The 269,100-nt window shown below is 33.2% G+C and overlaps 4 protein-coding genes and 1 long non-coding RNA gene across 5 annotated transcripts in view; 3 read left to right on the top strand and 2 right to left on the bottom strand.

The window, feature by feature from the left end:
* Positions 1 to 48,865: 48,865 nt before the first annotated feature.
* On the top strand, positions 48,866 to 58,530 carry LOC129231645 (uncharacterized). The gene is made up of 4 exons (XM_054866008.1): positions 48,866 to 49,104; positions 53,422 to 53,774; positions 55,351 to 55,750; positions 58,210 to 58,530. Exons 1-4 carry the CDS (start codon positions 48,866 to 48,868, stop codon positions 58,331 to 58,333), a joined length of 1,116 nt encoding a protein of 371 aa, XP_054721983.1. The 3' UTR covers positions 58,334 to 58,530.
* Positions 58,531 to 71,486: 12,956 nt separating this feature from the next.
* LOC129231716 (uncharacterized) lies at positions 71,487 to 82,136 on the bottom strand. The gene is made up of 3 exons (XR_008581281.1): positions 82,090 to 82,136; positions 77,466 to 77,590; positions 71,487 to 71,644 (listed from the first exon to the last, which is right to left on the bottom strand). It is a non-coding gene; the product is annotated as an uncharacterized LOC129231716 (long non-coding RNA).
* Positions 82,137 to 85,482: 3,346 nt separating this feature from the next.
* Positions 85,483 to 173,181, top strand: LOC129231244 (intraflagellar transport protein 122 homolog). Its single transcript, XM_054865522.1, is given in 26 exon segments — positions 85,483 to 85,541; positions 92,896 to 93,123; positions 93,406 to 93,482; positions 97,021 to 97,154; positions 97,720 to 97,793; positions 98,994 to 99,072; positions 104,126 to 104,317; positions 105,902 to 106,099; positions 106,187 to 106,327; positions 111,405 to 111,542; positions 118,713 to 118,877; positions 127,680 to 127,799; positions 127,891 to 128,009; positions 128,979 to 129,132; positions 129,222 to 129,383; positions 129,475 to 129,641; positions 132,996 to 133,035; positions 133,037 to 133,168; positions 149,408 to 149,651; positions 152,494 to 152,597; positions 153,819 to 153,919; positions 160,363 to 160,528; positions 164,501 to 164,732; positions 168,725 to 168,798; positions 169,173 to 169,337; positions 173,083 to 173,181. Coding segments are annotated over 26 exon segments (3,564 nt in total).
* Positions 173,182 to 229,325: 56,144 nt separating this feature from the next.
* Positions 229,326 to 233,507, top strand: LOC129231299 (histone H3, embryonic-like). Its single transcript, XM_054865587.1, has 2 exons — positions 229,326 to 229,461; positions 233,230 to 233,507. The coding sequence occupies exons 1-2, from the start codon at positions 229,326 to 229,328 to the stop codon at positions 233,505 to 233,507; spliced, it is 414 nt and encodes a 137-aa protein (XP_054721562.1).
* A 12,294-nt stretch (positions 233,508 to 245,801) lies between these two features.
* Positions 245,802 to 269,100, bottom strand: part of LOC129231642 (tyrosine 3-monooxygenase-like) — a 54,984-nt gene continuing 31,685 nt past the window's right edge. Inside the window, exons 2-11 of the mRNA XM_054866006.1 lie at positions 268,209 to 268,389; positions 268,032 to 268,120; positions 261,114 to 261,181; positions 259,426 to 259,476; positions 258,023 to 258,168; positions 252,922 to 253,057; positions 250,873 to 250,999; positions 249,875 to 249,970; positions 247,298 to 247,431; positions 245,802 to 245,970 (exon numbers count right to left, since the gene is read on the bottom strand). Of these exons, the coding sequence (XP_054721981.1) occupies positions 245,802 to 245,970; positions 247,298 to 247,431; positions 249,875 to 249,970; positions 250,873 to 250,999; positions 252,922 to 253,057; positions 258,023 to 258,168; positions 259,426 to 259,476; positions 261,114 to 261,181; positions 268,032 to 268,120; positions 268,209 to 268,389 (1,197 nt within the window). The remainder of the gene's footprint in view (positions 245,971 to 247,297; positions 247,432 to 249,874; positions 249,971 to 250,872; positions 251,000 to 252,921; positions 253,058 to 258,022; positions 258,169 to 259,425; positions 259,477 to 261,113; positions 261,182 to 268,031; positions 268,121 to 268,208; positions 268,390 to 269,100) is intronic.

Here is a 269,100-nt window from a genome sequence, read left to right as displayed (position 1 = left end):
TGAAAGAATTCAGGGTTTTTTTTTTTTTTTTTTTTGTAATATAATGACTAATGCAACAAAAAAATAAAAATAAAAATAAAAATTTTGAGGCTAGTGAGTTAGGCTAAATGATAAGCGTTAAAAACTATCAAAAAGCTCTCTCCGTTTCGTATCTCTAATAATTGGACACATTCTTAAAAGTAATAACTTATGAAGCTAGTATTTCATATCAGATTTTTTAAAGAAATATATAAATATTTATTTTGCTATATAACTTCCATTCAAATCTCGTATCTTGTAAACTATACTATTAAAACCTGTGAGCGTCTGTGTGTGTGTCCGTAACCCTATCTGTTCCGACTGCCAATCTCTACCAGGTCAATACCTAAACCGTTGGATACAGAATATCTAGAAGAAGCCATTCCGCCCTGTCTATCCTCTCTAAACCTTAAGGGGCTTTAGATAAGGGGCCGAACATCCCGTAATCAGGACAACCTAACCCATTGGATGTCCTGAGGAGATAGTGAAGTAAAAGCATTAAAATCATCAATTGTCACCCGCTACAGGTAGCCTTGACCCACTGCACGTGGCAAACGGCGGTTGACGAGCGAAGCGAGCTAGAGTCAGAACCCCTATTAGGTTTATTAAACAATGAGAAAAAAAAGCGGTTTCAAATTAAAATAGGAAAAACTGCAAAATGAAAAAAAAATGGTTGAAAAATTTAAAGGAAATTCTTTACCTTTTAAAATGAATAATTGTTTAAACGATTCAAAGGATATTTTTCTGCATATAAAGAAGACCGGGAACAGTTGATCCTCATTTTTGTTAAAGCTCTTCACTTTTGTTTGAACTAAGGACTTTCAAACCAATAGAACTAAGGATTGCAATAACGAACCAAAAATTCAATAACGGTATTCGGTATTTTTAAAACGTGATACCTTAATACCGGTATTAAAACCGGTATTTGAAATTTCTCAGAAAATGCTCGAAAGAATATTGTTTTGTTGCCAAATTTTATAATTTTGAACAAAAATTGTATCATTTATGAAAACGTATTTTAAACAAATATAAAATAAAGGAACAAATGTCGCAATAAAATAACAATAAAGGTACAAAACACAATGCATCTGTTAAATTTTCTCTAAGCCTGGAGCTCATTTTATTGCGCAACTTTCTTACAATTGAAAATCCTCTTTCTGAATTCACGAAGGTCCGTCGTACTGTTAAAAGTGCGTGATAAACCTCCTCTAATTCTCCTTCATCTACAGGTGACAACAAATTACTATTTGTTATGCAAGCAAAAAAAGTTTTTGTCTAAATTTAGTACAGTCAAGACAAATAATTGAAAAAGAAAGAAAGTATTACTTCAATATGTGATTGGAATTAATTGTGTGTATAGGAGAAATGTATTCAAAATTACACTCGAAATTAATTTTCAGAAAAGGGAAAGTGAGTGATCAGGGAAACTGAGGTCATTATTTTTATATCGATCTTATATATATATATATATATATATATATATATATATATATATATATATATATATATATATATATATATATATATATATATATATATATATATATATATATATATATATATATATATATATATATATATATATATATATATATATATATATACATACATACATACATATGCATATTTTATTCAAAAAACTAAAGATTTCCGTGCATATATTTTTTTAAAAAGTTCCCTACCTCATAGCAAAACTTTTTCTTTTCTTTTCCTTTCTTGTTTATTTTCTATAAATATACAAATAAAAAATTAATATTCCCGAAAATTTAGGGAAATATTAAATTTCATGTGAAAAGATAATCGTTCGTTTCATTTTATCTGATGTTTACTTTATTTTATAAATAAATCTAATTAAAGCATGGCTTCACCTAATTAAAATTTTGCCATAAAAACATTATATCGTAATGCACAATAATTAGTTTTTAATAAAGGAATTTATTTAAGGTTAATTTTAAAAAGAAGACGGCCGTTTGTGGAAGTACAGTCTTGTCTTTTTCACTTACAAATGTCATTAGAGTCTGAAGAAACACTATATATATTTTTTTGAAAAAAAACAACCATGGCACCATCTTCATGCAAAACATAAATTGCTTTTAGAGCATCAAGGATTCTCACAAGATTTTTTTTCTTTAGGCTACTAATGCAATTTGCTAAGAAATAATTAAAAGAAGATTGCATTTCTGAATCCTGACCAAAAATAATCGTTAATGCATCAAAAGCTAATGCGTCTTTAGTAAACGGAGGAATTTGGAAACATGATCGGAAAATTATATTTAGAAGGAAAAATCGCTTACGCTCTTAAACTGAAATTTATTGACATACCCTTCATTAAATTATATATGGGGTGATAATGGCAGTTGTTTTAAAAACTAAGAGCTCCTACAGTTTGAAGCAAATAATTAAATTTACTTTAAAAACAATGTTTCAAATATAAGAGAAAAGGTTAAAGAACTGTGTGACATGATGTACGTTACCGTTAAAGGGTGGTATCCTTTATTTCATAGAATAACTAGGTAGGGGAATGTGGGGCAAAGTGAAATGGAAAGATGACTGAGTTTTTTCAAAATGAACAAATCGGAAATTTGTTTTGAAAATTACAGTATACAAAGAAAGAATATTGTATTTTATAATAAAACTTGCGTTGAAATAGTATTTTCAATTTTTAACAGTAAATTTGAGCTTTCAAACAAAAGTGAAACATTGTTCACTTTTCTTTTTCATGGGGCAAAGTGATAAAAAATTATTTTCTATTGAAACATTTTTTATTTGATTATAAAACATATTTTTGATCAAAAGAATCAGTAAATAAAAGGTTGAATGAATAAATGAAAAGATAATGAAACAATAAACAAATATATAAATGAATAAATTAATTAATATATGAAGAAAATAAAAGAGCTAGTAAAAGAAACGATGAATGAGAAAAAAAAGTGAATGAGTGAATAAATAAGTGAATTACTAAATGAAGGAGCTTAAATGAAGTAAATAATAAATGAAAACGTAAATGATATATATTAAACAATTGAGTGAGTAAATGAAACAAACTATTTCACTTTGTCCTATCCACTTAGCCCCGTATGTATTTGACTAATTGTACAATTGTTTTAAAATACAAATAGGCTTAATATTAACTGAATTAATACTGCATTGAATATTAGGAGTTCACTTAATGTTTAATTAAAATTTAATGAGTATCAATTAATGTTTAAAATGTTAGTAACAAGAACTTTATCATTTTATAAATAATATAAAAAATAATATAAATAACATAAATAATTTTTGACTTACAAAAAAAATATTAAAATATGAGTATCAATTGTTTAAAATTGCCTGTATTGCCAAATGCTTTAATCTTCGGCGGAATGTTTCTCTAACTGGAATGGACTACATATGGTACTATACAGTTAAAATAATACCAGATAGGTGGTGCTAAAGCAGAGTAAATATTTCACCATTTCACTTTGCCCCGCTATTTCACTTTGTCCTATATGTTCTCCACCTTTTTTAAATTACTAGACAAGTCAGTATAAAATTGTTGAATTCTATACGATTTAACTAGGTATTCTGTAGAATAACGATAACTCGAAATTTCTTAACCTGTTCTAGTTGCGTTCAGTCACTTTTGAACCGTTAATAGCTGTTTTGCAATGACATGTTCGCTTTATTCAGCTTATTGTAATTAAATGTAATTCAATGTATAATTCCTCAACTTTTATTATATAAGTATCATAGGAGCAATGAGCAACGATTTAATGGTTCCTAACTGGTCCTGTCTCACTGTTCCCTCATTGCAAAATATTAACTGAATGGCTGCCATTCTCAGACAAAGAATATTAACAACACTAGCCAGCGTGCCCGGCGTTGCACGGGCTACTTAAAAAATGAAAGAGCTGTTCAATTGATGTTTTTGTATTATTCTGACATCAGTTTCTAAAGCGCTAAGGAGTAAATAATTACGCGTAATGCAAGGTTTGCAAAACACCAGTAGAGCAAATTTTTGGCAAAAACCTCTTTAACGTTAATCATATTTATCAGTAATACAAGTTATTAGTATTTTCAATTAGCACAAATGATGAAAATATATGCATTCTCAACTATAATATGTGCTCACTTTAAACTGAATTAAATCTGATAGAATATATCTAAAATATTTATGTACAATCACAATCAGCTTTTTACATAAAATGACACACACTTTTTTGTTGATTACGTGAAACTAAAGCACCAAGACTTATTAAATACCAATAAGCATTAATTTAATATCAAGTCATCAGATTCCAATTAAGCTTTAGTTAAAATCCTTTAAAACAACCGTTTTTGTTCAACTCTTTCTCTTAAAGAAATCCAAACAATCTTAATTTAACGTGTTCTTTTAACGATACAAACTGTATTGCAAAAATCGAAACAGGAAGGAAGAAGAGATTTATTACAATTCGAAAACTCACCCATGTGACGGTAAGAAGTCCAACAAAATAAACATAATTAGTCGCACATCCTAAATGTACCAAAATATGAGGCCGGTGAATGATAAACTTACACTACAAACAATAAACATTACTAAAGAAACATTTTTCATATGCTGAAAAGAGTTAAGAACGTTGAATGTGAAAAAATAAGAAAGGACAGACGATAAATGTCCGAATAGAGCAACCAATTTTAAACTAATAATTTAAAATGAAATTCTAAATGGAAACGTTGTTTTAAGATTTGGACAGCAGCCAAAAAAATCTTTTTTAAAACAATTTTTAGAATTTTATTTGCTCACCCATATGCAAAATGGCAACAGGAAAGAAATAAAATTCCTGAATAACGTTATGTTAATTAACGTTTTAAATAATATCTCCGCTAATTAAAGTCGTACAATTATGAGATTGGTCCTATTGTTTTCTTTGGAAAATTTCGAATTGATCGGTATCTCGTTTGACTCCCGATTCGCAGTGGTTCTCGAGAAGATCGATCTTCAGACAGATAGACAGACAGACAGACAGACGGACGCGAACAGATTTTAATATTATAGTGGATCATTCTACTGCTACAATGAACGTTAGTTAGTAAGCTAATGTAAAATTGATAACAGCAATCTGTAAAGTATATATAATAGTTTCGAAACAGTGCAACAAACAATAGAGATAATTTTACTTCGATGGGTTCAAACTATGTTGACAAAATTATTTTTCTTACATGGTAATTGAAAGACTTTTTCCTATAATATTGTTCACAGTATGTCGACCTGACTTAACAAAAGTTTTACTAGGCTGGAAATATCCAAACAGAAAACATATTGTTGTTGTCTCACTATTCTCCCTGTACCTGATTCTCCCTTGTATGTTGAAAACAAATTAACAATGTATATTCTGTAGTAATTCTGAAACAATGGACTTGAAAACATTTTCTGAATTACAGAATGAACATGCCATTCGATTTGTTAAAAGGGAACATTCCAAACTAAAGAATCGAAGTCAATCAATTAACCTCAGGGAAACTAACATTTCTCTGCTCTTTCTGTCTCTATTCATTCAATCTTTGAATGGGTTGGTGTACATAAGAAGTAACACTTCTTTATCTTATGTGAAATGTGAAGGCTTTTAAAAGTGTATAACCCTCCGCTTGAAACAAATAATTATACACCTCAAATAATGCTGACAAATTTTTAATGCTTTAAGATTTCAAAGATCTTAATGACTCGCTCTTACTATGAATTTAATTTTCAAATTATCCCCTCTTCAAACTGAGTCAACTAATCAACTGCATGTGCACTAATTGTCATTAATATCTATACAAAATAAGATGTTTGTTTATGTGTGTATTTATGGCGCGCTTTCTAGGAAAACGGTAAGACCTAGAAAAAGGAAATTTGGCGTACAAGGGTAATTTTTGTCGGCGTCGTGCACCTCGGAATTCAATTTTTGGTAAGTTATTTAGGAAAAAGTTATTTAATGCTCTGTGTGCTTTTTGGCAAATTTCGCATCTGTTGCTGAACAGACCCCAGACAAATTTATTCAGAAAAATGATTTTTATATTCAACTGTAGAAAATGTAATGTCAATCATGACGAAAAAAAAACTTTTAAAATTGAGCATTTTTTATGTTTTTTATGAATTTTTGAAAAGGTCATTCTTTTGTATTTATCTTATGCTTAATTTTTTCTAAACTTATCTCACGAAAAATGTAAAAGCCTCTTTTCTATCTTTAAAATATGTAACAGCTGAAACACTTCGCCCATTTCAGAAAAAAGAAATTTTCAAAAATTTGCAATACGTTTTTTGTTGCAATTTTTTTTAATGTAGTACAAAACACAAGCTCTACGCATTGCCGAAAAAGATTTCCGATCATTCCTCATTGATATGACGTCAGTCCCACATGATCTAACTTGAGTCGCTTGTTGTTTTTCTTTCTTTCCTTCAAAAATATCTTCTTTGTTTTTCTTTCATTAAATATTTGTGAACATTTTTATTCAATTAAAGCAGTGATTTTTTTTTCTTTTACAAATGCTACTTTCGTACATACTACAAGTAACACATAGATAGCTTCTTTTTTTTTTGTGCTATTTTAATTAAATACATGAAAGCGCGGGTTTTTTTTTTTTTTTTTTTTTTTTCTGATTTTTGTTTTTGTTAGGAGATAGGATTTCAGGTTAGATTACAATTGAGGAGGTATTTATTTATGATTTTAAATAAAATATATTATTCATTTCGCAACAATGTATTTCGTAATAATGTATCTACTCCGAATTATCTCAAATCTAAATACTGGAAGTTTAAAGTATACTGTGCAGTTATTGCTCACTACCAGCCAGTAGTGTATGAGTTACTAGTGAGAAAGGAAGGTAAACAGCAGTATTTGCTTTTACCTCTTACGCAATTACAAAGTAAAAGTAAAACCTACTACCCAAAAAATATTTCGATACAAACATATAGAGCTGCCTAAATGCTTAAATTCAAATTTCAATATTTTATCGATGTTTGTAGAAAATCAAAAACACGTTTCTTCAAATTTCTCAAACTTATTTTTGTGGAAACTGCAATATACCTGTTAAATTTCTTCGGAAGATCTAGAGGGATAAAAAGTTTGAAATTAGAAAGATATGGTGAAAAAAAAATGCAGGGATTGGAGGACATTCTCTCCCTTAAAACATTAAAAAATCATCAATCAAGTAACGTTAATAATTACGCACGTCAGTAAAATTGATTAAATGTCTTACACCAAATACTACTGTTTTGATCCTTGCAATAATTTTCTAAAAAGGAAATTGTCCTTAAATAACAATAGTAAACAACATAAAGCACAAATTAGCAAACCGATTGCAGACAAGTGTGTTGGGGTTCCGAGGAACACACTTTCCAATGCAGTGAAGTGTGAAATTTAGGATGAAAAATCATCCAAGAAAATCTAGATTCGTGAATGTTTACTCTTTTTTCGGTAGACTTTTCATCCAAAAGCTCACACTTTTTTGCTTTGAAAAAGGGGTTCTTTGATACCCCGAAAAACGAATCTGCAATTATTCTGCAATATCGCGAATCCGATATTATTACTTTTGCTGAAATTCTTCATTTCATATTGTGCTTAAGTACTTATTTACTGCTCAGACTAACCTAATTCAAAAATATTTCACACACTTAGGTTTTACAACTTTACTCTTTCCCTTTGGAAAAAAATACCGCCTCTTCCTTTTGCATGACGGTCTTATTTTATGATGTAGTGTACCACAATGTGACTTACGTTTTGTTTTATTTGTTTTGTCGTAGCACATATTTAACTGAAAAACATATAACAGCTTTCTGAAATCATTTTTAAAAAATAAAAATACATCAAGTTTCACTTTTTAACCGACGAAAAAACGGAGGAGGTTCTCAATTCGACACGTATATTTTTTTTTTTTAATGTATGACCACGCATAACTTTTTACAGAACAGTCTGATTTTGATAATTCTTTTTTTATTGGAAAGGGTATACCCCGAAGGTGGTCCCATAAAAATTTTGAAAAAAAAAATCCTACCCTAAGGGTGGGAAAAGGGGGTTGATTTGTTGTTCACTCACAGATTTTTAATGTATGACCACACATAACTTTTTACAAAATAGTCCGATTTTGATAATTCTTTTTTTATTGGAAAGGTTATACCCTGAAGTTGGTCTCATATAAATTTGAAGAAAAAATTCCTACCCTAAGGGTGTGAAAAGGGGGAGATTTGTTGTTCACTCACAAATTTTTTTATATATGACCACACATAACTTTTTACAGAATAGTCCGATTTAGAATATTCTTTTTTTTATTGGAAAGGGTATAGCCTGAAGTTGTTCCTATATAAATTTGAGGGAAAAAATCCTACCCTAAGGGTGGGGAAAGGGGGCGATTAGTAGTTCACTCTAAGATTTTTTGATGCTGAATTGGGTATAACAAAAAAAAAAAAAAAAAAAAAAAACTCACGATGAATGAGATGCAGACTTGTATGTCTCTCGTTTGTACTGTCTTCAGCAGGTAAACGACAGTATCTGCAGAAATGAGTTTTCGAGATATTTGAAGAATTGTGCGCTGGATTCAGTACTATCAACTGGGAAATGTTGGAATTATATTTCTTTTAGCGGAAACCAAGTAAGTTAGTTTGTACAACAAAGCTAACGTACAAACAATGATGACAAAATGCAAAAAAAAAAAAAAAAAAAAGATGAAATTGCAGTTATAGCCCTTTACCTGCACACGGCAGTGCAGACCTCTCAATCTCTGGTACTTGTGATTAGGGTTAGTTTTCAGTGCCAGTCGTCAAACATTTTTTATATTCAGGATTTGTATGAAAAAATAGGGCGAAGTTTAGTGATGGTGACATACTATTTTTAACCGACGAAAAAACGGAGGAGGTTCTCAAGTCGACACGTATATATATATTTTTTTAATGTATGACCACACATAACTTTTTACAGAATAGTCCGATTTTGGATATTCTTTTTTTATTAGAAAGGGTATAGCCTGAAGTAATTTCCCTATAAGTTTGAGGGAAAAATTCCTACCCTAAGGGGGGGGGGAGAGGGGGTGATTAGTTGTTCACTCCAAGATTTTTTGATTCTGAGTTGGGTATTACAAAAAACAAAAAGCTCACAATGAATGAGCTTCAGACCTGTATGTCTCTCGTGTGTACTGCCGTGGGCAGGTAAGCGGCAGTATCTGCAGAAATGAGTTTTCCAGATATTTGAAGAAATGTGTGTTGGATTCAGTAGTATTAACAATAAGAAAATGTTGGAGTTATATATTTTTTTTTAGCGGAAACCAAATAAGTTAGTTTGTACAACAAAGCTAACGTACAATAGATGACAAAATGCAAAAAAAAAAAAAAGAAAAATAAAAAGAAAAAAAAATAAAAATGCAGTTACTGCCTTTGACCTGCCCACGGCAGTGTAGACCTCTCAATCTCTGGTATTTGTAATTAGGTTTAGTTTTTTAACCGACGAAAAAACGGAGGAGGTTCTCAAATCGACCCGTATATATAAGTTCTTTTTTTTCATGTATGACCAGGCATTACTTTTCACAGGTTCGTCCGATTTTGATAGTTCTTTTTTCATTGGAAAGAATTTTCCCAGAAGTTGTTCCCATATAAATTTGGAAAAAAATTTCCTATCCTAAAGGATGGAAAACAGGGGTGAGTTATTGTTCACTCAAAGGTTTTTTACTTTTTTTCGTGTAAGACGACGCATAACTTTTACAGAAAAGTCTGATTTCGATAGTTGTTTTTTTATTGGAAAGAGTATACCTAGAATTTGGTCCCATGTAAATTTGGAAAAATTCCTTATCTAAAGGTGAGATATTAGGAGTGATTTATTGTTCGCTCACAGATTTTTTATTACTGAGTTGTGTATTACAAAAAAAAAAAAAAAAAACTCACGATGAATGAGCATTAGATTTGTCAGTCTCTTGATTTAGAGCTCTCAGTCTCTGCATTTCTGCTAAAGCTCGTTCATCGTGAGGTTTGTGTAGTAACTTATTTGGCTCTAGATCAGATAAAGCAATACCCTCAAGTGTTTTTACTCTACTCAGTGCCACATATGCCTGTCCTTTAGCAAACACTTTCTTTCCGAGGTCTATTACAGCTTTATTAAGGGTCGTACCTTGCAATTTGTGTACCGTGACGGCCCAGCATAGAATTATTGGCAACATCCTGCGCTCAATGTCACCATAACCTTTCGTTCCTTGAAAAGTTGCAACCACTGGAGGTATGGCGACACAACCATCGCTATCTTTTAGTCTGCTTCCTATGCTTTCATCGTCAAACTTAACTAATATGCAATCCGGTAATTCTCCTTCCTCTAGTTGATCCCTACGTATTGATGGCCATTTTATTTTTTTTTAAATACCCATTGCACCATTGACGAGGCCGTCAGATACTGATATGTTACGTTTCAACATCACACGAGATTCGGCAGCAAGTTTTACCTCTGATAAAAGTCCACCACAATTGTTCACATCTTTCGGGACAACATTATCTGGAGGTTTCTTTCCATAGGTAGCAATTTCACGAGACTCATCTATGGAACGGATTGTATAGACACGACGTCCTCAATTTCATTTGAAACTCGCTCTCTTATCAGATCTAAACGATGAGCGTTTTGCTCTTCACTCTCATTTGAAAGTCGCTCTCTTATATCTAAACGACGAGCGCGCTGCTTATCACCTTCTTGCAATAAACTATCGTTATTGTAGCTTCTCATTCTCGACAGTCTTTCCTCGCGCTGACCTAAACTCTCCTGTGAACGTGTTAATGTAATTCTCTTTCTGTTTGCTTCCAACCTTTTTTCTTTCTCATTAATAGATTCTTCTAAACATCTTTTCCTCATCCGAGCAGCATTTTTTGTAGGCCTACCCATGTTAGTATGTAAAGCCTGCTTTTTTAAAATTATTTATGTAACACAACAGATAATTGTTAAAATACGATTATATATATATATATATGTATATATATATATATATGTATATATATATATATATATATATATATATATATATATATATATATATATATATATATATATGTTAATAGCTAAAGTAAGGTAGGTAGCTATTTTAAAAGTAATCAAAAATATAAGCATACAGATTATAGCCATATTAGTAGCTTATAGCCACAAAAAATTACAAAATAAAAACTTTTTAACAAAAAAATTGAACCGCCGAAAAAACTGAAAAGCAAAAAATAATAAACCATTTTAATTAAACCTTAATAACTAAGTTCTTAAACTGATGTAAGTATACCTAAGTATATATTTTTGTAATAATTTAGAGTTTTTAATTAACCTTAATAACTCAGTTCTTAAATTAATGTAAGTATACCTAAGTAGTTTTGAGTCGGTGCCAAACAATAAATAAACAAAGATCCCTAAATTACCTAAATTTAAAGAAATAACCAAATAAAATTAGCAATGTAATGTGAAATGTCCGGCGATAAACATAAATGTTTCAAAAAATGCTCCCTCCACACGCCGTCATTAAATCATGAATACTAGTAGATCGTATACAACGAAAAGTACCTCTCGTTGGAGCTTTGAAACCTTTGGGACGAGAGAGGCAAACAACCAGTGAGAAAAATCTTCAGGATCATGTATGCAATTAACGGCTACAGTTGTTATGCCATACTTACGCTGAATAATACTATGACCCACAAAACCATTTATTTGAGCTTTTAACAAGATGAGAAATCCTTCTTCAGTATGATGAACAATGATATAAACATTTTGACTGTTGTATATGAGGCAAAAGCTCAGTAGCAGCCAAATACTCGACACGTGCTTCTTCGAGACCACTCGACGACGTTCGGGTTAACTTCGTGAACGCTCGGCATTTTCCGGCGAAGGGGCGTGTCGCCATACGCCACCGCTGCGCCTCACGCTTTACAAAAATAATTAATTTGCTTGTTTGGCACCGACTCAAAACTACTTAGGTATACTTACATTAATTTAAGAACTGAGTTATTAAGGTTAATTAAAAACTCTAAATTATTACAAAAATATATACTTAGGTATACTTACATCAGTTTAAGAACTTAGTTATTAAGGTTTAATTAAAATGGTTTATTATTTTTTGCTTTTCAGTTTTTTCGGCGGTTCAATTTTTTTGTTAAAAAGTTTTTTATATTCAACCTTGAGAAATCTGTCTGCTTCCTAATTTATTATTCAAAGCTTATTAGTAGCACTATAATCGCCTCTCGGAATAATGTCCTTTTTTCAGAATCAACAAGTACAAATGTATTACAGCGTTTCAGATGAAACTTCGAACTCTTTTCTTTTCATGTATTATGTATGAATGAACTTCAAAAGCACAGAAACTTTTCTTTGTCATGAATAAAATATTCAAAAAGGAAAAATAAATGTGTTAAATAAATAAAAAACGAAATACTATAGAACGCCTTGATTAAAACTTCAAGTCCTATTTAAAATTTCATTACCCGTTCTTTTTTTTCTTTTTTTTTTGTCAGCGTTCGATTTTAATTCCCAGTTAACAAAATCCTTCATTTAAATTTCTTCGTTCAAAAGTAAAAGAAAAAAAAATGGAATTAATATTGATGTTAAAATGAGAACTTTCATTAATAATGACTTGTGCTGCCATCTACAGAACACAAGAGAAGTGCAGCTTTCTTGAAAAGCAATGAAATGCTTTTGCTCCTCGCATACAAGAGGCAGAATACTGATTGATAAGGATAATATTTGTTCTGAATAATTCCAAGAATTTATCATTGCAATAAATATTTGCTGAATTTCATACTACGAGCAAGGGGAGTCGCTGTGACCTCTTAAAAGTGTCCTTGTTTATTTAATTTTGAGAGAATATTGCAACAGGAGAATTGTTTTCTTTTTAATTTTTGAAACATATTAAATGACTTCAAATGCTCCTTCTTGTTAGGTGTCCCTATATGTGTTCATGCTCGTATTTTATCATTCGGTAGAATTCGGAATTTCATTCAATAAATTGAAAATAGCGCCTCCTAAAGATTTCAGTTGGGGGCGCTCCTAACTGCGCGTCGAGAATGATTGTGAAAACCCCCTGTGATGAACGGGAGAAAAAGTTACTTAGGATAGAAGCATGGTGCAAATAAGTTTACAAAAATACATATTTTATTTAGGTTCCATCTATTAACTGGTAATATAAAACAATACGGATTAATTATTAATATGGTCGGAGAAAAGCTTTTTTTTTTTCGAATTTCGGAAATGGATAATGATGAAAAAATGCCATTAGTGGATTAAAGCGCGCATTGAAAATATGAAATTTTTTGGACAAGTTCTTGGTCTACCGACATTGCGCTGAAGTGTCTACCAAATGCTGCTTTTTGATGCTTTCAGCAAAACTACTTAAAAAAAAGCATTGTTTTTTATTCTTGATAGTGCGGAAAAGGTGCCGCACTAAGTTCCCATAAAAATTTGAGGTGTGTGGTATAATTCCTTCCTTTGCCGTAAATGTGTAAACATTTTGGCAGTTTTCTGTCGTTTCTTTTTCTTTATTTTTATTTTAACTTTTATTTTCTTTATTTATTTTTTTAAACGCTTTCAAAAAAATTTTGTCAAAGTGTTAAAAACGTGTAACGCTACAAAATAGGGTGTTCAGTCGCGTTTTTAAGACTTCCATTTCGGAAAACTTCCGGACAAAGGTCTGGCGCCTCAAACCCCTCCTCCTAATATCATCTAAATCGTCAAAATTGGAATTTTAAAAATGACAGTTTGTTGAGATGCTTAGCACGCAGTCCTCTTTTTTAATTGAATGAGAAGATGCTCCCGTATGAAAATCTGAAAATGAAAAAACTAAGGTGAGACCTTTTAACCCTCACCCTAGTCCTTGAATATCGCTTAAAAACTTCGCTTTTTAGGACTTCTATTTCGAAATTTTTCTGGGAGAGAACCAAAGAGCACCCCCCCCCCCCCTTCCCGTAATCATCAAAATTTGTTGGTAACTGCGTTTTGGAACTTTAATGTCGAAAAATTGGGATGAGAGGTGATCGATTTCACTCTATTTTCAAAAAAAAAAAAAAAAAAGAATGATTGGAGACAGCACCGAAGTTCCAACCTTTACTCTAACGTCAACACATATTGCCTATAATCGCGTTTTTAAGACTTCAGTTTCTTAAAATTTCCTCAGAAGGCCTCCTGAAACTTTCCACCGTCTAAACCACCGGAGACCGTTTAAAACTGTATTCTTAGGACTACAATTTCAAAATTTTCTCCGGGGGTAAACCCCTAGACCATCCTAGCACGGGAAATTTTAAGCTGCCCCCTCCACCACCCACCCCCCACTAAAAAAATATTTTCTGGTTGTGCAACTGTCGGACAGTGGAGGAAGCTGTGGCCATACTTAGGACCGATAAATTGATGAATAGAAGACAACGGCGAAACAACTGCTTTCAATCATAACCATTTTAGGGGGTGCAGGTGAAGGGGCGAGGTTTGATTTTTGGAAGAACGTTAGAATTACCAAAAGGAAGGAAAATAAACTATATTCGTAATGCAAAAATGAAAACATATAATGTTTGAATGGTTTTATTTTTGTTTACCGTGGGGAGGGGCGGCACTTTACAGATTTGTCCGAGGCGGCAAAATTGCTAGAGCGGCCGTGCTCTACATAGTATTAAAAAAGTCTCCAAAAAGCGTCTGTGTGTTTAAACGCGCAAAACTCGAGAACTACCCGGGCCGATTTCGCTGAAATTGTTAGTTTATTTCTTTAAATCTGGAAAAGGTTTTGAGACCGGTTCGAAAAATATTTGACGAATAGTTCTTTTTTTATTCCAATTTTGGCCCAATTTTCACATAAATTCCCAAATATGGGGGCGAAAAATTACTTGCAAAAAATAATGTATCTTTGGAAAGAGTAGAGTTTTCCGCGTTCTACGCAAATTGTTTCAATTCTCTAACTTAACTACGGCGGGAGTTATTTGCGTTTTTAGCACGAATTTCTTTTAGGCTTAGCTGAAATTTAGGCACTACTTTCTTCATTAAATCTATCAATAAAAAGTGCAGGAATTGTCTCACAGTTTTCTTTTTGACAACATTTTTTACTTCAGATCTATATCGAACTACGGTCGAAAAACTAAGCCTCTATCTCCAAAGGAAAAAATATATACAAGTCGTTTTAATTCAAATTCGAAAAATCTCATCTCCATTAAAGTTTTTAACCATTTTATTTTGCATTTCCACGGTTACGCTTTTTGAATTCATTGTTTTTCTTTCCTTCTTTCTCCTTGTTATTTCTTAAAATTATTTTATTTCGTGTTTCCCATGGTTACGCTTTTTAAATCCATCGTTTCGTTCTTTCTTGCTCATTTTAATTCTTAAAAGTATTTTAATATCTTTCGTCATTGTTTGGGAAGGAAATTTGGCATGATGTTTTTTTTTTCTTTTATTTGAGCCTGATTGTTGAAAATACGTCACTTAACACAATTTTTATTTTCAAGGTCGACCGGGCAAAGCCGGGAAACGCAGCTAGTTGCATATAAATTTCTAAATTTAAAATATGCTTTTAAAAAACTTTGTGCAGTTCCCTGTTAGCTTCATATTTAAAATCCACTGGAACAACCCAAAACTCACTATTAATCACTCACAGATCTTTTAACACTAGAAAGACGGAAGCGGTCATCTTGACCGCAAACGATTTTCAAATGCTCATATTTGCTGCGCTTGACTTTTAAACTCTTTTTCCTTCATTGACTTTTCCTAACTATTTGTTAAGCTCTTACAACAGTAAAATTTTTCTCTTTAGGATTATTATTATAGTCACTATAAATGTTTATGCCTAAAAAGACTGACTACGATCATTTTGACCGCTAAGTAAACCTTTCTTTATGCATCCATTTTCTTCTTTTTTTCTTATCATTTGCGTGTACTGTGGACTATTGTTAGTTGTCAGGGTGAGTAATGTTCTTTTGGGCTTGAGTAGCACCTGCTAGTCAAGTTTAATTTTATGAACTGTTAGGAAAATGCGAAACACCTGCTGGTTGCATGGTTTCAGTTTTCTGTTATCTGCACAGGGGCAAAATTGAGAAAGGTAAATTTGAAAAGCATGTGACTGGACACGTGAAATTACTTTGGGTCTAAAAAGAAGTAAATATAAACAGGTAAATTCCAAAAATGTTTGCTGGAATTCTTTTGTGCACTAAAACATGTGCTTTGCTTGAAGCATTGGCATTTACTTTTTTCGATAATGATGAAGTGCTCAGTCACATAATTATTTTCATGATGTCGAAAGAACCGTTAACAAGCAAAACTTATTGGAACATTAATTCTTGAAACTGTTGCAGATTTATCTAAAACAGATTATGGTTCGAATGAACAGTCTGACTTATCTGAAGAGAAATATATTCCTAGCGACGAGAATAGTTTGCTTTCATGAGATTATTGCGAATATTTTTCGGAGCCTAGATTTGCAGAAAAGGATTGTTCTTCTGAGTTAGAATCAAAAGAAACCTCGTTAATAAAAACTGAGGCTCAAAATATAAAAAGCAGTGAAAAAAAGGGGGGAAAGGGTCCGACGCGGAAAAAAGGGGGGGAGGGGAATTCAAAAGCAGAACTCCAATTTCCTCCGAGTTACCTCCACTGATAAATTTTGCTGCATATAAATAAGTATCTACCTCAGGAAAAAGATGAAAACAGTGTGAAATTAAACTGTGCGGAAATAAATCTACGAGCATTTGTTCTGATTGCCAAAAAAAAAAAAAAAGCTGTTAATGGCTAATATACAGGTGACGTGATAACATAAGTATTTGGAAATACTGTAAAAGATAGATGTAATGCGCGGTATCTTGCGATATTTAGGCATTTTTTAAACCAAACACATGCATGGTTGATTGTAGTACTTGTTTGTTATTACATGCTAAGAAAATTTCCTATTTTTTGTACAAATTTACTCTTTCTCAATGCCAATTGTGTAAAGCATAAGTATTTCACTTGACCGAACATAAAATTAAAAGAAAAGCTATCTGAGACTTATTTGCAGACTATATTACGATTAAATAGTTAAATTAAATTCTGACATGTTGAAACAAATCTTTTCTATGGTTAAAAATCCCAAAAGGAAGAAATTTCCAATCTTTTAAATATGGCGGTCAAAGTGACCGCTGCTAGTCTTTCTAGGTAAACGCAAAACGCCGTCTTTCTAGTGTTAAAATAAGATCAAAGTTACTATTTCTCAACTAATAGCAGTTTGAAACGACACTCACGTAATAACAAGGGGGGAAACGTGTCATTGCTGTTGTTGGAAAAAAAACAGGAAGGAACTGCAACATTTGGTTTCCTTTTTAATGCAAACGAACTCCCAATCTGACTCCTGATAAATAGGATAAACAACTGGACTTAAGGACTTACTGGCATAAAGAAACGGAAGAAACCTGATGGGATGCGAAAATTTGCTACCAGACTATTCTTGTCACGATACATAGGCAAAAGAAAGGAAAAACGATTAAGAATTAAAGATTGATCAAAAATACGTGCTTGATAGTTGTGCAACTGTTTCGACTGCACTGTGACCTGTGCTGTGTTTACTAATTTTGCTGAAGACTTCAAAAAAGAGCATTTGGACAAAATTTCAACGCATTTGCGACATATCAAGAAATTGTTCCCAAAATTTAAAATTTTTATGAGCGCTTTCCTCCACCAATGCCATCTTTTTCGCACGACCCATTATCGAAAGTCGTAAAGAAAAAAAAAAAAAAAAAGGTCCACCCTACTAATTATCCGTTGTACTTTTCACATAAGGGGTGCTTTCAAATATTGATAAAAACATTTAATATACACTTCTTCCAAAATAATAATAATTACTATAGCAATTTTACCAGTGGCAAATTTTATTGATTTCTGTTTTACTTGTGTTGTGGCGTGAAAGACACTTAGTTTAAAATTCAAACATCTACGAAACGTTATAATTTAGAGTAAAATTCTTTCTTAGATTTCAGCTGTAGTACAGTAAACCCACATTAATCTGAACACTATCAAACCGCACTTCTCTTAATCTAGACAGCCATTTAAATGTACAAAAAACACTTAAATTTTGTAATAAAATGCGTTGATGAGAACGGCAATGAAGCCATATCTAGATGTTACAAACATCTGAGACACCTCCATCAATCAATTGCTCCACTAAGTTCACTAAATTAAAACAGCAAAATATCCGTATTTTCTTAACAGCGAGCGTATCAAGTGTGGCTTGTGAAGATGAGCCATGTTCAAAGTAATTTTTCATCTATTTTTCAAATCTCCCACATCAATCCGTGGGCTCCGGGACCATATATTGTAAAAAGCCCCTTGCAACAATCACCCCCCCCCCCTTATTTTAATTGTTGATGTTTAGGCAAACATTTCGAAGTTTAATTTTGCTTAATTATATACTACACTCCATTTAGTTCTGCACGATATTTGGATAAAAAGTAGTGAATAAACAAGTTTAAAAACAAGTAGTCAATAATCATATCTATTTGCAGCATGCCAATGAATATCTAAATATTTTATTTTAACTAATTAAAAAAACGAAACATTATTTGTGCTCACGTGTGTATTTCTGCAATCGAAGTTAAAGTTCTAAATAACGATTAAAGTATTTTAAACATATTAAATACCTTTAAACACTTTCCTTAAGTCTTTTTTTTCCTTCTTCAGTGAGAATGCTTCTATTGCGTCGTTAAAGTCGATGCTTGATGTGAGGTGGTGTTCAATAGCCAACACAGCCAATGAGTTCAATCGTTTTTGATTTATGGATAAACGTTATCCTGTCTTTGATCAGTTTCTTTGCCTGATGAAGACCCTTTTTGCTTTTGCAACAGTTACTAGAATCGTAAAAAATATGCTGAGGGCAGAACAAACATTTATAAAAACGGATTCTAATTTTTTCTCATGTATTGAGTTAGGTAAAACTGAATCTCCAATAATATTTCTGAAATATGCTTTAAATGACTGATTTTCCCTATGAAATTCATTATAAAATCATTTTTGTATGTACTAAGTAGTTTTTAAGACTTTCTCATCAAGCCAATCTCTTTCATGAGATTAAATTTAAGAACTGGGTTAAAGCGTTCAACTAATTTATGGTATGCTTCAAATCTCTCTTTCAATCTACATAAAACAAAGTCTAAAACTCTAAATTATAGGATTCCAACTTGTAAACTTCAGTTAATACAGAGAACATACAAAAAAAACTTGGCGTATTTTTTCAAGATTTGTTTTTAAACGCCAAGTTCCCATGTTATGCGGAAAAGCCCATTGGCTCAATTTGTTTAATTCGTACTTTCATTAGTTCGTAATACCTAGATCCCAATTAGTTCGGATTAGTGAGGTTCTACTGTGCTTATAGCTCATGAGATAAAGTTCTATAGTCTAGTAGTTATTCTTTTCTTGAAATGGCTGTTTTTAAAGGCTGTTATTTGAAGGTTCTGAGATTGTGTCCTGGTGGAGAGAAGCTTATTTTCCAAGTTCCCTGCATTTTAGTGTTTACCATATTACCAGCGTATACCCAATTTACAGTCAGTAACCACAATCTCAGCAATTTCAACCAGCAATATCTTTAACCAAACAATTACGGTGATTTTTTGAGAATGATCTTGGTATGCGATTAGTTGAGTTAACAGTTATTTATAGTAGAGTGTACGCATAGCTGATGCTTCATTTCATCTCTTGCATGTATTTGCTCTTCGCATCTATTGAAAAATCAAAACAAAATACATTCGAATGATGACAATAAATTTATTTCTTGTGCAAACAGCGGCATTATGTTGCTGTTAAATTATAGCCTTTCAATGTACTAAAAATGAAATATAGCCCCTGAACAATATTTAGGTGTCTCTACCGTTACATGCTCCAAATTTAAAAACTTCCTGAGGGAAACACTTTGTGAGGCTTTGCTGTAAATCACATAATATTTCACTTTCATAAGATTTTGTCTCCAAGTATAAATGCGGTAAGTGCAAAAGAAATGCGTCATATATGTTTTTTGAGCAATCACGATTGCTAATTGTTTTCACTTGACCGTTCATGATGTCCGGTTCCTTTTTCAACCCCCACCGTCCTCTGCAGATGCGACTCCTCGGTCCTGAGCAGTGTCCTCCTCCTGGTCGGTGGTGTCCATGTCCTACACACACGCACGCTTATACACACACAATCACACACATACACGCCAACGTGCATTCACACAGGTCTACGCACACACACAAGTCTACACATACACAACTATACACACGTAACCCGCAGCTCGTGATTGCGAAAAACATAATTTGAATTCAAAATTTCAGAATTCAAATTAATTCAACCTTTTTTATATATTTCTATGCACACAAAGTAGAGAAAATATGTATCTTTTCAGTTGTGATTTTTTTTTTTTTTTTTTTTTTGCAATTTTTTTCAGATGCAATTTAAATGTTAATCTTAAGATTGAAGCCCTAAATCATTGGAAGAAATTAAATATTGAGCATGAATGCAAAAGTAAAAACTTGAAAGACAAAACCAGTCAGCTGCTATGCCGTTTCACTTTATCAAAAAGCGTTCGTTTAGACGAAACCCAGCTACAGGGTTTTAACGTATAAAAAGTATGAAATAATTCTTTGCTATTTATTAATTAAAAGTAACACAAATGTTCCGCTGAGGTCACCTTGACCTTTCCTTTAACTCGAAGAAAAGATATCTCATTTCGCGCTTCCATAAACTCAGAACAACGCCAAACAAGATGTACGTCCTTTCGCCAACAATGAATCTTGTTTCGCGGCTTGAAAGGAATCATCCGAGCGCACTCCGCTTATATAAGAAAAGTAAGGAAAAACTTCGAGTCCGAAATATTTGCTTGAGAAGTTCAGTATAGCTGGTTGAGTGGGATCTGCTTAATGGCTGCTCATGTTATCAGGTGCTATCAATAGTAGCGACGCTGTGCTACCAACTTAAGATCCTGAAAAGAAGTGAAAAAGGTTTCCTGGCAAAAAGCGGGATCAGCCAGATTTACTTTTCCCAAAGATGAAGTTCTCAGGTACAGAAGGAGTTTTCCTTATTCTTTGCGTTGTAAGGGATTCGAAAAAGAAAAAGAAGGATTATGTTTCCTTTTTTGTATGTTTTTAATCTCTATTCAATTGGAAAAGGATCTTGAATTTTAAGTTGGTACTGAAATAGAAGACCTGTAAAACAACCTTTAGTAGGGTAGGAATGTACATAAAATACATGTACGTTCATGTTTTTAAAGACGCATTTACTGGAGTTCTAACTCTCTAACATGAATTTTATGTATTATTGTAGTAAAGCTTTGTTTTCTCTAATGTAAGTTTAAGTAAAAAATTAAGTAAGTAACTGATTAAAATTGTATTTTTAAAAAAATCAGAAATAACACTTGCCGCAAATAGGGTGGAAAAAAATAAAAAATACAAATTCCTCAGTTTTTGAAATAACAGTTATAACCTCTATTTAAAATTCATAGCAAATATTTGACAGTGAAAATTCCTTAATTAAGGACTAGAACTGCTCAACCACAAAATAAGATATAACATTACCAGGGGGCTACCGCTCCCTGCTAGCTATCGTTGACTTACCCCCTGGAACTACAAGCAGTTGCAGGGGGTTCCAGTAGTTCCATTCGGATCACCACGCGATCCGAAATAGGCACTCTCATTCACTGCACTCTAACTATATCAGTGTAGTTTAGCATATGCGGGAATAATAGTGTCTTTATAATGGCAGTTCTTTCTTGGCCCTTTCAACCTTGCCAGAATGAAAGGATAATTGTCCAAAATAATTGTAATTAGATCTTAAGTATCAAAATATTCCCCGCCATTTGGCGCTAACTTTAACTTCAGGTGATTTTTATGAATAACTAAAAACCTTCCCACTTTTCAAATTTTTATTACAATGCTACGCCATTATTGTTTTAATCCATTGCAAACAATAGCATTTCATCTACTTCAGCCTTGCGGGAAATTTTAAATGTCCATTTTGAAATCCAATTCATCTTTCTGTGTTATACCAATTCAAAGATTTCACTGTCTGCTGCAGCACCTTCATTAGATTTTTATAGTACGTATATTAAGAGTTGCAACATCATAAGGTTGAATAGTTGTTTAATAACACTAGTCAACAAAATAGAACTTCTTGTCTGCATCCTGGTTTTAAATAGTCATTTCATACTAGTTTTGGGTCGAGAAAAACGAATATGGTAGTGGATTTGTTTTATTAGTTTTTGTTTTCAAGATTCGTAAAAGCCAACTGGAGAAAGATGCACAGCAACCACACATTGATTTAAAGGTAATGTTAAAAAGGAAAAAAAATCCTTTGCAATAAATGTTATTAAATAGGTCCTGTTTTGTTAAGCAATGCTTATTTTTTGGAAAGCAGTGGTTGCTTTTGGCTTATTGCTGTAAACGCTTCATTTTCGATTGCTTTTTGTACGTCAAAGAAGGATCATCTCATGTAAGAGTTCAGCAGCATTTGGTGAACATTAACTCAGCCCAATAACCCTGATATCTGCGTCCCATTGCAAAAATATCTTGGTGAAACCTTTTCTCATACTCACTGCTCATAGCTTTAGTTTTTAAACAAAATATCCTTGAAGAAGTGAACAAAATCGAGTTTCAGAGACGCATCGTTCATCAATGGTCACAGAACTTCCGTAGTGATTGTCTGACCAACTGTTTTTAGTTCTTGTCTTCTCTGTTGCTTAGAAATACTTGTAATACACCCTTAAAGGCTTCTTGAGTGCTTTTTTCACCCCTCACATTTTTTTTTCTCTCAAAAACAGTGATTTTCATGAGTGCGCGCATTTGAAGTGCCGTTACAAATTTTTCTGTTTAACCTTAGCTTCAATATATCTTTGAAATTTCATTCTAAGTATTGGAAAATTGTCTTTGTGCACAGCTTTCACAAAGTTCTTCACTATTCCCAGCAGAATGAGCATGGGTAGAATCAGAAATAGGTGGATCTACTAGAGGCTCATTTTGGGCATTTCTCTTCCCAGAATTTAAATTTCTTGAAGTCCATTGCGGTTTTCATGTACTGAGATTTTCTATCCCAACCTGGGGTCAAAGTTTAGAAGAGAGTCAGCTCCATGGGGGGTGTTTCTATCTGCCAAGAAAAATAAGCATTATAAAGAATTCACTATCCTAGTTGGCTCTGTATCTTGAAAACTAGAGCAAATCTCAACTCTTTATGGTGATTTTCGTGTTAGCGAGGCAAAATACTTCGGAAACAGCTATTTTTTAGCCGGATGCATTTTTGGTGTTGACTAGTGTAATGAATGCTTTAAATAAGAAAAGGGCCTACAATACCCTTTTGCAGCTGGTGATAAGTGTTCTTGCTTCTTATTTTGTGCTATAATATTGCAATGTCCTTTTATGAGCTCGTTAACCCTTTATGCGATGTCATTTACAACTGTAAGAGTGTAGGGTTATCTTGGTTATCACGAAGAGAACTCGATTCTGCAGGATCACGAGCATAAAAAATATTTGCGATATTTTAAACCGCTGAAAAAAAATTGGAAGTAGTTTTTAGCACAAAGTTACGTGGTTTTTTGTACTTAAATTGAAATTCAGTCAATTCCTTGAAATAAAAATGAATTCAATTAAAGTCAGAATTAGTTCTTTTTTTTTTTTCAAATACAGTCAATTCTCAATAACTCGAAGTCCCAAGGGACCGGTTTAAGCCTTTGAGTAATTGGTAGCTCGAATTACCGGAAGCTCCTTACCCAGCCTTTTCAAGAATAAGTTTTATTTTCTTTCTCTACAATAGTGCATAATGGATAGGCATAGTTTGAATAAAATTGATTATTAGTATGTACTACATAAAAATATCTTTACAAAGAATAAATTTTATTAAGATACTTCAAAAAAGAAGTTATTTTTGATTGCTTACATTTTTATTACATTTTAGAACGTTAGTAAGGTTGTAAACACAGTTCGATTTATCCACGTTTTCGGAAATAAGGAACTAGCAAAATTTGATACTTGCCGATTTGTTTTTAGGTGGTAAAGATTCTACGAACAGTTTGCATAATAGTTTCGCAGAACAAGAATTCACAAATAGTTACATTTCCCTCAATCTTCAAGTAATCTTTCATTTCGGCCCAGTATACATCAACAAAGATTTCAAAATGATTTTCCCCCTCCCCCCACATTGGTCCCATTAGCTTTGTTATCATTGCTGTTTCTTATGAAACAACAGCTCTTAAAGCTTTAACTTCTGTCGTAGGCGTTTCCGTCGTAAAAGCACGATTATTTGAGTCATTCAGAAAATAAAGGCTACTTTTTCCAGTTTTTTAACAAAGTTTTAAGTCTCTCAAAAATTTTCCAGTATTGATATTTTAGATTGTCAATCACGGCCAAAATATAGCCTTATCCGTTTCATTCACGCAATCTTGCAACACTGAGCGAATTAAGTAGCAGAATTGTAAATAAATTATCTCTCTCACACAAGCCGATACTCAAAGCAAGGGGTTAAAGGAGGAAAAACTTTTTTCCTAAATTTTGGCTGCATTTTTATGCATGAAATGGAAACGAAACGAGAGATCACTTGAAACGGGTATTTAACACGACAAATCCTATTATTCTATAACTCCCTTGCACTTAATGCATTCCCGGAGATTAGTAAATGACAGGTGACTTTTTTTTCTTTTTTTCAATCTTCATGTGCTTTCCCAACATTGCAGTTGAATTGATTACCTATGAATTAATTTACTTTTATAACTATTATAACACTACAATTGTTTTACTGATTTACTCTACGTAATTTCTAATTGTTTCTAGTAGTCCACTGATTTTTTTTTTTTTTTTTTTATTTATTGCTTTATGTGGTTTTTGCACAGCTTAGTGTAGTTTTTCCACATGATATATATTTTGCTTCTGCAGTTTCATTTCATTTTAGTTTTTATTTTATTTTCATTATTCCTATCTTGTGCACTTTCGTTTATTTATTTACCTTTTTGTTAAAATATTGTTAAGTATTTTTGTTAAAATATTTTTAACTTTCCGTTTGAAGTATTTTATATAATGTTCTTAACCCTTTTATAGCAACTTATTATTTATCAATTTTAAACTAACACATCATGTAGGTGAGTTTAAATACAAATTACTGAAACTGTGTTTGTCCTCCATTACATATTTATAGGCCAGTGATTAGGGAGTAATAGTTTAAGAGCTAGTCTCAAAAAATCGACTTAGCAACCGAACCGAAGAGTTTTGCTTGCAAAAGGAATATAATACATCCCTTAATGTGCCTGCGCATTGCCCGATACCTTTCCAGGGCCGTTAGGCGTGGGCGGACGCGTGAACATGACTTTTTGTAATAATTTAAAACCGATAACCGAACACGACATTTTGGCAACTGATTCGAAATAGTTTTACGAACACGTAGCAAAATTGTCAGACATCGTTCCGGGGCCGTTAAGCAAGGATGGGCGCGTGAACATGACTTTTTTGTAATTTTTAAAAACCGGTAACCGAACTGCACGACATTTTGGCACAAGAATCAAAATAGTTTCTTAAATGCGTAACCAAATTGTCAGACAATTTTCCGAGGCCGATTGGACGATATGTTTTTTTTTTTTTTTTTTTTTTTTGGACTATCAATTTATCACCGCGCACTCAGTTTTTTAAATTACAAAACCGACAACCGAAATGCACGACATTTTGGCAACTGATTCGAAATAGTTTAATAAACGCGTAGCGAAATTGTCAGACACCTTTACAGGGCAGCGTTAAGCGAGGATGGACGCATGAACATGACTTTTTTTGCAATCTTTAAAAACCGGTATCCGAACTGCACGACATTTAGGCACAAGGTTCAAAATAGTTTCTTAAACGCGTAACCAAATTGTCAGACACCTTTACAGGGCCGATCGGACGATATGTTTTTTTTTTTTTTTTTTTTTCTGCCTATAAATTCAGCACCGCGTCCTCTTGCGGTCAAAATGGGCGCCGTCCAATCAAAAATAAACTAACTTTGAAACGTTGACAAGAGGCAGCGGTAGTGAATTGATAGGCGGGAAAAAAAAGCATATCATCCGATCGGCTCCCGCAAAGTGTCTGACAATTTGGTTACGCGTTAAAAAAAACTATTTTGAACCTTGTGCCAAAATGTCGCGCAGTTCGGTTACCGGTTTTTAAGATTGCAAAAAAGTCATGTTCACGCGTCCATCCTCGCTTAACGCGGCCCTGTAAAGGTGTCTGACAATTTCACTACGCGTTTATAAAACTATTTCGAATCAGTTGCCAAAATGTCGTGCATTTCGGTTGACCCCGAAACACGTGTTTTCAGTAATCTGTTTATTTGTGCTGAAAAACGTTGGATATTTCCTGTAATTTCTCGACATAAAGGTATTCATTTATTTCTTAATCCTATTGTGGTTAATATTAATGATCAAAATAATAATGACCTCAAATAGAAAGCTTCTTAAAAAATCTGAAAAATGATCCCGAGGTACAATACTTTTTTTTTCCTGGGGTCACTAGCTTTCCTCTGATTTTTTATGCGAATTCTCATGCAAAAATAAGCAAAGTAATAATACTAAATAATGATATAAATAAAGACAGCAAAAAAATAAATATTTTATAAATCAAGTATATTAAGAACTCTAGAGCAAAACCTTAACCCATCCCGTTAAAATATGATTGCATAGAATTTAAAATCTTGATTGAATTAAAATATTTCAGATAACATAACTTTTCCAATAAACAACAAAGCAATCAAGGCAAAAGTACTTCGATATAATACAGCTTTGTGACTCTGGGTTCAAAATTAGGTAGTTTAAAAGAAAATGACTTTTTTGGTGAAAAACCCACAAGAGGGGACTAACTTAATAAATCATTTCGTGCTTACTGATTGTTACTTCATGCAAGCACATACACCTTACTTCAAGCTTTAAAAAAAGAAAAAGATTATAACCTATGCAATAATGTTTTAAATATATGTTCCTACATTTCAAACTTAAAATAGAGTCATACGTTGTCATAAGTCGTGAGTGGTTGGAACGAAGTACGCTACGCTAGCCTTTTCTTATTTATTTATTTATTTATTTTTTAAATAATCTACGGCAGAACGAGGTGCCGTTGTTGACGTCCGCACAATTTTATAAATAAATTTGCTTCATATCTTGGTGAAAAAATTCTTCCAACTTATCTAAAACTTCATTGACTTTGCTTTCCAGAAGATTAACGTTCAATCGTTCGAGACAACAAAAAATTTCTAGCGACTTGTAACGCAAACTCTAAATCTTCAAATCAAATATTTATTTTTATTGCACCAAGTGAATTTTATTAATTTAACCTGTAACATGACCTGCCCCTTACTTTTCCCCACTACTGTCAAAAAGTCGGTCAATACAGTTTTCGAAAAATCCAACAAATCTAAAACACTCCAGAGCAGGCAAACACATTGAATATCTTAAGGAAAAATCACAACTGTCTTCATTCTTCCTTAAAAATAGCCTAGAAAGTGTCTTTCTGCTCTTTTATTTACATATTTCAGAGTACTATACTCCAAATACATCATAATTCTACCGTCTTGTAACGCAATCTCTAAATCATCGCATTCAATATTCACTTATTCTACACCAAATGGCTATTATTAATTTTACCTGTAGCATAACCTCCTCCCTACTTTTCATCACTGCTGTCAAATAGTCGATTAACACACTTTTCACAAATCCTACAAATATAAAATACCCATCGCATGCAAACAATATGAATCCCTTTAAGAACAATCACAACTGTCTACATTTTCACTTGAAAATAACGCAAAAAGTATCTTTATGCTCTTTTATTTCCAGAGCCCCAGGTCACCACGATCTATTTCACGAAAACTGAAGACTAACTCATGTAACACTAAAGTGAACGAGACAGGAAATGGCCATGAAAATGAGAATGAAGAGTCATTCGGGCTTTTCCGGAGTCACTTGGTGGTTACGCTCCAGTACCAGTCATTCAAAACTTGGGTCAGAAAGCGCAAAACCTCGATTCTTTTTCCCTCAAAGATCCTTATCCGCTGCACATTCTCTTCTGATATGCAGAGACAATTACTCTGCCTGCGTAGAGCATTAATCTTTGAAAGTTTATAACTGTGATAAATGTTATGGCCTCACAGGGTGTTTCGCTTTATGGATGAATATTTATATGCCTGCACAATGGGGAACGTTTCTGATGATAAATGCCGCCGAAAAGTATTTATATATTACTACTTACTTCAGAAAGTTGGATTTAATTTCTACTTCTGAATTTGTAACATGGAAATTAATTTTTGCATGGGTGTAAAAATTGCTAATGTTATTTTAAGCACGATGCGGTTTCACTTCTTTTTCGCTTGTTCTGACACATATTTCAGTCGCAGCAATTGCTTAAACTTTGTGCTTGTTATAATAAATATTCGAAGACAAACTCCTCTTTGAATAAGCTCAAACTCCTCTTACAAGATAAGATAAAATTTATTTACAAAAACACACATATATAACAAACAGTAAGCAAAATAAAATAAAGTTAAAACATACAACGTGAATTACAAACGACAGTCACAAAACATTAAGAAATTCTAGATTATAGTTCAACATGAGTTGCTAGTAAGAATTCAACACTAAACACTAAAGAGCGCAAAAGGCACTGTCCGCAGTGTTATTAAATCAATTAATTTTGAGTAGAAACACATAAATATGTATTAAACAATATAATATTTACAATTAAAAAAAAACATATATATATATATATATATATATATATATATATATATATATATGTATATATATATATATATCACAGTATACACAAATAGTAAATATTTCACACAGAACAATAATTAGACTGTTTGACTCCAGAAAAAAAAAACATAATAACTCGCATTGAAACATTTTATATTATAAAAACACCAATACAAAATCTCCCCCCCCCCCGGTTGGCAAGTCAGTATATTTTATCAGCTAAAAGTTTATTATTGATAAAATGTTTTTTTTTCTTTTTTTTTTTATATATATTCACTGACCCCTTGTTTACATTTTTTGAAGTTCTTCACATTCCAAACATCTTCCGTAAGTTCATTAAACAGCCGCGGTGCCAAGAAAGAATTGCTTTTTAATAATCGTTTTATTTGGTTTTATAACTTTATATTGTTTATCTGACATTCGAGTATTATATTGTTTTTGATTAGTTTCAAACCAGTTATTGTTGTTATGTAAAAAATACAATATTCTCTGTACATATATTTCTCTGATATTATAGATTATCCTTGATTCTTGTAAAATAGTATCGTTTTTATTATATTCATATTAAGATCCATAAATTATTTTCAAAATTTTTGCATAAGTTATATTTAAATTGTAAGATTTGCTTCATAATCACCACCCCATGCACAAATACTATACGTAACTATTGAGTTTAAATAGGCATAAAATAAACATCGAAGAAACTTTTTCCCCAACTATATTTCTCAATGAATAAAGCCAATGTATTCTACCTCTTAGTTTCTTCACAAATTTATCAATATGGCATTTCCATTTTAAATTTTCACTAAAAGTTATACCCAAATAATTCATATTTTCAACTCTTTCTATGGTAGCGCAGTTACAGTTATTTGAGCAATCGCATGTCGGTTCGTGATATTTTATGCCCAAATCAATTTTATCAGTTTCTTTCTTTTTTAAACCAAACTTTATATATATTTTTTATTTATATAAAGAGATAACATATTGTCAGTTAACCATTTATTTACAGCAGTTAAATCAAGTTCTATGTGGTTCTTTATATCATCAATGCTCTTTGCAGAATATGTTAATGCTGTATCATCTGCATATAAATTAATTGTACCGTATAATTTAATGTAATACATATCATTTATATATATTTAAAAAAGTAAAGGACCTAAAATTGATCCCTGAGGGACTCCCATTTTTGTTGTTCTATACTTGCTTATACAGTTATTTAATTTTGTTGCTTGTTATCTGTCTCTGAGATAGGATAATATCCATTTATAAGGTATTCCTCTGATTCCCCAGCATTGTACATCTTTTTTACCAAAATCTTTATGCTCACACTGTCAAATGCTTTGCGTAAATCCAAAAATACAGCTGGAGTTTCATTGTTTTCATTAATGCCCGCATATATTTCACCTGCTAATTTCAACACAGCTTTTTCAGTGTTTCTGTTTTGCCTAAATCCACATTGTGCATTATGGAAAAAATCATGTTTTTCTAAGAAATCCATCAACTGAGAGCTATAACATTTTTCCAATAATTTTGAAAAAATCGGCAAAACTAAAATATGTCTGAAATTATTACAGTCATCTCTAGTTCCTGATTTGTGTATTGGTGTAATTATTGCTTTTTTTAGCTTCTATAAATTCACCTCTTTGCAGACTAATATTGATGATTTTTGTCACAATTTCAATATGATATTTAGCAACAATCCTAAGTGCTTTTCTAGTAATTCCATCATGTCCCGGTGTTTTATCATTTTACACATTATCAATAATACTTTTAACCTTACTTATTTCCACTTGGTAAATATACAAAGACTTTGTTCGGTGTGTGATGTTATTATCATAGTTTGATGCTCTATCGCCGTTTATTTCCACACAACAATTTGTAAAAAAATCATTAAATTTTTCAACCAGTTCATTGCTATTATCTACATCGATGGAATTCTTTTTCTTAACCCCTGTAATATGTTTAATAATATTCCATTGTTTTCTTCCATCTTTCCCAATATGTACAAATTTTTTATGAGAAAAATCCTCTTTTTCTTTTTTAATCAACCTTTTTAATTGTTTGATGTATTCTTTATAATTATTTTTATTTTCCTTATTATAAGGAAAAATTGTTTTGTTTTTTTATATAATTTTTCTTTTTTATTAATCATACTTACCAACTCTTGTGTAATCCATTGTGTTTTTAATTTATTAACTTTTTTTATCTTTTTTTTTTCGTGGATTCCTTAATTTTATTGATAAAAGTGTTATAAATCTCATTTATCTCCATGTTTTCATCTATTGAGCTTGGGAAAATAATTTCTTTAATATCCTGTTCAAGGGTTCTATAATCAATGCACGTTTTAATTATTTGCTCGCCTCTCCGCCTGCGTTTCAAATGTGTTTCTAATAAATTTTCGTTATCATTTTTTACGAATAAAGCATAGTGATCGGTTATTGTTGCTTTATGTACTGTTACCATTATTGCCCTATCTATTCTATAATTACGTTTACAAAAGACATGATCGATACAGGATGAGCTTAGGTCATTACACCTAGTTGGTAGATCTACATATTGCTTGAAACCCATAGCATACATAGTGTTGATATAATCATTCGTAGTCGTGTTATTCTGTAAAGTATTAATGTTTATGTCACCAATATGCAATATGTTTTTACATACAATTCCTTTTACCTTTTGTTCAAGTTCTGATATATATTCATTTATACTACATTCAATAGTCCTGTATATAAAAATTATATAAAGATCAAGTTCCCTATTATACAAGTATAATGCCTCAGCTGTAGTCAAATATACTCTGATCAGAAAAGTAGTATTTCTCTTTAATATAAGCAATGACTCCCCCTGATCTATTTCTTTCTCTTGTATTATAAAGTTTGTCATATCCCTTAAGATTATAATTTTCAATTTCAGATTCCTTAATCCATATTTCACTTAACAACAAAATATCTATATCCATATTTTCAATTATTATTAAGAGTTCATCCAGATTTTGCCTTATGCTCCTAATGTTTATATGATAAATGTTTAACACCGCTGTACTATCTTTTTTTAATAAAAGTCTCTGCTTCGTCCACGTTATTTAGTTCAATGGTTTTTTCAGTTGTATCATATTCCATAATTGAACACCCGTTCACCTTTCTTAAGATCATGGTCTTCCATCGCTCAAAAACTGGTCCGTATTATTGCTCAGTTCATCCAAGTCCTCTTTCCTCCTTACCTGTATTACTCTATCATTTTCACTTTTTCGAAGAAAGACCTTCCCTCCTTTTATCCAAATAAATTTATAACCATTTTCACTCTTGAATTTTCTGACTATATAATGTAATTCCTTAACCTTTCTTGTAACATGTTCATTGATGAAAATCTTTTGTTCTTCAAATTTATTGTTAATCATGGTTGCAATTAAATTTTTATTATCTTTGGTTGCTTTGAGCCATATATTACGTGTGAGAATATCCTTAAATCTCTCTATAATAGGTTTTATTTTTTTTTTTTTACTTTGCGTTGAAACTCAGTGCATATTAATTATTTAACCTTTTTCTTCTAGATGCAACTCAGTGGCCGTCTTTCCAATTATATCATTCAGATTCTCTCCTTTTTCCTCAGGATAGTTGTTAATTTCAATCGTTTATAAAAAAAATCGTTAAATACGATTATCTTCAGTATGTATGTATGTATGCATAACTTTGAGCGAAAAGAGCAGTCATCAATGATGACCGGATGTATGACATGAATCATAACATTCCTGCTGCGTGTATTTTTTTGAATAGTAGCTTTCGAAAAAAGAACTGACTTTCGAAGCTTTGGGCACTATATTTGACTTCAGCTTATTGCTCATGTATGTATGTCAAAATAAGGAATGAACAAGCAGTTTTTTTTAACCAAGCGTTTCAAAGTATTACAGTCAAGTGCCCATACTTGGGACAGTTTTGAACTTTTCCCTTTAGTAGCATATTAGTCATATGTTTTCCATTTGAACGAAGTATTCTATTTTTAGGATGTACCTTAATACTTCACCTCAGGACAAGGTACAGATGTTTAGTAGGTATGTCCCTTTAAAAATAAAGCAAAATAATGTTCATTGTCCCAAGTTACGGAACCCCCGCTCTAACTTGGGACAATTAACATTTTGATCTTTCTTTCATTTATGCAGCAGTTGGGTCACCAACTAACATTTTGAAGAAGTTTATTTTAAAACTCAATTTAAAAAATATCATTTGATAGAAATAATATAATCTTGTAAACGTTCAAAGATTTCAATAGCCCTGAAAGTATTGACTGTCTCTCCAGCCTTCTTTATTCTTTCGAATGTAATGTTTCCGCGTTCCCCTCTACATTTGGAAGCATGAAAGTAGAGGAAACTAGGGAGGTTTGACCCTAGGGAGACTTGACCCATGAGGATTTTTTCCATGAAAAGGATATTTAGGGAAAATGTTAGTGATGTTATTGGTTGACCAGTCACACAACAGTATTTTGCAAGGATAAACGATTTCATAATCATCAGTTGTTTTCAAGAAATTCAGTGTTAAATGATACTGCACCTAAAAAGTAAATTTTGAAGATTTTGGAATTTTTTAGATTTTATCCTCTAGTTTTGAGTGAAATGAATTTTAAAAGCATGCATGTTTTAGTCACTTTTCCAGCTGTCAATTGATATAGAGTAGTTTTATATAACTTTAATCTAAGTTGCTAAAAATTTAAGGTAAACAAGAGAAAGCTATTTAGGTTTTATACCTTACCATTCTAACTTGGAGCAGTGTCCCAAGTTTGGAGTATATTTGAAATTTCTCAAATTTATGAATAAATTAGTTAAGTGGAAATGAAATTGTCCAACTAAGGCACATGCCGAGATGAAAAATTCAACAAATTCAATGTAATGCTGATCAGTTAGCGTAGGTAACAAAAGTTATTTCCATAGTCAAAAATCGCATATTTCTTCGAAATTTTGAAAATCATTAAACTGACCCATAAAGCTGATACATCAAAGTTTAACTCTCATAGCCTCAAAAAAAAACTATTCATTTATTCAGTAACACTATTTATTTCTTACTGGTGAAATGCCGACAGATGTACTAGCCCTCAAAACTAATGACCAAACGGCACGACCTTGAGGGTCACGGATTTGAACAAAATTCTAGCTATACGTCCATTCCCTCGACATATGAGCACAGGTAAAGCGGTTTGACTGCATAGGCCCTAGTTTCTCTGCAACGAGGGTCCAAAGTTGTTAGTTTGGCTCCAGAAATGCAATGGTGTTTTGATTGGAATTTCAGAATTCGACACTATGTGCGATCTCCCAACACCTTTGGCATCTTTTGTAAGTAAAGTGAGTATAAGGGAGAACACGTATTTATTTATGGGCATTATCTAAGTTATTTGAAAAGTCGAAACGATCTTGCATTTTTGTTCTTTTGTGTGCCATATGCAATAAATCAGAGTTTTTTCTCTTCTCCCATTTTTTGCTTTTTAATGTGGGATATCTTTGATAGCAGGCGATAAACACCCAGTTAAAGTAAATGTTTTCATTAGCAAACGATAAATACTTTTTACCAACAGACGATCAATATAAAACGAAAATGATTAGTTTCATTTCCAAACGATAAATATCCTGTTACTATGTTATTTTGGCATTTAAAGTTATTGAAATTAAGAGCAGTAGCCGAATTGAATTTGAGAACCGCTTATTGAAGATAGGCAAATAGGCAGGAGGGCCCCTGCTCATGACAGCATTCAATTCATAGTTTTGTATTTCCCGAGATTGGTTTTTTATTCGCTACTTTTGTGTGCGGTACAAAACCTAATTATTTTTCTCTTATTTGTCTTGTTTTTCTAGAATGTAAAATCAAAACAGCACCAGACATATAAAGATATCCGAAACGAGTTCTAAATAAGTAGATTAGATGCAATTTATTCATTTATGTTTTATTAAAAGCACATGATACACGCAATCACAAAATGAAATAGCACAAAATTATGAATCTGAATGCGATTAAAATATGAGTGAAATTTACTACACTGCATTAACATTTCTCAGTTAAAATTTCAGTATTCAATACTATACATTTATACTGCCGTGAGGAAATAAAGCGAAATAACTGCAAAATGTTTTTTTTTTCATTGATTGTACCTTAGCTTTATTGTTCAAGATTGCTTACTGATTTGAGCTTTAGTATTTCTCGATTGTTAGTGCGAAATCCAAAATGCGCGTCTTCAAATATCACAAAAACTCATTTCTACAGATTCTGCGCTTTACTTTCCCACGTCAGTATACGACCCGCTAACTTACTAACTGTTAACCGTTAAAAATCGGCTTTTGAATTACACTTTTAATGGAAAAATAATTGGTATGTAAAATGTACCAAATAAAGTTGATTATATATTAAAATATATAGTTTTTCAATTCGACATTTCGGAAAGCCAGCTTTCAATTTTTTTAAGTTCTGGCAAGAAAAGTTCAATATGAAATTCTATAATACTTGCAGTAACAGAAGTTTCTTTATTTCTTCTTATTTATTTTTTTAAAACCGAACACAAGTATTTTATTGTGCACCATCATTTGACAGAAAGATCCAGAGAACCTTTCATGTTTTTCTTTTCCTCTGCTCAATCAATTTCAACTATAGCAAGGAAACTTCAGTATGCAGTTTAAATGTACGCTGAGACTAATTTCTAGTTATTTTTAATTCACCGAAGATGAAATTCATTTTCCAACATAATCTTTGCTTTTTTTCTTCTGTTCTATCGATCCAAATAACAAAAGTGGCACTTTTCACAGAAAAATGAGTGTTACCCTTTCATAGTTCAGAGAAAAGTAAATAAGTTAATGCGGAAAACTCTATATTGTTGAAATCAATAAAAGATAAGACTACCCTAAAATGAAAATATAATTAGAGCATTATCATACTAATTATAAAGTGCCCCAGCATTAATTATGAAAGGCTGAATAATCACCTGGCGAGATTAACTTGGAGATAACCTCTCGCCTGATGATGAGAAAAGAATATCATACGCCAAATCAATTCATTAAAAATTCAGAGAACTTTGGAAGACAAAAGAAAATTGATAAGTCATAATGACTATGAGTATTACCTTTTTTTAATGCTGAACATTTTTCAGTTTTCCTTTTTGTTATAAATTTTAATGTAACTAACTATTTAGAGTTGCATCATATGTTAATTTATTGTTATTGATATTATTTTATTTAATCTTTGTAATTTACTCTAATTGTAATATTGTCTGTTTAAAATTCAAAAGGAAATTCAAATCGATTTAGAAATTTTTAATATATAATTTTAGAATAACTAAACATTTTTAAGTTGTCCTGGAGAAGTCATAAATGACTAATTGAGTTCAGTCAACTGAAATTATGGAATTAGTAAAGAAAACTTGAAAAAATCTGCTTAATCTTAGGTAGCTCCGATATCAAAATGATCAGAATTCCTGAAACAAACGTCAAAAAGACGTAGATGTTGAGGTTTTTGAGTAATATATTGCGAATATAGCAAGAAAAAAACTTTTCGTATTTGAAATTTTGAAGCATTTTTTGTCAAAAAAAGTCGTCAATCGTTTAACCATTTGAACAAGCTATGCAATCAGATTCAATTTTATCAAGAATAGAAATAAATAAATAAGTTTTTCTAATTAGTTTTCACATTTTCTAATCTCAGTTCGTGCATTCTGCAGTAAACGATGCAAGTATTTTCAACATGACTTTTTGCATCAACAAAAGTACCTACTACCAAGCTTGTATTGTGGTAACTTGACAAACAAGACTACATAAATCATTCATTTACTCTTAACTTTGTACAGTGAGAATCAGTGAGATAAAAATCTTTCAGCAAAATAAAAGCAATCGAAATTCATAATTACAGTTAAGAACCACTCTTTTGTAATATACCTTACAATCTATAGTTCAATTATTAAAATTTACGGCGAATAACTGTACAGCTATTTTAATACATTCTCATAATCATTTGTTCACCTAACAGTTTTTCGATTTCTTTTGCGTCACTTGCTCATGAACATGTGTTCGCAAACGCAATGTGGGCTAGCTACACGCACACAAAGTTAGACACTGACGGATGCCCAACATGTCGCATATTCAATACAGAACAAAGGTTTTACACAAAATTTCAGTTTTTAAGGAAAGCTTAAAGCGGTTGCTAAAATTTGTCTATCCAGCTCAACACAGTGGGGCAAAAACGTCAAAAAGCGCTTAAAAGTATTTTAAACCTCTCTCGCTTGTTTGTTTACACAGGCATGTTATAATGGATTTTTCTCGATTTCTTTGGGCTCAGGGTCAAAAGTTCGCAGGTTTTGCTAATTCCTTTTCAGGGCCTTTCTACAGACCATTTATGACTCATTAATATTAATTTCTAAGAAGACATAAGAGGACATTTTTTTTTGTATAGTGTTTTGAAAAAAAATAACTTTGAATTCCGAAGTTTTTGTTGCTGATCAAAACCGATTTTCGATTTGAGAATTCAATTACTCATTTTTTTCGTCCTATTACTATCGTTGGACACGAGAAAAATTAAATATACCCGCCTTTAATAAGAAAAAAAAATTATAGACTGCTCAAAAGCAATTTTTGTAAATTCCCGCACTCATGGTTCTTCAACTTTCTAAAGGCTCCCTTCAGCTTTGTAGTGGACGAAGGGCTCTAAAATTCCAGTTCTGATTGCCTAAGAGTAGGCCTGTGCAAATTTATTAATTCTCAATTGGTTTAGTATAGAAAAAAAAACATTAATAAGCGCTTTTTGACATTTTCGCCCCACTGTGCGTCGCAACGACACGCAGCGGTCGGTGAAATCTTGTCACAATGGATAGTTATTACGACGATCGTACGTTGTCGTTACGACGCGTGCATGATATCTGAATGCAGCAAAGTTCAACGATATATATATATATATATATATATATATATATATATATATATATATATATATATATATATATATATATATATATATATATATATATATATATATATATATATATATATATATATATATATATATATATATATATATATATATATATATATATATATATATATATATATATATATATATATATATATATATACAGGGGGTAAGCATAAAAGACTACCCCTGTTTTAAAAAGTTATATTTTCTAAACTATTACACTTAGCACTATAAATGTTCGATTTGTGCGCCTTTCGTAACGCGACACACATCTAACATACATTTTGGAGTGTTTCACTGTCAATTTTTCGTAATGCTGCACATATGCGATTTTCAGTTATTGCAATGTTGTAGGCAATGTATAAACAGTCTTTGACGAAACCCATAAAAAATTTTAAAAAATCACATAGGGTTAGGTTTGGGGATCAGGCTGGCTAACGCATAAAGGGTACAGCATCATCACTTGCACGGCCAATCCATCGTTGCGGAACGTTAATGGCGCAGCGAAGTGGCGAGTTTGGGGTAGGGGTAACCCCCCCTCCGCAGAGGTCTTTGTTTTAAGATTGTTGCCAATCCTAATACAGTAGTTAATACACGTGTAAGGCGTGTTGTGATCATAAAGTCCCCCCCCCCCCAGAAGGAATTTCTGGCAGCGCTAGTGCGGAACGTGCACGTTTAAATAGTTACATGCTTTAGAAAAAACTTTGACAGTCTATCGTTATTTTTTGTATCATTTATATATATATATATATATATATATATACATATAAAACAGGAGATACAATTTAAGACAATTTTAAAATAGAAATTCAAAGAAATTGAAAAAATCAACGACATTAAAAAAACTGAAAGAATAAATACAAAAGTGTACCGTAATGCCAGCGCAAAGCTGCTAGAAACAAAAACAGTACATACATATTCACACAAACAGTCAAAATACAAATGAAAAAGCAAATGAAAAAGGCGAGAACATCAAAATGGAAAATGAAAAAGGTGAACCCAGGACCAACACTTTCTCAAGGGGGGGATTGGTCCTAAAGTTCACAAGGCCCTTTCTGTCTAGCAAGAGGGAAGGTCCCAATTTTGGGACCTTCCCTCACCCCCTTCACCTTTTTCATTTTCCATTTTAATGTTCTCGCCTTTTTCATTTGTATTTTGACTGTTTGTGTGAATATATATATATATATATATATATATATATATATATATATATATATATATATATATATATATATATATATATATATATATATATATATATATATATATATATATATATATATATATATATATATATATATATATATCTGCTTTTTTTCAGCTTGTATCAAATACTTTTCTCAGACTCTCAGACGCTGTCAATACAAAATTCATTTCGATAATCGACGTTCCGTAAATATCACAAAACATCTTTTACATTCCTCCACGTCAAATGTTGATAGTTATTTTTGACAAATTGTTCATTTTTTACAGAACATTGAGCAGACCCTGATGCATCAAAAATAAAATGTAATGTTCCGAACAATTTATTTAAAAAATAACAGGGAAGTTTCATTATTTGAATTACCATACATATTAACAAATCTTGTTTTACGATATTCATTTATTATTTTCTCATCAAATAACAAATCATTTTGAGTTTTTATGATTATACTACAAATAAAATAATTGAGAGGAGGAAAATTTAATTTTTTCCTGCCAAAATGTTAAGCATTTTCACTTCCAATTACTCATTTCTACACCTTAAAAAAAATTAGATTTAATTGAAAACAATATTCTTTATGTCATTTTTAATGTTAGCTATCCTATAAAGGTATAAATATCCCCGCAGGTTTTACTTTATAAACTCACCAAATAGAAACTGCAATGCATTATCCTTCATTATAACTTTTTTAAATTGCTCAGAGTATTTTGCCTCGTTTTTTTTTTTTTTTTTTTTTTTTTTTTTTTTTTTTTTTTTTTTTTTTTTAGAGGAAATGTATGGGAATCCTCTTTTGTTTTTGATTTAAAGTCAATTTTGAAACACTCCAGTTTTTTGGCCTTGATTAATACTTAAGAGGGTTCTAGTCTAGAGGCTCGATTTTGAGACGATTTCGTGGGGTTAATAAAAAAAACTGTAACCATTTTTACTATCAATTTTTTATCAGTTTTTTATTGATACTTGAGAAGTATAAAAATGTATAATAGTGGGGAAAAAATTCAAAATTGTAATCTGTAGAGATTGCAAAGTGGGAACTCAGAAAAAAAAGGTATCTACTGGTTGACTAGATTACAATCCTCTTCGTGATCTTAAACATGTAATTAAGGTGGATTCTTGTTAAACAAGGATGAAGATTCGTCTGGACGTCGCCGATTTGGCAAAAGAAATTGCACAAAATGACGTCTTCTTGGGGAAAAAAAGGACATTTTTGGCTCCTTTTTTCAACTTCAAAAAATCTTTTTTAAAATAGTAAAAAATAAAGAAACCCCTACGTGGAGAAAATTTTGCTAGTATTAGAAAAGTCTGTACCAAATTTCAAATAAATATGTGCATTAGATCTTGAGATATTTTGTCAACTGTATTGAAAAAAGTAGTTTCGAGAAAAACGCGTTTTACGTTTGCAATCGCATTTCGGGCAGTCTGAGTGGTTTGATGGTATGCTATACTTATATTTTTTGAAAAGCCACCCTCGCCTTATACATTGTTCCTTCCTATACCTCAAAAGCTACATTTTTGGCAGATCTTTCGGCCATAAGAGCAGTTCTATCTTCTTTTGAAGCTTCGGAAGCTTGTACCTCGGGGTATTTGTTACGCTGTTCATCTCGTTTGCTGGCTTTCTTTGTCTATCTAGATGCAGATTAGTTTCTGACTTTTTTTTATCCGCTTTATATTTAAAATTGGAATTCAACGCTGAAAAAATACACAGTACACGGGGAACGTACATATACTTGAGAAAAAAGAATTTATCTTAGCAAAATTAACCATGACTCCGAAACTAATTCGAATTTCCTTAAATCCTTTTAGAGGCTTATTCTTAAAGGTCTAAACTTTGAAAATATACAAGTATTTCAATTCTGAAAGTAACATTTACAAAAAGTTTCCAACACAGCAAAATAAAATTGGGGTGCAAATATGGGCTCTCTAAAAAAGAAAATTCCTAAAAAATAGCTTCAAATGTTTGAAACCCAATAAAACAATGTACAAAATGTTAGGGAGTGTATTTAAAATTATCAGCAGCCGTTTAGTATTCATTTTTCCTCTGGTTCTAAAAAGGTTCATTTCTTTAAACGCACACACAAATAGAATTCTTCATCTTGAATATCAAAGTTTAGCAAACAGGAATTTTAAAAACAATAAATAGCTCTTCAGTAAAAAATATGCTGTTTCAAAGAAAGGAGCAAGCCTAAAAATCGTTTGGTAAAAAACAGAAAAGAATTCACTTTTTTTTACGCTGAATTATAATGGGGTCGATATGCGGTTAATTTTACCTCCATACATTTCATCATTTATATGCACTGCAACAGTTTTAAATCCATCCACTTAATTAAATTATAAAATACTCACATTACGTTTTAATTGTTGTATTTAAACAAAAAGAATAGGTGGTGTGCTAAAAAAAAGGATATATACCTGTCTTGAAGTTTTTATTATTTTTTTTAGTTACACAGAAGCTATAAAGCTCCACATAAGTAGAGACTATATACAAAGCGCCTTGCCTCCGGATACACACAAGGGCAGCGTTCGGAAATGATCCACCGGTTAAGCCGCGTGGTTAGTCCGGTGTGGTTATGACATATTTAGAATTTCTCTAGGAACGCCGGTAGAACAGTTGTGTTTCCGAACGCTCGTGGTTACACCGCGGTAGTTCTAGTTCAGCAGCAAACGACGCTCCAATCAAAGCGTAACTTTCGGGATGTGGAAAGTCACGTGCGTCACGATCAAAACATGAAACACGACCGGATTGGCCAACACAGACTTTGTGACGTTTGTGACCTGCTAACCGCTTCCAGACGGCGGTGCGACAGGTTGCTACCAAGTCGACCGCCAAAAAACAACCGCAGCGTTTCCGAACGCGGTTAAGTGACGTCACCGGTTCCACAGCAAGCGTTTTCGAACGCTTGCGGTGGCACCAAGGCGACCGATCCTTGTTTCCGAATGCACCCAAGAAGAAAGATTTACAACACGAGAGAAGGAAAAAACATGCAGGGCACCGGCGAGAAATAGAACCCATGACCTCCGGCATAGAATACGAAGCTTCTACCACAGAGCCACGGACGCCCGTAGCTTGAAGTTGACTTTGAAAAAAAGAATTAAGACTAGCTAAGTCGTGTTTAAAAACGGAGTTTTCTTTTTTTTTTTTTTCTAATTTGAATAACAGTAAAAAGTGACTTGTTTGTTTATTCTATTCTATTCAAGAGTCACAACTGACTTCAACTGTATTAATGTCGAGGACTGCATACTATGTGCCTTGCCTCTATTATTTTATATACCGATAGATGGCAGCACCATCACCGGATCGAACAGTTAGTGAGAATTTTGAACTAGCCCAGGAGCTAATAGCTACCTAGTACTAGCACCCCCAGAGGTATCGTTTCACTTGGAGGACATTGAGACCACGAGCATATTTAACGTCGCCCAGTCCCCATTAATGACGACGGTGGGTCTTCCACCAGCGAGGATCGAACCCGAGGCCCTCCGGTCCCGAGTCCAATGCCTTACCGATCAGGCTACCACGGCCTTGTTTGTTTATATTTCGCTGATTGCGGTGCAAAAAATTTTTAAATGGTGTCTTACTTTTGTAGTCTGATGCAGAATGAAGGAAGTTGTGGTGTACCCACAAAAAGCAGGTTTGAGAAAAATGTGTATGTGATTTGCCATGTTAAACTTTTTTTTTTCTGTTACCAATGCAACAACGCAACTGTGGTTTTGAATCCTGCTCCCAATGAAGATTATATACTCATGAAAATTTGGGTTATGATTCATCTGAGGAAGATTAGTCATTCAAAAATGACTTGCTCTGGAATATGGGAGGATAGATCCCATGCCCTTCGAGTTAGTAGGGGAACGCTCTAACTAACTGAGCTAATGGCTCTCTATCTCGGAAATGCTATACACTAAAGTAGTACGAAATGAAGCAACAAAATAAAATAAAATCGATAGTTTTATTTTTAAATATATACTTTTTAATACATATTATAAGTTTTACTGATATTTACTATAGTAAAATTAATGTCTTGTTTCCTGATTTTAACGACAACAGAACTCTGGCTCAGAATCATGCAATGAATTTAGGTTATACTCAAATATTTAAAGAAATTTTGATCAAAATTCTTTTGTAGAAAATAAGTCATTAAGAGGACCGTAAACCTTCCAAATAGCTCAAATCGGTCAAAAAAAAGATTGTTTATTCCGTGTAAGTAACAATATATGAAGTGTGCTGACTCGCATGAAAAAACCGCTTGTTAATTTGGTGTTTTATCGCGAAGTTACATGCGTTTGAAAAAAAAAGTAAACAGAGCGTGTTTTCGATTAAAATGGCTGTTAAACATGTAAACAAAGTCGAAAAACTAGTAAAACTAAGAGTCAAACATGTAAACTAAGTTTCAATAAATTCTTACATTGGTATTAATGTCAAATATTTAGTCATTGTGAAAATATATTTCGGGAAGTATTAAAATATGAAGATTATTAAAGGTAGGTGAAATTAGACTTTAACGTCATTTATCTCGGACTGGAAAAATTCGATGCTGACACATATTGAAAAAAGTTCCATGCGACTTAATTTTTTTCGACATGGCTCAAATTTCAGAATATGTTACTTTGGTAGTAGTTTGATAAAACTGGGTATGCATTAAGGTTTAGGAGAATTTTTTGTTGCTTAAAAATATTAATGTTTTGATTTTTATTTAATATTCGTAACAAAAATTATTGCTTTACGCGAAAAAAAAAAAATTTGCAGTTAATGGGCCAATCCTTAAATGGATACCCAAAGTTCTTGGCAATGTTCTGTTCTCTGATAAAATACAAAGTGTTTGAGAAAAAAATAAAAATTGAGTCGCGTGGAGCATTTTAAAATTTTTATTTAAAATTTTAAAATTTTTAATTTTAATTAAATTTTTATTGTGTTGCGTTTTATTTATTTATTTATTTTTTTGCTTGATATTCTGCATGCTAATAAACTTACTGACTTTTATGCCAAGTTTCACACTTCAAAATTAATAAATAAAAAAAAATGCTTTCTGGGTCACCGTCCCCTTAAAAAGATAGTTTTCGGACGTTGTGGATTACAACTTTCGCGTTACATATTAGTACGACGCTCCAACCAACTGAACCACTGTGTCTTCGCCACGGGGCACACCATGCATTGAAGCAATGCGCAATAAAAAGCAGAATAATTTTTTTGGCAAAACAATCAATTCCAAGTTTTCTTTATTTCTCGCCGAAAACATGACATGGAAACAAATTTTCAAAATGAAGCTTTACTTATGAAGTTTGATAAAATATTGAAGAAGATATTGCGTTGTCACAAAAAGAAAGAAAGAAAGAAAGAAGACACCTTTGAGAAATAATATACAGGGTGTGTCAAGCGTTTAAAGACTTTCAGGGCAAATAGAATACACCAAGACGATGGGAAACCACATAGCAATGCATGTTCGGAAACGCTTTCCTGATGCGGTAGTGACGACACAAATCACCAAAAAGACAAGAGGCGAATAAGAGATGAAAACATGTTTATTATCCTTAGCACAGCACAAAACTAAGAAAAAAGAACATGAAGGAGTCAACGATCATCATCAAAGTAGGTGTTCGAAATCACGACCCCGGGCCGTGATGCATGCCTCATATCTCCGGCGCATTGATGATTGAACGTCAAAGCCAACGCGCCAACAAAAAACGCGTGTGCGCATGCACGGTCATTTGATGCTTCAGTTTACGTAACAACATCTATTGTGTACACCAGAGAAAAACTTACCAGTATTTTTGCTGCATTAAAAATAATAAACATGTTTTCTCCTCTTATTCGCGTCTTGTCTTTCTTGTGCTTTGTGTCGTCACTAGCGCGTCAGGAAGGCGTTTCCGACCATGCATTGCCATGTGATTTCCCATCACCTAGGTGTACTCTATCTGTCCTGAAAGTCTGTAAACGCTGTACTGATACTCTGTATACGATGAAACGTCGGGAGGACGGGGATAGTGCATCCTTCTTGTTATCATAAACTGATTAGTTTTTGTTTTAGATCAGCAGTAGGCTACCCGTCGATCGCGATCGACTGGTCGATCTCGAACCCATTGTGAGTCAATCGTGGCAATATTTTGATTCCTGCTTTTTCTCTGACTAGAATTATTAAATATTAATTTCTTGGAAAAAAATTCTGTTTAACGTCTAAATCTAAGAATATTTGAAAAATTTCCAAACTTTTTATAGTCACTGGAACTTTTTTATTCACAATTTTATCAGTTTTAAAGAAATACAATACTTGTTTCTGAAAATATTCTGATAATGGTTAATAAAACACCATTTTTGCCGTTTAAAAAAACTATTTAATAAGTGTCAAAGTATTTTTTTGTAAGAGTTGACCTATAATTCGGAGTCATCATAGTCTCAACTTAACCCTGTATGCAAAACATCCGTTTTAGTTTGAAGTGTATGCATTATGCCCCCCTCACACAAGTCGATCTTGTGCTCGTATTAAACTTGGAAAGTAGATCTTCAGTCAATTTAGGTTACCGACCGCTGTTTTAGATGAACTTTAACAAAAAACAAATGTTTATTAAATAATAATAAATTGAAGTCATTTCTTATGGGCTTGAGCATAAACATTTTTTACATAAAATCTCAAAGTATTTGAAACATACGATCACAGTTTTGCATGAAAGACATGAAACAGTTTTTATAACTATTTTACGCCTTCAGTAAAACTCCAAAAAAGAAATAGAGTGTTACGACAACGAATGGATTTTTTCTTTTTCAGAAGATACTAACTTCAACTACACGTCCTATTAAGGAGTCTATACTATACATTTTCATAATCTTTAAAAAAACAAAATCATAATTTGCATAGGATTAGTAGTTTGCCAATAATTTTCTGCTTCCAATAAAAGGCTTGACAAAGGAAAAGCAATAATATAATGGAAAGTTTTGCAGATGACTTTACAACATGTTTTTCATTCTTTTTGAAAGGAAAATGGGAGCAAATTGCAGCACAATTTTATATCTCATCTGTTTCCTAACAAAACGATGAGATCTATTTTTAACCTTGCACGCTTACAGATGATTAAAATAATGATTGATATCTTGACTCCCCACTCTTTATCTAATTGTTAATGTATGTCACCAAGCAACAGCAGCAACATTATAAAGTTTTCCACATTAATCCTCAAGGTTTTCTTGTAATTATGACAAGACTGATAAAGATGCTCTGAATATAAAGTAATTATTGTTTCATTGGAAGTAATTAGAACTGTAACGCAAAAAAAAAGTTTTTTTTTCTTTTTTTAATTATTATTAAAGAATATTAAATCAATATTAAAAAAAAAAATTGCGTAAAAACGTCAGTATTTAATATTTTTAAGAGTATTTTAATGTCTCGTGTAATTAAAAGCGGAACTAAAAACCTGATTTGTTTTTCACAGAAATGCGAACTGATGCAGTTATGTTGATTTTTTAAAAAATACTAAATATTTTTTACTAGCAGTACCCGCACCGCGATGCCAGTGCAAAGAATTTAAAGGAAGCCCGTGGAATAAAAAGAATCCAGCCCCTCACCCCCCCCCCCTCCCCTCTGATTTTAAATGATCATTATTCTTCTTCAACTAAAATGCGTACTCAGCCTTTGAAAAAAACCTACCAAAGACTCTTTGGAATTTAAAACTATTCGCCAAAACCCATAAAAAAATTAACAGTAGTTTTAAAACTCGAAATAATCCATCAATGTATAGTTCATCACTTAACGCACCAAGCAACCACGCTACCGTAACCCTGCCCTTTAGCGAGTGAAGCGGGTTTTTTTTCTGCAATTTAAAATGTTCCACCATATAAACAATATTATAATAAAAACGTTATAAAGAATAACCACAATTGAATAATACGACAAATCAAATTATTTACTTAGATAAAAAAAAAACTATCTTCAACTATCAGAACAAAAACAAACATTGAAGAAATAAGAAAAACAAAACCCAATAGAAATATCCTACAAAATTATATTATGTACCTGAATATCGAAAAAAAATTCATTCAAAAATCAGTTCGCTGACCACAACAGTCCCACAATATCGTAGCGAGCCGCGTCCGAGCCGCGAGGCATGGTTCCTTGCAGCTATCGACACTGTCAGCAAGCGCCCTCTCGATGAGTTAACTTTCCACGCTACCTATCGGGAATTCATAGAACTAAACTTACACCGCCATCTATTAGGAATTCATAGAACGAAACAATTAATTAAATATTTAATTTGCAATTACAAATATTTCGGTCAGTCTGATTTTTAAAAAATAGCCTATAGCCTTCTTCAATAAATGAACTATTCATCACAAAAATAATTTTTCAATTCGAACCAGTAGTTCCTGAGATTAGTGCGTTCAAACAAACAAGTTTTTCAGCTTTATATTATTAAGTATAGATTTAAATAGACGCAATACGCTGTTTAAATTTTTGAATTGTTTTGAAACTTTCTTGCGAAATTCATTGAACTGTATCAACCAGTTTTATAAAACTGTGAGCAACATAGTTCGTAAAATGTACGTAATTTTTAATGAAAATACGGGGATCCGTCTTCTGCTCGTTTCGCTCGCCAGCCATCATTCGCCACCTGCAGTGGCTCAATGCTGCCTGCAAGATTTTAATAGTATAGATATTATGTTAACTTAAGTTATGAGAGAGAGAGAGATTTAACAATTCCTGAACCCCGTTTTGAATTTGAGCGAAACGAGCAGGGAGTCACCTAGTATATATATTATTAAATGTACTCCATATATTTATTCCTTAAGTTTAAAAGGAGGTACATAAAATTTTATATTTTTCCCAAAGCAGTCAAGGATTTCTTAATTTTCAATCAATTGAGGTGGATGCTCAAATGCTTTGCCATGCTTTCATTCGCAATTTGAATATTGGAATAATCACTATTTTTCTGAAAATTATTAGAAAAAACTTTTTCCTTTTCGTACAATCTAGAAAAAAAAATTTTTTAACTAAGTCTTCAACCTTTGCTTTGAAAAACTGTTGACTAAAGGCAACGAGGCCAAAAGAGGCTTCGTGAAAAACGATCAAAGAACAATAAATATTGGGTACTATTAGTTGTTTTCGTTTTTCACGCAAAATTGACGATTTGTGTCGAAATAAAATGAGCTTCAATAAAAAAAAATAATGAAGACAATTTTATTCTCGATTACACGTGACGTGACTTTTGACTATTTTTGCTAGCCAAGTTGAACCTAAGTCAGACACGCAAACCGCCAGTATAAGCCTCCTGATTGAAAATGGCTTCGATCGACGACGGTTCGTATCCCTGACAGAAGTTCAACTCGGCTGGTGAATATAACCGTTAGTGGGTTGGATTAAGACTTGATTTATGAGAAAACGTCCCTCCCACCTCAGGCTGCTATGGTGTCACTTGAGCATTCTCTGGACATGCTTTTGACGTCTTCAGCGCCCACGCTTGAGAACGTGGAGCGGCAGGATGACCTAATACGGTAAACTGAGGACCAGTTTATTTCCTTATTTATTTATTTTGCTTGAAGTTCGAGTCTTAAATCTCTCTCTATCCACACTCATAAACCATAATCCATCAAAAAACCAAAAACAAAAAAAAAGACATATTGTAGATTTTCTCTTGACTTGTAACAAAACTCTTCAAATTGCATGAGATATTTTTTACTATGAAAAAAACTGTCAAGTATTTGTATTTTTTTCTAATACTTTGATCTCTTACAGTGAAAATTGTAAGCTGGAACATTAGAACCAGATGGCTATCAAAAGCAATGCTTATCATAATCATACCGACATTCGCTGCGAGGGACAGAAGCTTCAGCAGCCACAAGACAAACGGAATCAGTCAAATACCTTGGAATATGCTACTAGACCCCAATTACACAAGTCACAAAATGCCTTCATCATCCTCAAACTCTTCTTCAAATTCACCATCTCGCTATTCTGATTTTTCTTCTCCAGTATCCAGTTTCCACCAAAATTCTCATCATAATGACTTCTACAAAACTTCAGCTCATCAAATTCCATACTATGTTCCTTCGCCAGCATCGAAAAACCAGCAAAGTCATTCACACACAATGTTTCCAAATTCGTTTACTCCCCAAGAACATCATACATCACAAAGAATTGCAGCAAATCATTTCAGTGCTCCAGTTGTGTCATACAGACCACCCGAAACAGTTGTATTTCCGGCCAATTCAAAGTCTAAAGTTTATTTGCCTGAAAGCCCACCAAATTATAGCTCACGTCCGACAAAGAAAAACTCTGCACCGTCTCATGACCTCAAAGCAACTGAAACAAAGAAGCAAAAAAAGAGGTAATGACGCAGAGAAATACATAATAATGCAAAAAAAGTTATTTTTCACTGTTTGCTCCCTCTGTGTAAAAAAATGTGTAACCTTACTCCGTAAAAGCGGTGGCAGCTTAGCTGCCTCCATAGCAATGGAGTAACTTAACTGATAAAACTGGTGTAAGGCTCTAACTTTACACCAGTTTTATCAGTTAAGTTACTCCATTGCTAAGGAGGAAGCTAGCCGCCGGAAGAAGGTTACACAAAGTGCAAAATGCTGCCACCGTATTTACGGTGTATGGTTACACATTTTTTTTTTTTTTTTTTTTTTTTTTTTTTTTTTTTAGTGCTTGCTGTGGCAAGAAACCTTCTGCTAGCTCAAAGCAGACAAATGTAGTTTTTGCTAAATGGCTGTCCACAAATAATGTAACACTTTGAAGTGGGCGTGAAATTGTGACAGTTTGAGACTATGGAGAGGGAAGTGGTAACAAAAAGTGTTACACCAAGCATTTTTATGACAATATGCTTATGAAAAACAGCATGTGACAAATGGAGTGGAGGAGGTAAGGTGAAATCTGACACTTTGGGACAAAGGTGGGGAGGGGTCAAAAATGTTGAAAAGAAGTGTGACATTCTTTATGGACAGCCCCAAATTTAGTTCCATGCATGGCATACATTTTTTGATATATTTGAAAGTATAGTATATTTCTTCTTTTTCTTTTTATATAATAATCGTTAAAAAATATTTTAACAGTAGTTCTCTAGCTATATTACATATGGGGCACAGATTATCAGATAATTTTTGATTGCTTAAGATATAAATAAAAATGTATGTATGTTTTTAAAATAAAATTATTTAGGATATCTTATACAAATATGAAAAGCAAAGAAGTTTTAATAAGGAAAATATTCATTAACAGCAAAACTTAATTGTGATTGCTTTCAAGGATATGCGTTTTATAGAATATGAGTGGAGTTTTTTGGTGAGTTTTTAACGAAAATATTTCCAAAATCTCGGAATTAAAAAGGACTTTTTTTTCAGTGACGAATCCGAACCTTTTTAAGAGTCATAGAAAGAGTTGCCGTCAATCTTTAAAAGGAATTGAAAGATTTCATTTATTTGGCCTAATACTTACTTAAATGTTTACTGGTTATTTTTAAACTACCATCTAGAAAAAAACTTTTTGCTTACTATGTTGGCACATGTTTCAGTAGCTATACATATCTTATCTAAACGTAATTTTGAAAAGAATTCAGTATACTTTAGCGAGTCTATTTTTGTAATATAATCTTAAGCAATATTTCTTACAAACAATCAAGTGTCAGCTTTTATATAAATAAACTAAATACAGTCTGAATAATAATACACTATTTGACCAAAAGTATTGGGACACTTTCAAAAATTCACATTTTTAAGGATTTCTCAAGAAATAAAAGACCAATTTCTTTGAAACTTTTGTCACATAAAAAATACGCTCCAACTGTCATTTTGCAATAAAAATTTTATCACCCTTGTGTTTCGGGGGTCAATAACAAAGCGAGGAAAGCAAAAACGTTTTTTGGTCATCATTCATCGTAAATAGCTCAGAATACGCTGTAAATTTCAGAAATTATCTAGCTTACTATGTAAAATCATTTTTCATACTTTTGAGAAGGTATTACTAATATTCACGAAAATATCAGCATTTCTTCCCAAACTACAAATTTTATTTGAAGGTTTTTGACTCATAACACGCAAAGTTTTTCAACAGAACTTGCGAAACTTTTAGATAACTTGACAGTATACAAGAGAAGCATGATACTAAAATTTGAAATAAAAATGTTGAAAATTTGATAAAATATTGACATTTCAAGCAATTGATTTTTCATGCGCATGCGCGAAATATCGCAATTTATAGCTTTCATAATCCAAAACCCAACTAGATTCTCCAACTCATAGTAAAGTTCTAGTTCAATATCTTAAAAATTCAGAAAGTGATCAGCGATATAATGAGCCGAATTTAAACAGATCTTGGATAGGCGACGACTCGTTTGGGGTCGGTCGCAAGTTTGCAACATTTGTTTGCAATCACTCAGTGTGATTCATGATAAAAACGGATATGATCATAAAAACTGCACAAGGGGGACTCCAATCACCATCCGCGACAGAAGAGGGGTGTCCTGAAAACTTTATTTGTCAGGGCCAACAGAATTTGCGAACCAACTACTATTGAGAAGGAACTTTCCCACCTCACAAATGTCTTCCAAGCCAACGGCTTTTCGAAGCAGGAAATTAAAAGAGCTTTAAACCCCAAAGTAGAAAGGCAACCACCTGAAGAAGAACCAGTGAAATCTATAGCCTATCTCCCCTACGTTTAGGACGTCACCGACAGAATTGAAAGACTGCTGAGCAAACACAACATCAAGACTGTTTTCAAGCCTACCCATCAAATCAGCAACCTAGTACGATCAGTAAAAGAAGCGAGAGACCCTTTGTCCGCTGCAGGAGTTTACAAGATCCCATGTTCCTGTGGATCGGCCTATATTGAAACAACAAAAAGAAGCGTGAATACAAGAATAAAAGAACACCAAAGAAATTGCCGTCCGGGCCACACTGAGAAATCAGCAGTCGCGGAACACACTTTTAGTGATGGCACACATAACATTTATTTCAATGAAACCAAAATACTTTCAAGGACTTCCCACTATTACGCCAGATTAAACAGAGAAGTGATCGAAATTTTCAAACATCCCAACAATTTTAACAAAAAGGAGGAAGGAATTAAGATCAACAAACTCTGGCATGCTACACTTATCCCGAGACAGATTATCCCGAGATATACTTCTAGCCAACCAGAACCAGCGACAGACGCCCAGCAGCCAATCCCCAACCAGAATGAAGGGAGTTCAAGTTTCAGCCAACCAGAAACAAGGATGATTGTTCATCAGCCAATCCTGGCTCAGAACGAAGGGAGAGCTAGCTCTTCCCACATAAATAGTGACAATACTTCGATATCTGCATCAGTTGCTAGGATGTCGCTTCCCTGGAAGTTTCGACCACGCTAACATTGAAGATGGCCGCCGCAGAAGCAGCCGAAACATTTGGAGTAACAACACTCAGACCACGGCACAACAGCCCGGAATCTTACAACATTATTGATACCGGCCATGAAAGCCTTCATTCTTAGTTACTCCACAGTTTAAACAGACTCCGTATTGGTTTCAAATCCGTCAATGTAATTGGTATGTTTTATATTAAAGGGTTTTTCGGAAAAGTATGATGCTTTCCCTGCATTTTTCAGTCGTGTTCACATGTGCATCAAGCTTGTTTATATGTACCCCTCTATAAGGGCACATGTGAACAGTTAAAGACATTTTTAAAAATTCCATAAAGTGAAGAAAAAATTCAAAAACAAATCTGAAAAAAATCTAGGTTACAAAGAAAAGGCTCTTCAATTAAGGGGTTTGCTCCAAAAATTCATAATATTTTTTGAGAAATTAAGAGATGAAAAAAATTGTCCACATGTGCCTCCTTTTCCCCTCACTTTTGAAATTCATTTCTCCAAAACTGGGGGTTAAAATCTTTAAAAAAAAATCCACAATCTTCAAAAGTTACTTTTAAGGAGCAGCATCATTTAAAACTGATTTTCTTGAAAACAACTAATAACTCTGAAATGGCTTGTCCCTGCAAAATATTGTTGTGGGACTAGTCAACCTATAATTTGACTAAAATTTTCCCTAAATATTGTTTTCATGAAAAAAAATCCTCAAGGGTCAAGTCTCCCTATGGGTCAAACCTCCCTAGTATCCACTACACATGCTTCGGGGTTGTAAGGAGTTTTTTTTTTTTTTTTTAAATACAGAAAGGGTATTTCAACCTTCCAATACTAAGCAGCAGTCACATTGATTTTAGTATTTATTGTTTTAAACTGCTCATAATATTAGTATCGTTTGATTGAAGTGTGTGTAAATTTGCTCTTCGTAACTAAAAATTAGAGAAAATCTCAAGGTGAGTCAGTAAGTAGGTAGTTCATTTGTGTTTAAGACAACGAGTTTTATCTTAGAGTAGAGCAGTTTCTCTTCAGTCAATGGTGATGTTTCTTGCATACCTTTTACTTTTCACGAGAACTTAGGTTAGAAAAATCATTTCACTTCCTTTGAGTCTCGCTTACGTTTATATTACAATTTAAATTTATAATTTTTTCTGTAAGTTTCATCTTTATTAACGGTAATTTGATGTTAAACTATTTTTGCATCGAGAAAATAGTAATACAAAATTTCCAAAAAAGTTTTAATAAGGTAAAAAGTGACCCTTCAGAATGAAACTTTCGAACTTTTATGTTGATGCCTCTTTATCAATTCCAGGAAACCATCTGATTACTTCGATATGGAAGATGACGACTATTTGGATAGCTACTATCAGGATTATGACTATGAAATGGAAAACGAACGTCCAACCCGTAAAGCGCCCAAGAAAACTTCCCATTCTCATTCAACAAAATATAAGCCGGGGGTTGATCCATTTGGAATGCTTCCTTCTGCTTCAGATCCCGAAGGTTTCTTCGCTAAGGCAAAAGACATACTTCGAGGCGGAAGCTATAACCGACCAAGTTATTCTTCGAGTAACCCAGATTACTATCCTAGCTATCAGTCCAGCAAACCTTATGGTGAATCTGATTTGTACAACACTCAGTCATATTATGACCAGGAAAATAATGGTAAGTTTAGGTGAAGTTAGTTGACACGTAAAAGCTCAATGACAAAACATCAAACGTTTTCTTATATAAATTTAACTAACTCAGTAGTATATATATGAACCGCTGAGTTGTAGAGCAGAAAAACTGCAAATAACCTCTTGGACGAATATTGCATTAAAAATATTTTATCTGTAATGTAACTTTGGACTTTTATAGCAAAAAAAGGATATTTGTTTTAAAAAAAAACTCTTTCGGTGGCAATCTCTTTTATTATTTCATTGACTTTATTCAAGAAATTCCTATTTTTTATCTTTACAACTCTCTAAATATTAAAAAAAATGCTTGATTAGCATATGCAATGAAATCAAAATAATTTTGATATTCGTTATCAGTTGTCACAAAATGCAGTTAAACTTGAATACAAATCTAATCGTCTAAATATTTTACAAAACCGACACCTTTCTGAGAAGTTTTAATCATCTAAAAAATTTAAGTGAACTAACAAAGTATTAACGAGATCTGTATACTAGGCTGAAACTTAATATTAATAAAATGATTTTATTGTGTAAAAATATGACCCAGCAGCGTATTTCACAGAGAACTGTTTCAAGAAAAATTACTCATTCCACATTATTATGTCAGTCAGTCTAGTCTAGACTTAGTCTACTCTAGTCTTTATATCAGCTTAATCATCCACTACACCTGACCCTTTTTCACAAAGATTGCTTTATGGTCCAAAAAACAGTCGTTGTTTTATGGACCACATGGTCCATAAAACGAAGGACCATATGGACCGTATGGTCGTTCTTCGTGATAGTTGTATCAAACGCATGTCAATAAAAAAAAGTGGCATAGTTTCTGAATCTAAATGCTTTAAGAATGTACGAGGGTTATTTTCTTTTTCAAGGTCCGATCGATCGTGAAATGAAAACTCTTTTATTAGGAATATGTACGTACACCTTCCAACTACTTTTCGACGTAGTCGCTGTTCCGATTAAGACATATGTCGTAGCGTGGTACCAATTTTTCGATACCCTCGTCATAGAAGGCAGCCGCCTGGGATTTCAGCCAAGACTGTACGCTGGTCTGCAGCTCGGCGTCGGAGCCAAACGTTTGTCCTTGTCAGCGTTTCATGTGACCAAAGAGATGGTAATTGGAAGGCACCAAGTCTGGGCTGTATGGAAGATGGTCAAACACTGTCCAGCGAAACTGCGGCAGGAGATTTTTTGTTAAAGTAGCAGTGTGTGGGTGCGCATTGTCGTGCAGAATGACAATGTCTGATGACAACATTCCTCTACTTTTGTTCTGAATTTCCCTTCCTTCAGCATTCAGAAATCGAATTACAGTACGCACTTCACACTTAGCGGGAGACGCAATTGTTTGAGACATGTCTCCTCGTTTACTGCGTGCTCCGAAATAACCGCAGCGACTTGATGCACTGCACAATCGTACTTGAGAGACTGCGGAACAAATCTACGCACAGCATCATGGGCTAGACTTTCTGGTTTTCACTCCGCGATCGATCGCACCTTGAAAAAAAAAATAACCCTCGTAGTTATCAAACCATCGCAAATATACTTAAAATTTACTCTCGCAGGGTACCCATCCAAAACAGAATATTACGGAAGTCCTGGCTATGATTATGATGGCAACTATGGCGACAAATACGGTGGATTCATTCCGTACCCTGAAAAACGAAAAGGCTCTAAGTATGGACCACTTGCATTTGCCTTAGGTCTTCTCCCGCTGGGTCTTCTTTTAGCGTCACTAGTTCCTACCGTCGTGACTATTCCAGTTACAACCGCAGTTGCTACAGGAAGAAGACGGAAGAGAAGTGTTCAATTTGTAAATCCTGTTCTAGACACCATTACTGAATACGGATTACCAGCTCTAGAAGATCCGGTTTGTTTAAAACGAATATTTTGCCAAGTAGTGAGAGGTGGGAAACAAGACAGATCATCCATCGTACAGAAACTTTATTTCAAATTAGCATACGTGTAAGTATGTCTTTCAATATAGTTACCAACTTTTGTGATAGATCTTAGCTTTTTGCGGATTTTTTTGAATTACATATGTATAAGTTTTTGTATAACATTCTGATACAATCGACAATTTTTGGACTTAAATATAAGAATTCGCTACCCAGCTACAAATAAAAGGATTAAATTCATTTTCCAGGAAAAAAATGGTTTAATTTTTGCATGTTCATTGATTTACTTTTACTGAACCTTATAAAATTCTCATGTAGTCAATGTTTTTATATGCTAGTGCTTCAATAATGTTTGAACTGAATTCCCTACGAGAGCACCTGAAAACCTGTTTCAAAACTGCTGTCATAACTTCTCTTTGTTTTCGTGTAATATTTTATTTCATTGAACTTTTGAAGCATTCACAAAATTCAATCAAACAATATAATTCTATATTTTGAATTTAAATAGATTTAATAATGCTCCTTCGACAATTCCTCAAAAGCCTGTGAATAATGGAAGAATTTTTCCATAACTGTTAATAAAGATTTAACAATGGTTTTAACTACCTTAAAAATCTACAATATTAATGTCAGGAGCAACAGACTTTTTAAAACTTAAGTTAACAATATCTGTATTTGAAATTTAGAAGTCCTCAAAACTTCATCGAAAGCGACAGGCTATTGCTATTAAAATAATTCTCATTGATTTACTTATATCGTACTTTTAACAAAACTTTTAAAAGGTGCTAAGGGGGTATCGTAAAAAAATTGTAACCATCATATATCGTCACCTCAAAGTAACAATACGATATCTTACTGTTATTTCAGAGATTAGACGTCTTACTGTTACGACATTTCTAGCTCTGCCTAGTGATGGCGATAATGCTTCACAGCAATATTGTGCTTGTTCAAAAACCGCAGTGATCTTACGTGTCTATTTCCCTCCCCTTCTTTACTTGGGGAAGTCATACCGTTTAAAAAGCGTTTTCTTTTAATTTTAGGTCGCAAAATACTTATTTTGAAGACTCGTAGCAGCATAGCTAAAATCTAAAAAATGAGTAATAAAGGAAAAAACTATCAATAGTGAAAAGTAACAGAGCAGAAATTGTTTATTAAAACCCCTTCAGTCGGAATTATGAAATATTGGGCCAAAAATGTTGATGTTTGGTACACAGTGTACTATGGTAAAGGGTATCTTATAGACAAAATTTTGAGTTTGTAGGAGAAAAATTAAAAGAGTTATGGCACGTGCAATGTTCCAAACATATATATTTGAAATCAATATTTCATATACAAAAACGATAAAATACCGAACAAACTTCATTATAAAATGTTCTACATACAATTATAAAACATAATATAAGCGTTTGAAACGATGAATTAAAGATTATATATCTTTTAAAAAATCAGGAAAAAAACCTGTCTTTTCAGATGAAACTCCATGGTTGGAAAAATGAGCCACTCTCTATCTCTCAATCCTTATATGTCAGTGTTGTCAATCCCAAAACGAAAAATTATTTCACAGATTATAATAAGTAGAATGTAAAGAGTCAACTACAAAAAAATCAACTAATTAAATCAATTATTAAATGATTAGCAGCTGTTTAAAATGTATGTCCGGTATATCGGACACCAAGTCTTGAATGGGTTAATATAAATATCGTCACCTTAAAGCAGTTGTATGATATCTTACTGTTATTCCTGGGATTTGGTGCCTTACTGTTGCTCTGAGGCGACGACATATCTGGACTTTTCAGCAACTTCTTTTTCTTACAAGAAAATTGAATTTCAAGACACCGTTTTACTGTCACTATCTCTTTTGACTCGATAACGAAATTAAATCTGTACCTCAGGGCCAGCAAGACGTAAGTCACATTATGATTATTTTATAGGAGAGGAAAAACTTTTTTTTCGGCGTATGCAAAGGATGGGACGCGCTCTCTTGTAACCCTGGTAACACATTGAAAAGGAATTTTTTAAAGAATTACGTTCACATGGCTCGATGCGGAGTAGGTTCCTACATACAATGCACTAATAAACAGAAAATCGCAATTTTCGGACATATGTCCTTCTGGCTCTGATGTACAGAAATAAGGATTAAAATTTGAGGCAGTAAAAAGCAAAGGAATGTAAGTAGACTGTTTTATGTTTTGCGTAAAACGCGTACAAAGCTTAAACCGAAGGTAGGCTTCTACTGAAAAATTTAATCTTGCTGTATAGCAGCACCTACCAGCAATATTGTTACCATTCTTTGCTCCAAAACGGATGAAAGTTTCTAATACCATTCGTACCTGTTGTCTTCAAATTTTTAAACGTTGTTATTTACAACTCATTGCTTCTAGGTTCTTCTGCGTCTATTTCTTACTCTTTTTGAAAAATTTTATGTCATGTAACTTGCTAATTGTATTCTTTTCCAGAAACCAATGCTCTAACTTGGAATATTCATTCTGGAAAAAATTTCTTAGGTTTATTCATTTTTATTTACAGACTTGATGAAAAAATTGCTGATGCTGTTGGATTGAAATCATTGCTGATAGCTGTAAAAAAAGACCAATGTCAACAGTTTGAGTGTACTCCAAGGAAAAATTCAACAATTCCTAAGAACAAATAAAAATTGATTTAATAAGTGGTGTGAAAAAAAGATTCCAATTGCTGCAAAACTTTAAAGGGAATGCGTTATTTTTCTCCTTTTATATGTATACTAGTTTTTGTATCTTTACTTCAAAATCATTTCAACATCTTCTTCAGTACATTATATGAAAAAAAGCATTTCTGAGTTATATGATGATATTTTTTCTGTGATATTCCATTCAGCACCCCTTTTGTAATCATGCTTTAGTTAGCGATGGATAAAGTAAATAATTTACTTGACATCTTTTGAGGAGTGGAAAGCAGTTTTTTAGACAAGCGGAATGGTGTTAATCGACTTTAATCTCCACATTTTTATGAGACAAGAAACTCCTTTAGATTAAAATTGTCTTTTACAAGCTTGGTTTTCATCTCTTCAGTTAGAAACATGATTATGATTGTTAAATACATATAGTCAGCTTTCAAACATGAAGATATCAAAAGGATCACTTACTTAACATTTTCAAAGTTAAGATTTACTTATAAAAACTTTAAGGTTTTACTTATAAACAACTAAACAATTACATTAAACTTAAAAAATGTAGGTTTTGGTTTATTGCCAGAAAAAAGTGATAGTTTTATGCAGTCAATAATTATCTTGTTCGCAACATGAAGAAAATTGGGATTAAACGACCTCTGTTTCAAAAATGCTAAATAAATTAAAGAAAATAAATAAATAAAACTGGAATGTTCTTTTGTTTGAGTATTTTTGTTCACACATCTAAAAGAATTTTCTTGGAATTAATATTTAAACTTGTTCTTTGTGTGTTTTTGATATAAATATGTTGGCCCATTGAACTATTTTTCATTACTTACCAGACACCATTCTCGCATTTAAATAATGTGTTGAGCCTAACAAATTTGACAAATGATATATAAATATATATATACATATATTTATATATATATAACCATTTACACTACTCAGCGAGCTTTCATTTTTGTTGATTACAGTGTACCCCCATTTAACCTGCAAGATCTCTATTTTCGTAACCGTCAGCCCCAGACACATACTTCCGACTACAAAAATGGTCAAAACATGCTACGAAGTAGAGATATTGAAAGCATGAAACAAAAAATATAATAAATTTAGTGAAAATACAAAACATAGCTTGCTTGGCATTTACTTCATTTTGACGAGAAAAAATTATTATTTTTTATTTATTTATTTATTTATTTTTTATTTATTTATTTATTTATTTTTTGTCATTTTTTTAATGCGTTCTAAAATTTCAGTCTTCTCTTGTTCTCAATGGTTTCAAAATGTCGAGGTTAGAAAATTCACATTTCAATCAAAATTACATTTACTTGTGCTCTTTTTTTTTTTCTTTTGAGTGATTGGGGTTAAGCTTGACAAACTTCTTAATTGTAGCTTGCAATAATTAATATCTTCACTATATCACAATTATACATTTCGCTATCTTTCAATCAACTTTAATCACTTCGTGGCTTTCTTTTTCCCATTCCTGTGTCGTACTTCTTAAAGACGGGAGATGAACTTCTAATAAACTAAAGTAATCATATAAGATGCTTTAAACTGATTATTTGTTTCCACAGACATTGAGAAATTTTAATTTGATTTTCATTTTGTCTCTTAATCAAAACAGATTGGATCAAAACACACATGAGCTGTTACTCAATTAGTTTTAAGAGAAAAGATGTGTGACTTGAACTTGAAAAACTTATATGGCTTGCATAATGTCTCAAGTCTGTCTTAGTGAGTAACGTCCAGGAGCGATACTTATTCCCGATGCCTTAGTATTCATTTTTCGTCTCAAATACATCCGAAACATGGCCGTTTAAACAGAGCAGAAGGGAAAAAAATTCTAAATTGATGATAGATTGCTCTCAATGTCTCTCAGACTTGATCTTATTTGGAATTTTAAATTTTCAAGCAAAGAACAGCTGACCCGCAGAGAAAACACCAGTAAATCTTGACCACGGAAAGACGGCGGATGACCTTGAAGCTGAAGCATTTGTGTCATTTGAAATAGGTGGAATCAGCCAGAAAGCGCCGAGAAGTTAAAGACGCGTTCTCGCTGATCCTATCTAATACAAAACAATAACATACAACCTATTAAAAATAATAGAAATGTTGTTTCCGTTTCAAGGTCATCCGCTATTTTTACGTGGTCAAGCTTTCGTCGACCTTTTAAAAGCTTCATTGTTGGTTTTTGTTTAACTATAAATTTCAGCGATTAGTACAACGACAAAAACATCGTTAAACTATGTCTTACGCTTCACTTAATGGTTTCAAAAATAACAGCTTTTGTATTTAAAAAATAATGCGGTTTTTAGTACAAGCAAATTTTTCCAGTAATCGACCTTTGAAATTCAATGCTCAGCGCTGTATGAATCCAGTGGTCGGCCGTTTCATTTTCATTAATGTTATGGGACATAAGTGAATGAAATTTAACGAAGTTTGAGCAAAACATACAACACATCATTATACTTATAATATTAGTTAATGTTGAATTTACTAAAGAATTCTGCATTCTTGATACCTTCGTATTTTATCTTTATACTCAAGGAACCAATGAACTAAATATTTGACTAGAGGCAGTAATGACAAACAGTGGGCAGAAACTGCCGTGGCCATACCTATTTGCAGAAATGAGATTTCAAGATATTTGAAGAAATGCGCTTTTGATTCAACATTAACAATAGAGAAACGCTGGAATAAGTCGTTTTCTTCGGGCAGCGGAAACAAATAAGCAATCTTGTACAATAAAGCTAACATACAATAGATGACAAAAATGCAAAAAAACGAACAATTTGCTGTTACTGCCCTTTACCTGCCTACGGCAGTTTGAAAACTGAAACAATTAGCTAGCCTAAACACAAGATTGACCCCTTGAAAATTTAGCAAAGTGTACAAAAACATAATGTGTAATTGAAAAACTAACCACATTAGTATGATACTCATTCGAACAACTTGAGCTAACGTAATTGTAAGAATAATGCTTCTTAATTCCTTTCTACTGGAGTGATTACTAATTTCCGAATATTATTTATAATATTATTACTTATTTATAATGTTCCCACTCTTAAATCACGCCGTGAACTTTTGTGCCTTCTTTTTACTTCCTTTTACAAAACGAGCTGATGTGTGCATCACATAACTTCCTTTTACTCCAATTTTCTCATTATTGGGAATTTTAATGTGATTCAATAGTTTACTCTCTAAATATCACCACCAGTGGGCAAATTGAAACAAGATTTTTTTTAAAAAATCGCCAAATTTGTCGCTAACTTGGCGACAAAACTTTGGCGACCAAAAGACTGGCGATATATCGCTAAGTGTCCGCCAAATTATAACACCATTTCAGTATACATCGAAATTAACAATGACTTCCCCCAAAAAAGGGGCAAAAGACCCCTTTAGAAACACCCGAATGCAACCAAAAGGGGAGGTGCACAATTAGACCCCACAAGGAGTCTGCGTAATAAATATCAACTTTCTAGGCCATACCGTTCTTGAGTTATGCGACATGCATACGCACGTACATACATATGGACGTCACGAGAATAGTCGTTGTAATTAACTCGGGGAATGTCAAAATGGATATTTCGGCTGTTTATACGTTCTTAGGCACTTATCCGCGTGTGGTCAGGTTGAAAAAAAAAAAACTCAACATTAATTTGGGGGTGAGCAAAATGGAAATTAAGGCCGAATTTTGAGTGAAAAATTTTTCGCGAATACAATACTTCCTTTTTTGTAAAAGGAAGTAAAAAGGAAGTATTGTATTCGCGAAAAAATTTTCACTCAAAAATCGACCTTAATTTCCATTTTACTTATCCCCGAATGAATGTTGAGTTTTTTTTTTCGACTCGACCACACGTGGATAAGTGCCTAAGAACGTATAGATACGCGAAATATCCGTAATGACGATTCCCGAGTTAATTACAACGAATTTTCTCGTGACGTCTGTATGTACGTATGTATGTGCGGAAGTGCGTATGTGCGTATGTATGTCGCATAATTCAAGAACGGCATGTCCTAGAAAGTTGAAATTTGGTACGTAAACTTCTAGTGGGGTCTAGTTGTGCACCTCCCCTTTTGGTTGCATTCGGGTGTTTCCAAAAGGGTCTTTTGCCCCTTTTTTGGGGGGAAATCATTGTTAATTTCAATGCAAACTCAAGTGGTGTTATAATTTGGCACAACACTTGGCAATGTATCGCCAAGTTTTTTCGCCACCTTGGTGACAAATTTGGTGGTTTTTTTTTTATCTTTATATTTTTTTCCTAATGTGATTTTATTTTGGACACTATTGGCGATATTTAGAGAGTTAACCATTGAATCACATTAAAATTGCCAATATATATATTCGGTTCGCAACAGACTTGGCGTGAAAATATTTGAAGTGTTTCTTTGCTTACTCCAAGTCCAAGGCACTATTATTATTAAATTAGTGTAAAAGGAAGTCATGTGATGCATACGTCAGCTCGGTTTTTTACGCTTGAAGAATGAGAAGCGATCCACCAAAAAGTCTGCTGCTGCTCTCATTAAATACTTTATTACAATTGAATTTTATATTGAAATCACAACACCCGGAATGTTATAGGTAAGGTGGGAGGGAAATGATTAGATTATTAGCAAAAGTTTGCGCCTTCTGGACTGTGCATCCTCCCGCCCTCGGACCTATGGCCCTTGTTTTTTGTCTCTTACGTTCAAAGCGTGTAAAGCAATGCATAAAAGTTTACTGAAGGTGTCCACAGTTAATATTTTATGATGACAACTAACTTTGAATTCGTAGCACCCGGGATGTGATAGGCAATTCACGGATGGAGGGAGGAGATCCTGGGCCGAAATTAGCGCCCTCCCGCGTATTTACAAGGTGGGCCGAAAAAACATATTTTTTTTATTTCGAAGTTGTAATAGCGCGGAAAAGTTGCGAAGTATAAAGAAAAAATCAGGGAAAAAAGAATTATGGAAATCAATTGATATTTTCCGGTCGCGCGTGGGCCCTAAGGTTTGACAAAATATGGAAGAAAACTTCATTTTTACGATTTTTAAATTTTTTTTTTAATTACATTGTTTCTTAATGTAATAGTTTGTAAGGTCTTTAAATAGAGCCTCAAAACAATGTGTTTAAATTTGGTTTCGATCAGAAAAAATATCTTCCGGTCGCGCATAAGTCCAAAATTTCCCAAAATAACAAAAAAAAAATTTTACGCGGTTTTTTTTTTTTTTTTTTTTTTTTGGATTTGATGAAAAACCAGTATTTAAATGTAACAGATGAAGTATTTTTTCAGTCGAACTGAAAAAAAAAAAAAACTGTCGCCACCTTCCTTGGAGCACGCCAGCTGTCTCCCTATATTGTTTTCTTAGTCTGCATCTGTCAGTAGTGACCACAGTTCACTATTATTTAGTTCGATTTAGCTGTTTTCATTCTGAAACTCTTGTAGTTTTCTGTCATGATATATGCCTGTGCAATGGGCAGTTTGTCTTCTCCATTTCAATGAGTTGCCATTCCGCCACATGTTTGAGTTCTTGGATGGCAAGACAACTGAGCTTAGTACCTCTAAAGGGCCAATCGGTGAAAAGTTAGTTGTCTGCCTGGAACATTACTTTTAAGCAATTTCCAGTGCACACGCAGACTATTGAACGCTGTGTAAAACTCGTCACGGTAGCCTCAGGAAAAGTTTGTGAAGCTGAATCCCGAGACGAATTTATAAGAATATACAGACATTTCCAGATCATCCATGTCTGGCTCCACCATCAAATAAGCCTTCAAAGTCAGGGATTGATTCATTGTCGAGATATGATTTGATGTCGTCGTCGACACTGATTTGTGCCAATAATGGCGGAGAACATAATTCAGAGTACATCCACTTTCCTTTTCTGAGTATTTTTGCGCATTGAAGTTGATTTTTGGTGGCGTGAATGTTCTGCTTTCCTTCTTGGCTCTATCTGTCTTGCCTTCAGAATTCTTCGAACCCAGAGTATTTATGTATTTATTCTCAGCTTGAGTCATGGCTAACGATGGCGAAAAGACCATTTCCTTCGATCGCGGGGTCGACACAGAAAGCAAAGGTTTTGGCAAATACCTGATAAATTGTATTGCTTGATAAACAAGTTTCGGTCCATCTTAATATGGTTTGATAGGCATGTGCAATTTCAGTATAAACAAATCTAATTCTTGAAGTTCAGGTGAGAGGCGTTCTTCACATATATACACAATCTGAGAGTTCTATTTGCCTTTGTCAACCACTTCGAATGTGATAAATGCCCTGGATTTCATAAAGGAAAATCTTCTTTACAGGTTCCTGATTTAATTGAACTTTGAAATATCAAAGAAATGTTGCTGATCTATACTGAGCACGTTTCGGTCAATCTCTAGGACCAGGCAATCAATACTAAAAGTTTCTTCTGAAATTTATCTGCCGGCAGATTTTGAATGTCAACTAAGTTTTCACCAATTGACTCTAAAGAGGTACTAGGCCCCGTTGTCTTGCCATCCAACAGCTCGATCATGTGGCGGAATGGCAACTCATTGAAATGGAGGAGACAAACTGCCCATATTGCACAGGCATATATCATGACAGAAACCTACAAGAGTGGCAGAATGACAGCAGTTAGATTGAACTAAATAATAGTGTACTGTGATCTCTACTGTGAGATGCAGACTGAAAAAACGATATGGAAAACAGCTATAGTGGTCCTAGGAAATGGGGGGAATGGAGTGGAGGGGAGCACCTCAGCCAGGCGATGACGTTGTCTAGATTACTGTCTCACATCTGCGCTCGAAAGTTTCTAAGGCTTTGCGCGACCGGAAAACATTGACTGAATTTGACAGTTTTCTTTCTACCATCATTTTCAGTTCGACTGAAAAAATTACTTCACCTTTTACATTTAAATACTGGTTTTTCGTCAAAGTTCTTTGTTATTTTTCGAAATTTTGGAGGTTATGCTCGACCGCAAGACATTAACTGATCGAAACCAAATTTAAACACAAGGTTTTGAGGCTCTGTTTAGATACGTTACAAACGAAAACATTAAGAAAACATACATTTTTTTTTTTAATCACAAAAGTTATGTTTTTTTTTTTTTTTTTTCTTTTTTCATATTTTGTTAAACTTTAGGACTTATGAGCGACCGAAAGATGTCAATCGATTTCCATAATTCTTTTTTTTTCCTTTTTTTGTCTTCATAACTCGCAACTTTTCCGCGCTATTACAACTTCGAAATAAGAAAATGAGTTTTTCGACCCACCCTAGAGTATGCACCCTTGAACCTTTATGCTTTTTTTTTTGCTTGTGCAACTTCCTTTTTTTTTAAGTCAAGGGGGGGGGGGGGGAGTCAATCCTGACACAGAGTGAGTGCATTCCGGCCCGCTTGTTCTTCCCCCTCCTGCTTGTGCTTGTGCATTCGTTTTTTTTTTTTTTTTTTTTGGCTGTTGTTCTCTGTCAATACTTGATTATAATTGAATAATATATTGAAATCATAGCTCCCGCGGTGTTACAGGTAAGGCGGGAGGGGGGGCGGGGTTAGATCTTGAAACCAAAGTGAGCGCCCCTCTGGACCGTGCATCCTCCGCCCTTGGGTTTGGCCAGTGGCGTAGCTAGGGCGGGGCGGAGGGGACGGTCCGCCCCGGGTGGTACTTTTGGGAGGGGCGGCAATTTCACACTATTGATGCGTAAAAAATTAACTCGTTTTCCAAACAAGGAAATCATGCATGAGATCTATTACTGGAGGCAAAAAAGAAAAAAAAGTGTTCGAATTGTAAGGTTTTAGTACGACTATGATAATACAATTACTCTAATACAAAACGTGTTTTTCCTATGGACATCTCAGCACTATTGTTTGTTTTTTTCTCTTCCTTCGTCTGAAGCTACAGACTGAGGGAGGTGGTAGAGTAAAGTCAAGGGACCATGTTTTTTTTTTTTTTTTTTTGCTGTTAAGATTAACTATTACGGAGGAAACAATGAATTTCATAACCTTTCGCTATATGATGAAGCTACCACTTGATTTTAAGTAAATTCCTAGGAAACTGCCGTATTTAAGAAAAAAGAAAAAAAAAAAAACACTTTTTTTAAAGGAAAGTGACAACAAGGGTAAAAGAAGAGTGGTCTCAAATGGTGGACGATTTCCTGCTCATTTTTAGAATAGCGTTATGTTTCAAAAATTGCTTTGATTGGTCATTGACTACAAAATTTTCTCTAAGATAGAACGAATTTTATGTTCATTTTATAAAAAAAATATTCACAACTCGAATAATAATTACTTGTACCACTGTATTATATCAACTAATTCCCTTATACAATGAGTTTCACATTTAGTCATTCATTTTGAGGAAAGGTTTTTAATTAGTAAAATGATCTCTAGGCAAAGCCTTTCACATTTTGACCTCTATTAGTGAAAAAGAGATTCATCCAAATTTGGTAATATAGCAGTACCGGATCTAAGGGAGTTGAGGGGGTGAGTCCTGCTCGTACCCTGGATGGTAACTTCTGAGTTTGTCAACATTAGGTGAATCTCTCAAGTGCGGATCCAAAAGGGAGTTATATTAATATCGCTGGTTATATCTCCCTTTGAGAAATCAAATTGACCCTAAATTTGAGTTTCTAAAACTTTAAATTAAGAAAATTTCCCCGACCTTTACGCTTCTTCCTACTGTCACAAAGCTTAAAATGCATTTTCAGGACTTTAAAATTTCCAGAGGAGAGCCACTTACCATCCTTCCTGCCTTCGTTTGGCCAAACATAACCTAAAACAGCATTTTGGGGAACTCGTTTTCAACCCCCCCCCCCTCGTCTTTTGCTGTCTAAAGTGTGTCAAAGATAGCTTTAAAATGTGTTTTGAGGCCGGAGAATTTTGACCCACCGAAGGCAACTTAAAATTGCGTTGTTAAACCCTCAATAAATGGCACATTCTTCTGAAAGAGCAAGCGAATCCTCCTATCCCTTAACGTCACCAAACAGCCCAAAAGTGCAGTTTTAGGTCTTGAGTCTCGAAACAGTTCCAGGTAGTGATGTGCCGGAACATTAAAAAAGCAGATCCGCGGATACAGATCCGGATCATTGGTGTCATGATCCGCGGAATACAGATCCGGATCATTGGTGTCATGATCCGCGGATACGGATACGGATCTCTTTTTTTTTTTTTTTTTTTTACCCAATTCAATCATCCAAGTGTAAAATTTGTTACGGAACGTATTCCCGTCAGAATAATGGCAATTTCTTCAAAAAATGTCAACTGCGGCAAAAATATCATCAAGACTATGATTTACTCTTTAAAGAAATCTCCGTTAAAATTGAGGGAGAGTTGGAAGGAATGGTTCAGCGTTGCATTAATGCTTAGATGGAATGTGAAAAATTATTTCTTGCTTACTCGGTAGATGTAGGATACAGGAGCAAGTGTGTAAAGCTACTACTGGACAGGCTAGAAATAACTTTTCCCATTTTATTTCAGCATAAATGCAGCGCTGACCCATTCCACCGAACTTCTCCGACCGACGAAATAGAGAGAACACCTTTATAAACAGTAAATAGAGAATTTAGTCTCACTTTTTTTGAAGGATACCGAGGAAAAACAAAAATGAAGAATAACAGAAACCCCAAACCAATAACAAAACTAATATTAAATTAAAAATTAAAAAAACAAAACATGTCCCAGAGAGCCGACCTCATATTAAGATGAATTTCGCGTTTCAGAACACTCATTTGTTAACAAATATGAACTGACAGCAGGTAAAAATTTTAAATCATTGAGCTTTTTCTCCTCTTATCTTCCGACTATGAAATCGCTAAAAATCACGCGTATAAAGACTTAGAATTGCATTTAAAATTTACTTAACAAGATTATAGCTCCTACTGTATATAAGGTGGAAGTTTCAAATAAATATCAAACGCAGAAAAATTCGTTCTCTCAATTAGGGCCAACATTTTAAACGTACGGGTGAATTTGTACTACCATAATTGTGAAAACGTTAAATCGGTTTTTAATTAATATCTCCGGTGATTAAAGTTCTACAAAACCGAGGCCAAGCTAAGAACACTTTCGATCAAGTCACCTTTTGAAGGAAAATTGAACTATCAAAATCAGTTCATCTGTTTAGGAGCTACGATGCCACAAAAAGACACACTGATATACACTTTTAAAACTTATTTCCCCTTTCTTTTTGCAACAGGGGGGGGGGGGCAGATTGGCTTCTGGAATGATACCTTATAATTTAGATAAGGAATAAAACCTAATTTAAACGGAATTTAAGAGTCTTTTATTCAAATATTTAAAAATTTTTAGAATAGAAATGATTCGTTTAAGATCCGTCAAAAAAGTAACGGATACGGATACAGATCTTTATTTTCCCTCGGATATCCGCGGATACGGATACGGATATCCGGAACATCACTACTAGTAATATATTACAAATTTGCACTTCTAAATATGTAATCACAAAACAGCATTTTCTAATTTTCTTCTGAACAACATGTCACTCACGCTCAAAGCAATATTTTTTATGCATACATATCTATCTTTATATTTATTAAAATAATGAAATAAGAAGTTTTGAGTTTGTCTGCCTCGCGACAATCGTTAGAAGTCTCTAACAATGAAAATTTAAGGAAGAGTTCAGTTAAGGATGAGATTAAATAAATAAATAAAAAAAAATGCTGTGTGTTGTGCTATGTATAGTCTGGCTGTAATAAGTTGAGCTACTACGTTTTGGCAATATTTACCTTTTCTTAAAGAAATTAGAAAAATATAGAGATATAAATAGATAGATAGATGGGATACAGACATAGATAGGTTTAAACACATGTACAGAGATATATTTTCTGATTTTCTGTAATTCTAAAATATGCCTCTTAAAAATCTAAAAAAATTGTGAATATTTCTAAAAAAAGAATGTTTTATAATTTTATTATAGCCTTTTTCAATAACTTTATGAAAAAGGAAAACATGTATTAAAAAGAACTATATGTTCTGTAATTTATTTATTCTGCAGAAGAATAAAAGTTATTGGCTATGATCAAACTTTTTTAATCAGTCGAAATCGGAGGAAATGTTTCCAAAAACTAAAGCTGCTAGAAAGGTTGCGCTGTAGACTGAACATGATATCCAAAAAAAAAAACGAACTGATTAGCAATATGGGTAGGAACTGATGGAAAAGTCACGCTGTGAAACCACCACAAAGAGCCTTTCTTCCCACGAAGTATTTTCAACTGATGGGACAAGTGACAGTGATGTACAATTCCAAAGACAATACAACTACGAGGATTGATAGCTAATAACTTGAGAAGGTGTCCGCTTTTCGGGAGGAAGGGGAAATGAAGAAACTTTGATATTAATTCTAACTTTTTCATCACGCAACTTGTTCTATTTTTTTCCCCTTTGAAATTCTTCATTCCGAAGTTGCTTTTGAGTTTTGAATATTTTTTCTGGTTCAGATGTTTTATTCGTAATTTTAAAACACTCCATGTGTCTATAGATCGCAGACAGCTGAACCAACAAGAATATATACGCGATAAACACTAGACTAGACCGCAAGCGTTGGAAAACACTTCCGGTGGTGGTACCGAGGCGACCAATCCTTGTTTCCGAATGCATTAATACAAATACAAATACAAATGTGACGACCAGCAACAGGCTCTGGGCCCAGCTAGGCTGGTCCAAGTCAATTAATTAGTCCCCAATGAAGATCAATGGCCCTCTTAAAGCTATCCACTCCCTTGCTCATTACCGCCTCTTCCGGTAAGCTATTCCAAGTGCCCACGACCCTGCTAAAGTAGTAGTTTTTCCTGATTTCCAAGTTAGCCTGAGATTTAAATAGCTTAAAACAATGACCCCTTGTCCTGCTTTCCCCGCAAAAATTTAATCCATTTACATCTTTCATTTTGATAAATTTAAATAACTGAATCATGTCCCCTCTGACTCTCCTTTGCTCCAGGCTATACATGTTATGCCTATTAAGTCTGGTATCATAATCTAAATCTGAGAGTCCCCTTACTAATTTAGTTACCCTTCTTTGAACCCTTTCCAATACAAAAATATCTTTCTTCAGATAAGGCGACCAAAACTGAACAGCATACTCCAAATGAGGTCTTTCCCCAGCAGCACAGCAGTATCGGCCAATGTCATAACCACGGTGTTTGGTAGATTGGCCAATATCGGGTAAAGCTGGGTCGGCCAGCGTAAAACGGCTAACTTTTTTACAATATTGGGCAATACTCGTTGCCAGTATTGGCCAATACTGGCAAATCAAAATTGGCTAATGTTGGCCGGTAATTTTCCCCCAGTATTGGCAGATACTCGGAGCGAGTTTTGGCCAATATCGGTTAAAGTTGGGTTGGCCAGCGTCGAACGGTCGACTTTTTAACAATATTGGGCAATACTTGATGCCAGCATTGGCCAGTACCGGCAGAACTAAATTGGCCAATACCGGGTAGCAATCTCTTTTGCAGCATTGGCCGATACTCGAGCCAATACTGGCCAATGAGGCCAGGTGACACTGGCCCATTATATATAGCTATTAGCCAGTGTTGGGCAATACTGCTAAAACAGAATTCAGTCTTAAAAAAAATCGGCATACAGCCTTCCATCCATCAGTTTTAGGGTTTTGTTTTACCTCTTTTAGTTGAAGGATGGAAATCTGTGTGACGATTTTTTTTTTTTTTTTTTTCAAATAACGGAATTCGTCTTTACTGAGAAGTGGCACAAAACTGTGCGTTTGTTTTATTCCTAGCGCACTGGTCAAAGGTCCCTCGACCTTTCTGTCTTAAAACGACATAATTTACGGCTACGATAACTAGACTAGAGGAAAATTGACGGTTTATCATTTATTTTATAACTAGATTACTGACAGTAATATCTTTCACTTTTTATCATTTTTAATGAGCAGCAAATTACTTTTTTTATGCCAAATGTTAAGATTGTGGGAAATTAAGATTCATTATTGTTAAGAGTAAGGATCAGATTTAAGCATGATAGTTCTTCCCACTGACAGTATTTCCATCATAAATGTTTTTGTTCGCTCATTCGTTCATATAAATGATATAATCAAAATGCTTATTTTTTTCTTAAAGGAACAATTTATATATTTACAAGTTCATTGGGGAAAAAATTTTTATTCATTTTTTTTACATACTATCAGCTAGGTAATATGTAAAAAACATACATATATATTGTGTTTACATATTATCAACTTTTTTGTCTTCGTTTCGACCATTCAGTGTCCTTTATTTGATACTGTGAGACCGATGATCCCAGTCTACAGCTCCAGCAAGTATATGCCGATTCTGCGGCTGATAGCATTTGTATTCGCAGCATCCCACTTAATTTTTACACTTGCTAAAGAGAGAGAGAGAAAAAAAGCAGTCACTTAAAATAAAATTACACTTTTTTTAAAACTCTGCAATGTGCAAAGCAAACACTTAGTAAGGATTATTACTTATAACCAACATGTAAATTGTAAACTACATACAATGGACTCTCGTTTTTTGCAGGGGTTACATTCCACAGAAACGCTGTGTAAATGAAGACTTAACAGTAATGTTAAAATAGGTTAGGTTATGTTCCATTGATAAAAAATATGTACTAATTCCAATACAAATACACAATGGATATGAAGAAAATATGAATTAACTTAGGGAATATGAATAAGAGCTGTTTATGATATTCCTTTGGCAGTCATTTTTCTATGCAGGGCTTTTCCTTTGTGGGGCATGAGCACATCCATGGTCACTTGCATCATTTCCATGATGGGATCTTCCTTTATAAACACAAATCAGAAAGATCCACTGTCAAAATATGGCTCAAAATTTAAATGTGGAAGCTTTCGGTCGAGTATCATCAATGTTGGTATTGTTGTTGGTTTTGTTCTTATTTGTCACTTCTAAAAGCTTTTTTTCAAGTGAGCTATGAATTGTGCGAGTTTAATAACATTACTTCTGAAAAGAGCTCTAAAAATGTCTCCAATGGCTCAAGCTCCCTTATAAGCATGCCAAATCATTTGTTATCTACAATCTTAGAAGTTTGAAATATGAAAATTTTGAAACACTTGATGCATTTTAATGTTGCATCTGCATAAATCAAAACTCATCCATATAAAATGAAATAACGGAGTCAGATCTTAAACTGTGTGTAATGAAATCTGTGTAAAATGAGGGTATTGCAAATTAATTGGTAGTTAATCTGACATAAGTAGTGGTGCAACAAGAATGGTTTGAAGGTCAAACTCTCTCCAGAGTTCTTAGCTTCAACATATACTGCTAATTTTATTACTGTAGAAACGGTAGAGTTAGCAATTTGCTACCAATTAGATAAAATTAAACACATCAAGACTATAGACCTCCCCTCCCATTCAGGTTAAAATTCTTGCTGCTCCAGTGGAGATGGTTAAAGACATCTAATTATTTCACTGCTGATTATAGCAGTAACTAAACATTTTCCAAATCATGTCTTACTCTTTGATAAGACTCTTTACTTTGGCAAATTTATATTTTCAAAAAAATTCTCGCAGATTCCTACATTTTTTTTTTCGGCTTGGGGGGAGGGAAAAGTTCTCAACTTATACCCTTTCCCCAAACCGATAAATGACACCACATACAATGGAGATATTTTTTTTACAACAATTATGTGTGATGAAATCATATGATTCCAAAAGTTTTTTTGATAAATTTAATTTCAGCTACAAAAATGATGCTGTTCACCATCAACTAAAATGTTTGCAGATCACATGAAGGTTGCTCGTGGACCACTGTGGGCTTTTAGTGGTAGCCCCCATTACCCTTGCAATTATTAGACACTGTAAAATAACTCATATACAAACACATTATCCCTCGTATTATTTTAGCAAGTATTTTTAAATTACAAAATGAAAAAATTACGCATAACTTGATTTGCGGATATACATGATTTTCTTTGAATGGTTGTGTACTTCTGTTGTAGTAAACAGAAAGAGAGAAGACTTATAGGTTCAATATCAAACAAATTTATGTAGTACAATCCTAAGGTAAGTAATTACAGCAGAATATTTACAGGTGATAGAAATTCAATACAGATTAAATGTATAAGAAAATCACTTTGAAGAAATTTTTATTTTAGATTTAGCTTACCACCATTAAATTTAGATTGAATTAAATAGAAAAAATCTATTTTATCATTAAGTACTTTATTCTGCATAAATTGTTAATTTTATTACTTTCAAAAATGATCTATCAAACTACTGTTCAGAGTATGGATTTTTGAGGATCAATACATTTCTTAAATTAAGATCAGATTCCATAAAACTTCTCATTTTTGCTCACAATTCTAATTGTTGTATTTGACAAGCAAAAAGGAAAAGAAATCCTAGAGGCTTTAGATGCTAATTCTTCTAATTTTTAAAAATAATTGTAATATTATTTTATAGAAATATTTTTTTATATTCTAAATAATATTTAGAATAGAAAGATATATTTCTAGGCTTGAATAAGTTCAAAATACAATGAGTATTAAAGCAAGTCATCTATTTTCTTTATCATTCAAATAAAGATACTTCACAATCAAAAGTTCTCAATCGTGCACTATTGTTGAATTTACTAAGACAATCTGATACTAGTTTTACTATAAACACTATTTTTCATGAAAACAAAATCTCCTCAGGGCTACTACTGACTTCAGCTATTAAAATAATTGCTTCTAGTAGTCTATGATATAAAAGCCCTCAAAATAGTTGCCAGATGCAGAAATAAATCGATGCCGAAAATAAGTTTTGAAAAAGTCATCAGATGTAGAAAATAATTTCGAAATAGAAAACAAATTTAAATGTTCAATAATCGATAAACAAATATACTTTTTTAAATACATTGAAAGTTATAATTTGTACACAGTACAAAATTAATTCAGACTGTCAAAGTAATTTTAATGTAAAGGAAAATATTCAGAAGTTAAATTTAAAACTTGTTGATTTTAATTCATAATTCTTGTGACCATATGCATCAGCCTTACGATTACAAACTTGTTTAAAATTGACAATAACCAGGGAAAAAAAATTAAACTAGAAATGAATATATATATACATATATAAAGTCAATTCATTACTAATTAACATTAAATATAAAATATGCAGATTTGAAAAATACTTGGCACTCTGCAACAAAGAGAGGGCAAATTTACTAAAAATCTCATTGTTGTAGGTTAAGCAGGTCTTTAAGAAAGTAACATTAAGGTAAAAACCTGTTTCTTATTTTAAACACTACACCCTTCTTGAAATTAAAAAAAAAAAAAAAAAAAACTAGTGCTCTTTTCCAAGTACCAAAACTGAACTTATATAATGATAACTCCGAAAGAGATAAAAATTCTTACAACAGAAATCTGAATAGAATTTAAGAGAAGAAAAATGTGCCTTTTAGTCCTCCTTTGTTTTGTTTATCTATCTGTGATAAAATTTGGTTGTAACCAAAGAAACATTTGCAATTTCTTAACTTAATTATATTAAACAGACATATTTTTCATATAATTTAAAATACTGCATGTTCTTTCAACCTAAATATGTTTTTTTCTTTTAAAATTTAACTACATAGCAAGCTTAGAAACAATTAAGTCCCCTATGTTACTTTGTTGTCTCCTGTGTTACCAACATCCAGGTAACACAGGGGACAAAATATTAAAAATTCCCCTTGTATTAATGGAAATACTGCAGAAGTATATGATTTTTTTCCTTCAAACTCAACCTGAAAGTTTTAACATGGGTTAAACAATAAAATAATTAAACCTTTCTATAATTTAATAGTAACACAGGGGACACATAAAAAAGACACCTATGTCTAAAGTTCTTTTTTCCTCACCTGGAACTCTTCAAAATAGCACATGTGAAAAAAATGGCTACTTTACATTAATAACTTGTAGAAGTACATAGCTATCGTTGACAATATTTAAGTAACACATTCTTATTATAATAATTAAAGAAGTAAGGAGGCAGTATCACAGGAGACAAATATCAGAAGACAAAAGATTTTCTACCATAAAATAAAAATAAATTTGAAATTTTATTTTAAAAACATGTTAGTATAATATGTTAATAATGAGTTGAAAAGAAAAAGAAACATATTTAAAAAAAATTAATAACATGAAAAAAAATAAGGTTTAAAAATAAAGTGCTGTTGGGACATGGTTTTTTTTATAGGACACAATTTCAATAACCCCATTCAAAAAGTAAAAAATGTACTTAATTTTAGTAATGTATCAATGAAAAATATGTCAGACCTATCATTTTTAATGTTTACATTTAACTTTGGTTTAAAATTTGGGAAAAGGTTACAGGGCAGTTTTCAAAAGGTGGGAGCAAACACAGACCTCAACTTTGAAGCTTCAACACAAAACAACTTTCATTTTAATTGACTCAAAAATTTTTGAGTTAAATAATAATACTGTATAGAGGCAAGAATTATGGAAAAATAAAATTATGGAATGTTAATGATAAATGGAAATAATTGTTAAATACATTAAAAATTATGGAAAAAATGCTCTTCAAATACCCTTAAAAATATATTTTCTTTGCTAAAAGGCACAATTTTGGACTTTCAAAACGTTAACTGAGCAAATGTACCATCAAAAAATTTTTTTTAAAATTATTTCCAACCGTTTCAAAACAAAATTAAGGGTATAAATCTCAAACTGAATATTTTTTTGATAATATTTCCTACAAATTGAAAAATTAAAGACAGATTATTTATTGTGTAAAAAATTTTAAAAAAAGAAGGAAGTTGGAAGTTTCATGTATGTCCAAAAGTTACAATTTTGACAATGCTATTATTTGAGTACTAAATATATGATTTATATATTTTAAAGGTATTTTTTGATCCTCAAAATCAATTGTTAATCATTTTAAAGTGTTTTCATATGTTTTTATGCAGTATCTTTGAAGCAAAATCATTTTTCTTAAACATATATGTGAGATGTCCAAATTGCGTTACGATCTAGACGCCGATAATTCTGTCCATATATTCAATATATTAATATGATCTTCTGTCTTGTAACCTTACTAAAGGCTATTATAATGTTAATTTCTTTAATACATTGCTATTTTGCACAATTAATACATTATGCATTAAACATTACTTAAATAACAGTAGAAACTCAAGTTATGAAGTAACGAATAGTAAACAAAGGCAGCAAAAATTGCCAAGCAAACCCCAATTGGCGACAACTCACAGCATACGATATGCAAAGGGTTACCAGAGAGGTATTCAGGCTTTCGCCAACAGAGCCGGTTTTGGCGACTTGATCACCTGCGCTGGCAAAATGGATGGGGGTTTTTTTTCGGATTCTACAAAACCATAACAAAATTTCATTATTTTAAGACCAGTATATAAGGTCACTCATGTACTTCATAAATCCTCTATTTTTCATTGCAGAATTTAAAAATAGATAAAAATCTGTTACCTACCGGACAACTGTATGTCCAAAATCTGTTACCTACAGACCGATCATTAAATTTGCTATTTATTAAATTGCATAAATACCTGCTGTCTTTTTATGTTTGTGTATGATGTTCTAGGTATACATGCCATGCAATAAAGGCAAAATTGATTTCAAATTCCAAAATTTTAAAAATGGCTCAAAAGCAAAGTTTTAGTTCCCACCTTTTGAGAAACTACCCTACAATTTAAAAGTCTTCGACATTAAATGTTGCATTAACTTTGGAATGACCCAAATACAAGATTCTTGATCTATGATTGATCACCTATCAAATCATGTATCAGGAAAGAAATTATCAATTTAGATGATTTGTTTCAGCTTAATAATTTTTCTAAACATAGATAAATTTACTATGTTACATGGAAATGCTTTAACATTTCCAAAAACAGGTAAATGTTTTTTATTTTAAAAAACTAGAAAGCTATTTTAATTTATTATTGCCAACCAAGAAGTAAATTTGCAAAAAATGTTAGGACAGATTCTGCTATAAGTGAAATTGCATCCAAAAACCAAAAAAAAAAGTAAAGACTACACATTTTTCTCAATATTGGACAAGAGTCTATTTTTTATCAATATGTGTACATTTTAGCCATTGCTCTAATTTTATGTTTTCCCAATTGGAAGGTTTTTATCACTGCTCCGACAGAAAATTAAAAAAATCGCGGTACAAAAACTTTTTATAATTGACTTTATTATTGAGCAAACTTACCAAATCATAAATCAGTGAAGTGGACAAAAGGGTTGCGGGTTCAAAGCCAGACGGTCGAAGATCCTCTGTTGTGTGGACAAACAGGTATCATTCATCTCTAGAGCCTGATGAGAGAGGATTCCCGGCTGAAAAGATCAAGAGGTCATAAGGGCGGCACAACTTGAACCTCTGGCAGGGAAAATCACATAGATATTAAAAAAGGCAGTAATTAAACAAACCTAAATAATAAACATTACTATTATGTTTCAAGGATGCATTTTATTTTTTACCAAATTACAGTGCATTAGTACTAGTTCCAAAAATAAATATGAAACCAGTGCCTAGTTCCAAAAATAAATATGAAAAATATCATATATAGATATACCTATATCAGCGAACCATGGCAACATACAACTGAAAGTCTTGTACAACTATTTAAACTTTTATTAAAGTTAAGTTCCTAACCTAGAACTATAATTCTTGAGACAAAATTAAAAATTATGTAATCAAAAGAGTCAATTTTTTTAACAGATGCAAACAAATCAAATTACTGAAAGATATTAATGAGAAGTTCACATTAAACTCATATTTGCCATAATATCAAAATACTCTTCATAATTATAAATTATCTTTTTCACATTTAGATATAAAATAGCAAATATTAAAACATTTCAAATTTTGTTTTTGAAAATAAGAAAATATAATAACAACATATACTATAATATGCTATTATAGAGATTTTGTTAGTTGAAGAGATTTCTTTTTTTCCTCAAATCTATGTAGTTAGTTGAGCATTTTTCTATGCATCAAAATCTTGAAGGCATATATGCTTTTTATTTAAAATACTAACAAGCAATTACTATTCAGTAAGTTACCGCCTCCAGCTCAGTTTGTCCTATGCCGGGCTGATGTGTGCTAATAAGCACGAAACTGCAGTCCTCGGCTGGAATTGACTGAGCTGGCAGTGTATTTCAAGCAATTACTACTCCAGCAAATAGGATGATGTAATAAGTAACCTTTTAGATTATGTAATCTTTCGTGGTTATAATTTTTACAGATACAATTTTAAGCAATTATTATAGAATTAAATATCTCTTCACTTCCAGCCATTATATTGCAATTATTTTAAATAACTTGGATAAGCACAAATCACAAATATATCTAATTGCAAATAAATATTTAATATTACATACAATTTTGAACAATTTAGTATACAACCGCTGGAATCGCAATAGAGAAAATACACAGCACAACAGAGATAAAGATACTATTCATGCTTACTTTAATAACTCAATACCTTTACTTTCTTAAACTGATATCAAATGCCAACTACTGTTAAGTGCACCAGAAAAAAAAAAAAAAAAAACAGCGTCAGAGAGCAAACTTACTACAACCCTCTTTTGCCACGGTACCTATCCATTTCCTGAGTTTGGATTTCCTTGAAAAAAAATATGTTATATGCACTTGAACTATTGAAAATATTTGTGAATTCATGAAATTATTTTCATCAAAACATCACTGTTTAAAAAAAAATGTTTGTAAAGAATCAAAGTTTCCATCTTTTTTCCTCGCAGCCTCAAAATGTTCAGAAATTGTACATATCTGATTCAAAACTGAATTGTTAAATATATTAACTGGTTGTTGACAAAAATAAAATACTTATATTGCCCACCAAAAAAGCGTTATACTTGACAGTAAATGACAATTATTCTAACTATATTCTAACTTATTTCTTCAAGAGCACGGGAAGAATTTTCAAGGGAAAAAAAGAATATTTTATATGTTTTTATCTTGCTCGATACCTGAAAACAGCTAAAATGCAATTTCCCTGTACTATATATGAATTCTGTGCAAGATACGAAAATATAAAACGAAGCAAAACTTCGGGCGTCCTTTTTTTTTCTAAGTGTTAGCGATAACGTTAATATATAGCTCGATTCTCAAAACGTGAAAAGGAACGACTTATAATAAAGGATAGCACATGCTAAAAAGTTTTAATTGAAATGCCTCCAGAGCCGGCCTTAGCACAAGCGGGGCCCGATTGGAGAATTCTGGCGAGGCCCTTTATAGAATGATTACAAATTTGAAGAAATAGCGTCGATTTTTCCGCGGCGAGCAATTATTCGAAACTACTGCAATTATCCGTCTTCCATCAAGTTGCTACATCACTTTTTATTTTGATTCATTCATTTATTTATTGAGAAATGAATGAATGAATGGCCACAAAAATATGTGTTAGTTTTATAGGAACGTAAGATAAGTAGCTCTGAAATTCTTTATGCACTATCCTAGGCGGCAGGTGCACAAAAAAAGTGGTGGGTCAAAAGAAGTGTGGGGATAAGGAAACGGTGCAACTGGTGCTGATTTTTTTTTTTTTTTGTAAAATCGGACTTTATTACGGGATTTCAACATGATTAAATAATCTCCAAAACATGTGGAATGTGGCTTCCAAAAATCAATCCACCCAGTAAAAAATCATTTTCCTATAGATCATTAATTTTAACTCTGAAAAGTAAGGGGGCGGTTTCTCCCCCTTCCCCTCCCATACGTACGAGCCGCCTATGTGCGCAATTTATTGCTTTGACGGAAAAGTAAAATTCACCGAAATTTTTCAATTCTAAAAAAGAAAATTTGGACTGTCTTTGTTGATGTCGAAAGTAGAACGGAGTTGCAGGGAATGGGAGACCTCCTCTTGGAAATTCTTCAAAATTGAAGTCTTTTTTTTCTGAGCAGTTTTCAAACGGAAATGAGGAGGGAGTTAGAAGTTAGATAAACCGCGTACGGTCCCCGGAGGAGTCTTCAAAACTGGCCTCTGAAACCGCAAATGAGGTCTTTTTTTTTTTGTAAAATTAAGGGAGAGGGGGCGGAGGTTTCTACTTAGATAATTACTTTTGCAAATTTAGGATAAGTTGAGGCTAATTTTGATAACGAAAAGAAATTGGGCGTTTCTCTCAGAAATTTTTCCCGAAATTGTAGTTCCAATTGGGTAATGTTTGATGAAGATGAAGAAAGGGAATTTGGTGATCGCCTGCAGAAAACTTTCAAAATTCAAGGATTTAAGGCGCTATTTTAAACTATCATTAGTGATGTGTGACGTTAGAAGATTCGGCGACTCTTCACAAAATTTTCGATATTGATGAGTTAAAAACGCAGTTTAAAGCCCTGTTTGGTAACGATAGAGGACAAGGGAGGAAACTCTGCCCGGAATCTTTTTCGAAAATGAAATCAATTTTAGGCTATTCATGGAAAGGGAAGAAATCAAGGGTTTTCTCGTGGCAATATTTTCTAAATGCGAAATTTTAAGCTATTGTGCTGAGGCTTAGAAAAAGGGTCATTAGAAAGAGGTGTTCAGAGACCTTCCGCTGGAAATGTTTCGAAATTTAAATCGTAAAAACACTATTTTAGACTACTTTTGGAGATGTTAGGGGAGAAGGGGAGGGCGTTGTGAAATTTATGAATCCTCCTTGATTGGAAATGCTTTGAAACTGAAAACTTCGTGATGTAATTAGTCTTTGGTGGTAAAGTTGAGGTAAGGGTGGGCGTTCTATGGTAGCCTCTTCCTGAAATTATTTGAAATTGAAGTCTTAAAAAAGCATTTTAAGTTACCTTCGTTTACATTAGGAGAAATGTCAGGATTTGATGGCTGGCCCTAGAAATTTGTAGACATTGAATATTTAAAAACCAAATTCCAGGCTAAATGTATAACGTTATGAGAGGAATGAAAGCAATAAGCAATTTGTTCTCTTTAGAATGGTTATAGAAATGTTTTACACGTATTAAGCAAGCACTATTTGAAGTCTTTTATTTATTAAACTATTTATTTATTTAATTATTTTTTTTAGAAACGTACCTACTTTAGTTTTAATTGTATACTAGAGAAATTGTCATTGCTGCTGAGTTTTGGCATTTTTTTTCAACAAAGATGAAAAAATAAAAAAAATAATAAAAGTAAATATATTAAGTGAAATAAATGAAAATGGGGAATTCCTGAACTAAAACCTTTGAGAATTCCTAAACTTTCGGGGCTTTGGGTAAATTCCTGCATTGCCCATGAGATAGTACGGTCCTGGGACAGGGCCCCTTGACCTGTATGTTAATGCTCACCGTATTAATTGCCGATAACCATTAAAAATTTGTCCATTGGTTCCACACTACCTAGTCCCTTTCTCTAGATCGGAATTAATGGGGTACAGTGGGTACGGCTTTGGACATAGACAAGAAACTCTCCCTAAATCCATTAATCGAACTGAAAATAGCTCCATACTATCAAATTAAGTAGTATCACTTAAGCGTATTATAATAAATATCAGTAAAGTTCATTTGAACTTTTTCTTTTCTTTTTTTCTTATTTATTTTCAGGAGAAAGGGAAAAAAAGACTTTTTAGAGCGGGGCCCCTGCTGGCGCGGGGCCCAATTGGGTCTTTTTGCTCTAATCGGCTTAAGGCCGGCTCTGAATGCCTCCCCCCCCCCACGCTATTGACATCATAAAACAAACACAGCACAAGCAAATTTGGAAGGTTTTTCGGGTATTCAGAACACTATGTGTATTGAACAAAGAGTGAATGCAAAAAGTATAACACATTTCAAATTCTACTTTAAAGAAATTTGCAATTGTATTCAATATACAAAACGATTTCAAACTTACCCACAGAACGAGTTAACTAAGCAAATACAGCGATGGCGTCCTTCGACGGAGCGGAGCGAGAGAACTCCCGGCTCTGCGCATGCGTCATCAGAGAGCGCTGGCTGTACAGCACAATATCAAATGGAATTGGCTAATGTCGGCAAAAGCGAAACTCCATACATTTCTTTATCGGGGGACAATAGATTCCTAAATTATTTCAGAATAATTTTTATCAATTTTATCCGCTTATTAGAAGCAGCAAACATCCAATAGGAAAACTATTTTGAATGTAATTCTCTAATTCAGAATACCAATACAGCACAGTATCGGATGCGATCGGCTAATGTCGGCAGAAGATAAAAACGCCGAACATTTCAGTATCGTGTATTATAAATCCATAAATTATTGTAAAATGACTTTTTTTATCGTACCTACGTATTAAAATTCAAAATGTCTTGCAAAAAGAATGTTTTAAAAGTAATTTTCTAATTCAGAATGTCAATACAGCATAGTATTGGATGCGATCGGCCAATGTCGACAGAAGTGAACGCCGTACATTGTATCGTGGATTATATAAGTCGATAAATTATTGTAAAATGAGTTTTTTTGATTGAACCTACACATTAAAATTCAAAATGCCTTTCAACAAATATGTTTTGAAAGTAATTTCCTAATTCAGACTGTCAATACAGCACAGTATCGGATGCGATCGGCTAATGTCGGCAGAAGATAAACGCTGTACATTTCGGTATCGTGTATTATAGATCGATAAATTATTGTAAAATGACTTTTTTTCTTTGTACCTATGTATAAAAATTTATAATGTCTTGCAAAAAATAAGTTTTAAAAGTAATTTTCTAATTCAGAATCCCAATACAGCGCAGCATCGGATGCGATCGGCCAATGTCGGCAGAAGATAAACGCTGTACAGTTCGTTATCGTGTATTATAGATCGATAAATTATTGTAAAATGACTTTCTTTCATTGTACCTACGTATAAAAATTTATAATGTCTTGCAAAAAATAAGTTTTAAAAGTAATTTTCTAATTCAGAATACCAATACAGCGCAGCATCGGATGCGATCGGCCTATGTCGGCAGAACCGAACCTCCTTACGTTTCGTTTTTGTGGATAATAGATTCCCAAATTATTTCAGTATAATTTTTCCCAGTATTATCAACACATTACAGAACAAGATATTCACTAAAAAAACTATTTTAAAAGTAATATTTTAATTCAGAATGCCAATACTGCATAGAATCGGATAAGATCGGCAAATGTTGGATGAAACGAAAACCGTAGATTACTTTATCGTGGATGATAGGTTCCGAAATTATTGGAAAATAACTTCTCCCAATTGTACCCACGCATTAAATTTCAAAATGCTTTGCAAGAAAACTGTTTTGAATGCACTTTAATAATTGAGGTGGCCAATGTTGCTGAGTATCGGACAGCATTGGACATTAGACAGGGAGCGTAAATTTCCAAATATATTTTTGCAGTGCTAAATTTCGTCAAAATGTCTGTTATTCTTGTTATTCTTTTGGGAGGAAATTACGAAATGTTCTGAAAAGTAACCGTTGATTAAGTTTTTCTGATTTGACCAGTATCAATTGGCCAAGCCTATACAGTATTGGACTAGATCGGCCAATAGCGAGATCTGTCAGTTTCTTTAATCAGGGGTTTCAAATACCAAATCTACTGGAAAAAGTCTTAGAACAGTTCCACCTTTATGTTAAATACAAAATTTCCTTTTAAAAAAACGTTTTATAAAGCCTTTTCACTTTTTCAGTATCGGGATGCCAATACTGCCCAGTATTGGCCAAAATCGGGTAAAATCGTCCGACATACGGCGACGCACGCCAGGTTTGGCCAATACTCGACCGATATTGGCCCAAATTGTTGTGCTACTGGGGTTACTAAACTCCTATATAAAGGCAGAAGAACTTTCTTAGATTTGTTTGAAATAGATCTGTTGATGAACCCAAGCATTTTGTTGGCTTTGTTACTAGCATTACTGCACTGTTGACTAAACTTGAAGTCCTGATTTATAAAGACACCCAGATCCATAACATTTTCTGCCTGATTTATGACTGAACCCTGTAAACGATATCTCATACGCTTATTTCCATGACCTAAGTGTAGCACTTGACATTTCCCTACATTAACTGCCATACCCCATTTATCTGCCCACTTAGTAATATGATCTAAATTCTCTTGCAGCTGTTTTACTTGTTCCTCATTTTCGACAATCCTCATAACTTTTACATCGTCAGCAAAACAATTCATGCTTCCAGAAATATTTTCATTGATGTCATTCATAAATATAATAAACAAAAGAGGCCCTAAAACTGATCCCTGAGGAACCCCACTTAAAACATCACTCCAATTAGAATGATTTCCTCTCACAACTACTCTTTGCTTCCTACCAGTAAGCCAATTTCTAACCCAAAGTAAAGTTTTTCCTCCTATTCCAATGTCAGCTAACTTGCTGAGAAGAGCAACATGCGGTACCTTGTCAAAAGCTTTTTGAAAATCAATATAAACAACATCCACACATTTTTTGTTATCTAAAGCTGAGGTAACCTTGTCGTAGAAATGCAATTAATTAGTAGTACAGGATTTACCTTTCCTGAAACCATACTGCAAACTAGTCAACAGACTATTAGTCTCTAAGAACATCATGATCTTAATTTTGATCAAAATGATCATCATGATCTTAATTTTGATCATTCGTGGGTTTCCGATGAGGAATCAAGGAAATAGAAATAAAAAGAAGGATTTTCGAGACAAATAAACGATTATCTTTGCTTCAAATTATTTCGTGTATTCAAAACTTTCAAAAGACATTTTTTGTAAATACAAAGAAGTGTTTATAAGCCACGAAAATACTTGCTTAGCTTACGTTCGACGAGCACGACCGGTAGCGACCGGTTATTTAGTCACGTGACAACTAATGCTCCAATCAACCAATCAACTGCTAAGAATGGTAACCGGTGCGTTAACCGATTGATCATAAAACGCTACGGTTAGTTAGTGGTTACTCACCGGTAGACCGGTGAGGTTCGTCGAACGCAAGGTTAGTGATGCGTTATACTTTCCTTAAGAGTCCCCACTCACAATGACATCATATAAGCACAGTCGGTCCCAAAGTTTAAACATGGAAATACATTTTTCTTCTCATAGTTTACTAAATATGCCATATATAACTACACATTCTTTCACTACATTTAATTTTTAAAAATAATTATAACTTTTTTTTTGGAAAACAAATATTTTTACATAGCCCCGCTTCACTTATAAAGCGATTAGGTAAATGTATCTTTAACCGTAACTAGGGTTGTTGCTAAGAACGCTGAACTCCGAATTTATACATACAAATGTCCGGTTGACTATAGATATTTTGAAAAGAAAATGCGCCCAAATCCTTTGTGGGAAGCACAACTTCTTGACAAAGATGAAAATCCGCAATGGTATTGAATTTTCTCTGTCTTACTTAATGTCAATTACTTTTACGCATTATTTGACGCGCATCATCGCTCCCGGAATTGAAGTGCAGATTGTGTATACAAAAAGATGCATATTGAATGCTTTTGCGATTAATTATAAGTCTTTGAAAAGTACAAATTTTGTTTTTGTTCATATGAAAGTCCTTTTTATTTTATTTGAATGCTGCAGATACTTTTTACAGAATAAACTAGGTCCCATCAACAGGCTCGTCATTTCAGAAATTTCCATTGTGTGTTTGGGGAACAAAGGGTTTGTCCTCAACCCAGCCGGCTATAAAGAGATCTTTATATACGTTGCCGATAGGCTAAAATTTGTTCAAATAAGTTCGTTGCATCATTCATGCAAAGAGTCACATACATTAAAGTTTTGACAGGGCAGGTGTTTTTTTTTCCTGTTATAATTTTGTTGTTGTGATTAATGAATAAATTAGTTCCATAACATTTCAAAAATATTTAATGACATTTTGATGAATTGTTAAATATTGCTATGCATATTGTCCAAGTTCTAAAGAAAACTAAACTCATTAAAAAATCACAAGTATTTGTTTTTTTAATTTCATATTGCAATTGAGTCAATTATTTTCAATGCCAGTAAATTTTCAGTTTCCCTTTCATATACGTCCGACACAATGGCAATTTTTTTTTAATGTATAAATTTTGAACTTTTTTGAGGATTTCCATTGGTTTTTAAATTGTTCCTACATATATAAGTTTTGAGAAAAAATTGGCTCAGTTGAATAATTTTAACTGTGAAAAATATGAACTTTTATTGGTTAGTTTCGTGCAAATTCTACCTCCAACACCATAAAACAGCGTTTCCGCTACGATCGCATTTTTGCTCAAAATGCAAAAATGCTGTTTGTATTGCAAAAATGAGGCAATGCATTTAATGTAATATGACTTAAATACAGTTTGGGGAAATTTTAGGCAAAAGTTTTGTGTTTGAGGAAATTTTAAGCCGGAAAAATTTCTTGCACCCCTGGTTAAAAAAACTGATGTTGATGTTGGCCCTCGGGAAAAGGACCAACGGATGTGGAATGGTAAGTTCGGGAGAAATGAAGCAATGGAAACTGAATTTCAATTTAAATAACATTTTATTTAAAACATATGTATAAGTATAAATAGGAAAAACAAACATTCAACATTTATAAAATCAAATCCCCATAAGCAAGTTAAATATTTCCCCCCCCCCCCCCCAACATATATCAACAAGAAATATCACATTATTCGTTTTCTCTAAATTTCAGTTCTAAAACGTCCTCAATAAACAACCCTAAACAGCATGCCACATTTCCAAGGAAAAACTATTGGAAAATTTTCATTCCCTTGTAAGTCTACACACAAGCACTTGGCACACAAAACATGAAGGCCACATCCACCAATAGGATGAACTTTTGAGTTGAAAAAACCACTCGTGGACGACAGACCATCCTCTGTCAATGGTCACTGCATTCCAGGCACACCCATACCACAGTAGAGGATTCCTCACCATATTGATTCAGATTGCGTCCTGCAGATGACAGGTGAAGTCCATTTTAAAAAGTAACAATTGAAAAAGATATTGGGATGGATTTTTTTTTGAAAAAAATAGAAACCATAAAGCATGTACTGTGAAGCACCGTCTATACCTTTTTGAAGGGACTGTATGAAAAAAGTACAGATGAAAAAACGTATAATTAGTATAGGTTAATGTATATTGAACTCTCCAGGGACCAATTTAAAAAACGTATAATTGATAAAAACGTATAGAAGAGAAACGTATGGAACTAATGTGATATACCCCACCCTTGGCGACTTTTTCCTGTTGGCGCCAAGAAAGCGTCGCCAAGAAAACGATGTATGACGACATACGTCATACATCGTTCTTAGCGATGCTTTTTTAGCGCCAACAGGAAAAAATCAGATAAAAAAACATGATCAAAGCACTTCAGAACACAATATATATAAAAACAACATAAAAGCACAGCAAAAAATATCACGAATATATGCTTCAAAAATGTACAGGGCCGGGGTTTTTTGTAAACATATTAAAATACAATGAAATAAATTATTGTATTAATTACAAGTCGAAATTAATGCATTAATTTTTTTTCATCATTTCTCCGGGATACGAGCCCTCGGTCTCATAGTACTTTCGTAATGAGACCTCGGCTCGCCGGCCCTGCCTCGGTCTCATTACGAAAGTACTATGAGACCTCGGGCTCGCCAGGACCTCGCTTCGCTCGGTCCGTTATCCCTCCGACTGTTAATATACATTACAGTCGGAGTATGGTCACAATTATGTATATTTATGTATATTATGCATATTCATGTGTATGTACACCCAAGGGTGGCTCCTTCCGTTCAGTGTACAATAATGACAGTTTTAAGTGTGAAATATGCACCATTATTGTGCAGATTTATTAATAAAATTCAGCATTTTTAAGAGTACAACCGAAAGAACTTTCAATTGTTAACTTAAAATTCAGTACCTAAAGGAGGCACGTTAATGTCTAAATAATTCGTGGCATCGATAAGGATTAACTTTTAGAACAAAATAACCAAACTATTTTTGTAAAATTAATTAACATACAGTAAAAATAAAGTTAAAAGCTACAAGAACCCCTCAAGGATTTGTAAAAAACAAAGAATTTCCGAAGTGAGAATTTTTATGTGAATTCTAAAATAAAGAACTTACCTTTTTATGGTATAAATCCTCACACTCAGTCCAATCAAAACATCATCTGACAATGGCGCGTTATAGATACACACCACGTTGGAGTTAACTTTTAATTAACCTTCAAGTTTGAAGAAACTGGCATTTTCTAATGTTTTTACTTCAAAACACAACTACTGAATCTAAACTAACACAAAATAAGCATTCCTGTAAGGTATATTGCACAAAACAACACGTATCTCTCCTGCGTAAAACCAAGAACCCAAGTAAACAAGTTCGGACAAGTTTGCCTTCGCGTTGCCAACCACAGGTTAGTTTCACCAGGGATGCCATGCTTAAAAATTTATCGCCTCATTGGCGAGAAAAATATTTCAATTTTGTGCAAAAAATCGGATGTCGCCAAATGGGGGGGGGGGGGTATATCACATCTGTACCAAATATGCTTACCTTTTGTAGTGAAGATTAGTAGACATTTCTCTTCAGGAAAAAACTGTTGCTAATGAATGTCAGATTATGTGTGAAACTTTATAGATTTCTAGAATTATTTGTTCAGCTGTAATAGACCATGCAACATAAGCAGTTTTGGTGCAGTCTAGTTCGTACTGATATAGTTCCACTTTAGTAATTAAAATAAGAATGTTAATGACATAAATGAAATTTTTTTTCAATAAAATATGAAATAGTATACTTTTAACAGTGCGTATGCAAAATTTCAACCATATTGAATGAAATTTGAATTTTCATCCTCATGTCCACTTTTTTTTGGATTGGGTGATATATAAGTATTGAGAAACAAATTGGCTCATTTGATTAATTTAAACTTTGAAAAATATGAACTTTTATTGGTAAGTTTTGTGCAAATTCTACCTCCAACGCCGTAGAACAGCGTTTCCGCTACGATCGCATTTTTGCACAAAATGCAAAAATGCTGTTTGTATTGCAAAAATGAGGCAATGCATTTAATGTAATATGACTTAAATACAGTTTGGGGAAATTTTAGGCAAAAGTTTTGTGTTTGAGGAAATTTTAAGCTGGAAAAATTTCTTGCACCCCTGGTTAAAAAAACTGATGTTGATGTTGGCCCTCGGGAAAAGGACTAACGGATGTGGAATGGTAAGTTCGGGAGAAATGAAGCAATGGAAACTGAATTTCAATTTAATTAACATTTTATTTAAAACATATGTATAAGTATAAATAGGAAAAACAAACATTCAACATTTATAAAATCAAGTCCCCATAAGCAAGTTAAATATTTCCCCCCCAACATATATCAACAAGAAATATCACATTATTCGTTTTCTCTAAATTTCAGTTCTAAAACGTCCTCAATAAACAACCCTAAACAGCATGCCACATTTCCAAGGAAAAACTATTGGAAAATTTTCATTCCCTTGTAAGTCTACACACAAGCACTTGGCACACAAAACATGAAGGCCACATCCACCAATAGGATGAACTTTTGAGTTGAAAAAACCACTCGTGGACGACAGACCATCCTCTGTCAATGGTCACTGCATTCCAGGCACACCCATACCACAGTAGAGGATTCCTCACCATATTGATTCAGATTGCGTCCTGCAGATGACAGGTGAAGTCCATTTTAAAAAGTAACAATTGAAAAAGATATTGGGATGGATTTTTTTTTGAAAAAAATAGAAACCACAAAGCATGTACTGTGAAGCACCGTCTATACCTTTTTGAAGGGACTGTATGAAAAAAGTACAGATGAAAAAACGTATAATTAGTATAGGTTAATGTATATTGAACTCTCCAGGGACCAATTTAAAAAACGTATAATTGATAAAAACGTATAGAAGAGAAACGTATGGAACTAATGTGATATACCCCACCCTTGGCGACTTTTTCCTGTTGGCGCCAAGAAAGCGTCGCCAAGAAAACGATGTATGACGACATACGTCATACATCGTTCTTCGCGATGCTTTTTTTAGCGCCAACAGGAAAAAATCAGATAAAAAAACATGATCAAAGCACTTCAGAACACAATATATATAAAAACAACATAAAAGCACAACAAAAAATATCACGAATATATGCTTCAAAAATGTACAGGGCCGGGGTTTTTTGTAAACATATTAAAATACAATGAAATAAATTATTGTATTAATTACAAGTCGAAATTAATGCATTAATTTTTTTTCATCATTTCTCCGGGATACGAGCCCTCGGTCTCATAGTACTTTCGTAATGAGACCTCGGCTCGCCGGCCCTGCCTCGGTCTCATTACGAAAGTACTATGAGACCTCGGGCTCGCCAGGACCTCGCTTCGCTCGGTCCGTTATCCCTCCGACTGTTAATATACATTACAGTCGGAGTATGGTCACAATTATGTATATTTATGTATATTATGCATATTCATGTGTATGTACACCCAAGGGTGGCTCCTTCCGTTCAGTGTACAATAATGACAGTTTTAAGTGTGAAATATGCACCATTATTGTGCAGATTTATTAATAAAATTCAGCATTTTTAAGAGTACAACCGAAAGAACTTTCAATTGTTAACTTAAAATTCAGTACCTAAAGGAGGCACGTTAATGTCTAAATAATTCGTGGCATCGATAAGGATTAACTTTTAGAACAAAATAACCAAACTATTTTTGTAAAATTAATTAACATACAGTAAAAATAAAGTTAAAAGCTACAAGAACCCCTCAAGGATTTGTAAAAAACAAAGAATTTCCGAAGTGAGAATTTTTATGTGAATTCTAAAATAAAGAACTTACCTTTTTATGGTATAAATCCTCACACTCAGTCCAAAACAAAACATCATCTGACAATGGCGCGTTATAGATACACACCACGTTGGAGTTAACTTTTAATTAACCTTCAAGTTTGAAGAAACTGGCATTTTCTAATGTTTTTACTTCAAAACACAACTACTGAATCTAAACTAACACAAAATAAGCATTCCTGTAAGGTATATTGCACAAAACAACACGTATCTCTCCTGCGTAAAACCAAGAACCCAAGTAAACAAGTTCGGACAAGTTTGCCTTCGCGTTGCCAACCACAGGTTAGTTTCACCAGGGATGCCATGCTTAAAAATTTATCGCCTCATTGGCGAGAAAAATATTTCAATTTTGTGCAAAAAATCGGATGTCGCCAAATGGGGGGGGGGGTATATCACATCTGTACCAAATATGCTTACCTTTTGTAGTGAAGATTAGTAGACATTTCTCTTCAGGAAAAAACTGTTGCTAATGAATGTCAGATTATGTGTGAAACTTTATAGATTTCTAGAATTATTTGTTCAGCTGTAATAGACCATGCAACATAAGCAGTTTTGGTGCAGTCTAGTTGGTACTGATATAGTTCCACTTTAGTAATTAAAATAAGAATGTTAATGACATAAATGAAATTTTTTTTCAATAAAATATGAAATAGTATACTTTTAACAGTGCGTATGCAAAATTTCAACCATATTGAATGAAATTTGAATTTTCATCCTCATGTCCACTTTTTTTTGGATTGGGTGATATATAAGTATTGAGAAACAAATTGGCTCATTTGATTAATTTAAACTTTGAAAAATATGAACTTTTATTGGTAAGTTTTGTGCAAATTCTACCTCCAACGCCGTAGAACAGCGTTTCCGCTACGATCGCATTTTTGCACAAAATGCAAAAATGCTGTTTGTATTGCAAAAATGAGGCAATGCATTTAATGTAATATGACTTAAATACAGTTTGGGGAAATTTTAGGCAAAAGTTTTGTGTTTGAGGAAATTTTAAGCTGGAAAAATTTCTTGCACCCCTGGTTAAAAAAACTGATGTTGATGTTGGCCCTCGGGAAAAGGACCAACGGATGTGGAATGGTAAGTTCGGGAGAAATGAAGCAATGGAAACTGAATTTCAATTTAAATAACATTTTATTTAAAACATATGTATAAGTATAAATAGAAAAAACAAACATTCAACATTTATAAAATCAAATCCCCATAAGCAAGTTAAATATTTCCCCCCCAACATATATCAACAAGAAATATCACATTATTCGTTTTCTCTAAATTTCAGTTCTAAAACGTCCTCAATAAACAACCCTAAACAGCATGCCACATTTCCAAGGAAAAACTATTGGAAAATTTTCATACCCTTGTAAGTCTACACACAAGCACTTGGCACACAAAACATGAAGGCCACATCCACCAATAGGATGAACTTTTGAGTTGAAAAAACCACACGTCCACTCGTAGATGACCATCCTCTGTCAATGGTCACTGCATTCCAGGCACACCCATACCACAGTAGAGGATTCCTCACCATATTGATTCAGATTGCGTCCTGCAGATGACAGGTGAAGTTCATTTTAAAAAGTAACAATTGAAAAAGATATTGGGATGGATTTTTTTTTTTGAAAAAAATAGAAACCATAAAGCATGTACTGTGAAGCACCGTCTGTACCTTTTTGAAGGGACTGTATGAAAAAAGTACAGATGAAAAAACGTATAATTAGTATAGGTTTTAATGTATATTGAACTCTCCAGGGACCAATTTAAAAAACGTATAATTGATAAAAACGTATAAAAGAGAAACGTATAAACGGTGCTTCACTGTATTTGCAATCATTTGTAAACTGTTTTGTGATTTGTTTCATTCTTTTTTTTTTTTTTTTGTCAAATAAATTCCCTACATTTCACTTTCAGTGTTTATGATATTGCCATAAAACCTGATGGATCTATGATAATCATTGCTTCTGGTACAAAGCTTTTAGTATATGATCCTGATGGAAAGCTTATACAACCTTTGAAAGGGCACTCGGGTACAGTGTACTGTGTTGGTTTTTCTAAAGATGGTTTAAGATTTGCATCCGGTGGAGCTGACAAGCAAGTGATCATATGGACCTGTAAGCTGGAGGGAATCTTGAGATATTCGTAAGCATTTAAATAGTTATTGATATTTACTATCTTAAATCTTAATGTGTTAAACATCATTTAGATTTCCTTGTCTACAAGTTGTTTCCTTTATTAAGTTGTAATTTTTATAGCATTTAGTGTTGTTCGCATTTGCTTTTGCAATATTAAAAGCAACTATATAGTTACTTTCTTGGAAATAAGGTATTTTTCTTCTTTTGTTAACTTTTTTTTTGTTGTTGTTGTTAGCAAATTAAGTCATGAGAATTTGTATCAATTCTAACATTTTTTTTCCTCACTTAGACATCATGATGCAGTCCAGTGCCTGGCATATAACCCTGTTTCTGATCAACTTGCTAGCTGTGCTTTTAGTGATTTTGGTAATTTTATTTTTATTTTGATAATCATTATCGACTTTTAACAGAAAATGTCAATGTTAAAAGTTTTTTAAGTTATTTTTTCGAAGAAAGATATTTTAATTTACTAATAGAGAAAACTCCAAGGACATCCCCCCTCCCAAAGTTCTCATTAAAGCACCTCTTATTACAAAGAAAAATACATATAATCAAATTAAAACTCATGAAGCAGGAGAAAAGGAGGAGGGGGGGGGGGGAGGTTTGGACGTATGTATGTAGTGGCATATTTTAATGAATTATTATTTAACATGTTAATTATTTTTAAAATTTATTTCCTTTTTGCTGAACATAAATATCAGTTGAAAGTGATATCGTACATAATGCTATGAGGATCAATATTGTTGCTCTGATACTAGAACATACCTTTTAGCATCTATGTGAAATGTTTTCACAAATAGATCCAAGAGCAAAATACTACTAAATTTGACATACCTCGCGGAAGCAGATCCCTGAACTGCAACACAATTCTTTTAAAATGGGAGCGGCAAAATTTCTGTAGAAACTCGGCAGATTTTCTGCAAATATCTTCTAACTAAAGCTGTAATTTTGCAGAAGTTCTGCACATTTTCTGCAGAGTTTTTCAAATTAAAAATAAATCTTAAACTTGTGCAAAATGTACAGTTTTATGCTTTGCTTGCAGAAACTTTAGATTGACTTTGAATTTGAACAAATCTGCAGAATTTCTGCAAAGTTGCATGTTAGATATTTGCCGAAAATCAGTTTTGACTACCTGCACAACCTGCTTTTATGCCCCTTAAGCACCCTGGAAGTTAAGTCCATAAATTATTGCTGATATAAGGCAAAATTTTTCCATTTGACATCTTTGTGTAGCCATCTCTTGTCCTCACTATTGGCCATGTGCTGTTATTCTGAGACAAAACACTGCTTCTCTTGTGATGAGGTACTTGGAATGCAGGGTTGGCAAGTTTTTGCCACAGGTGGAAAAAACCACTGTTTTTTCCGCCCAGCAAAAATAGAATTTGCATAGACAACGTATGTGTAGTTCTAAAACATATTTTTTATTCAGAAAACTAATAAAAAACATGAAACATGCTTTCATTAAAAAAAAAATCTAATTCTGGTTTTATTTGCTTTCTAGCTTAAGGGAGGTGGGGTTTTCAGCATCAAAAAATTCACTTTTTTTTACGAATTTTGTTTAGAAAATGGTTTGATTAAATTGATTAAAACCTTTTGTGCATTATTATGTATGGTTTTAAGAATATTGTATAAATTTTTTATCAAAAAATATCCGCAGACAAGCCGGTGACAGAGCTTTTCCCAGAGCACCTTTGCATAAAAATGATTTGCAGTGTTCACTGTATCTCAGTTGACATTTATCTGAAATCAAATTTTATTTGAATTTAGTCAAATTATTAATTAATTCTCCCCCTACATTCTCAGATATTTTTTTGTTTGACTTTAAAATTTTTGGCGGCCATTTGAAGTTAAAAGTGCTATTTTTCATGAAAAATTCGGCAATTTTGTTTGTGAAAAACGCATTAAAATAAATAAATAAATAAATAAAACTCAATGTAGGTGGGCAGTTTTTTATATGAAGAATGTGTGTACAAAATTTGAAATGGATTGGTTAATTCGTTTTGAAATGGGAGTGAACACCGACTTTGAAAAGCCGGTTTTGAGAAAAACGCGTTTAAAGTTTCAAAAACTAAAAGGCATCTATTCCAGCTCCATAGAGGACAGTCCCTGTAGCAACTTCTATTTCCTAAGCATTTTCCATTTTCATTATTTATTTATATTATATTTAATTAACCCCAAGCAAGCAGTATTGACATTCTGAGCTTCCGCAACTGACAGAGCAGCTGCATTCTTCGGCAGCTGTCGGAACTACAGTTTGGAGGAGCTGAATACTTGATAACTTCGAGAATTTTGCTTGAAAGGACTTGAAATTTTTGGAATATATTTTTGAAATGTTTAACTACGAAAGGAAACAAAAAAGAAAAAAATCACTTTTATGAAACTGCGAAACCCTCCCCCCTCCCCTTCAGTGTCATAGCTAGGGTGGGGCAGAGGGGACCGTTTGCCCTTGGTGGCTTGTTTTTAGGGGCAGCTCTTTGATGAGAAAAAAATCTAAATAAGAAAATCATACTTTAAATCTATTGCTCTAGGCAGAGAAAAAAAAACCTTTTGAAACGTGATATTTTGGTATGACTACTGTGCTTCTGTGTTCAAATCAGAAATATTTCCGTAGTGAGTCCCTGAACCTTCCTCATTCCCTTAACATCCTCTAAAATTGACTTAAATTATATTTTTAAAAATTCGGAAAATATTCTAGAGAAGACATTTTAACGTCAACAAAGGTTAAAATTAACTTCATTTTTGATGAAGATTCGGCGGAGAATCCCCCTCTCCGCCCCCAAAAAAAACATTACTTTTAACTATGTTTTTTTTTAATGAAAATTTAGAATATTTCTCTGGGACAGGCACCTGACATCCCTCACCCCCCTCCACTACACATTTTTTTTTTTTTTTTGTGGGAAGAATGCAGATTGAATTCTTTCCTTTTTTTCTTAAATAAAGTTTGAAAATTTAAATTCAATAACTTTCGATGGTTTAATGTATTAGATATGTCTTAAAAAAGAGCGAAAGATAAAAGGCACCGCTCCAGGTGGCAAAAACTAGCTATGCCGCTGCTCCCCCCCCCCCCATAAACAAATGTATTATTTAACTTGCATGAAGAAATCAATATTTCAAAAAAAATTAGTTTCAAATTTTTTAAACAAGAAAGTAAAATTAACAATTTGTACTTAATAGAAGAAAATATTTGTTAACTTATAATGTAAAGATGATTGTTTTATAGAGCTGGAGATGTAAAGGTAGATTTTATGCCTTTCTCAGTTACTTTCCTTGGGTATTTATTTCCCCACAAAAGAAAACAAAATGCATTATTTCTTTAGAGGAAAAAGTCCTAATATTTTTTTGTATTATTAAACTACTTTCTGTCTAAATTAAATAGCTTGAAAATTGAAATAAAAATAGAAAACTCTTGACAATTTATATTTTTTATAATGTTGGTTGTTTGGGCGGCAAAATGTTATTTTTTCCAGGTCTATGGCAGAAACTGGTAAAAAAAACCTAGTAAAAGTTTTACAAAAACTGACTGTGTTATAGAAATGTAGAAAGAAACAATACAACTGTTTACATAACCTAATTAAAACTGAAATCAAAACAGAAACAATTTAGACTTCATAGACTAGACTATGATTTTTCTTAATTTATCGTATTTGATAATGTTCTAAAAATAAATTTATAATGTACGAATTAGTCTTCCAAAACATTTTGGTCAAATAATTTTATCTAACAGAACATCAGAAAAGCTTTGGAGTGAATAGATATTGTAAAATAAAACAAAAATCTCATGAAAAATATGTACAGTACATGCAAAACTAGAATAAAACATCATACACTTGCTGAGATAATATGTACACTATCAAGGAAATGAGTGATACATCATTAAACTGAACTGTCTTCATTTTTATTTTAGGATTATGGTCGCCAGAGCAGAAGAGTGTATCAAAACATAGAATAGGTTCACGTGTTTCAAGCTGCAGCTGGACATCTGATGGTATGATACTAGCACTTGGTCTTGTTAGTGGTTGTATATCTTTACGTGCCAGGGTAAGTTTCTAGTTGCTTAATGATTACTTAATTCTAAACAAAATGCTTTCATTGCAAGAATTTACCATTTATGTTAACATACTAAACAAAGTATTAATTTTATCTAGTGTTGTTTAATCAGTAGAAGACCTTGTGTCTAATTTAAAAGTGCTTATTTTGTTTTCGTTGTAATCAAAGTAAATTTGGAAAAATAAAAAATTTTGGTCTGTGTCGGGTCAATCCATTCAGACTCGACAGATTGTTGTGCTCAACCATTTTAATGTTTTTTGAAACTCATATCCCTAAAAGCTGCATACGACAGGTGTTTAAAGCCACTTTTATTTTTTCTCTAATCTTGACTTTTGATTTTTTTAGTGGTGATCAAAAGTCATTTTTGTAGTCAAAAATGGGACTTTCAGACCATTTGCATTTTGGCCAAAATCTAATTAAATTATATTTATGGCAGTTTAACTACAAGAAAAGACGAAAAAGGAAAAAATAATTTTTTTTTAAAGTGCAAAACCTTATCCTTCTCTTATATGTTATGTGTTTATGTCATCGTTAAAAAATGTTGTATGATTTCTAGAATGGGGATGAAAAAGTGAAAATTGAAAGACCAGGTGGTTCAATAGTTTGGTGTGTTTCTTGGAGCCCAGTAAAGTATGAGTTATGTTTTATGTCTTGATACATATTGTATTCAGTCATTATACAAAATTTGTAAGATTAACTGCTTAAATCACTTTTCTCTAATTAAACAAAATCTACTTTTATATTTGTTACCTTTTATGTAGAAATCTTTCATACTCTCTGATTGATTTACATAGCTAACTGGTTAATAATTCGCTAAGAAATATAATTTGTCTTGTTCAAAGCTGCAAATGAAGGTGGCTTTTTCTTTAAAAAAAAAATCTGGTCTTTTTTAGCTTTTAAAATAATATACTGTACTATTGACCTCTAGGCATTTTAATAATCTAACTAATAACATTTTAATAAAACAACATTTTTGCTGAAAGTAGAATGATAAAAGGAATATATACACAAAAACTGCAAGTCATTTCAAACAGCTTAAAAAATCCTTATGCTTTTGTTGGATCCCAAGCGGATGTCTTTAGCATTGAAAATGGCTTCCTTGTAACCTAAAAAAATTTATTCAATAATGTGCCACGTGTAATGCCTTATTATTGTTTTTTTTAATCAGTCTTTATGTGTATTTGAGCAGCAGAACTAAGTTCTGCATTAATTAAAAATCATAATTTTGATTTCTGCTCTCTATAGATCCTGCTAGATTAGCACTTTAATATATATAAAATAAAAACTCAATGACACAAGTCAACTTTTGTTTACTTCATGTGTAGTGACATGTGATATCTTGAAAAACATTTATTTCTAATAATTTTAATTACATCGAACAAAATCAAGTTTCTAATATGATTTTCTTCCTTATTTTGTAATGTAGATTTCTACATAATAAGCAAATTTTGACCCTATTTTGTACAATTTAACATTGCAATAACAATTTAATTTATATTGTCGATATAAATAATTTTTATCCAATATGTTTTGAAAGAGAAAAAAGATTTTAGTTAAAGTCGACTTTTTTTGGCCAGGTTAAAATCAGAAAGCCCTATTTCAAGTACTTCCTTCTTTTAATAACCAAGTACTTCCAAAACCCTAAAAATAATAAATTACTATTTCTGGCTACTTTATATAGCATTATTCAGTCTGCCAGAAATTCTATTTAATCAATCCAAATATTCTTAAATTGTATTTTAATAAACACTAGTCTAAAGGTGTTATTGTCATTGTTAACTTTTCTTTGAAATTTTTTTTAAAATGCAATTTTTATTGTCTATTATTTAGGGATAGCAATGGAGACCAAGTACTTGCTGTTGCAGACTGGAATCAGACTTTATCCTTCTATAATGTTTCTGGAAAACAGGTATCTACATCTGAATTTGGCTATGTTATCAATTCTTTCATTAATAATCTGAGAGTAAACTCTATTCTGATTTTAAGAAGTTGTCAGTTTATTTATTAGTAGTTACAATTTTTGACTTGACCCCGGAAAACAGCAGATGCTTTAGCTTAATAGTTGTGAACAGCAAACCATCTTCCTAAAATACATGTATTTTTGTAAAATTCAGAAGAGTGAGGTACTGACTACTCTTATAATCAAAGATTTTTAACAGAATAAGAGAAAATAATGAACTCTGCACTGTGTAATTCTGAAAGTTAATATTTTGAAGGTAGCAATAAATTCGGTGATTTATTTTACTGTGCATTATAATATTTGCTGTATTGATATTTTGCAGTTCAAAAAATTTAAGGAAAAACTTCTCTTGAAATATCTGTTTTTTGTTGCTGCAATTGTGAGAAAATTGTATTAATGGGGGGGGGGGAAATCTCTGTAAATACATTTGTTTTTCCATACTAGAGCCCCCCCCCCCCCACACACACAAAAAAGCCACATAGGTGACAGCACAAGTTTATGCAGTCACAATCAAAACTGAGCAGTGAAATTCCACATCTTTAGCAATAAAAGTAAGAATAATAAAAGTTATAATTAATCCATCAAAAATCTGACAAGTACCTGTCAGATTTTTGTGCTGGATTTTCATAGCAAATCTTCCAATCAATGCTGCTATTGTCGGAAATATTTAAATTTGGTTCATATGAAAATTTAAGAATGCAAATTTGATAAAAGTATTTTTATTGCTCAGTTATTAATTGTTCATTATTAGCTAGTAAAGGTATAATAATCTTCTGGAATGAAACTTTAATGTACTGTACTGTAAAATACAAGCAAAAGCAGGCGTTTCATTAAAAACATTTTGTCGCAAAATGATTTAGGAACTGAAAAGTTCTTAAATCCTTGTGAAGTGCTTTATAGATCAATGATACACTATGAATCAAAATGTAAACTAGAATCAATCAAACATGATAATTCTGAAACTTGGAACATTGAAAATATGATGACTGAACTACATACGAACAAATGATCTTACGTTTGAAAAGCATTGTCCATATGAAGTACAGGCAAAACAGTGAAGTGTTTAAAGTAATTTAACAAATTTGTATTTTCAATCGTTATTTTATAAGTGCTTCAGGTGTTTAGCCCCCTCCCCCTCCCTGTTCAAAATATCTTTGCCATAAAATTTAAATTTGCATACTCAAGGTTGCCACGCCACAGGGAAACCTGAAGAAACAGGGAAAATACAGGAAATTTAAAAATCAACAAAAAAACAGGGAAAATACAGGGAATTTTTAAAAATTTCTCAAAAATCTGGAAAACGCAGGGAATTTTTGAATTGGATTAGCAAAATCAATGCTCAAATATATAAACTACTGAAATAAATAAGAAAATATTTTTGTATGTTAATATTAATAAAGTTCATAAAAAAATTAAAATAATAAAAAGGTACTTCACTTAAAGTTATTTTCTTGTTTTAGTAAATTTTAAAATATCTATCATAAAAGCAAAGAATACTTATTGTTTAATCTGACATGCATCCTGAATTTTATGCTAGTTTAATTTAGAGAGCATGAGTTTCGTCATCAATATTCATTGTTCTGCTTAACTTTTGCACTTTTATCTTTTTAGCTGCAAGCAAGGGCGCCCATATAGGGGGGCAAAGGGGGCTCAAGCCCCCCCCTTTGAAATGAGAACTTCCTTGCTTTTAGTGCTTTTCCATTGCAAAAATGTATAAAAATTTCTTTTCCACCCATTAATGAATAAGTTGTTAAAAATATCAAATTTTAATGTCTCTAATCTGTACTGAAATCAGTTTCCATGGGGAACTTATTCTGCTAAACCATGGGGAAAATTTTTGAGCCCCCCCCCCCCCCTTGAAATTTTGCTCATGGGCGCCCTTGGCTGCAAGTAATGAATGGTTACGAAAAGGCTTTTTTTTTCTTGTATAAAAAGTTAAATATATTTACAATCACATACATCAATATTTTTTTCAGTTAAGAAATTTTTCCCCTTATTTTATATTTTTATTTGATTTTTTTCCCCCTGTGATTGTGATGAAACTATAAGGATATTAATGTTATTTTTTAAATATCAGTGTACGCTTGTTTGTAATGTTTTATATAGGGAAAACACAGGGAATTTTTTTCCCCAAAATCGAGTGGCAATCCTGATACTTTGCACTTGAAACAAGTTCTTTGTCTCTCTGGTTGTGTCTGTGCTTGTAATTGTTTGCCTTGTCTTTTACCTTTCTGTGATGCAACAGAAATATTCAAAAATGTTGAAAGCTAAAGTTAAAACATAACTCACGTTTTTTACATTTTATGTGCTCCACTCAGTTTGGTGTCATGTCTTTCAGGTTTCTGACAGGAAATGCATCATAAGAATATTGATTCTTCCATAATTAATTTTTTTTCTATGCCCATATATTTTACTGATCATTTTTTTCTCTGTATTATCAACTGAGTGAGATTTCACTATAAATGTTAAAGAAATGCAAGATTAATTTCAGGAAATGCCGTGTTAATTCTGTCTATGAGATATTACTAATGCAGTTTTTGATTAAGCAAAAAAGCCTTTTTATTGTTGATAATTCGAACATGCTTTTAACTGCTTAAAAACTTTTGGATGTAAGAACACTTTTCTTGTGTGTCCAATTGCATGTTCTGGAGCTACTTTTTTTTTTTTTAACTGTTTATTTATATTCTCTTATTTCTTTATTTGGAAATTCGTCATTGTTTTATACAGATGTGCCCATCTTCTCCCAGCGCAATGGTGCACCTCTCTCAAATGGTACCAAACAGCCCGTAGAGATTTTCAAAAGTGCAATTTTATCACATTTTCAGAATTTTTCAAGAATATCTGCAGCTACCTAAAATAATTTGTTTTCAATCAATACAATGATCTTAAAAAAAATAATTTTTATGTAGAATTCATGCCTTAATCTTTTAAACTAGAACTTCCTTAATGAAATTTCTGGAAAACAAGCATATTTTTATTTTCAAAAATAGTTTTTCATTAACATGCACCTAAACGGCAACCAAAGTTTGCTTTGGGTCTTATTAAAAGCACAAAGTTTTCATATTATAAAAACCGATAAAAATAAAAACTGATGCTTTACTTAAGTTCTGGTCAGAAAGCCAAATTAAAGACTATAATGTAAAAACAGACTTTAGAAAATATAGGATCACATACCTGCCCTGGTTTTACTCCACTGGTTTTTCCAGGAGATTCCTGGAGTTTGATCATTTCTCTTGATTGTATATATGATGTAAAGAGTAGTTGGTTGTACTAAGAAGAATTATAAGAAACCCCTATTCTTCCCTAAATAGCAATAAAAAATCCGTCGTAATCAAATACAGGGGTATCCCTTGTATAACACGGTTATTTCTTTCCGTGTAGTATCGAAACCGTGTTATACGAGACTTTTTTATAAATGTTTTTTTTTCACTCATTTTTTAACCTAATTAATCATGTTAATGCGTAACATATTATATTGAAACCATGTTCCATGTTACATCGAAACCGTGTTATACGAGACCTTGAAATAATGTAAATCAAAGAATGTGTACCGTGTTATATCGAAACTAAGTCATAAGGTGCAAAGTTTATAATAGCTGAAATTTCAGTTCAATAGAACATACAAATGAAAACTGGCAAGCAGAACATACAAAGACCCACTGATTTCAAACTAAGAGTTGTAATAAACGATAAAACTTAATTATTTTACATACTTCAAATTAAAACTGTTATGCGCAAGGAAAAACTTCATCCGCTTTTCTTTCTGTACTAAGAACAAAACGCATTCCATAAGAAAAAAAATCTGAACTTTTTTGTAGCAATAAAGTTCATGTGAGCAACAACAACAAAGCAAAATTTAATGTAAAATAAATAGAAGTATTCTATTTATTTTATTTCATGTTTTATTTCAACTACATTTTTTATTTATCGTTTGTCAAATTTAGCTTATGTTTAATCCAGTGTTATTTTCTTACAATGCATTGGAAACAAAATAATATTCACCTTTTTGCTTTTAGAACTCTGATTAGAAAAATCAAGTATGTATTTATAATTTAAAAGTTAGTGTCATATGGGGAAACTAAACTTTTGATCTCAAGACAGACAATTTTTCGTAAAATGTTCATAAAAACAAAATAAAAACTTATTACATTTGTTATCATACATTTTTCAACAGTGTACTAAACAAAAATTAAATTCCTTCTTTTAAATTTTGTGTTATATCAAAACTGTGTAATTATGAATTAAAGTTTGAACTGTATAATAGAAGTTCAACCGTGTTGTAGAAGTACCGTGTTATATGAGCCTGTACTGGATTTTTTAATCACCTACTGGATTTTTCCCAGTAAATGTTGGCAGGTATGCTGATCATTAAACCATGACATTGACCAAAAAATGTTAGTTTTTATACTTCCTTTAACAATAATTTCCAAATTAGAAGGGGAAAATATGAAATTTAGGATTGCATTCAATTTTTGCATTTTAATCACACATAGACCTTCTAAAGGAAAAAAAAAACCCTTCAGAGTAAGTAAACATTTGCAAAGAATTAGATGCAAAATTTTTGTGATCAAAACTTCATTATTGTGACTTTTTTGTTACTTTGGTGACTGATTTTTAAATATTTCTTACATTTTCAGAATATTCATAATTTGTGGACATCCTGTGTTTTGTTTAAAGCAACTGCAATTCATTATCAGAAGAAATTTTTGAAATTTTACTTAAGAAAGCAACCATAAACTTTTATACATGTTTTTCGGCTTAATGAAAATTCAAAGAGGTTGTCTAATAATCTAGCAAAGAGCTTGATAATGAATGTGGGGGAAGGGGCATATCCAATTTACTAAACAATTGTCAGCCCTTTTAATGCATACAATTTTTTTCAAATTGATATTAAGTTGTTAGTAATATGCAAAATTCATTAATCAGTATTTTAAGTACTGGTGAAATATTTGAGTATGCTGTATATTGTGATTTGGATTAAAATTTCAAATGTTTCCTCTAGATTGGCAGAGAAAGAGCTCTTGGTTATGATGCACTGAAGTTAAGCTACTTTTCTAATGGTGATTATATTTTGATAAGTGGTGCAAATAAGAAGTGCTCATTATATACTAAAGAAGGAGTATTTGTTGGATTTATTTCTCAGCAAGACTCATGGGTTTGGTGCTGTGCTGCAAGAGATGATTCCACCCAAGTGGTAAGATGTACACTAAATCTCAATTTCTCATGATTTCCCATTCATGACCGTTTTCTATTTTAAAAAATTATTGATAAAGTTTGGTTAAGAGGAGAGGTCATTTTTATATTGAAATGAGCTTCATCTTTAACATCTTAGATGACAAATTTTTATTTTATGATGAGCATCAAAAAATATCCTTCTGTACAAATTTTGCGGAACTTGATGAAGCTATTGTTTAGCAATTAAACTGAGAAAAAATAACCTTATATTATTACAATGTTTTTGTTTTTTTTTTTTTTTTTTGAATTTTTGTTGCTTAATATTTAAACTATCATCTCTACAGCACAGATTGTTTTTTTTTAACCAAAACTGAATTAATTGACTGATTGAATTATGAAATTAGTGTTTGAAAAGAGTTTGACCTGTAGCCATGTTATTTTTTTACCATTTTATATGTAAAGTGGTTAATTTAGGTGGTCCCTTCAAATGCAATGTTTTAGAAGTGTTATCTAATCGCAATCACTTTTGCATTTGTTTCTGGATTGATATCCATGATGCTAATGATGACCAGTGCAACAAGGAAAAAACTAACACTGCGGAGTATTTACCATCTGGTGGAGGAATTTGAAGACTTGCTACATACCAGGTGCATTAGAGCACCTACTAGTTCGATTGTAACTGCCATCTAAACTTGGATCTAATTTTGAGGGATTCTTTGTAAGCTTACACATGATAAAATGAGAAAAAAATGACATTTCTCAATTAATTGCCACAATACTGTATTATGTCTCGATTAGGTGGTTTTGGTTTATGCTGTATTTTGATGGAATGTAACTTGCAAGTAAAACGTGGGTCAACTGTAATTATGTTGCTTTATCCATAATAAAGGACATTTCTAAGTATACTTCTTAATTGAGCATGTGTTGTTCACCCTCAAAAAATTACCAAGAAATTCACTATTCCCTTGCCTTCACTCAAACCAATCCGCTTAAAACCTTTTTTCCAAATAACCATTAATTAGCCTTCGGCTTGATGACATTTTATCTATCTTGAAAAATGTTGCTCTTTCTTTTTGAAACAATGATTTAGAATGAATTAAGACATATACCTCTTCATGCATAATCACATATATGGCATTCTAAACTCTTGCAGGTCTTGTTAAACTCTTTGAACATATCAGATTTGAATGGTGCAGAAAATTTATTCTGCTGTAGAAAGAGACTATTTATACATTGTAACAATTGAGAAAGTGGGTAGAATCAAATTTGTTTTTTGTTCTACAAATGCATGAATTTTATAAAAAAGAAGTATGGTAATTAGATAATTTAAATCAAGACCTAAAGTTTATAATAAAGAAAAATAACATTATAGTGAATCTTAATAACAGAGGCTAACTAATTTTAATAGCATTTATTGTGATCACAGTTAGTGGAAACACTTTTTGCATTCTATATAAGTATAAACATTCAAAAATAGTGGTTTTCATCAGATTTAGCATTACTTAAATTAAAATCATAGCTTAAAAGAAAGTAAATTTTTCTTACATGTTCTTGTATCTTACTTTAGAGTAATATTTTATTGTTTCTGTTTTATACCATACAGGCCATTGGCACCCAGGATGGAATTGTTGCTTATTATGATGTTGGATTTTCAACAGTTCATAGCCTTTATCGTGATCGGTATGCATTTCGTCAAAACATGACTGATGTAGTTGTTCAGCATTTAATAACTGAAGACAAAGTTGTTGTAAAATGTAGAGAGTTGGTCAAAAAAGTAGCAATTTATAAAGAACGTCTAGCAGTTAGTAGCACATTTTTTCCTTAAAAAAATATCAATCAATTTCTAGTTCATAATTTTGTTTGGCATAACACAATCCTTTCTTTACAGATACAAATGCCAGAAAGAATCAATATTTATGAAGTTTCGAATGATTCTTCTGATATGCATTACAAAATCAAAGAAAAGATCAACATGAAAGTGGAATGCACATTATTAGTTGTTTGTGCTGAGCACATAGTTTTATGTCAGGTTAGTATGTTAAATACATCGTGTTTCAAAATGATATGAATACAAAGTTTTTCATGCATAAAAAAGAGAAAACATTGTTACGAGATAAATTTTAGATTAATGAATATTAGAAATGTAACAACTATTTTTGTTTTATAGCAAAATATAATTCAGACAAGCATATTTATATAAAGAAAACTGCAGTTTTCTATTTGCACATTTTGCATAATGATATTAACACGGACCAAAAATGTGGATTAGTAGTCACTAAATGCACTAAATTCTATGATTTGTATGAAAACACGGTCACACGTTAATCAAAACCTAGCCTTTTGATGTAATATAATTTATTTTTTAATTAATTTATTAGTTGCATATTCATTTTGTCTGGATGTACATAAGTCAGTCAGACAGTTAGTTGCACTTCTTCGTAAATCTGTTCCGTTTAAGACAATTTCGATGAAATTCTGTGGCAATACTTCAGACATGTACCTTTATTGTGTGAGTAGCAACTACCCCAAGACAAGTTCAGTTTTTCTGATTATCAGTTGCAAACATGTCTCAATAGATGCAAGTAATGTCCAAATTGGAGATGTCCTTGCAGTGATTCAATTTTGTGGGCGAAAAGCTCCAACGGCACTGAAATTTATAGGAAGTAGCTTCGATGTTTTTGGTCCCAAAAAACAGGAACTTTCAAAGTGATGATGCCATTCGGATGACGAAGTGAAAGCTGAAACCCAACAATGGTTATCGGACATTGGACAGGATTTCCTTGCAGAAGGCATTGAAAAACTCATACCACTCCTCGACAAATGCTTAAATAACGAAAGTGGTTATGTTGAAAAGTAGATTTTGAATGGAACTTTAAGATAATAAATTTATTGTAAAATTTCAATCCTTTTTTTTTTGTTTTCTTGAGCAATGCAACTAACTTTCTGACTGACCCTCGTATTATGTGACATTTTTGTACTTCACCTCAGAAGAGTATTTTCTGATCTTGATATCACAAAATTATTAGGTCTTCATATCATTTTACAGCCCAATGTATTTATAAGTGAGTAAGGATGTGCGTACAAAAAAAAAATGTCTGCTTAGACAACTTTCACAAAAAGCATTTTGAAAAAAATAAACTCTCAGAAAATATTTTAGTATGAAAATTGACCATTCACAAAGTAGTTTATTTTAAAAATTCACCTTTCTCTCTAATTTTCCTTGGAACTGATGTGATATACCCCACTCTTGGCGACTTTTTCCTGTTGGCGCCAAGAAAGCGTCGCCAAAAAAACTATGTATGATGACATATGTCACACATCGTTTTTAGCGATGCTTTTTTTAGCGCCAACAGGAAAAAATCAGATATAAAAACATGATAAAAGCACTTCAGAACACAATATATATAAAAACAACATAAAACCACAACAAAAAACATCACGAATATACGCTTCAAAAATACCAGAAACTAGAAAGGTTTTGTACACAAAGAACAATTACTAGAAAGTATTTAAAATGCTTAAATTGACAAATTACTATAACAGCTCACCAATGAAATATGTACCAATAGAAATAAAAGCTATTTTCCAACATGCATTTCATCGAACAAAAACTTTTCTCATACTCTGCTAAAAAAGAGCACAGCAATTCAAATCGCGATATTTAAAGCGGAAAACATCCCCAAAATCTATAACTATTCAGCCCCATAACTATTTCAGCCAAAAAAGCGCTTAGTTACTCAAATTTCGATGTATGAAAAGTAGAAATTTCTCAACAAAACATCCTAAACATAAACAATACAAAAATACCATACATTTATTTGCTATACAGACATGCTCTCAAAATACCTATTATATTTTACATAAAATAACACCTTTATATTTTTATAAAATGCTGAAGTCAACTTATTTTCAGAAATTCAGTACCTAAAGGAGGTACGGTAATAGAATATGTCTAAATAATTTGTGGCATCGATAAGAATTAACTTTTAGAACAAAATAACCGTACTATTTTTGTAAAATTAATTTACATACAGTAAAAATAAAGTTAAAAACTACAAGAACCCCTCAAGGATTTGTAAAATACAAAGAATTTCGGAAGTGAGAGTTTTTTTTCTTGAATTCTAAAATAAAAAACTTACTTTTTATGGTATAAATCCTCACACTCAGGCCAAAACAAAACATCATATGACAATGGCACGTTACAGATACACACCACGTTGGAGTTAACTTTTAATTAACGTTCAAGTTTGAAGAAACTGGCATTTTCTAATGTTTTTACTTCAAAACACAAATACTGAATTACAACTAACACAAAATAAGCTTTCCTGTAAGGTATATTGCACGAAACAACACGTATCTCTCCAGCGGGAAACCGAGTAAACAAGTTTGAACAAGATTGCCTTCGCGTTGCCAAACACAGGTTAGTTTCACCAGGGATGCCATGCTTAAAAAATTATTGCCTCATTGGCGAGAAAAATATTTCAATTTTGTGCAAAAAATTGGATGTTGCCAAATGGGGGGGTATATCACATCTGTACCTTTTCCTTTTTAAAATGGACCCTTTACCAAATCTTTTCGCTGAAATTTGGACTTCAAAGTTTGCAAGTCATTTTGCAACCCTTCCTCAGTGGATTTTAAAAAGCAGTATCAATGTTTGTTTTTTTTTTACATTTTTTATGTCAGAAAGCATTTAATCAATTTTCAAATCTGATAGCAATTAGCCATCTGTAAAATTAATGCTAATAAAGGCTTAGTAACATTTTCATCAAAGCTAACCTGTAAAAGGCAAATTTTGCTCAACTGTGATTGTTAACTCACTAATACAGTTCATTAATTTTTCTCAGAAATTTTCTCTTCTTCCCTCCTGAAATGACAATTTTTTCACTTGAACCTGTCCCTCACATTCAGACTGTTTATTACTCTCACTTAAAAGTGTTTCTCTTGCAAGGTTTGACTCTTAAAGCAGGCCTGTGACATATGATCAATGTAAAATCTTAGAATCAGTTCAAATTCTATAGATTTAAGATTTTTGCATATTGCATCTAGTTAATTCTTTTCCTCATTCAGAAGCAAGTACAATTTTCATAAACATTTCATTTTTTAGTCCAAAAGCATTATCTGAAACTGGATTTGCTATTTTTCTTCTCCATTCAGCAATGATTGCATTTAAATTGCTGATATATATGTAACCTTATCAGATTCAGATAATATATACAGGGTGATTATAATTAAAGTTCCACTTCAAAACGCTGTAAAAATAAAACCACTGGTCAGAATGACCTCAAATTTCAACGGAATATTATCAGAGAAGGGGGAAAACGTATGACAGAAGAAAAATAAATAGTTCGAATTTTTAGCAATAGATGGAGTTGCAAGTGTCAGAATATGTAAATCAAAACACCTGTCATGCGCCCGACTCATTGAAGTTGTTATAAAAATGACAAATACACATTTTTTTCCTCATTTCGCATCTGAGAAGTTCACTATGACAGTCTCAATGAAACACCTGGCCGTCCCGATCACCTGATCTTAACCTGTGTGACTTCTGGATATGGGGCTATCTGAAAGCTGTTGTGTTCAGTGCTCCGATTGCAAACTTTGCTGAGCTGGAGGCATGCATTGCGCAACACATTCTAAACATGAACCCGGAAACACTTCAATCAGTCATGGAACATGCTGTTTCTTGATTTCAACTTGTTACAGAAAACGTTGTACATTATATTGAACATCTTTTGTGCCAGTCTCCCGAAAATTATTAAAGACCGATTTGATTTTTACTGATGCTTTTTATGCGGTTTTTGGCCTCAGGACAATTAAAAACCACTTTTTCCCATCCAATGTGATATGACTTTTCCATGTTGGATGGGTTTACTTAACTAACAGTATCACACCAATACCCTTGTGCACGCTGGTGTTTTAACGTATAGTTTACACCTTAGGTAATATTTTTTGATTTATTTGTCATTTGTAGTAGACCACTATTAAATATGATGCTTACAGCGCCATCTATTGCTAAAGTTCCAACTATTTATTTTTCTTCTGCCATCAAGTTCCCCCCTTCTTCGATAATATTCCATTGAAATTTGACATCATTCTGACCAGTGGTTCTATTTTTATAGCGTTTTGAAAATTGAACTTTAATTATAATCACCCTGTATATATACATTTTTAATTATCTTTAGACAAACTGAAAATCAACTATTAACTTTAACATACAAACAATATTTTGACATAAGAAGATATTTGTATATAAGGAATGTGTTTCATGTATTTTTCAAAAGCAGCTACATTGTTTATCTTTTAAATATATCTAATTAAATAATGGGATCTTAGTTTAGAAAAGGGCCCCCCTCTCTCTCTGATCTTTTAAAAACTTTCGGGTAGTTTTTTACGTACTCAATGTGACTAATGCAAGTCTGATTGCCTGAGTTCAAAAATATTTACTCTAGTATTTACAGTTAATATTTATATGTTATTTGAGAAATGGTAGGCTAATTAGCCCTCATTTGAAATATATTGTTCAGTTTTGGTTTTTTTTATCTTGACTAACATAATAAAATTGGAAAGTAATTCAAAAGAGGAGTACTTTGTTACTGAATACATTTTTCAAATTTATAATTATAATACTTAATATGTGTAGTTTTGAGCTAATAAGATTCATAAGGGACTTGATGCAGTTATAAAATATACTAAACTGGATTATGTTGATCTGCTGAAATAGCAAACCAGAGGTCATTGTTTTGATCTTTTCAAATCTTAAGCTAATCTTGAAATGAAGAAAAGCTACTGCTTTAATAAAACTTTCGACTTTTGGAATACTTTACTTGAAGCAACTGTTGCATGCAACAGTGAATAGTTTTAAGCAGGCTCTCGATCTTCATTGGGGGTTCATAAGTTGATTAAAACCAGTCTTGCTGGTCATTACTTTTGTATTTATTTGATATTAGTGCATCAAACTATTTTGTAATATGCATGCAAATCACATTGGACCGAATTTTCTTAGTACTAGGATACTTAAGGTTTATAAGATAAATATTGTTCCAAAAACTTGACTGCTGCCATTCAGAATACGTTCCTATGTTTTTTCAAAATCATTCATTTTCCAGGAAAAAATACTACAATGCCTTAACTTCAATGGTATTTTAGAAAAGGAGTGGATTATGGATGCTCTGATACGCTACATCAAAGTGATTGGAGGTCCGGTCGGTAAAGAAAGTCTACTTGTTGGTTTAAGAAATGGTCAGGTAAATCTCTTTTGCAAGTTCTTTAAAATAATAAAATCTACAAGTGTTGAAACTCTTAGTTTTATTACATGGTCCAGCATATTAACCTCCATTATTTGGAGAGAGCGAGTTGTGGTGGGGATACAGTAATGGAAGTGGTATCTAAAGATAGCAGTATCATACTTGCCAACTCTACTGTTTTAAAGGAGCCTCCTGTTTTGGTATGTCTATCTCCCGATTTCCCGTTTTTTACCATTTTCTCCTGTTTTTACAGTTTTTCCAATTAATCATCAAAAAGTTTCAGTTTCTTCTCAATAGATGGCACTCGTTTCTAGTCATCTATCAAAGTAGAACACCAAATAGTGCAGAAGAATAAGCGCTGAAACCAGTTTTTTCCCCAGGAATAGGAATTCTAAGACAATAAGGCTAGAGAAGTCCAAAGTAGGTTTCTGCTCTAACTTACAACAAAGCTCTGTTATGGGTGATCTTGGGGCATTTTTTCCTAAGCATAATATGTAGGAATGTCAGAAAAGAGTACCAGCTAAGTACTTCATTTTCCCTGTATTTATTTGTATGCTGTGAAAATTCAACTTTTTTTTTTTTTGGAAAATGAGATTTCCGATTTTTATTCTTTTTTCGAAATTTGTTTTTTAGTTTGCGCCGAATTTAGTGTGCACTGAAGGAATTGGCTTGTTGAAGAGCTTTTAGTTTTTTCAATTAATAACTCATTCTGTAAAAAAAATATTTTTGGAAGCTTTCCTCATTGCATGTTCAACAAAGCATGTGCTTTGCCGAAAAATTTTAATTCAATATTTTTGTTAGTACTTTTCCCAGATTTTTGTAATTAAATTTCTGATGTTACTTTTTAGGAGGGATTGGGGAATGTACCAAATTTTAAGCAAATACACTCCTTATTATTCATAGTATTTTTTATATTTCTTGTATTTGTAGTAATTAGGTTAAATGTTAGAAAAAATCCTATTTCCTTTTTAATTTAATATACATGGCATTTAAAAGCATAATATAGTTATAAGATAATAATATTGATGTGAAATATGTTTAAGAATCATCTATGTACATCAAGTGGAATCTCCTGTTTTTTTCTCTGAAGATTGACAAGTATGCAGTATCTGTGCAATTTGCAATAATAGCTATGGCATGGTGCAGCAAACATTGCGATATGTTGTGGAAGAACATATTCTAAATGGTGGTTTTTTGATTGCTACTCAACAGTAATTTCATGTTCAGTTCCTATTTGACAAGCATAATCCTGTCCCAGATCAAAGAAAATTATGTTTGAGTATCAAACTTTAGAATCACGAGTACTGCACTGAAACAAACTGTCAGGCCATTCTCAGACTGTTACAATACTAGAAAATGTGGTACTCGTAAGAACGTCCATTCTAAAATCTCCATGTCATTAGCACTTAAACAGGCAGCTGGCCAGCAATTCTCTGATAGGAATGCAGAAAAATCCTGGACTGTGATCTTCACCACATGAATGGTTTTCTTGACAAACAGGGTCATGTTGGCCTAATAGGAATCAAAGGCGAAATTCTTGCTGAATAGTTTTAAAAAAAGCTATTGTGAATATACTCCTCTACAGCACATGACAATGTTCACTGCACCATGCTATTACTACTACTGTAAATGGTCTGTATACTACTATCTGTTGATACCACTTCCACCACTCTATCCCCTCCACAACTCACACAGCTCCCTTTCCAAATAAAGGAATGCCAGACCCTGTATTTGCATTTAGATACAAATAATAAAACTTACCATTACATTTTGCATAAAAATTCAAAACACGGGACTACATCCTGGATGATAACTTTTATAATAGATTCAGTTATCAGTAATTTTATAGCTTATAGGGTGATTTTCAAATGCATTGACACATTAGGTTTGACACAGTTTGAAAATTCTTGTTGTTATAAACATTAAAACTTTCCCAGGTATAAATTCCTTACAGTTTACAGCTTTCTAACCAGGTAATTATTTGTAAGCTAATTTCCTTTGATTTTCGAAATTCCAAAAACATCTTGGCAAGTAACTTTTTCTCAAGAGTGTTACCTCTATGAACCATTCTGTAATTTATTTTCTCAAAACAAATAATCTAACAAATCTTGATTAAACTATCTTAAGTACTCAGTTTTAAGTCAAAATGGTATGAATATTTATTTAAGAAATTTTAAGTATTTGTAAAAATGTCTTTCTCATGAGTGTTACTTTGTTTTCTAAATAAGGGATTAAGTTTATGATAAAAACATATTAAATTAAACATTAAATGCTTTCATTAAAAATACCATGCATAGCTAAAATTTTCAATATTGAAATCAATTTTTAAAGATTCAAGAAAAAGTTTATTAGTACAAATAATAAATTTTAGCTATAGTAACACTCATAAGAGACGGTAACACTCATGACAGATGGACTCATTAAATTATTTATTGTAGAGTTTTGGCAGTAATTCTTCTAAAATATGTAGTTATTTGAATACCATATCTTCAGAATTAGAGTCTTTCCTAAACAACACACACAAATTCCATTTTTGCAAACATTAGCTTTGTGTCAGTGTTCACTCTTCAATTTTTAATAAATGTGAATTTATTATATATAAATGTGTTAAAAAATACATCTCTTTGATAAAAGTATGGGTTAAAGGTAATACAATATCTATAACTATGGATCTACTCATTATTTGAGTCTCTTTTATCATGTTTGTTTCTCCCTTCTCATGAATGTTACTTTTTAAAAGTAACACTCATCAGCGGTAACACTTATGAGATTTATAGAAGAATTCTTCACTGGAATAAATTCTATCTGTGTTTTTGAATATTCAATTAGGTCTCTTGTTTCCTTAATAAAAAAATACATTACTGCCTAATTGTATATTTCTATACTTAAAAAAATATTACAAAATAAATGGGTAACACTCAAGACATATGATTAAAATACTCTTAACATTGAATTGTACATTTCAATATACAACATGTAAGGATTAAAGTTATCCATATTTGGACTTACTCATTCTAAGAAGAAACAAATGATGGCTTCCTTAACACTATTGCTAACTATGATAAAGATATATTTTGCATACAAAAAATATTAAATTCCCTGGGGTAACACTCATGAGTTGCACTCGAACTCAAACTGCATTGAAATTTTAAAATGTTAGTTGAGCAGTTCTGTAAAACCTATTTCAGCTGTGTATAACTAACAAATATTACTTCCTTCTTCAATCCACAAAAAGTAAAAAAGCTGCTTGAAAGCGTACATAAAAGATTTAGGAAATGGGAATTTTCTAGTCAGGACAATCAAATTTCAGTTACTAGCAAACTAAAGTAATAGAAAAGGCTTATTAATCTATGATCATGAAAAACAGCACTGAGTGCAATGAATTAAGTGTAAAACAATGCCTTATTACATGCTTTTGCAGTACCAAAAAATAATTTTATCAACATACAAATGAACTGATAAAGTCAGGACACCAAACTGTCGATCGTTTTGAAAATCACCCTATATTATTTAATTATGTAATGTTTAATCTCTGTAGTAGCTTTTTTTTTTCGATTTATCCCCTTCACACAAAAATTTTCATGTAACCCTAGGATGTATTTTATGTTGTAAGTTTGACTTTGTGACTTTTTCTCATTTTTATTGCCATAAATGTAAAAATTCTTAATTGGTAATTGAACAAATCTGCATAGAACTAAATTCTTATATGATGAAAATTGTTTTTTTTTTTTTTTTTTTTTTTTTTTTGTCTATCTTGGGGAAAAAAAAAAAAAGTTGATATCATGCAAATATAATAAGGATTGTTTCCTGAATGTTTAACTACTTATTTAATGTTAAGTGGTTATGAAAAGATGAATCTGAAAGCAAATTTTGCATAATTTTGTCAATTTTTTGCTCTTTTCCTTATATTATTAAAAGATTTGTTGATAATGCATTTGAGTCTTTTTTTTTCTTCTTCTTAACAGAGCAATTTGGGCAATTTATGTTTTGAAAATACTTGTTTTCCCTTTCAAATTGCTACTGTATTCACATCTAGATGCAAGTTATAAAATTTACCATTATATTTTGAATAAAAATTAAAAATACTGACTGCATCCTGAATGATAACTTTTAAATTAGGTTTAATAATGTCATATTTAATCTTGGTAATGGCCTTTTTTTTTCAATCTATCCCTTCTAAACAAAAGTTTCCATGGAACAGTAGGATGTATTTCTTGCTGTAGGTTTGACTTAGTAACTTTCCCCATTTTTATTATCATAAGATATAAAATTTCTTAGTAGGTAATTGAATGAATCTGCATAGAACTAAATTCTTATATGATGGAAATTTAAAAAAATAATAAAATAAACAACAATAATCTTGAAAAAAAAGTGAATATCATTTAAATATAATAAGGATTATTTCCTGAATGTTTAGCTACTTATTTAATGTTAAGTAGTTACAAATGATGAATCTGAAAGCAAATTTTGCATAATTTTGTTAATAATTAGCTTTACTCCGCATGTTATTAAGATATTTGTTGATAATACATTGTTAAACCTCTAATTTATTATTGCATTAAAACAAAACAAAGTTTAAAAATATTTTAACATGGTAAATTGCATTTTTTTTTTTTTTTTGTGGCAATGCTTCTTTAACACTTCATAAAACAGTGTTCGCGCTCAACTATCCGTAACCTGAGTCCCAGGGACCCATTAATGAAATAGATTTGGGTCCTTTGGTGGAAAAAATGAGTCCCTTAAATTTTAAACAGAAAATCTTAGTGTGTAAATGAATAATATAAAAATATTTATACTTGGGGGGGGGGAGGCATGAAATAAAATAAATTGGTTATTTTTGCCCTAAGTTTTTGTGATTTTATCATTGTAAAATTATTTTCAAATAATACACTTGCAAGACTTAGTTATGTGAGAAACTATTTGGTCAGTTACAATGAGATTAACTCAAAATTTACTTTAAAAATGTGTTTTACCATAAAATATAAAACAAGTGCCTCTGATTGATCAAGCAAAAAGCACTCCCTTAACCTTTGTTTTCCTGGAAATTTTTCTTAGCGAAAAAAGCAAACAGACCCCCCCCCCCCCTCCTTCCCAATTATCATTGGGAATTAGATAATAATAATAATAAATCGCAAGCGAATGAACCCAATGCAAAAATGGCGATCGCAAAAACGAAACATTTTCTCATATGAGTGTGAAAATTGCTCATTTGCAATCTTAAATCAGTATATTTGACTTTATTTTGACTCGTTCAAAATATCTGTTTTGGTTTTTGTTCTATTTTTAAAATTGCGCCATTTTGAAAATGGCGCGATCGATTAATACTCGACTTTTGCAAGTCCAAATAAAAATAACCCATCAGAAAGAGATGAATTATTAGAAAAAGAACAAGGTTAAAGTGCTTTTGTATAAAATTCAAGTATTCATAAGCAATTTAACAAGAAAAATGTAAAGTTCCGAACTCTTTGTGTTTAGCGCGATCTGGAAAATGCTCGCCATTTTTTTTCTCCCCTCTTTTTATTGGGGATGCGAAGTGATGATTTTCAAAAGTAATTCTGGTTACATGAATGCCAAATTGCAATATTTTTACTGTACAATTGTCTTGTATTAATCCTGAAGATTGCATTGAAAACCTCTCTTATTTTTAGTCTTCATTTCTGTTTTTAGGAATTTCCTCAAGATAAAAGTTGAGGGAAAGCTTATTCTTAGAATACAGTACAATGGGCTACTTGTGAACTTGCTCCCTGAGCTCTGCCCAGGAGGTCACTGTAAGCTCCAGTCTTATCACTAAAATTCCATTGACTGGTCCACAATTGGGGTGTGTTTGAATAGCTGATAAACAGATAGGGTCATTTTAGTCCTTTTCTGTTGATTCTCCTGGTCATTTTGAAGCTTAAAAGCATTTACTAAATAGATCTTTAGCATTTTCTCCCTTTTTTTCTGGTTCTTATCTTTTGGGCTTTCTGGGTCCCTGGGACCCGATTTTTCGCGGAAGTTGCGTCCCTTTCCCGCGAATTTGCGTAAAAAACCCGCTATAGCGCGTAAACGCGAACCCTGTAAAACTACAAAAGTATGGCATCATTTTAAAGTGTTTTTTCGCTCCCATCAGTGAAGAATAAGGCAATTCACATTTTGGCTGTTTTTCCCAAAATTGCCTTTTTAAAGAAACAGATTTTTGAATTCGGAAGTCGAGCAGAAAAGCTTCTCACAAGTCAGCTATTTCTGTGCAATTGTTTTGGTGTTTGTTATCATTAATTTAAAGCCATCTTAAAAATGATTTCAAAGCATGTTTGTACACTTTGATAAATGTAAAGAATGTAAACATGTATTTTTTGATAAATGTAAAAAATGTAAACATGTATTTTTTGACTTGCTTGAAAAAAAGTATATTTCATTGCAATTCAAAGAAATAATTAAAATGAAGAAATTTGCAATGTTTTTTGGCGATGAAAAAATTAGGGAGAGCAGTCATTCCTTGTCCAAACATGTGACAGGAGAATAACAAAAAATATGGCTGATTTGTCTATCATCATAGCTATGAGATACAAAAAACAATTAATGTCTTTTAAAGTATGGTTTAAAAAAAACTTTATACTAGTGAGACTTAATCTTTCATTGACCCTTTATTACAGAATTAAGTGAATTGGCAGAAGCAAGATATTGACATAAAATTAAAATGCTATTCAAGATTTGGACTCTTTGTTGAGGCCACTATTGAAATAATAACTTATTATGCAATATAATTGTTACTAGATGTGGGGATCATTAATTCCATTCCATAACAGGAATGACAAAAAAAAAAAAAAAATTACATTGAAAAATACAAACCTAATAAAACCGTAAAGCCAACATTTCTTGTGAATTTATTTTGATCCCTGAGTTTTTTTTTACTAATCTTGCTTAATCAGGATAAATAGAGAACAACATTTACCACATTAAAAAATATATTTAAATGGCTAATATTAGTAGAGAGTTTGTTTAGCCTATTATACAAACATCAAAACAAGTGATTAAAGCATTCTAGCATCAGTTTTATTTTTATAAATGTCAATTTGTCATTTTAAATTAAGGATGAGAATTTTTCTGTTTAGAGAAAATGACCTATTTCCTGTTCTTCTATTTAAAAAAATTTAGTACCTAGTCTTGTTCATTGTAAGTTTTACTCTGCAGGTTATTAAGATATTTGTTGACAATGCATTACCTGTTCCTCTATTAAAAATTGGTGCCTCAGTTCGATGTTTGGACCTTTCTGCAAAAAGGAAAAAATTAGCAGTTGTTGATGAGAATAATACATGCAGTGTATATGATCTAACCAATAATTCCTTACTGTATCAAGTAAGTTAAACAAAACTATTTGAATTGACATTAATTGTGTAGAAACCAGTTTCCTAGTTCTAAGTTAAATTTTACAACCCTAGAGAGATAAACATCTTTCCTTTCTAAGTAATATGTAGCTAGTTACAAACTTTCACTCTAAAACTCAATGAAAACTAAATGGGCAGCATTGATATTTCAAATATACTGGTCACTTTGGCGATCTTAGGGACTGCGATTTCTTTTATACCTTTTAACATACCTGCAGTGCTATCTGTTGAGGAACATTTTAACTAATTTTGAAAGTTTATCTCTCTGAAAATTTACTGCTGTCCCAAGAATAATGCAACCAACGGTATATTTCTATCGCTGCCTGTTTAATTTTCAAATGTATCAGTCATTTTTGGAACACCTTGTATGTACATGTATATGAATTGATCATTCATTGGTTGATATACCTACTTTCTTCTTTTTGACTAACATAATAAAATTGGAAAGTACAACCCAAATCCAAAATAATAGAATATCAGAAGTGTTTGAACAAAACTTATCCCTGAGTCGGGAAAAATGAATGCATTCAAATAAAAAAGAGTAAAACTCATTATTTAGGAATGGGTAAATCAATTTAAACAGCTTTTAAGATATTATTTTAACAACTTATGGATCATTAACACATTGGAAAAATAGATTGACTTTTTATATGGGTCAACAAATTAGAATAATCTTTTCATTCAGTGAATGTAGCGAAAGTATTTGCGTATCTGTTAACCGATAGTTTGTCACAAGTATGATGCTTGGCGGCCAGATAGATAAGGTTACTCTTTTAAAAGCCTTTTATTGCTCAAAATGGGTCGTCAAGGTGATAAATTGGGAAAAAAAACTGATACATATTGTACCATTTCTTAAAGTTAGAAACAAACTATCCAACTCAATTCAAAATGAACGTTTTGCAATCTGTGATATGTAAGATTTTAAAGGAATATACATTCCTGTTTGTGAAAATTGCAACACCATGAAGGAAGCATCATAGTTGAATGAAATTTAATACACAGTTGAGTGGAAATGGTACAAATAAATGATTATATTTTCAAACCAAACAAACAATAAAAAGAGATAGAAATTAGTATTTTGTGTGGCCACCACGTGCCGCAGTAAGAGCTGCTACACGACTCGGCATGGAGTGAAATAAAGTTTGAATATCTGCCTGCGGTAGAGTATTCCATATTGTTTGTATACGCAACCAAAGTTCGTCTGTAGATGCAACAGAATGAGGATCACGAGCGAGAAGCCACCCAACAAAATCCAGCTCATGTTCAATCGGTGACATATCCGGGGAATATGCAGGCCAAGGAAGAAGCTGTACCTGCTGAAAATCAAGGTAGGATTTGACAGTCCTGGCGACATGTGGACGGGCATTATTCTGCTGGAATACAGACCCTGTCAATCCTTGCAGGAAAGGAATAGCTTGGGGCTGTAAAACTTTGTTTATGTATTGGGTACTGTTCAAATTGCCCACAATTCGTAGCAATTGTGATCGTCGATGATATGCTATGGCACCCCAAACCATAACTCCGGGTGTTCGTCCACTGTAGTCGCAGACAGCGATGGTTTTGCGTGAGAGGAATCCTGTATAAAGGAATCCTTGCGCGCAGCCTTCGCTGCAGCAGATGTCTCCGAATCGATGAAGCACACAATGAACAGGGGTGATTGTGTTCCGGTATTTTACCGAATTTCCGGTATTTTCGGGTGTATTTCCAGTATTTTTATGTCCGAAAATACCGGAATTATGTTTTTTTTTTTTTGTTATGCTTTTATCTCCCAACCTCCGCAATTTTTTTAAATTACATAATACTCATCAAATATACCTGCAAGAGCCTTAAGATGGACACCTATCCCTTAAGATGTACAATTGTCAAGATAATTTGTATAACACCAGCTCAAAAGTAACTTTGTAACCCAATAAAAATTTAATCAAATGTACACACAATATTTTAACTCAGAACTATTTAATACTAAGGCAAAGGTGCACTTAAGTAATAGGGGCCAAAGATATCCCCCCCCCCCCTCCATTCTCGCTCTGAAACTTTCAGGTATTTTTTGATGAACTCACAATCACCCCTGAATGAAACACCTGTAGCTGTTGACCACTGTGCTACCAATTGTCTAGAACAGTGCTTCTCAACCTTTTTTACTTTGCGGCACACTTAAAAAATTTCTAGATCAACAGGACACACTGAACTTAATTTCGCAATGGTAATATAGAAATGTTTTTATCATTCACAGGTAAAAAGACGGGGGGGGGGGGGGGGGGACTTTTTTCATATGAATAAAACAATTATCACTAAGGTAGTGTATTTAAATTTATTTAGAAAGTAGAAATATTTTGAATATATTGAGGTTGATAATGAACAACAAAACTACCTGTATCAGACTTAACAGAAAATTATGCTTCATATGTTTCAAAGCATTTTTGTCAAACATGTCATTAAAGTGCACAGTGCAGTTAAACAATTTATGAAATAGTGTTTCAAGAAGGAAGCAAGCAAGAAATGAAAACCAAGCACCTAACTTTCGTTTGACACTAATGAGACACTTGAGTACCTTGAGAAGCAAAGACGTTTGATGTTCGGCTCTATGCTGGAAAAAAACTACACGAAGTTCTAATCCAGGCTCTTTAGAGATGATCTCTTGCTGATTTTTTTATAAGTGTGAGGGCTAAGAAGCTGAGTTCGAAAAGATATGTAGTTGAAAATGGTAGCAGCACGGTCGCTCTTGAGGTCCATAAATTCTTCTCTCGCTTTCAAAGAAATTACTTTAACTGATGCATCCGCAGATGAAGAGAATGGTTCGCGAATCCAGTCATACTGTTCTATGTCAGTATTCTTGAAATAGTGCTTAAACTTGTCCTGAAGTATGACTAAATGCTCTGCCGCCACATTCAACAGCTTTTCTTCCATGCCATTTCCTTCACAAACCATGTTGACGGTCCGTTTGAACATGTCCAATGAGCCACGATCTACTTCTTCTCTCTGCAGCTGAATTTTTGATTTGAACCCATTTAGCTTGTCCATTCATGGAACCCAAATTCTCTCCTTGTCCTTGCATTTTCCAATTCAATTTGTTAAGGTGTTCAGAAATGTCAGCCATGTACGCTAGTTTTCCCAGTCAATATTTGTCTTGCAACAAACTTGCGTACTGCATTTCGTTTTTTAAAATCTAAAACTGTCGTACGTCGTCCCTCAATTCGAAAAGCCAGCAAATCTTTATATGAAGAAGTAGGGAGTGGTGATCTGCACCCAGTTCTTCACGAAGTATACGGAGAAAAGGCGAGAATTAAGCGGCCTCGATTTTATAAAATTCGCGATTTTCATGACTTCAGCTCATCTGGTAAGATCTTTGCCGTGAGAGCTTCACGAGGGTGGAAACAGTATATGGTTTTAGTTTCCAGTTTGCTAAGTCTCAAAACCGAGCTTTGAGAAACTACGATAAAATGAAATTAGTATCGGAACCGGAAAAGAGGAAAACAAAAGTTAAAGCTGTGGTTAAAATTCTGGGCGGGAGGGCACGATCCCTGCCTGGGGGAGGGGGCGATAACCCCGTTTGCAAAAGATTTAGAAAAAATTCTGTATAATTAGTTGATTTCGTGGAAATTAGAATTCGTTTTCAAAAACTGAAATAGAATCAGAGGAAGTAAAAAGAGGTGAGGCAGCAAATCCCGCCTCTCCCCTTTTTGGGTATATCTTATTGCACAAGATCGACAGGGTCAATTGAAAAGTTACAGAACGATACAAACGCTATTCTGTTGTAACTTTAAAATAAAATACATCAAGGCTCTTTCTTTTTATATAACTACGAAAATACTACGGCACACCGGGTTCCTTGTCGCGGCACACCGGTTGCGAAGCCCTGGTCTAGAAGAAGCTGTGCAGTCAGTCAGCGCCATACGCACCAGGTGTCTGTTATTGCGAGCTGACATCCCATTTCAGGGTCCACTCCCGTATTTCTGAGCTGTCCAACCCTCGTCCGTCCACTGCTTCCAAACACGCATGATTGTGCTGCTGTTATGCTGCACGCAAGCGACTACTGCACGATAAGACAATCCAGCTTCACAAAGGCCGATGATTCTGCCTCATTCAAACTCCAAAATTTGCTCAAATTTTGCTTTATTTCATCAAAGAGGCATAGTAAAGATTCAGTTAATGTTGTTGGCATAAAATATTATTATTTTTATTCTTGGCCCACTGCCGATAATTTAAAGAAAATATTTATGGTTGAATATTGTTACCTACTTTTGGCCCAGTCTGGTAAAAGAGTAATTCAACTGTTTCAGTGTAAACACTTCAACCGACGTTTTCCCCACGCAATAATTAATGGCGGTTAATAGCAGATTGCGTGATTCAATGTATTGATACAAAAAAGTTGAGTTGTCACATGAAGATTTTAATTTAATTCCACTTGTTTAAGATCGCATGTACCATGGAGGAAATACTAAAATTCGCGGCCATGTAATAAACAAATGAGTTGTAGTTGAAGTTAATATCTGGACATCATCAAGGCACTTAATCCCATTGGCTGATGGTATATATATATATATATATATATATATATATATATATATATATATATATATATATATATATATATATAGAGGTGAGTGGCAACATCGCTCGCTCTTCTCTTCTCACATCATTGCTATGACTTCATGCAAAATCGAATTGTATTGATATTGGCCCTCTGTTTCTTTTTTTTTTTTTTAATACAGTGCTCCAAACATACTAGATGCTACACTTTTTCGAAATTCCTGTATATTTTTCTACCAAACACCTATATTTTTCCTTTTAAACTCCTATATATTTTTTTCACTCGCTGTGAGCCCTGTAAACAAGGTAGAGAAATTGTAACACCTGTCAGAGACGAACCCAAATCAAAATAAATCATCCAAAACAATTGTTGAAAAATGCTTCTTACGTCCATAAGTGTTGAAAAAATTTATAGTTACCTTGTCAACGCTAACTACACTTGGACGGTTGCATAAACTGCAGTTTTAACTGCGGATCTATGAAGTAAGACCAAAGATAAACATGAAGCAGAAACGTGAATGACTCTCCTGGAGCAAAGAGACGCTCATACAAGGGCAACAAGGTTGGAATAGTATTATACTCAGTGATGAATCTTTTTTTAAGTATCAGTGAACAACAAAAAGTGTTGGGGTTTTATGTTTAAAAAAAAAGTGTTTGAGAAATCTTATGTAAGACGTTCTCTCCAATATGAAGCTTCCTCTTTGGTTTGTGGGTGCATGAGAGCTGCTGGAATTGGGAAATTATATATATGTTAAAATAAAATAATGCATGACTTTCGCTGCTTATCAATAACATTGCATGATACTTCCTCTGAGGCACAGCAGTTACACATTTAGTGGCACAATTTATCTTTCAGCAAGATTCTACTCTGTGTCATGTCTCTAAAATTGACTCATAGATTTAAACAGAAAGAGGAATATTGGTATTAAACTCGTCAAGCAACTCTACTAATCTTAATATGATCAAGAATTTGTGGTACCTTCAAATCTAAAGAAAGTGGTTCAAGACCTGGTACTCACCAACAAAATTGAGCTCATTGCCTCATGGAAGAAGGTATGGAAACAGTGTCAGAAACGATTAATGTAAACAGGTGGTAGAATCCATGTGTGAAAGGACGTTTGCATTGAATCCAGCAAAAAAACGATGGTATTGGTATTGTTTATTTTGAAAGTGTTCCCCCCCCCCCCCTTTAGTTTGAATATTCTAATTTTTTGACTCAATGCAAACCTTCATCACCATAAACTTTTGGATTATTCTGTCTTAAGATTATTTTTAATTGAGTATATTTGAAATAAAATGCACATTTTAAGGTCTAAAAAAGGTGGCACGTTCATTTAAATGCCTAATTGCACTTATATTTGGTTAGAATAAACTTTTTTCCAAAAAGGGAGAAGTATTCTATTATTTTGAATTTGGGTTGTAATTCAAAAGAGGAGTACTGTGTTACTAAATACATTTTTCAAATTTATAGTAATTACACTTAATATGTATAGTTTTGAGCTAATTAGATTCACAGGGGACATGATACAGTTATAAAATATATTAAACTAGAGTCTGTTGAACTGCAGAAGTAGCAAACCATAGGTCATTGTTTTAATCTTTTCAAATCTGAAGCTAATCTTGAAATTAAGAAAATCTAGTGCTTCGATAAAACTGTCGACTTTTGGAATACTGCACCTGAAGCAACTGTTGCGTGCAACAGTGAATAGTTTCAAGAAGGCTCTCGATTTTCATTGGGGATTCATAAATTGATTAAAACCAGTCTTGCTGGGCCCAGAGCCTGTTGCTGGTTGTCACTTTTGTATTTATTTGATATTAGTGTATCAAAATATTTTTAATATGCATGCAAATCACATTGGACCAAATTTTGTTAGTACTGTAATACTTATGGCTTTTAAGATTAATATTGTTCCACAAACTTGACTGCTGCCCTTCAGAATGGATTTCAAAGATGTTTTCTTCCTCATTCATATCTTTAGCATTGATGTAAACAAGCTTTTTCACTTCTTTTATTATTGAAGATATTAGAAGTGTATTTGTGCTTGCCTTTTTATTTATTTATTTCCTTTTTAAAATTCTCATTATTTAATGTTTATTTGCACGTGTTAAATAGAAGCAAGTCTCTTAACCGATTTGTATTTTCTCTATAAGTCTCTTTTATAGTTACTACGTTCTTAAAAGTTCATTTTTGCTTAAAAATTTCAGTTTCATTTTGAATTTTCCTTGAAACCTCTTATATCCATTTGTATTTTTTTTTTTTTTTTTTTTTTTTTCAGAAAACAAATAGAACTGTTGTAATTCTACTGTAATCATTTGGGAATTTTTAACCAAATGAGGGCACAACAGTTAAGAGTTCGATACTATTGGTTAGATGTAATAAATTCCTTCAGCATAGTTACTTGTTCTAAGCGAATGTAAGTTAAATAAAATATAATTTTCCACCAGATAAATCAACTAAAATTGTCTGATTATTAGATAGTCAGCAAAGAGGCTTATTGTGGATTACTGCTGATTGATCAGTGCATCCCCTATGTTCAACTTTTAAAAGTGAGAATTAAGGTTCTTTTTTGGTCCCTTTTTTCCTAGGGACTAACTTAAAATCTTTTGGGAATCCTGACAGAATAATAAACTAATAAATGAAATAACATTTGCTATATTTGTTTTAAAAATGGGAAGTTGTATAGTTAAGTACCCAGGTTGACTATTCCAGTTTGATCATTAATATTTTTTCTCACAAAACTATTTAGTAGCAACTTCTGATTTTTAAGCATCCTGAATAGTGTAGGAAAAAGGGATCCCTGATTCTGGACGCTTCCCTCATGTCCCGAATTATATTCTTGCAATATTGTGCTTGGTTTTTTAAAGCACTAGTTTGTTCATGGCATAATACATACTCTCAAATCAAAGTTTTTTGTTACCCAATACCGTGAACTCACAATAATTCAAATATTTCTTTGTCTCAAAGTTTTCATTTGGCTCCAAACTATTAAGAAGGCTGTCATTGTAATACAGTGAAACCCGGTTACTACGAAATCCCCATTAGACGAACAACTTTTGCGGTCCCTTGAAGCTCGTTGTAACAGGATTTCACTTTTTTACAATGACAATGATAAAACATTTTTAGTAGAAGAGACACATAAAAATAAATACTGTCAAAAATCAAAAAATACAGTAAATACTTTTTGTAGGGGAGTTATTTTTAAAAAATCGAGTTAGGGGGGACAAAACTGTATTGAAGGCTGGTAGTTGAAATAATAACTTCCATAACAATGATAATTATTAATGAAGCATGAATAAATTTTGATTGTATTAGGAAAACTGGTTTCTTAATAACTTTATTTTTACCAGTAGATGTAAAATTTGACTCTTGTTTTCGGTGCCAATGCAAGGAAATCTGGATAATTCTTTTCTTTTTTTAATTTTATTATCTTCTTTTTACACTGATGTTTCTCGGAAAATATATTTTATATGTTGTTTTAAATTTTAGAATGAAACAAGTGTACTGGATGGTTGTAATTAAAGCTGTCCTATTTGGAACTAGATAGAACTCATTCTAATTGGCATAAGTTAGTGAAACTTCGTATACTCCTTTTATTGACTATGGAGGAGAGAATTTGCACAAAGAAAACACTAGTTCATATTTTTATCATCAAGTGGGAAAAGAGTACATGGAAAAAAAAAAACAATCTAGGGACTAAAAATTTCATTTTATGACAGCATATTTTCAATGTGCTTTCCATATACTGTGCTTTCCATGTTCGAACTGCTATAAGTTATAACTGAAGCGAAAGAAATTTCTCTGTCAATTTCAACAACTTGACACTCTTCATTATAATTTACAGACAAGCCAAGAAGTGTTCATCTGGGGATTAAAAATTTGAAATTTTGTCTTATTTCTACTCTTTTTTTTCTTGGTGTATATAACATATGTGGCAAGTTTTAATGACATTGAGATATTAAAATCATCTTTACATAAGGCTAAACAGATTATTTTTAATCATATTCACCCCATACTTTGGGCACTATACTGGAACAAAATAATGCTCTTGCTGGAAACATTTAAAAAGTGCCTTGGACACCTGTGGACAGTTCTGATATAGTTTATCTTTTTTTTATACTTAAATAAAATATTTTTTATTTTATTATAAAGTCAAAATATCTTTAATTCTGCTATGTTGAATTAATATTTTGTTACACATTCTAAAATTGGTGAACATTTGTTTTTTTCTTTTTTAACTAACAGGAGCCTTGCTCAAACAGTGTTGCTTGGAATAATCATCATGAAGACATGTTATGTTTTACAGGTGCTGGATTTATTAATATAAAAGTGGAAAATTTTGTCGTTCAACAACAAAAGTTTCAGGTAATGTATTGCTGTACTTTTATATTTCCATGTCATTCTCTTTCATATATTTTTGTTTCATCATTAATTTCTTAATCTTTGCTGGTTTAAGGGTTTTGTGATTGGCTTTTGTGGTGCAAAAGTTTTTTGCTTGCATTTCAATTCCATTTCTACACTTGATATCCCTTTATCTGCGTCTATGTATCAATATATGGAAAAGAAAATGTTTAGGTAAGTAGTTTCAATTCATTTATTCTAATTTTCAAACCACCATTTTAAAACTTGTCTCTCAAAGTCTCTCAGTTGGCTTTGATATTTTTTCAAGTTCTAGTGAATTTCATCGGTCGAACACTCTGCCAATCGAGCCATTCAGCTCTCGTTTCTAGCTCAATTTAAACTTATAAATTTAACCGAAAACCTCAGTCCGGTGCTTTAAAAAAGGTTTTTTGATAGAAAAAAAAAACAATTTTTAGACTGTGGGTCTATTTTCGTCATCAACCTGCACAATAAGCTTTAAAATGAGGGGTAAATCAAAGAAATCAATCAGGAAATAAGAAAGATCTTGCGTTGCGACATAAAACAGGCTACAGAAATAATATATAAGGATGGTTTCAATAAACTTAAATTAATTTTAATTATTTTTTGTTATTTATTATGACTGACATGTAAATATGGGAAATTAAAGGTGCTTATACTCGAAGTATGAACGAAGTATTTAATTTTTTTTATTTAAATAGATAATTATTTTTATGCTAGTGTTTTAAATGATTATCAAAGCACAAAAATAAACTTAGATAAGTGGTGAAAGTTTTTTTAATGATTTTATATTAAATACTGAACTGCTCTGCAAAATTTTGAAATGTTCCTCAAATACCCCACAGATGCTCATTAAATTGTTTGTCCAAGGTTCGCAACCCCATAACACTATTAATGCAAGAGCATTGTATTGTACATTTTTTACTTGAAGACTTGTTTTAATATGCATAATATCTACAAATATTCTTGTATCTTTCAATTGTTAAACTTTAATGTGTTTTTTTAGTATTGTTATTAATTAATTGCTTATATTTCCCTACATTTCCTATATATTTTTATACTTGATGAATTCTTTTTGTCATGCTTTTTATGATAAGTTATTATATTTGTTTGGATTTTAATAATAATATACATTTAGAAGGTTCCTTTTTTCTAAATTTTTAGTAAAGCATACAGAGTAGCGTGCCTTGGAGTAACTGATGGAGATTGGCGAGCACTTGCGGAAACTGCACTTCAGAATTTAGATTTCGAAATTTCTCGGCAAGCATTCATACGTATTAAGGATTTTTTGTTCTTGAAACTGATTCGTAAGCTAAAGGTATATGATAAAAATGTCAATTTTTTTTCTGTAATTTTTTCCTAAAGATATTGTGCATGTTATCTTAGTCATTATTATTATGATTATAGCCTCTTAAGAAGAATGATGTCAACAAGCAGTACTCATTATTAGGAGATATATATGCGTATCTCGGAAAATTCAATCTTGCAGCAAACTTTTATCGTAAAGCTAAAGAGGAAGAGAAAGCAGTTGTCATGTTTACAGATTTGAGAATGTTTGACAGGGCGCAGGTATAATTTTTATGATGCAATATTTATATTCATTTCCAGTATCGAATATTGCCTTTGTATGGTTGTATATAATGTTTCAATGTACATTCAGGAGTTCATATCTTCTGCCGACACTGAAGAGAAAAAGGCTATTGTTCTTAAGCAAGCTGACTGGGCTAAAAGTCTTAATGAATCAAAAGCAGCAGCTGAACTTTATCTTTCTATTGGAGAGACAGAGAAGGCTGTTGAGTTAGCAGCAGAAAACAATTGGGGTGACATGTAAGATATATATTTAAATGTCAACTTTCTTTCATTTTTGTAAAAAAAAATCATCAATGCATTTGAATAAGTGTTATAATCATTCTTTTGTAAAATTTGTGAAATGAGTATCATGCAAAATGTGCTTAACATTAAATTAATGTATTTGGTAATCATATTTAAAGTGTTAAGCACTTCCTCTGTCATTTTTACTTAATTTATTACAAAGTAAGCAGTCGGTCTCTGTAAACCATGTTTGAGAATTTTCAAAATGGTTTAAATAAAACTGCTGAAAACCTGTGATACATAGGAGGAGAAGGACTTATTGTGATATAAATACCAAATTACCATTTCCAATTTGTTTCAGTCATACATTTTTTTCCAAAATAAATGGAGATGAAATTCTCTTTCAGTGATCAGTAAAAAATCCTCACTTTATCAAATTTATATTTTATATCTTTGTTACATTTATCAAATTTATGCTGCATATGTGCTAATCATAGTTTAGTTACCATTTTTATTATTGTCACTTGACATTTAACATTTGTGCCGCCTTAAGTTTAAGGCACATATTGTACTAAAAACTGCAATTTCTGAGTGGATCACATTTTTCTCATCTTATTACCTTATTATTTTTTTTATCATTAAAGTGAAAGTGAAAATGAAAAGTTTTAGTTCTGAAATTGAGATCAAAGTCATCATTTCCAATGGTTTAAAAGAAGTTTATAATAAATAAAATGAGCTTTTAAACGTGTATAGGGGTGTGTAACTCCAGCATGTGTAACTTTTGAATGAAAATATTTTTCAATTTCAAAACCTTTTGTTTTCTTTTTTTTATTATTCTTACATGAAAGTGTTACCTACTAGAAATAACCATAAACAATGGTCCAACTCATGGCTGCAATAGTTGAAACTTCGAATGGCGACAACCAATGATTGGACCACTTTTGCTTGGGCAACCCTGTACCATCAGTTTTGTAATATTCTTACCTACATTTTTTTATATATGAAATGAATGAAAGGGGGGCTCAACCAAACCAAGCACTGCAACCAGAAGTCTATTGTACTAGTCCCTAAACAGGAGTCTTAAAACAGACCAGTAGCTGAAGCAAAATTCAGCAAACACCTAATAGGAATATCATGAATCTTGCACGGTTCAAGCAAATGATGACCAAGATGTTTACACCTACAGACAGAAAATACTTCACAATCACATAGGTGTGAGTAATAGTTTCCTCCTTATAGAGGTATCCTCTGCAAATTGGATTATTACTGACACCCATTATAGCAAGGTGCCGCTTTAAGGTGTAAAGACCAGTAAGAAGACCAAAAGCCTTCCCAATACTATTTTTGTTAAGAAGCCTATTGCATTTTTGGCATGTGATCTTCAGAGAGAATCAAATCTGTCTTCTTTAGAATGACAAGCTTAATATGTTCAATGTCATTGCGAGATAACCTTTCCAATGGGAAGGTTTCTCTCACAACAGCCATTTTAAACATATGCACTGCTTGAGTATAGGACTGTGGGTGACCTGTCCTTACTCTTTAAGATGCAACAGTTTGTGCAGGGGAAGGAGTTGAAATCTCCAATCAATGACGTTTGGTTTCTCCTACCTTCTCAGGAATGGCTGGCCCAGTGGCTTTTGCCTCTTGTTACAGCCTCCCCTCTCCTGCCTGCGCCTGTTGCATTTTTGTGCATAAATGAGTACCCCCTGCCACCCTTACTGCAGAGTCAGCGGAATTGCAGACATGCACCCTCACCCCCTCCAGTCAGTAGGTTGCAGACCTGCACCTACACCTCCTCCATCAGCAAGGTTGCTGGTTCTATCCTTCAAGCCAGTATTTAGCTCCATAAAAGCTGGGAACTGAGAGGTGGTAAAAAGTCAACACCCGCACAACCACCATGTATGAGTGCAAGGCTAATTACAGCGAGTTTCGCCCGATTCCTCGAGGAGACCGTTTAAGACATCATACAACCCAGATGCCATCCATCCATCCATCATCACGGTGCCTCGCACCTTAGATTGGATATCCATTTTAATTGCCTTTTACGATGCGCATGGACTACGTTGGGACTAGTCTGCTCCGGTCTTTTTTTTTTAAATATAACTTATGTGGAAACTTAAAGAGTAAATGACTCTTGTATATGTTATGCCTTGATGTACAAGGAACTTCTCTTAAAAAAGAAAGTGAAAAGTTGGCAAAATTGTTTTCTTTGGATGTGTATTACTTTTTTTTGTCTGCCCTTCATTGAATCAAATGAATTTTCTTATGGTCATAATTTTATGCACATGGTTTTTTAAATGCACAATGAAATGTTATCTTGATTGCCAAATACACCTGCATTTACACTGCATCTGATTTAATTAGCTTTGATTGTATCAAATATTTTGCAATTTACCAAGAGCATATGCGTTGTAAAATTTGTTTGCTGTGTTGAAAACCTTTTCTTTGCATGTTCATTTGCTACATGTTCTTGTGTTTTATTATGTGCATGTTTTCTCTGTGGCTTTAATTTTATGCATGTTTTTCAATAAAAGTGAATTTCAATGAGTAATTTGTGTGCATTTAATGGACTACTCTTAGAATCATTTTCAAGAACTTTCATTAGTAGTACAGTATGAGACCTCAACTTCAGAATCCCGAATGCTGGAACTTTTTCCTTAAATATTAAAATAAATAATAAGATTTTTTTTTCTTTTTATTTCTAGTTAAGTAGTTCAAAATTGGCAGCAATTACTTGTTGAAAACATAGTATTTTCAATTCAGCCTTTTTTTTTTTTAAGTTTTCTCGATGCAATGTGTTATGCGTAAATAAGCATTTTGCTGTAATTGTGCAGCAATCTTTTAACATTCACTTTTGTCTAACGATAATTATTTTTTTCTTCTCATAACTATGCAATACAAAGCCTGTAGAACAATGCTGAAGAATTATTTTCAGTAAAAATATGATTTATTTATGGTATCGATTGGCACATTGTATAATAATAAAAAGCAACATCCAGGGACAATATGTCTCTGAAAATTATCTCCGACTTTTGTTTTAGCATAATGAAGTATACTTTCGTTGAGGTTGATCCAAAAATAAAAGAAACTTAGCGTGAACATTAGCAAAACCAGGAAAAACGTGGCAATTACCTCACGACAAAAGAGTTTTTGCTATTTTTTCAGTCAGAATCCAAAATCTGGAAGGGTCACGGTCCCAAGCATTGAGAATTTGGGGTCCCATACTGTATAATATTTTTAAATAAATCCCATATTAGTTTCACTAGCTTTATTATGGTTGGGATACATTTGGGGGAAAATAGCCTGCAAAGAATAAATACATTCTTTAATTCCTTTCGTTTCCAATTTTATACTTTCGTGTTTTTCTAGGTTAAAGTCAATTGCTAAAAAAGTGGATTTAACAGAAAGAAAAAACACTTTTAATTATTGGAACTCAATTAAAACGACTTCAAGAATATGGTGCAGCAGCAGAAATTTTCCATAAAGTTGGCGATATTCCTTCACTCATTGATATGAATGTTGAATCAAAAAATTGGAAAGAGGTAAAATCTGTGATGTTATACAAATTGCACTTGGAAGTCTTGCTATGCTAACAATATTTTTAAATATTTTTGTTAAACAATGTTGTTGTTCACATGCACTATGCTTAAATTTGTGGCTTTTAGTGCTAATTAAATTCCATTGGAATTCATTCACGCTTTTTAGAATCAATATGCACTTAATTTTTTCATTTTCTTTTTGTAAATACATGCAGTCATAGAAAAAAAAAACGAAAAGCTTGTTCGTATTCAAAGACTATTGACACTTGAGACACATGTAAGGTATTATTTTTCAAAAACAATGCATTCTGCATAATTAAGTTGCTTAGTTGTTAAGGGGTCATCTTCATATTAAAATTTGCATAAACTTTAAAATTTTCCTTGAAAACCCCCTTTTTTTATCACGTGTTTGTGATCAGCATCACTTAACTTTGTATACCCAATTTTGTTTTATTTGCTCTAGTCATCTCTTCACAATTAAATTGAAAAATAAAATCATCATGTTGTGTCAAAAAAAAAAAAAATCATACTTTTGCGTATAGTACCAAAACCACTGTGGGTATGGCAAAGAGTGTTCTTTTATATCAAAGTATGAACCAAGGCAACAATAAAAAGGTCAGATTTTTTTTTATGAAACATAAAATTAATATTTCAAAAAATATATGTCCACATTACATTTTGATTGAAAACAATCTAGAAGAGATTATTTACGGGTATCCAAAATTTGAGCTCAAAATATTCTGGCTTTTTACGATATGCTAAAATATCAATTTTTCTTCCGTTGGAAGGTTGTATAATTTTGCAAACTAAAACAAAGGTTGTTGATTTCAATGTAAAGAAAGAGGAAAATTGGTCAACAAAGGAATAATCACTTATAATATTAGCACTATCGCACAAAAATTCAATTTATGTAACAAGTTCCTGGTGGGGGGAGGGAGGCTGACCAGTCTTGGAGAAAATGAGATGCATGCAATTCAGAGGCCCAGTAATGCTCCAGACTTAGATCATTTATAAAATGTGTTGGCATTATAAAAGAGACCCACTCAGCTCCCAGCAATTCCTAATGCAGAAAAACAGGGCAGCTGCTTCTATTTCTTGGAATAACAAAAGTTATCCATATACAACACTTAAGAGCTCTTTAGATTTCATTCAGAGAAGATTAGAAGAAGTAACTGACGGTGACAGTAGAGGCAGTTGTACAGATTTGGGAGTCAAAACCATCATCAAAGGCCTTGTTTTAACATGATTGCCATTCCCAATACAATAGTTTATACATGGTGTTCCGTTTTAACCTGCAAAACCTCTATTTTCGCAACTGTTAGTCCTAGATGCATACTTCCACTTGCAAAAATGTTCAAAATCTGATGCAGAGTTGAGATATTGAAAGTTTGAGGCGTAAATAAAAATGAGTCAAAAAATACAAAATTTAACTTTTTACACAGGCCCCACGTCCCCTAACTTATACATAGGCAAATAATCTCCATTGAAAGATATTACTAACACAAAAAATTTGACATTTTGTGCGGCCAAAATTCAAGGAGATATTAGAGTTCAAAGTTTTAAGGGGCCATCTAGAAGATGGGATTAGAACTTATCGCTCTTTCAGAAATGACAGGTTGTCAAAGCAAAAAACCAAAGTAATTTATATTTCATTGCTATTCAAAAATAAATGCAAATTTTATGCCATGATATGTAAAAACACACTACAAAACCTCAAACAATTTGAAAAACCACACTCTATGCACACAACACTTGTTAACCAGTATATTTTCCCCCAAAAGGTGTTATTGACGGTAAGTGAAAAGTGGTGTAAGGCACAAAACGCTTCGTTTCATATCTCAACGAATATTGGTCGCACTAATTTCAAACTTTTTGGGTTGGAATTATTTTTCAATGGAGATTATTTCAGTAAGTATAAGTTAGGGGACTGGGGGGCCCATATAAAAGGTTAAATTTTGTATTTTTTGACTCAATTTTATTTTCATTTCAAATTTTCAACGTCTTAACTCTGCATTTGATTTGGAACATTTTTGCAATTGGAAGTATGCATCTACGACTAAGGGTTGCAAAAATAAAGGTCTTGTAGGTTAAAATGGAACACCCTGTATACTTGAAGGACTTTTTGAATCCCCTCCGGATGGTATATTCTGGCTATGCTAGTGCGTGAGGTAATTATACTTCCAACTAAGTTTTAAGCAAAAGTTTAGAATATGGAAGTTTTTTTTCCTTTAAATCTGAAACCGTCATATTATGTTTTCTCAAGTTGGGTAAAAGCAGATATCTTTAACAAAACTCAAAATTGTCAATTAAATAGTGAGTAGCTTTAGTAATTTCCTCCAAAGAAAAGAATTGGAATTTAGTAAACTCGATTGCATTCATTGGTAAATTTTGACCTTGAAAGTATCATTTTAAATGCTGTGACCATCCCTGAATTATTTTCCACAAGTAGCACAGTAAATTTAAGCCAAAAATAGGGTCGATGCTTCACAAATTTATAATTAGCTGGATTTTTCAGGATTAGTTCCTGAACCTGTGTAGATGAAATTCTTAAAAGTCCCCTAAGATCCTATGTGAGCTTCTATCCAAAATGGCGGATCAAAAATGGCCACCTGGTACATTTTGCCTCCCTTATATCTATGTCAAAAATGAAGATTTTTGAGTTTTGAAAAACCTGTAGGTTCTAGAAATAAAATTGCTTCGATACAAAACCTTAAATAACCAATAAAAATTTTCAAACATTTGTTTTGACGTCAAAAACTGAACGTAAACTGAGAGTACGTAACCGTACGTGAACATAAACTGTTAGTGAAAAGAGTCTTTCTTAGTCTCTCTTTTCACTAACGTGCCGGTTGAAGTGGCGTTAGATTGTCTTAAAATGAAATTGGTTGAACATAATTTTTCTTGTTTTGAGATCGATGAATTGTGTAGGCTAACTGGATCCTGCTTAGAACAAAATACTTTTATTTTCGACAACAATTTTTTCCGAATGACCGAGGGTCTCGCGATATGTAACCCATTGAGTCCTATCTTAAGCGACTTTTATATGCACTATTTTGAAGTTAAATTATTTAAAATTTTACAGTTTCCATTTTACGTCAGGTATGTTGATGATATTTTTGTTCTTTTGGACTTGTCTTTCAGTGACTATGATAGTCTTTTGTCAGTTTTAAACTGCATTGATCCACATATTCAATTCACCGTTGAAATGGAATCTAACAATCATCTCTCTTTCTTGGATGTTTCCATCACTCGTTCTGACAATTTTATCACTGCTGTTTTCCGTAAACCCATTGCAGTCACTCTTCCCCCACATAAATTATCTGTTCATCCCCCTCAACAAAAATTAGCGGCATTCAGAACTTTTGTTTTCCGGGCTTTAACGATTTGTTCTAGTTCCAATTTGCTCCCTGTAGAACTGAATTATTTAAAAAGTGGTGCATTTGATCGGGGGTTTACAATTGACATCATTGACACCATACACAGGAAACTTATCAATTCAACTAATAAAAATCAAGCACTGTCTAAGATGAATTATTCTAATTTGGTTGTTTTACCCTTTTTCCCAAGAATTAGTCTTCAAATTGCAAGAATTTTAAAAAAGTTTAATTTTTCAGTTGCATTTTCCCCTATCAACAAACTTAAATTTTCGCAACTAAAACACCCGGTTCCGGAACTTGACCGACGGGGAATTTATAGTATTTCTTGTCAGTGTCAAATGACATATATAGGACAGACCCAACGTTCTCTTAAATTCCGTATTAAAGAACATGAAAATTATGTCAAGAAGCATAAAACGTTCCTCGATTGCACAACACTGTTGGTCTTTCAATCATATTTTCGATTTTTCTTCTGCCAAGGTTATTCACGGGTGTGCCTCGATTTATGATTTAGATTTTTGGGAATCCTATTACATTTGAAAAAATTCTGCTTCAATGGATAATGATTTGTTGAGTACTCCCCCTTTCCCCAGTGTTTGGAAATCTTATCTTTAAAAAACTTTTTTCTGTTTGTGATGTTTTTCCGCACTATAGGTGTCGTTGCTGTTCTGTGACGCATGTGTTTCCGGTTTCCATGTCTATTTACTTTGCTTCCTTCCATTTTTTGTTCATTTATTGTTCAGTTTGCATTGTGTGGACTTTTTTTGCTTCTTTTTTGCACTGATGAAGGGGCTTGCATATGACAGCCTCGAAACAGCTGTTTGCTGAGTTTTTAACTCTTTTATACTACTTTATTTGTACTTTATGCACGTTGTTGTCATTTTTACTCATTCCATAGTACAAAGTTTTCGACTGCTTTTTTACAATTTACTCTATTGCATGTACTGGAGCTTAAACATCTATATATATAATTCTCTTACGTGCCGGCAAATGAAGGGGTGAATTTCTAAACCTCTGTTGGCAACACTTCGCCGATAAATCATGTAAACAAACTTCTACGTTGTTTTGAAATCTTGAATCACAGAATACTCAACGAACTTTTTTTTTTTTTGAGATGAGTTTGAGTCGGGCTGTGGCCCATTTCAACCTTAATCAGCAAAGAAAAGCTCAAAGAAGGCAGGAAACCGTTCTTGAATCCAATTTAAGACGAGCCATTTCCAGAGTTGTATTCTCTGATTCGCTGCCGATAATTTTTAGCGGCTGGGGAATTTTCAGTCAGCAGTTCCTTCAACAGATCAGGTGCGTCACACAATGCCGGTAACCGCACCTTTCCGTCATGGCAACATTTAGTATATTTATTTGCAGTATTACGCTCTTTCTGCCAATAAAGAGCACCACAAAATTCGCATTCTTCACACATTGCTCCACAATCATGTTCATCGGCAATGTTGTTTTGAACGCGTAGGCGCTTTGAGCGTCGTCTATTCTCTGCTTCAGTACGACAGTTCAGTTCAAAATGAATAACCGAGAAAGAATTTACTTTATTCCTTTTATTCTCAGCTGAAAGGTTTCGCCAAATTTGTTTAGGGTTATAGTAGTTTTAGTATTGTGTAAGCAAAGTAGCCTTGGCGAGTTTTCGCGTTTTTAGTTAAACCATTTTTTGTTCGTGACGTGGCAAGGATTCAGAATAACAACAAGAAGGACAAACGTTTGAGAAAATATGTTTGGTGCTCTCTGAGCCTGTTTTTAGTCATGGCCAGCTCTATGTGGCATTATCAAGAACAAGATCTTTTGAAGCAGTGTCAGTTGTGGCTCCCAAACGGGACATTTTTAATTGTGTATATGAGGAAGTTTTCTCAGATTAGAATATATAAGAGTGTAAATATGTAAATATATAAGAGTGTAAATAATGTAAATACATCCCTCGGGGGAGCCTGTAACCCCTAGAGGGCGCGTCCCCAGGTGGCGGATAGGGGAATGCCTTCATTGGTTTTCCAATGGGTGGTAGAAGGGAAATAAAATACCTTCCGCGGACCAACAGGTAGAAGTGCAATCTCTCCAAAGCAATGACAGACACTTTTGTATCTATAATGGTAAAGTTGTGCACATTGCCAGGGCAGTCATCTTACATACAGCAAAGTTAAACTGTCGAAAATCTGGCTAAAGCAGACAAATTAACATTATGAACGTAATTTTCATATTGGTTAAATGGATGGTGACCTAAATGCAATTACCAACTTTAATTTTTACGGAAAATTTTAGCTAGGCTAATGTATTGGCATACAGCGAGCGAGCGAAGCGAGCATGGATCGCGAAGCGATCCACAGGGAACTGCGTAAGCAGTTCCGGGGGTTGGCGAGCGATAGCGAGCAGGGGGCGATAGCCCCCTAGTTCTCTTTTAGTTCATAGTTTAAAAAATTTTGGTCTTTTGACCATATTTAATGAATCCTCCACGGCTGATGAGCTCTGGATTCATACTTTATCTTTTCCTATTTAATAGCTATTTGCACTTTTCCTTTTTATCATCATTATTTTTATAATTTGTTTAATATTTGGAATTTGGCTTGCTTATTTTATATTCACTTGGCTTTTTAGTTTTGCTGCGTTGCGCTTCTATGGGCTTTTGGTGTGGTCTTTACAATATTTTTCACTTTTATTATTATTATTATATATATATATATATATATATATATATATATACAGGGGCGGGCTGGTCGGGGATCCCCGACTGGGCCAACCGCCAAGTGGGCCACTTCCAGCATTCTTTTTTTTTTGAACTTAATACATTTAAATTCACACCCAACATTTTTTTTAAGTGTCGTAATAAAATTAAAAAAAAAAAAGACTTGTAATTTGTTTTCTCTATGTGAAAAAAGCATTTGGAAACAGGTTTATTCTTTTTCCATCCTAAGCCAGAGACCAAAGTAAACAGCCAAAGTCCACACGTGCGAATGCTTTCATTTCTTATAAACTTTCTCTCCAGTTTTTAGAGCTTTGGGCGCCATGGCTCCCACATTGAGGAAACGGGGGGGGGGGGGGGGGGGGACAGAGAAATTGATGCCGAACGCGGCCTGAAAATGGGCCCAAGACAAAAAAGGAGGGTTGAAAACTTGTATTTGTACATCTATTGACAAAAATTGAATGGGACTGCACCATTAGACAAAGCGGTCCTGGCCCTGCCATAAATGCGTGGATCCTACTTTGGGGTGTTGATACAAATGAGCAGGGAGCATGCACAAGGGGGGAGAAGGGACACCTGTTGGGCTGGTTCCGAGCCTGAAGGGGGCCCTAGATTTTTTAAATGAGGGGTGAAATGTATGTAGGAACGTTGTGGTAAACAAGATGGAGGGGGCGGGGGCCCATAAAAGTCATCTGTGACGGGCCCCAAAATTTCTGTATGTGCCCCTGGTATTCACTGGTTGTGACAGATTCAACTAAATGCTGTCAGTTTGCAAGATATTTCATTGCTCTATTGTACGAGTATTTTGATTTCAGACTCTCATACGGGAAAGGGACTATGATAAACTGAATCTTAAACAGGACAAAATTTTGACTTGGAAGGGGGAGCTCTTAAACATAGGCAGATTTAGGATTGCGTTCGAGGGCGGGGGGGGGGGGGGGAGAGGCAAGTATTTTCCTTTTTTATTGAGCAACATTAGTTGTAATCAGGGCCAGATTAAGACTTTACGGGGGTCCCAAATGTATTTCAGGTATGAGGTCCCTTTGTAGTCCTAAAGGCACCAACAATAGTCTACAATGGGGTTGCTTCCAAAATTTTACAAACATTTTTTTTTTTTTCTGAAAGAGCATGCTTAAAAACATAGGATTTAATCATTAGTAAAGTTTAATATTTTTTAACAGTTATTTTAAATGGTGCAATTTCATTTTTTACGCTTCTGCACATGACATCCCAAGTGATGAAATGCCATTCGCTAATGCCATTAGCGCAGAGCACAATATTTAACTCGCTTCTTTACTCACTCGGACTGGCAGCAATATGGTTGATAGCAAGCGTAGAGCGGAATATTGAATTCGCTTCTAAATTATCATAACCTGGAAACGTGGTAGATAGTAAGAGTATGCGTTCAGCGCGCCAGTGGAGATGCGCCAAACTGCATCACTTGTGCCGTCATAAAGACCACGCCTTATTTTCAAAATCGGACATTTAAAAAATAATAATATTAAATAGAACTATGGGAAAATGAAAGTATTTTCTCGCTCTATGTCTTTTTTTTGCTTATTCTATTAATTTCAGTGACTAAAAGTAGTACTTTTGACTGAAGGAAACAAGAACATCAAGGACTTTGATGCAAAAACCAGTTGCATCCAAACTTTTCTCTTTTTTTTTAAAAAAACAAATTCATTTTTGCGTGGGGAGAATATAGATGTTCCGATTGGTGCAACAACGAGACACAAATGTAAGATCAGACCTCTGCTTAGTAGTAAATAATGAATGAAAGATATTAGCCTTTCTATCGGACATTGATGTTATTTATTGGTCTTACCATCTATGAGTGAGTCTAAACTTACCTGATTCTTGGTTCTTGCATCAAGGCTTTCATTTGTGTTTTTGAGATTTAAATATTAGAAAATTGCCAAAGTCCTTCAAACCTTCGCCACTCCCTTAAAGTCACTAAAGATAACTTAAAATTTCGCTTATAGAAATTTCCGTGAGAGAGCTCCATAACCCTTTTATCTGCACTATACCCTAAAATTGATTTCAGTTTCAGAAAAAAATGCCCAGAGGGAACTAGTGCTTCTTTCAGAACAAAAAAAAGGCAGTATGCTTTCTGATAAAAGGGCACTTTTTAAGAGAAGTTTTGTCAAATAAAAAAGGTGCTTCTTTTAATTTTTGGTATGGGTACATACAACATTCAGGTGTTTTTGGTAGTAATTATTTTTAAAATATTAAAAATCTTTTTGTTGTTTAGTTTTAAAGGTAATGCAAAAAACATTCAGATATATTCAAATCGGATTTTTGTGGATAAGTGATTGAAACGAGGGAGCGACGTTTCAAGGCCAGGCTTGTGTGAATATTTACCTTTTGGAGAAAAAGAGGGTTGATTAAATTTGGGGTCAAAGGTTAGCTTAAAAGTGGAAGGGCGCGGCGGCCTCTTAAAAAATCTTGGGTGAAACACTCGCGAAAACTGTCCCCTTTCCTTTTAATGTTTCCAAACATATTATAAAATTATGTTTTGTAATTTTCAATGTCGAAAAATTCGAAAGGGGAGTCGCTGGATTCCCTGTAGTAAGAAAATATAGTTTAAAATTGGGTCACGTATACTTCAGTTTTTCAATAGTTCAAAGTCGAAACGTTTTCGTAGAGAGTTCCCGATGCTTCCTGTTCCATTAATTTTACCAAAGGTAGCCTAAAATTGTATTTCTAAAACTTTCCATTTCGGAGAATTTCTAGGAAGAGCAGACAACATTCTATTGTAAACAAAGACAAATGGACTTCAATTTTGAAAAAAAAAAGTTAAGAAAACAAAACCGTGAGGGAACCCTTTCTTTTTCCTCTTCTATAACGTTACCAAAAATAGTAAAATTGTGGTTTTTGACATCGACTTTGAAAATATATCTTGGAAGGGAACTAGAACCCCTTCTCCCAATTCTTTTCTCCTTAGGTCTATATAGATCAACCAATTTCGAAAATTTTACGGGTTGATTTACTTGATTCCTCCCTTTCCTCGTGTCCTTCCTCTGTTATCAGTATAGAAGCCTAAAGATGTGCCTTTTCAGACTTATAACCATTAGCATCCTTCTTTCAAGGCACTTAAAAAATGTGTTAGTGTTAGCTTTATTTTAAGTTTCATAATTTTCTATTTTTAGAACTTTAAAACTTGGTATAGAAACTTAAAGGGAAATAGGAACTAGCGGTAGTTTAATGTCTTTGCTCGGCTTGGAAGAATCGAGATCAGGTTCTGTTTGATTTAACTTTTTTTATTCAGAGAGGTGGGCCAAAATATTAATTTGCCGACTGGGCCAAAGTCAGCCAGTCTGCCCCTGTATATATATACAGTAAAATACTTTTAACCCGAAAACGCTTAACATGAAAAATCGGTTAACACGAAATGATATCGCGGTCCGGACAGTGTACATAGCAATTTAATACATTTCTTTTCTTTTAATACGAAACAAAATTCGCTTAACACGAAAAAATTTTTACATTTTCGATCTTCAGTGGCCAGTTTGCTACAAGTCACTGAAGAGTTTTTCCATGGAACAGTTTCGTGGAATTTCCAAGAATCGGTTCCTCTTCATTCACAGCCCCTTTTTTGACCATGCTTTTGTCCCCATTCAACAGGGATCTTTCACTCCCTCTCTAATGAATAGAATCCTTCTCTTCTACAGAGAAAGAAATGTCAAGAGTTCGGGGATAAGAAATTCCCAAGCATTTTAACAAGCATTTATCACTGTTCTTTTCTTCGTTAAGTTGGTTGTTGAAACTTGAATTTCGCATTTATTTTGGCAAAGATCTAAACTGTGGTTCTTGTCTGAACTCTGTTTTCGTGTTTTACGGGCACAATGGCTGAGAAACGGAAGCAAACGGCCATTTCTTTAAAGATGAAGATGGATTTAATTAATGCAGTGGATGAAAAACGCAGGAGTAAAATAGAAATTTTCAAAGAGTTTGGCATAGCCAATTCTACTCTATCAACAATAATAAAAAACAGGGATCAAATTTCGGCAATGTTTGAGCGCAGTATGTTTGAACCGGAGAGGAAACGGATGAGGACTGCAAAACACGAAGATTTGGAAAAAGCTTTGCTGATTTGGTCCAAGCAAGCTAGGTCACAGAATGCTCCGATATCAGGTCCCTTGTTGTTGGAAAAGGCTGATGAAATGGCAAAAGGAATGCAAATCGAGTTCTCCGCAAATCCAGGCTGGTTGGAGCGCTTTAAGAAAAGGAACAGCATTGTTCTGATAAACGTTTGCAGGGAAGCAAACAATGTTTTACCCACTATGACCGACGAATGGTTGCAATCCACGTTATACCCTCCATAATTCAAGACTACGACCCGAAAGATATCTTCAACGCCGACGAAACTGGGTTATTTTATAGATGCTTACCCAACAAAACTTTAATATTTAAAGGACAGTCATGTTCTGGAGGGAAAATTTCTAAAGATAGAATCACGGTATTGGTTGGCTGTAATTCAGATGGTTCTGAAAAATTACCATTATTTGTAATAGGGAAGAGTTTAAAACCCCAGTGTTTTAAGAATGTAAGGACTTTGCCAGTTGAATACACGGCCAATAAAAAAGTGTGGATGTTGGACACCTTATTCAATGACTGGATTATCAAGTTGGATAAACGACTTTTATGAGAAAAGCAAAAAGTCGCACTTATCACTGATAACTGTCCAGAACATTCTGATAATACCAAATTAAAAGTATTAAGCTTATATTTTTGCCACCAAACACCACAAGTGTTTTACAACCATGTGATCAAGGTATCATACAGAACCTGAAATTCAATTATTGAAAGCAGCTGCTTCGAAAATATTTAGTCGCAATCGAAGCAAAGGAAGATTTTTCCATTAATTTATTGGATGCATTGCATATGTTGCGCTCAGCATGGAACTTAGTGAAGCCAACGACAATAGAAAATTGTTTTCACCATGCGGGGTTCTCCAAATCAGCACATTCTTCTGTATCTCAAGAATCAACCAAGATTGAGACTGAGCCAACATGTCTTGATCTTTTTAGGAAAGTCTCAACATTGCTTGGTTGTCCAGCGCTATCATTTAATGAATATGTTGCAGTGGATAATGATGTGTGTACAGCACCTGTTTTGACAGACAGAGAAATTTTAGAAATTGCAGAATCCAAATGTTTCATCTAATCTAGGTTCGGACGACGAATCTGACAGAGCCAACGATCCAGTTCCTGTTCCTTCTTCTTCAGAAATGCAGAAAATGATAAAAAGTATGCGCAGTTATTTAGATGTGCACTCAAATGGAGAGATGGCTAAGGCAATGGATGATATCGAGAAGTTTGTGGAGAATATGGCGCTGAAAAAGACAATTAAAAAAAAGATAACCAACATGTTCCCCGAAACACAATTTTTTACTTGCATTTTGTTCCAATGAACGTCACTTACTAGTTGTTTGAATGGAATTCGAAATAAAATTGAATGGCATTGAAAATATTCGTAACCATTGCTTTTTTATAAGAAATCTTTCAACACGAAATTTTTTTAACACGAAAAAATATTTTGGTCCCCTCAGTTTCGTGTTTAACGTATTCCACTGTATATGAATTTTAAGTCTCGCAAATTTTAATCTTTTTTGACTTCGGACTGTTTTCTTCCCTGATGACTGCAAAGAATTAGTGTTGCACTGGAATGAAAATCTGTTCCCAGCAATGGTAGGAGTTGAAAAGTTTGATAGACTGGCAAAAATAGAAAATTTTCAATAAAAGGAGTAACTATTAGGACTCCCTGAAATCCCAGGCGAACAATCTACAGTTGGTTACCAAGCACTGAAAAAATGTGGCATAATGTATAAAATTCATGCACTTTAATGTTATAGGACCATCTTTTTGAGTCAGTTTTCAGCAGTTTATCCAGATCCACTGGTGCCACTTCTGGTCCAAGCAGGGTGCTTTTCAAGTGATTGACAAAATGGGAACCAAATAAAAATAGCTGATAAAAAAACGAAGACATTTGTATAACAAGTAGCAATGAAGCTCTATGATGTACGCATAACCATACTGCCGTGGGCAAGTAAAAGGGCAGCAACTGCAAATTTTTAATTTTTTTTGCAAATGGGTGTGTTTGCAGTTACAACAAATGTTTCCTTGCTTATTAATCAGTGGATTACTGGTAGAACACTTGTAACACATAGGAAGGACTTCCTAAAACAAACAAAAAATATACTGCAGTGGGCAGGTAAAGTGCAGTAACTGGAAAACTTAATGTTTAACTTAATATGTAAATTCTTACTATACAAGCAAACCTAATTTTGAAATTTACATTCTCATTTTAAATACCTTAAATTCAAATGGTTTTAGTTAAATAAAGATATTTTTCTCTAAAAAATATTTAAAAACTGATATTTTTTAATGCTGCAGCTAAGATTGAACTTTGGCTCCGTCAGCCCCTTTATTTGAGGACTTATGAGTTAGAAATAGCTGCTTCTCTTTCAAAATTTAAATTTATATAGAAATAACAAACTTGAGAGAAATGGTGCAGTATAGTAAATTTGTACAAAATAGGATTTAGTAACACTAACAAATGAAAAGCAATAATAAAAAAATCATAGTTTAAATACCCTGGGTCTTCCTCGTATAACACAGTTAATTCGTCCCGTGTAGCATCAAAACCGTACTATAGGAGACTTTTTTATAAATAGCTTTTTGACTCATTTTTTATGCTAATTACTCATGTACAGTTCATAAATAATGTCAATATGTTTCGCATTATATCAAAACTGTGTTATACAAGACTTAGAAATAATGTGAATCAAGGAATGTGTACAGTGTTATATTGAAACCAAGTTTTAAAGTACAAATTTTATAACAGCTGAAATTTCGACTTTATAGAGCATACAAACAAAAACTGGCAACCAAAGCATGTAATGGCTCACTAATCGAAAATTAAAAGAGTTGTTGTATACGATACAACTTAATTATTTTACTTCCCTCAAACTAAAACTAGGATGCACAACAAGAAAAACCTTTATCAACTTTCCTTACTAAGAACAAAACGCATTCTATCAGAAAAAAATTCCGATTTTTTTCTATAGCAATAAAGTTTGTCTGAGCAACAACAACAAAACAAAATATGAAATAAAATAATTAGAATTCTCATTTTATATTTTGTTTCAACTACATTTTTTATTTATCATTTGCCAAATTTAGCTTATGTTTATTTCTAATTTTATTTTCTTACAATGCATTGGAAACAAAATAATTTTCATCTTTTTGTTTTTAGGACACTGCAATGATAAAAATGTTAAAAGTGAAAAGATAGTATTATACGGGAAAACCAAACCTTTGAGCCAAAGTCAAACAATTTTTCGTAAAAAATTTCATTAAAATAAACTAAAAACTTTTTAGAGTTATTATGATGCATTTTTTAATAGTGTATTATATAATACTATCTTCCAAAATTCGTGTGTTATCAAAACCATGCGGTATTTAATTCAAGTTTCGAGCCGTGTTATATCAAAACTGTTATAATAATCAGAAAATTTGTTACCGTGTAATATGGAAACCGTATTGTAGAAGTACCGTGTTATACAAGGGACGCCTGTATCTTGAAGAAAAGCGATTTTAGTTCTTTTCCTTCAGTTTGCCTCACACTCCAATAATGCATGCCAAAAAAATAATGCTTTAATATACAACTAATTTTCTACAGCTATCCCCATTTTCCTGATCTTATTTTTATAATTGAATTTTGGGAAATAAATACAATGCTTTAAGAGTGATATGTTCCATGTATTGCATTAATTACTACCCAATCATTTCAAGCATAATTAATAAGGAAAAAATTTCGTACTATCTTTGAAACTAGTTATGGCTGTTTGCCAATTTTTGTTGAATTTTGGAATGTCATGGACTTGAGGGGCTATTTTGATTTCTTCCCTTTTCTGCTTGATTTTGTGTGTTCTTTTTTTTTTTTTATTTCCTCCATTTTGCTCTCTGACCACTCTCATCTCTGTGATGTATGACATTTTGAAATTTTATTCACTGATAATAGGATATCCTAGTGAATTGCACCTCTCCCTGCTTTTTGGAAACAATATTATGCATTTGTGTATGTGTTTATATAATATTTATCAAGAACTAGGCCCCCCAGTGCCAGCCCCCCCCCCCTGGAAAACTATGAAATGGTGTACCTAAAGTTATCTAATAGTTTCCGATGAATCCTTAAAAATTTTGAGAGAAGTTAAAAAGTCTTTAATTTTCACTTTTAAAAATGAGTATGAACCTTGCAATCGCAAAATCACCAATATCTTCATTTTCGTGAAAATAAGTGCTTTTATAGTATTGGAACAAGAATCTCTTTCTGATCTAAAACATTCATCTACAAGACATTTTGGCAGCCAGAAAAAACGAAGTGAGTTACTAAATTGGCGATTATCTCTAATCCATTTCCTTTTCTTTTTAAGTCAAGCTCTATTCAATACATATATTGGCGAAATATGAAATTCAAAATGATATGCCTGAGGCTCCTATTTTTACGAGTCTCATTTCTCAGTGCATCCGCTGATGTACTTACACTATATGACCAAAAATATTAGGACACTTTCAAAAATTCCATTTTTAAGGATTTCTCGAGAAATAAAAGACCACTTTGTAACTTTTGTCGCAAAAAAGGTATGTTTTAGCTGCCATTTTCCATTAAAAATAATATCACCCATGCATTTTGGGGACCGGCTACAAATTGAAGAAAGTAAAAATGTTTTTTGATCATTGTTCATCGTAAATAGCTGAGAATAAGCTGTAAATTTCAGAAATTAGTTTCCTTACTATGCACAATTATTTGACGTACTTTCGAGAAAATCTCACTGATATTCATGAAGATATAAGCATTTCTTTCAGAACTACAAATTTTATTTGAAGTTTTTGGTTCATGACACGTAAAGTTTTCTATCAAAGCTTTTTTTACCAAACTTTCAGAAAACTTGACAGCACACAAGAGGAGTATAATATTAAAATTTGAAATTAAAATATTGAAACTTTGATAAAATATAGACATTTAAAGCAATTTATTTCACCCTACACATGTGCAAAAGATAGCAATTTATAACTTTCATAATCCAAACCTCAACTTGATTCTCCAACTTATAATAAAATTCCAGTTCAATATCTTAAAAATTCACAAAGTTATCAGGTATATAATCAGCCAAATTTAAATAGATCTTGGATATGCGACGACTCGTTAGGGGTCGTTCGCAGGTTTGCAACATTTGCTTGCAATCACTCAATGTGAGTCATGATAAAACAGATTATTTTCGGACAATCCCTCACGATTCATAGTCTTCCCAAGAGCTATTCAAATTCAGCTTATTAGAACGCTGATAACTTTTTGAATTTTTAAGATATTGAACTGAAATATTATTATTGGTTGGAAAATCTAGTTGAAGATTAGGTTATGAAAGTTATTAATTGCTATCTTTCCGAAATTTGCAAAAATTTGTTTGATATTTCTTACTGATAAAATACAGCATAGCAGCCTCAGATTGTGGTATTTCTTTGAGAACTTTAGTGATCTTGAATTTTTTACTTTTTGAGAGCATTTTCAAAATAGCTCATTTCTGATCATAAAAAAATGGGAAATTTCCAGTGTGATAATTTAGTGCATCACGACTAGCGCATTTAAATGTGTTCACAAATGTTTTTTTTTTCTATTGCCAAAGCACTTGATATTTACATCATGGGCCTTCATGTATCACAGATACATGAGATTGGAGCTAAAAATTGAATTAAAGAAACTATGATGACAAATTAAAAAATGTATAAAACAGTAAAATTATAAACAACAAAACAATAAAAAATGTACGATGATTCAAAAGAGAAAAATTACAAATAAATACATGAAATACAAAATAATTCAGTCACTAAATGTCAGCATCATCGTCTCCCTGGCACGGCAATATGGGTCACCTAGATTTTCTTTGTTCAAAGAAGAACATTTGAGCAGGTGTTCTTTGTTCACAAATGGTAAGTATTCGTTAAGTCGTTTATTGTTCCATGATTCTGACACCACATATATTTCACTTGTCAAAAAAAAATATTAAATTGTAGTATGATCTTACTTGTTTGTTCAGTTGCTTATTTAAAACTATAGTTGATTTCATCTTCTGAGTTTAAAGCTGTAATGTGCTTTTTATTCATTTGTTCTAATGAAATATAGGCATTTGAGCTTGCCAAGCAGCATCCAGAATATAAAGTAAATGTCTTTGTCCCTTATGCAAATTGGCTTGCAGAAAATGATCGGTTTGTGGATGCTCAAAAAGCTTTTTATGCTGCCGGATGTGAAGATCAAGCTGTGAGTGTACTGGAAATGCTAACAGATATCGCTGTAAATCAGAAAAGATTTAAGGAAGCTGGCTATTATTACTGGATTCTTTCGATGCAGAGTCTAAAAAGTGCCGCTGGTTTGTAAATTAAGTTAATTTTAATCTTGACTTATTTAAGTTTTCTGGCCTGCTTGTGTCTTGAAATGATATGAGTGCTATCAGCAGCGGATTTTAGGGGGGACCCAGGGGGTTAATGCCCCCACCTCCCCACAAAGGATGAATTAATTTCACTATTTTATTTATTACTTTTTAATTGACCTTTCTTTTGCATTTTTTTACGTAGTTACTTAAAAAGATCACAAAACACACACAGCATATTTTGAATAAAAGCATTTTTGTTTGCTAAAGAAGTATTACTGAAGTCAGAAGCCCAGAGTTGCAGAATACATTTAACTCGCTGGTTTCGAATTCAAGGGACTGTATTATCGTGATTCGTCCACTAATTCTTCTTTGATGTAATCAATAAATAACTTCTTTTTTTTTTAATGTGTAGGCACACCTAAAAGAGTCATTTTGATTCAGGAACCTATTTGCGAAGTAATATTTTTTTTTTTCAGCTTATTAAAAATGCAAAATGAAAGAAGTCATATGATAATTTCTTGGAAAAACCATGATTTTTATGTTATGAAGTTATGATTTTCTTTATAAATTAATTTAAAAAAACTGAAGTGAGGTATTGGTTTATTTAATAACCTTGCCCTTGTGTTATAATCATTATGACAATGTTCCTAAGTAAAGCCGCTTTTAGTCTAGCATCTCGGTGACATTATATTGGGTTTAGTATTTAAATGGCTTGAAACGTTAAAGTGTTCTCCATCCACAATCAAAGTATATTAGTGCATAATATTCATGTACTTAGAAGTAGATTCATTGACCTGAAGGAATCCTAAAAAAATATAATTTAAAAACACGCACATTTTAAAATAAAGTCATTTGTTATGAAACATCAAAGGCTTGCTATTCAATTTACCGTGCCCCCTCCAAAAGATTTTTCTGTGTCCGCCCCTGAGTTCTATAGTAGCAATACTGTTTTTTTTTTATATTTCTAACTTACTAAACATTAATCTATAATTCCATTTTATTTTAAACAGAAAAGTAGGTTTGTTTGATTATGTTTTGTTTTTCTCTTAAAGAGAGCTTTTTTAAGGGGTTGTTTTACTCTAATCAAATTAAAGCTCTTGTTTTTCTCAAAGAGTATTGAGCTATTTATGTTTAAAATTAAAGTATAACTACATACACAAATTTTAAGGAGTTGTGAAACGTAATGAGCAACTTTTCAGTCTCGCAAGTTGGTGGAACTGTAATAATACTTCCATATTTTTCTTCATTTCTGATTGACTACTCTGACATTTATCTAATACAGAGATCGGCAATCTATGGCATGGGTGCTACATTTGGCATGCCAACAGGACCCTGGCCTGCCCAAATTTCCAGGGTAATTTTTTGGACACCCAAAAAAGGGGGAAAAAACAAGAAATAATAAAAGTTGCTAGCTTTGCAATAATTGTCTTAACTGCAATTATGAAAATTTGTTTTTGTTTCAAATTTTACCAGTATACCAGTGTGCTGGTTGCTTTGTTGCTCATGGTGGATTGGTAAGTTTGCATATATATACCTTGCTGAAGGTAGTGTAATTCAATCTCTTCGCTTCCTTTAATATTTCTAAATTGAAGCTCTGAAAAGGATAATGTTGATCATCTTTGGTTGTGATAAGGAGAGAGGTTCTAGGGCTCTCCTCTGGATATTTTCCGAAACTGCAGTGCTACAGAGTGGTCTCAAAATGACTGATACATTTGAAAAATCTATAAAAACTAAATGGGCAGCAATAGAATATACCATTTGTTGCATTATGCTTGGGACAACAGTAAATTTTCAGACAGACAAATTTTCAAAATTAGTTACAATGTTCCTCAACAGATGGCGCTGACATTTTTAAAGGTATAAAAGAAAGCAGTCTAAGATCGCCAAAATGATCGGCATATTTGAAAAATTAATGCTGCCCGTTTAGTTTTTATATATATGGATGTTTTTTTGTTTTTTTTTTAAACAAAGTCATTTAATGAAAGATTCAATATTTCAATTATATATATATATATATATATATATATATAAATTTTTCATACGTAAATTTACATTAACAAAGTACTGGTAAAAATCCATAAAATACATTCATTTCTAAAGGCCAGGAGGAGGGTTGGGAGCGATTTCGAATCCAGACCCCTCCAAATGACAGGCCTGCATGAGGACCTCCACTAGTGTTCAAGTTATGTGAGTGGCCCTTCACCAAAAAAGGTAGTGCACCCCTACGAATAATAACCCCATTTATGAAGAGTAAAATCCAAATCAGATAGCTTTTTAGCTGCATTTATAAGTTATCTTGAATAACAGCATGACTTGAAAAAAATTATTTTGTCTGACAGCTGATTATGGTGCTGCTGTAAAGGTTAGCAAGAAGAAACGTATCGACAAATATCCAGAAAATTATATTAAATGAAATCTATTTCAGTTATTTTATTATATATCAGGAGCAGGGGTAGTGCTTTTTTTTTTCTCCAAAAGATTGAAAAAACTTCTCCTAATTTTTCACAATGTAGTTTTTTCCTTCTTAATGTCCCAAAAAAAATCATTGTATATGCATATGTGTTACTATTTATGGTTATGTTAATAATAACTACATAAATATAAATAGGAATAAGGGAATAAATGAATATAAAGGACCAAGTTTTATTCCTTTGTATATGTGATCTGGCTTGTCTGATGAACTTTTATTTTTTAAAGCCAATTGTTTTGTAAGCAACATCAAATTTTGAGCATTATATTTTGATAAAATTTAATTTTTATATAATGTTACATTACTATGTGTTTGCGTATGTGTGCTGTGTGTGTGTATTTTTCATTTACTTATTTATTTATTTTAAAGATATTCAAGATGATTATGTGGCTCAACAACGCTTGAAAAAATTCTGGTGTGAACAATTTGCAGCTGAAGTGTATTATGCATATAGTCATATTTATAATTATTTGGTTTGTATATATATTTTATTTTATTTTATTTTTATTTTGTTAATGTTCCTGTCTCTGTTTTTAATGCAATCTTCTGAAAGTGTATTTCTTTTCTATTTTGAACATAATTTATAAAATATCTTTTGAAATAGAATGGAAAATATTCCAAAATACTATATGTTATGTGTAAAGTATTATGTATATTTTGAAGTAATGTTTTTAAAATACAGTCATCACTTTTTGTAGTGCTGTGGGCAATACTTGATGCAGTATGCTTTTTTAACTCAATACAATAATGATCAAATGAAACAAAATCAAACTGGTTTCATTATTTTATTAATTTGTTTTCTTGTTTGCATTAATTACATAATCTGAAATTTTGATAAAATTAATCTGAGATCAAGTTCAAATTGTTTCTTCATTACTTTTCCTAAAATGAAATAGACTGCACTGCCATGGTTGTTTCAATAACAATGTATGCTATCAACAAACTTAAACTATATAAGCTGTGTCTGCCATCATAACATTTTTTTGTATTTGACAATTTTACTATCTTTCAATTTACTGACACACCCAGTTTTATTAATTAGTAGTAATTTCTGTATGCTCTAGAAAATGTAATGCAGTTTTAACTTGCATTTATACACTTAAAACTAGATGTGCACTATTGTTAAGTACTGATTGCTTGTAAAGCTTTGCCCAATATCTAGGAAATACATTTTACCTTTTAATAAAATAGTAATGCACTTACCTAAATGTCCACTTTAATGGAATAAAAACACACAGTTTTGTTGGACATCTTTTTTACCTATAAAGAAGTATAAAGGTTTTTTATGTAATGTATAATTAATTTATTATTCATCTGGTATTCTAATTACATTGTTTTTTAAAAGTGTATTTTGAAGCACAATAGCATCCCTGTTTCTTTTCTTGTGTGGCTTTAAAATTAGAATGAATTAAATATGTATCATTTATGATATATACTTGTTGTGTATTATAAAATCTTGCTTTTATGCAATTTTGCATGATTGTTAAAAGTAGTATCCTTTTTAAGTTCATAAAATTTGATGTACCTTTTTTTATTTTGTTCCTTTAGTTGGATCTTTTTTTTCTAATTGAGTACTTTTTACTTAACAAAATTTGCTTTTTATTTAAAATTCTGAGATGATGTATTGTAATTTTTTCATAATTATTGGCTATTTCATCTGATATTTTAAAAGCAATGGCTATTAATTTTTCTAGGAAGAACCTTTTACTATGCAAAATACAGAAACACTGTTCAATATTGCCCGATATTTATGGTTGCAATTAGTTAAAATTGATTTGCCTGGAATTTCAAAATTGTATCCTTTTATTATATTCTTATAAGTAGATCTTGTATTAAGTATTACTTTTATAAAAGACGCATGAAATTTTAGAGAAAATAGCTTTTTATGTCGAATGAACTTATATGTAACAGTTGTATTGTGCATAATACAGTCAAACATCACTATCACACCACCTTTGGAACTGTCTACCTAATCGTCATGGCCAGAGAAACATCTTAACTGGAATGGTTTAAAAATTCATTTTCAAAAATTAGTTTATAATAAAATTACAGATTTAATAAATTAATTGGTAGTTAAATGTTTTTAATTCAATTAAACTAACATGCAAGGTGTGATCAAAAAGTACAGTGAATGAGCAGCAACTGCTGAAGCTGCATCCATATCCTGTGACTTGTCCTGTAGCGTGATCATCTGAGACAAGCAGGGACAAGTTGTAACACGTTTGACCTTGTTAGTCAGCTGCTAGAGTCACAAGAGTAAGGTTTTTATCCTGTTTGTTGCGCAACATGAATTTTGAACAACGCATTAGCATTAAATTTTGTTTTAAGTTGCTATACTCCGAATAAGAGAAAACGTAAAGATCAAGTAAAACTTACTCTTTTGGTATTTACTGTTGAGGCACTTAAAATAGATTTAATTGTTTTCTAGTAAGCAGTTAATTTTTTCTTCTCCACTCCCCCCTTTTCTTTTCCCCCTTTTTCTCATTTTCCCCCTTTTCTTATCTTTTTTCTTTTTTTTTTTTTTCTTTTTTTTTGGGGCAGGAGAGGCTTGACCACATAACTGAGAAGGAGCCGGCTTTGGCTCTCTGTCGCCCTGCCCTCCCAAGCACCCAAATTGAGGCACAGGTTTTTTTTTTTTTTTTGTAATATAGAAATTTTACACCTATACTTCTTTGCTTTGTTTTCGAATTTCAGCATTAATTTTTGAGACGACAATGTTTCGCGAATAAAGCCATCATGACTTGTTGCTCCACAAAAAGACGAAGATGCTTCGACCACTAACCTAACTGTTTCGACCTCTTGTGCAAATTCCAATACTCACTTTCAATAATGTCACTCGTTTTATCCATTTTCTCAAGTTCCGCATTAAGTATCTGTTTGGACAATGGAGGATCCTTAAGTACAATTTTGCCAATTTATCAATTCTGTACAGTCTTTTGCTTGAAAATTGAGAGGTGAAATCATAAAATCACTTACAGTTTCATTAGTAAAAGTTTGGGTCTTCAGGATTGTTCTGTGACCTAATTTCTTCAGAGAATAGTATGCTCAGGGTAACCAGCAGGTTTTTGGATGACCATAAAAACTATTCCTTTTGAACATGATCAATTACTAATTGCAGATCATTGCTGAAATATCTTTAGTAGTGGACAATTTTCCAAAAATGATGTGCACCAGCTGGGCATGAAGACTCAGTTTAATGAGAAACCAAACTTTTGCATACTCTTTTACAATGTTTTCAACAATAGTCTAGTCTTTATTTTATATGATGGCTCTTTTGTACCAATATATGAAAGAAGCTATCTGTTTGCTGTTTTAAATTTACCTTGCATGAGATAGCGTATAGATCTTTACACTTTTAATAATTAGCTTATGAATCTTTTTTTCTGGTGGTTTGGTGGACAATAATTTTGGACAATTTCCAGAACATATCGCTTGAATCCAGAACATATCGTTGTCTATATGGTTTGTATTTGCTTGGATAAATGCCAAGAACAGGCCGATTTGTTAGACGACAGGGTAGGGTGATGGAAATAGTTTCATTTTATCACAGAATAAGAAAAATAAATATATTCTGCACAATCGCATCATCTGTATCCAATGGTCAAAACTAAGCAGAAATAACTACGCAAAATTGCAAATTATGCAAATTTTGAAGTCCGGGTAGAGGCTTCAAGTATATATGCTATAATAATAATTTTGTTCACAAACAAAGGGTCTTACTATTTAATTTTTTTCCACCACATACGATTAAAACAAATTATACATATGACATTTTTTAATATTTTTTTAAAATGTCGATTTTTTCATATTTGACGAAACTTTGGGGAACGGGGGGTTGATCTAAATTAGTTTTAATTTCCAAAAAAATTTTAACGAGCATTAGATGCCAATACGCAAATTTTCACACCACAGGCACTTAAAAAAATTATACATAAGAATTTTTTTTTTTAATTTTAAAAATGTCAATTTTTACACAACTTCAAGGAGCTGGGGGGGGGATCTAAATATATTTTGATTTCCAAAAAATGTTTATATGATCATTTGATGCCAATACGCAACTTTTCCCTTTACAGGCATTTTTGATTTTTATAAAAAGCTAAATTCGACCCTCCTTTATATGTATAGATATAAGTGAAAATATTAAATGTCTGCCAACTTCTCTGCCATGAAAGCAACAGTAGCCAGGCCAGTGCTTAGAGCATTTTCTACTGTTAAATTGTAACTGTGAAACACATGTTTAGTGCATGCATTTTATTTTTTAATTCTTCATGAGTAACAATGTAAATCTCTTACAATATTTGATTTGTCATTTAGGTTATGTAATATGTTTCCAATTTAATTTACTCTTGTTATACAACGACTTTATCAAGAACATTTTAACCTTTAGCCAACGGCGGTACATATGCTGTACCGACAAAAAGTGCTCTCTTCCTACGGCTGTGGTACAACGTCTGTACCAGTCCTTCCCTTCCCCCTCCAGTTACTTCCCGCAGTTGATAATCCTTTCACACACGCCTACACAGGGAGAAAATGAATGAAACGCACTACACCCCTTTTGGGGGTCTGTCAATCAGAGGCGTTTGGCATAGTTTTGTTCCCAGTGAAGGAATGTGTGGCGAAGTTTCGAAAAAGAGGGGAGAAAGTTAAGCAGAAGTAAAATACTTGAAGGAAAGAAAAATTTTTGATAGCCTTTTTCTGTTTAATAACCCAATAGTAAGGCTTCCTATAATTAATAACAGCATATTTTACTGAGTACAAAACACCTATTTAGTTTAAGCAGTGTAGATATTTAGGGAGCAGAACGCAAGAAACATCATTCTCCAAAATATTTCTTTTGTTATGGTTTTATAAAAATAATTAAACACTTGAAAAGCATATCTTATTTTGCTAACTTTTCGAAAATGAATATCATGCTGAATAAGAAACAACTTATCAATTTGCGATTTGCCACGTTTCATTTATTTCTTTATTTACATTTTAACTGAAAATTATTTGTAATACCGTTTCAACAAAACATGGAAAACATTCTAAAATCAATAAATTTGAAAGAGAGGTTCAATTAAGAATCTGTGTCGTGAATCTTTTGGTTTGAAAATTGAAAGTTAGACTAAATGCTCATTTTTTTTTTTTTTTTTTTTTTTTTTTTTTATAAAAAGAGTCACTAGCACAGTCAGAATTATCTTCTGGAGGGGGTTTTCTGTTCAAAACGAGCCTTTTCATATGTAAAAGTTATTGCACTAGGGATGGCAAGAATGTTAAAATCAAGGGCTCTGAGGGGTGTTTTTACCCCCCCCCCCTTCGCTACGCCTAAAAATCTATCTAATTGATCACTTATTGAGTGAAAAGCATAAAAACTTAATTTTGATATTTTAGAAAATATAAATGTATTTCCTTGATATTTTGTCTATAGCGAATATTATTTCAGTACAAAGTCAAAAGGACTAAGGATATGCTGAATGAAACAAAATAAGTATGGTACACCGGGGCACGTTTACGAGGGTTTTTTTCGCTGAATTTTTTAATTTTATGGTTCAACTTAGGAATTCTTAAACGTTATGGCCTTATAAAGCAGTTAATAAAGTATAAATTTGTGCATTCAGTTTTCCCCCTGTTTGTATTTAAGGGGCTTAAAATGTTAATTTTTAAGTCAAAGTCGGTTGCTCCTCTTTCTTCCTTGCGCAAAAAAAAAAAAAAAAAAAAAAGGTTAAGTGAAAAGATTTATAAGAGCACCTGATATATCTTACTCAGTTTTCAATGAGAGTCTAATGTCTGTTTATTTTTTTTTCTGTTAATTAATTCTTACATTTGGAACTGTTTATGCCAGTAAAAAATGGAAGAAAGAAATTGGTTTTCTGTTTACTCATGCGTATTTTTTTTTTTTACTTATCTTCTCTTACTCACAAATAACAACGTACTGGGTAGTGAAAATGTATTATAAAGATAGTACATAAATAGGAAATGTTGAAAAGAGGAAAGACTTGGAATCTAAAACAAATTTGCCCAGATATTTTTCTTGTGCATTGTGAAGGGAGCGGAACTTAATCCTTCAACAATTACTAGAGGTATTTCAACCACAATTAGAAGAAAGAGTGAATGGGGATATCAGGGGATTTGTAGGCTGTCTCTCCATATTATCTCACTCGACAGTGATTGACTTTGAAACGCCAGCTTCATATACAAAAAAGGGTGCCTTGCATGCTCTAAAAGATAGATAAGCGCTAACGTTCTTTATGTAAATGAATACGGTGTTCAAGCATATTCCGCTTGCACCTGCTCAGAAAAGCAAAGCAAGGAATTGTTCGCTATTATTGTGGATTCTTTCTTGGACACACGTATTAGTGTCATCATTTTTCTGAATAGCCAAGCTGAAAAGCAAAGTTGCCTCCCTTGAATCTAAGGTATTCTACATTGTATTTACAATGGCTTTGGTCTCAGTTGAACGCTATTTACCTCCGCATTTTAGCGCATAGATAAGGACATCTGGCATTTATTGAATCCAGTGGTCTACCTCACAAATAGAGTTTGATATTTATTATTTTGTTGTCGTTAGCCTTAGGTTAGATGAGAAGCGTTATTTCAGTGATTTCAATTTTAAAACTGAACCAAATATACTTACAGAAAATCTAAACCTAGAGAACCCCATAAGGAACAAGGAGGGAAAAAAATTATTTTCAAACCATTGAATAAGTGATGACTAGCCAAGTATAGTGTCCCACTATAGTAACCCTGTATTGCGGAGAGCTCAGCGGTCGAAGTGGACATCGCCCCCTTTATGCTGTCCTATTCGGGGGGGAAGGAACTAAGAAAGCTTTGAGCCGTAGGGAGAGGGAAAAGATAATTGTATAGTTGCCGTAGCCTAAAGGTTAAAAATAATTTCAACTACAACTGTCAAAATACACTTAAACTAGCATATAATAACTTTCTTTATACGATTTATTCATCTATTTTATTTATTGTTGAATTCCATTATTGAAACATATTTTTGTATGTAAAAAGATGAAATAAGACCTGTAAAATCATTTAAAAAACAGAAATTAATTACTTTTAGAATCCTGAACTTCTTTTTCAAAAGTATTGGTAATTGAAATTCATAATAATTCAACTTAACATAATTTAATATATTTAAACTGTAGTACATATTTTAAACTTTGATGTCTTATGCCTTGGGTATATGCTGTATAAGTAATTTTACAATGATATAAATAACAAACTAGCGCATTCCAAATGCATTGGATATCTGTAGAACATTTTACTGCAATTAGTATTACAATTGGGGTAATTATGACCACTTTTGACTTTTTTTTTTTTTTTTCGAACTTTCTTACATCTAGTTTTAAAAAGTAATGTTAAATATTTTAATGCTTTAGCATGATTTTTTGACTGTTTAAGAAGGTAGGGAAAGCAATTTACCTTCTACGTTAGTTCCTTACCAAAAATTGCAAAAAAATGAAGAGGATAGTTGTGACCACATGTGGTGCAAGTATGAACACTTGTTTTAGTTGTCCTTTCTGAATGAATCTTACTTATCCTAAAGAAAACATATATATTTTCTTGAATTACAATAGAAATACAGTATTTTATGTCAAAATATTGAATTTTAGGCTAGGCATCTCTATGCTTATTACCATAAGTAAGACTTATCTCCTTTTCTCCAAGCATGTTGTTCTCTGTGTAAATTATTTCTGAAATTATTTTAAGGACTTTCAAGAAGTTAAGTCTGTTGCCTTTAGAAGGATAAAGCTTTCATACCTCTCATAGTACAAATTGTTCTAGTCCAATCATCCAATAAATTAAATTAATTATTTTATATTGATTAAAAGACAGAATAAATGTGGTTCTATGCTAAGCTCAAAATGTGAACTCTTGTTGCAGTTTTACATTATTGGATCCCATAATGTTTTTTAAGCAAATTTTAAAAATATGAAAAGCATCACAACATTAATTTTCTTTTTTTTTTTGATGTACTAAAGCTGGATTAAACAATCATTAGCTTATTGATGACTTATTTTTTTAGACAGATTTTTTAATTTAAACTAGGTTTATTAAAAACAATAAGTTGTTTATAATCTGATGCTAATTATTCTCTCTGCAATCAAACAAAAAGCCATTGACTGGAAAACAAACTTAAATGAGAAATGTAATTTTGATGAGAAATGTAATCTACAATTTTCATATGAACCTTCTTTTCAAGTTAATAAATAAATTCCATAGTTATGTTATTTTTCTTACATATGTAAGCCGCATTTATTATGCAGCTGCTAAACAGAGTTCTGCAATGAAAGCTTATAAACTTGCAAGAACTGCCTACCAGCAAGCCAGTATGTATCGCATTCCAGAAAGATTTAGTGATTTAATTGACTTAGCAACAATGCATGTTCATGCAAAGCCTTTTTCAGATTCTGAGGTATGCTCTTTATGCTTATAACTCTTGAATTATTGTTTTGTGAATGTGTTAATAAATTAAAAGAGATGATGCACAATATAGGTATCCTCGGGGGGTGGGGGGGGGGGTCACAGAAATTTTAGGGCCTGTCACAAATGCCAGTATGTATCGCATTCCAGAAAGATATAGTAATTTAATTGACTTAGCAACAATGCATGTTCATGCAAAGCCTTTTTCAGATTCTGAGGTATGCTCTTTATGCTTATAACTCTTGAATTATTGTTTTGTGAATGTGTAAAAGCGATGATGCACAATATAGGTATCCTCGGGGGGGGGGGGGGGTCACAGAAATTTTGGGGCCTGTCACAAATGACTTTTTTGGCCCCCTCAATATTGTTTTCCCTTATATTTCGCCCCTAGTTTTAAAAATATTGGGCTCCCTTCAGGCTCAGGCCCAGGTCAACAGGTGTCCCTTCTCCTCCCCCCCTCCTGTGCACGTCCCTGGGTATCCTCTGTTTATATGAAAAATGATCAAAAATTATATGTGCTAAAATATAAATAAAACCAATACTCAACATAAACAAATTACAAATCCTTCCGAAACTACTACAAGTAGCTGTAGTGGGGACCCTTCATTAGTACAAGAGTATTCAACACACTACAGCAAAGTCAAGAGTAAGTGTGATGTCAACTAAAAGTCACTGGTATTTTTTTAAACCAAATTAGTCAACCTCAAAGTTAGCAAATGAAGATGCATGGCACTGAATTAAAAAAAAAAAACAATCAGAAACTAAGGGAATGAAAATTTCCAAATTTGAGGATAAACAATGGGAACACTGGACAAGGAACAAAAAAAAAAGGAAAAATGAAAAATTATGAAAGAGAAAGAAAAAAGGAACACACACACAAAAATGAGGAAATTGTTGCAAGACAGCTGGAAAAAATTGAGTACCAGGCAGATCATTTACTTTATTTTATTTATTTATTTATTTTGTATCACATTGAAAATTTGGTTTTTCTTAAAAAACACCACTAATCATAAGTTTTAGAGATGGAATGAAGTTTCGGTCTGACCGAATCATGGACTGTGATTTGGCCGCTTCGGCCTGAAACAATTTATGTTGCGAAATTTCTTTTTACAATTATTATTATTATAATATAAGATATTGTCTTTTAAATTCAAAATTGTATCTTATATTTAATTTTAAAATTTGTGTATTAAACCCTTGGAGCCAGAATTCATTCAACTATAAAATGTTTGTTAACAATGTATTCTGTTAAAAGTTACATTAGGTTACATTTAGTTTGAAATTTTATTTAAAAAAGTTTTAAAATGAAGCTATATAAGTATACTGCATTAAACATTCTTCAAATAGTTCTGGCTCTGAAGCTTATAGCAATAGTGGTGTTATTTACATTTACAAGGGCGGGTATGGGACTAATGGGCATCCTATAGTAATTTAAATCAAAATTATGTTATATTTAATAGTTTTTGGTGTAATAATTCAGTTTTTTAAATAGTTGCATTAATCTGTCAACATATTTTAACTTGTGACTTTGTTCAATCCTTCTCAAAAATAAATACTAAATGATAGACTAGTAAGAAAGAATGCATGATATTACATACTTTTACTAAGTCAAAATAAAAAAAAATCATTTTGCATTAAGAATGTTCAGATATTTGTATCAATATGAACTCCTAATCTAAATAGCAGGTACTTAATTATTGGATAATTCTATGATTTAATTTAATCATATCAGTTGGTTATTATAAACATTAATGTAATTGTAGAACATGCCTTTAATGTTCCAAATAATGCTTTATATTACTTATTCTAATGAAAAATTAAAAACGTGTGCTTTTCTGGTACTACCAGTGCAAAGCAAAAGTAAAATCTTAATTTGTGATATGTATGAATCTAAAAAAAACACAGAAAGCGCTGAAAATGTTGAAAGATCTTAGAGCAGTAATTTATATGGAGAATTACATGATGTTATATGCATTTATTGTACATTTAATGCTAAAACTCTACATACAGAACAGCCAAAGCTACGGCCATTAGTAGGCCCACCAAATTGCGCTTTGTGCCATCTCTAATAAGAATACTATTGAAGACATGAAAGTCAAATGTCTATTTCTCCTTTAACTGTAATAAACCTCTACAAGTACCAGTCACATCTCTGAAATCCTATAGAAATCAAAAAACAAATAGATTCAATAACTGTCTAATCTTACCAGCCAATCACTTAGACATATATAAAAGACGGAGTATTTATTACTGTCAATATTTATTACCTTCATCAATAACTTCAAGCTTTGTAAACTGTGATTAATTTAGCACATAGACTTTTGATACTTATTTTCTTGCTTAATCACTGAAATTTCAAGCGTTTTTATTTACTACAACAGACTCTGTTTCAGTTTCCATAAGTGTCTAAGGGTTTTCTTGAAACATGTTGAACTCTCCCAAGTGTCCAGGAGTTACCCTATTTTCAACAGGGAAATTTTCTCTTTCCATAATTATTGACATTTCTACATGTTATAACATCTCATCTAAAATTTGTTAGACATTTTTTGAAAAATTAGGTTTAGAAATGGAAAAGGGTAGATAGTTACAGAACACAATTTCTTATTTTTCATCAGTTTCACAAAGCAATGTCGCTTCCCTCACAAAGTTTTGTTACAGCTTTATAAAATAATAGGCAAATTGAAACCTGAAGTCTATTGTTGTTTTGTATGTATATTCTTTCAAATATTTCTAGTTACGTGTTTTGCATGATTTCCTCTTTTTCCCCCCTTTTCAGCAATGTTATGCACGAATATCAATTTCATGCATTAATAAAAAATTCCATTTCCATGTAGGGCTTAATTTTTAGTTCTCTGAGCAATTAAAAACTGAACAAAAACGTATTTTAATTTAAAATTATGCATGAGAGTGAAATATCCAGTCAAATATCTTTTGAACGTAAAAGTTTTGCTGAAATCTAATAATTCTCTCAAAAGGGCAAGGGGAGACAATAGTCTCAATGAAAAATATTTCTCAATCTTATAGGCTTATTCTAAAATTTCATAATATAATTTTGTCTGCATTGATTTATATTAGTCTTTTTCAATCATATTTTCATAGTAAGTGTAATTTTTTCCATACTATTCAGTTGCCTTTAAACAATGTCCTATAAGGCTGTTTCCCAAGCAATGCTCTACAAGGTACTCTTAAGGACCTCTCAGAAAGAGTCAAAAGTTTTGAATGTATCTGTCTTCTTGTAGAGTACAAAAAAAGTATAGGTAAATTTAATTGGACTTGACAATGTATATATAGTGTGTAACTTGCAATACTATATACTCTTAATATTTACTGTTCCAAAATTTCTTCAGTTATTTATGCACATTTAAACAGTTGTTTATTAAGTGATTTCATCTTACAGTATGGGATAAAACTGGAATATTTTTCTGAATTTTATCATCATTCTTTTGCCATCAAAATGCATCATCTGAAGAAAAAATGATCATTTTATGTAATCATGTAGTTAATCTCGATTCCAAAAAAAAAAAAATTATCTGTAATGTCAACTGCAAAATTTCGTATGTATTTGTAAAAATACATTTTTATTCAATATGCACAAATATTTAAAACAGCAATATCATTAAAAGTTATTGAACTTACAGAATCTAGGTTTTTTTTTTATTTTTTTTTGTATGTACTTCTCCAAAAAGCCAAGGTTAAGTTGTATGTTCAGGTTGTTGATTATAAGTTATATACTACCGTGGGCGGGTAAACGGCAGTATCTGCAGAAATTATTTTTCTAGATATATGAAAAAATGTGTGTTGGATTCCATACTAGCAATAGGGAAATGCTGGATTTAGACCTTCAGCAGAAACAAAATAAGCAAGCTTGTACAATAAAGCTAACATACAACAGATGACAAAAATGAAAAATTTGCAGTTATTGCCCTGTACCTGCCCACAGCTGTATATTGTTTGTTTCTTTTAGGAAGTCCTTCCTATGTGTTACAAGTGTTCTACCAGTAATCCACTGATCAATAAGCAAGGAAACATTTGTTGTAATTGCCAACACCCATTCGCATACTCGTTCATTTCATTTGAAATATTGCCTGTAGTTGAATTCTTCTTAGAAGATGGAATTACTGATGAAGAGGCTTACAAACTGCTTTCTAAAACTCCAAGAGCCCATATGGAGCAAAATATGAAAGTGGGAGGCCCTGGTTTGTGTTAATAACTATCTGTATTATCTTTTTAAGTACTGTCAATTCACAATAACTTGAAGTTTGATAACTCGAGTGTTACTATAACTTGAAATTTTTATTAGGTCTTGACCCCTTTGTCTTTAATTCCATGCTAATTATTCTCAATATCTTGAAGTTAACTTCCTTTAACTCAAAAGATGACTTCAAATTTATTTTGAAAGAAGGGAAACAAGTGACTATGAGAGAAAAATTAATTCACCTTCACTCGCAATTCCTGCACAATAGGCCTCTAAAGAAAGAAAAGCACCTGTTGAGCCAATGTGCGATAAAGGAGTTACACCTACGGAAATGAGTTATCTTATTTTCCTTTGTTGTACTGTACTGTTTACTTTTTGACATGTTGCTGGACTACAAATTTGCATTTAAGCTGTCAAGTTGTACCTTTATTCAAAGGCTGACCTAAGTTAAGATTTGTCTCCCTTCATTCTTTAGTTCGATCATTTGCTGGTAAGTTCCTGAGAGACAGAGGGAGTTTTCTTTACTATTAAAGATGTCTAAGCTAGTACTCTGTCAATAATATTAAAAGAAAAAGGGAAACTTCTAACGAGATAGAATACATGAATCCGAATTTGAAACGAATGAAGATATGCACCTTTCCTGAAATAGAAACAGCTCTATTCAAGTGGTTCCAGCAGTATTGAAATTAACACCATGCTTTTGAGTTTTTTCTCTCGGTATTTTTGATTAAACTGTGCATATTACGCTTAAAAACTTTTAAGTTCTGTAATTATGTCTGTTATATTTTCATATTAATTAAAATATTCGATGGTTTTTAATATTAAAATGTCGAAAACCTAAACTAGCAGTTAGTCGAGCTTCTGATTAATCGAAGTTCTTTGTTGGTCCCTTTACATTAGAGTTATCACGAATTGACTATTTAATTTTCAAGGAATAGTCCAATGATGTCAATAAATATGAATAACAGTTTCTCAAATGTCACATCAAGCAAAAAATAAGTGAAAAATTGGTTGTAGTTCCATAGAAGGGCTTTAGAGATAAATAGAGTTTAATTTTAGCGTACCAAATAAGGCCACTCAAAGGTTCATGTCCTAGTATCTGGCCCATTTATGATTCATTTGACTTCAAATGTTTTATTTTCATCACATGTCTCATGAAAAATAAGAAAAAAGAATTACCGTATTTTCGGGAATAAGCGCCCCACCCGATGTAAGCGCCGCATCGTAATATATTCTCAAAGAAAAAAGTTTTTTCATGTATGCGCCGCACCCGGTGTAAGCGCCGCACCTTCCATAAGCGCGCATCCATCATTAAACAACTTAATAGCACAATCAATAGTAAAGAAAGCTGGATTAAATTTAAATAAAAATTTTTTTTTAATTTCTTGTTAGTATTTTTAATTAACGATATTGAAATATTTTTTAAAATCCCCATTTTGCACTTTTTGCCTTAGGCATCCCTCGATTGGCCATCACTTTCGATGGTTAATTTATCCGAATTCCAACGGCAAACGCATCTCTCGTCAATGCCAAACTCTCTGGCAGTAAAACGATTTCCAATTGCTTCTGCCTTTATTACCTTAAACTTAAAGGTTGCAGTATAATTTTTCAATTGCTTAGGAGCCATTTCAAAAGCAACTCTAAAAAAATTTTGCAAAAAAAAAGCCAAGAACGCACGAACCACAGCAAAAGATGCAACACGACGATGTAAGTGAATAATAAAATTAGATCTAGGAGACAAGTTTCCCATTAGGTTGCTTGACCAACCAACTCATTTTTGTGAGGGAGGTGGTAAATTCCCTTTACACACTGGACATCCATCCCTCTCTCTTACTAGTACTTTTGCTGCCTCCTCTCCCTGACCCCTTCGCTCCGATGCAAAAGGCTTGCTTGCCCACGTGTATCAGCGTTTCTCTCCTCAGTGAAACACGTGCAATCGCTGACTCACCTTCCCTGCCCCCTCTTTGCTTTACTTGTCGCCCAAGGTCGAAGGATTTCCTGACCCCTTCGCTCAGCCGCGATAAGGCTTGCTCGCCCCCGTGGATCAGCGTTTCTCTCCTCAGTGAAACACGTGCAATCGCTGACTCACCCTCCCCCTCTTTGCTTTACTTGTCGCCCAAGGTCGATGGACTTCCTGTCCCTTCGCTCCAACGCGATTAGGCTTGCTCGTGCACGTGGATCAACATTTCTCTCCGCAATGAAACACGCGCAATCGCTGACTCACCTTCCCTCCCCCCTCTTTGCTTTACTTGTCACCCAAGGGCGAAGGATTTCACAAAACGAAAGCAAACGATGTGGTGCCATCTGTTAGCAGAATTTTTAACTTTTTTTTAAACTTGAAAAAGAAAAAAAAACACTGTATCCGCCGCACCCGTTATATGCGCCGCACCGGCAATTTTTAAACTTTGTTCCTAGTATGCGCCGCGGCGCTTATTCCCGAAAATACGGTATTCCATGTGAAAATTTAAATTTAAATTATGTTTTTCAGCAGTTTAAACAAAAAAAAAGGTTATTTGGTCTTGTTAGGAACACAGGTCCCCAATAAGAGCAACTCAGAAAAAAGGCCAAAAAGTACTATCAAACTATAAAAATTCAAAAATTATCTATTGTCAATTTAAAAACATGGTTAATCACATTTGATAAACTCAAAAGCATTATCAAAAATTCCATATTTACTTCAATTAAAGGAGAACGATCAATCCTCTCATTTGAAGCACTGATAAATTGTTATTTTCGTTTTTTTTTTTTTTTTTTTTTTATTCACTCCTGTGCAAAGTTCTTAAACATGTGTGCAGCATATGCAGCACAGGATCATATCCTCTACTGGATCCTTTAGTGTCTTAATAAGGACGCTGGAATTCTTCTAAGGCAACCATAGCTTTATTGGGCTAGAATCTACTTTTCTAAGGTTATCAAATCACAGGAAGAAATGATGGTACACAACAACATTTTTTTTTATTACTTCATCAACTACATAAATTATGCTTTGTGGAATAATTAACAGCCATTTTTTACAGGATTAAACTACAGTGAACCATGATGAAACAATGCTTACTGCAAAATAAGAACATTAAATTTTAGTTTGACTCTTGTGTGCTTTTGCCTGATGATAATAAACTGCTTGTTGATAATGCTTTATCATCAGTTAAGCTTTCTGATGACAAAAAAAAAATCATAATCTTGTAGCTTTTTGCTGTTCTAAATCGAAAAAAATGACCTAATCTGTCGCACCTACCTTATTAAAAATTAATTAACTTGCATGCATGTTTCATAATTGCTTTAAGGATGTTATGCCATCATATGAGGTAGTGAGAAGCAAAGGGATGCAAGTGGCAAAAATGAAAAAAATTGGAGATAACCAGTTCAAATGGTAAGTGAACCTCTCTACTTTTTTGGGGCAAGAGATTGTACCTGGTAGGTGCTGCTGTACAGCATTATTTAGAAAAAAATTTTAATGAAAGCCTACCTAGGATCTGATCCTTAAGTGTGTTTTACTCAAAATTTAAAATAGTCCACTTGCATCCCGTTGCTTCTCACTGCCTCATATGGTAATGCAACATTTAGCAACAAATTCATTTGTACTTTATTTTGTTTGTTCATAATGTCTAAAAAAGCAATTTCAATTTGTCTACACAATCTTTTCAGCCACTATGCAATTTTTATTTCGAACTTGATCCTTAACATGCTAGATTAGTGGACATAAATCCATCAATTTAAAAAAAAAGGGGGGAGTTGTTAGTTGTTTCTGAAATATTTAGAAACCATTCGTTGCATATGCAGAAATATGAACAAATATTTTATTCATGTTACAATATCATTTCTTTTTGGGGCATTTGTTGAATTTCTTTTACTTACATATGTCTTGATCTACTATTCCTTAAAAGAATGATATTCACTGCACCTGAGAGTGAAAATTCAGACATTGAAATTTTTTTATTTAATTCATTTGTTATTATAATATGCATACTTTTTTAATGTTGTAAACTTTTGCAGATATTCAATGCATGAAGCTGGATGAGGATCCTTTTACTTTCTCTGAAAGAGAAGATGATATTTTTTCTTATGATGTAAGATTATATTTGATTTTTTTTTTTTTTTATTTTTTTTTTAAGCTTTTTTTTTAAAAACTTTTTTGAAGTTGTTGTATTATTATTGTACTTGTTTGCAGGCCAAAAGCTCGCTTTTCTTTGAACGTTATATTTTTTGTGCATGTATGAGAGGTAATTTAATGAATGAAAATAGTTGGATCTTTACCATATTGTTTAATCTTTTTTTGTTACTGCTACTCAGTAGAGTTTTGTGGCCCTTGAATTACTATTGTTAAACAATTTTATTTATTACAGCAGTGTTAAACTTTTCTTAAACTAACACCCTCCTCATTACTGTATGTTTCTTAATTGATACAAAATTTTTCATTTGAAAAATGATCTTTTTTTTCCAGACTGCAGCTAATGAGCAAAGGACTTTGTCTTTGAATCGCCAGGATTTGATCCACACAAACTTTTCAGAGGTAGTGATTTGTAAATGGCCTCCACCTTTGAGAACACAGTATTATAAGAATGTTTTACCAAGTGTTCAAATCACTAGGTGTCCATCATGCAATAAGGTATCTTTTCATATATCTTTTCTTTAAAATAATTAAGCTTTGTAGTCTGAATTTCATTATCCTTTGTGAAAAAGGAGACTGAATCGAGAGTCATGTTGATTTTTTATGCCTTATCAAAAAGTTATCAACTTGTCTGCAGTAAGCTACCTTAATCTGTTTTTTATAAAATGAATCTAAATGAAACTGGCAAGCAAAACCTTTTTATTTTACAATAAACTTGAGTTATAATGAGCAACTATGACAAAGCACACGAGAATTGTGAATACAGTCTGCAATATATTTTTCTTTTAAATAAAACTGCTTTCATTATTCAGTGGTCAAATATGCAGTTATCAATATTCGTCCAAATGACTATTGTGCAAACTTCAGAACTATTTATTGAACTTAACTATGTCATGAACATAAATTTCATTTACAGAAAGTTATGAATGTAATTGAGAGAGAGAGAGAGAGGAAAAAAAAAATGTTTTGCAATGCTAAGTAGTTTGAAAGCATTTTTTCCAATGAAGTATCTTCACTTTCATCGCAAAAGAAAAATTAAGGCATTTACTGATTTCTTTGATATCTTACTTAGCAAAAAACCAATAAAATGCTTGTTTTCATTTATATTTAGTTATTGTTATCAACAAATTAGTTATTTACTTTTTTTAAATGTAGTTCAAAAACATTATCACGTTCTTTTATTGGTATAAAACAAGGAGGAAACAGTAAGAAATGGCACTCAGTAAGCCACAAATTCTACAATGAGCATTTGTAGTCATGGAAGGTGGGTAAGGGATGGAGAAGAGGTAAAGTCAACCCAAGAAAGCATATTGTCTCATTTATACATCAATTTCAACAGCAAAAGCTGTAATTAAATTTCTATGTTTTGTATTGATATTGTAGTACATGGTTGAAATCCATTTCTGGTTTGGGGACAAGATTTCCATAAGAGAGCATCTCCCTTCTAATTCTTCCTTAGTATTAAAGCACTTTTGGAATCAGTTGTTTGAAAATTATTATACACTAGCTGACCTATGAATTCAAAATCCTTTTTTTTTAAAAGTAATTTAAAAAAAAAAAACAGCAAAAGTGTGACTTGTGCACTTACATTTCACTGATAGCAGTGAAAAAATCTTCTTAGATAAGTTCTAGAAGATTAGATCTTCTTAGTAAGTTTCTTACTTTTGAAGTTTGATGAAGTTACTTCCCTGATACTTAGTATTAAGGAAGTTATGGCATACCCACAAAAAATACCGTGGAGAAATAAAATACGTGATATTATGATTTCCCATGTTAAAATAAAGGGTTTTTTTCTGATTACAATGCAACAACATGTGGTTTAAAATCCAGCCTCCAATGAGTTAGGATTATATGTTCATGGAAATTTGCAACAGGATTCAACAGAGGAAAATTAGTCATTCAAAAGCTATATTTTCTGATTCATGGTAGGATCAATCCCATGACCTTTGTTTTATAGCAGGATGCTCTGTTACAAACTGAGCTATGGGTCTTCATATTGGGATGCTAAGCACTAAAGTAATGCATAGTAAAGGAACAAAATTAATTTACTTTGTTAAAGTTTGTTTTAAAAAAATCTTTAAAAGGTTAAACTGTGATTTACCATATTAAAATCAATGTTTTGTTTCCTATTTTTAATACTAATAACACTGTGCAGCAAAAAAAACCCTCAAAATGCTTCTGACATTTCGTCGCCTGATTGTTATGTAAAATGACCCCCTGAATCCGAATATGACCTCCGTTTTCCCCCTATAGGTACCATTTTTTTAACCCCCCCCCCCCAAGGTTTTTTTCAATTTTCTTTAGTTAAGGAACAATTATTCTTTTTTTTTTTTTGGAGGTTAAAGGAGCTTTATATTAACTGCTAACATAGTTTTAGAGGGCAAGAGAGGTCCAAAGTTCAAGATCATGGACACCAATTGCAAAAGAGGGAGACTTGGGAGGGTATACACCCCCCCCCCCCCCACACAAAAAAAAAATTATAAAAATCATGAAAAACGATCTTTTTATTCTGCATTTTTTAAAATGATGTTTTTAAAAAAAATTCGGTTCAGAATGAGAGTATAAGACTTGCTTCTGTGACTCCCATGTCCAAAAAAAATTTCGCGATGAAAAAAAAATTAAAAAAAAAAAAACTATCTTGTGAATGTTGCATGTTGCATACAAGTTCAATCACAGGTCTTCATTCAAAAAGATATTCTTCTGGCTGATTCTTATGTAAAAGGACCCCTTGTTTTCAAATACGACCACCTTTCCCCTCATCACGCCCCCTTTTTAGACCCCCCTTCCTCTGATTCAGAGCCAGTTTTTTAATTTGGAGGGGAAAAAGAGCATTTAATAACCGTAAATATTATTCTGAATGACTATAGATGTGCAAAGCTCAAAATCTTGTGCATATGTAGCAAAAAAGAAAACATAGGGGACCCCCCCCCCCCAACACATTGTGCAGCAAAAAAAGTCAAATGCTTCTGAGGCTATTTCGGCTGATTCTTCTGCAAATTGATCCCCTAAATACGAATATGATATCTATTTTCCCCCTACATGTACGACTTTTGTAGAAAAGCCCCCTTTCTTTTTCACTTGACGGTGTGTGCGCGACACAAAGGAGGGTAATGTGTTTATAAGTGTATGTATGTATGTTTGTTCCTATGTGGCATTGTAGGGGCTAAACGCCTTGGCCAATTTTGGTAATTCTTACGTCAATCGATTTGTCTTAACCTTGGGAAAGTCATTAAACACATGAAAGTAATCATAATTCACCATATCAACAACCAGTTGCCATATTGTCAATTCGGGATCATGTCGCACGCTACCTGCATGGTCTAAGCGATTGCTTCTCACACTTGAGGCGGTGGGTTCGACACCCACCCTCGCTTCGGATGTACAACCACCCCCCTTTTCTGATGTAAATTCTTTCATGTGTTTATCTGTATTCTGTACTGTAATAAAAAATATATGCGTAAGGGAGGCAAGACACTCAGGTTGTAGTCCTCATCAAAATAAACCTGTGCAATAAGCACCAAAAGAAAGAAAGTCTACTAATTCGATTTACATCTCTAACATGTTGCATTTGTTTTTGTCTTGAATGATTCAGGGGACTGAGTTTCAAGAAGTATATTTTCTTGAAAGGCTGTTTTAGTTTTGTGAGAAAAAGATGACTGACGACGTTTTCTAGCTCGCGTCTCATGACATACAGGCTGTTTTTTAACTGTGCTGTGATTGACTCAAGTTCGCGCCTTTTTACTGAAGGTCAAGCTCATGTATCTTTAAGTGGAGTTAGGTCCCTAGAGGGACTATTTATCAGTAGTTTAAACCACCGCAAGTTACTGAATAAACCTAACCAATGATGGGGTTCCTTGAGGTAAAAGCAAAGCACTAAGTGTTCTGCGGTCTAAAAAGTTTCGGAAGTGCTGTTCTATAGGGTGGGCTGAAATATGATGAATAAAACCGCATATTCAGTAGGGTTGGACAAAATATTAACAATAACCTTGCGTATTCATTGGAGTTGGATGAAATGAACCATTTGTGTTAATTCTTACCGCCCACATCCCCAACACCTCTTTTTCAGTATTTGAAATGCATCAAACAACTATTTGGAATTTTTTGATGTGTATGGGGGGATTTTCTATTATATAATAACTTATAAGACATTACAGTAATTTTTATCTGAAATATCATTTATAATTAGATTGTGTAGAAGATTTTTTCAATCATCTTTAATGCATTATATGTGAACTTTTTACAGCTTTTTCACAGTGATGATTATGAGCTTGAACTTTTGAAAAAAAACTGCTGTCCTTTCTGCAGAATTACTGTTGAAGAACTTGAAGCATCTGATGACTGACAATATTCTACATCATATACTGTGATAAAAATCTGCATAAATGACTCTATTCTAGTCAAACTAAAAATATATATATAATATATTTTAATGAAAATATTTAACTATACTTATAATGCGTAGAAGTAACTTAAATATATTGAATAATTTCAGAGTAGCATTTCAAGTATTTTTGCATCTGAGAAAAAATGTTTGTTGAAAATATCTATATACGTGGGTTGTAATTTAAGTAATGGCAACATATTGAACTTACAAGCACAATTTCATTTCATTCCTTCTACATAATCACCAGCAAAGTGTGCAACCTTTTGCCAAATGTCTTGAAGCCGTTGGAGACCACTGGCAAAGTGTTGATGATTGATGTCAGCAAAGGAGCGCTCTAATGCTCAGGGACTCTGAAGATAATGCCTGGACTGCCGATCAATGGTATATGGAAAGGAGGCAGCTCAAAATGCCAATCTGATTGTAAGGAATGGAGGGCCAATCTGTGGGTTGCAAATTTGCAGCATAATGTTGACCCAAACAAAATGCTTTAACTATAGTGTAACCATCCTAAATGGTAATGCCTTTTCAGAACAGTCTTCCAATAAACCGTGATGCTTTTTTTGTCATTGATAAACTCAATTTTACACCACAACTGCTGCTCACCCATTAAAAACATGTTTTAGGGTGAGGAAAACGAAACTCTCCCATTAAGGCCCCATAACAACTACACTTTGAACTCGATTGACTGTTTTTTGCATTATACACATCCACAACAGCCTCATTTCACCACTTTTATACCCTATTTGCCCATGCCCGCTCTTCTGCAAGTTTTTGGTTTACAACTCTGGTATACGAGGCGTGTTTTTAAGTAAGGTCTGTTTTGTTTTAAACACTACAAGTTCATTGCATACCGCAACGAACACGTGTGTTGTGTACGGGCAATGCAACCGGCATTCGGGAACAATTGTGCTCATTTTCAGCTCTAGCTAACCTGTACGGTTTTGTTCTATGCTTTCATAATGTTTAAGACAATCAACTCACCCACCGCATGAGAGTTTTGCTCAGTGATATGCTTTTTGTCAGCAAGGAACCTGTCTGCTGCAGAAATTCATCCACAGATTTGCAAAGATTTTGCTTCCACTGAAGCCATCAAATTGTCTGTAATCAAAGTAAGGCAACCAGAGTGCTCCTCATCATGGACATTGTCACGGCCATCTTTGAATTCTCTTACCCCACACAATTTACTTTTCCTGAAACCATACTGCAAACTAGTCAACAGACTATTAGTCTCTAAGAAATTCATAATCTTAATTTTTGTCAAAGTTTCAAAAATGTTACAAGCCACTGAAGTCAGACTTACAGACCTATAATTCCCTGCATTACCTTTAGACCCCTTCTTGAAGAGTGGCGTTATGCTAGCCAGCTTCCAGTCCTCTGGCACTGTCCTGGAGTTATAAAAAGCATTGAAAATATTTAAAATAACATCCACTAATTCCTCTGCACATTAACTAAAATTTTTAATTAATATTATCTGGTATAATAATATTTATCCAAATGGCTTATTTGGTTTATTATTATATGCTTTATAAAGAAAAGGACTTAAGTGATTTTGATTTTAAATAGTTCAAAAAAAAAAAGAGAGACAAAAATTTATAAATTGCTGTTTTGATAGCGCAGCTACCTCCCTTCAGAGTATTAAGTCCTATTCAGTTTAATGTTTCTAGTATTTGATTTGTTATAATATGTCAGTTGCTTTTGAACTAAAGTAACTGATCTTTATTTATTTTTTTTTCTCAAAGGGGAAATAATATGCTTATAGTTAAGCATTAATAATGGGAAACGCCCACTTTACTTCTTAATCTTTCTTGATTAAGGAGTGTATCATCAAAAAAGTTGTTTATTTTTTGTGTATTTGCTAGTCTCTAATAAAAGTGCAAAAACAAATTCTAGTCAGTTAAAGTATATTTTTCATATAATACCAAATTGCTGTGTGCCATGTTTGTTTGACTGTGGAATAAGGTTTTAGTTTCTTTTAATTTTTAAATATTTATCATGTAACATTAGTTAATTTATTCTTTGAAACTAGCTCATCTCCTTTGACATATTCTGAAGTTAGTAATTTAAGCTGTGCTACATCATAAATTGAAGAAAAAAAATTTCAAGGACATTTTTTCATGATTAATGAACAAATATCATGCATATAAAATTTTTATTTATACTTGCCTAAAATTTTGAATGTGTTCTGTATAAAAGTGAATGAATAACAAACAATCTGTAAGCTTTTTGTAGTAAACTTTATTGAGTTTTCCAAAATGTAGAGCATGCTGTTAAGTTCAGTTTTGATGATTTGTGATGTTTAATTTTGTTATGTTTATCAATACATGAATGATATTTGTATTCCCTGTACTATGAAATGTTGCAACATATATTGGCTTTATTTTAAATTTAAATCAAGAAAATTAAAATTTAATGTTGCTCACATGTACATGTTTCATAACAGAAGAATTTTCTCTAGCTTCTTTTGTTCATTTATGTTTTTCCTCGGCAAAATTATTACTAGTAATTTTAAATGCAATATGATACAGAAATGAATGAAAAAAGTAAAGACGTGTTACATAAAAGAGTACTCATACATCTAATGAGTTTTCTCAATTGCAGTCCTCTGGAATATTTAATGTGCTTGAATTTTTATATTTGTTGTATAGATGTAATTCTAAAGGATGTATGATATTTGGTTTTTAAAAATTTATTTCAAAGCATTTAGTGATTAATTATTCTGAGTAAATATGAACAATATTTTATGTTGTATTTTGAAAAAAAAAATTTTTTTTACTTGCAATGGATACTTAATTTTTTAATCTGTGCAATAATTTCTGTGTGTATAAACATTGCACTGCAATTAATAAATGATGATCTATGTACATTTTTTGGGATAACATTTAGCCGTCCATTTGAGCTGTCGTGCAGTGTTTTATGAACATATTTTGTTTCCATGTTTTTAAAAGGATATGTTTTGTAGCTGATGTATTTTAACAGAAATTTTCAATATAATAATATGTATAGAAATAACTTATCAAATATTGAATTCAAAGCTCAAGTTTCAGTACCGGTATTGAAAAAGCACTGAAAAGCCGTCCAGCCATTTATGTATAATTTTAAAATAAAACATTATTTTATTGTATTATTTATTAATAAAACAAATTTTATAAAACTAACTGCTGTGATTTAAATATTTCTTTTACGAGTTCACTGTTTTAGGTCTTGCTCATTTCTATAGCCATGATGTTTAAAATTAATGGAATGTCACCAACTATTTCTTCTTAATTTAATACACTCCTTGATGTGAGCATCAGGAAAATATTTCAGTGTTTTTGTCAAAAAGTTTAATATTTGTTTTCTTTAATTAATAAGCATCAACTGAAAAAGCTTTTAGTTGTTTGTTTTAACATATACACCCCATTAAATATTGACCTTAGTTTAAAATGAAGTTAACTGCTGAAATAATTCAAATGTTTTATAAATTTTAATGTAAGACCTCAGTATTTGGATTAGATCAAAATGGTTAAGTGAGGATTAAAACGTATGGAAAAAATCAATTTCAGTAAGAAAGGTTGTACTAACTAAGAAAAAGGTAGCATTAGTGAAATTCAGAATTTTGAAGGGGGATTTCTAAGGCTTAAGCTTAAAAGTAATTTAAATCAATGATTTTTTTTTTCCGAAAAAAAACAATCGATTTTAGTCATGATTAAAATCACTAATTGGAATATCGGTCACCTTGAGATGGACAAATAAAAACACATATGCATAAAAAACGTCCTAGGACTTATTCCTCAAAATGTTTGATTATGTGGCAGTTAGTTGTTTCTTCTTAAACTAACAAAAATTGTTTGTAAAAATTGAAAATTACTCACACTAATTTTATTTTTACTATGCATTTCAAATGAATGAAACACTAAATTATTTTCTTAGGAATGCTGCATCGTGATTGATCATTCGCAAATGATCCGTTTTTATCATGAATCACACTGAGCGATTGCAAGCAAATGTTGCAAACTTGCGAACGACTCCTAACGAGTCGTCGCCTATCCAAGATCTGTTTAAATTCGGCTCATTATACCGCTGATAACTTTCTGAATTTTTAAGATATTGAACTAGAACTTTATTATGAGTTGGATAATCTAGTTGGGGTTTGGATTATGAAAGCTATAAATTGCGATATTTCGCACATGCGCATGAAAAATCAATTACTTGAAATGTCCATATTTTATCAAGTTTTCAACATTTTCCTTTCAAATTTTAATATTATACTTCTTTTGTGTGCTGTCACGTTTTCTGGAAGTTTGGTAAGCTTTGATAGAAAACTTTACGTGTTATAAGATAAAAACCTTCAAATAATAATCGTAGTTCTGAGAGAAATGCTTATATCTTCATGAATATCAGTGATATTTTCTCGAAAGTATGTAAAATAACTGTACATAGTATGGTAACTAATTTTTGAAATTTACAGCTTATTCTCAGCTATTTCCGATGAACGATGCTCAAAAAACGTTTTTGTTTTCCTCAATTTATTGCTGGTCCCCTAATGGGTGATATAACTTTTAATGGAAAATGACAGCTGGAACAATCGTTTTATGTGACAAAAGTTACAAAGCAATTAGTCTTTTATTTCTCGAGAAATCCTTCAAAATGGGAATTTTTGAAAGTGTCCCAATATTTTAGGTCATATAGTGTATGAGCCCAGTAGTCGGCCGTTTCATTTTCGTTACTCTTACGGGGTGTGCGTGAATAAATTTAAAGAAAATTTAAAGGCGAAACTTACAGCACAGCATTGTATGCTTTCAAAATAATTTATTCCAATATAATTACGAAAGAATTTTGCATTCTTGATGTTTTCGAAACATCTATGTTTATATTTTTTCAAACTCCAACCAGTTGGGATATGCATCACCATGCAATAAATGTTTTATTATTTTTCTTCTACACCACTTAGTTAAATAGTAGAGGAAGTGGTCTAACTACGGGCCATGGTGTAAATACTGGCCACCTACTGAAAATGAAGGAAGGGGGTTCTGCACAGTCCCAAAAATGGTATGGAATGAATTAACAGGAAGAGGCAAAGCGTAGAGAGAAAATGACCTTGATAACTAAAGCACGTGTCAGGAAATATTTTATAAGAAACACTCGCTTCTGAAGAACTCAAAACTTTTCGAAGCTTGTACAAGTTAATTTATCTTTCTAATTTATACATTGAAGAAATGATTTTTATCTTAAAACAAAGTATATTATATGGGCTTTCTTTATGTGTACTTGATTTGAAATATTTGTTTGTTTAGTAATGGTTTAGTACACCATAAACTTAGAGTACTGCGTGTTCCAAAAGCAGGCTAGCCCGTTTTTGGATCACCATCCGTAGCCCGTTTTTAAACCACCATTGGTAGCCTGTTGTCAGACCATTCTGTTTTCGATACTTGAAAGTTTTAACTTAATATATCCATATGACAGTTCATATGAAATATTTCGAATCCCGACTATTGCAAAGAAAAAGAACAATCGTGGCCGCAAGAGTGCCAAGACTTGCATCATCACTTGATCACCTTACAAAGACGAACTGGCGTAAAGTGAGGAGCGTGCATTGAACAACAGTCAGAAAATTGTGTGCGGGGAATCAGTTGCTCGTGAAAAGAGAAAACATTCAACATCTTCAAGTCAAGCCAACATGCCAAAGAGGAAATCCCAACGACAGTAGTCGAACTCGAAGGAGACCACATTGATCTTCTGATTGATGGCAACGACAAGGATGACGAGTTGGTGGTTCTTGTTTTTGATAAATCTGATGATGGCAATGTGGTATGCATATTTTACGACAGACTCTTTTCCAATGACATTACAGGAGAAGTGTGGATTATCCGCTGCAAGCCTGGACATCCGAGTGTGTGGAATGGGAAAAAAAAAAGGTTTACTACTTTATAATTTGTGCAACTAAAAAATGAAATAAATGATTTTTATTTTTCATAAAAATATCCAAGATGATATTTAATAAAATTTTTGAATTAAAATTTCATGCTTTTTGTTTATTTTTAAGAGATAAAACAGTTTTTCCGCAAGTGACCCGTTTTTGGACCACCTCTTGAAAAACGTGATTTTGCCTTTTTTTTTCGTAATCATGAAGTTTTAAAACACTTAAAACTGGTGTAATGGTTTTTGAACCCTAAGATCACCTTCATGAACGTTTGAGTTATTGGCACTAAAATTATCCATTTAGCGTAAACAGGTAAATCAGTAGGTAGAAAATGAAAGTGGTGGCCCGTTTTTTGATCACTTCATGTATCATATACTGCGAAAGTAATAATTAAATAATGGAAAAGACTCGGGTTTTTTGGGAAAAGAATTTTGAAAACACGAGAACTTGGACAAAAAGATTTCGGTATTAGCTGTGTGTGCTAAGATAAAGACTGAATAAAAGAGTTGATTGAATTCATGATCGATAAAGAGTGTATTATTGATCGATAGGGTTGACACTTGACTCGTCCATGTTCATTAGAACGAAACTTCAGCTTACGGAACATGAAATTATAATAGTAGTTTTGGAAACAATTTTACCTCAAAATAAAGCAAGTAAAAATCCCTTCGAAAAGCTCTTAAAAGTTCAGCAACAAAACAAAATTTATCATAAAAAAGGTACTTTTGTTGTGAACGAACTGGAGTAAGACGAAATATGTTGGCAGGTCTGTATTTTCAAAGTTTTCGGGGGGGGGGGGCAGGGCCGCGCCATCCCTATGTGCAAGGTCGTGCGGAGCACGACAGCGCCAGAGTCAAAAAGACGCCGAGCTCTACAGATCATAAATGCTCCAATTGGGGGGGGGGGGGGGAATCTGCGACCAAAAAAATAAAATTCAACTTATTAAGTGGCGAAGAAATTTTACTGCTCATTGAATTGTGTCTAAACATGCTTTTCAAAAAAGTAATCTTTTGCACTGAAAACACGTGATGCTAATTCATGCATACATTACCATTTTTCTTCGTAATGTGGAGCCGTAAATGCTATTTCGGAATGTCTACAGTACACAAGGTCGAGCATACGAGGAGCAAGGACTGCTTTTGCCCAATTAGGTTCTTGTGGTCAATAGCACAGGATTTCATTTCGGATGGGTTCCGATTATTTCTATTTCTATTTCTATTCAAGAGTCACAACTGACTTCAACTGTATTTATGTCGAGGTCTGCATACTAGTGCCTTGCCTCCATTATTTTATATACCGATAGATGGCAGCACCATCACCGGATCGAACAGTTATTGAGAATTTAGAACTAGTCCAAGAGCTAATAGCTACCTGGTACTAGCACCCCCAGAGGTATCGTTTCACTTGGAGGACATTGAGACCACGAGCATATTTAACGTCGCCCAGTCCCCTTCGGGTTCCGATTAATATATAAAGTTTTTAAAAAAAGAGAAAAACCTACCCAATGCCAGATGTAATCAAATCTGATTTTGCTAAAAATCCTTAAGAAGCTAATGTTTCTGTATTTTTAAAACTTTTTTAGACATTCTTTGACTATGCTTTGGCTTCGAAGTTGCTTCTTACCAGAAGGAATAAGGTCTTTAGTCGTAACATTTTTTTTTTTTTTTGGGGAAAAAAATCCTTACCTTTTTTTTTTCATGAAAAAAGGAGGGAAAAGTTCATTTTTTGAAGTAGCGGGAATTTATAGAATTCTGTTTGCTCAAATTCGAGGTTTTTTTTTTTTTTTTTTTTTTTTTTTTGTATACTATACAAGAAAACTACTTAAAAATGGATATTTTCCATTTTTGAAGCTTTTTACTCATTTCGGGGAGGGTCCGGACTGCCTGGATCCACCTTTGGCTACGCCATTACTTGTGGGGAATATTTTGTATTATAATTCGGGCAATACCTATTTTTGGGATTTTTAACTATTGTTCGTGATAATTCGACTGCTTCATGTTATCCTACATAAAAATATGGTAAGCACATTTGCATATTATTTACTTTTGCGTAATATGTATATATTGTAGACAATAACTTGGGTTGACTTTTTAGTTCTGTAAAGTAACGACTTGGCCATAATTCCTTTTTAACGATTCCGTACTTTAGAATTACTTATTTTGCAGGAAAAAATTTTAATTTCTGTTTTTAAAGTGGAATATCCTCTATATTATTAAGCTTCATTTAGAAATATAATCAGTACCATGTTGCCATGTTCTAACAGGCATAAATGTTTGATTAATTATTCATCAATTAGAGATTAGAGAGATATTTAGACCGGCGTTAATTTTAATATTAGAATATTTTCTTTTTCTAAATCGCATTAGCATATCAGATAAGCTACTGAACACGGAGTAACTTCGAGATATGAAGTAAAAACGTACAATGTATTCCAAAATTAAATATTTACCCATTGTTTTTCAATATATCAAATTTTCAAACGAATTTTTTCCACACTATAACTGTCTACGAAACCTCAATCCAGGTGTTAACTGGATTTTCCTCGAACACCACTGCAGAAATTGCGCTCAAACGACATCTGCCCGACGGCGCCGATCAGGCTTGGCGCGGGCCTGGGTGAAGGGTATGAATTTAATGTATTTTATAGGAAAAAAATACAAGCAAAAATGCATAATTACATTATATTTTGAAAATCCAGATCGCCAATCCCCCCCCCCCTCCCGCTCCCTGATTGCCCAAATGACGGGTCTGTAGGTGGGTAAATTGAAATTGAGAAATGGGGGATGCCATGAAGATAATCTACAATTTTCAACAAGAACATTATTAAAAATGAATAAACTAAAATCGAAAACGGATAGCTACGTAATGCATTTTTGAAACCATGTTATTTTGAAACAAATTCAGCATACTTTTAGCTTTTTTTAGAAGTAAATTTTGATTTCCTTGTGAAGAAAACCCAATGAATTAAATGCTTGTTGGAAGCAGTAATAAAAAGTGGTACCAACATTTGGAATAAATACAGGCTTCTTGAACCTTTGGTGAAGAAAATTGTTTAGCATAATGAGCAATATAAAGAATAATCGCAGGTTTAACGCTCATTTAAAAAATTTTACCTAACGTAAATATTAAAGTACCGTATTACCCCGCATTATCCGGCATGCCGGAAAAAAGCGAGGTTGACCAGCATGGCGGGAAATTCGAATTTTCCGGCATGCCGGATAATTTGAGGTTTATTTTGCAACAAAACAAAAGTAAATTTCCCCATTCAGTTCCAAACAGAAAGCAAACCACTGCAAGGAAAAAAAATAAATAAATCCTGAAAGTAACCTTCTTTAAAAAAAAAAGTATCGCATATAATATATGCTTGTTATTTATGCTAGATTATTATGCATGGATTTAATTATATGTCAATAAAGTAATCAATTCAGTGGCAACCATCGTTACTGCGATTTGTTCATAATTTTTTAAAATAAATTATTTCAGGTTCCTTTTAGATAGGTAAGTTTAAATTTTATTTATTGAATAGCACTGGTTTTGTGGCGGTAACTTACTGCTTAAATGTTTGTTTACTTAGTTTTAATTTGATTTTAAAAAAATTATTCGTTATTAAACAATAATTTTTTTGTTAAAATAGCAAATGACATTGTTAGTAAATACTTTTACAAAATGAAACTGTTTATTAATACTAATAAGTTAATATAGAATTTATATTCATTTTTAAGCTGAACATATAAATTTTTTATAGCATTAATTTTTTTTTCCTAACCTCGATTTTTCCGGCATGCCGGAAAGGACCAGGCAAGTGTTATTGAAAATCTGTTGACCCCCGAATTTTGCAGCATGCCGGATAATGCGGGGTAATACGGTATTACATCTTAATTCCTTACAATGAGAATGTTTATTAATTGCCGATTAAATGCCACTTATAATATGATCGTATGATCACTTGTTTTATCATTTTTATCAATGCATGTTTATTTGAATAAAAAAATTAAAAAAAAAAAAAAAAACGAGAAATTACTATTTGGTAATAACAAGTTGAGTATTAGAACTTATATTCTAAACGCAATGACGGACTGAATCTACAACCTGTTTTCAACCCTGGTTTCGAGAATTCTAAACTAAAATCAACATTATAGAAGCAGTAAAATGATGAAACGACTCTTTCCGTCGAAAAAATTAAGGCACAAAATGAAACATTTTCTTTTGAAGAAATAACGTTGAAAAGGGAATTTTTACTCAAAACAGCTAAATTGTCGCTGTGTCAATTACTATTAGATGAACATTAAAAAATCCATATAAAGTACGTGGTCGACTACTGGGCATATCCAGTGGTCAATCTGCTATGGCCGACTTTTCGAAAGGCATAAGAATTTAGTACCTAGTGGGCGGCCACCCCTCTAAAAATAATTTAGTCGAAGAAAGAGTTTATTTTTTACTTGAAGCGTTATGTTATACAATCCATAAAAATTAAAGTAAAAGCACATTTACAGTAGAACGGAAAAAAAGAAGAGTACTTATAGTTTAAAGAAGACTAACGTAACCATTGAACTATTGCATCTTAATTCCTTACAATGCGTATGTTTATTTACTGCCGATTAAATACTAATTGCAATCAGATTATTTATTTTATCAATTTCATCAACGTATCATGATTTGATTAAAAAAAAAACCGGATAAACTGCTATTTGGTAATGACAAGTTGAGTATAAGAACTTATGTTCTAAACCAACAACAATTTACAACCCGTTTTCAACCCTATTTTTGAGAATTCTGAACTGAAATCAACATTAGAAACAGTGAAATGGTAAAACGACTCTTTTTGTCAAAAAAAGTTAAGACAAAAAATTTAAACATTTTTTTTTTTTTTTGAAGAAATAACGTTAGAAAGGGAATTTCCGCTCAAAACAGCTAAATTGCCGCTGTGTCAATACTTTATTTTAATTACTATTGGATGAACATAAAAAAATCCATATGAAGTACGCAGTTGACTACTGCGTATATCAACCAAAGAGTACAGAACCAGTGGTCAATCTGTCATGGCCGACTATTGGAAATGCATAAGGATTCAGTACCCATTAGTCGTCCACCTCTCTGAAAATAATTGAATCTAAAAATAAGTTTATTTAATTTTTTAATTGAAACGTTTTGTTACACAATCCATTAAAACATAGGTAAAAAAGCAAATTTACAGTGGAACGAAAACAAGAAAAGTACTTAACATATAAAGATGATGTGTCTGCTTAACTGAAAAATAAGCAGAATCGCAAACTAGGGTGATGGACACATCATCTATATATATAAAAATGAATGTTTGTCTGTATGTCATCCATGAACTCAAAAACTACCCGGCAGATTTGGTTGAAACTTTCACCGTTTGTTATTTTTGGTACTGGGAATGTTTATAGACCAGTTCGAAAAAAATCCGATCGACAGTTCCTTTTTTATTCCAATTTCAGTCACAATCCATTGGATAAATACGAATAAAATGATCGGCTGCAGAAATTAATTCGCGTGAAAGATCTCACTGATAAGAAGCTAGCTGTTGCCATTTTTCTTGAGTTTGAACAAATAAATTCTTTCTTTATTGTTTTATGGCTTTTCATGCAACGGGGAGATTTAAAACTTTTTCTATTTGATATTTTTAGCGATTGATTGATCTTGCAAACTGCGTGAGTACAAAATTTGAGTATAGTCACGGCTTCACTTGATACCTGGACCGATTATTATGAAAATTGCTATATATATGTATTTTTCCACGGAGAAGGTGCATAATATGCTCATTGAAGCCACTCGCCACCAGGTGGCACTGCAGAGTAGCAACTTCTGCCCCGTTCAACCGATTGTCATGAAAATCAGTATATATTGATGTTTTTTTTTTTTTTTTTTTTTTTTGTTGGCGTAGCAACGCGCGTCGGGTACAGCTAGTTTTAAATAAAATGATCCATTACTACTCAGTAAAAAGTACCCACAACTTCACTGTTTTTGGATGGTAATTGGGGATAGGTAAATGAATGTGGGAATGCATCATATCCTATTTTGAGTAATACAAAATCTATTTATAAGCAGTTTTATGTCCTTGTCGCCGACTACTGGAGACTAGTCGACTACTGGAGCACTTACCCTATCTTGTTTCTCAGGATTAAGAGAAAGCAAAATTTCTTCAATTTTCAAATGATCTAAGTTATTCCCTTTTATTTTACGATTTCACTCAATGCTTTATTTTTATGTGCACACATCATAGTTTAGCAAAACTCGAAAATATATTTTTAAGCTTATTTATGCCGAATAATAAGTCTTGCATGTGCAATTTTACAATTAATTTCAAGTTTTTGTTAAAAAAAACAAAAAAAAACTCGCCGAGTCAAACGAGATTTTTTGAGAAAAAGCACAAATAAATTTCTTGAACTTATCATGGATGTTCTACGCGCATCTGAGCATCTGTATTGTGTGTAGAGATGAAAGGGGAGGGGGGGCTGGAAATAAACCCGGTTTCATGGGAGGAAAATTCTGAAAACTTCCAAAATGTTGGAATTACGAAATGTATTATCAATTTTTCCCATTAGCACAAAAGTTAGTTACATATATTAGAACGACATGCATGAATTGCGATGGATAATACTCTAGGGTTTTTTTTTTTTCCATTTTTTTTGTGAGAAGGTGGAAAAGATATTTGATCAAACTGTTGCAAGTACAGATTTTGCATGTACCTTGAAGAAGATGTCCTGACAATTGAAAAATCATCATTTCACACCGTAACAAAAAAAGCGATCTACACTAATAAGATAATGAAACATAAAACATACTTTGAGTAGGAAATTTCCAGAAGAAATTTAAAAGATCAGAAAGAGAACAGAGTAGAGAAAAAAACAGTTTTAAAATTCAATAATATATAGTCAATATAGTATATCCATTAAAGTTCAAAATGTTTCAAAAATCCCCGGTATTAGCCTAAAAATCCTGTGTATATTCCCACTTCACAAAATTACTAAGTTTTTGTATCTCTAACTGTGAGCTATGACGAAGTTTTCTTTTGCTCAATAACACTTAGAAAGGAAATCTCATTTAAAAATATTTTATAAGAAAAAAGATCGAGAGAGGGGCATACTTCTATTTTGTTTTTTTTCTATTCTGCACAAGAAGCATAACAGTTTCATAAAAATCTGCAGATCCATGGACCCAGACACCACAATTTTAAGTCCAACAAAGTAGGGAAAATTTCTTTTTCTTCTATCCTTTGGAAACTACTCCTTTGAAATTGTGCGAACTTTTCTTGTGCAAGGTACACCAAATTTTACAGACAGGGACTGATTTACGGCGTTGCATTCGGGGCCCGGGCCCGGGGCACCAAAGGAAAAGGGTCACCAAATTTCTGTCATCATTTTTTTTTTTTTTTTTTTTTTGAGCAGGAAGACAGAAAAAAACTCCAAAACAGTTTTATGATGGACAATGTGAAGAAGTCATATTAGACTCTAAGCAAATTTTCAAGGTTTCCTGTTTCTATGTAATCTATGATAATTTGATTACAAAACTAAAACTCAGGATGTCAGCCTATGATGGCATATTAAAGAAATTTTCTTGCTTGTTTGAATGCGACAAGCAAAATATTCGAGAAAGTGCAAAATATCTTCAAAAATCTTACTCCTGTGGTTCGGAGGAATCTTATTCATATTAGTTCAATCATCGGAAAAGAAGGTTTAATGACCGAAAAGTTTTTAAAAAAAATTAATAAACTTGGTAAATGGATACTTTGGCCAATGTAGATATAGCCCTGAAATTGTTTTTGACTTTGCCAATCTCCAATTGTAGTGGAGAACGATCATTTTCGCTATTGAAGAGAACTAAGTGTCCTTTGCGTACTCTCATTTCTGATAGTAAATTATCTTCATTACTTTATTATCAATGAAAGAAAGTTTGACCGCAAAATTTGTTTATAAGGACATTATAAAAGAATTTACTACAAGAAAACAAAGGAGAAAACAAAGGAACGCAGAAAACACATCATGATTTACCTTAACCATCATAGTTTCTCCATCTGCGACTGTAAAAAAAAATTCTTACATTAAAATCAGGAATTTATTCTAGAGTTTTCTTTCTATCAAAATAATATCCAAAAATTACCTTCATATTTTTTTGGGGGGGGGGGCACACAAGTGTGTAAATCGGTCCCTGCCGCACAGCCCATCAACAACACAGGAAAGGTTTATATCAGAAAAGAAAGGAAATTACATTCGAGGCGAGGGCGAGAGTTGAAGCCGCTAAATTCCTGAATTAGCGCTTTAGAAGCCACCACTCCCCTGCGCATAGGCAGGTAGGTGCTTTTGACCTCCCAGGCCTCAAAAAGAAAATCTTAAAGGGCCTCCGTGGCTGTGGGGTAGAAGCTTCGTCTTCTAAAAACCACGGAGGTTGTGGGTTCGATTCCTGCCGGTGCCGTGGGTGTCATTTCCTTCTCTTGTCCGATTCCGAGTCACAACTGACTACAACTGTATTTATGTCGAGGACTGCATACTAAGTGTCTTACCTCCATTATTTTACATACCGATAGATGGTAGCACCATCACCGGATCGAACAGTTAATGAGAATTCAGAACTAGTCCAGGAGCTAATAGCTACCTGGTGCTGGCGCCCCCAGGGGTATCGTTTCACTTGGAGGACATTGAGACCACGAGCATATTTAACGTCGCCCAGTCCCCTTTAATGAAGACGGTGGATCTTCGACCATCGAGGTTCGAACTCAGGACCCTCCGGCCCCGAATCCGACACTCTACCGATCGGGCTACCACGGCCCCAATCCTTCTTCTCTTGTGTTTTGTAAATCTTGTCTGTCTGGTGGCAAGGCGCTTTGTATGTGGAGCTGTTTAGCTTCTGTATAAATAAATAAATAAAGTGGCATTAACTTCCTAGTTTTTGTATTTTTCAAACTGTTGAGCTTCTAGCAATCATATCAATCAAAGATTCAAAATATATCAATTCATCAAATCGAACCTTCCTGGTTTATTTGCCTTTCTACATTGTTTAGAAACATTATGCAGATTCTTATACTTTTGTGTTGAATATAGGAAGTAAATAAGTTTTGGATTTCTGCATTTCAAACTACAGATAGTTTGTGGTTATTAATGAGTGTTAGTTTGTAAATCTCGTTTTGAACGTAACTTTATTTTCAGGCTACAATCTGATTACGAGGAAAGTTCTTGCAAATATACTCTATTCAAAATATTGCAATGATCACGCTTCAGCAAAGATCTGAAGTGAACTGAAACGAACTTTGATTGTTTCCACTTGCCTGTATTTCACTTTCGTAGTGGCTATTTGTCTGATTAGGTTTCTTGGAGCAAAAGGGGTAAAGTCACTTGGCACAAGTGCAGCAAAAACCCTGTAAGAGAAGAAGTAGTGGCTCCCTCGAAACAAGCCCCAAGGAAATGTTTTGGCTATAAGGTAAAAATTTAAGGTTATATTTAAAATATTGTGTTGTTCATTGACCAATGTGAAAATAGCATTTCGCTAAAAGTTTAATCATTTACTATTGAAAAAATTATTATGTATTAGATAAACCAGATTAAGTACAACCCAAATTCAAAAAATAGATAAATAAATTAAAATAGGATACTTTTCACTTTTTGGGAAAGCTTAATCTTACAAAATATGAGTGCAAAATAGATAGTTAAATGAACTTGCCGTTTTTATAAGACTTCAAAGTGCACATAACATTTCATTTATACATAATTAAAAAATAATCTTAGATAGAATAATCGAAAATTTATAGTGTTGACGTTTATGTTGAGTCAAATAAATAGAATATTCAAATTAAAGGAGGAAAAACATGTTCAAAGGAACAATATCAATACTTTGTCACGTCATCTTTTGCTAGAATAACATCTTTAATCCTTTCAGACATTGATTTCACCAGCTGTTTATATTCAAGGTTATCGATACTGTTTCCACTCTCTTCAACACGGCAGTAAGTTCAATTTTGTTGGTGGAAACTTGGTATTGAAGCTTTTTCTTTGAGTTTGACGATGCTACGAATTTTCGATCGTACTGAGATCGGAAGAGTTGGTTGGCCAATTTCACCCAAATCCTTCTTTCTGTTTGAAATCTACGAGTCGATTTAGAGATGTGACACGAAGCGGAATCTTGCAGAAACATAAATGTGTGTAATTATTTATGTGGTAATACTTAGGGGAAGCTGCTGTACCCACAGACGGTTGTACCTACGGACGTTGGTCGGGAAATTCGGGGTATCGTCGAGAGAGATCCTAATTGAGGTTCAACGTGTCACAACCTTCTCCAGTACCCCAGGAAGTTTCAATGCCATCAAACGAACATTTAAGATTCTATCACATTTTTTCGGTTTTAGTAGGATTTAAGTAAAAAAAAAAAAAAACATGAGCAATTTCTTTTTTTCGTCCGTCGTGGATTGTATTATTCATTTTTGTTGTAGGAATTCTGATTCCCTATATTTTGAAGGTTTTGTTTCTGATTTTTAATGTTGTAAAACTGCGATCTTGTCGATGTGACTGGCTTGCAAAACCAAAATGGCGTACCTTTGTACCCAAGGACACATAACCATATGTACCCACGGATGGCAATTTGTAGTCTCTTTGGGTCACACGTGAGTCTTCTTACAATGTGAAGTACCTCAAAATGGTGCCTTGTCATCAACGTCCGAAACTTGCTTTCAAGAATGATGATGAATTTGAAGTCGGGCTTGAAGATTTAGTGTTGAAGAAACCCCCACCTGTTGTAGGATCTACAGACCGTCAATCCCACCTGTTTTCATTTGAATTCGACTTTTTTAGATTTTTGTTATTTTAATTTAAACTGAGTTTTTTTGTAATCTGTTAATTTTGGTTAAAGGTTTCAATTTGCATATAAATTGAGGTTATGTAGATACATAGTCATAATATCATTAATCTAGTTATTTTTTTATTTAAAAACATTTTAATTATTCATAACATCATTAACTCTCTTAAGACTAACTTTCTTAAATAGTTCACTCATGTTAAAGATTAAGGAAAATTAAAAAAAAAGGGAGAATACCTTCGATTAATTTTCAGAGTTTAATTTCTGTTGGAGATTTTATTCAATGTTATTTTCAATGGCTGTTTGAAGTATTTCAGTATAAAATGGCTTATGAAAATGTATTGAGTATATTTGAGTTCCTCAGACCTATTTATATATTTTTTGTATATCCATAGGTACAAAGACACCTGTCCGCGGGGTGAACGGGGTGTTGTACCCACGAACAAAAAAGATGGTTTTTAAGATTTTTTTGAAGTTGAAAGCTTTGAGATTTTCACCTGACAAAAACTGCCAAATTAGATAAGTTGTAGATTATGCCCGAAAATTTTTCCGATCGATTATCCATTCCCAGAGACCAACAAAAATTGAAAAGCAAATTTTGTCCGTGGGTACAGCAGCTTCCCGTGTTCATGTTGATCTGTTCACAATGTTTTTTTCCCTTGAAAACTTTCCAACTAGCTAGTATTTTCTAGTACTAGCAGCTTTTATACAGGGGCAGTTAAAGTGGTAATCAGATATGATTAAAGATCTAACAGACACAAACAAGTCCTTCAGGTCATCCAAAAAAAAAAAAAAAAAAAATAGTGCTTTGGAATCTAAGTGAGCTGTTTTCAGGGGCAAACTCGAAGTGCGCACCGAGCAACCTTGAAACAGGGTTGGCAAAAGAGAAAAGTTATCGCCAAGCATGAACTGCGCTCTTTCCTCCCCCCGAATGTCGAGCGATCTCGATTTCACCGGGGTTGACATATCTCTCGCTTTATCAGTAAAAGTTTTGTTGGCGAAAAGAAATGAAACATAAGTGGAATTTATTTTTAGCTCGTTATCTTGCAATACATGCACATAGGATATCGTCTTAATTTTTAAAAAAATAAACAAATAAATAAAATACATGCATGTATATTGTTTCTGTAAAAAATAATTAATTGACTTTTATTGTTCTTTTTCCCCATATTCTTGATTTTGTTCATTTATTTTGACATTTTTGGAAAAATTTAGGAATTTGCAACACTGATGCGTTTTCTTTAACAAATTGTATCTCAAGATCAAATTATGTATGGGGGGGGGGGGGGCTGTTCCCTGGACCCTCGAATACCCAGGGCACAAAAGTGACACATTTTGAAAATTAAAAAAAAAAAGTATTCTAATCATTCATTAAAATCTAAATTTAATGCTATTTTTTGCCACAAAATTCGCAAAGTGTCTGGTGACGTATAAACGGTATCAGCAATGACACTCTATTAAAATTTCGTAGTCTAGGAAAAGACTGTTTGTACTTTAACTATGCACCATTAATTTAGACTAAAAAAAAAATCAGTAAATGCGCATATTTCAGTATTTGCGATAAATCAGTTAAAAGTAGCATTACGTACAACCTTGTTTTTCTCCTAAGCTGATCCCCCCCCCCCCCTGTCAATTTTGTTTTCGGAAAGCGATATAAGTAAAAGTAAGAATGTTTGTGTGCATAACATATAACATTTTTTTCCCCTTGATCTTCACAATATTGAAGGAACATGGGGTTACTAATCCAGTTCTGAATGATAGAGCAAGGGACAAGCAAGTTGAACTAGAAACAATTATGATGGACCAGGTGGTGCATCTAATTCCCCCAATTCTTGTATGTACATTCATTCTTTAAAAGATTTTTCGAGTAGGAAAAAGGTTTGTGCTCGAAAACTATACGTTGTTTCCCGGAAATATTTTTACAAAGAGCTTCATGCATTTTCATCTGTCTTTTAGAAGCATTCCAGCTTAATCTCTAAGTAATACTATTGAATAAAGCTATCTCCCCCTTGGTGGTATTGATAAGGCCCCCATGCCCCCACTTACAAAAGAAACACTCTTTCACAAGTCTTAAGAATATTTTTGAATGACATTTAAGAAGATAAGGTTAGTCTGTTAACAACTGAAAATGTGAAAGTATAGGTGACTTTTCTGACCTTTAAATATTTAGAGGTCACAGGTACGATCACTAGTACACTAAAACCACGGCAAATATCATTATCAGTGTCAAGAAAAAGATGTATTTTTTTTATTGTTTTATTTATTTTTTTGTTTAATTTGAGCTTAAAACCTTTCTATCCCCCCCCCCCTTCAGCTTCAGCTGTCCTGAAGACACAACAGCGCCCGAGCGAAAATTACATGCCGTCCGCTACCAAAAAAAAATGCTTTATGCAAAATATTTAGACAATATATAATTAACCATTGAGTGCTGTTCAACTTAGTTTTTAGCCTACTTTCCCAGTAAAAGTTGAAAAGAAGAAAAAAGACATGAAAGAAGACTGGCTTATTTGCATCTGAAAAATATTGCGAAAAACCAAAAAAAAATTCAAAAATAAATAAGATAATTAAATAAATATTAAAAAATTAAAAATTGAAAAGTAGGGTACTGAGATGGGGGGAAATATCTGTCGGTCTGTCCGCCCCCCCCCCCTAATAACTTTTGAAGAAATCTGTCTCCCCTAATAACTTTTGAGGGAGTAGTCCGATTCAAACAAACAGATCTCGGCGAGGACACCTCTTTCCTATGTTTCATTTTGTGATTTGAAGTTTTTCGTTCAATTTTAAACAGTTCAAAAAAAATTAACATTAGCGCCTACGGGGAATTTCAAAGCAAATATAAATTCCGAACTTAGAGGCAAATTTGCTTCAAACAAACTTCGCAGGAAAAAGTTTTTGAGGAGCATGTATATAAAATATCTTTTTGATTTGAACAATTTTCCTTTCAATTTTGAACAGTTCAAATCCTTTTTCATTAGCGCCTACGGCGAAACTAAAAGTTAATATAAATTCCAAACTTAATTGCGGATTTGCTTCAAACAAATTTTGTTGGAAATAGATCTTGATGAACTACTCCCGACTCCGACTCCTAGAATTTTAGGGCAGTCGACTCCGAATCCGACTCCTACACTCGAAAATTAGTCGAGCTCTGACTCCACGACTCCAACTCCGTGACTTTGGCAAAAATTTCTATACTGAGGGAAAATGACTGACTCCTAATTTCGAAAATTTAAAGTCTTCCTCATCGCCTCTTACTCCTTTATCAAAATAAAAAAAAAAAAAAAGTCAGACTCCACAAACAATGGCAGAGTTGCGGACTTTAAGGGAAAATGACCGATTCCGAGTCTTTGAATTGAAAACCTTCGACTGCCGAATCTGACTCTTTTACCCCAAAATGAGAATGACTCCGACTCCGCAGCCATGGTTTTTACTTTGAAATAATTATTATCGGTATGATTTGTTTTCATTTTCACGCGAAAGTTAAAAAGTGCTTAGTGGAGAAATTCGGAGTCCTTTATGTTTCTACATAAAAACATGCACAGACGATTTATTTATTTATTTATTGATTTATTTTTTTGATAATGAAAATTATTTCTTTAAGCTGTCATTTTGTTGTTTTTATTTATTTATTTATTTTAAAAGTACATTTACTCATTTGTTTAAAAAAAATTTTTGGTAACAGGGGAAAAACAAACGATTTTTCTTTTTTTTTTTTTTTTTGTTTGACATAATATATTTATTTTAATGTCGGCGTAATAATGCCGTTTTTATGTGTTTATATGCATTAACGACAAAAAGAGTAAAAATGTGCGATTGCATATGCATATGCATTAACATATTATCCGTATTTCTAGTTTCGAATTATGACGAAGTAAAAAATATAAAAAAAAAAAACGAATATTACAGATGTAGGTTTATGTGTCTAATCTTTTATTGTAGGTAACAATAATGTGTGATTAATTAAAATTTACTCATACAAATAGGGAAAATTTCCAAGTACACCATTGTGTTACTTATTTGCCGTTGCTCACGGAAATGGCAATTTTGCATATAATACGTGCATTTTTCTTCGGAGCATTGTCGTATATTGTAATAATTAGTACCAGATTTTGCTTACTATCAGTACATAATTGGTATCTTAAGTTTAGTTTACAATAATTTGTAAGAGAATGACGAGTACCAGTTATTGTAGTCATTGTCAGGTAAATAATGTTTTGAATATTTGTTTTTCAATCTTTAACGATGTATGTTTATAGAAGAAGACTTTCTCTGTTTTAGAAAATGTCGTACGCAATAGTTATTAATAATAATCCTGACACATATATTCTTTTAGCTTCTATTATCATAAAATTGTTGAAACGAACATTTGTTACATTTTCTTAATCAAAAATGATATGTATGCTTTGTAGTGTCATATCAGTTTTATCTTCCTTTATTTTTTATCTTAATTTACAATTTTATTGATCGTTCTCCGGAAAACAAGAACACCATTAGAATCATTCGTTTTTTCAGCAATTCTAGAATATAAGTGTAGGCATCAATTTAATTTTAAATTTATGACTTTTATCCTTGGAAGTAAAACAAATAAGAAAAACGTAATACACTCCTACGAGATTTTGTCTTTAAAATAGCTCTTTTTTCGAATTGTCTCGCCAAAGTATTTAAATTTAAAAGTAATTTATAAATAAACATAAACAAACATTCTTTTATACTTTAAAGTAGCAAAATCAATTAAACGAGTTTTAAAAATATTGTATTTTGGCTGAACTAATTCTCAATCATATATTGGCAATTTTTTCTTTGTCCAAGTCCTTCTGTTAAGAAATCCTCGCCAAAAAGGGAAAGGGTTACAAAAACGTTCCATGCAGATTTAAGCTCCGACGGGGGGAAACCAATTTTCTGCTTCGCTGATCTTGGTTAGGGAAGAGCTTCCTCCCCACTTTCTCCCCCACTGGTGCGCATCTCAGGTGAGCCCGTTTTCAGTAGGTTCAGACAATTTCAAAATGTCTTTATTGTCAACATAGCTGTCTTATTCTGCCTTTTTGATTCGGTGAGTGTTAAGGATACGCTTATAAAAAAAATTCCATTGTTGCGATTTGTCTAGTTGACATTGCTGAATCTACATAAGAACGAGCCTGTTCTAAAAGACTTTTAGAAATCAAGCTAATTGAAAACCCAATCAGTTGAAATTTATTTGGCTACATAGGGTAAAAGTACGCACTGCGCACTTTTGCCCCAAAGTTCTGCGAACTTTATTACCCCATTTCGCTATTTTGTTAATTCATGTTGCTATAGGACAGTAAATTATGATAACATTGAAGTTGTTTTTACGAAATAAAAGGTTTAATGCATCAATATTGCTCGATCGGTCTATTCCTCTTTTCTTTATAAAAATGTGCAAAGAAAGTATTGAAAATAATTACAACAAAACTGTTTTCAAAACATTTGCCTCAATTTCTTCCGCTTTGAGTAAAGAGATTTCGTTTCACAACTGAAACTATTTACAAACATATAGATTGGTTGCTGGAAGTACATTGGGTCTATTTCAAAAAATCACTGCTTACTTTTGCATCGTGCGGGGGGGGGGGGTGCTTTTAGCTCCTCTTCCCTTACTGAACTGCGTTTTTAGGAATTCAATTTAGTATAAATTTTGCGGGATATTGTTCCCGATGCCTTTGTCTTTCCTATTGATCTTTTGTCGTCACAAAGGGCAGCTTAAAATAAAATTTCAGAGTTTTTGAAGCTTATAGAAACTTTACCTGCGTCAATTTAAGTGGACTGTAAACACTAATGTATGTAAAAACACTTCATGATTTGTCTCCTAATTAGAAAAAAAATAAATTATATTACTGATTCATAAATCTTGAAATTATTTATCATTTTGAAAACGCCCGGAATCACAAATACAGGAGCATAAATAAGGGACAAGTACAGGAGCATAATTTTATTTACTAATTAGTGAAGACCAGTAATAGTCATAATCAGCAATCGGATCTGTATATTAACATAATTACCGATTTCTTGAAAAAAATAATCTTTATTGTAATCGCCTGTCGCTCCTCCCTAAACGGGAACCTGTCTACGCCGTTGCTTAAAGTAAAACTTCAATGGAGCAGATAATTTCTTCAATTTTATGCATAGTGTGGATCTGATAAGGTTGAGCTCCGAATTTAACAATGTTTACCTCTGTTTCGGGTAATAGAGAAGATTAATTCGCACTGAGTTGAGATGGGTCACTTTGGTAGTAGTTTTGCAAAAATATTTCAACTCAAATATGCACCAATAAACACTTTTTCACTGAACTCCGAAAAACAGGTAAACATTGTGAAGTTCATAGCTGAACTAACCTGAGTCGCCCAATAAACCCGAAGCGTGGATTCAAGGGGCTCATGTGGTTCATGTCCCCCCTTAAAGGACCAAAAGTAGCCTAAGTCTGTGTTTTGGAGAACGAAAAATTGGCCCCAGACCCTTATTTAGGAGCAAAAATGACTTATGACACTCCTTCCGGAAATGACCCCTTCCAAAACCAGAAGCTGGGTCTGCTCTTGGTACAACTTTCCATAAAAACAAGTGTATAACATTAAGTTAGAGCCAATACAACACCAAGAAATGGTTCATTTATCAACGTGACACTTTATATAAATGTACTTACGCTACAACAGTTTTACGGTGATTACTAATTGCCCAACGGCAACGCTTGATGCGATTTTCATTCTTTCCCAACTTTAAGAACTTTTTAAGTTCATAAGTAGATATTTCAAATGAGCTACTCTTCTCTTTTTATGTGTCACTCTCATAAAAGGTCATTTTGAGGTTAATTAAGTGCAGAAAAATTAAAATGAGTGGAATCGAATGAAACCTTTCATAAAGATCGATATATTGTTAGGGCTTTATGAAAAAAATATTGGTCCTGAAAAATAAGAATATTTTTTGAATAGCACCACAAATCTATAATTAGCTGAATTTTTCAGGATTAATTCCTGACCATGTGTAGAATGAACCTTGAAAAGTCCTCTGATTTCCCATGTGATCTTCTATCCAAAATGGCGGATCAAAGAGGGCGGCCAAGTGCTCATGCTGTAGTTGGAGAGCTAAAAATCAGCTGCATTAAGAATTTGGGTTCACCAATTATTTTTCTGCTTCCAAATAGAGGGGAACACGGATACATTACATTCAAAAGAATTAAGAAACCCAGGAAGACATTCAAAACTTTCAGGAGCAAGTATACATTGTGAAACCTTTGAACGTTAACAAGATTATTTCCTACTAATAATTTTCCTTGATTGAGTTGTAAAATAAACTTCTTTAAAATGAAAATTGTTTCCCAAACTATTATCTATTGCTGCGTACATTTCAAAAAAGGATAAAGATGTTTCAAGCTTAAGAGAGGGAGTCCTTAACTTTGGAAAAAATCAATATTTTTTTTTGTTTTATTTTTAAAGGTACATATCTACACATCTGTACCTTGTCCTACTTGAAGTATTAAGCCGCTAACTAAAATAATGACCACGAATGATGTAACTAAGAAGGGGGGGGGGGGATGAAGGCGCGATTACAGGGTGATTCATATGAGACTTGTATTTCCCAATAGAAGTACAGTAAACTCCCGATTATCCGCGGAGTACTGTAAATTGTGAAAATTATCTTGTAAATTGTGAAATATTTTTATTTTTCCAACCGTGCAGCGTGGAGTATCACATCCGTTTGAATCGAAAGTGCCAACCAATAACAGCTCACAGACGGTTAGCGATCTCCTCCTATTCGTCAGTAGGTAACTAGAAAGCGTGAAGTTTTATCTGTTACTTCGGTTTTTCTTCCGCACGTTATGACGTCATTGCCAAGAAACTTTGCAAACAAGTATAGTTGACGAATTCAGAAGAAATTGATAACCCAAGAAAGGGAAAAAAAATACCGTCCATACGGGGCGAGGGTGGGAGTCGAACCCGCTACCTCTATATTCAGCGCAGGTAACTGCAGGTGCTTTTGACCACTAAGCCACCTGGAAATCAAAGTCAGACTGACTTGAGCAACATTAACTTTGTAATTTTTAAACTCTTATTGTTTTAGCTACCAAACACCAGATTAAAAATATAACAATTCATTAATTATATCGAAATTTCATAGATCTATTTTCTAAAAGCATTACCATCATGTTACATTTTCTGAAAACGTATCAAACGTCTTACTTTTGCATCGAATTTATGAGCAAATGTGGATTGTCTGTTTTGCAATTCAATCTATAGTTATTCATTAGTATTACTTAGTAAATCACATTTTGAAAATACTTTTAGGTCAATATGAAATGTTCTTGGCATTTCTGATACTTGGACAAAGATCTGAATAAGTACGCTCATTGTTTCGCTTGTCTCTATCTTCAGCAATGGCCCGTACGAAACAAACCGCAAAGAAATCAACAGGGGGAAAGGCACCGCGGAAAACTCTGTTCAAGAACTCTGTGCAAAAGATTAAAAATTCGCCAGTTAAAAGTCATACTAAAAGGACTCATCGATTTCATCCAGGTAAAGATTGTTATAACTATTGCCAATAACTGATAAAATTCTTTTGAAATAGTGATGTTTTGTGGACTTGCAAAATCGAGTTTTTGAGTATTGTTTTTGCTACTCTCTCGTGGGACTAGTGATTGCAATACCGAATACCGGTATTTGTAGCTATTTTACAATTTCGTAGTAGAGGTATTTACTGCTATAAAATACCGGTATTAGCTAAAGATAATAAATATATTGATTAGAGTTTTCAACTTGTTAGATATCAGCTGGTTTTTTTAATGCACATTTCTTTTTCGATGAGACATCACCAAAATTAATCTATTGGTGTAAAAATATAGCATTAAAAGTCGGACTAATAGAATATTAATAAACGTAGCGGAAAGATTACAAAATATTTTAATCACTAGATGGTGTGATAAGCTGCATTTTCATGCGTTTATGTGCACCGTGTTTTTATTTTTTAAATATGCTTGACCTCCCCCTTGCCCTTTTTGTAAAAGTCAATTTCTAGTGTAATTACCAATGTATTTGTGCTGTGAATAATTTATTCAAACAGTCAATTGCAGCAATACTTTGTGATATTTTTGTTTTTAATATTTGCCTCAACTGTACTGAATTTTGAGAAAAATCTTTTCTTGTCTTGATTTGTTGTCACTGGTATAGGTGTGCTGACATGGATTGCTATTTAGCTGTATACTAGGAATCGATAATACTTATATAGTCCCTTGAAAATTTACCTATAGGTAAAGCATAATCAACTAGAACACATTTTCAGATATTGACATTATTGTAAAGAATTTTGAGATGAAAACAAGTAAAAGAAACTAACAAAAAATAAATCCCCATTAGTGTATTCCATCGTAAATTTTAAACCAAATGGTTAATAGAAAGCTAACACAAACCTATCTTGATCAAGAGGAATTTGTTGAAGATAATGTTTATACTGGGAAAGAATTGTCCCTCGAAGAGAAATTACAGCTAGCTGTATTAAGATAAAGAAAAAAACGACTTACAATGCAAAAGAAACACTCAAAAATCATGATTCATCTAAAACCATCACGTAAGAGACCACATTATTTAAAGATGAAGAGCTTGGAGGCAATTAGAGGAGGTGTATCACGCATTAACAGTACTACCAACCTGCGTGAATCAAAAACATTATTTTCAACGGAAGGAACTTCGTGCACTAGAAGGAATTCAAGGCTTAATGAATATTCAATAGATGCATTACTTATTTTACTATTATTGATTTCTTACTATCTCATTTGTTCCTTTATTTTATATTTGTTTACAACATGCTTTCATAAGTAATGTTATTTTTTCACATAATTAAGAAACATGGCAACGAAATAAGAATTTTTTGGTAATTTTTTGAGAAATTAAAATCACCGGCATTAATACCGATATTCTGGTATCACGTTTTCAAAAATATCGAATCCCGGTATTGTGTTTTACTTCGGTATTGCAATCCCTACTCGTGACAGTCTCTTGCACCCACTCTTATTTTATTAACTAGAGGGCTCCGCCCCCTGTTCGTTTCGTTCGCCAACCGCCATTTGCCTCCCAAGGCGGCTCATACACCAACTGCCATCGGCGGGTTGGTGTACTGTACACAGCCTCTTCCTATTTTGGTGCAAACCTGAGAGAAAAATGTTTTTTTTTAATGGTATTTTTATCAATTAATATTTCCGACTTGTTTAGGTTTAGATGAGTGAGACAGAACAGGATGACTTCCTCTGAATATCCCGTTTCCAATGGAGTATCGGCCAGGTAGACATTGAGAGTTAAAAGGGGATAGTGTTACAGGCACTCGCTCACACACATCCACACACATATTTTAATAGTATATACTAGGGGACTCGACACCTGCTCGCTTCGCTCATCAACCCTTGTTCGCCGTCTGCGACGACTGGGCATAAACCTTGACTTCGGCGATGTACAAAGGGGGGCTCCATCACTTGCCTCCTGTCACTTAGTGACATTTCGTCAAATTTGACGACTAAACCAGATAAATGTCGCAAAAATTTGACGCTAACGGTATGTCATTTGAGCCACATTGTCTTTAACCCAATTGCGGCAGATCAAGAAATTGTGCAAAAAAATTCAAATTTTTTATGTGCACTTTGCTCCGAAAAGGCAATTTTTCCGCACTACTCATCATCGAAATAAAAAAAAGTTGTTTTTCGCTCCACCCTAGTGGATATATGCCTAAGAACCTATTGACAAACGAAATATCCCTTTTGACGATCCCCGAATTACAACGAGTTTTCTCGTGACGTCTGTATGTATGTGTATATATGCGTATGTATCTCGCATTACTCAAAAGGTATGTCCCAGAAAGTTGAAATTTGGTACGTAGACTCCTAGTGGGGTCTAGTTGTGTACTTCCCCTTTTGGTTGCATTCGGTTGTTCCAAAGGGTGTCTTTTACACCTTTTTGGGGTGAAGTCATTGTTAATTTCAATGCAAACTCAAGTGGTGTTATAATTTGGCAAACACTTGGCGATATATCGCAAAGCTTTTGTTCGCCAATTTTTTTCGTCAACTTGGCGACAAGTTTGGTGGGGTTTTTTCTTTTTAAATCTGGTTTCATTTTGGCCATTATTGGCGATATTTAGAGAGTAAACCATTGAACCACATTAAAATGTCCAATATTGGGAAAATTAATCTGCATAAATTTTTTTTTGCTTCAGTTCGCAACAGACTTGGGATAAAAATATTTCAAGTGTTTCATTGCTTTCTTCAAGACACTATTATTATTAAATTGGTGTAAAAGGAAGTCATGTGATGCCCACATCAGCTCGTTCTTCTGAAGTTTAACTTCCCTAAAAGAACTTTCTAAAATTGGTGGCAGTAATTTTTCACCAACATTTCTTCCACTGTCACATAATTATATGGAAACGTAATTCAAAAAAAAAAAAAAAAAAACTCTTGAAGTTATTTACTATCTAAAATGAACAAAAAATACGATTTTCACATAACAATGATATTTTTATTAAAAATAAAAGTTTTTTGAACCATTTTTGACGAATTTCAATCGTTACTGTGAATTTTTTTTAAATTCTCACTTAATATCTAGAGGAATTTTAAACTACTTTATGATCTATGGTAGTTTTAAAGAGTTAAACAGATCAGCATTGATTTCTCCCTAAGACAATTTTGCATTTCAGACAAAAAACGCAATTTTCAGATCATATATGTTTATATAACTTTTTATGGGGAACTGTCGGCTAGAGGGCCGAAATAAGTCGAATTTTTTTCTTTTGAAATCCATTTTCGGATAGCGCGTAAAAGTTGCATAGTGAGCTGGTTAGCACTCACAAAAAGTTTCTTGGATATTAAAAAATATCTAGCCGGCCCTATTTGGCACTGAAGAACCGAAAAAAAAAATAAAATGAATTTTTGTCAAAATTAAAAAAAAAAGATTCCAAATATTTTGCTGGAATGCAACGAAAATGTTATATAACTAGCCAATTTTGAGCCCATAAAATGTTTTATTGATTTTAATAAGCGTTTTCCTGACATCAAAAATTGGAGAAAAATGAAAAATATTGGATTTCTTTAAAAACCAATATGAAAATTATTTTTCAAAATTGATCCAGAGACTGATTAACTAAATAGCACTATTAATCATAATTATTATCACGCAATAGTATCATACATTTTCTAGAATCACATTTAGAGAGAATAAAATTTTGAAAAGAAATCTACAAATTTGATTTCTTCTGCATAATGAATACTTTTTTCGAATAATATTTTCTTATCAGATGATGGAAGTTCTCTCATAGCTTGAAGTTTGGCACGAATATATCCATCTCGTGCAGTTTCACCTCAAAATTTTATAGCAGCTTTGGTTATTAGTTTTACACAACATTCCACAGCCTGCGTGTGACAGGGAGATTTCTCGAAAACTCTGTAGTCTGTTCTTTGCATATTTCTTTCAATTCTTGGTCTTTTAAATGCATTGTAAGAGGTAGCTCTGTTACAACGCAGTTTGCCCAATCAGCTAAATCAACGGCTCCAAAATTGAGCTTAGGACGCTTAAGAAATCGTACACCATCCAAGCTCTTTGTCTTCATATTTCAAGAGTTGAGAATGCGCCTAACTGCTACTTCCTGAATGTGTTTTCTAGAGTCAAAAAACATTGTCAACAGTAGCTGTTCGGGATAAGCGAAACATGCATTATTTGAGAAATTAGAAAATTATCTGTTAAAAGTTCTCTGGAAACTGCCTAGCAAGAGAAATTATTTTCCGAAAATGTTGGGCACCATAGTGTCAGTTCGGTTTCATTTCAAACCATATTGGAGCATGAACTAGCATTACATACTTTTCAACCAGTGTAAGATTTTCTGAAGGACTTGGAGTGCCTATAAACAAGCGTAACAAACGGTTTGCAGTTGTAAGCAATCGTGCATGACTGAGTTTTCCTGGGCCAGTGTCAGTCACGCTAGAAGGGCAACTACCATCTTTTACGGCAAAGACAGATTCGATACAAATACTGTTGTTCAGTACTTATTTTTTCTTATATCTACCATATCCGCCAGAAGAAAACAGACAATTGTATTAAATTCGACCACTGGATTTTATTTTCAATCTCTTAGAGGTTGTCCGATAGCACCAGAATATGAATGTGGTCCCTTTGTGCAACCGTCCATTTCCAGAATAAGATGCCTCAGTGGCAACTCCTCATTAGTATGCAGCAGACGTATGTTCTACTGTACAGGTCTTTTGACGTATGTCTCAAGGAAACTAATTACTCCGTTTCCATCCCGTATTTACATTCGTTCCGTCGCATTCAATAACCAATAAGTTGAGCAAGCTCATTATACTTTTTGGCAAATCCTATTATGCCTTGCGAAATTTCTTTTTCACTTTCAGCAGCTGTTAGCGATATATGAACGATGAACTTGCTACCTGGTTCTTCTATCAGTGCTACATGTGCTTCAGATGCTAATTTTTGATGGCCAAATGTCTTTTGAAGGGCGTCATCATTGCGGTCGTCAAAAAACACTCTTTATAGCTGCCCCTTAAACTACTCTTAAATCCTTTTCTCTTAGCTTCGCTCCTTTTTTATTTATCAACTCCCTCTGTTTTTATCGACTATATATTTTTGTTGCTCAGGAGAAATAAAGTCGAAATCAGCGAGAACTGCTGTAACAATTTTGGCCATTGCTCTATTTGAAGCGCCAGTTAGATCTGCAGCTACGGCTGTATAAGGCATAGAAAGTCTCATTTGACTTGTCGATGTTGATGGCGCTTCAGTTCGCTTACGTTTTCTTGAAAGCGGATAATTCAATTTAAAATCGTCATCTGTATTTTCTGTCCTTTTTCTTGATTCAAGCTCTGTTTCAGGTTCATTCAATGTAGTACGACTTTTCCTTAACCCTCAATCCACTTGTGCTGGGTATTGGTATGTCTTTCTCATCCAAAGCAACAGATGTTTCTATTTTCTGGCGTCTTTTTTCTCTTTCTCGCAGTTTCTGGGTTGTTACCTTATCCACATTTCCAATAGCCATTTTCATTTCCTGTCCTTTGATAGATTAGAAATTGTTTCTCACGACCACTGGAACTAGTTTCCTTTTTTTTTTTGCGCCCCTCAAAAATTTCCTTTTTTGAGCAATCAAGATTGCTTATTGTTCTCACTTGACTGTCTTTGATGTTCGGTTTCTTTTTCAGCTTGGACCAGGGACCTTTGTAGCACCACCGTTTTTAGAACTGAAATATAACAGCTATTGAAGAATATATCAATAGTATATTCTTCAATAGCTGATAGCAATAATGATAGCAATAATATTGATAGAAATAATATTGAAGAATATATAAAAAAAACTATGGGAAAAAAATGCCCCCAAAATTTATTCTTTTAATAGCTTATGTGTTCTGCTGCATGTTAGGTATAACACAGAAATTTCAGTTTTTGATGTCAAAACAAATCTTTGAAATGTTTTAGTGGTTATTTTAGGTTATGTATCGAAACAATATTACTTCTATAACCAGGGGCGGATCCAGACAGAATTCTCGGAGGGGGGGGGGGCATTTGGAAAAATACGATGCTTTGGAAAATTTTTGAATTTTACAAATATCAATATAGCCCACCTTTAACTAGAGCATTTTTAAGGAATTTTCACTATGCGACGCAAGTTTAAACATAAAGGCTGCATAACCATCCCAATAATTTTCCTCTTTTCTTAACAAACGCGTGCATATATCCAGTGGCGTAGCGTAGGGGGGGGGGGCAAAGGGGGCACTCACCCCGGGCGGGGCACTTTGCTAGGGGCGGCAAATTCTGTAACACATTAAAATCATTTTTTTTTTAAATTTAAGACGGCTCTTTGCTAGGGATGATGGATGTTGTCTCACTAAATAAACATCAAAAACGTGTTGTTTTACTCTTCAGTTCTAAACTGTTTCAGGATATTTTTCTCACTGAGCCACGAGCACGAAATACTGGATCCTAACAGGCATGCGGACCATTTATCACTGGAGCTGACATAGTAACACAAGAAAGAGAGCGTTCAACCTCGTTGGAGTGGATTTTAAATCACAAAGATCCACAAGCAGTCAGGGGCGGACTGGGTCCCCCAAGAGGGCGCCAACCTTGACGACCAAAAGGGCGCAAAAAAAGCCTCGAATGTACACAGGTGGTTAAAGGGCGTAAAAAACGAAACAAAGAAAAAAGGTGCACATGTTTGAGGACGAAAATAATATTTTAAAAAAAATTTGAATTTTTTACGTCTTGAATTCAAATTATGTTTTTCGCAATCAAGATTCACGAGTGTGTGTGTGCAGGCACGCGTGTGTGTATAGGCAGGGCCCGATCAAGCCAAACTGGTGCCCAGATCCTGAGTAGAATTTGGTGCCCCCCCCCCCATGAGAAAATCCGCACAATTTTAAAGTCAATGTTTTATACTAGAAGCCTAATATACTAGAAACTACATTTTAAAGGAACATTACTACATTTAAAAGGAAACCTCGGATTTGAATACCAAACATTTGATAGTCATCAAACTAATCACAGTTAAAATTGCCTCTTAAGGCGAAAAAGAGTTAAAAAACAATTTAAAACTGAAAAAAAAACTTACTAATTCTGACATCAAGCTTTAAAAAGATTTCTTTTTGGCTTTAACAGAGGCAAATGTGTCGATCAAACAATCGAAATCTATGTTTGATGTCACATCATTTTCAGTGGTCAATAAGGAAAACACCCGTAAATTATCCTGAGAAACGCAGCTTCTCAAATGATTTTTGTTTCTTTTCAAAAATGAAAAGTAACGTTCACTGGAACAGCTGCTGATAGGCAAGGTAAGAAGAAGCTGCAGGGGTGAATCCACATTATGAAATGTATGTGTAATGTTTAGTGATCTTATCCTTTTTAAACATTCTACTGCAGAAGGGTTACCTTTTGCAAAAATTTGAAAGTGTGTTAATTCTTCTGGAAAATGTTCATCTATGTCATCCGAGTAATTTTTTTGGAATTCCAGAGCTAAGGGACAACGACTACTTTACGCAAAAGTTTTTTTACTTTATGAGTTTTTGAGCTGATTTTTAAAAAAATTTGAGCGCCCTTTCCCTTAAAGTTGAGAAAGTAAAATGAGCTTTAAAAAAAAAAAGTAAGAAGTAAGTGAATTTAGGCTAGGCTATTTTGGTGCCCCTAAATTTGTGGTGCCCAGGTCCCCGGACCCGCCGGATCGTGCGTTAATCAAGCCCTGCGTATAGGTAGGCGTGTGTGTGTGTGTGTACACGTGTGTTGTGTGTGTGTAGGGGATAGACGCCACCACCCAGGTTTGGTCTCGCTCGCGGAGGCCAGTGGAAGGTAGAGTTCGCACAGAGGTAAGTTTTCTGCTTAAGCTTAGCCTTGAATGAAATCAAACGATTTCTAACTATGGCTACGAAAATGTGTCCACTTAATACGGCGCAAAATTTAAAAAAAAAGTAAAATCTGTGACCTACTTCCCCCAATTAATTCTAATTTGAATTCCGAAACTTTGAATTCAAATTATGTTTTTCGCAATCACGAGTTGCGACAAGACCCTACTGATTAGTTATTGTTTCTAGAAACGGCTCCCCCCCCCCCAAGCATGTCCCTCCTCCTGGGTGGTTGCGTGTGTATAGTTGTGTGTGTAGGCTTACGTGTGTGCACGTAGGCGTGTGTATGTGTGTAAAGGCGTGCGCACGTAGGGGGAGTGTGTATGAGCATGCGTGTGTAGGACATGGACGCCACCGCCCAGCAAAAGTAGATTCCAGTGGACAGTGGTCAGGAGCAGCCGCGCCGCCGCCGGTGGACGGTGGTGCTGCAGCCCTGGTCCAAGCTGAAAAAGGAACCGTAACTTCAAGGACAGTCAAATGAAAGCAATAAGCAATCGTGATTGCTCAAAAAAATAAAAAAGAGGCGCATAGGTTTGAGGGAGAAAAAAAACCGAGGATGCACAGGTTTAAGAGCGCAACAAGAAACGAAGGCGCACAGGTTCGAGGGCGCAAAAAGAAGGAAAAAAAGGAAGGCACACGCGTTCGAAGGAGCAAAAAAATATATAACAGAAGGCGCATAGGTTCAAGGGCACAAAAAGAGGTGAGGTTCAAGGTCGCAAAGGTTTTTTTTTTGGGAGGGGGGATTGAAAAAAACGTGCACAGGTTTGAAGGCGTAACCCCCCTCTCCCCTAAAGAAAAACGAAGGCTTGCAGAGGATGTTCGAGGGCGCATCAGCCAGTAGGCCTTTCTGCGCCTCTACGTGTTTCGAAAAACTTTATGCGCCTGTGGTTTTTCCGCTCCCTTTTACTAGTATTGATTTTTTATGACATTTGTTCCTTCATTTTATATTTGTTTACAATACGTTTTCATAATACAATTTTTGTACAAAATTATGAAATGTGGCAACAGAACAATATTTTCCAGCAATTTTTGAGAAATTTCAAATACCGGTATTAATACTGGTATTCCGGTATCATGTTTTAAAAATACCGAATATCGGAATTGAATTTTTGGTCCGGTATTGCAATCCCTATGTGCGATTATACCCTGCCGCATATTTGTGCAACCTTTTTACTCAACGTCAAAATAGTGAATTTTAAATTATTAACCACAGGAAGAACTTCCTAGGATTGCTTCTGTGTCTGTAAAGTATATTTTACGTAGCTTGAATGTTCCTTTAACGCATTCCATGTTACGTAAAATAAACAACCCTACAGGCAAAGAAGATGCCGTCATTATTGCCTTAGCTTCCTTGCCTTTACTTATTGTCTTGAAGTAATTAGTATATTGTAATTACGATTTCAAGAAGAAATCTTTGTTTTATAAGTTAATACTAATAAAATCTTGAAAGTTACTTCACGTTTTTAATTTATTTGCTAAAATTGAATGAAAATCAATTTAGTTTTTTGCCATCGTATTATTCGCTGACGCGTCAGATTATATGAAGGGGGTTTTTTCCAGACTTTTTTTAAAATTCTTTTATTTTAAAATCAAGTTATATACACGTATTAAAATTAATGGATTGTTTTTTGCATTTCAGTGTTTGTTTCAAAAGTAACCTAAGATTTTTTTTTTCCGACAGATAATGAAATCATTTGAAACTGAGTAACCTTGTGTACACAAGTAAATAATTTTATTTTTTTAATAGCTAAAATGCTCTATTCATTCATTAAAACCAAAGTTCGTTAGTAGAGAATGGCTCAATATGACTGGTTGGTTAAAGGTTTCAATTTTTTTAACATAAATATGTCTATTTACGTAAGTAAAATTACATTACTTAGATACTATCACTTGTTATTCTTGCAGCAATAATTATACTGCTTGAAAATTTAGTTTAAAAGTATTTCCATATAAACTTTCTAGTTTTATCATGATTAAGATATGTCTTTAAGAGTGGTTTTAATAATTTCTTAGAATTCTTATGCTAACTGGTAGTTGGAAGTAAAGTACTTGTTTCAGCTTTCCTATAATATTTTCCTGTAGATAGTTTAATATACTATTTGTTACAAAAAAAAGCGCATCTTTTCAAAATTTTTTAATTGACAGTTTTAAAATATTTTAAAAACTGCATTTTATTTCATATTCAATGGTTTTAAAGTAGGACAAAGGAAGGAAACCATTATCATTGGTAACATAATTCGGGAAATTTGATGAACTTAATCAGAAAAGTCAGGAAACATTTTTTCAGTTCCTGTCGCCACCCTGATTCAAATAGTTTTCCACTTTGTATCACTTTTTTTTTTCTGTTTTTACATTAAAAGAGTTAGCAGAGGAATTTGAAATCTGACGTAAATAGACAAGTTTTCAATCTTTGTTAATTTCTCCGATTCAATAAAAACTCCAAATAAGTTTAACATCCATTCTTCCAGAAATGTTTTTTTTATAGAGTATAAAAAGTTTTATTTATTTATTTATTTTTTTTTAACTTTTATATTTTGTATTCACTCATTAGATATGTATTGACTTTCTAGTGTTATAAATATATTCAAACATATTCTCAAACACCCAGTTTCCTCAACGGAGGTGTTATACTTCCCAATAAAGGCTAGTAAAATGTTGAATGTATTAAACTATAATGTTGTTTTTGTCGGTAGAAGTTCTCGGATATTAGAGCCTACGTTTGAAGCAGAAATGTATTAAATTTTAACAATACGTTTAGTACATATTGGTTGAAGCAAAATTTTTGTTCTTTTGTCTAATGATTTAGATTTTGAATGTAATGCAGATTCTATGCTTCAGATATAATAATCTGGTATGTTATTGAATTTTACACTGAGGACTTAAGGTATCCGACTAGGTTCGGAGAAGTTTTTTTTAAAAACACTATTATGAAATAATATTAGTGTTTTTTTTAGAAGCAGAATGATCTTAAAACATGTATTTTTCTTAAAAATAAACTATAATATCAATAACTTTTTTTAAATGGGGGATTTTTTTTGGCAAAAATGACTGAAAATTACCAGTTAGGAGAAACACTGTATTAATAAAAATTAACTAGCTATACACAATTTGCTTAGATTTTTTCACATGTATAAATATTTCACATGAAACAGACCGCAGGTTAAGAAATATTTCAAGAATTTTCAGGTTTATGACAAATTACGTGACTTTATCCAGAAATTTCTCAAAAATTTGTCACTTTTTTTCGGTAAAAAAGATTTAAATCAAAAAATATTTCATCATTTACATAGTCTGTGGTCTATTCCACTCACAAGTACTTACAAGACAGGCATGCCAAATTTCATGCTTGAATACTGAATAGAATTTGTAAAATCTTGTTTTCCGTAGCCAGTATCGAGAAATGATTGCATTCTTCAAAAAACGTAAGTAAAGATTAGACTTAACACGCGTTATACTGCAGACACTTAGTATTCAAATGCTTATAACGTGAGTTCTAATTCGCGTAGATTATAAAACCAAAATGTTTCATAATCTTAAAGAATAGGGCTGTTGAATAAAACTATTTTGAGAAAAAGTGAACTTTGATCGAAAATCGCCTTTTCAACGTAGTCGGATACCTTAAAATGAAGATCCTATCATTTATAAATTTAGAATCGAGTTTTAAATTTAAAACCTCAAGCTAACGTTTAAAAGTCTTTTATTTTGCTCGAAAATTTTCCAATTTACTATTTCATCTTTTCACATTCGGCCGTCGAGTTAACTAAGGCTGTTACGAATAAAATGTATACATTTCATTTTCAGGTACAGTTGCTCTACGAGAAATTAGACGTTACCAAAAGTCAACCAGTCTTTTGATCCTGAAGAGACCCTTCCAGAGACTGGTGCGAGAAGTTATTAACGATTTAGGTGCATCACTGAGATGTACATCAGATGCCTTGTTGGCTTTGCAAGAAGCTACTGAAGCATATATTTGTTCTTTGTTTGAGAAAGCCAATAAGTTATCTATTCACGCTAACAGAGTAACAGTCATGCTCAAAGACTTACAAAAAGCTAAAGAATGAAGATTTTTAATTGATTTTAGCATTTCCTCGAAGAGCTTTTGTTCAATTTTTTAAAAATTTTAACTTTTTAAATTTTTGTTTTTAACAAAAAAAATGTTGCCTCTTGCGATGCTTTTCTAGCAACAAGATGACAAATGTTGAAAATGTTTTATAAAAACATAATGTTTTACTTAGTTTTTAACTACGTATAAGAATTTTGTATTCTCAATAAAGTATTTTAGAATTTGAATATGCGTTTAAGTGCTTAGTTAAAATAATCTTTAAATAAGCTAGAAATACACAATTTCAGTTGAAAAATACTGGGTAGGGGAATGCCAGGAGCAATGAAACAAAATGGTTTGTAAATTTTTCTTCCCGTATTTCGCTTGCACACACATTTAATGTATACTTTTAATCTTGTATTTTTCCCATCTCAACAGATTAGTTCTAGGTTTTAAAGAATTTTTCATCTCCTAAAAATAACAAAGTATGTCTGACAACGAGTTCTGTACTGCCGTGGGCATCAGGTAAACTGATATCGGGTAAGAGTGCATTTGCCTCTGCATTGTATCGCATGAATAAGATATCTGCTCCCATTTCGTATAGCACATAAAACAAAGCATTACACTAACTTTATGCTAGGCAGTGTGCTATCTCTGTTTTTAACAAGGCAAAAAAGCCATTGGCTATTGTACTTCACATCTGGTAAAAAAGGCCATTTGCAAAAATTTTGTACCACAAAGGACACATGAACGTTTTTCATTACAAACGAATTGTTCAGTTGGTTTTTTCGTAGCGGTTATTCAGTTATTCGCAAAAATGTTTTGTGCAAAGATTTTAGGCGAGTCTAAAAAAGTTTTAATAACCTAACAATGCTATCAATAGCGGAAATATCTTTTTTTTTTGATAAGCAGCTCCCGGTCCCCCTGTTTTTAAGCTATCATGTAAACTTAAAATTTTCAATCGGCGTAATATTTAGCGTGTAAATTGCCCCTCGAGTCAAATCAACTGAAAAGATTTAAAGTTATCTCATTCTGCTGAATATTCAACATAGTTTAGTTACATATTGTAAAGAATAAGAACTGTCGTAAATTATGAAAAGGTCATTACATGTATCCAAAACTTGATTCCATTCTAAACGATGCTTCAGTCACATATCCAACAAAGTACATAACTTTGTATATTTTTATTTAAGCACATCGTACACTTGAAATTTTTCGCAACATTCACACAGTAGTCATCTGATGCTAGACAAAATCCTTGAAACATTCAGCAAAGGATTATTTTAGCTATAATCTCATTTATTTATCAAGAGTTAATGAGTTGATAAATTTAAAAAGTGAAACATAAATCTTAAAAATATTTGATTAAAATCTAAATATGATTTTATTTCTTAAAAACAAATAATTATAGGATTATTTGTATTTTTCTTTTCACAGAATAACATAAATTACGTACAAAATACAAAAGTCTCTTACGCATTATTATACTTTTAACATTAAGCTAAATATATTTTTTACAAAATTTTTGAAAACTAGTTGAAATATGAATAAGTTCGACACAGCTTTCAAAATTTTGCCATGTGGATTTGATTTGAGATTTTTTTTTCGAACTTAGACAATTCTTTTTTTCGAACTTAGACAATTTTTTTTAACATTGTTACATAAATGGTGATGAACAGTTGAGAAAGATGTTCGAAAAAGTAAAAATATATGTATAAAACGTTAAATCGCACTAATTTGCATATAACTGCAGACACATGTTTTGAGGTTTCCCCTTTTTAATGCAGAAAAGAACTTTTGGATGTAACGCCATTCCGTAAGTACTTTACATCCAAAAGTTCCTTGCAACCCCGAAACACGTGTCTGTTGTTCTCTGCAAATTTGTACGGTTTAATGTTACATTTTCTGCTAATGAAATTGTAACGGAAAATTGCACTAGAAAGTTGCACGGTTTCTGTAAGAACTGTCTGACAAAGGTAAATTAGACATTTTCGAAATTTTGTGATGTGGATTGTTTTCTTCGTACTTCATGGACAATTGCAACACATTGTTACAACAAATGAAACAACATGAACACTTAATGAACAGTTAGTTCTTTTTATCGCACTCAAAAGTCGCACGATTTCTGTACGCAGACTGTCTGACAATGAATACAGCTTTTCAGTTGAACCTAATATCTGGATTGACTAAGGGAAAATATCATAGCATAATTCAGTAAGTTACCGCCCTATAGCCGGGGCTAAGGCTGAAATACACCGCCAGCTCAGTCAATTTCAGCCGAGGACTGTAGTTTCGTGCTTATTAGCACTCATCAGCCCGGCATAGGAGTGACTGAGCTGGAGGTGGAAAACCTCTTAAGGAAGCCAAGATTGCCAAACAAACTGGTAGCTAATATAAAATTAGCACTGAACCAGACCACCTCTAGCTCAGTCATTCCTATGCCGGGCTGATGAGTGCTAATAAGCACGAAACAGCAGTCCTCGGCTGGAATTGACTGAGCTTGGCGGTGTATTTCATGTATCATAGCATACTTCATTATTACGATTTAAATGCTGACCTACGTAGCTTATGAAAATCAAAAAAGAATAATTGTATAACATACATATCCATTAAACAATTTAAACTCTGTTAAAAAGTTTAAGAAACCAAGTAAAATAACCAATGTACTGGATGTACATAAAGTCTTGCACGGGTAATAAATAAATACTTACTTTAAAAAAACCTATATGCATATTTTATTCATATATATTTTTTATCTTGATTCTCAAATCCATCTATGGAAGAAAAAGTTCCCAAAGGCGCCGCGAGGTGGTTCCAGGGTCAACCCGCCAAAACTTTTGTTTTTAATACATATTTCCAACTCGAATATAACTGTAAATCCATATAAAGACTGTTGTGAAAAAACGCTCATCCTCCAGAAGGTAATTTCCGACTGCGCTAGTACCTGGCGCGAAGTTGAAAATCACCTAAATCTTCTCAGAACTAAGAAAGGTGCACACGTAGTAGCGTATTCAAGGTATGCAAAGAAAACTTTGCTTTTCGGATTAAAGTAATTATGTTTAAATGCGTAGCAGTTTTTTTTTTTCAAGGAATTTTCTTTATCAATGCATAAACACCTGTGTTTTAAGTTTTTAAGGTATCAAAATGTTGATCCAACACTAGACAACGTCCAAATATTGTCAGTTTGTTTTTAAATTGATCTGGATTATAAAATATGGTCTATACAAAAGGCTCTAATTGAAGACTTGTATGTATAAAAGTTTTGAACTGGTATATAGGTGAAAAAATAGCGGAATGGCAAATCAAGTATCGACTTAAAAGGATAATCAAGAGGAAGGTTTCGCAGTATGTCTATCGCGATCAAATAGTAGATCGCGAGTGTCGTATGTTTAAACAAAATTAGTTTCAAAAATAAACATTATTCAAAAGACTTTTTTAGGTTTCAAGTGTCCCCTTAGTAAAGGACAAAAGTAGAAAGATGTGATTCCAGGCACTGTCTACTTTAAAAGTTCAAACTTACATTGAAGCAAAACCATACATAAAAGCTTTTGTTCAAATTAATTTGAAAGACATTTGATAGTAGATTCTCAAACTTCAAATGACGTATCTATGTTAGATTTAACCGATTCTATTACTTCTTGCAAAAGTTGTATTTCACTTTACGTGTCTTTGACTTATAATTTTCAGCTGCATCCAAAATAAATGCAGACCCAGACTTACTGATGAATATTTGGAATTTAAAAATTTTATTCGCCATCAGGTTACATCTACCAGACAGAAAAACTTTTGTAAAACATTCCACTGAAATTTGACATCAAGTACGTAGAACCCACGAATAGGCTTATACAAAAAAAAAAAAAAAAAAAAAAAAACGAAACCTTAATAATTATAAATTTCAATGCAATAAGTTTAGCTCATACACGTGTATTTCGTTTTTATTCTATGAAAATCATTATTAGAAGTTTTGTCACGAAAACTTCCCGTCATTGACAAGGGACTTTGAATGAAGTTAACATAGTGTAGATCATATCGAACTGCGAGAGCTTGTTAATACGAGGGCGGATCAAATATAAACAAAATTTTTTAAACCTATTGAATCCCTCAAAAACAATTATGCACACAGAGCCTTTTTCTACAATGCCTCCGTCTTTTCATAAACATTTTCTTCACCGGATTGCATAGTTTTCGATGCCGTCGTAATCAGAGAATGCCCCCCACCCCTGAGCTTGCATTTTTAGGTGGTCGGAAATTCTCAATTTGCCGAATGGAACTCCAAATTTTGACAAATGATAAAATATGGGTATGCACACATAACAACATCTAATGAAAAGGAGCCATTCGGGTTTTTACAAATAGCAGCATTGGAATTATTTCTCCAAAATTTTCCGAATCGTCAGGCAAAACTTGCCAAATAAGGACAATTTTCGGAAGGCTGCAGTGACCTCGCGTAATCGTAACTAGTCATGATAGAAAGAAGGGTTCGGATACAGTTGCGTACAAACTCTTTAATCTTGTATCATTATCAAAGCGCAGTCCTCCTAGGTCTTGTTTGAGGGATCCAAACACTTGGTAGTCTCAAGGGGATAAATCTGGACTATACGGAAGATGTTTTAGAGGTGTCCAATTAAATTTCGAAATTCTCCTCCCTCACCTGCGTTTGAAGTGGTAGTATGCAGCCTTGCCTTTGCATGGGGAAAAAGGAGATAGCGTATCGGTTTCCGGCATCGTATGTTGAGATACGCAGTTTTTACTTCCAAATGACCACAGTAGTAGCACTCATTAATTTTCCTTTTTCAATAATGAATGGCAACAATGCTATCTGCAGTGTTGCTTGTCCGCAGTCTGCTTTCATATGGCTCATTTTCTAAGCATCTCTTTCTCTCACAAATATTTTAGCTCACTCATGCACTTAAGTCTGCGAAAGTGTTTCTTACCCAAACTGTGCTTGAAGTCGTCTCAAGATGACTGATGGTTTGGTGCACTCTTTTGCGAGAAATTTAATAATGATGCGCACAATGATTAAATGGTGAATTTAATAATGATATGTTGCGCAAAAGACGTGTGCATCTCTAAATAGCCCATCCCTACACAGTGCTTGTGCAGACAAAAAAAAAACGCTTTTTTTAGACATCCTCAACAACATGTAGACAAAGCCTCATCTCAGAATTATTACTAACTACAGCGTTACAGTCAAATTCTAGTTTATGTATTTGATCAACCCTTTCGAGCACCCCCCCCCCCCCCAACCCAAGACAACAGCATTTATAACATAAGTGTTGCAACAAAAGTTACCCGATCAGAAAGCATGACACGGGAAGAGAAACAACCAATTGAAAACCAAGGCACAGAAAACTTATGGATTACAAGTCAACCGATGAAAGTACAAGACAAGCGAAAAAAAAAAACACATTTATAAAAATACATCCCGGGGGACATGAGGGAAAAATGGCGGAGTAAGGAAATCAGTTGCACAAGAAATGTTCCATACACAAAAAGCTTCCCAAAAATGAAGGTATTAATTTAAAATATATACATGGTGTTCCGTTTTAACCTATAAGACCTATATCTTCGCCACCATTAGTCCTAGATGCATACTTCCGATTGTAAAAATGTTCAAAATCTGATGCAGAGTTAAGGTATTGAAAGTATGAAGTAAAAATAAAAATGAGTCAAAAAATAAAAATAAAAACTTTTTATACGTGCTCCGGATCTCCTAACTTATGTTTAGGGAAATAATCTCCATCGAAAAATAATTTCAACACAAAAAGTTTGAAATTAATGCAACCAATATGCACCAAGATATGAAACTCAGCGTTTTGTGACTTACACCACTTTTAAGTCGCCATCAATAACACCTGAAATGTAGCGGTTAACAAGTGTTAAAAATTATATGTATGCTTAGGGTGTGGTTTTTCAATTTGTTCGAGGTTTTGTAGTGTGTTTTTGCGTATCACGGCATAATATTTGCATTTATTTTTTCTTTTTCTTTTCTTTTTCTTTTTTTTTTTTTTTTACTTCGACAATTTGTCATTCTTCAGAAAGGGCGATAAGTTCAATTCTTATCTTCTGTATGGTCCCTTAAAACTTTGAACTGGAATATCTCCTTGAGTTTTGGTCGCACAAATGTCAAGTTTTTTTGCGCCCGCAAGTTTTCAATGGATATTATTTCTCTAAATATTAGTTAGGAGCCCTAGGGCCAAGATAAAAAGTTAAATTTTGTATTTTTTCACTCATTTTTATTTTCTTTATTCAAATTTTCAATATCTTAATCCTGCATCTGATTCTGAACATTTTTCAAATTGGAAGTATCCATCTAGGACTAACAGTTTCGAAAATAGAGGTCTTGCAGGTTAAAACAAAACACCCTGTGTGTGCATTTAATGTAAAAAATATGCATATAATCTTCATGTATTGAATAATTGGAATCATTTCTTTTTACTATGAGTTTTAAGTATAGTTTTTTGAGTTTTGAAAAATATTTCCATCTCCAAATCTTGATTCTCTCAGTATGTCCTCTAAATCTATGTCTGGAAATATGATCTCGCTGAATTTTCTCTTTCAATTTCCTGATCTGGTCTCGTGGTACGACTAACATCCTTTACAAAAAAAAAAAAAAAAAAAAAGGACGATCCTCTAGAAGGAGCTCTCTGATAAAACTGAAATTTTATATTCAAAGATATCTTGAATGATCTTGTCCGAACATGTAAATGATAGAATTTAACAGACCAGGAATAGAATAGCTAGAGCTCCAGAGCATTGCAACTGCGCATTTTAAAAAGTGGATATAAGAAGCGATTTTTGATGTAGTCAAAATTTCTGTTACTTTTCATAATTTAATTTCGCCGTGATGTAGAAAAGCGTGCCAAATACAGAACTCCGCTCTTTTCTTGACTATAGTTTCAGCTTTTTACATAACAGCTGTTTTCAGTCTTGCCCTTGCCACTCTATATTATCATACCTCTTCTAAAGTTTTCTCCAACTGTCCTACTCAATTATTATCCTCTGGACCTTTTTTTTTTCAACCATCTTCCTGTTTCTGTGAAAATGAATTAGGAAGAAGTAGCACGGAGGTTTAGGCACAAGAATGTTGTAGACAGAGAGAGAAATTCTACATTTAGTATGACTTAGCATTGCTAGTGCTCTGTGGAAGAGTCAAAAGCATCGAATTCGTAGGATATGGAAGGGCGTTAAACGTTTCAAGCAAATCAAGACTTCCTCAACGGGTAACTTATGGAACAGTTAGAGGAGTACCATCAACCCTGGCTTGCATTGTAAAAAGAATCCTTTTCGATTTCCTTTTAAATTGGGTTTTTATACAATTGCTTGATATTGAATCGTTTTTGATTTAGTAGGTGTTAATTAATGCTTCAAAATGTGGGGGAAGCGGCAAAGGAACTTGCACGGGGGTAGTAAATCGGGTTTCTTCAGCTTCAGAAAATGAACGGGCGGCAACTTACTGCTTAATACCCAAGCTCTGGCTTCAATTGACGAGTTGAACCGCACCATTGCTGCGGACTCTCTCAGATGTGCTAAATTTACTTTCGCTACCAGAGTTTTGGCACTCTCAGCATCAATGAGATGACATCTGCCTCCAGCTTGGTTGTTGTCGATTCCAGACAGATGATTCCATAACAAAGACGAAACTACAGTCACTGAGTGGTTGACCGGACCAGATATACTTCAGAAAATGGTTTTTATTTCAATAATAGAATATGATCTTGTTGATGAGTCTTTGAAAAAACGAAATCTTCTTCGACTCACAAATGATCAGCACCATTGATATTCATTTTATGATTTTCCCAAGCGCTTTATTGTCCGTACACATATTAGCTCGATTAGCAAAACCAGATTTAAAGTTTAATAACATATAATTGATCTACTAGATTAATTAACAGAAATTGTAAATTTAAAATTAATTCAACAAAAATTACATTCAAAATTGTTTTGTGAAAATTCAATACTGCTGCGCGCATTAGTGAGAATATTTTCTGCAGATTGATCTGATACTAAATACAATTTGATGAATTTTTATGTATATCGTATCTTTACAAGATGGTTATAATGATTTAAACGTTCCCGGCTTATTCCACCTAACTCCATGGATTATTCTCCTTAAAAAAAATAATTTTTATTTTTTTCCATCTCTAACACCTCATTTGTAAAATATTTTAAGGAAAAAGTTCAAGAGATACGAAAAAAAAAGTAAAACGTGTGCGAATTGGTTACACTTATCGATATTACTGAGGTAGAGAAAGCTGGAGCAAAGAACTGCAAACTGAGCTGTCGAGTTTCATTATTTCCTTTTAGTTTCACGCCATCAGACAAAAATTTGAACTATTAGTTACATGTGGTGGCAAAACACTCACACACACACACACACAAACAAATAAAACCTTACTTTAAATAGCTTCGAAGCTTTCAGTTTTATTTATTTATTTATTTATTTTTTTTTTATTTTTGGTTTTGCCAAAAAAATGTACAATTAATTTCTACAGCTCTTAAGACTAGATTGTTTTACTGCGGCAGTACTATCAACTAGAACCCCTATAACTGGAGAGGCCGACGCATCCGCCATATTGGAGCAAGCGTATAACAGGGAAAGCTACCATTATTGGCAATCATTCGCCAAACAGGAAACGAGAGAGTCGGAGAGCGAAGGTGAACTTTGGCGAAATTTTGGAAACAGTTGGCGTCGTTTCCAGGCTGCTAGTCACTTCGCGGGCTATTAATTATCCATTTCTTTTTTCTTTCTGCATCTGCTGGAAATCTGAAGGGCTGAAATCTTTTTTTGGAGCTGTTTGCACAATTTACAGCCGAACAACCACCCATTTGACTCAATTTAACACATGGTAAAAAAATGTAAACATCAGCAACAATGCTATCACTACGAAGCTCTGGATCAAGTTTGCTCCAAAATGGCGGATGCGTCGGCTAGGGGCCTTACTGTCAACAACTGCCACAGCGAAACAAACCACTGGCTTCAGTTATCAAGGCGAAAGTATTCATGCTCATAGGCTCTCAATATTTCTTGTTAAAGCAAAGAAACTCCTCACTTCAGGTGTTTGTATAACTCAATGGATGAAATGCAAAGAAATTCAATCAGTTAAAAAAACTGAAGTGGGACTTCCGTGGTTCTGTAATAGAAGCTTCGCTTCGTATGCCTAAGGTTATTTGTTCGATTCCCACCGGTGGGTGTTGTTTCCTACTCTTAGTGTTTTAAACTTTTCCTGTGTTTGTCCTGGAGGCAAAGACGCCTTTTACGCTGTCCTCTACTTTTGTGATGCAGATTAGCTTCTGTATAAAAAAAAATATAAAAAAAAATTAAACTGTAGATAAATAAGTAAGATATTTCATTTGATTTGCATCATAGTATCTTGTTTTTAAGGTACTTTTCATACTACGTCAAAACATTGAGCAGAACCTAATGTTTGAGATTGCCCGTGTTAAAGATATCCACCTACAGAAGGAGTAACTTCTTTCGAACTTTGTGACGAAGGAATAAACTTTTCTTTCTTCTGTTGTTTGAGGGTGACGTCATGCGGCATTGAAGTTAGTCAAACTCCATTTATTTATAAAGTGTGCAATATAAAAATAAAACTAGATTCTTTGCTAGTCTTTACAAAAAGCTAAACAGCTTTATAAATATCAGATGACTGTTAGTTAAGCGTTTTAGAGTTTGCTCCGTTAACAACGCAGAAAAGATTTACATGGGAAAAAAAATTAATTTGAACTTTGACATCTTGATTTCAAATTATGTTTTTCGCAATCACGAGTTGCGACAGGGCCCTACTCATTGGGGGCTATTGTTTCTAGAAACAGCTCCTGTCCCCCCCCCCCAAGCCTACCCCTCCTCTGGGTGGTTACGTGTGTATAGTTGTGTGTGTGTATGTGTAGGCGCGCGTGTGTGCATGTGTAGGCTTGTGTGTGTGCGTAGACCTATGTATATGCACGTAGGCGTGTGTGTATGCACGTAGGCGTGTGTGTATATGTGTAAGGCTTGTGTGTATGAGCGTGTATGTGTGTGTGAGTGTATGTGTGTGAGTGTGTGAGTGTGTGTGTGTGTGTGTGAGTGCGTGTGTGTGTACGACATGGACGCCATCGACCAGGAGAAACGGATTCCAGGAGGCAGTGCTCTGAGCCGCGCCTGCAGAGGCCGGTGGGCGGCGGTGCTGGTGGTCGAAGCTGAAAAAGAAACCACAACATTAAGGACGGTGAAATGAAAGCAATAAGCAATCGTGATTGCTCAAAAAAAAAGAAGAAGAAAAATCCGGGGCGAGGGCTAGATTTGAACCCGCACTTCCATACTGCGCTCAGGCAGGTGCTTTTGACCTTTCAGTCACTGAGGCTTTGAAAACAAACTGAAATAGCATTGATCCACTCCTGTTTGAGCCACTTTATGACCGAGTGGTTGTGTTTTCCTGTGTGAGGTATTGTGCGTTTATGAGGAGAAGAGACTTCGGAACGCCTTCCCGAAAGCAAAGCTAAGTTTAGCGCGGGGGTGATCGCTACCGCTTTCAATTGAGACAACCCTAAATTTGGCGGGCATTTAAATTCGTAAAAATGTCTTTGTGTTCTTTCCTTTCGTTTCTAGCTTCGCGTAATTGTCGCCTACGGGGAATCTATAATTTTTAAACTGAAAATTTCAGAACAAAAATATTGTATTTACAAAAAAAAGTAAGGTATTTTGTTTTCCGAATGAAACATTTCTATTCATTCTTTCTGAATTTTGAATGATATCCTTTTAAACACTAACGTTCTATATTCGAAATTGCAAGTGCGCTGATGAAAAAAAAAGGGGGGGGGGGGCAGGAAAACTTCATTGCCACACAGACTGTGGCATTGAAATGCTTAAGGGTTGCGTTCGTTTTGAAGACTGAATATCTCTCTCCATTTCCCTTTCCCTTTTCTTGAAAGGGGGGGGGGTGACTCAGTAGCTCTTACGGGTTGGGTCTCTTTGATGCATCTGTATGGATTGTACAAAATTTCAGATCATATAGAGCGGATATACAGTCAGTAGATCTACAGTAGCAGTTATTTTTGAAAAATGATGAAAACATTATTCGAACAAAAGTTGCCCCCCCCCCCCTCCCCCCCCCCCAAAAAAAAAACTTGGTTGAACCAAAGGCGGGGACTGGGCAATTGTTCCAGAAAGGATTTGCATGTGAGAAATAAAAGTAAATGAGAAAACAATAAAAAATCAATCTGAAATATTTAAAGCAATTGACTATTAAAATCAAGGCTATTTCTCTAAGTATTGCATGAATATTAATGTTTAGAAATATGTAATATTTTGCAATGCGTTATAAAAAGTGTCTTTGGTTTGAATCCTGTGTTAAAATTATAGGTTCATCGGTTGGGCCGGCTTAAGAGATGACGACTACCCCCAGGACGAGTATTTTCAAGGCGGGGGGGGGGGGGAGATAACCAACTTCGTTTCTGGGGGGGGGGCAGAAACGAAGTTAGTTATAACACTTCAGTACACAGTAGCCTAACGTAAACACGGATTGTCCATAAAGGACGTTACACTTCACCTTAGCCTCTCCCCTCGTCACATCTCACGCAATGTTCGATGAACATATTGCTATAACGAACGCTTTTATTTGGACCAAAATATGTGAAGTCATATTTCTTATAATCCTTCCCCCTTGAGACTAACTGTCCGAAGTTCATGAACCCCGAACCCTCTCTCCCTACCCCTTTCAAGCGTGACATCATTTGTGAACGACGCCTTAGGTTTGCTCTAAGTCACCAAAATCGCAGTAACAAGTGTTTTAAGGGAAAAGACCGGCTCCCCCCCCCCTCCTTCCTGGATAGCTCTAGTCACAATTTGTTTATGATCATGTATGCTTTTAATAAAGAATCATATCGCACTCCGGCAAGGAAAGTGACACAATTCAAAATCTGGGAAAACCGTACCGGCTATTGATTTAAAATCTAAATTTAGTGCTCTTTCTCGACACAAAAACTGCAAAGTTAGCTCACCTAAATGGTGCGGGGGGGGGGGGCGTAGAAACGATTTCATCAATAATGACACATCATTAAAATTTCATAATTTGGAAGAATATTTTTCGAGCTTAAAGTATGCATTATATGTATCTATACTTCAAAAACTAATTAATAAACATCACATAATAAGTTGACTGCGCATATTGTAATGTTTGAGACTAAATCACTTAAAATTACTATTGCGTCAAACCTTAATTTTCTCCATTGCTGTTTTTTTTTCTTGTGGTTGAGTCAGTTTCCTTGCCAGTGTGGGATATGTTGAACAACTGAATAGGTTGACTATAGCAACGTTTCTTGATAAAAATAACGCACTTTACATTCAGAGCCAAGGACGGATCCAGAAACTATTCAAGGAGGGGGCGATTGATTTCACACCCTTACCCTTTTATAAATTCGCAAACCTCCCCCCCCCCCCTTTCCAAACACCATGAAAGTTCGTCTCATTTCAGTTATTTTGGGAAGGGGAGGGACTTCCTTTTCTACAAAATTGCGGAGGAGTGTACCAAACCCCATCCCTTACCTTAACGCCATCAAATGTGTCTCATTAAAGTTCCTCTTTTTTTTGGGGGGGGGGACTTCAATTTTCCAAACTTTCCTGAGAAGAGCCCTTGAACCCTATAACCCTATTTAATATCATCTAAAATCTTCTAAAATTGAGTTTTTGGAACTTTGAAATACTTCCTATACAAAGTTCAGATCTCTATCAGTAATGTGTTAAGAATAAGATATGTGCTACACTTTCATTTTCCAGACAGCAAGAGCTTCGTCAAACTATTGAAGATAGGCTAAAACAATTTTCAACTTCAGTATCAAAGACATGCCGTGGAAGAGTTCTGCATCTCGACTCAAGGAAGGGGCGGTCGCCCCATCGCCCCTCAATTGTTCGGATCTGTATTAGAATACGGGCAACAAACTTTTGCCTATTTTATGATCCCCACACGTAACGCTGTTCTGTAAAAGTACTGGAAGAACTGAATTACTTTTAGAGTAATCGAAAAAACTTGAATAAAAAAAGCATGTATATTTTTTCGTATTTACAAAAATCCTTATATATTATTTCTGTAGCCTGTTTTTGGTTTCTACGCCAAATTTCCCTCAATTCTTGATCGATTTCTTTGATTTACGGCTAATTTTATAGCTTATTGTGCTGGCTACTGACGAAAAATAGACCCAAGGTCTAAAAATTGTTTCTTTTAGCCGAAAAACCGGTTTTAAAGAACCAGAATAAGGTTTTCGGTCAAACTTATAACTTTAATTTGCGCTATGACCGACAGAGCTGAGTAGCTTGATCGGCAGAGCGTTCTCTTCGTAAGCAGGAGATTACGTGTTCGGGCCCACGTCCGGACAATCTGCAACAAAAAAAATTAGAGAAATGTCGCGCATTACATGAACACTGAATTAAATGAATAACAACTATGAGGGAATAGAATAAATGAGAAGGAAATGCTCCTTGCTGATATGAAAACATTCAGTGATTTTGTGCTAAATTACTTCGAAATTGCACGTGTTTTTTTTTTTTTTTTTTTGAAGCCTTGGCTCTGGAAAGAAAATTAAAGCATAATGTAAGCGAAAATATAAGTAACAGGTTTAAGATTTCAGACTACAATAGAATTGTTTTTTGTTCAGAAAAAAAAATAAATCGTATATTCAAATATGTATTCTTCTAACGAGTTTTTGACTCTTTGTACAAATAAATAAAATACTACCTCAATTTGAAGGGTAAAATATATATTTTTTCTTCTTTTTGCTAAAAAACGAATAGCTTATCACATTTTTACTACATTCGAAAAGCTACGCTTAAAAAAGAGCATAGTTCAATTTATTTTGTATTTTAACCGTGCTGTTAAATGATGAACACGTGCTGCCAGCTAAGTTATAACGGTTTAAGCAGCCTGCGATAACAAATTGTAAAAATTTTCAAAAATAAAAACATTTTTCTTCAATATCTTATCTTATATATTAATCCCCTCTCATTTTAAAACTTATCAGGCTGTCCAATGACGAAAAAAAGACTTACGGTCGAAAATTCAAGTTTTCGAAATCGCCTCTTGCTGTTTCAAAACCTTGATGCTGCCTGTAGTTCTTATGCATTTTTTAAAGCAAAGTTCTAATGCAGTTTTAAATTTTTTACGTCGCTTTCGGCAAAAAAAAAAAAAAAAAGCCTTTGTGTGTGTTCATATTTTAATAAAGCTTAACAGCACTGGACTTAGTTGTTCGGTTTAATTGATAAGTTTTTTCGGTAGAGCGTTCGGCTATAAACTATCTGAACTTCGGGCAAGCTTGGGCTGTCCGACATAATATCAAATTTATATTAGTACTACGCATTACATGTGCTCATAACATACACACCTAATAAAATAAATGCAGTGGGAATGCTACTTGGTGTTTCGACTCCTTTATGCAGGCTACAGTTATCATTCGGATAAGTTGATTATTAATCGAACTGTGTTCTTTGACTACATCCGGACCACTCAACATAATGTAAGCATAAAAAAGTATTAGATTTACCTAAAGAAATCCTTTTTGTGCAGAAAAACATTTTTATTGTATGCTAAAATGTAGATGTTTCTAATAGCAGTGTTCGACCTTTTGTACAAATGAAAAAATGCTACGCCCGATTAAAACTACGAGTTTCACTCAGTAAACCTTTAATTTTTTATTCGCGCGAATACGATATAAAGCATTAAAAGTATTATCAACTTCATTGGCAAGAAATTATTTTCTACTCCTCTGCTTTCTGCTGAAAAAAAAAAAAAACATTTTGTCTACGTTCGAAAAATTACACTTAAGAACGGACTCAGTTCAACAGGTTTTGGTTTTGAATTTTAAGTGTTCGATTAAAAGAGAAACATGTGAGGGCATTTAAGCCGTAACGGTTAAAGCAACCTTCTATGTGAAATAGTTCAAAATTCAAAGATAAAAACACTTATTTTCAATCAAATTTATTACTTCTCTAGAATGTTTGTTTCAATCGCTACGTGAGATCTCCGTCATTCTTTAATCAAATTCCATGCTTTGCGAATAATTTTAAATCGTATCATGCTGGTTAATGACAAAACACAGATGCATGATCTTATTATTATTATTTTTTTTTGGCAAAAAGCTTTTTTGCTGTTTTTTACTACGCATTCCTTCAATGAATAGCTTTCGAAAAGGAAGGCGCAATTGCTAGGTTTGTTGGGGTGTCGGGCTGTTAGTCAGAATGGCGCCAATTCGAATACGTGCCAATAAATATCTCTTTAATGTTTCTTTTTTTCCCGTCAGATGCTGACATGTGCAGGACTGTATTTGCCACAACCTGTTTTTTCACATGCACAATTATTGCTTTTTCAAGAGTCACCACTCAGCCACACTTTTAATGACATTTATGTTTGCATTGAAAATATGTACGATTAAAAGGGGAGCTATGATCAAATTATCACAACGTTGTATTTAACGAGGTTTTGTTACTGATGTCTTTAAATTACATGCCTTCTCTTCTGCGCTTACTTTTTTTTCGGTTCTTCTTCATAATGTTCTTCCTTTGAAATTCTTAAAGAGCGAAATGCCTTATGAAACGATTTGAAGCACAGTGCGGAGTTCCGCACGGGTCGACTAGTAAATAGGTTAAAACAGTAACATAAAACGTTGTTTCAGGCACTTATTCAATTATTCTGTAGATAACCATATTGGCATGTGAAAAGCTTTAATTTTTGTTTTTTCCTTTTTCATTTCTGAAGAATAAAAGCCATATTGGAAAAAAAATAGTACTAAAGTATTGAAATGTGTCACACAGAGTGCAACTTACCTACTGAGGCTTCCAAAATTGTTCGTTGGCTTTTAATGTGTATGGTTAAAAATGAAGTGCCTAGGAATCCAAATAGTAGTTCAATACTTTTTCATACTGTCTCTACATGATTACATCAATTCAACATTTTTTTAAACAAAATATTGACTGTTTGAAATGGGCCAAAAATGAGGTGACAGAGAAATATTTTCAGAAAAATTCGAAATTAAAGTTATCGTATGTCGTTTTCTTTCTTTTTGAGCAATCACGATTGCTTATTGTTCTCACTTGACCGTTTTTGGCGTCCGTGCCTTTTTCAGCTTGGACCAGGCCTGCAGCACCACCGTCTACCGGCGGCGGCGCGGCTGGTCCTGAGCACTGTCCCCCGAAATCCACTTTTGCTGGGCGGTGGCGTCCATGTCCCACACACACACACACACACACACACGAACGCCTACGCACACACGAACGCCTACACACACACGAACGCCAACACACACACACGAACGCCTACACACACACACGAACGCCTACACACACACACGAACGCCTACACACACACACGAACGCCTACACACACACACGAACGCCTACACAGACACACACACGAACGCCTACACACACACACACACACGAACGCCTACACACACACACACACGAACACCTACACGCACACGCACGTACACAACACTCACTCACACACATGCATACATACACTTACGCACCCACGCACCCACACACATGCGCCTACACAAACACACACGCTCGTGATTACGAAAAACATAATTTGAATTCAAGATGCCAAAAATTCAAATTATTATTTTTTTTGTTATTTTTTTCAATGCGGTGATAGTTAAAAAATCTTTTGGCATTAATTTTTGCTTGTTCACTTTACAAATGTACGTATTATTTTAAAAATGACTCGTATTCGCAAAGTAACAACAAACAAAATTCGAAAACGCATTAATTCTTCATTATATTCGAAGTAAAACAGTTCGAAATATTGCAAAAGTAGTTCATTTATCCCTAAGCACTGTGTAATATTTAATAAACGCTTTAAAGAAGAAAATCGGATGGAAAATAAGGTGAGAAATGGTTGCCCAGCAAAGTTAACAATATGCGATTAGAGATTTATAATTAGAATACCTATGAAAAACCCACGTTTGAGAGCTGTGAAAGTTTCAGCAGAATAGAAGGAAAAATTTTCCTTCCAATTTCACCTGCAACTGTTCACCGTGTTTTCAGAAAATGTTTACTTAGCGTGAAAGACAGAAAGTTTAGGATTTCCTTCGCAAAATCAATGATAAATTAACCCAAAACGTATAGAAATACACTGCAAATCTTAAAATACTTTTAAGTCGAACAAATGTCTTAGTAGCACACCTTTTTTTCGGGAAAGAAGGTGGGAGGTAATTTCTTAGAAAATTATAGAACACTTGTCTTCTTACAGCGCGATAACGATGGCCAATTGCAACCTTTCTCAGTGTTGGTCTGAAGCCTCATCCCCAAAAGACGCATTTAGAATCTTCCGATACCACGTGATGGGGGCGTGGCCAAGTCTCAACTAATGAAAAACGGACAATATAACAGAACCTGGATTCAATTCCCACCAGTGCCCTGGATGTGACTTCCTTTTTTTGTGTTGCAAATATTTCCTGCGTTGTCTTGTCTGTTGATAAACTATAAGAAACAAAAATGGAAAAGTTATCCTTGTTTTTATGGAAAAACGGAGGCGAGGCGCTTAGCACGCTGTCCTCTTCGATTGAGAAAGTGAATGCTTCCTTATGAAATCTGAAATTATAAAGCAGAAATTAACTACTTTGAAATTGTTATTTTTGAACTGTTGATAATTTTATCCACCCCAAATCAACCAAAGATTCAAAATGTATCAATTTATTAAATGAAATTAGTAAATCTGGTGATAAGGAATTTCTATTTCTATTTCTATTCAAGAGTCACAACTGACTTCAACTGTATTTTATGTCGAGGTCTGCATACTAGTGCCTTGCCTCCATTATTTTATATACCGATAGATGGCAGCACCATCACCGGATCGAACAGTTAATGAGAATTTAGAACTAGTCCAAGAGCTAATAGCTACCTGGTACTAGCACCCCCAGAGGTATCGTTTCACTTGGAGGACATTGAGACCACGAGCATATTTAACGTCGCCCAGTCCCCTTTAATGACGACGGTGGGTCTTCGACCAGCGGGGATCGAACCCGAGCCCCTCCGGCCCCGAGTCCAATGCCCTACCGATCAGGCTACCACGGCCCCTGGTGATAAGGAAATTTTTGCAAATTTGATCCTTAGGCCACATTCGGAAACTGGCACCGGTCGCAACGATGCCACCGCAAGCGGTCGAAACGGTTGAATCCCTAATAGGGAAGTTGCAACCTATTAAATGTTCATATTTTGGCTATTGGATATTGTTAATTGACCCTCAAAACTAAAAAATTCACCATCGCCGAATTTTAAAACACCGTGGTTGATTTTTAATGAATTTTTAAAAATCCACGCGCAAAAGTGCGCGCTTCTGAAACGTCACGAGCCTACGTCACAGGGCGCGAATGGGCAGCCTTCCGCCGAAGATCCCTTGTTTTCGCTAGGGACATTTTGAGCGCGCTGATATTTTTATTTTTTAGAAATTCAATAATCCTTTTGAACACACTATGGAGGCTGGATTCGTTAAAGCACAATCTAAATAATCTTCCTCAAGTAACACCAATGAGATATTCGAATATTTTCGAGAGGATGAGAGTTTAATGTTCCAGAAACGCGAGGAGTTAAATGCGAGGAGAAAGCCTTTTACGTTCCGTCTTCGAAGTCGAATGCGTGACCTTCGCTTCTCCCCTATCGGAAGAGGGGATGACGTCACTTCCTATGCCATTTGACGTCACAAGAGCTTGAACTTTAAAAATTAATTAAAAAAAAAACTACTTATCGTATCGCAAAAATTTTTTCACCTATGATGTTCATACATGTTACTCTATCATATAAAAATAAAATTAAAAAATCGAAAACTTCCCCATTGAAAACGTATTGCGACTCGGTCGTTTCCGAACGCTTACGGTGGTACCGGTCACACCGGTGCATGTTTCCGAATGTAGCCTTATTGTAATGATGATCGAGGCTTTATCTAAGACCTGAAGTGAACTGAAACGAACTTTGTATAAATACGCTGATTGCTTCCAGTCCCCTGTATTTTTCTTTCGTAATGGCTCGTACGAAACAAACTGCAAGAAAGTCAACAGGCGGAAAAGCTCCACGGAAAACTATGCTGACGAAAGCTGCACGAAAGACAGCAGCTCCAGCAACAGGTGGTGTTAAAAAGCCTCATCGGTACAGACCAGGTAAAAATTCTGTTGTAATTAATCCAATAACTACTGCAAATTGTGTTAGAAGTAGAGTTATGTTTTGCAGTACCGCTAAAAATCTTCTTTAACACTTTTTGGTTACACACAGACTTTCTTTAGTCTCCTGCATCAAATATTATTATACTAATGTGTTCTGAGCCGGCTACACCATAGCACGATACTGCCGTGTACAGGTAAAGGCCAGCAACTGCAAATTTCTTTTTTTTTTTTTGGCATCTATTGTACGTTATCTTTATTGTACAAGCTCGCTTATTTGGATTCCGCTGAAAAAAAGGAGCGAAAAAAAGTCCAATTCAAACATCTTCCTATTGTTAGTATTGAATCCACCACACATTTCTTCCAATATCTCAAACTCATTTCTGCAGATACTGCCGTTTATCTGCACATGGCAGAATACTATACTGTAGGAAGGTATAGCGTAGTATCTGCAGAATTGAAATTATGAAATATTTGAAATTTTTTGGTTTCCGTACTCATGATAGGAAAATGTTGGAATTTGAAGATTTTTCCTTGTTTTTTTTCAGCGGAACCTAAATTAGCAAACTTGCATATTAAAGCTAAAGTACAATAGATGACAAAAATGCAAAAAAAAAAGTGACGTTTTCAGGATAGAATACCAGCTAAGAATAAAATTCTCTGCAGAATTCGGCTGTATGAATTCAGAATTGAAAATATGAATTAAATATTTACAAAATGGCACGGAAGTATTGATTTTCAATGTACGAGGCCACTCTAGGTATAAATGAGTAACTTCTTATAAATATCGTAGCTAAGTTTGAACGGTTAAGTTCACTTTCTTTTCATCATTAACTGTAAAAGCAGCAATATATGTTGGAAACAAAACTAAGACTATTTTTTCAGCTTTCAAACCAACCTTTTCCGATTAAAAAAAAAACGCCGATGTGACTAGAGTATAGCGTCTGTAAATAAACAGCTATTTTAAGTACTTTGATAAAACTTGTAACTACAGGTAAGTTTAATGCTTAAAAGCACAGCTAGACATAGTATAGGAAGCATTTCTAGGGGGGGGGGGGGCTTAAAATAATTTTAAAGTTTGATATCTTTTCTTGATGATAACGTTTCAATTAGCTTTTGCTCGCATAGTGTCTAGAAAATAACTCAGTCCGCGTCTTAAATCATAAGAACAAGTATAAGTAGCTATCTCTTTCCGTAGTTTTAGTGATGACAAGAGTTTTTTTTCGTAAAACTTTAATAACGCATGCAGGAATCTTTTGAAGTACTTATAAAGGAACATATATGTAGCTATTGTTATAAGCAAAACTGACCTCACGTTATTGTTTCTAAATAGTTTTCAATTTCATGCAATATACCGACAGCCCAGTTATTCCATTAAGAGACTGCAGTTTCCTCCATGCTACAGACTGTCTGGAATAGACAACCGTGTTGGAGGCGTATGTTTCAGCTTCAACGAGATGACATGTGCCCCCCGCTCGGTTTTTGTCTATTCCAGACTGATGAATACATAACAAGGGGCGGAGCAGCAATCTCTGGATTGAATAACCGGGCAGTCGGTACATTGCCATGTAGTTCTGCCTAAGCGCTGGATTAAAGGTGCTAACTTGCTGCTTAGTTTTAGACTCTTTTACTGTAAAATTCTACAACATCTTACTTGAATAGAAGTGTACACTATTTTCAAATGTTAATCTAGTCATTACATCTATGAAAAATGTACATTTAACCGTTTGATAAGGCTTATGATTTTCGTAGTGCTCTTTTATGGAAACTATTGCATTAAAAATCAGATGAATGGTGCACATGTGTGCTGACGAGTATGAAACCAGCTCAAAGACTTATGAGAACTGTGTGACGATCATCCAGATCATTTGCTTCTAATCAGACTGGAAATGGAGACCAAATTCTGCTTTTGCAGGAAATTCGGGATGGATAACGAAACGTTGATTTGCTAACACAACATGTTAAAAACCGGCTTAAGGAACTTGATGTAATGGTCACATATGTAGCAGCGTGAACTGTCCACACAACTACATATTTTTTGCCGTACTTCATGCTCTATCCAAAGTTTGAGCGTAACTTGACTACTGTGAGTAGCATTACCCTTCAATGGTACACATTACCCTAAATTAACGTTGCAATTAAATAACTATGCAAACATTGAGTTTATGCAAATTAGTCAATTGCAAACTGTTTACGCTCTGGAGTTGGAACTTCGTTATAACTTTTGTAAATTTGATAGCTACTATTCATATTTTTCCTTTAAGCGAGCGTCATTCCTCTATTTTCCCCTAAAATCATACCGCACCTCAGGAAGGAAAGTGACACAGCTCAGAATTAGGGAGAAACGTTCTAGTTATCGATTTAAAATCTAAATTTAATGCTCTTTCTTGCCACAAAACTCGCACAAAACTTCATGACCGGTGCATGTTGGAGTACAAGCGATAAAACTAATGCTAACACATTAAATTTTTATAATCAAGAAACATTTCTAAACCTTAAGCATGCATAATTAATTTAAATAACAAAAATTAACCATTGAACATCAGAATATAATTTTTTACGAGTTTGTAATATTTGAGACTAAAATCTAAAATTATTGCATAAAACCTTTATTTTCTCCAATGCTGTTTTTACTTTAGTATAGTGTCCCTTTCCTAGCCGTGATCGATGCGTTAGAAGGAAAAACATGCATTTTCAAACTATCTGCAGTTTAGAGAATTTCATTTTTTTAAAGGTTATATTTAAAATAAGTTACGAAAATGCTTGGAAACAAAACTAAGACTATTTTTTCAGCTTTCAAATCAACCTTTTCCGATTAAAAAAAAAAAAACGCCGATGTGACTATAGTATAGCGTCTGTAAATAAACAGCTATTTTAAGTACTTTGATAAAACCTGTAACTACAGGTAAGTTTAATGCTTAAAAGCACAGCTAGACATAGTATAGGAAACATTTCTAGGGGGGGGGGGCTTAAAATAATTTTAAAGTTTGATATCTTTTCTTGATGAGAACGTTTCAATTAGCTTTTGCTCGCATAGTGTCTAGAAAATAACTCGTGCAACAATCGGACACTGTTTGTTATATGGAGGTACCGATAGCAGATTTCAATGTAGTTCTGGTAATAGATTTGGGAAAGCGAGATATCTCGCAAAGAGACATTACCCAAAGTCCACCCTAAGCAAGGTGATTATAATCTACGGATCCTTTTTTAGCAAAGGGAAATATTCGAGCAACTCTTCGAGTAATTTTGCAAGTGGCTGGATGGTTCTGAATTTTTCATAATACTCGACTTTATAGTATTTTAACTCTGTTCCCTAAACTGGAGGACTTAAAATTGATAATAGCTAGCATAATAACGAATTCATTAACCCAATATATTTCAGTCGAGGTTTCCTGGGCACTAAAGCTTATGTTTGAATCGGACAATTACTATAATGCAAGTAAATCGTACGAGATATTAATTTGTTAAATCAAAATGAATGTTCTTTTGCCTGCAGATTTAAATCTTAAATGCAGTATAAGATTGCAGTCTTCGCTTGTGTAAACGGACCTTTTAAATTTTTGTCTAAGTCAGACAACGTTGAGATGCTCTTTTTATCCATCACCAAGATTCAATTTTCAACTTTGAACCAACGTTTAAGCCCCGTAAAAACTAGTTTTATGTTGCACCGAATTTTTTCCAAATTCCAAGATTTGATCTTACGACATCAAGAGCAATCTTAAAATTCAGACTTTTACAAAGTTGACTGGTAAATTTTTTCTATTTCAGGTACGGTTGCTCTGCGAGAAATCAGACGTTACCAGAAGTCAACAGATCTTTTGATTCGGAAATTACCGTTCCAGCGGCTGGTGAGAGAAATTGCTCAAACCTACTGTATTTCCTTGAGATTTCAGACATCTGCTGTTATGGCTTTACAAGAAGCTTCTGAAGCGTATTTATGCTCAATGTTCGAAGACACAAATCTCTGTGCAATTCACGCCAAAAGAGTAACAATTATGCCCAAAGACATGCAACTAGCTAGAAGAATACGAGGCGAACGTTCTTAATTGATTTTAGTTTCTAAAGCTAATTATTTTGTAAAATTTTACCTATTTAAATTGTTTTTGATAGTCTTTCTCCTTTTACTTGCTATGCTTTTCTAGCAACAGAACGCAAGTTGTTGACATTTCGTAATTTATAACATAACTTTGACATAGTTCTTAACTATACATAAGAATTTTGTAATCTGATGAATAAAGTATTTTAATATTTAAATATGTCGAAGTGCTTAGATTGAAAATTCTATTCAACTTGGAAGTTTGTAAAAGTTTAAACTGAGTTTAAGCACTGTGCTATACATTTTCAGAGTTTTCTTTGAATTTTTAAACAAAGCTATTTGTGGGGTGGGAGTCTAGTAATGACACTTAACAGGCAGTCCCACTTACTCAAATCTCGAAACTAATATATTAAACATCTAACATGGCGATGAACGGTAATGGTGTTCACTTGAGCTGGTAAGTACAGTAAAACCCATCCTAACGGACACCCCTCTTATGCGGACAATTTTTAATTCCCCGATTCCAAGTAATATAACATTATTAAACCCCTGTATTGCGGACACCCCTCTATTGTGGACAAAAAAAATTGTCCCGTTAGTGTCAGCATTAGGGGGGTTTTACTGTATATTATCTCAAAGGGGAAGATCTTGATGAGACGCAACTGTGCGATCACGCTGATAATTTCTATCATTGTATGCGATTTAAACTGAAATATGAAGCTTTTGAGAAAAATAAGATAACGAAACGTGGTTTTGCTACCACAGTGGGGAAATTAGTCGTGTAAAGCCTCATGTCGTCTTCACACGCGCAGATAGTGTGAACGGTAGACACAACGACGTACTTGAGTTTGGCCGTACTTAAATGCTGTATCCAATTTTTGAGCGCAATTATCCTAATTATGTTTTAATTAAACGAAAAAAATTTCCTAAGTTTTAGTGCAAATTAAAACTGTTTGTTTTTGAGTCATACCTGATAAAAATTATTTTTGCATAAATTTGCCTAGATATTATTTTCTAAATATTCAAACATATACTATCCCACAGTCAAGTTTCTCTCCTTTTTAAAACAAGCAGTAAATATTATTTCTGTTGGGTACACTACACAACGTATCTAATGCAACAAAATTAGACTCAATTTTTTTTCTTTTGTTTCAATTACAACATGATTCAGTTTAAATTATTTTCATTGAAGTAAAGATGAATAGTTGAAGAAATAGTTCTAAAATTAGTACATCTTATCGATTAAATTAAAAAATTTATAAAATTAGAAACTTTGAAAATTTAATATTTTATCATTACGTGAAACCTGGACAAAAGTATAAACTCAAAGGTAAAATATCCAGGATTATGAGAAAGCTTCGTTCGAAAATGTTAATTTAACGCCATAGAATGGATAAATGTTGTCATGGGTGATTGTTAAGTTTTGTTTTTGGAAATTTAGGAGAAACATATAAATGCACCGCTGGACAAAATTATAAACTCATTTTTTTCCATTTTTTCAATCCTAATTTAACTCAGTTAAAAAAAGTTTTGTTCCAGTTAAGATAAATAACTCTCTCAGCATGGTAAAGCAGGATTGGCGTTTCTTAATGGAAGACAGAACTCTGAAAATTACCAATTAATACTGGAAGATCATCTCTTACCTTTTGCTCATCCGATTCCTGGAGGTAACTGGTTATTTTAGCAAGATAACGCGAGTGTACACACAGCGGAAAGTACAAAAGAATTGTTCAAGCGCTGGGGTATCAAAGGACCAGCTCGTAGTTCGGATCTTAATCCGATTGAAAATCTTTGGGGGACCACGGTTCGCAAAGTTTATCATGATCGGCACCAATACCAAACCAAAGAGGAATTAAAAAGGGTAATACTTTCAGCATGGAACCATATGCCACTGCAGCTGTTGGAAACTCTTGTGAAATCTAAATGCCCAGCCGCATATTCGAGGTAATTCAGAAAACTGGGGGCCCAACTCGTTTTTAAAAGTTTGTAGCTTACACTAATAGCTAGATTTCATGCAGTGTTAATTTTTAAAACATTTCAAATATTGATTTTTTTTCAATTTATCCATGTTAATAACAAAGTAACATCTTCCTAAATCTATGCTTTTGTTTTACTGAAGTAATTGCAAATGTAACTTAATTAAACTCAAAAAAAAAAAAAAAAAATTATCAGCTTATAATTGTATTTATGCAGTTTGTAATTTTGTAATTCAGTATTGGTTCATTTTTGGATATTAAATGATTAAGTATTTGAATAAAATTCTATCAAACTTCAGAATTTCTTACTTTTGAGTTGATACTTTTGTCCAGGTTTCATGTATTATAAAGATATTAAAGTTGAGTTTTTTAAATTATTTATTTTATAACGTTTATGAGTTATACTGAATTTAGGACTACTTAGTCAGTTATTTATCTTTACTGGAACAAAGTTTTTTTTAACAGAGTTAAATTAGGATTGAAAAAATGAAAAAAAAAAAGTTTATAATTTTGTCCAGCGGTGCATTTATGTTTCTCATTAATTTCCAAAAACAAAACCTTTAGCAATCGCTGATGGCAACATTTATTCATTCTATGGCGTTAAATTAACATTTTCGAACGAAACTTTCTCGTAATCCTGTATTTTTTACCTCTGAGATTCTTTTGCCCAGGTTTCAAGTAATAATAAAATATTAAATTTGCAAATTTTCTAATTTTATAAATTTTTTAATTTCATTGATAAGATGTACTAATTTTAGAACTAATTCTTCAACTATTCATCTTTACTTCAATGAAAATAATTTAAACGGAGTCATGTTGTAATTGAAACAAAATTTTAAAAAAAAGTCTATAATTTTGTCCACCACTGTATAACTTGCACATTTTTACCTTAAAACTAGACTTGCAAGAGTAGATGGCAAAAAAATTGTCCCTCATCAGTGTTTTACTAGTAGTATTTAGTAATGTTCTCACTCATTTTGTACTGTGAAAAGAAATTAATTGGGACTTTTCAAGAGGTAAATCTGAATTTTAATTTTTGAGATTATTACCGAAAAAACTTCCTGATCTTGCAAAATATTTTGTCCCTATTTTGTCAAGTTCGTTGCCCATTTTCCGTTAAAAATACGAATTTAGTGCTTTCTTTTGCTTAAAAATAATTCAAATTTTTTAAGGATATTTATTTCTTAGTGTTACGAAACATTTAGAAGTTGAAAGATATTTTGCTGGTTTCTGTAGTCTGTTACCATGTTACTGGTAAGATTCGACAATTTTACAAATAAAGTTGTTTCCACTCAAAATCGGACAGTCACGAATTATTAAATCCTTTTACTTCTAGTGAAAAGAACACATCTAAAAAAAACCAAGTTTCAGATATTTCTACTTATTCATGTATCTAAAATCAATAGAATATAGACTAATTGAACCACAGTTTTCAGAAATTGTTAACAAGAGTAAAGCAAAAGTACCTATATTTTCAAATATACGTAACACTTACGAGTACATCAGCAACTATTTTAATTTGAACTTGAAATTTAGAGTATCGAAAAAACACGAGATAGAAGTGAAACTTTTTTTTGTATTCTGAACTATCACTTCAACTGCGCAATTTCTATCACGTCATGTTCTGTTTCTTTCTGCGTCTGACAAAACAAAATAGTTTATTTTAATGAAGAAAATAGATTATAAACAACGGGAGATAAACTAAACAATACTCGAAAGTCGCTTTTTAATTGTTGCCGAAAACAGCGAAAAATAAGTTGTAAGTTAATTTTGTTAATAAAAGTGAACTAATTTCAAGGCTGAGCTTACTGCAGGTTTTATAAGACTTTTTGTTTATTTGAAAAGTTTAAACTGCCCAAAATTGACAAATATAAGCTTAAGTTCAGCCAAGGAATTAATTTGTTAAATTTATTAACAAAAATTTTATAACTGCTGTTTTTCTTTGTTTTTGGCAACAACTATAAAGCGGAAGTATTTTTATTGTATGATTTCTTTTGATTGTTTTTCTCAACAATTAAAAAAAACTTCGTCACTGGGTTCATTACGATCACAAGGTTGTGGATCAGAATTTCGAAGCTCTCGCATAAAAAGTTTCACTTCAAAAATGTCCTTGAAGTGTATGAATTTCTTGAAAAATGACACATTTTTATGGTTATTCCTTAACTCTGGCTGCTCAATTTTCTTCGCGAAGTCTCTCAAAAACGTGTTGTGTATATATATAAAAAAGCTAGAAAATATGTACTAAATTTACACAAATGAAGTTAGAAATTACGCTTTCTATCATATATTTTTATAACAAAGGTTCGAGGAAGAGTTCCGTTTCGCATTTTTTACATCAAATTAGTTTCATTCCCTTTTTCTTTTAATTTTTTCTGCATCAAAAACTTTCGGTGAAACTCCAATTTCTTAAGTCACAAGATATGTGGCTTACATAAAGACTTTTTAACAAAAAAATTGAACCGCCGAAAAAACTGAAAAACAAAAAATAATAAACCATTTTAATTAAACCTTAATAACTAAGTTCTTAAACTGATGTAAGTATACCTAAGTATATATTTTTGTAATAATTTAGAGTTTTTAATTAACCTTAATAACTCAGTTCTTAAATTAATGTAAGTATACCTAAGTAGTTTTGAGTCGGTGCCAAACAAGCAAATTAATTATTTTTGTGAGGCGCAGCGGTGGCGTATGGCGACACGCCCCTTCGCCGGAAAATGCCGAGCGTTCACGAAGTTAAACCCGAACGTCGTCGAGTGGTCTCGAAGAAGCACGTGTCGAGTATTTGGCTGCTACTGAGCTTTTGCCTCATATACAACAGTCAAAATGTTTATATCATTGTTCATCATACTGAAGAAGGATTTCTCATCTTGTTAAAAGCTCAAATAAATGGTTTTGTGGGTCATAGTATTATTCAGCGTAAGTATGGCATAACAACTGTAGCCGTTAATTGCATACATGATCCTGAAGATTTTTCTCACTGGTTGTTTGCCTCTCTCGTGCGAGGTCCCAAAGGTTTCAAAGCTCCAACGAGAGGTACTTTTCGTTGTATACGATTTACTAGTATTCATGATTTAATGATGGTGTGTGGAGGGAGCATTTTTTGAAACATTTATGTTTATCGCCGGACATTTCACATTACATTGCTAATTTTATTTGGTTATTTCTTTAAATTTAGGTAATTTAGGGATCTTTGTTTATTTATTGTTTGGCACCGACTCAAAACTACTTAGGTATACTTACATTAATTTAAGAACTGAGTTATTAAGGTTAATTAAAAACTCTAAATTATTACAAAAATATATACTTAGGTATACTTACATCAGTTTAAGAACTTAGTTATTAAGGTTTAATTAAAATGGTTTATTATTTTTTGCTTTTCAGTTTTTTCGGCGGTTCAATTTTTTTGTTAAAAAGTTTTTATTTTATAATTTTTTGTGGCTATAAGCTACTAATGTGGCTATAATCTGTATGCTTATATTTTTGATTACTTTTAAAATAGCTACCTACCTTACTTTAGCTATTAACATATATATGTATATATATATATATATAATCGTATTTTAACAATTATCTGTTGTGTTACATAAATAATTTTAAAAAAGCAGGCTTTATGTACTAACATGGGTAGGCCTACAAAAAATGCTGCTCGGATGAGGAAAAGATGTTTAGAAGAATCTATTAATGAGAAAGAAAAAAGGTTGGAAGCAAACAGAAAGAGAAATACATTAACACGTTCACAGGAGAGTTTAGGTCAGCGCGAGGAAAGACTGTCGAGAATGAGAAGCTACAATAACGATAGTTTATTGCAAGAAGGTGATAAGCAGCGAGCTCGTCGTTTAGATATGAGAGCGACTTTCAAATGAGAGTGAAGAGCAACACGCTCATCGTTTAGATCTGATAAGAGAGCGACTTTCAAATGAGAGTGAAGAGCAACGCGCTCATCGTTTAGATCTGATAAGAGAGCGAATTTCAAATGAAATTGAGGACGTCGTGTCTATACAATCCGTTCCATAGATGAGTCTCGTGAAATTGCTACCTATGGGAAGAAACCTCCAGATAATGTTGTCCCGAAAGATGTGAACAATTGTGGTGGACTTTTATCAGAGGTAAAACTTGCTGCCGAATCTCGTGTGATGTTGAGACGTAACATATCAGTATCTGACGGCCTCGTCAATGGTGCAATGGGTATTTAAAAAAAAAAAAAATGGCCATCAATACGTAGGGATCAACTAGAGGAAGGAGAATTACCGGACTGCATATTAGTTAAGTTTGACGATGAAAGCATAGGAAGCAGACTAAAAGATAGCGATGGTTGTGTCGCCATACCTCCAGTGGTTGCAACTTTTCAAGGAACGAAAGGTTATGGCGACATTGAGCACAGGATGTTGCCAATAATTCTATGCTGGGCCGTCACGGTACACAAATTGCAAGGTACGACCCTTGATAAAGCTGTAATAGACCTCGGAAAGAAAGTGTTTGCTAAAGGACAGGCATATGTGGCACTGAGTAGAGTAAAAACACTTGAGGGTATAGCTTTATCTGATCTAGAGCCAAATAAGTTACTACACAAACCTCACGATGAATGAGCTTTAGCAGAAATGCAGAGACTGAGAGCTCTAAATCAAGAGACTGACAAATCTAAAGCTCATTCATCGTGAGTTGTTTTTTTTTTTTTTTTTTTTTTTTTTTTAATACACAACTCAGTAATAAAAAATCTGTGAGCGAACAATAAATCACTCCTAATATCTCACCTTTAGATAAGGAATTTTTCCAAATTTACATGGGACCAAATTCTAGGTATACTCTTTCCAATAAAAAAACAACTATTGAAATCAGACTATTCTGTAAAAGTTATGCGTCGTCTTACACGAAAAAAAGTAAAAAACCTTTGAGTGAACAATAACTCACCCCTGTTTTCCATCCTTTAGGATAGGATTTTTTTTTCAAAATTTATATGGGAACAACTTCTGGGAAAATTCTTTCCAATGAAAAAAGAACTATCAAAATCGGACGAACCTGTGAAAAGTAATGCCTGGTCATACATGAAAAAAAAAGAACTTATATATACGGGTCGACTTGAGAACCTCCTCCGTTTTTTCGTCGGTTAAAAAACTAATCCTAATTACAAATACCAGAGATTGAGAGGTCTACACTGCCGTGGGCAAGTCAAAGGCAGTAACTGCATTTTTTTTTTTTTTTTTTGCATTTTGTCATCTATTGTACGTTAGCTTTGTTGTACAAACTAACTTATTTGGTTTCCGCTGAAAAAAATATATAACTCCAACATTTTCTTATTGTTAATACTACTGAATAAAACACACATTTCTTCAAATATCTCGAAAACTCATTTCTGCAGATACTGCCGCTTACCTGCCCACGGCAGTACACACGAGAGACATACAGGTCTGAAGCTCATTCATTGTGAGCTTTTTTTTTTGTAATACCCAACTCAGAATCAAAAAATCTTGGAGTGAACAACTAATCACCCCCTCTCCCCCCCCCCCTTAGGGTAGGAATTTTTCCCTCAAACATATAGGGGAATTACTTCAGGCTATACCCTTTCTAATAAAAAAAGAATATCCAAAATCGGACTATTCTGTAAAAAGTTATGTGTGGTCATACATTAAAAAAAAAAATATATATATATATACGTGTCGACTTGAGAACCTCCTCGTTTTTTCGTCGGTTAAAAATAGTATGTCACCATCACTAAACTTCGCCCTATTTTTTCATACAAATCCTGAATATAAAAAATGTTTGACGACTGGCACTGAAAACTAACCCTAATCACAAGTACCAGAGATTGAGAGGTCTACACTGCCGTGTGCAGGTAAAGGGCTATAACTGCAATTTTATCTTTTTTTTTTTTTTTTTTTTTTTTTGCATTTTGTCATCATTGTTTGTACGTTAGCTTTGTTGTACAAACTAACTTATTTGGTTTCCGCTAAAAGAAATATAATTCCAACATTTCCCAGTTGATAGTACTGAATCCAGCGCACAATTCTTCAAATATCTCGAAAACTCATTTCTGCAGATACTGTCGTTTACCTGCTCAAGACAGTACACACGAGAGACATACAGGTCTGCATCTCATTCATAGTGAGTTTTTTTTTTTTTTGTTATACCCAATTCAGCATCAAAAAATCTTAGAGTGAACTACTAATCGCCCCCCTTTCCCCACCCTTAGGGTAGGATTTTTTCCCTCAAATTTATGTAGGAACAACTTCAGGCTATACCCTTTCCAATAAAAAAAAGAATATTCTAAATCGGACTATTCCGTAAAAAGTTATGTGTGGTCATATATAAAAAAATTTGTGAGTGAACAACAAATCTCCCCCTTTTCCCACCCTTAGGGTAGGAATTTTTTCTTCAAATTTATATGAGACCAACTTCAGGGTATAACCTTTCCAATAAAAAAAGAATTATCAAAATCGGACTATTTTGTAAAAAGTTGTGTGGTCATACATTAAAAATCTGTGAGTGAACAACAAATCAACCCCCTTTTCCCACCCTTAGGGTAGGATTTTTTTTTCAAAATTTTTATGGGACCACCTTCGGGGTATACCCTTTCCAATAAAAAAAGAATTATCAAAATAAGACTGTTCTGTAAAAAGTTATGCGTGGTCATACATTTAAAAAAAAAAAAATATACGTGTCGAATTGAGAACTTCCTCCGTTTTTTCGTCGGTTAAAAATGGACGAGCGGCCAGTGTAAATGCTTCAGAAAAATGCATTACTGATATTTAAACTACGAAATAGCGGAATAAAGCTTTTAAATTACGTCATGAAGAAGAAAATCGCGGAATGAGAACTTCACTTTTGCGTTGCAAGTGGAAATCGCGGGATAAGCATCGAGAGCGTAAAGTGATTTTTTTTTTCTCCTACAAAGAGCTCTAGTTTAACTAAAAAGTTGTCAAAAGACATGTCTGAAATTCTGCCATTCGGGCCTAAATGAGCTTCCAAAAAGGAATGTTTTTGAAAAATGAAAAAGGAAAGAGAGCGGGGTAAAATACTTTTGTTAAACGCGAATTTGCAATTTGAACAAGAACTACTTCATACAGCATTTGAGGAACAGCTTCAAGATTCTCCAAAGTCGGATTAAAATGAAACATAAAAAAATATGCAAGAGGAATGTTTGCTTTACACTTTATTGGGAATAAAAGATACATGAATCTTGATAACAGCATCTTGAATATCATTTCACATTTCAACCTGTTCTTGAAATAGGGCAGTTTTAAACAATTTGCAATGTTGCTAAATATTTCAAAAAAAAATTAGATTTACAACCGGATCAAATACTAATAGAAAAGAGTCCTTTATCTGACAAATATAAATTTGACACAAATTATTTTTGAGGTTCTGAATAACCTGAGGCTTCTGAAATAACCTGAATATTTTCACAGCAACTGCATTTATCGAGTATTTTATTATAATGGTGACACCAAGGGAAATTTGCCGTATGTAAATATTATTTCACTTAATCTGATATGTTTCAATATTCGGGGCTTTAATTTTAAAAATTCGCAGTAATTTTTTATCCTATGACTTCAAATTTAAATCTCTTCCGTTTGATTTGAAAGAAAAGTTCAGCCTTAAGTTTTATAGCAATAGCATCAAATGCAATTTTGACTAGCTTGTGCTTTTAAATTTTATCGGATTTCTCAAGGAATAGAGGATAGTTATCAACTGTTAAAAGAAAAGTTCACCTACCGAGTTGGGTTGAGCGCGCTGCATATAGATCTGAAATGCTGCTTTTATGTCTGTCTTCCTATAGGTTTGAGAAAATATTTTAACAATAAAGTTTCTTAAGAAAAACACACTTTTTGCAGAAATATCATACATGTTCGCATTCGTGTCATACAACTCTTATTTAGTTAGTAAGCAAACTTCACAGTAAACTTGAACTAGAAGATAAACTAGTTTATATCACGAATCTAACATTGAAGAATATTGTTAAACATATTTAAAATCGGCAGTTTTTCGAGTTTCGGAAGAATTGTGGCATTTAAAATTTTAATTACAAAATGCTAGATTATTCTCTGCTCAAATAAGGGCTAATGAGATTAAGACCCAATACAAGAATTTAAAATGCTTATTTTCAAATATAAAAATTAACTTTTGTACTTGTAACGAAACTATCAAGAAGTGTTGAAAATTTTAAAAAGTAAATGTAATTGTTTTTAAATACAGTTGAACTGTGCCGACAGGAAATACTAAAAATTAAGTTATTTAACGATTTTTTCTTTACCAAGTTCAGTTCTTGAGTAGTATGAGTATTTGGCTTAGCTTCAAATGAGTAAAATTACTGAACAAATATTTGCGGGGTTTTTTTTTCTTTTCTTTTTCTTTTCTTTTTTTTTTTTTTTTTTAATTGCTGACTTTGTAATTATTTTTACTTTTCATCGCGTAAGCAAGATTTAAATTTTAGCTATGTTGCAGCGGTTTACCATTCACGCAGAACGGTAGATTGCTTCATAAGAGAGAAAATAGCCATTTCATACATGACTAGAGATGTAAAATTTCCGGAAATTTTGAAGTGGTGGAAAAAATCGGTTTTTTCGGGAAAAAAAGGAAAAATTGATTTTTTATGAATAAAAGTAGTTTTTCTTAATAGCTCTTTGTTTTTTTTTTTTTTTTTGAAACATATAAAGGTTTAAGCATTAAAAAATATATGCAATCTACATATCTTTTTCTACTTGACAGAAATACACATAAAGGTAAGTTTAGTTAGAAAAGAGAAAAAAAAAACTTTTTGGTTTTATAACTAAGAGCTTTCTTGGTTAAACACCAGAAATAAGTCGAGTCGTCGTTCAACCAATAATATTGGGTAAGGTGTGTCTAATCATAACAATTAAATTTTCTATTTTAGACTGTCTTTAAAACTTGAAGTAACAATTGCAATTTTTGACTTTCAAACATGATTGATATTGTTTGAAAGTAAAATAAGTATGATTTCCCTTCCTTACAGTGTAACTTCACTGTCTGAAAATGAAAACTATTGAGTTTTGACTTTTTCCAATCCAGTCTAAATCCAAATCAAAACTAAATTGGTTTTCCTTTTTTTTTTTCAACAGAAACCCCAAACCAAAACTGCATAATGGTTTCTAAAGCTGAAATAAAACTTAAACTGTTAATTCAGTTAATTCATGTGGTTGTGCTAAGCACAGTAATAAAAGTAGTCATACCTGCACTTTTGAACACAAATGAGTTATTATAACCAAGTTTTTATACATTTCGTAATTTACTTAATAAATAAAATGCTTTAGGGTCATTTTCTCAGGAACTATTTTTTTTTTAATTTGAAAAAAATAGATGACATCTGAATCAAATAGCCAAACTTTAAACACAAAATCTCAGCTTGAGCTCAACCGCAGATTTTACTTTTGTGCTTAGCACGGCAGTATACAGGTTACGGCAAAAAGACAAGACGAAAGATATGCAGACTTTGTTTCATATTAGACGAGTTTATTCACCTGCTTCTGTTCCGTTGAGTTTTGCATAGCGGTTATTCAATTAGTGCTAAGAATGCTTTGTGAAATCCTTCTAGGAGAGTCTCCAAAAAACAAAGCTAATAACCTAGGCTAGTAATGGTGAGAAGAGGTTCTAGAATAAACAGCACCCCGGCCCAAAGCCACTCGAACTCGAAATTTTTAACCAGCTTATGACTTAGCTTGTAATTTGAAGATCAACATAGAAACAACTGAAAACAGTTAAAGAAATGATATTCTTCAAAATATTTAAATTACTAGCAATGCTTTAGTTATTTTAAAAAAGGATTATGATACTAGTTCAGCAGGTCAATACATGTATCCAAAACGTGAATGTACAGTTCTATTTTAAACATTATTCACTTACATATCTAACCAAGACACAAAACTACGTATATTTTTATTACATGGTACACATGAAATGTTTCGCAACATTCACACAATAGAATCATCTGATGCTAGATAAAATCCTTGAGACATTTACCGAAAGGATTATTGCAGCTATAATCTCCATTAATTATCAAGAGTTAAGGGTTGGGAAAACATATGTTTAAAATTAGCTTTAAATATAAGTGAATTGCTTGCAAAACCAGTAATTTTCGGATTATTTGTTTTTTTTTTCTTTTAACATAATTGCATGAATTAAGTTTACAAAGATCTTTTACGCAATATTTTACTTTTAAAAGATAAATAGCTCTAATACAATTTTTTAGGGAATTTATGGAAGCTTATGAATTCAGTAGGACATAATTTTCAAAATTTTATGATGTGGTTTTTTTTCATTCATATTTCGTGCACAATATCAACACATTGTTACAACAAATGAAACAACATGAACACTTAATGAACAGTTAACTTTTTGATCGCACTAGAAAGTCGCACGATTTCTGTACGCAGACTGTCTGACAATGAATGCAGCTTTTCAGTTGAATCTAATATCTGGATCGACTGAGTGAAAGGATCATAGCGTACTTCATAATTGCGATTTAAATGCTGAGCGACGTAGTTTCTGAAAAACAAAACAGAAATTATGTAACAAATATCCATTAAGCTTTTTAAAATTGGACAACAATTTTAAACAAGACTGAAATAATCATCAGTTAAATTATAAAACTATATATATATATATATATATATATATATATATATAAATGGCCGTGTGTATGTTCCTTTAACACATCCCTAATTTACGTTGGAACTTTGCCAAATTCGATGCAGAGGTCTTTGGATGCTCAGGAATTTACATGTGGATCTATGCCCCGTATGCTGGGGAGGGGGGGGGGGAACCCCCACACACGTTGACGAGAAATTTTCCCTTTTTTAAATAAGTCGGATGAACATGCGTCACTTGACAAAACTTTTATTGCGAGGTAGACCGTGCAACACAGCTAGTATATATATGGGTATCCCCAAATGCCGTGTATAAAGTTGAAGTGGAGGTAGAGAACACGATAAACTGTAAGAAATATAATGGAATATATGGCCGCAAACGCGCAGTAGTGACGCACTACGTGCACAAAAAGTCAAAAAGGGATGGATGCGATTTTTGGCCATTCTTACTCAGTCATTATTTAGGATTGATAATAGAACATAATAGACAGGAACTATCTGGGTATAAGCATTTTTTACTTTCCAAAAAGCATTTCAAAGCACCTCCATATTTTTGACCTTCCTGGATATAGAGACGTCTCTCAAATAAATGACTAGAAATATGGGCTAATTTATCGAACCTTTCCAATGTTTCCAGTACCGTACTGGTTTCGCAGAGCGGTACATTTAGGCTTCACGAGGTGGTTAATGCAATCAATTTTTCGAAAAAGTTGCCAGTCGACTAGCTGACCTATGTTTTTCGTTGTGTTTACACGAGGTAACTTTGTGGAATCAATTTTTCTTCCAATAAGCCAAATTTATTCGAGTAGCTAATCCACAACGCTATTAAAACTGAATTGAGTTGACTCTTAATTAGTTTCTCGTGTGTAGAACAAACATTTGGTAATATCCCGATGAGTGAACCGTGTACTCAACTAAAAAGTTGACTACACTGAGAATAGTAGCTGATACTGCGAATAATATCGGCACACGGGAGGGGGGGTGCCGGGCACACTAGGCACAGTCGACTGTCGTGTGAAGGATGACAGGCGATTTCTTAACTTTGCTACCTGGTTACACTTCCTAAAAACCGTCCGATCGAAAGTTGATTCAACTAAGTTGCCACGTGTGAAGGAGGTCTTAATAGAGATAGTGCGCTCTCTAGTAAGCAGTCCAAAGGAAACACAAATTTTAAATTAAAGGGCTTACGAGAGCAACTTTATTTTTAAATCCTTAAGAGCCCTTACCTGAATTTCTCTTTGGCATCATCAAAAGTTTCTGCGACATAATAAATGTCTTGATAATCTTGGTCTTGATAAGGTTGAACAGCTGCTTTTTCCGGATCAAAAATGCGATGTTCCGGTTTGCTGGACAAGGAATGCTTAGGGAAGAAAAATTTAAAAAACATCAAATGTATGATTTTTTTTTAAATCTACTTTTAAAGGTTTACTTGTAAACTACAGGGTGTCCGAGAAAGATCCGTACAACTTCAAAATTTTATTGAAAAAGAAACAATAGGGTTAAAGCGAAACTAATTAGTACATTAGATAGAATAACTCAAAAAGTTTTTTTCTGCAGTATGTTTGACTATATATGGCGCTACATGTCAAGCAAAGGAATAATAAAGCATTTTAGGTATTTCAATGGCGGAACCCCTAAAGAAAGCTCAATGTGTTGCGTGGTTTATCGAAACAAAATCCAATAAGCAAACACAATGGAAGAAAACATCCAAGCAGCTGTAGCTACTGTTGATGTTAGCATGCTGAAACTGTCGTGGATGGTATTGGATTATCGTCTTGATATTGTTCGTGCTACGAAGATTATCATGACGATAATCCAATTCCATCCACGACAGTTTCAGCCTGCTAACATTAACGCTACGAAAGGGTCTCATAACTTAAGTTATAGGAAAAAAGCTTTTTGAGTTATTCTATCTAATGTACTAATTAGTTTCGCTGTAACCCTATTGTTTTTAACCGACTTCAAAAAGGAGGCAGTTATCAATTCATACCGTATGTATGTTTTTTTTTTTTTTTGTTTGTCCACTCATAGCGTCTCACCTAGTGAACCGATTTTGATGATTCTTTTTTTAATGGATAGGGGATGGCTCAACTTAGGTCCCATTACTTTGTTTGACCACATTTGTTCTTTAGAAAAAAAGTTATGGGCAAAAAACAGTAAATTTTATGCACTTTCCCTATTAAATGATTAAAATGATATTGTAGCGAAGTTCGCACTTGGCATCCGTGGATAACGGTGGCTCAGTGGTAGAATTCTCGCCTCCTACACGAGCGACCTGGGTTCAAATCCCGACTAGGACAAACTGAACTTTACTAAAATTTCTTTTCTACTGTTTCCTGTATTTTCTCGAATCTTCTAATAATTTATGTATCTTTCCAAGTCTGGAAAATTCCAGCACTTTCTCAAGTTGTATATAAGGAGATGTAACGTTCATTCGTGGTTCTGAATAAAGATCTCGAGTTGAGACTAACGAGTATTCGCTTCATTTGGCTTTCACATTGTCTTCGCTATCTTCATCTACGCGACAATATGAAACTCATTGTTATAAAAGTTTGGTGCCATATAACAGTAACATTAATTAACATTAATTGTAATGATAATTTTGAATGAAGGCTTCTCTGAAGCAAGCATCAAATTTCTTCAAGGGATATTTCGATAATGGGGAATCTGGCGCTGTCGTCTCATTTTTGGCGTAAATAATTTCAGTTTAGTAACCCTGCTGATTTATAGTAACCTTATCTGAATTATCAAAATCTTCCTTTCTTCAGTGCTATTGCTCCATAGTAGGGGTAAAACTAACCTGGAAGCGAGGTGATACAGTGATTAGGATCTGCTTAGCCTTCACAATGCTACCATTAGGTTTGACTCAACTACTCTGTAGTATTTTAATCGTTATCATCTATGCCGATAACAGATGATCGGAGCTAAGTAAAGAAAATACAGGATTGCATCATGAGCAACTTAGATGCTGTGGAATGTAAATTAGTTAGGAAAAACGTAATACTTAAATGGTTATAATTAAATTAAGTACGCATGATTTCCAGAGAGGAACAAAGATAAGTTCTTAGTGCCAATCGCTTAAAGTTTGACGCGTGTCAATAGTTTTTTTTTTTAGTATGGAGCATTTTTAAGAAAAAAATGTGAAGTTTCGTGATGGTAGCTTCATATTATTTCTGAAATACCTACATTTACACTAAAAAGAATGAAATAAAAAAATTTTGAAAAAAAAAAAATAGAACCGACTTCAAAATTGCTCTAAAAAGTGAAAAATAATTTTATTCTTTAAACACCATCGATAATGCTTTTAAACATAATTTTTGAAGTTGGCGCAAAAACGATAGATAAAATCATTCACAGCCATAACTTAAATACAACTATAAATTTAACCAGGACCAGTTTCTTCACTATCACATACATTATGCATTGATGACAACATATTTGAATAGCGATATAAATGTTTCGTTCGTAACTTTGGATGCTTTTCTGTAAAAAATATGAACGAAGCGTGGTTACACTGGATTTTACGTTTTGTTTTGCGCCAACTTCAAAAATTATGTTTAAAAGCATTATCGATGGTGTTTAAAGAATAAAATTATTTTTCACTTTTTAGAGCAATTTTGAAGTCGGTTCTATTTTTTTTATTCAATAAATTTTTGAAGTTGTATGAATCTTTCTCGGACACCCTGTATTTCGGTTTATTGTTACATTTATTTGTGAAAAGCGTCCACATGTTTATTCCCTGTTTTTTTTTGTCTTTCTTTTTTCTTCTTAACTTCTATCTTATAATTCAGAAAGGTACTTACCTCAAGTTCCCCGTAAGAAGATAAAAGTCCCGCTCCGTAGGCTTTAGTTTCCCCATTTTGTTTGCAGAGTCCAAACTCAACTGTAAACCAATACAACTGCAATGATAATTTCTCATAATTAGTTAAGAATATAAATTTCAAATGTGCAAAAAATAATTTTTAAAAAGCTGGTGCCATATCTGTTTTTCTCAACAACATTTATTTGTAAATGTAAAGGGTTAAAAGGATGTTTTTATTTTCTAACCACATAATATGTATACTAATTACGTAGTAAAACAATGATCGATGCTTTCTGCGCATTGACATTTATGTAAAATTTGAAGACAGTTTTATGTTTAAATGACCATATTTAAAACATTGCAATTAAAACACAATAGTTCTTAACTTACTAGACAAGGTATAAAATTATCTACTATTTCATTTGTTAAGATATATGTAATAAAATATTAATTTAAGCAAGAAATTATTTCAATTATCATCTATTTTTAGAGAAATGAAGCTGTCATGTAAATAATAATTTTCTGAAATCCTTTGCTGCAGAACAATTACTAAGTGTCGGTAATGAAACACTTATCTTTAGGAAAGAAAAGTGTAGGAGTAGTAAGAGAATCAAGACAAGAAATTAATAATTAAGAAAGAAAGTAAGTAAAATAAAATACTCGAAAGAAAAGAAATGCAAACAAAGAAAGCAGTTCAGCAGCAGCGAAGTTTTGCAAAATGAAGGAAGAAAACCCAATATTTGCAGATTTTCGCGAACATGAAAGTTCATAGTTGATATCTTTGCGTTACATTTTAAATATTAGTTCTTACATAAACCTGTGCTTTCAATTCAGTTTAATTTTAAAGTAATTTTTGAATGCTTGAAATATTCTTTTTTGCTTCTGTCACAAGTTCAGCAACTTATTATAAACTTCAATCACGATCTGCACTAGCTAATAAACAATGGTATAATTTTGTTTGCAGCTGAATAAAAAATTCATGTAAAGAGATTGACTTACCGTAGCAAATTTTTCAATCTCAACGTCAGAAGCACCCAGGGAAGCCAATCCAATTTCCTGAGAAAACTGAGCAAAACTTGAATCTGCTAGCATTGGAATGTGGCCCAGCAATTCATGAATACAGTCTCTGTAAATAAAAAATACTAAAATACCTTTTTATTATTCGTTAAGATGTGCCCAACTGTCTGCAATGTTTTTTTTGTGTGTGTGTGTGTGTGGTTTAAACATTGATGAAGATGTTGAAGTTCAACAGCATATACCAAATAGCAATTTGCATACGAGTATCTTTTATACCCACGGATATATAAGCATTTCTTTAAAAAAATACAAATTTTATTTGAAGGTTTTCGGCTCATAACATGCAAAGTTTTCCGTCAAACGTTACTAAACTTTCAGAACATTTGGCAACATACAAGAGAAACAACAGTAAAGTTTGAAATTAAAAGATTAAAAATTTGATGAAATATGAACGCTTAAAGCAATTAAATTTTCACTGCGCATGCGCGAAAGATATCATTGTATAACCTTCATAATCCAAAGCCCAGGTAGATTCTGCAACTCATAATCAAGTTCCAATTCAACATCTTTAAAATTTAAAAAGTTATCAGCGGTCTAATGGGTCGAATTTCAATAATACTTGACTTGGCGATGCATCGTGAAGGATCGTTCGCAAATAATCCGTTTTTATTATGAATCACTTTGCACGATAACAGAAAAGTGTTGCCAGTTTGCGAACGATCCCTCACGCTTCATCGCCGATCCAAGAATTATTGAAATTCGGCTTATTAGATTGCTGATAACTTTTTAAATTTTAAAGATATCTAGCTGGAATTTTATTATTAGTTGCAGGATCTATGTGGGCTTTGGATTATGAATGTTATAAATTGCTATTTTTCGCGTATTCGTACTATTCAACAGCTTTAAATGTTCATATTTCATCAAATTTTCAATCTTTTAATTTCAAGTTTTATTATTATGTTTTTCTTGTATGCTGTCAAATATTCTGAAAGTTTAGTAACGGTTGACGGAAAACTCTGCGTGCTATGAGCCCAAAATCTTAAAATTAAATTTGCATTTTTGAAAGAAATGCTTATATCTCCCTGAGTATAAGAGATACCTTCACAAAAATATAAAAGTAAATTCTATATAGTTTGTACAGTGCCGGTTAATAAAAATCTTTACATTGGGTTGGCAATTAATACGTTAACATGCAAACTCCTTGTCTTGATTTTACTTGGCGTGCTCCCTAGTGATTTGACCGAATGCTGAATATTCGGCTACAATCTGACCGTATGTTCGGTATTCTTCCAAATCAGTAGGGAGCATGTCAAGTAAAATCACTATAAAAAGTATACATGTAAAGTTTTTAATTGCCAACCAAATGTAAAGTTTTTTTTTTTTTTTTCGCCGGCATTGTAGTATATAGGATGATTTAAAACGATGGACACAATTTCAAATTGATATATTTCCAGCCCTGTATGATTCTGTCAGGTACATTTAAAAGAAGATGCTATAAGGTTTTGAATACTAACACTACAGTGATCCAGAACTATGCTGTAGCATCAGTTGTTATTGAATTACAAACAGCATCAGTTGGGGGGCAGCATGGCTTGCACTTTCCACTTCAGTTGTAACCACCGAAGTCTCCTGATCTTACACTGCGACTTTTTCTTGTTGAGCTCGTAAAAGATGCTGATTATGTACCACCTCTTCCCACAAATTTGAATGACCTCCGAAACCGTATCACAGCGATGGTGTACCGTATCACAGTGACATAAGGCATTTGTCATCGAGTGTGGGATGAATTGGGTTATGGTGTAGATGTTTCACGTATAGCCGGAGGAGGGCTTATTGAACATTTGTGAGTCTCCATGTATGTCTAATCATGTGTAATTTATAGAATTCAAGTGCAATGTATAGTGTAGGTAATAGAGCAATTTGAAATTGTGTCCATCGCTTTGAATCACCCTGTATATAATCCTCTCAAGCAACAGAATGAATGCTGCTGTACCCTGTATTTTTGTGGTTAGGGACAGATGTATTACTTACGGTTCAGGAGAATGATCAGGAGATGATCCATGTCTTACGTACTGGGTAGACTGGAAAACACGAAATGCTAAGCTAGCCAGGAAGTCTCGGGCAGTGAGTAGCCCAGCTGCTGGTCTGACTTGGAAGCCTGTTCTTTCTGAAGAAAAAATCAAACGTTAAACCATTAAAGTCAATTTTCATAAAATTCATTTTTTACAGCGGCAAAGAATTACGTTTAAATTTGTAAAAGCTTAGGTTGATTTATGGGTTTTTTTTGCTCATATAGAAATTTTGTTAAACTATTATCCGGATAATAGTTTAACCATGTGTAAAAACAAATTTAGTTTTGTAGAAAAAGAGTCGCACTTTAAAGCCCATTGAAAAACCGTGTTAAGAACACATTACTTCAAGAACAGAAATATATTATTCTGATCTCTTTTGCATAGTACACTTGTTATCATAAATTAAGAAAAAATTACATAAATGACGATTACTTAAAAAGTTACATGTAGATTTTTATGAATCTTACGCACAATCTGCAACACATACTAAGATGTAAAATAATATAAAAAGAAATGATCAGGTAATTATGGCAGTATATAAATTAACGCATCCCTAAAATGAATAAATCGAAAGTGTAAGTTTGCTATAGGAAAAGTACCTTAAATATGGAATATGTTCCCCTCTAGAAGCAATACAGCATACACAGCAATGTGTGATGCCGTCAGTTATGTGGTCTATCAGTTCCACTGGAAGCGGGAACTATTGTCTTGAAAAGTAGTATCAAGCGCGGCAAGGGTCAGAGGGGGCGAGTTGAGCGCAGCTAGATGTCTCCCTAAAGCATCCCAAACGTGCTCGATAGGATTCAAGTCCGGGGATAGAGCTGGCTACTCCATGCAGAGAATTGTAGCCTGTTGAAGATCTACGATGCGAGCTCTGTGTGGTCTTGTGGTATCGTCATGTAACAGGAAAGCATCACATATTGCCCCGGCATATGGGCGCACATAAGCATTAAGGATGTCATCTCTATAAGCCTGAGCATTTACGGTTCCCCTTGGAAAGACATAAAAGTCTGTGCGTCCACCTAAAGAGATGTCACCCCAAACGCAGCTACTGCCTCTTTCGTATCCATTTCTTTCGCGGATGTTTGACGGATGATAATGGGTTCCAGGTTATCTCCATATCAAATAACGCCTACTATCGCTTCCTAGACTAAGTCTAGACTTATCCGTTAAAAAAAGCCCGCCATTGATCAGATGTCCAGTCGATATGTTGTGCCCACTGTACACGGTCCCTTCTATGGTGAGGTGCGAGTGGCACACAAATGGCTGGTCGCCTTTTATACATACCACCTTCTTGAAGCCTTCTACGAACAGTTGACGTTGACACCAATCTTCCGATGGCTGAAGCAAGGAAGGATCTGAGATGAGTCAGAGTAGCGGCTCTATTCCTGTGTGCACATAACCTCAAAAATCGGTCATCGGCTCTCGTCGTAGCTGTTGGTTGTCTTTAGCTAAACCTCCTGGATGCCGAATCTGTCATTTGAAATTGGCTCCAAAGTCTGTGAACCACAAAAGGACTCCCACTTAGCCATCTGGCTACTTCTGTTTGACTTTGCTCTGCCTCTACTCTCCTAATGGCTTTCCATCGTAGTTCTACAGACAAATGATGCCTGGAAGTCATTGTTACAAAATGGCTATCTCGGATTTCTTATGGCAGTATCGCAGCGCAGTTTATAGGCTTGCTCTCAAACATGAACTTTTTATACTCCTCACAGATGACGCACTCCGATTTCAATGCACCTAATTTGCATATTGCAGTGCTTCTACTCTCCTAATGGCTTTCCATCGTAGTTCTACAGGCAAATGATGCCTGGAAGTCATTGTTACAAAATGGCTATCTCGGATTTCTTATGGCAGTATCGCAGCGCAGTTTATAGGCTTGCTCTCAAACATGAACTTTTTATACTCCTCACAGATGACGCACTCCGATTTCAATGCACCTAATTTGCATATTGCAGTGCTTCTACTCTCCTAATGGCTTTCCATCGTAGTTCTACAGGCAAATGATGCCTGGAAGTCATTGTTACAAAATGGCTATCTCGGATTTCTTATGGCAGTATCGCAGCGCAGTTTATAGGCTTGCTCTCAAACATGGACTTTTTATACTCCTCACAGATAACGCACTCCGATTTCAATGCACCTAATTTGCATATTGCACTTTTATTGAGCAATTCTTACTCAGCAACATATTCAAATTTTACACGGTTTGGTCTATTTTTGAAAGAGTTATCGCTATTTTTTGTGATTTCTCCTTAATTTATGATAACCAGGGTATAACAAACTAAAGACGATCTGCCTATCAACATCTTGTCGGAGGATGTTGGCCAACCAAAAATGAGAGAGTTACTTTTTTTCTATCCACGGCGTTAATGAAATGCGAGCCAAATTAAAGACCAGATTGAAAAGTTTCTCTATCGGTTACCTGATAAGTCTCTCACAGGCCTAACCTAATTGTAAACTAAACATTAAAATAAGGCTACACGCAAAGAGATGGGGGAAGTGGAGAATAGTTGTAAGACAGAATTTTCTGGACGACTGCATTTATTCCAATTAAATCAATTGCGCTACATTTCTTATGTAAGGTTGTTCAGCGCATATGTATGAAGAGAAGTGCTTTTTGCCCATCAGTTAAAAATACAATTTGTTTCAAACTGCAGGTAAGACCTTGTAGGTAAATATTCTATAAGTCAGCTTGATCATAACTTCAACTACCGATCAGTTAGAAAGTAAAGATGTTTTATGTTTTGTGGGAAACACGAGTTTCTTCGCACTTGCGCTTGATGCATTGTTTGTGCAATTGGATGAGTTGTTCTTCGCGCGTATTCACTGTATGTTGGCTCATTTGTGAAAACAAAATTAAAAAAAAAACATTAATTTGAATCCTCACAATTCAAGTTAATCCCAGAAACCCGATGCTGGATAATGTGTGCTGCATGATGTATGCTGGATGATGTATGCTGGATTACCGTTCAGACATTTGGGCAATTTAGGATAGTAAAATCCGTAATCGGTAGATAAAGCTGACATTTGTCCAAATTTAAGGGAGGCGACGCACGGACAAAAGTATCCAAAATGTCCATCATTAATATAGAAAATTAATAATAAATGAAATAATGATGAAAATGAAATGAAATAATAAATGATTTATAAATGACTCTTAAAAAGGATAGGATATCAACTACGGTCAAGTGAGGACAATAAGCCATTTCGTGATTGCTAAAAAAAAAAAAAAGCAATAAGATCTCGTTGAAGTTATTCCACTACAAATAATGAAAATGATTCTGATATTTTAAATTGCTTGCTAACATTATACGAAAGATTTAAATATTCAAGATAAAAAAATTGAGGTGGGCAATGTCGTTCTTTTTAATAATCCGTTCATCAGAGGGTCGTTCATTTTTTTGATCCGTTTATTTAGCTCGTTTATTTGAACGACTTCGTTCATTTAAAAAAGTTGCAGGTGATCTCTCTGCACGACATACTAACGTACATTCGAGATGTTTCATTAGATGAGTAATAATATCCTTTGAAGGAAAAATAACTAAAATTATCTAAAAGTAAGGAAATATGCCTATGAAAAAAATTGAACACATCACGAGTCAGCAAGTAAACACGGCGAAAGCATTCCTTGATATATGATAAAGCAATTGTTGAAGTAAATACAGAAGTAATGTTCTTAAAATAAATTCAGAATACAATACAAGACAAGATGACATTTTTTTTAAAAAAGGAAATAACGTACTTACTGCCAATTTGCTGCAAACCGGATTAAAAAAAAATATATTTAAAAAAAGTAAATATCAGCTTTTTAAAACTGGCGTAATTGTTCGAAAATGACCTTTTTTGACCCCAAAACAAAAATACGCCAGCCATGACATCTCCCCAAAAAAAGAGAGGTGCGTTCGTTGAAACATTTTATTCCAGCTACAGCACTATACATACATATAGTATTACCAATAGAACATATATATAGGCAGATCAGCCGGAGTACCGGGTAACTTAAAAAAAAAGGCTCACCTAAATATTAAGGAGCTTCAAAATTTTCCCACAGTATCGATGAAGACACTGGGGGGGGGGGGATGCAATTTTTTTAATGAGGGAAAAATTTAAACAGTAACAATATTTATCAAAAAATCTCTGGATATTGAATGTTAAACAAGCGACTTGGAAGTCACCAATCAAGTTAAAAATAAAGCCAAATCATTGCAGACGGTAGTTGAAAGGGACGTTTATAGAAGACAAAAGAATTGCCAGAAAAACTGATAAAAGGTATTTTTAGAAATAATTTTGGCGACAGAAAGAGTGAGAAAGATTTTAGCAAGTGTGTGGGACAGGAAGTGGAAAGTCCAAGTATCTTGTTAGTAACGAATAATTTGCATTGCAAAAGGTGTTCCTTGTTTCACCGAAAGACGTGTCTGCAGTAATTTGCAATTTTTGAGTATCAAAACGTTGGTTAATTGATTCCTTTCATTTTGTTAGTTGCCCAAACAAGTTACACAAAACATTACTGATGAATACATTGGAAAATTTTTAATGAACTGCAACGGTTAAAGAAAAAAATGGAAAAAAAAAGGCAGAAGGTAAAAAGGTTCGAAAGGAATATATTGTACTGCACTGACAAAACGGAAGTTTGAGATTGATTGAGGGTTAAAAATTTGAAGATAAATGTAATTCAAAAAATAATAATAATAATAAATATATAAAATAAAATAAATAATGACACATTATCACAAGTGTATCAATACAATATTCAAAACTGCTCACCGTTCAAAAGAACGGTCGTTCATTTTTTACGTGAACGAACGGATCCGTTTATTTTAAGAATTCGTTCTTTTTGACCCGTTCGTTTATGAACCCTAATAATATTCCCTAATAAAAATACTTTTTAGTATGTCCGTAAACGATTTTAAAAGCAGAAAGTTTGAAATTTTTTAATTAAAAACTTTGCAAACAATATAAGAATTTTTATGAAGTAAAATTGCACTGTAAAATAAAAAAATAATACGCGAATTGAATAATTTTTTAATGTAAATATTTCTTGTATGGTAACGGAAACTTACTTTTAAGAAATTGCGACACATCTTCAAGTTGTGGGATATTATCAGCTCGGTAACCACATTCTTTTTCGAGAACAGAAAATACTTCTAAATATTGAGAGCAGGCATGCGTAGGAAGGAAAAGTTTCAGGTTACTAAACACAACACCCCTGAAAAAATTCAGAGCCAACAAATATTAAGATTATCAAAAATAATGAAACATTCAAAGCGATTAATCAAAAAGAATTGTCAACAAAATGCAAGGCTTATTTTTCGTCTCTTAGTTATAAACTTAATCTTTATTTTTCTAATAGTTTTGTTAAATGATGTTAAATAATTTGTAGCTCTAACATTCAGTTTCTAAATTTTAATTGAAACGACAATCAAAATTGTGTTTTTTGACACAAATACGTAACAAATATAGGTTTCTGAATTGTTCAAAAATATGAACTTGGTACTAAAATGCATTTCACTGAAAATCAAAATTGTAAGAAAGCACTTAACTTATGGTTAATGATTAGAAGTTTTATTTTCTGAAAAAAGTGAGGTATAATTGAAAATTGAATACAAACTTATCTTTGGAGGATCGAAATGGTGTTCATATGATTAAAATGTTTTTTATTTTGCTTTTTAAAAAATACCTTATAATTATAAGTGTAAAAACTTAAAACAGCGGCGTAGAAAATTAAGAGAACTTTCAGTTCTGTAAATAAAAGATAAGTCATCCAACTAAATAGAAGTAAGATATTACAAGAAAAAGAGTACAGAATTTTACAAAAAAATTGAATTGTGCGAAGTTGTGCGAACTTTGTTTGGAAGATAATAAAATTAGGTTTTTCCTAAACAGATAGAATATCAATTTAATGTGCAAGGGTGCATACCAGCAGGAAAGGAACTTTGCTTTGTTGAACATTTTATCATCCAATTTATTTAAATTCTCAAAAGTGTTTCAGTCTGTTAAATCTGTCTGATTATCGAAGACCTAAAGTTGAACAGTTTTACGAACTAACAAATAAGTGCATGTAAAGAGAGTTAGTGTAAACTTCGCTTTAAAGTTATTGAAATAACTCCATGGGAATTTTCATAATTACTGTTGAATCAATAAGCGCTGTTGGGGTAGTTAGAATGCAGTCATGTCTGTTTATAGAGAAGCCATACATGATGAACTTTTGGTTTCGTAATAACTACTTCAGTTATCCTTCTCGTCTTACTGTATACTATTTAACTTTTTATATCGAAATTACAACTATGTACCGAAATTTTAATTTAGTCCCTGTAGCGATGTAGACTTCGCTATAAATGGACGCGACTGTATTTTTCACTTCATTAATCATGACGTCAGCAATGAAGACATAATGGTAAGTTAAAAAGGCTTTTACTTTAGGGAAACAATTTTTAGTTTAAAAAAAAACTTATCACAAACTTACCATGTACGAATTTCATCCTCTGTGTATTTAACAGTTGGTATCTTTTCTCCACTGCAAAATAAAATTGAATGTTTCTTTTTAACATTACCTCATTTATTGTAGCGTCAAGAATCGATTGGTATCAGCTAGAGATGAAATTAACCTAACTGTTTAATTTCAGAACTGGGCCGTCATTTCGAAATATTGCAAGATCCACCTAAATCTGTTTGTGAATATATACAGGTTGCTCCGTTTTAACCTGTAAGACCTTTATTTTCGCAACCGTTAGTCTTAGATGTATACTTCCAATTACAAAAATGTTCAAAATCAGATGCAGAGTTAAGACAATGAAAGTTTGAAGTAAAAATAAAAATAAGTCAAAAAATACAAAAATACTTTTTATATGGGCACCACTAAACTAATACTTTTTATATGGGCACCTAACTTTTATTTAGGGAAATAATCTCCATTGAAAAATAATTCCAAAACAAAAAATTTGAAATTAATACGACCAATATTCACCGAGATATGAAACTTAGCGTTTTGCGACTTCACCACTTTTCACTCGCCGTCAATAACACCTTATGGGGGAAAATATAGCGGTCGTTAACAAATGTTTAAAATTATATGTATGCACAGAGTGTGGTATTGCAAATTTTTCGAGGCTTTGTTGTGTGTTTATGCGTAACGCAGCATAACATTTGCATTTATTTTTGAATAGTAATGAAAAATATAAAATAGTTCGTTTTTTTTTACTTCGACAACCTGCCATTCTTTTGAAAGGGCGATAAGTTCCAATCTCATCTTCTCCTTAGGGTCCCTTAAAACTTTGAACTGGAATATCTCCTTGAGTTTTGGTAGCACAAATGTCAAGGTTTTTTTTCAGTAATAGTTTTCAATGGAGATTATGTCTCTAAATATTTGTTAAGGACCGAGAGCCCGTATAAAAAGTTAAATTTTGTATTTTTGACTCATTTTTATTTTTGCTTCAATCTTTCAATATCTTAACTCTGCATCTGATTTTGAACAATTTTGCAATTGGAAGTATACATCTAGGATTAACGGTTGTGAAAATAAAGGTTCTGCATGTTAAAACAGAACACCCTGTATATATTTTTCTTTTTAGTGGAAGATTTTTGCAAGGTCAATGAAGAATACAAACTACATGCTTTCTATGTTTACAAGAAAAATCTCGGTTGCGCCACTTGAATGAATTTTGAAAAATACAGTTATCAATGCTGTAACACGGAAACGCTAACTGTGTTCTTCCTTCAAATTATATTCCATATAATGTGTTTAATGCATATAAGCATTATGCAATCGGAGGAAAATAGAAAATCATATAAATAAAAAAACTCATCCTTGAGAGTACTTTGCTAAATATTTTTTTATGACATGACCTATTCATGCGTGCGTTTCTTTATATTTGTGATTAGTATATTTGGTTTTGCGTAAATGAGATTTATAATGAATATGCTAAATGTTTTAGTCATTCAAATATAATAAGTTTTGAAATTTTACAGAAAATTAGCTCTGCTTTTGAAAAAAAAATATTATTCCAAAGTTCACTCTTAAAAGAATTGAATATGTAACTTATTGCAAAACCAATGAGAGTATAATTCTAAAAATAAAGTCAACTTCTCATCAAATTGAAAACAACATTTATTTTAAACTGATAAAATATGCACTTAAAAGAAAAAAAAACTTACTATTTATAATCAAAAGCAATTTCAGCTATTTGTTTCCTTCTTGCGCGATAAATTGGGTCTGAAAATCCCTGAAAATTAAAAAATAAATTAGTTAAATTTAGCTAAATTTATACAGAATGTAGCATTTAATATAGAGCAAAAATAGTTGAGTCAAAATCTTACAATGTTAATAAAAATTTTAGTAACTTTTAAATTTGATGAAACTCAAAACCTTACGCCGTATTTTTCTCTGTTTTGCATAAGATTGGATCGATTCGTCGACTTTTCATTTTTCCGACGCCACTTACAAGTAACCCTACCCAAGTGTGAATCACCGATTTGAAAAAAAAATTTGCACATCGATAGATCACTTTAAAATATTGAATACTTATTTTTTTTATCGGCAACAAGCACTTTTAACGGAGTGAAAGGGTGAAACTTACCCCTAAATATTGGATAATTGGACATTAGAGGGTACAATGTATTCTTTTATTTTACATTTTTAACTATAAAAACTCAAATCCATCCATCCACTATAATATTAAAATCTGTTCGCGTCTGTCTGTCTGAAGATCTATCTTCTCGAGAACCGCTGCGAATCGGGAGTCAAACGAGATACCGATCAATTCGAAATTTCCCAAAGAAAACAATAGGACCAATCTCGTAATTGTGCGACTTTAATTAGCGGAGATATTAATTAAAACGTTAATTAACATAACGTTATTCGGGAATTTTATTTCTTTTCTGTTGCCATTTTGAATTTGCGTGAGCAAGTAAAATTCTAATAATTGTTTTAAAAGAGATTTTTTTGGCTGCTGTCCAAATCTTAAAACAACGTTTCCATCTAGAATTTCATTTTAAATTAGTTTAAAATTGGTTGCTCTATTCGGATATAGCCTTTATTTTATCGTCTGTCCTTTTTTTATTTTTTACATTCAACGTTCTTAACTCCTTTCAACATATGAAAGTTGTTTCTTTAGCTATGTTTATTGATTGTAGTGTAAGTTTATCATTCACCGGCCTCATATTTTGGTACATTTAGGATGTGCAACTAATTATGTTTATTTTGTTGGATTTTTTCCCGTCACATCTGTGAGTTTTCGAATTGTAATAACTCTCTTTTTCCTTCCTGTTTCTATTTTTGAAATATAGTTTGTATTGTTAAAAGAACATGTTAAATTAAGATTGTTTGGATTTGTGAAACAGAGTTGAACAAAAATATTGTTTTTAAGGATTTTAACTAAAGCTTAATTCGAATCTGATGACTTGGTATTAAATTAATGATGATTGGTATTTATTAAGTCTTGGTGCTTCAGTTTCACGTAAGCAACTAAAAAGTATGTGTCATTTTATGTAAAAAGCTGATCGTAATTGTACATACAAATGTTTTACGTATAGTCTATCAGATTTAATTCAGTTTAAAGTGAGCACAGATTATAATTGATAATGCATATGTTTTCATCTTTTGTGCTAATTGAAAATACTCATAACTTGCATTATTGATAACTATGATTAACTTTAAAGAGATTTTTGCCAAAAATATGCTCTACTGGTGTTTGAAAACCTTGCATTACGCGTGTTTATTTACTCCTTAGCGCTTTTGAAACTGATGTCAGAGTAATACAAAAACATCAATTGGACATCGCTTTCATTTTTTAAGTAGCCCGTGCAACGCCGGGCACGCAGCTAGTAATGATTGAAAATTTGAAAAAACTAAACAAACTAAAGTTGACGTGTTTCAGGATTTTTCTGAAAATACTGTTTATAGGGGTAAACCATCCTCCGCAATACTGCCGTGTACAGGTAAAAGTCAGTAACTGCAAATTTTTAATTTTTTCTTTCTTTTTTTGCATTTTTATCATCTATTGTACGTTATCTGTATTGTACAAGCTCGCTTATTTGGTTTCTGCTGAAAAAAAGGCACGAAAAAAAGTCTAATTGCATTTTCCTATAGTTAGCATTGAATCTACCACACATTTCTTCAAATATCTCGAAAACTCATTTCTACAGGTACTGCCGTTTACCTGCACATGGCAGAATACTACCCCGTAACGGTGAATAACTCCGAAAATTAAATCTATCGTAAGAATTTCATGTTACATATCAATAGAAAGCTCCATTTTTTAGCTTTGCAATATTTTTTGAACTTTCATTCTAGTATAATTAGGAAAGAAGTTACAGCCATTTGTAAAAACACACTTTAAATGTCTTTCGCACATTTTGAGTTTTTTTATATTTTGAACAATTTTCAGAATAGAAACCTAAAAATTGGCAAGATCACTTATCTTGTCATATGTGTCCTTCATGCAAAATGTTATTGAAATCGGAAATATTGAGGTCAAGAAGGTGATTTATCTAACATTGAAATGCTCATCGGCAACTAGCCGCGCGTCGGGGTAAGATTGCGAGCAATGATTTACCCCTATAAACAGTTCTTTCAGAAAATTCCCAAACACGTAAACTTTAGTTTGTTTATTTTTTCAAATTTTCGATCAGAATTTGAATTTTTGTAATTAAAAATTTAAAATAAAGGAAGATATGTACCTCTAATATCAGTGGCGGATTGGTTGAAAAAATCGGCCCTGGCATTAGGAGATGTAGCAGCCCCATAGCTCTTATAGATATTAAATTTTACCTAACGATTGGGATATCACTTAAAATTGAGGAAATTATTTTTAACTACTAAATATGTTTTATTTAAACGAAATTTAGCAGATAGGAACACTTCTGCTCTTTAATTTTGAACAAATTGATACAGTATTAGCTAAACCTTATTTTGGGGGAAATTTGTGATAGTAATTGTGCATTTAAGTATTTTTATAATGCCCGGAACTTGATTGAATATTTCCGTAATGATAACACTGCTTGTTTAGTATATCCTTTTCTGCAGTCATAACAAGTAACTTAATTGCCCTGTTTTATGAAACTGATCTAGCGATGTTCACATGGGTGAAAGACTAGGGCCGTCTTAGAACGTGATGGGTCCCTCGACACACACACACATTACTGTGCCCTGTCATAAACATTCCTTTTTTTATACTGCCATACCCTGACGATCCCCAGACTCGATACGAGGTCAAAAACCTGGTGGGAGAGGCAGGGCCCGATTAAGATAGCAGGGGGCCCTAGACCATGTACCTTTTTGGGGGCCCCTTTGTAGTCAACCTTTGCAATTTTAGCCATAGCCGAAATTTTTTAGCTATTGGTTTTAAAAAAATGAGCCATTTAGGGGCCCCAAAAAAGTGGGGGCCCTAGGTCATGGCCTAGTTGGCCTATTCAGTAATCAGGCCCTGGGGAGAGACCGAGTACGAGTTTGGCAGCCACTTAATTTTCTTTTTCAAACGCATGTGTCAATACAAAGGGAGAAAGTAGACTTAGCTTTCTGGCTTCTGTGAGTCATTAAAGTATTAGCAGTATAAACTTAATGAAAAGATTAACATTGAGTCTGAAATAGGGGGGTCAAGGGGGCCTCTCCCCCGGCAAAATTTCGAAATTGTAGTCCTAAAAACTCAATTTTAGGCAATATTTGGTGATGTTAGGGGAGCGTAGGTTCAGGGTTTCTCCTGCTACAATTTTTCGGAAGTGGAAGTCCAAAAACAGAATTTCAAATTATCTTCGAGTATATGCTATTAAGAACGGTTCCGGGGGCTCTCCTCTGAAATTTAAAAAAAAAATATTGGCTCTGAACCGCAGTTTTAGAAGATCTTTGGTGATTTTAAGTCGAGATAGATTCCGATGCCATCCACCAGAAAATTTTCAAATTGAAGTCTTAAAAGCCTTTTTTGGTAAAGACTAGGGCACCAGCAGTTACTCGAAGTTAAGTTCCAAAATCGAAATTTTTGCTGACCTTCGGTGATGTTAGGAAAAGGAGTTTTCAAGAGGCTCACCCCGGAAAATTTTCGAAATTAAAGCACTAAAAACGAGATTTAAAACGTTCGTCATTGATGATGCCGAGAGAGAGGAGGGGACGGGGCACTTTCTCAGAAAATGTTTGATACTGTTAATTTAAAAACACAGTTAAAAACCATCTTTGGGAATGTTTAAAAAATGGCAGAGGTTCGAGTGCTTTCCTCCAGCATATTTTCGAAACTGGAATTCCATGTTATGGCGGGAGTGGATTCGGCTGTTCTCTTATGAAGTTATTCAAAATTGAAGCTCAAAAATTTAAATTTTACGCGTCTTCGATGATATTAGGAGGGGGGGGGGGTTCTGAGGACCACAGGAATTCGTTCAACATTGGTTTTTATCAACTTATTTTCTTTTTAAACTGAGGAGCTCCGAAACCGAGAGTTTGTACAGCGTACAGAATACTTTATGTTTCGTCAAAAAATGTTTGAAACTCACATTTTGGCGGCCTTTGGCCTTTGATTTGATAATCTTAATAAGGTAGAGTCCTTCATGCTCCTCAATGGTATTTTAAAATTGCATTTTTTAAAATAATTTTATGGAAAAAAATATTTTGTCACTTTTATTCCAATTGTTATAAACAGGGTCGCCGAGAGCAAAAAAGGGAAAAAAATGACATAGGTCAATTTTTTTCACAGGCCCCTTCTACACCTTTCGCCATTAGGATATTTTACCCTCTGCACGAGTTCAATTTCGAGTCGGGCCCCTATTCTCCAATAAGCTGACATGACCTCACGTCGGCCCTTGTTGTAAGTTGCATTTTAGAGCAATTGTGAATTTATCTATCATTTATAAATAAAAGCAAATAACCAGCATATATAAAGAAACCAAAAGTGTTTTAATTTTGTACTACCGCTAAGGTTTTTTTTTTTTTTTTTTTTTTTAATTATATCACTAAAAATATATTGGCAGCCTCAGGGCCCGACTAACTAAAAGTAAGACTCTAGGCCCAGATTAATTTGGAGGCCCCGTGAAGCCTATGCACTGTTTGATTTACATTTTTAAAGCAGGAATGCACTTCTGGAGGCCTCTTTGTCTAATCACACAACTATGTATAAATCACTTATGTGCATTTATGAATCCCCTTTGGGTCCCCTCATAATCGTGACCAAGGAAATTCGTTACTGACAGAATTATTAAAAATTCTCCTCTAAAGAAGTTTTTTTCCAATTAATAAATCATAATTTTTTTTTAAAACACATGTATTTTTCATATCGTTGTAATGCTATGCATAATTCTTTGAAAAATGTGGAGCCCCATAGGAACATGGGGGCCCAGGCCTAGGTAGCCTGTGTGGTAATCAGGCTCTGGACAGCCCAATTTCAGAATCCCCCCCCCCCCTCTTGGTGACTGCCCTGCCTCCCTCCACCCGCAAGCTTTAGCCCATGCATGAAGAGGAGCTGAGGCTGTGTTTTGCGAATTTGCGTTATTCAAAGCACATGCGCGCAAAATTTACATTTTGCTGTTAGTAGACAGGCCCGAAATACTTTGCTGTTAGTTGATCGGCCCAAAGCATGACCGGCCCACCGGGCAAATGCCCGGTTGCCCGCCGGCTGTATCCGCCAGTCTAATATCCCAATTATCAAATATTCAGGGGTAAATTTCATCCAGTAAGTGTGTTTGTTGCCGTGTTCAATATTTTTAATTGTTCTATATGTGCAAAGTTTTATTCCAATCAGTGATTAACACTTGGGTATGGTTACTTGTTAGTCGATAACGCAAGTCGATAAGCATATTTTTTCGACGAGTGCATTCAGTCGAATTTTTATTATTTTTGCGTATTTAGCACATTTTACTTACAATTACATTTTATTTACTTTTATTTTTACGAATAATATTTAGAAAATAAATGACACTAGTCGACCCCTGTGAGAACTTCCCTTTACACAGATCTCTGACACATACCCATCAATACCAATAAAATACTGTATGTAATTGTACGGTTCCATGTAATTACATGGCTACACAGAAGGTACCTGTAAGTAAGACATAACAATGATTCTGATATAAGCGTATTTGGGACGTTTCACGGAAAGCGTACATTGTGTCTCGCACATTGCAGCTAATATATTTTAAATAAAAATTGAAATTTAAAAAGCTAATTTAGTAAAATTTGATTGCTTGAGAAATCACATACGTGTGATTTCACAATAGTGTGAAATCACAAATGTGTGATTTCTCAAGCAGAAAGTTTTGTTGATTAACTTTTAAAAGTATTGTTTTATGACATATATTAACCATCACATGCTGGACAAAATAACGGCTTTTCCATGATAAATGTTATGTAGAAAATTAACTACACCAGTTAGCCACTATGGTAACCCCCTTTACACATATCCCTAACACATACACATCAGTACCAATAGATTGCTGTAAACTAAGGTACGGTGTCATACGCGTAATTATATGGAGGTACATCCAGGTACTATTTGTATAATAGCTCTGAGCTTCCATAAACATAATTTCTTGAAATTTATATTCTTGGGTAAAAAGAATCGGAGTTGTGTGTGCTTTTTGTGATTTAGATTTTCGCTTTGCTGTGCAGGAAGGTTGGTTTGCCACCCAACTCTCTAAAATGAACTTTTAAACGCAATTACGTTTTCACAAAGCATTGATATTAAAATTGATTAATGCGGTCGTTTCAAAAGCAAACAGTAATATGTTATTTCCAGGATTGGTGTGAACAAGTTCTTCAGAGATTTTCTCATATAATACATTATACTTTACATTTGTATATCCCTTATTTGCCGGATCGATTAGCCATCCCTTAAGATTTCCCTCTTGATTATCTCTTAGCCAAGCTTTAAGCTCCTGATCGTAAAAACTATTTTTCAAATATTCTCTCATACTGTCTTCGCTTGACTTTGATCCATCGAGATTTTCGTGCTTATATCGCAACCAAAAAAGCTATTTCCAAGGTTTTTAAGTTATTTAGTAAAGTTTACGCACATGAGCTGAATGAATATTTTAAATTTTTAACCGTATAGAAAACACTGAATTAAAAATAAATTCCATGGGCATTTATTGACTTACTGGATGATCCATATCCAATTCAGGTTCAAATTTGGTCATTATATGAGTACAGAAATCCAAATCACTGATGTGTCGAGGAAACCATGGATCTGAAAGAGGGAAAGTGATTGAACTCCTGAAACGCAGAGATCAAGTATAGATAATAAAGTATGAACTGCAGAAAAAAAAAAAAATTACCTTTAATACTTATTTTTTCTTCAACCAAAATATTTATATCCTGAACAGAATTTGCCTTTAGAGCCTTTATGATGTGCAGCACTCGATCTTTTGTAGCATCAACTCTAACCAGAATATCAAACATGAAGTCTTTTTTCTTCGATGTTCTGGTTTCCAAGTGCACAATACATCCTTGGCAAGACTGAAATAATATAAATAACTTATGAAAGTTAGTCATTTTTATTCTCTCAACGTCGAATGTTAAATGCGTTTTTTTTTAATTAAAAAAAAAGTTCTAAAACGCTTATTTGGACGACTTTATTATTTGAGAATAGGGTAATGTTGCGGAGTGAACAATCCCGCTCAAATATCTCGAAGTACAGGGTGGTTGTAATTAAAGTTACCCTGTTTAGACCTCTCTAGTGACCGTTCTACTCATTGGATTTCGATGAAACTTGGAATATAGATTATTTAGACCATGGGGAGTAGGATTATGCAATAAAAAAATTAGTTCAAAAATCTACCACCAGGTTAGAAAAGGGCGCATGAATAAAATAAGACGGAGACTGTGACACAAAATCGATCTTATTTACAGAATTTGTTCAATGTGCATTCGATCTACGTCAATCACGTGTTCAAAACGTGTTATAGCGTGAGCCACAGTTTCACGAAGGGTTTCCCTATCACGAGCATGAACATGGCGCCATATGCTGTCCTTTAATTCAGGCACCGTCCGTATGCTTCCACCATAGACCCGATCTTTCAGAAGCCCCACAACCAGAAGTCACACGGATTTAGGTCCGGCGATCGCGGGGGCCAAGCTGTAGGAAAATGCCTAGAAATTGTCCTGTCATCACCGAAATGCATACGGAGCAGTGCTTTTACTGGACGAGCAATGTGAGGGGGTGCACTA

Source organism: Uloborus diversus, chromosome 10 (genome assembly GCF_026930045.1).
Source record: "Uloborus diversus isolate 005 chromosome 10, Udiv.v.3.1, whole genome shotgun sequence".
Taxonomy (NCBI): Eukaryota; Metazoa; Arthropoda; class Arachnida; order Araneae; family Uloboridae; genus Uloborus; species Uloborus diversus.
This window is presented reverse-complemented; position numbering and strand designations above follow the sequence as displayed.

What these genes read in the sequence shown, in the direction of transcription:
- LOC129231645 (XM_054866008.1), top strand. Translation starts at nt 48,866, where the DNA reads ATGTTTCCAAATTCGTTTACTCCCCAAGAACATCATACATCACAAAGA. An exon ending in TTATGACCAGGAAAATAATG is followed by an intron (nt 53,775 to 55,350) that starts GTAAGTTTAGGT and finishes TTACTCTCGCAG; the next exon opens with GGTACCCATCCAAAACAGAA. An exon ending in TATTTCAAATTAGCATACGT is followed by an intron (nt 55,751 to 58,209) that starts GTAAGTATGTCT and finishes TTTTATTTACAG; the next exon opens with ACTTGATGAAAAAATTGCTG.
- LOC129231299 (XM_054865587.1), top strand. Translation starts at nt 229,326, where the DNA reads ATGGCTCGTACGAAACAAACTGCAAGAAAGTCAACAGGCGGAAAAGCT. An exon ending in GCCTCATCGGTACAGACCAG is followed by an intron (nt 229,462 to 233,229) that starts GTAAAAATTCTG and finishes TTTCTATTTCAG; the next exon opens with GTACGGTTGCTCTGCGAGAA.